Here is a 207281-nt window from a genome sequence, read left to right on the forward strand (position 1 = left end):
GTGTATTGTGTGATTTGTCACTTGTAATTTCACAAATCTCTCTCTTCTAATTTGATTTTCTCATTAATGCCTAGTTACTGCACCAAGCTAACGTAAAGCATCCTCTTCCGTTTATCCCATGTCCCCGAGCTCCAAATCAGCATCCACACACTTCACATTACCCTCTTAGCTGTAATTTGTTGTCAACACGATGTCACAGTACAGGCGTAACGAGTGAGCGCCGGGCCCCAACGCAAGACGGTCAAAGCGGGCCCCCGGCCTGCCCATCATGATCTGACGTAACATGACCTCATGTCAGTAATGAATGAAGGGAGTGAAAGCACGCAGCTTTAAAACGTCCGGCAACAGTGAATGAAATGATTACTAGCAGACCGCCCCGCTACAGAAGAGCAGTCATGGTAGCAAGGCCAAGACAGTGACGACAGACGATGCACCCGCATACTGATAACATTATTCATGTCTGTGCATCGGCCTCATAAACACAAAACACAAGTGTGGAGGTTGATTATCAGTCAAATAAATAATAAATAAACCTACTTACATCATAGGTGCACTCTTTGGGCTTTTCACCATCGGAGGTCTTGACACTTACTTATGTCCATAATCACATGCTGGCCCACTTTGCATACATTTTTTTTGGGGGGGGGTTTTTTGCCCCCTTTTCTCCCCCATTATACTTGGCCAATTACCCCACTCTTCCGAGCCGTCCCAGTCTCTGCTCCACCCCCTCTGCCGATCCGGGGAAGGCTGCAGACTACCACATGCCTCCTCCAATACATGTGGACTCGCCAGCCACTTATTTTCACCTGACAGTCAGGAGCAGGGGTGCCGCCAGAGATTTTGCACCCCTATAAAGAATATGACTGGGTGCCCTTTATTTATTTATTTAATTAATCAAATAATTATTTCATTATTTTCCTGACTTCGCTAAACATTAAACCCCTTCCTCTACCTTCATCCCATGCTACCAGCTTGCCCAACAATCCCCTCAGCAACAGCTTCTCCAACAAGGGACCCATCTTCTTAGTTTGACAAATTTACATATAAAATGCTCTTAACAAAAAGGAATGTGATACCACCATAGCCCAGATTGAACCTGTGGGCTCTTTCCTGTGGATCTCGCCTTCCTGTGGATTGCGAATCAGAGAGGTCTTTGACAAGATCTGGCCATATGCCATTGGGTAATCAGGTGGGATAAGGGGAAAAACTAGAAATTAATTTATAAAAAAAATGTTGAGCACTGTTGTGGCGCCCCCTCTAGTCTGGCGCCCTTAGAATCTCCATAACATTATACCCACTTATGGCGCCACTGGTCAGGAGTTTCGCCAGGGGGACATAGCATGTGGGAGGATCACGCTATTCCCCCCGGTTCCCCCTCCTCCCTGAACAGGTGCCCCGACCGACCAGAGGAGGCACTATTGCAGCGATCACGACACATACCCACATCCGGCTTCCCACCCACAGACAAGGCCAATTGTGTCTGTGGGGACGCCCGACCAAGCCGGAGGTAACACAGGGATTCCAACCGGCGATCCCCGTGTTGGTAGGCAACGGAACAGACCGCTATGCTACCTGGACACCCCACTTTGCACATTTTTGAACACACCGTGTACCGTAGACTCAGTGCTCGAGATCTTGTTTGATAATGATAGTGGCGAGATAAAGAGAGGTCCGTGCATGCGGGCCCTGAACTGTTGCGGGTCCCAATGCAGCTGCATATTATGGTGGTTTCACCTCTGTGTCACAGCCAAGCAATTGGTCAATTTCTATAATTCTGAACTTCTAAATGTGTTTGTAAAGTACATACACACATTGGCCACAGTTTTAATTCATAAGTGAGACTTTCAATGCAAGGGATACAGATGAATTAAAAAAAAATCTCCTGGATGTGTCTTCTTAATATCAAACAACCATAATATCAAATTAGCAGCACTTAGCTTGAAGAGAACAGGATCGTGGTGAAAACAGTGAGAGTTTAAGACCGAGTCAGAGGAATTATGCCGTCAGTTTGGCTTTGTTACACTGCTGCTACCATGTGCACCAATAAGACTCCTGATTAGTGGTTTTGTCTGGTTGCACTGATGTTACTGACAAAGACAGCACCAGCCAGGCAATAAGTGTAGGACAGGGTCAGTCTATTTCCTGCGAGATAAGGTATTGTATATCATAAAGAGGTCTGCAGGGTTCATACAGGATCCACCTGTGTGATTATTCGGAGCATGATGGATTTAAGGGTGGTTTCTCTTATGTCACGTGCGTTGTGTTGTAGAGAAAAGACCATTTAAAAATAGTCAAAAGAGGACATGATCAAATTTCACACACCCTGCCTGGGGACTTGAAAGAAGGTTGCCATGCAGGGAGATCACATAGCACTATTGCCAATAGAGCACTATTTATACGTCAACTAGACAACACTGTGAGTAACCTATACAGACACTATTTTTTATTTTTGGAGGGCAACATGATCTCCTCTTTTTCCAGTATGATTTTCGAAGCCAAATTTATAAGCAAATAAACCAGCACTACTGCGATGCCATTGTACTTGTTCCAAATAACTGGAAATGACATGATTCATTTGCAACGTGTGATCTTTTCATGCCCTTCAGTCAGCTTTTTCTTAGCTGACAAAACTGACCTGAGAATGTGCTGATTCACAGAGAGTGGGAGGTAGGTGGGGAGTTATCATTACCATCATTATCATCATCATCATCATCATCATCATCTACAAACAGAGACAGACAAGGAGAGGTGGAGGGGACAGACAGACAATGAGACTAACTCAATATTGTGTGTATAGCTGCATGCTGTTTTACCCCCACCATTTTGAGAAGGGCAAAGATGGTATACACACTAATCGACAAGACTAGGCTGGACCATGTACGATCAGTGTTTGAAATGGTTACAGGGATAGTCAGTGGTCATGTCTACAATGTGAATTCCTGGATATTAAATGTTTATCTGCAATTTTCTGTAGTGGTTCCAGTAATGTTTTGTGTTAAAGTGCACTAAAGTAGCATATCACATGACATGGTTAAGCTACATTCAAGTAAAAAAAAAAAAAGGTTATAAATGTAGTTGCAAGAAAAAAATACTTTCCACTCATATCTTGGGATGTTTGATTTGAATGAGAACTTAATTTAATTGTAAGTATACCTTTTCTAATTATCTGCTAACTCCCCCTCCTCTTTCATCTGTTTCTATCTGCGGATGTCTCTCGTTTTTCTAAGACTCACTTGGTACTGACAGGTGAATTCACAAAGAATGGACTGCACCCGCTGATAGCACCATGAATTGCGTATCACTTGCAACCGCTATCGGCCCTGTCTTATGGTCCGATTCACAAAAGATATTGGGCGAATGATATTACGGCGCAAACACATCATAAAGTTTTGCAGCTGAGTGCAATTTATACTTTGACACCTGGGTAATTGCAATCAGACACAAAACAAGTTGTCTGATTGCAATTACCCAGGTGTCAAAGTATAAATGGTGGCGCTGTGCCAAGAACACAGTAGGCAGGTTCAATGTCATCCTTGATGTCACAAGAATAGCAAGAATTGCTAGATCTGGCAACCTGTATCTGCGAATGATGTCGTCTCGGTTAAATCAATAAGTGTTATTCTCCTTTGAAATATCTGCTCATGAGCACGACTGGCATGATGATGCCTTCGCCTGGCTACAATCACTGCTGCCACGATCACTGACGGCAGTCAGAAGCGTTGTTAGGAACCTTCAAACATTGGGGGCTTAGCCCAGGCCAGAAATCTTTAGATTTTCACCCGATAACTGCACCATTTTCAAGTTATTTCCGAGTAAAATGAATATAGGATGTGAGACATGGTGCTCTACCAAAAGGTTTCGGTCAGGTGCGTAGGCTGGCTTTCACAACATGAAATTAAAATAAACAAAATTAGTGCAATCTGAGCTCTCATTCAACTTCGTTATTATTTCAATTTTCAGCAGCGGGAGTAAAACCCTAAGAATAAGTAAGAGCCTTGAGGTTGATGAAACACTCATATGCTAGATTGTATGTTGCCAATGCTTTGTTCAATTTTGAAAATTGACCAACCCTGGTCTCATAGCTTCTGCTTCTATTGTGTGACAAAGACTCCTTTTGAACCGTGACAAACTGTGTCGACTCTATGTCTTATCTATCTGATACCCTCCTCTTCTTCACCTCTCCTGTAGCTCTTTTGGTGTCTCATCTGTGTGTCGCACTACTCATCTCCTCTGCATCTCCTCTCTCCTGCCCTGGTCATAAAAACGATACAATCAGCATATGCCAAGCAAAATCTTAACAAATCTCACATTTTTGATGTGATGATTAGATCATACACATTATTTATCAATTTATTTTATACACAGACTTAACCAATTATTTGAACACACTAATCAATATCTGATTCTACTAAAGCAAACCATTAATGCACTTATTCACAGGGGCTCAACAGTCACCAATGCTTATTGTTCCATATGGGCCGACAGTCACACAACACAGCAACACTGTTGGATGCCAGCTACCGGCCAATGCAGCAACAGATGTACATCAATCAGCATTCTAGTGTTATTTATTACTTACTGCAGTATAGGGCGGACTCTTCAGTGTTCTCTGTCACGTTATACTGAGATTTTTAAATGCGGAAAAATGAATGTGGGGTTTCAAATTCACTCTGTCAAAGTCGATCAAGTAAAGCGTGTGCTGATAAAACCACTTGATTCCTATCAACTTTGATATGAAGTGCCATTACTGAGTATTAAGGGGTGCATGGTATGCATTATTTGGCAGAACAGACTGTTGCTGCCAAGTCTTGTTGGTCATGATAATCCCACCCCAGCCCCTGACGTAAGCAGTTCTTTCTTCTAGCCCAGCGAAGAGTTGGTGCCACTCTGGAACCAGTTTTCCTGGCCGGGAGCCGGTTCTTTTAATGTCGAAACACTAAAAAACGGGTTCGAGATTAGGAACCGGCTCCGAAACAGCCCTCAAACTGCCCGGGTGGAAAATAGCCCTTTGTGTGACTACGTTTAGAAAGCGGCTGTTTTGACGTCGATTCAGGAACAATTTATCGTCATTTCTATCATGTACTTGCGTACACAAGAGAAACGAAATTCCGTTTCCCCCATCCTACATTTCGACACAAAAGACAAAAACACACAGCCCCCATTTCCCAAAAACGACACCACCAAAAACATACAAAAACAAAGAGGGGGGGGGACCCCCCAACCACAAACAGTTTACTGTTTTTCAACACAGTCCGAAAAATTCCACTGCCCAGAGAGCGAACGCCCGCCAGGATGACTGTCAGAACGGCCGGTCTGCATGGGCTAGCAGTTAGCTTACCCTGCCCCGCTTCCGCGTCCTGTCAGACCGCCCTCGCTGTTTCCTCCTCGGTCGCAGCTCCGGCAGGGCCCTGGGCCTACCGGATGCCGCACACCAGGCTTTCCCAGCCAGGCACCTTCGACACAACTCCCCGCACTCCACACGACGACACTAAAAACACAGGTCAACGCTAGGCGAGGCTGTCGCCAGACCGCCCACGGTGTTATCGGAACTGCCGGTCTGCATGGCCTGCATGGCCATGACGAGCAGCAATATATTACGTTCGTTTGCGTGCTAACCGCTGCACTGATTTATGCCGGTAGGGAAACGCCCACTTCCGTGTTTATCAGCGGCGTCGTTGGTCAGCCGACCAATCGTGTAACTTCAACGACCTCGTTGGTCGCCGCTAGCTGGAACCGTCGTTGGTCACCTGATCCAGCGGCCCAATCGTATCAAACTGATCACTCAGCCAGCCAGTCGAGCAGGGACATCCGCATTTGTGGAAACGGGTCCGCTGGCCAGTCCAGTTTTAGATTTTTTGATGACTTTTTTTTTTACTGCTAAATTAAGTTTTAATAACACGAAAATGCACAGAATTGTTTGCTTGCAACATAGCACTCCATACAAACAAACACACAAAAAAGGATTCCTGGCTTTTCATCAGACCTAAGGACGCACCTGGCGTCAGTACCGCCAACGTTGAAGAAGCTAACAATTTTCTAACTGCGTTGGCTAATTTTGCGCCAAATGTGCGCATATTACACACCCGCAAACAGCACGCAACACCGGAGCGCCGAGACGCTGTTTGCTGGGGATCGCAGTGCGGGTGCTGTGAGAACTACAGTTTGGTTTTTTTGGTCTTATTTCTGCAGGTTTAGCGGGCACAAAAACCGCATAATCTGTTGTATTTAGAAATCACGTCATGACACAGCGCTGTCGCTCGACACAACCTCTACGTTGCATTCTTTATTTAGACTGACACAGCATCACAGGCAGACCCGATCAAACAACCCAGAGTCCGCAGGCCTCACCAATCGATCCCAGCACAATAGAACAGCACCAAATCAAATGCAGCACTGTCGATGTGTGCAGACATAACATAATCCTCTTGTGGATTCGCCAGGAGAGTCTCCTGCCGGCTGTATCAGGTAGTTGCTCACAGTGTCGTAGTTCCGGGATACACAAACCAGTAGACACACACACACACACACGCTATACGTATATTATCCCAAAACACAGATCTCGGACCCCAGAGTCAGTTAAATTCTCAGAGGTGATGCGATAGGAGCGCGTGAGAAGTTTCTCCACCCTCCATTGTAGTTAAATAATAGGGTTGCTTTTCTCTGTGGCGGACGTTAAATTTGTCGCCTTCGGGGTGAGAAAATGACCTTAGTGTGAGCCAGGGATCCGGGCTGAAAAACAAAAAATACAAAAAAAACCCCAAAACAAAACAAGGTAGGGTACCATATCTCAGTGCCCTGTTTTCTCCGTCACACGGATAGTATCCGATGCTGCAGACACTTGGGAGTTGTGATGCACCCAGAGAGGAACAAGTGAATAGGCATCAGCTTTCAGTGTGGGGACACGCCAACCCTGGTGCTGCTGTCCCTTGGTAAAATGTGTTAGCGTCAACTCGGAATATTTCTGACAGATTTTCTTTTTTTGTGCCATGCACAACCCTTCTGGCAGCTAGCTAAAGGCGTTGTGAGATTTTCCCCATCTTTTCTTTCTTTCTAGTTATAACCGAGTCTGCATTCTCAACAGTTTGTCTACAAGAGGCAGAATGCAATCATTAGCAACTCGGACGACCTCTGGACTTTGAGTAAAATACCTGAAGACGATTCAATCCAGTGCTACCTCAAAATGTGCAAGGTCAGCAAAATGAAAACACTTAACTGCAGAAAAGAGACGAATAGAGGGTCAGTTTCTCCACCTGTGGCATTAAAAAAACGCTCTTTTTAAACTCTTTTCTGCAGCAGTAAAAGTAATGGTCTCTCTTATGAGTAACCAAGTGACAGAAGTTAAGGTTCAGTGCATCATAGCAAATTCCAAATGGTTCAACGCGATGGCGAGTCAAAGGGAATATACATATGCTTGAAACGACTGCATTTTAAAAAAAAGATACTTCTTGTATTTCTTGACCCAATGAAAGATTACCCCTGCAATTAAAATTCTTACTTCCTCACTCAGAAAGTGCAGGAGCCTGTGCCTTCATATTCTTTTAAATAGGCTTTCTCTTTGCGTTGTTGGAGACTTGAATTCATATCGATTGCTGACATTTTTGTCATTCTCCAACTCTGAATAATGTAAAAAAAGGGGGAAAAAAGTCTCTACCTGCAACAGCACTTTTCTGCGGACGGCAGCAGAATGGCTGGGCCTGAACTCTGTGGCTGGGCCTGACTCCTCAGCCAGTTCAGATCAAGTTTGTGAAATTCCCATGAGAGGCTACATTCATTCGCACGCCGTCCTTACCGTGTGACCGCACAGCGGCTCAGCTATCCCACATCCTCGGTTACGTAACCATCAGAGACACTCATCTCTCCCCAGGACCCCCCCCCCGCCTTTTTTTCTTCTTCTTCCTCTCTTTCCCTCTGTCTTTTACACTTTGAACTATCCTCTTCGACAGCTGGATTCTTAATAAGCAATACAAGCGGTACAAATGGAATCAACACAGCCATATGTAAAATAGATGGTGAATTATTTATTAAGTGTTACACAATCTCCATCCCTAGCAGAAGTAGAGTTGTGCTGAGGGCACCTCTGGCTTTGTCTTGTCCTAAGATCTAGACAGAAGAAAGAATATATACATCTAGGGGGAACTTTTTCTCTGCTTCCACAAAAAAAAATCGACTTTTAAAAATTAATTTAGTAAAACATTTATATGTTCTTGAGATGTACAGTAAATATCACAAACTTTCATATCAAGCAACTATAAGAAAACATTTCCATTCAACAAAAAAAAGCCATTTTAGTGCAAATGGAGTTGAGATACAAAAATACTGTGGTGTATTTTTCTTCCTCTCTGGCATAAAAAGGGACGGTTGCGGGGCTGGAGGGCTGAACGGTGGTTAGAGGTGTGTGTCGGCGATGGGGATCCGTCTCAACTCAACAATTTGGGAGTTGGCCACGCTCACTCCATCGTGGCTTCCATGGATGGACTCGTTATCATTTACATTAAGGCCAGTCCCTGAAACAGAGAAAGACGGCTAAGTGTTAGATCTGACATCTGTTCATTTGTATTTATGTTAAAAGGATTTCCATGTTCTTCTCCAGGATCTCATTTTCCTTCACAGTATATATATGTATATATATATATATATATATGGCCACAACTTCTTTATAAACAATTTGATGCAGTGGATACAGAAGTTGTACAGCACAAAAGCCAAGGCACATTCAATTCAAATGACTTTTAAGGATTCACAGACAAAAAAACAAAACAAAAAAACAAACAAAAGGAAAACTTAACAGTGCTGACTATTCATTATGTTCATTCTTGTCTCATCAGCTGACATGCTACATTTTCTTTCATTGTTACACAACCAGCTGGAAATGGGGAACATAGGATATGATCATAATCGATCCCTCACTCGTAATCATATTAAAGTAGTTATAATCACATTAAATAACAGCCTCCCAGGTATTATGGTTTTATATAGTAGTTATCAAGCCATGTGGACAGTCTGAAAACAGTGACACACATCAGTGTAAATAATAATTAGCATGCATGCACGCACAATCAAACACACACACAGACACACAGACAAAGAAGTGGGCCCATGCATGGACACGGTAACCTGTTAAATTTTCATCAGGGAAGGAAAACATCAACCAATGAGATTTGGCTCAGCCACTGTGTACCGGCCATATAATGCCTGCAGCTGATACCGTTATCTACAAGGGGGACAATGAGCAGCAACTTGAACCCCTATCTTATGCTGCCTTAAGGTAAATCTGCTCTCTAAAGGGTAAACTGTGACCCGTGGACCGAGGTTACGGGGTGATAAGTGTGACATAACTAGAGGGATTCTGAGCTAGAGCACACCAGGCTCAGGTATGTCAAGGCTTTTATTAATGATGGTGAATGATAAGGGAAAAGCTCTTCTATTACAGTAGAGCCACGCTGTTAATCATCAGCAGTCAGATCCGGTCTGCATCTGTGTGTGTGTGTGTGTGTGTGTGTGTGTGTGTGTGTGTGTGTGTTAATGAATGACTACTTAATGAAATGAGACTGGCCATTCCAGCGCTGCTTGCTGACCCCTGACAGGTAGTGGTACCATGTTATGTAATTCTAATGAGGTAATTATCTTTACTGCTGAGCGGTTCAGAATCGGTTCAAATTAAACCAGGTTACAAGTTCAGTGTGACGAGCTGTGAGAAGGGCAGAGGTTACCGGGGAATGTGTGAAGGCTGCACTGACGGCTGAAAGCTTAAGGTCCTTGTGACTGGTAGGGGTTGACACCAAAATCACTTTCCAGTTTTTTTTGACAATGATGCCATTTTCTGATTTCAGTAATAAGCTCTATTTTTTTCCAGATGCAGGAAAGATCGAACAGTTATGTTTTTTTTTTGTTGTTGCCATTTTTGCCTTTATTGGATAGAGGGTAGTGACGTGGCAGACAGAAAACAAAGGGGCGTCCGAGTAGCGTAACAGTCTACTCCAATGCCTACCAAGACGGGGATCGCCAGTTCGAATCCCCGTGTCACCTCCGGCTCGGTCAAGCGTCCCTACAGACACAATTGGCCGTGTCTGTGGGTGGGAGGCTGGATGTGGGTATATGTCCCGGTCGCTGCACTAGCGCCTCCTCTGGTCGGTCGGGACGCCTGTTTGGGTGGGAGGGGGAACTGGGGGAAATAGCGTAATCCTCCCACATACTACGTCCCCCTGGTGAAACGCCTCACTGTCAGGTGAAAAGAAGCGGCTGGTGACTCCAAAAGTATCGGAGGAGGCACGTGGTAGCCTGCAGCCCCCCCAACCCACCCCCCGGACTGGCAGACGGGTTGGAGCGGCAACTGGGAGGGCTTGGAGGAGTGGGGTAGTTGGCCGGATGCAATTTGGGAGAAAAAGCGGGGGGGAAAACCATAGGGGAAACAAGGGGCAAGAGAGATAGGTACGACATGCAACAAAGGTCACTGGTTGGAATCGAACCAGGCACGTTACGGCTATGTGGTATGTATTTTATTTGCCTACTGAGGCGCTCAGTTTTTTTTTTTTTTTTTAATTGATGGCAAATGTGTTCCTGGATAATCAGAATGAATACATCGTATTGCTGAGTTTGCATACAAGGGCTCCATTCACACATACACACACACACACACACACACACACACACACACACACACACACACACACACACACACACACAACTTTGGGTCCAGTTCTCCCTGTAATAGCACACTCAGTGAGATGTTATCTCTCCACCCTCTCAGCCTAAACAGCACTCATTTACACCCTTGATGATAGGCGGTGTTTTTCTGGCCGGTCTCCAGTGGCCTCTAACAGGTCACCAGTGCTGTGTCCCAGAGACCTTATTAGCACTTAAGCAGTACAACAGACTCTACTCGTGAGTTTGACCTGGGTCTCCACTTAGTTTTTCTCAAAACTCCTTCAAAGTTTTCTTTGCAAATCTGACACATACGGCTTTTGGTAAGACCAAATACAATTTAGTGCTGAAAAAAATGTCATAATGAACTTTATAATGATAAATTGTCCACAATACCAATTTTCAACAATTTTGAATATTGAGAAAAACAAATTAAACAAGATGAATCGAGCTTCAAAAGACCATAACCTATAGGATCCAGTGACGTCTCCTCATATTTAGGCACATCATTCTTCTTCTTCTCTCTCACTTTCTATCACTCAGCCCAGTTACCCCTGTGCAGAGGTGTGAGACTTTAGCTCTTTCTTGGCTGTGACACTCGGCATGATTTGGAGCATATATGAAGGGGACGGCAGATATGCATGGCAGGCTGCATATTTTCCATTGATAAGGTCTCTATCAGTCAGAGCACTCACTGGCATGAGTGTGTCTTTGCGTATGAGTGTGTGTGTGTGTGTGTGTGTGTGTGTATGTTTGCATGTGTAGTAGGGGGCTGGGGGTGAGGGTGGGATGGTGGCATACTAAGAACTGATAAAGACCTCCTGAGCAGTAAATGATTATAGAAACCACAACCATGGCTAGGATATGAGTAATGGACAGCGAGTTGTCCACACCTGTACAATCGTACTTAAAGAAATATGGTGTTTCCTCTGTAACATGCTGATCTGATTTTGAGATACTTTATTGATCCCTGTGGGGAAATTACACTCCGCATTTACCCCATCCTAGCTGTGTAGCTAGGAGCAGCGGGTAGCGCCATGCAGCATCCGGGGACCAACTCCAGTTCGTCTCGCCACGCCTCAGTCAGGGGCGCAGACAGGAGTATTAACCCTAACATGCATGTCTTTTTTGATGGTGGATGGGGGAAACAGGAGCACCCGGAGAAACCCTACCGCAGACACGGGGAGAACATGCAAACTGCACACAGAGGACGAGCTGGGATGATCCCCAAGGTTGGACAACCCCGGGGTTCGAACCCAGGACCTTCTTGCTGTGAAGCGACAGCGCTAACCACTGCGCCACCGTGCCCCCCATTTGATTGTTTAAGTTAAGTTTTTATAGCAAAAGGACATTTGCCAGCTGGGTTACTTTTAATATTTAATTTTAAATGATTTGCAGGAACCCTATTACCTCTGGCTCTATCTCCCAGTAACAATATAGAGGTGTCTTATTCAGACACTGTAGAGTAAATACTCAGTGATTTGAAAGAGTGAGAGGGGATAAGTGTGTGTGTGTGTATGTGCGTGTGTGTTGCTGATATATTATCCAACAGTTCAGGCCCTCGGCTTTTAAAACATTGATGGTGGTGAAAGCAGAATGGTTTCCAAGGTAGCAGTGAGATTCAAAGTCTGCAGAGGAATGACTTAGTGTGTGTGTGTGTGTGTGTGTGTGTGTGTGTGTGTGTGTGTGTGTGTGTGTGTGTGTGCGTCTGTGTGTATATACACAAATGTGATTATGGGACCATATCCATGTGTGGTGAATGTGGGATCCTCACCAGTCTTTAAGGCAAATATGAGGTCGTCGAACTCCTGTGACTCCTCATCTCCAGTGACCAGACTGGTGTTGACAAAGCCTCCCTCTGTGGAGTAGGTCTCCATCACAGGACTGGGCTTATACACACTACTGGGCTGGCTGCTGGGCCGCAGCGAAGCCCGCTCCCAGTCTGCGGACACCTGTTGCAGGCAAATGCATGAACGCACGCACACACACACACACACACACACACACACACAAGTGCGGAGATATGTATAGAGACATCAGTATCCATCAACAAAAGTGTAGTTAACATTTTTTAACATATATATGGCTGCACTAGGAATGTCCACTCATCCACTACCTACACCCGCTTTATCCAATTTAGGGTAGCGGGGGGCCTGGAGCTTATCCCAACAGGAAGTCAGTGGAAGGTACGGTAGATACTCTGGACAGGTTGCTCGTCCATCACAGGGCCCACTCACACACCACTCACACACCACTCAAACCAATGGACAATTTCATTCATTCTCCAAACTGCTTATCTTTACTCAGGGTCGCGGGGATGCTGGAGCCTATCCTAGCAGTCAGTGTGGCAGGCGGGAAGACACCCTGGACAGGCTGCCAGACCATCACAGGGCCAACACGACACACACATTCACACCTACGGACAATTTAGTACGGCTGATTCACCTGACCTGCATGTCTTTGGACTGTGGGAGGAAACCGGAGCACCCGGAGGAAACCCATGCAGACAAGGGGAGAACATGCAAACGCCACACAGAGGACGACCCGGGATGACCCCCACGGTTAGACTATCCCAGGGCTCGAACCCAGGACTTTCTTGCAGTGAGGTGACCGCGCTAACCACTGTGCCACCGTGCTGCCACCAATGGACAATTTACAGACTCCAATTCAGCTAACATGCATGTCTTTGGACTGTGGGAGTAAACCGGAGTCTCCAGAGGGGAAACTTCTATGCAAATACGGGCAGGACATGCAAACGCCGTTCAGATGGGGTGGAATTGAACGCAAGAACCTCTTGCTGTGATGCAACAGTGCTAACTGCTACGCCACCATGCCACCCACTGAGCAAGTCTTTGCTTCAGACCCTCTCCCTCTTGTGATTTATTGATGACTCTGCACATTGGAAGAACATGTTGAGTTCACTGTCTTTGTACAGGGTACGGTTTCATCTACCAGCCGTGAAATCACGTATGTAATGAGTTAGGGTCAGACAGAGTGCACGTTGTCAAATTATCCCAAAAGGTTAAGGCCCACAGGGTCATAGCAGGTTCATGGGGTGAGAGGCTGGTCACTGGCTTTGTGGTTCCACACTAAATCGAGGTTTACATGTAAATTATGTCCGAACCCTGTTCCAACGATGACGATCATTTACTCACTACTGAACACTCACGCCTTTTAGGACAAAAGGCGGCGCAATTAAGAAGCTCAGCCCATAGACACAATGAGAGAGAAAGAGTGAGGGAGGGAGACAGAGAGAGCGAGTGAGAGAGAGCGCATGCATTAATAAAGATAAACAGAGAGAGAAAGAGTAGCAATGGATGGGAAGACAGGAATGGGATAGAATGTCAGAGAAAGAGTCCCACACAGCACAACCAGGTTATACCTGAGGGACTAAAGCAGGTTTGGCTAAACAACGCACACTGTGTAAGGAGAGGAGCTGATCAATAAACTTTCTACAATATCACTGTACTAGATGTGACAAGCATCCCGCAACCCTAATTACGATAAGAGGCTTGGATAACGAATGGATGGATGGATAGATGTGAAAAGAAAGTATTGATAAGGTGACATACATAAGTGATTTCAATGTGTGTGTGTGTGTGTGCATGCGCACACATGTGCGTGTCTGTGCAAGTATCCTGGTTAGGTGACTTCTGCTTATGGCCACTGATGTGATGACCAACACATTGTGGCCCTCCAGACAATTAAACCCCTCACAATGCAAGTTGCCATCCATGTAGTAATCTCCCGTTGATTTCCACCATTCAAATCACACATCTTACTCTGCTCTTGTCAGCAGTCAACCCCATATGTTGGGGTGTTTCTGGGTTGTACAGGAGTAGCCAAATCTCAGAAAGTCAGCGTACTGTCATGAATAAAACAAGATTGCTGGATTCCTTCATTGGTCAGACAGACAGAGAGAGAGAGAGAGAGACAGAGAGACAGAGAGAGGAAGAGGAGCGTGTTGGAGGAAGAGGGTGGAAGGGGGATGTTCCAAAGAATAATGAAATTAAATCTGCCCCTTTTCTCCTCCTCCTCTTTCTCTCCCTCTGTCTCAGCGCTCCTCTGATTCAACCAGTCCCTTTTTTCCAGCTAACTACCTCCTTATAGGGTATTCTCCAAGAATCAACTTGCTAAGGTGCTGGTGGCTAGTGTAGAAGTTGTGTTTGTGCGTGTTGGTTTGTGTGTCTTGGGTCTGTCTGCATGTGTTAGTGTGATATAGGGGGTCTTACAGAATCTCGAGGAGTCACAAGGAGAGTTTATGGAGGTATTAATGAAGGCCATCAAAAGTGGCTGCTCAACCACACACACACACACACACACACACACACACACACACACACACACACACACACACACACACACACACTCTGGCCCAGATGTTACATAATGACCCTCTCAATTTTGTGGCAGCAATTGAGGGCTGTTGGGCGTCAATGAAAAGCAAACAGTCAAACAGAGTGAGTGAGGGGCACAGCATGTTCCCTGTGGAGGCGCACACAGCCCAAGTGAGAAATGTGTGAGGGTGGACAGAGAATAAACAAACACACAGCCATGGGAAAGGGGCTGAGGGAGGTTGGAGGAAGAGGAACAAAGAGCAAGAAAGAGAGAGAGAGAGAGAGAGAGAGAGAGAGAGAGAGAGAGAGAGAGAGAGAGAGAGAGAGATGAATAAAAAACAGAAATAGAAGTGGTAGAAATGGGGGGGGGATTCAGACGAAGAGATGCATAGAAAAACGGAATGATAGAGAAGATAAGAGGGGAACAAGGTGAGGGGGAATTTATGAGAATGAAAAAGAAGAACAAAGCCAAGTACTGAGTTCATTAGAGCTGAAGGTAGGGAAGGTGAAGAGGTCAAAGGTCAAAACAGAAGCAGGGCCTCTGACTAAATTAAGGTGTAAGATTAGATTTATACAGGGACTATGGATCAAAATAAGGCTGTATACTCTATGTGCATCAGCCTTTGTGTATGTGTATGTGTGTGTGTGTGTACTCATTTTTCTTACCCAATGGGGCCCAAATGACCCCATTAGAATAGAAAAACCAGAAACCACCTACCTTGTGGGGCCATTTTATGCGGCCTCACAAGTAAAAGGATCTATTTTAGGGTTAGGACTTGGTTTTAGGGTTAAGGTTAAAATTAGGGTTAGGTTAAGGTTAGGGTTAGGCATGTAGTTTGCGTGGTTAAGGTTAGGGTTAAGGGCTAGGAAATGAATATAGTCAGTGAAGGGGCCCCACAAGTATAGATTTGCGAGTATGTGTGTGTGTGTGTTTCTCCTACCTCCTCCATGGCACTGATGAGATTCTGAGTAGATTTGCTGATCTCGCCTCCTACGGTGGCAGCTCCCCCACCCTGGTATGCGGAGTCAGGACCATCATGGCCGCTCATCTCCACCGTGTAACTGGCTTTGGCCGGCCAACACAGCTGGTTGTGCATTACAAAGTACACAGCAAACACATACAGGCCCTGCAGAGAGAAGGGAGGACATTTTAAGTGTTAAAACAATACTTTCTACCCTCTATCCTCAGCTCTCATTTTCTTATCCAGCACAAATGATAAAGTAAACATTTTTGCAAAAATGCAATGTTTTGAATAATTAATAACAGACGGAGCAATATTTGTTTTACGGCTATTGCTCATAATAAAGATTGAAAACACCGATGGGGGTCATCAGACATAACACAATAAAAATCATTATCATCGAGATCATCTCCACAAACATCGTTGTTTTGCCATCATCATCTTCTTCATGTTACACTGAATGACCAGAGGGGAGTTGAATTTCCTCGGGGATCCTGCTTAGCACAGGGGCGGTGCACAGGACCACGACAAAGGCATGCCCTGAGATGTATGGAATGTCCTTACATCATCTCTGGGGCATGACATCGCGGACACACGGGTGGGTCTGCTTCCTCCGCTTCATCGACAGACCCTCTGGGTCAACAGCAACGGGATGCGAATTACCCCACGACACTGGTGTGCCAGATTCCACAGAAATGTTCCATGTTTCAGAAACACCACTCGGCAGGCCACGACATGATGGAAGCCACAGACAGAGACGAAACACGGGATAAGGTGGCGTAAAAAAAGCTCAAGTGCTCACGCACAATCTGCACAGCTGCTTTACACATACACACACACACACACACACACACACATACATACATACATACATATAATATGAGAACTACTTGAATTTACCGATGCAAGCTGGTGAGGCAGTTGACTGTGTGTGTTTACGGGCCACCTGCTACATAAAGAAGTTGTTATGAATTGTAGATCTGGTGAAATGTCGAGTTGAATTTAGGGGTGTGCGGCTATCCCTTTTTCTATTTTGAATTCACAGCGACACACACTGTATCACACACACTGGCTAATGGTTATTCTGAACACATTGTTGAGATTCACCATCGCTAGACACAGGCAATGACTTCTATTACTTCACTATTATTTTGTTTAAATGACATTTTGCAATTATTTTTCGCCCGTGAGAAATGCTGGCATGAAAAGCATTACTTTTTTCTTTTTTTAGTTAATTGAGCATGGTTGCCTCACAGCAAGAAGGTCCTGGGTTCAAGCCCTGGGGTGGTCCAACCTTGGGGGTCCTCCTCTGTGTGGAGTTTGTATGTTCCCCCCGTGTCTGCGTGGGTTTCCTGCGGGTGCTCTGGTTACCTCCCACAGTCCAAAGACATGTGGGTCAGGTGAATCGGCTGTCCTAATTTGTCCCTAGGTGTGAATGTGTGTGTGTGTGTCGGCCCTGTGATGGTCTGGCGGCCTGTCCAGGGTGTCTCCCTGCCTGCCAGTAGCATGCAGTGAGGTCTATGGCTGGGTAGGCAGTAAGTACTTACCTACAGGCCAGACAGAGGCACAAGCAGACTCTGCCTCAGCAGCCTGCATTCACGAATGCTAGCTTTGGGAGCAAGCCATCCTGAATAGGGCATGCCTTTAACCGATAAAACAACAAGTTTTACATGATATGTTTTGCGACAATCTTAACAAATTAAAGCTAAAATAAATAAGTAAAAACATTTATTTTTGGTTGTTTTTTTTTTTCTAACTATAATGATATTTCTTTTTTTTCCTTATCAGCCTGGGTGAGGCACTGCCTTGACTGCACATCACTGTCGCCTGCTACTCAATGACTGCTGGGATAGGCTCCAGCATCCCCACGCCCCTGAGAGCAGGATAAGCGGTCAGGATAATGGATGGATGGCTAGTTAATCAAATGAGTCAGCAACCAAGGACTATTTTTCAACGAGTTTAAAAGTTATGACAGCTCCAAAGTCTGAAACTGTCTCTTAATACCGTTTGCATATTACAAATTGATGCTTGTCAATTTGTCCAGTTCTTAAACTGGTAACTTGCATAACAGCAAACCACATGGTGCTACCATATAGATTAAATGTCAGTATAAGTGGCCTCGACCGCTGATTAACAGGGGACAGTAAACTGGCAGAGAAGCCTCCTCTATCTTCAGTAGAGCAATAAACATTATCCATGCACCAAAGGAACATGGTCATAGAAAGGACAAAATAAACTATTAATGGCCACCACAATCAACATAATGAGCCATGTGAGGAAGGCAGCAGGATTCAAACTGTGCGTTTATTTGTGTACCGTAAATAGTTAACATCCAGCTTGTAAGATGGGAAAAAGCCTTGCAAATGGATGTGCACACAGAGCAGCCTCACAGGTCATTAACTTTGCTTCATAACTTGATGTGCCCAGATACAGTCTGCAAGTAGTCTAACTCTCCATGCATGTGTGGTATTGTTTTTGGTCATTTCATCATTATAGTTCTGTAGTTCATACTGCTGTCACATTATATTCGAATATCGAATTTAATTTCGAATTTGCATAAAAACATGAGATTCGAACGTAAATGGGGAAATTCGGATTGAATAAATAAATAAATAAATAAATAAATAATAAATACATTGATTGTACTTTAAAATGATTAATTAATCAATGTCAAAAATGCCAAAAGTATGCTACGGCAAGAATTCCAGCTCTAATTACCCATAAGTCCATTACCCATAAGTCCATGGAGCGGAAACGTAGGCCTAGGCTGCAGCCAGAAACGAGAAAATGGAGGAATTTGGTGCTGCCGACAACGAGCCCGATGATCAGCATACCAGAAAGATCGTCACTCCAGAGAATCTTAGGAGTGCGATTGGGAAACACTTTGGTTTTTGGACTTTAAATGGAAAGACTGAAAACAAGGACAAGGTAATATGCAAACTATGTGAGCGTGAACTAGCATACCATAGTTCCACGACCGACCTACATGCAGTTCCATCATCTGGCCGAATACAAAGAACTGCAGGACCCTGCTGGTGCGTCTGCTGCTGCTAAACAACCGAGGCTGACAACGTTTTTCTCACCTTCGGCTGCTCTGTCCTCTACACGAAAAGAGGCGATCACTTCACAACTCACCAAATTCACATGTAAAGACATGCGGCCAATAAGCATCGCGGAAGGTGGAGGCTTTAAAGATTTTCTCCGTGAAATTGAGCCACGTTACACTATCCCAGCAGAACCACAATAACTAAAAAAAAATTGTGAAACTCTACGATACTACTCGTGAAAATGTACGCCAGATACTAAGCGATAAGGAAATTGCACTCACTACAGATGGGTGGACGTCTATAGCCACAGACTCTTATGTTACAGTTACAACACACGTAATGTCGGAGGCATGGGAACTGAACGATAAAGGGCGATCTGTTTGGAGAAACATACAAGGGAAGGGGCGAGACGAGAGACGACCAAGAAAATGTACTGCACCAAGAGATGTGGTCCTGCCGAAGAGAGACAACGATGCCAGCAGACAGCAATCCTCTTCTATGGTGGAAGACGCTGGGTAGCGCAAAATATCCCCACCTGGCGCAGCTTGCAAGAAAGTAGCTGAGTGTTCCCGGGACATCAGTGCGTTCTGAGCGAGTCTTTTCCACAGCTGGGAATATTGTTAACAAAAAGCGCTCCGCTCTTGACACTGAACACGTTAACCAGTTGATATTCCTGGCGAATAATTTGTAGCCTCCCAGTCCAGTTAGGCCTATGTGTAGGCTATGTATAATCGTATTTACAAAGGCCACATAACCCACTATTTTTTATTTTATTATTATTTATTTTAGTTATTTAGTTTGGTGGGCTTGCCTAGGCTACTTATAGGCCACGTTCTGTTAGTAGCCTACGTTACATTGCCATGGCAGCGCTGAATGCAGCCCAATTGCCGTGAGGATTATTGACATTATTATTACTTTTTTGAGAAGCATACTCTGTGGTAATTGTTTTTGAAAATATGGCAACATTTGACTTCATAATTTGCATTAAACTTCACTAATTATTTCGACCGAAATATGTTGTCTGTCTGCTTGTCCCCTCTTGTGGATACAAATGGTAAAACGCATGATCAAAATAATTACTGGTCAATAAATTACGGGTTATTTTTAGTCTTGCCATTTTAAAGACCGTTTTTTACGTGGAAATTCGAATCCAAATTCGAATATGGGTACAATTCTGCCACGAATATCGAATATGTTTTTTTCTTAAAGTGACAGCCCTAGTAGTTCAGTAAGTTTTGGAGCTCCGCATATACAACTTTATCTTGTTCTTTCTTTAATTAAAAACAGGGCATGGAAAAGTTGGGGCTTTGGTTTAGGGTCAAGGTCAGAATCAGCGCTTGGTTAGGGAAGATAACTGCAAATAGAAGATATTTGCAAGTATAGTGGTGACAAGCTGCAGCGTTGTGCACCTGCAAACAGGTGTGTGTGGCCACGTCTGGGTGTGCAGATTGCTACCTGTGGCTCCATCAGCACAGTACTGAGGGTGATTAGCACAGACCATTAGCGGGCAGCACAGTTTGAGGAACAGGCTTTGCTACCATAGACCTGTTATGTAAGTGTTCCTTACTCACAGGCAAGGCCGCGAGGTCTATGGAAAGGACAGAGATAAGGCGAGAAGGAAGGAGGGAAGAAAAGAGAGGGAGGAGATAAGCAGATAGGGACTGTGGCTTGGATTGAGAGAGTGAGAGAGAAAGAGACAGACAAAAAGAAGGTCTGTTGGAAAAGAGAAAAAAGACTACTGTGAGACAAAGAAATTGAAAGGGGAAGGATGATGAAGTGGTACGGGACAGTAGAGGAAAGAAAAAAGTGAAGCAAAAAAAGCAAAAAGGAAGAAAAAGTGCATTTGGGGAATTTTCTATGTAAAGTAGAAATGCTGAAAAATGAAAAGATGGACTAACTGACAGATAGTTCTGAGGGAACCAACAGAGGCGGGGATGGTTATAAAGTGAGTTAACATTATTTATTGGCAATTTTCTACGAGTTTAAAACTGAATAATTCATTAGCTTAATGTTCTCCTCACTGAGGAGCACAGTTGATTGGATGCTACCACTATTTTCTGTGCTTTTTTTTTTTTTTTTAAATCTGTGTTTCTCCCCTTTTAATTCAAGTTTTGGCATGTCCAATTCCCTGTTTCCCTGAGGTCCAACCATTGCATAAACCCTAAGGTAGCAGGAGAGGGCAAACCCCCCCCCCCTCCACATGCACCCTTCCTCTACATGTGGAGCCAGCCAACCTCTTCCAGGTCTCTCCAGAAGGAATATTACGCTTCTTCCTCCAGATCCACCTGCAGCTGTACAGGCGCCCTACCACCTAGAGTCGCTATTAACAACGCGGGACACAGCAACCACTACTTGCTCTCCAGCTGGAAGCACTGCCACTGCTGTTGGGCTGGATGCAACGGTGGCGTTTGAACCGTGAACCTCTGCGTTGGGACGGTAGCATATTTGTGCCCCGTGCCACCCAAGCATTCCCAATTCTTTGCAATTTTGAGAGGAAGACCCCCCCCCCCATGCATATTAGCAAACACTGTCCTCAGCAGGCTTTCTCAGTGATCCCGCTCTGACATCTGCCCATCTTAAACCACAGGGTTCAAATTACATCTGCGCGCTTTAGTGCGTGCGGGGCCGACGGCGAGCCCCTAATGAAGCCACGGGGAATTTATGGTCTATTTATAGTCACGTGTAAAGATTCAAAGAGGATGCAGGGGCGAAATTGAATTGAGAGGTGGCCTGGCGCAGCTACAGCACGCTGTTGTCTATTTGTCTGCGTGACGAAACAATGAGGTAAGGTTTACCGGCAGCGGAGCTGACACTGGAGAAGATAATGAGGAGCGGTGATGTAATGATTTGATTACCGTTTTCTAATTCAGCCTGAAGAGGAGCAGATGCGGCTCCAGACCGACGGATAAATCAAACCGGAGGAAGGGAGGAAAGGGCCGAGAAGACACAGACAGACATGAAAATGGCATGATGGAAACAACACATTGTCTTGTTTCAGCTCCATACACACAAGTACTGAGCAGACTTCATATGCAGTCATCAGTGCCACTGTGGTCTATAGTCCATACGCTATATATTTAAATACACACACAATTAACAGACGCACAGATCGCCGTAACATCTGCAGTCGTTTAACGGGCAAATCAGCTGTTGAGAAGTGTGCCGCCATACAACCAGAAACAACTGCCTCAACACAAAGGTGAAGTAAACACGGAAAATTCTCTTCATGGAAAACTCGCGGCATGAAGCAAACAACACGACCCCATGAACTGTGCCTCACAGCACAGATATAAAAATGCTTGTAACCTTGACACAAACAAGCCAAACAGAAAAATGGAAAGTGAGAATTGTACCGAAGCCAAGGATCAAATTTACTGTTAGGGGGGAAAAATAGCTGGTGGAATTAACACGTTTCCATTAACAGGTGTGTAAAAAGTATATATAATCTTATATCTGCTATTTTAGCTGCAACGCTTCTGAACTTGCTTGAGCACGTTGGTAATAAATATGGTTAACTGCTGTGGAAAATATTTTGTATTCATTCCTTCCAGACTCCCCCCCCATATTAACTCCTTGAAACATGCTGCATGGCTAATGTGTTAACTTGGGGGAAGTGTAAATTGAGTAAGATTTAATTCGTCATTTTTTTTCTGGAATAAAAGCGCTCTATTCCCATTTCTAGAGAAACATACATCTTCATCACACGTGAGTGTGTCGTCACCTCGTTTTCTCAGAAATGAACCTCCTTAACACAACTTGCACTACATTAGCCCCACAACTGTTGTGCATCATAACATCTTAATTGCTCTTCACGCAGTGCAACATGTTGATGAGAAACACATGTCCCAGTTATGTTGACCCTTTGCTGTTTTACCTTCATGTCCCCCCCAGCAGACACCCCACACCGGTCCTCTTACTCCAACCCCTTTCCCGTTCCCAACTAAATGAATTAAACTTGTTCTGTAACCCCAGACTCAAATGTATGTAATGATTAAGGCTTATGACACACACATCCACAAATATGCATCAATTGCAATTCCGTTTGGAAGATGGCGACGGCCTCTCAATGAGACGCCAAGTCTCTTTCCTTAGTGGCACTTTGTAAAAACTGGATCCGCTGTAATGATTTACTGATGTTCCTGGGCACAGTGAGCTTTAGAGACTCATCTCTCTCCTGTCTCTGTGTCACCCGGGTGAACCCTTCGCTGTCTCTACAGCAGACATGGACCAAACCATAGAGCCTATGGTTTTATTCTCCGCCATAGCTTCAGGACTGATGCAAACCGAGTCTTAAACAGGTATTGTCCCGACTTTGGCTGCTCTACACCAATGTAGGAGTAGAGATGGAAAATCTTGTGGGTGGTGTTTATCCAGCCTGAAGTCAGTGTGATGGGAGGCTTGTGTTAGACTGGAGTTGCATCTTTTCATGTTTCTGTTCTCCAGAGAATTGGAGGGGATTTTGGGGCTTGCGCACGAGTCTGTGTGTGTGCATGTGTGTGAACGTGTGCTCATGTGTGTTCATGTGTTGTAGAGGCCAACTGACTGAAGAAAGAACATGGAGGCCTGGAAGGTCTGCATCAAAGGCAAGAGTACACAAAGGATGCTTCAGAAGGAGCAAAAGTTGCCTTTTAGCCCAAACATCCAACCGGGGTGTTTTTTCTCTCAGTTAAAAAGAAAAGTGAGAGCGATGCTCTCAAAAATTTAATCATGCCTCTAATGACATTTAAAAAAAATGTAATCAGGGGGTGTCCGGGTGGCATAGTGGTCTATTCTGTTGCCTACTAACACGGGGATCTCCGGTTCAAATCCCCGTGTTGCCTCGGGCTTGGATGGGTGTCCCTACAGACACAATTGGCTGTGTCTGCAGGTGGGAAGCCGTATGTGGGTATGTGTCCTGGTCACTGCACTAGCACCTCCTCTGGTCAGTCGGGGCGCACGTTTGGGGGGGAATAGCGTGATCCTCCCACGTGCTACATCCCCCAGGCAAAACTTCTCACTGTCAGGTGAAAAGAAGCAGCTGGCGACTCCACATGTATTGGGGGAGACATGTGGTAGTTTGCAGACCTCCCCGGATAGGCAGAGGGGGTGGAGCAGCGACTGGGATGGCTTGGAAGAGTGGTGTAATTGGCTGGGTACAACTGGGGAGAAAAAGGGTGGAACCCTCCAAAAAAAAATCTCAATCCAGTTCTCACAAACACACACTCATACACACACACACACACACACACACTTAAGCTGATATTCCACCCCCGTTCTTATGGATATGTCCATGTTTTTCCCCTCTGTTCTTTTTTCGCGAAGCACTTTACTTTCATGAAGTCATTGTAAAGTTATTGTTACACATACTTAACATCCTCTGGTATGAAGAAATGACCAACGATATTAAAGAGTACCATTCTCTCATTGGTCGGCTAAGTAAACAGACCACATTACGTCACAGACGGTGCCAAACTTGATTTGAGCTGACAGACAAGTGGTAAGTGCGACATCGGCTGTTGACTGTGACATCACTTCTCTTCATTAGTCACTGCACCAATAGGACAAGTTTACTTTAGTGCAGAACTGTTGCCTTTGGCAAGTGGATGCCACATATCACCACGGGTTACCACAGACCCCTGTGGCACACTTGACAGGCGGATGGCGTCTCTAAGAGGATGATGGAGGAAACCAGAGGCATTTACAGACCTGCTAACAAAGAATAGACTCGACTGTATCGAAAAGAAACAAGGGTAGAATGATATGCCACATAACTTAGTGAAAGTGAACCATTTCAAACTGTTGCTTGATAGATAAGGGACACAACAGAGATTGTACTTTTCCACTATGAGATCTATATCCTAGCCTATAAAAATCACAATTATAATGTGATGACGTATTACAATAACTAAAATCGAAACAAGCTGCTCTATCACAGCATGGTAAACCCCAGTGTTACAAGCGGGATTTAATATTCCTTGTAAATCTGGCTAAAGAGCAACTTTTCCTTCAAGAGCAAAGCGCTATCAAATGCTGATACCAGAAACTGTTGGCAGAAAAGTTCAGCCCCCCCCCCCCCCAATCGACTAATGTCTGCTATGCAACCCTTCGGATGGACATGCCAGTGCTAACGCTTCAAGGATTTCCAGCTGTGAAGAGATATTTGGCGATACAGTTATCTAGTCGTCTCTCATTAATGTGCTCTTATCTTAGCATGAGAAGAGGGGTGGATAATGGCAGTGGGAAGGAGAGAAGAGAGAGTGAAAGAGACAGGGGGAAGTTGATCAAGAGAAGCAGACAGACACAAACAAAGCGAGCAAGAGAGAGTGAGTGACAAACATACACAGAGAGAGAGAGAGAGAGAGAGAGAGAGAGAGAGAGGGAGAGAGAGCGAGTGAGCTCTGGCATGCTTCAGCCTCAGCAGATACAAAGGGATAACCCTGGACTTCTCTCAGTTCCTGGGGTGCTGCTGTTGCTCTACAAAGACATCAAAGTAGGGCTTCAAAGTGGAGTGTAAAGTGGCCCAATCCACACCCTTACTCTTTAATGGTGCTTTACCCTATCAAGGCAGGGCAGTTCTGAGCATGGAAAGAAAGTGTTGCAATGGCATTTCCATTAGCACACGGTTTGGCATGGAACGGGTCCAAGCCATGCTCATTTCTGGGTTTTCGGCACCGTTTGATAACTGTGTTCGTTGCAGCCAGATCGCACAGAGTAGGGGGGTTGAATGACATCCGTATTCAACAACTGGTTTTGCATTCAGATCACATCCAGCGACACCAGATCTGGTAGTGTTGATATCCAAAAGTGCCATCGTTGAATCCTGCACTGACATGACGTACTGGGATCGCACTGAGCAGGCATTCGCCTTTTTCAAGAAAACAAAGCGAAACAAAAATGTCTGAATCCAGGCCGTAGTCGGTGGGGGCGTTGATCGACATCTGATCCATCAATGCCAGCCTCATGTATACAGACATACAGTGTCATGTATGTCTAACACCATAAAAAAAACAATCTTTACCTTAATAAAGTAATTTTAAAAAAATGTTTCCCCCTTTTTCTCCCCAATTGTATCCAGCCAATTACCCCACTCTTCCGAGCCGTCCCGGTCACTGCTCCGACCCCTCTGCTGATCCAGGGAGGGCTGCAGACTACCACACTCCTCCTCTGACACATGTGGAGTTTTGCCAGGGGGACGTAGCACGTGGGAGGATCACGCTATTCCCCTCAGTTCCCCCTCCCTTCAAAACAGGCACCCCGCCCAACCAGAGGAAACGCTAGTGCAGTAACCATGACACATACCCACATCCGGCTTCCCACCTGCAGACATGGCCAATTGTGTCTGTAGGAACATCCGACCAAGCCGGAGGTAACACAGGGATTCGAACCGGTGAGCCACGTGATGGCAGGCAATGGAATACACCGCTACGCTACCCGGATGCCCGATAAAGCAATCTTTTAATTGCTGTAACTACCACAGCCCTATGAAATTATAAGCAAACAGAATGAGAAACTAGAAAACTCATGCGTTAACTACTCTAGTACTTAAAAAGCAAGAGTGTAACCTGGACTCACCAACAGACAGTTGAAGATGACATAAAGGATAAGCATCCACAGGTATCTGTAGCCCATATGGAGGCCTGCCCACAACCAGACTGTAGAAATGAGCAGGAACAGGTACAGCACCATTGGCACTTCTGCAACACAAAATACAAGTGTGGATAGCAGAACAGGTTTAGTGAATCACAAGTTAACAGAATATGAGAAGAAAATTAAAGTCCAAATTAAGGCCAGTTTGAAAGGTTTTTGTCTTAATTCATTCTTAGTACAAGAGAGCAAGTCATTAGGCATGTAACGTCTCTTCTGGTGCTCAGTTTATTTGTATGTGAGTGTGTGGGAGGGCGACCCAGTAAAAGACTGAGCGTTTGCATTAGTTTGTCTCTATTAGCAATCACCCTGGACCTCTGAGGACACAATGTACCTTTTAAAATGGACATACATGCACACAGACACACAGACACAGACACAGACACACACACACACGCACGAAAGCCAACACCTGTGTCGGCTTGTTTGTTGCTAAAAACAGTTGGTCTGTCCTACTGAGATGTTCAATACACGGCTTGTGTTGGCCTCGCCCGCTGAATGCTTTGTTATTTGGAAGGTGAGTTTGTTGTTTTTTTTGCGTGAATATGTTTTTGAGAAACATACATGGAGCTAATTACCTACTAAATATTGACAAGCATGAGAAATAAGAAGTCTGAAATGAATATCAGTGATCCTTGCAGACAGGATGGGTCTCTTACTGATCTAATGTTTCAAGAGAGATATAAGCATGCAAGGTGACCATGATGTTATGCAACATAACTACTGCTGGCTATGGTGTGTAGTGGTATTATTAAAAAGCTGTTGAAGGCTTTTCTCAGAGGAAAATATATTTTCATTCTTCCTCAGACTGAATTCGGCCAGCGCTTGATTTATAATATAGATCTATCGGTGGCCTCATTTGAATAATTCTGTTTATCACATGATGCGTCCGGGTAGTGTAACGGTCTATTCCGTTGCCTACCAACATGGGGACCGCTGGTTCAAATCCCCGTGTTACCTCCGGGTTGGTCAGGTGTCCCTACAGACACAATTAGCCGTGTCTGCGGGTGGGAAGACGGATGTGGGTATGGGACTTGGTCGCTGCAGTAGCGCCTCCTCTGGTAGGTCGGGGCGCCTGTTCGGGGGGGAGGGTGAACTGGGGGGGAATAGTGTGAACCTCCCACGCGCTACGTCGCCCTGGTGAAACTCCTCACTGGCAGGTGAAAAGAAGCGGCTGGCGACTCCACGTGTATCAGAGGAGGAACGTGGTAGTCTGCAGCCCTCCCCGGATCGGCACAGGGGGTGGAGCAGTGACCGGGACGGCTTGGAAGAGTGGGATAATTGGCCAGATACAATTGGGGAGAAAAGGGGGGGGGGGGTTATCACATGATAAGAGAAATGGCCTTGTTATGTTTACATTGTTGCCATAACACATTGTCAGTGTTTAGAATAATATGCACTTCAGGTAAATACAGGTAACAGGTAAGTACAGGTAAGTATCTTAAACTTTAAATCTTACATTCAGTATGTGCAGTACAATTCAAAATGTATATATATTCACCAAGGTTGGACAACCGAACCTCGGGGTTGTCCAAACTTGGGGGTGGGGGGTCATCCCAGGTCGTCCTAAGTGTGGCGTTTGCATGTTCTCCCCATGTCTGCGCGGGTTTCCTCTGGGTGCTCCGGTTTCCTCCCACAGTCCAAGACATGTAGGTCAGGTGAAATGTACATACTAAATTGTCCCTAGGTGTGAATGTGTCAGCCCTGTGATGGCCTGGCAGCCTGTCCAGGGTGTCTCCCCGCCTGCCGTCCAATGACTGCTGGGATAGGCTCCAGCATCCCGCGACCCGAATTCGGATAAGCGGCTTGAATAATGGATGGATGGATCTGCCAGTGGCAAAGAGAATTCAACTATATGTGTTGTTAACACCCATGAAAGTACAGATCTTGGAAGGTGCAAAACTAGGAATAACATGCAGCATATATCAACAAGCCATGCAGCTTGGTGTTAATGACTCAGACGCCATCTGAAGATATTGCCAGGTTTCAGTAGCCTAGAATCTTGGTTGCTGAACGATAAATTAGGAAACACGTCCTCATCTATAGACGCTCAAAAAACAAGTAATTGCGGTGAATGACATTTCATGCAGATGGCTATGGTCTTACGTATTGTGTACATTAATTAACACTGATTACAGCACCGCAAGAAGTAAAAAATAGGTACTGGCCACTGCGAGCAAACATCTTCATTTGCTACAGTCCTAAAACTTACAAGGCTTTGTGATTTTCCTCACACTAAACTTCACAAACTTGCACGCAGCTTATAGTTCCTGTCATATGACTTACTCCTACGAGTTTGTGCATTTAGCGTAAAGCAAAGCAGGTACTGTGGCAATACTTAGAATTTAATTGCCCTCCCATCCCTATCTCGTCCGAAAGAGCATTATGCAGCGACAAGAAGTCTCACAGCCTGGCTAGCAAAACTTTAGTTAATAAGTGGTTAATAAGTGGTTGATATGTTGGACACACTGTACAGTTCACTTCACAAGTAGGCTGGAAACACAAGGCACAGGCCCAGGTTTGCACAAAAATCCCACACTTAGGTGCAACTTCCACCACCGTCACCCACGCTCTGCTCCAACTTCTACCGTAGCTCTTTATCTTAATGTATGACTTTTTCTTAGGCTTTTGTTCTGCCTATTTCTTTTTCTTGCCTTCCCTCATCCTTATCTACATTTCTTCCCCCCTCAATTTTCCTCTCTCATGCATCTCCCCCCCCCCGACTGTACCCCCTCTCTCTTTTTTCCCCCTCATTGTCTGTTCTTCCCTCAGCACGGACATTTTTAACACTTGGTCTCCTCTTGCTTCTGCTCGGTTCCGCTCCTCTGTCTCACTTGGGTGACTGTTTGCTCACAGTCCTTAAATCTGTTTGATGTTCTTTAATCTGCTGCTGCTCACAATATTCCCTGTGTTCTTAAACTCAAACTCCCCACTGCTTCTAGACCTCACCTCCTCTCCGCGTGTCTCTCATCTGTTCCCTCTTTCATGCATACTCACACATCTGCCTCCTTATCCTCCCGCTCTGGTTTGATTTTTCCAACTGTGTAAGCACATTCCAGTCTTTGGACAGGGTAGGACTCCCTCAGAAGAAGCAGGTTTTCAAAGCTCTCGTAACTGAGCTGACTGGCAGGGTGACTGGCTGGGCTTGCTGTCTGTCTGGCTTGGTCCACTGGGTAATGAAGGACAGCAAGCACAACTTTCCATCTTTTATTTAGAGACAGAATGCATTGTTATGTGAGCGTGAACACTCATGCAAGCATCTCCATGCACATGCACGGTGCTGGCACAAATTCTCAGCTCTCTGCTGGACAGACACCAATGTTGCATGCAATGTTTGGTCTAAACCGCTTCCAGAGGACACCGGCGAGACACATTTCTGCACAGAAGGGCGGCCTTCGGCGTTTATTTTATTTGAGCGGGTTCCTAGTGTGGAAAGACAAACTAAGAGGGAAAGAGGAGGGTTCGAACAAAAACAGCCGAGCAGAAACCCAAGACGGCGCTGACATTACTGTCACAGAGAGGTCAGCAGCTGTCCTAACACCGGGGCCCTGACGTTTCACCTTAGACAAATTATATACGTGGAAGAGCGCGCAAGTATGCCCACACATGCCTGTGCATATTTCACATCCACTCAAGAATATGTACGCAAACACACACACACACACACACACACACACACACACACAATATAATAATTTGAATAATACACACTTCATTGTAAGTACAGTACATGACTCAGAACTTATGATTAAAACTAAGTTTTCATTATAGCTAACTTACATTAACAGAAGTGTTTTTACTATGAAAACAAGATTTTCTCTCATTGTTTTATGGCTTGTCACCCAGTTCTAAGAAAGTCACCTTACAATATTCACAATGTCAACAAATGGCTGCCCATCTGATCCAATGCCAAGGTTGTCACATCATGCTTTCTGTCCGTGCTATGTTGTTATATTATTATATTATCATCAGGAGATAACAAAATGTAAATGAAACACTTTACGATGCGTAAAGATGCGATAATTCTAGGGTAGGCTGCCTATTCCAAACTCAACAAAGATCATAAAACCACAACTTTATAGTTTGGAATTGTGGCTCTGATTCCAGTCTCGTGACGCCACATCAAAGAAAAGTGCTGGCCATTTATCATGTCCGACTTCCACAACCTGACAAAGGCCTGGGATTTGTTGATTAGATGGAATTCTGGTGTTTATAACTGAACAAAAAAAAAACAAGACGAGATTAAAACCGAGATGATAAAAGCAAAGGCCAAAGTCCTCTCACATGGAATTGAGCTCGGTCTGATAAACAGTCTGATAAATGCAAAAGACAAACATTGAATATGTCTTCAAGGAACTACAAAACAAGAAAAATAACCCCGTGTGTTACGGCTCTTTGAGAAGTGTTTGGCTTTACACTTAAACGCATTGCTAACACAATGAAAAGAAAACATAAAAGCCCGGTGCCTAAACTAAATGTGCTCGCTCCTCAACTATGATCTACTAATGCATCATAAAGGATTTTGTAATCGAAAACTCAGCGGCCAGTTTCTATTCTTAATCCTTTATGTCCTTATTCAAGACCAGATGAAGTCTGAATTGCTGTCAGTGAGCCCATTTGTTCATGGAGAAAAAAGGCAAAGATCATTAATTGTTACCCATTCTGTTCTGCCCTGTTGACAATCAAAGGTGCACTCTGTCGCTGCACAAAAAGCACATTATGCTTAGCAAACACACCTTGTGGGTTCAATGTGAGTTGAGATAAGAGCACATCCATGTGCTTTTGATTAGCATCGCTTTGAAACGGCGTGTCTGAAACTGTAATGGCAGAAAAGTGAAGCTCTGTGTCTTTCAGACAGCTCTTTGCAAGACGATTTTCTTAACATTGAGCTTAGCCGCAGCATCAAAAACCTCCCTGAAGTGCGTAGCTAAAGGTCAGCATAAATGTACAGGTGAACACTGGTGCACACACTTGACTTGACTGACGTCAGAAGCCCTGCTGTATCTTGCGTGGGTCTGTGTTTTTATGCGGGCCAAGCATACACACTTCCACACACATGGCCTAGCTCTGCTTATCTCAGCTGCAGTTTCGTTCTTCCATGGTGAGGAATCTGAAAATGACGATCTTCCTGTACCTAGTGGTGATAACATCAACAATTATACAAGCGCTGCACTGGTTTCTCAGCGAGGAAGTGTCATCAGCTGGAAATTCCTGCTGCATTCACGAAGTTTATTAAGAACCCTATCAAATGATCAGGTTTCAGTAAAGCAACATAAATAGTACCAACCTTGTGGTGAACCTTGCTCTGTGGTCCCCCCCCCCTTTCTCCTCAATTGCATCCCGCTTATTACCCCACTCTTCGGAGCCGTCCCAACTTCTGCTCCAGCCCCTCTACCGATCCGGGAGGGCTGCAGACGACCACATGCTTTCTTCCATACATGTGGAGTCGCCAGCCGCTCCTTTTCACCTGACAGTGAGGAGTTTTGCCAGGGGGACGTAACGCATCCTATTCCCCCCAGTTCCTCCCCACCCCCCTGAACAGGCACCCCGACCAGGACACATACCCACATCTGGCTTCTCACCCGCAGACTTGGCCAATTGTGTCTGTAGGGACACCGGGATTCAGACCAGCGAACCCCATGTTAGTAGTCAACGGAATAGACCGCCATGCCACCCGGACATGGACAAGTTTGGATCTTTAGTAACATTAAAGTAAAATATACACTGATCAGCCAAAACATTAAAACCACTGAAAGGTACGTGAATAACATTGATTATCTCATTTCAATGACACCTGTCAAGGGGTGGGACATATTAGGCAGCAAGTGAACAGTCAGTGCTGGAAGTTGATGTGTTTAAAGCAGGAAAAATTGGCAAGTGTAAGGATCTGAGCAACTTTGCCAAGGGCCAAACTGTTATGGCTAGACGACTTGGTCAGAGCATCTCCAAAACGACAGGTCTTGTGGGGTGTTCCCAGTATGCAGTAGTCAGTACCTACCAAAAGTGGTCCAAGGAAGGACAACAGGTGAATCATCGACAGGGTCATGGGCACCCAAGACTCATTGATGCGTGTGGGGAGCGAAGGCTAGCCTGTCTGGCATGATCTCACAGAAGAGCTACTGTAGCTCAAATTGCTGAACAAGTTAATGCTGGTTATGATAGATAGGCGTCAGAACCTCTGACCAGTCTGCGGCTACGCAGACTGGTCAGAGTGCCCATGATGATCCTGTCCACTGCTGAAACTGCCCAAAATGGGCATGTGAGCATCAGAACTGGACAAAGGAGCAGTGGAAGAAAGCGGCCTGGTCTGTTCAATCATGTTTTCTTTTACATCATGTAGATGGCTGGGTGCGTGTTCATCGTTTACCATGATAAGAGATGGCACCAGGATGCACTATGAGAAGAAGGCAAGCCAGCCGAGGCAGCTCTGGGCAATGTTCTGCTGGGAAACCTTGGGTCCTGACATTCATGTGGATGTTACTTTGACACATACCATCTACCTAAACATCATTACAGACCAAGTTTACCCTTTCATGGCAATGGTATTCCCTGATGGCAGTGGCTTCGTTCAGCAGGATAATGTGCCCTGCCACACTCCACACATTGTTCGGGAATGGTTTTAGGAACATGACCAAGGAGTTCACCGTGTTGCCTTGACCTCCAAATTCCCCAGATCTCAATCCGATCGAGCATCTGTGGGATGTGTTGGAAAAACAAGACCGATCCATGGAGGCTCCACCTTACAACTTGCAGGACTTAAAGGATCTGTTGCTAATGTCTTGGTGCTAGATACCAGAGGACACCTTCAGAGGTCTTGTGGAGACCATGCCTCCACAGGTCAGAGCTGTTTTGGGTGGCATGAGGGGGACCTACACAATATTAGGCAGGTGGTTTTAATGTTTTGGCTGATCGGTGTATAATTATCATATCAAGGCTGAATGCAGCACGGTTTCTAAACAGTCAGAAGCAGGTCTAAAAGTAGCCAGGGATGTTCCTGTGCTTGTAGTGGCTCTGATGGGCTATTACACTAACTGACAAACTGCATATAATGCAGGAGAATGAGTTGTAGAATAGCCTCTCTTTAGGATAATGAACTGTAACAGCATATTGTTTCACATTGTTGTCATACCCCTTAGACTCTGGACATGCTGAGGAAAAGTCAGTACACATTCATGTCAATGAGAAGATTAAACTGTGAGAGAACATCATGACTGAATATAATCCATGTTTGTGTTTATGTGTGTTTGTGTGTATTTGATTTGCAGGTGACTTCATCTGCAACCAGTTTTCTGCACAGCATGCATGGCATTGCAAATGAAAGGCTACAGCACCTTGTACTGGGCACAAACCAAAGAGTAGAAACATGGTAGGCTGTCCTGATAACAGACAAGAATTTCTTATGGCTCTGAAGAAGCAAAAGGAGATGAAAGATCCCAAGAAATTCATTGATGGGTAACAGCCCAGATCTCCTCACCATCATCTAAATGCTGCTCATTACATCACAACAATCTCTCATCACATCTCATCTCATCATCAGCCGCTTCTCTGGGGTCGGGTCATGGTGGCAGCAAGCTAAGTAGGGCAACTCCAGACGTCCCTCTCCCCAGCAACGCCCTCCAGTTCTTCCTGGGGATCCCAGGAGGAACTGTTCCCAGGCCAGAATGGACATGTAGTCCTTCCAGCGAGTTCTGGGTCTACTCCCAGTTGGTCTTCCTGGACCAGTCTGCGATGCTGGAAGTTGGCAACGCCCCGGTCCCTGCCTTTGCCTGCCGCCCGACCTGCATTTCACCCTACCCCGCGGGTGATCATAACAATCTCTGAAGTCTAAATCTAGTGATATGGGTTACGGTTAGATGTATTTGCAGTTAGATTTTTTTCAAAAGTATCAACCAAAACTTTTTCATCCATTCTTCCATTATCCAAACTGCTTATCCTGCTCTCAGAGTCACGGGGATGCTGGAGCCTATCCCAGCAGTCATTGCACAAAAAAAAAGTAAACAAACTGAGTTAGGAAATGGAAAAAATGATCTCAAGATCAAAACTTAAGATTTGGGTTCTCAAATAAACAGCAAAAGTAAGCCAGTATGAAGTTTCTATCTTAACTGGTTGGAAAGATGCCATTTTGTCTTGTTTAACGTTTTCTCGACTTCTTGTTTGCTGATCGGGACCTTGCCACCAGCCTGATTCTAAAACGTACTTGCCAATGGGGACGTATCCCTGTTAAACCCGCTCACGTGAGAGGTTTGTGTCAGAGCTGTGAGTGAAAAACAAAGGGGCATCTTTTCAACCAATTAAGGCTTGTTAATTGAAAAGCTAAGTCTTACATTTTACTCTTGATGTAACTTTGTTTTCTTTTATATTCTTTTTTTTTTTTTTTTGATGCTTAAAAAGCTTTGTTTGATACTTTTGAAACAAATGTACAAACGTAATGCCATAGATGTACAGGGGTGGGGGCGGCGAAGAACAGGGAACGGGAGATTTTAAGAAGAAAAGACTTTTGGAAACAGTGGATGAGTTTATGAGTTAAAAGTCTAATGAGCAGACTAGTTATACCTTTAACAAGAATTCTTCCCTCCATTATTATGGTGATGGTTGTGAAAGCTGGCTCTTATAAAGGTCAACTTTTATTCCTGCATCTGAGCCCAGCCTGCAGCAAACTAACAATACAAACACACAAAAACACATTCGCATATGCAGGCTCGCAGTCACACACGTAAGTGCAATGCTTGTGCTGTATGTGTTCGAACTCTCCTGCTTTTTTTTCTTCGTAATTTTCTTTTCAAGTTGGGAGAACACTGCATGGGTATGAGGTGATCTGGGAGGGCGCCAGGCAGGTATGAGAAAAGAAAGAAAGACACTGTCACTGTAAGCAAGCACGCAACGAAATTCATCCTCTGCATTTAACCCATTCTATTGTACAGGAGCAGTGGCCGGTTGTCACGCAGCGCCCGGTGACTAGCTCCAGTTCTTCTTTCCATTGCCTGTCAAGGGCACAGATGGGCGTATTAACCCTCACATGCATGTCTCTGCCGGTGGGAGGAAACCGAAGCACCCAGTCAAAACCCACGTAGACATGGGGAGAACATGCAAACCCCACACAGAAAGGACCTGGGACGGCCTGGGGTTCAAACCCCGGACCTTCTTGCTGTGAAGTGACAGGGCTAACCACTGGGCCACCATGCTTATCTGGATTCTGTTCAGAGGTGTATGTGATTTATTGTGGAAGGTTGTTGTGTGTTAACATTTTGTGTTTTCATGTGGACCCCAGGAAGAATAGTTGCTACCCTGGTAGCAGCTAATGGGGATCCGAATAAACAAACGAATAAACTAGTATAAATTCAGAACTTTACAGGCTGTTGAAAACTTGTTTATTGAGCTAACTGTGTTCTCCGCCCCCTCTCCTTTCTCCATCTGCCATATTAAATCCCCCCCCCACAACTCTCCACCACCTCCTCTATTTCATCTCCTCCTAATATATTTGTCCTCTGTGTCCATCTCTCACCTGACCCATTAGTTTTGACCTTCCCTTTTCCAATCTTTTGCTCAGCCTCCTTACTCTACCTCTGAGGTACGTGGTACTGCTCTGATCTCTCACCACCTCAGTCTATTTTCTGGGGTTCAATGGTCTAACAGGCTGGTGTCAGGTAGCTGGATACAGGGGGGGAGACATTGAAGGGAAGTCAAAATTTTTTGTGGGATCACTTTCAGTCTAATATACTTGCTGGCAATTGACACCATCTGCTTTTAAACAGCTAACGCATGTCTAACTACAGTAGATATAGGAAACCCTGCACCACGGTGTGCCAAGAGCATGCCAGTTTGCCCTCTGACCAACACCATTGATAGTATCTCTGACCTCTTTGGTTGAAGGTACATTCATCAGTGAAATCACCCGCTGTAGTGAATGCCTGCCCGCTGTAGTCGGCCCTGTAATGGCCTGGCAGCCTGTCTAGGGTGTCTCCTCGCCTGCCGCCCAATGACTGCTGGGATAGGCTCCAGCATCCCGCGACCCTGATTGGGATAAGCGGCTTGGATAATGGATGGATGGATGTTGGCACTCCATGACAAATGGTTGCCTATGTCTAAACTATAGCCATGTCCCCCCAAAGCGTGCACACATGCATGCACCCCCCCCCAAAAAAAAGGGCAAAATGTACCATCAGTCATACGACTCTCTCCATTTTGCTCTCCCCTGTTGGAAGATATTGTTGTTTCAGTTCTCTGCACTTCCACAGTGGCCACACACAGCGTGGGAGCTGGATTGTGAGCCAGCTCGCAAGGCAAGGGACTGGCACTAATTCAGGCTTTGCTTTGTCATTGGAGGGCATGAACAGAGCAGTACCAGCCAAAGCCTCCTGATTCCAACCAGTGGCTCTGGATTATAACTGTGACACTGCGGGACTAAACAGTATGACTGGGGTCTTCGTGTGTGGGCAAAGTGAGCGGGTGAAAGTGACTTCTCTATATGGCGCTCTGTATGACTCGTGCAGACCATTAATCAGATTATGCTTTTGCGCAAAACCATATTGCGGGAAGTGTGTCTATCAGAATCAGAATCAGTTTTATTTAGCCAGGTAGATGTAGGACTACACACACAAGAAATTTGGCTCTGGTTCCTCCATTGCTCTCCATGTACTTACACAAAATAGACGTAGAGCAAAAACAAAGACAACAAGGTAAACATAAAAATTTAACTCCTATGTACAGATATAGATGTATGTAAAAAGTATATTATAAAAAAGAAAAAACCCCAACAACAATGATGTAACAGGAAGACAATAGTGCAATGGTGCAGAGCGCAAAGATGATGGAATAAATATGTTAACAATGTGCGTTTGTGTTGATATTTGCACTTAATTCCTACGCTGGCTGAAGTGTTTTTTGGATACTTTAAATTACCGTAAATATACAGTTGGAGCAGCTCAAATGTGAGCAAGGTTTGGAGTTGCATGCCATGGTAAAAATAGCTTGTCGGCCACGGGGTAGTGTTGGGGATTAGCTGTGTGTTGCAAGCAGCCTGGACAGGCACACACACACGCACACACTCACACACAAAAACACACATTAGCACATCAACACATCCAAATGCAGGCGCACACACAGCGGGGGGGGGGGGGCTTGTGAATGTACGGGCAGGAGGTGTAAAGGTTGTTCTTTATCAAGAGAACTTTGCCAAGGGAATGTTTGCAGAAGCATCCTCAAGAAACAAACTCATGAAGGCAGTGACATCATATCACGCAGTGATTTGAATAAACTTGCACTTGCATACTCAACTATAGAATGGATTCTGTGATAAAGAGGGTAGTTATAGCAATGATTTGAGTATAATTCGATATTTTTTAAGTCCTGATTTGATTTTTTTTTACTATTTGGGCTGAATGTGATATTTAGAATGCTTCCTCATATGCATACACATCTCCTCATATGCATAAGATAACCTTTTTGGATCCTAATCCTCATAAATGCAATAATCCCTACTAGCAACTCCTCACACAGGCATAGGTTGGTGAAAGTTCAAAAAAATCTTTATTTCCTAGTTTCATGCTTTTGCGAAGAGCTTTATGGATGAGAAAAATATTTCAATCCAGAAAAGCATTATTACAGTGACTATAGGCATGAATATATTAGAAATTTTAGTCTTTCACATCCCCCATTAGCTATCTTGCAACCCCCTGGTAGAGAACCAGTGTCAACAGACAACACAAGAGTGCTAAACACACATTTCTGACACAGTCCATTGTTAGGAACAAAAAGTTGTCCCGTCCTATCAACAGCTGGCAAGAGATTTTAAATTAATTTCATCACATCAAGTTTTATTTATTTATTTTACTAAATTGAAAGGAGAATTTGCCAAAGCCTTATTTTAGGCAGGTATGGACAACTACTGTTTTGCTCTTTTTTACATAACAGCACAAGTTATGGATCTCTGACTAAATTCACACACACACTCAGCAGTCAGAGGAAGAGACAAAAGGCTGAATCAGCAGAGGTAGTTTGAAGTGTCTGCTCTATAAAGGTTATGTGGCATTTCAATGTATGAGAGAGAGAGAGAGAGAGAGAGAGAGAGAGAGAGAGAGAGAGAGAGAGAGAGAGAGCGAGAGAGAGAGAGAGAATAAAAGATATGAATGATGGGCATGGACATCTGGATAAAACAGTATGTGTACTGTAAGTGCACCATGTGTATATGGTATGTATGTTTATGCAAGCTCATATGTGGTGTGCTATTCCTTCTTGGGTCTAAATGTGCACATACACATATATATCCATGCTCATGTTCGTAGCCCCACTAGGGCTGGATGGTACCTGTGCTGTTGGCGCGTCCACGGTAGACGTCATCATAGGCTTTCCACTGCTGGGTGACTTGGTAGGCATGGATGAAGACAACCAACACTCCAACCAGACAGACGAGAGGCACAAGCACCGCTGTGCACAGGGCTGCGTAGATGTTTGGGATAAAACACCTGAAGGAGGAGAGGATAGAGGGGGTTAGTGAAGTAAGAGAACTGAATCTAAAGAAGGGACACAGAGAGCGCAAGATAAAGCATGGAGGGGGAAAAAAGAAAGCGCTCTCAAAGTATGACGTAAACAGCCGAGTCTAGCCAACGGTAATCACTGGAAAATGGGACCGTATTACATGTCTTTTTCTTCGTTCTATATTAGGTTAAGAACTTGTTGCCTCAGCTTCCACAAACAGGATATGGTCGCTGATACCTCTGAGCTGGCCTAAGACTCGTAGCGTGCCTGCTCAAGAGAAACTCTTCTGGGGTGTTTTCCTTGAGTAGCAAAACATGTTTTCAAATCTGCTGAACAACAGGTCAGCCTGGAGCAACGCAGGGTTAAGATCTGAGACCAAAGACGCTTAAAAATGCTTCTCTATTTACACAATGAAAGAACATTTATGAGAGCAAACAAATACCACATTCATCTTCCGGCTTGAATGGGTGTCTTATTTGAAGAACGGTTATGTGAAGACATTTGTTGAGAGGTTTGATGTTTACTCTCTTATCAAATAGCAAAAGCTATCACTGAAATTCAGGTTAAATTGCAAAGACAATTTATTTAATACATCATCATTTGTGTGTTAAGATTGTGTGTGTGTACCATGAGTGTGTGTGTACTGTATGCACATGCACTTGACCTGTGAATGTGTGTCTAGAGACTGAGTGCAGTTGAGTGTTGGCAGACTATAAGGTCAAGTGCATACTCCATTTTCTACTGAAGGGGACTTCAGTCATATGTACTGCACCAAATAAGTGTCTGCATGCATGCATGCACGCACACACGCATGCATTCATGCACACAGCACGCACACACACACACACACACACACACACACACACACACACACACACACACACACACACACACACACACACACACACACACACAAGATGAGTGCCAAATATCAGAATCCGAATCCGAATCAACTTTATTGGCCAAGTGTGCTTGTGCGTACCAGGAATTTGATTCCGGTTTACATATACATATACATATATCACTCAAAAACAAAAAAAGGGCATTCGGGTGGCGTAGCGGTCTATTCTGTTGCCTACCAACATGGGGATCGCTGGTTCGAATCCCCATGTTAACTCCGGCTTGGTCGGGCGTCCCTACAGACGTAATTGGCTGTGTCTGCGGGTGGGAAGCCGAATGTGGGTATGTGTCCTGGTCGCTGCACTAGCGCCTCCTCTGGCCGGTCGGGGCACCTGTTCGGGGGGGAACTGGGGGGCAATAGCGTGATCCTCCCACGTGCTATGTCCCTCTGGTGAAACTCCTCACTGTCAGGTGAAAAGAAGCGGCTGGCGACTCGACATGTATCGCAGGAGGCGTGTGGTAGTCTGCAGCCCTTCCCGGATCAGCAGAGGGAGTGCAGCAGCGACCGGCACGGCTCGGAAGAGTGGGGTAACTGGCCAAGTACACTTGGGGAGAGAAGGGGGGGGGACCCCCCCCCCCAAAAAAAAGAAAAGAAAGGCAACAAAAAGGAAAAATAGGAGTAATAAATAGAATACTGGAGGAAGTATGTATGCACAACAAGGTATGTCACAACTATACATACCTATACCAGCAGCCCCTCTGCCATTCTGTCTCACACACAAACACATAACACTGTGAAGACAGTGTGTTCTGTGTTCTTGGGGGTATTCCTGCCTTAGCGTGTGTTTATAGTTTAAGTCAACCATCCAGTGTACAGCCTTTCCATGGTATCCACAAGATCACACTTGGCTCAGCTACTGGGGAATAGAGAAGAAGTGAAGCTTGTCGTTCCAGCTGGTATAGCAGCCACTGACGTTATTGACAAATGTGGTTCACGATCAGTCTAAAAATAAAACAAGGACAGCTTGACTATGTACACAACGTTTGAATGTTGATTTGAACTTGGTGAGCTGAAATTGGATGAACTTTCTGTGTCACCAGTTTTCACTTTGACAACCGTGGTTACCTTTCTTGATTTTGACCTAGTACTGAGCTCTTTCTGTTTCTCTAGCCTATCTCACTGTCTGCCTCTTTCATGCGTTTGCTATTTTCTCCCCCAGCCCTGTCTGCCTTGTGCTCTGAGAAACCTCATGAGTCGAGTCCCATCTTCTGTCTATTCTTTTGTTTTCAATGAGCGCATTATTTGAGAAAACTGAGCTAGTTGTTGTCTGAGAAAGTCAAACTCTTCAGATCAAACCACTAGCAAAATACTCATGTGATTTTGTCCTTTCTCACAGGCCACACCGGGCACATGGCCCTGGAGAGAGCCATAGATGCAGCCCTCGCCCCACTCTTCAGTTCTCACAGAAAAATAATTGCTGCACTAGACATAACACAATGTGAGGTATGCCAAATAAAGTATTGCATTATGCTGTCCCCGCAAGCCTAGAAGAGGGTAAACACACTTAAATTAGGATATTTGGCCTGTTTATGGCCTTGTGAAGGGATGGAATCCCAAATCTCACAGGGAAGTCACATCCCAGGGATTCCTGGGGTGGGATTAAGAAAACAGAGGCTTATTTGATTTATTACAAGGGTGGGGGTTAGGGATTGCACTGGCTGAATGATTAAAAGTGAGGTGAGCTCTGACTCTCATGAGGGATTTCCTGAGAGCTACTGCTGGAATATTCTTTCTTATAAATACAAGAGGATAACTTTTTGGCCATCCAATCAAGCCCAGAGTCTTCTTGGAGAAGGGATTTTTACTATAATATGGAAATATCATACACATGGTGTGCAACAATCATAAACTCCAATGTCAAATGTCTGTCTGCTACAGGTGAGCTCACTTGCTTCCACTTCAGCATTACCTGTGTAGGGACCAGTGCTGCCCATGGACTACAATACTCACAACTCCCTGCTCAACCTCACAGGTGATCTCCACCCACCATCTCATCTCACACTGTAGTATTATTGGTTACAGTAATACTGCCCCCCCCCTCGGTTCAGGGATGGTTGTTCCCTCTTCACATAGATGGCCTCTTTGACTCCCCGTTCAAACCAGCGTTCCTCCCTATCAAGGATGTGCACATCCTCATCCTTAAAAGGGTGCCCACTGGCCTGTACATGGGTGTAGACTGCGGAGTCCTGGCCTGGCGTGTTAGCTCTCCTGTGTTGTGCCATCCTTTTGGCCAGTGTCTGTTTAGTTCCCCCAGTGTAAAAATCACGGCAGGGCGGCACGGTTTCGTAGTGGTTAGTGCAGTCGTCTCACAGCAAGAGGGTCCTGGGTTTGAGCCCTGGGGTAGTCCAACCTTGGTGGGTAGTCCAACCTTGGTGGGTCATCCCGGGTCGTCCTCTGTGTGGAGTTTGCATGTTCTCCCCGTGTCTGCGTGGCTTTCCTCCGGGGGCCCCGGTTTCCTCCCACAGTCCAAAGACATGTAGGTCAGGTGAACTGGCCATACTAAATTGCCCCTAGGAATGAATGGGTGTGTGTGTGTCGGCCCTGTGATGGCCTGGCGGCCTGTCCAGGGTGTCTCCCCGCCTGCCACCCAATGACTGCTGGAATAGGCTCCCGCATCCCCGTGACCCTGAGAGCAGGATAAGTGGTTAAGATAACGGATGAATGGATGGATGGACAAGTCACGGCAATCCTCCTGGCACTGAACAGCGTACACTATAAATGAAACTGATTGTTGGTTTCGATTGTTAAGCAACTGTATTGTTCATGCGGGTGGGGATACCTGCAGTCAGTTGAGACTGAAGAGGTCACTAAGATGAGTGATGGAACATTTCTGTCAGTAAACTTTGTATCCAGATGAACTGATTCAACTTTCCTTGATTTAATAGTTGGTCTAATTTCACGTGAGAAAAGAGCTGTTAGTTGGAATCTACATGATCGATATATCAACAGTGATTCACGTAGCAAGTGTTACCCAAGCCAATCTTTAGTTTTCATTTTTTTCTTTCTTTAATTTTTCTTTCGTTTGAATCTCCCCTTGCTACTTGAGAAAAGTATTTTTGGTTGAATTCATTCGCTATTCAGTTGCGCATACTGATCCATGGATGGACTGTCTGCTTTCCTTGTATTCATTTGCTACATTCATTTTCCATTTTGGTTTATTTGTTTGCTACGTTGGTAGATAGATGGGTGCACGCGATCTCTCTCTCTCTCTCTCTCTCTCTCTCTCTCTCTCTCTCTCTCTCACTAACCCCGTTTTTGCCCCAATCTTATCACACTACTTTGCTGCATGCCATCTTGCCTGCACAGCCGCACGCACTCTCTCTCTCCCAAACACAACCTCCTTTTGTTCTTTCGGAGCCATTTCCTCGCCGGGTGAAAATAACACACGCGTGCACACAGACACATACACTCCCACATGCTCACCCCTTTCATTGCAAAGACACACACAAATGCACACACACAATATTTGCACCGCCTTGCTACCTCATATCACCTTTTGTGCCTTGATCATTACATTGCTGCTCATCATTGTACCTGATCAGTAATAGTCGGTGTTGATCAGTATCAGCTGACTGTCTTTGATTGTTCTACTTTTTTTTCATTAAAATAAGCTGTTGTGTCCTGCCTGTTTGTGCTGCAATATTCACTGATGCTTCCCCCCCGCCAATCAAAGTACTCCAATTGGTGCAACATTGATTATTCCCTCAATTTTAGTAGTCTGATTATAAAATGTTAAACACAAAATCAATGGTTAATGAATTAGTGAGACTGATTTAATGAGACTGATTTGATTATTCCATCATTTTTAGTAGTTTAATTAAAATAGAATATAATGAATAGGGCAGCACAGTGGCCCAGTGGTTAGCGCTGTTGCCTCACAGCAAGAAGGTCTTGGGTTCGAACCCTGGGGTAGTCCAACCTTGGGGGTCGTCCCGGGTGGTCCTCTGTGTGGAGTTTGCATATTCTCGCCGTGTCTGCGTGGGTTTCCTTTGGGTGCTCCGGTTTCCTCCCACAGTCCAAAGATATGTAGGTCAGGTGAATCAGACTTACTAAATTGTCTTTACTTACTTACTAGGTGTGTTACTTACTAAGTGTAGGTTATTTACTTACTAGGTGTGAATGTGTCAGCCCTGAGATGGACTGGTGACCTGGCCAGGGTGTTTTCCCGCCTGCCACTTTATGACCGCTGGGATAGGCTCCAGCATCCTGCGATCCTATTAGGATAAGCGGCTTGGAAAATGGATGGATAGAATTGTAAAATATTCATTCATTCATTCATCTTCAGCCGCTTCTTCGGGGTCGGGTCGCGGTGGCAGCAAGCTAAGTAGGGCACTCCAGACGTCCCTCTCCCCACCAACGCCCTCCAGCTCCTCTTGGGGGATCCCAAGGTGTTCCCAGGCCAGATTGGACATGTAGTCCCTCAAGTGAGTTCTGGGTCTACCCCGGAGTCTCCTCCCAGTTGGCCGTGTGCGGTAAACCTCCAAAGGTGCCCAGGAGGCATCCTAATCAGATGCCCGAACCACCTCAACTCGCTCCTTTCGATGCGAAGGAGCAGTGGCTCTACTCTGAGCTCCCTTTGGATGTCCGAGCTCCTCACCCTATCTCTAAGGCCAATTACAAATATTAAACACCAAAATTAATGATTAATTAATTTATGAGACTGGTTTTATGAGGCTGATTTGATAACCCAGTTGCACCCACACCTTTTTCAAGACTTTTCTAAAATGAAAATGCAAGAATCTTGAATTAGGATACATAATTCTCATTTTAGTATACTGTCCTTTGATTCACGAGATCTCTGAAACAAATTACTTGCACTGGAAACAAAAAATCCGTTGCCTACCAACATGGGAATCGCTGGTTCGAATCATCGTGTTACCTCCGGCTTGGTTGGGCATCTGTACAGACACAATTGCCTGAGTCTGTGGGTTGGAAGCTGGATGTGGGTATGTGTCCTGATCGCTGCAATAGCGCCTTCTCTGGCCGGTCGGGGCGCCTGTTTGGGGGGAGGGGAATAACATGATCCTCCCATACGCTATGTCCCCCTGGTGAAACTCCTCACTGTCAGGTGAAAAGAAGTGGCTGGCGACTCCACTTGATTGGAGGAGGCATGTGGTAGTCTGAAGCCCTCCCTTCATCGGCAGAGGGGGTGGACGGCTCGGAATATAGGGTAACTGGCCAAGTCCAATTAAGGAGAAAAAGGAGGAACCCCCCCCCCCAAAAAAAACCCTATTCCAAATAGCTAGGTATTAGGTTATGTTGGCATATGGTTATGTTGAGAAATATTTGCATAACTTGTTTGTAAACGCTGCATTACCATAAGTTTCAGGTTTGTCCATGTGATACACATACAACGGTCAGCCTTATTTTTTCATCACAAAAATTAAGAGGTATCACATGCTTACACAACATTACGCTGATGTGTACGAATGGTGTCATACTTTCGGTTAAGTCTCAACCGGGATTCCTTTAGGGAAATACTGCATAATAACTGTGAGCAGAAGTACTTGAGACATTGAGTAAGATAAAAGATCAATGGGGAAGTGAGAATTAGAAAGGGGGGGGCAGAGTCAGAGTCATATCTATAAATAAACCTTTATAAATCCCAGTAGTTGTCCGCGGTGGCGTAGCGGTCTAAGCATCGGCTTGGTGTCGATGCAGTTGCCCACTGGGGACTGGGGTTCGCGCCCCGGTCTCGTCAGATCCGACTATGGCCGGACTCGATGAAGCAGCAATCATTGGCAACGCTGTCTTCGGGAGGGGGGCGGAGTCGGCTTGTGTTCGTCATGTGAATGCGTCTCTGTGTGTGTCGGAAAAACAGTGGTTCGGCTTGGATTCGCCTTGTCACAAAAGTGGGGAGGCGTCTCCTTCGAGACTGCCGGCCGGAGAGATGCAGTTGGTGAACGCACGCAATACGAGGGTGGGTGTTTGAATTAAAATAGGGATCAATTGGCCACTAAATTGGGAGAAAAAAGGGAAAAATCAGAAATAATTTTTTTTTTAATAAATCCCAGTAGTTAAACATTAATTAAACCTTTTAGGATGTAGAAACCATAGGCTTAAATAATGACTGTGCTACAGGAAAATGTAACTTTGCCAGTGCAAAACCACATTTAGTACTGTGTGAGTGAACGAAAACAGGGCCCAATGACTTCAAATGGGAGGAGACAGAAAGTACATTGAAGTCAGTGGAACTGTTTAATCAAAGCCTCCAGAAAGTTGAATCAGTTCATCTGGACACAAAGTTTGGTGGGTGAGAGAAACGTTTCATCACTCATCTAAGTGACTTCGTCAATCTCAGCTGACTGTGGGTATCCCCAAACTTGTAAGAAATACAGTCGCATAACAACCGAAACTGGAAATCGGTTTCATCTGCAAATTGCTGTGACCATTAACGAGTCACAACGGCCATGTGTACTTCTCAGAGGATTGCGGAATAGTTGCAATCACAGCATTGTAAGATGGTGACAGATGTACTCTTAGCCCCCCCCCCCCCCCCGGTGCAGGATGGTCGTTCCCTCTTCATAGAGATGGCCTCTTTGACTCCCCATTCAAACCAGCGTTCCACCTATCAAAGATGTGCACATCCTCATCCTTGAAAGAATGGCCACTGGCCTGTAGATGGGTGTAGACCGCGGAGTCCTGACAAGGCAGCTCTTCTGTGTCGTGCCATCCGCTTCACCAGCGTCTGTTGGGGTTCCCTGATGTACAACACAGTGTACACTATATTGTTCTGTTTGTGCTGGGGTACCCGATCCTTAATCTAAGATTACTGTGAGTGTGTATGTAGTATATGTGTGTGTGTGTGTGTGTGTGTGTGAGAGAGAGAGAGAGAGAGAGAGAGAGAGAGAGAGAGAGAGAGAGAGAGAGAGAGAGAGAGAGAGAGAGAGAGAGAGAGAGAGAGAGAGAGAGAGAGAGAGAGAGAGAGAGAGAGAGAGAGAGAGAGAGAGAGAGAGAGAGAGAGAGACAGACAGACAGACAGACAGACAGACAGACAGACAGACAGACAGACAGACAGACAGATTCTGATGATTGGGTGAAAGCTGGTGATGTAGCTAAAGCCTGAGGGGTAATAAGTATTGACAAAAGATGCTACGAGGTGATCAAATCAGAGGCCTGCATGATAAGACAAAGCATGTCGACACACCGAGATAAAATTAGGTCAAAACTAGTAAGTCATCCCAGTAGCTGGGGAAAGCTGGGATAAGGCTGTGTATCCTTTGTTTTGAGTAAAAGGAGTGATCAAAATTAGCATGCCTCGTGCATTTAAGGTTGCACCATCCATGGTGTGCTAAGTTTCCAAGATCACAGCCCCTCATCAGCTCTGCATGGATAATAAGTGAAGTAATGAAAGTGGGTGGCTAAGTGTTTTTTTGAGTGATTAACATTTGATTCAAAGTGAAAGGGAGGTGCAAGCGTGTGTGTGTGTATGCTCCATCCCGAGCTTGTTATCCATGCACATTTAAACACCTGCACAGCCCTACTGCAATGTGGCCATCTGCTACTTCCCTACAACTCTAGTTTTCTCTCTCTTTATTTGCCTTCCGTGTCATTTGTGAATCCCCCTCTATACCCCGACCTTTTTTATTTTCTGTTATTTCTGCCAAACAGCTGATCATGTTTCTTTTTCCCTTCCCTCAGATGACTTAGTACAAATGCTCTGGTTGCAAACTAGAGCATGTGTACCATGATTGTTGAAGTGCTAACAACCATTTCCAAACCACAGAATAGTGCAAGGGTGATTCACGTCACGCACATGGTGGAACACAGTGGAGTAGAAATGAAGTTACAGCTATAACTTTAAAAAAGAAAGAAATAAAAAAAACAACCCTTTAACCTTGCGTGATAATATAGTAAAAAAAAACTTTTGAGAAAACGGTGGTACGGAAAATTGCCCCCGGTGGTGCTGGGGATCTGCAAAAAGGGAAACATTGATGTGCAGAGTATGGTGTGTTCCACAACACAAAAGCCCTAATGATGAAAACAACATGGGTCCCAGCAGTTGGCAAAAATGTCCATGCGCAGTAACGCAAACTGTGTCCAGTGTGTACTGGCGTAACAGAACAGGAGGACCTGACCGACTTGCTAGCGTGTTGTGTCCCTCTTCACTCGGTGTACGATAAATGCTGACTGGGTGGAGAGAGAGAGAGAGAGAGGACACTTGTGGTCCTGGCTGAACTGATGCACCCACCAGGTCACCATGACAACCAGTCCACAGGCCTTTTATCAGCTGGCACAAAGGGATCAGAAAAAGAGTGATGAAAGAGGAAGAGACAGACTGGGGCTGTCATACAAAATCCTGTTCGATGTTCAGACCAGAAATCAGTGATCAAGAACAACTTATTTGTCATTTCATCTTATGTACTAGTACATACACAAAAGAAACGAAATTCCGTTTCCCCCAGCCCACAGCAGTGCAACACAAAAGACAAAAACACATATCCAAAAATCTCCAAAAATAACATCACCAAAAACATACAAAAACAGAGAGAACAAAGCAAAAAGAGAAAACAACACAGTCCGAAAACTCCATCGTCCAGAGAACAAACGCCAGCCAGGATCACTGTCGGAACTGCTCGTCTGCATGGGCTAGCAGTTAGCTTAGCCTGCCCTGCTTCTGGGTCCTGTCAGACCGCCCTCGGTGTTTCCTCTTCAGGCGCAGCTCCAGGCAGGGCTGTGGTCTTTGGGGCCATAGGATGTAGCAGACCAGGCTCCCACAGCCGAGCCAACGCCAGCTCTCCAGCCAGACACCTTCGACACACCTCCCCGCACTCCACACGACGACACAAACGCATATGCAGACAAAAACACTGCACAGTTGACGCTAGGCAAGGCCGCCGCTAGACCACCTCAGTGTTTCCTCTTGGGCAGGGCCGTGGGCTAGCAGTTAGCTTAGCCTGCCCCGCTTTCCTCCTCCTCGAGCCCACAGGACACAGCAGACCAAGCTCTCCCAGCCGATCCAGTGCCAGCTCTCCTAGCCAAGCGAAATTGACGATCAAAATAAAAACGTCATAAACTTTGACGCAGACGTAGACAAAGACACTGCATAATCGACACTGGGTGAGGCCACCGCAAATGCGAATTCGCGCCGCCATCCTCACTTGATACTCACCCATCAAATGAGGGTGAGTTTCAAAATATCTAAAATTTCAAGGCTAAATCTAGGCCTTCTAAGTGGTCCAGGGGGAGGTGATGAGTTGTTTAACCCATTTTTTGGTTTGTTTGTATGGAGGAGTGGGCATCAGGGCCTAAGCAGAGGCAGTAATGTTACAAAAGATTTTATTAGCGAAAGCTGCAAAATATGAATGTAAAAACTGTGCTACGTATTCAAAAACCCTAAGTGGAAATTTTGCAAGTAAAAAAAAAAAAGACCTCACTGCAGTTGGTACTGCCACAAGAAATAAATAAATAAAAACTAATCTGGACAACTGGGCTCGTTTCACAAAACACAATTATGTTGCTGACTTTATTTCCGCTTTGCGACTAAATTGGGCGATTTGAGTTTCCGTAACTCCTGCCATACTTTCAGCATTCCCTAATTATTTACTTATCCAAAATATCTAACTCCAGCATTCATTTTTGAAACACGTGTTGGTGTGCAAATTCAGATTTAATTTCAGTATTTGAATTTAAAGTGACAGACATAAAACAGACAGACTGATGGACAGAGGTAAGGTAGAAAGGAGAGTGAGAGAGAGAGAGAGAGAGAGAGAGAGAGAGAGAGAGAGAGAGAGAGAGAGAGAGAGAGAGAGAGAGAGAGAGAGAGAATGAGAGAATACATACAGTCCCATACAGGGGGGCAGGCAGGGTCTAGGGCTTTCTTCTGCTCAGTGGGATTATCTTCAAGGCTACCAGTGACTCAGGGACATTTTAATGGAGCTCCTCAGTCGAGGGGCTTGGCAAACTAGCGTGAGAACCTCACATGCTTTGTACTGTCTGGAGCTAATTAAAGCCAAAGCATTTTCAGACATAAAAGAAACAGTACCTACTTCACATTCAAAAGAGAGAGAGGGGGCATTATAAAGAGGATCGGAAAAAAAAGATATATGAAATTAAAAAAAAAAAGGTATTTTGTATTGTATTGCTTGTCCTTATCATACATCTGGTCAATTACATCTGTAACTGTATGTACACTTTAAAAGAGTTTAGATCTTCTTTATCTTGCCTATTTGGTAACAAAATAAAGGGGGGGGGCCCACAACAGGTAAGCATAATACCCGCTTTACATTACATGAGACAAAAACAGGGCCCCGCTGACGCAAGGGCTGCTCGTGTCATCTGGCTGTATGCATGAAGGGTGGAACTGAGATGAGCTCTGCAAGAAAACATGAGCTCACCTCTTTGAACCAATGAGGGATGTGTGTGTGTGTGTGTGTGTGTGTGTGTGTGTGTGTGTGTGTGTGTGTGTGTGTGTGTGTGTGTGTGTCTCTGAGAGAAAGGGAGGGAGGGAAAGACTATCTCTTTACTGAAAAGGGGGCAGATTTGCTTTCCAGGAAGCTGAATACACCTCCACGTCCTAGAAGCTAACATGCTTATAATCATAGTCTCATATACACCAACAGACAAAAAAGTACATACACACTCCAGCTTCTAAATATAACAGGCAGACCTGACCACTAGCTAATCTTGATATGATCTGAGAGATTTAACTTGATTAAGGTTTTCTCAGTACCCTTTTCAGCACCCTTCAGAGACACTGAACCAACCTCAAATAAGAAACAGGCGCCCTAAAAAAAACTCTTTGAAAATGATTTCATATATTTAAATATAAATATGACCTCATATTCAGTAGTCCAGGCCTCAGGTGCCCTATAAATAACTCATTATAGGTTATTTATAGCTCCCTCTCACACATACGTCTCTGTATGGGTTATTTAAAGTGTGTACTCTGCCCTATCTACACCCTGCCCTCTCAAAGTCGCCGCCTCCAAGGTAAAGAGTAGAGTTTCTGTGTGGGAGGATACACACACACACACACACACACACACACACTGAGATCCATTCATTTATTCATTCAGTTAGTTGGGCGAGCTACGTTACACGACTTCACTGTTCTCACAGAAGCTGACTAAAGGCATTTTCTGCTTACCCCGGTCGAGTTTGAGGTCACATTTCCTTAAGCATGAAAGAAAAGCTGACGTCTTCCAGACCAGCTCAGACTGGTTTAAGAAAACACTGACAAAGTCTGCTCTGAGCACAGACGCTGGCATTGTTGAGCCTATTCCACCTTCCAATCTCCAATCACTGGCGAAGTTCCTGCGTGTATGCGAGTGTCTTTTAGTGTGCATTGTGTAGGTGTGTTTACATATGTATCCCTGCCTATATAATATGAACACACACACACATCTGCGTGCGCGCATGTTTGTCAGTATTCACTCACACATCTCCTTGGACCAATCCATAGACGGCATGTATGCTCCACCCAAAGCCTCCCAGCAGCACGATGACCAGTAAAATGATGACAAGAGCAGGAAGTCCCCAGCCCAAGAGGAAGTACAGCAGGTAGCGACGCTCCGTGTGCTCGTCGTTCATTACCAACACTTGCCAGAAGTTCACAGCCTAAGGAAACGGGTTGAGAAGAATATATCAGGTCCCTCAAAATCAAAACAAGGGCGAACATGCCAATAGTTATGCATGAACCCCAGACAGGCGCTCACATAAGCTTAGCTTTGGGGTAAGATTTGTACAGGTAGTTCATGATAGCGGATGCATGCATGTAGAGAGAGGTACATGCTCCCACATGTACACACACGCAGGCTATATCATGCAATCCAGTCAATCTGTTTGCACGGTAATCTAACAGGCTTCTGATGTAAACACGTTCATCTGAACACTGGCTGGGTGATGCACAGACAGAACTTCTTATCCTTCCGTGTCCATCTCAAAAGGATAATACATGCAGACATTATGACATCTAATCCAATCCAGATAAGAGCAGATAAGAGTGGAGCTGTTCAGTGTTCACTGAACCCTTATTTAAGTGGGCAGGTTGGCTTAGAGGAAAAAGCACATTCTTACTTACTGCAACAGCCTGTCAAGACACATACACACTGACAAACCTGGGCTCTGACAGGTATAACCACTAACTGATGTGCCGGAGGAGTTCACACAGGTCGTCATTAAACTTTAAGGTTAAGTTCAATTGCAAAACTTGGGCCCCAAATTTTGTAATATCACTCCACACCCATTCTTGATGACACAGAGTTGGGTACACAAACAGATGAGTGTTTGAGCACAAGCTTGGCTCACTAAAATTAAGACATCTACTGCCAAGAATTCATATTAAATGATCTATAAGAATATTTTTTTCGTAGCTTGCTTGAGTTGCTGTATGGTAACATGAGTCTGGCCTTGTGAGCAAAGTAATAAAGTTGAGATTTTCTCTGATGAGAGTTAATAACTTATGGTGCAGCATGCTAATGGCTATCAGGGTAATAATCATTGTTAATTATAGGTTTACATAACTGGGGCTCCCACAGTAGGACAAATGGACATCGAACGATATGATATAACTGCTAGTGACACAAGGTTCAGACTCTGGCCTCCCCTCTGATAACCTCTGCCTCACTCGAACTACTGGTCTCCTCTGGGAGTAGCCTCACTGTCTGCATAGCAGTACTTCTGTTGCAAAAACCACTCATCTCTCACACACACGCACGCGCGCGCACGCACGCGTGTACGCAGAGTGGAGTTACACCCCAGCTGTTTATCAGCTTTAGTGCACAATGGTGTGGTGTCAGTCAGATTCAGGCAATGCATCTTCCTTGGCTGTAACCAGGCTGGAGCCATCAGGGTAAATGGATTAAAGGCAAGGCTGTGCTGAGCTTTTCCCTCTGCAGTATCTCCTCATCTCACTGGATGCTGATGTGGTCCCAAAATAAAGTGCTGGCAGGTGTTACCTGGCTAAATGGCTTGGGAGTGACCAATACTTGAGCTTACCAGTTGAATGACTGTGTACATCTAAATGGACTGCCTTTTATATAGCGCCTTTCTAGCTGCAACAGTCACTCAAAGTGCTTAAATAATTAAAGCTTCACGTTCACCCTTGCCGGGGTGAATATGAATATACAGGTGGCATGCTGGCGCAGTCGTTAGCACGGTCACCGCACAGCAAGAAGGTTCCGGGTTCGAGCCCCGGGGTAGTCCAATCTTGGGGGTCGTCCTGGGTTGTCCTCTGTGTGGAGTTTGCATGTTCTCCCCGTGTCTGTGTGGGTTTCCACCGGGTGCTCCGGTTTCCTCCCACAGTCCAAAGACATATAGGTCTGGTGAATCGGCCGTACTAAATTGTCCCTAGGTGTGAATGTGTATCTGTGTGTCGGCCCTGTGATGGTCTGGTGGCCTGACCGGGGTGTTTCCCCGCCTGCCACCCAGTGACTGCTGGGATGGGCTCCCCCGTGACCCTGAGTAAGGATAAGCGGTTTGGATAATGAGTGAATTCACCCATGCCCACACACCCTCATACACCAACAGTAATGTCAACCAGCTCTTCCGGAGCAGACAGGCGTTAGGTGTCTTGATCAGGGACACTTTGACATTTTTGCCAGGAGGAACCGGCAACCGTTGAGTTACCAGACAACCTGCTCGTCCTCCTGAGCTACCGCCACTCCCTCCCTCCTTGCATACTTGTCTGTCTCTCCCCACATTTGAATAAAGAAATGGCAATGATGGTGGCTGTCCCAGATGGCTGGCCAACTTAGTGGCTTACTGAATGGCTGTCTATCTATCTATCTATCTATCTATCTATCTATCTATCTATCTATCTATCTATCTATCTATCTATCTATCTATCTATCTATCTATCTATCTATCTATCTATCTATCTATCTATCTATCTGTATTTCTGACCAACACAGCCACACTCTTTTAGGGAGTGTAATACTGAATGGAACGGTTTGGCTAAACAACCTCGGAACTGGTGAGCTGGCTGGCTGTACATCTGGCTAACTAGCAGTGTAGCAGAGGCAGGGCTTTCATAGGTGTGTCCTGATATAACTGGTAGGTAATATTGTGCAGCCCCTAGGTAAGTCCAGGCTGGTGAGCCTTCTCAGTCAGTACATAGGTGGTAGTCAAGATGATTAAACTGTGTGGGCTTTTTTTGACATTACTTTATTTGGTTTGTGTGTATGAGCCTGTCAGGGCTTATACACACACATCGCTCACACACACTAATATTGCTTTATTGATCAATGCCTTCCTTGGGGTTGGGATAGCATCCTGGTGCCAACTAATACTTGCCACTTGGCTGAGAGCTGATACCAGGTCGAGCTGTCTAGGGCTGACGTCAGAAGAGTTTCGGTGTGAAATACCTAAACGAAGATGGATGTGTCAGAAATACGGTTATCATGATCCAGGTGCCGATGAAGGTGGAGAAATGAGCCAACAAACACTTGATACAAATGGGACGGCATTGGTATTTAACGCAAACATCAATTTGAGAAATAAGAATGAATGGGTGTATATGCTGGACCGGGTGAGGAAGCAAGTTAGTGAAATTCTTTTGTGAATAGTTTACCTTTACTCCCTAACAGCGCTAGGTGTGTCTCTTTCCTATAGCAAAACAAGTTTCATCTCCCTTCGCAATCCTCCTCTTCCAAATTTGAACACTTCCTGAGCCTTGTGCTTTTGGCTTGGTGCCTGTATACGTTGGAAAAAATCACAGTTCATCTGTAAAATCGTTTGAGTAAGTTATGTCCCCATATGACTCTTTTGTAGTCACTTTAGATTACTTGATGGGCTTACCTTGTAATCCTTCACCAAACCCATAATAATTAATGTGCGAGGGGAGATTATATCCCTGACGTGAGCAAAGATTATATTTTTCTAAAAACGTCACAAATAGTAAAAGGTTAATAGGTGAGAGAATCAAAAGAGCAGTCAGCAACTGGAGGAGGAGAAGGACAACAGAGGCAAAGAAACTGGACAAGACGGAGGAGATGAAGAGAAAATTGAGGGGAAATGAGGAGGTTCATTTAGGGTTTAGGTCTCCTTAGTTGCCTCGTATTCAGTATTACTGATTACAGGTATACTCCAGGCTTATGCGGTCGAGCAAATTTGCAAAGCATCTTTCCCTGACTTTAACAGTTTCTTCTCCGCTGTTGTCTGCTCTACTTAGTGGGATAACAAATTTAGCAGATGAAGCAAAATGCTCTCTTCCTAAAACAGAACATACTTTCCAGGCTTGCGTCAAGTTTTATTAAGTTCATCCTTTTTTGAAATGAGTTCTTGGCAACTGGAATCTGATGAGGTAGTTTGTCAACCAGCTGATGAGTTAAAAACTAATTTGTGTGTTTTCCTAAGTATATCATATTCTGCACCCACAAAGAAAAACATAAAATGGCTTTGGAATCAGGGCAGGGGTGCGGTAGATTTGAGGACCCATGTTTTTCTTAGTCTTGATCCCTATTTTGAGCATTTCCAAGGCTATTTGGAAGCGTATTTAACCAAGACGTCTGATTCCAGCAAACTCCTAAAATGGAACATTCTTGTGTGCCAGAATATTCATTTACAACGGTGATTTTCTCTGTAATTATTTTTTCCATGGTCTCCACCTCTGAGGCAGTGTGAATGTAATGCTGGCCATGCATACAATACAGCAAACATGTCAAGTCAGAGCCGGGTGCACCACTATTTTTTTCTTCTTTTAATACAATAAAATATGAAGTTCCCTGTGGGGTAAAAAATAAGAGAAAATGTTGGCCTAGTGGTGGAATGTAGATCAGTTGGGGGAATGGGGCTTTCCCTGGGTGACTGCTAGATGGGATGACGGTGTACTAAGCCCATATTCACCACATTCCTGTCTTCTATAGCAGGTCACAAGTCAACTATGTTCTCTCTAAAGGATTAAAAATGGCTTAGGGGGGCGGCTGGGTAGCATAGCGGGCTATTCCGTTGACTACCAACACGGAGATCGCCGGTTCGAATCCCTGTGTTACCTCCGGCTTGGTCGGGCATCCCTACACACACAATTGGCCGTGTCTGTGGACGGGAAGCCGGATGTGGGTATGTGTCCTGGTCACTGCACTAGCGCTTCCTCTGGTCAGTTGGGGCACCTGTTTGGGGGGAAGGGGAATTGGGGGGGAATAGCGTGATCCTCCTACGCTATGTATGTCCTGGTGCATGTCCCCCTGGTGAAAACTCCTCCTCACTGTCAGGTGAAAAGAAGCGGCTGGTGACTCCACAGGAGACATATGGTAGACTGCAGCCCTCCCTGGATCGGCAGAGGGGGTGCAGCAGCAACCAGGATGGTTCAGAGCAGGGTGATTGGCCAGGTACAATTGGGGAGGAAAAAAAGGGGGAGGGGGAGGAAATCCCCCCCCCCCCCCAAAAAAAGAAGCTTAGGGCTGGAATTACGTTGCCAGCTAAAAATCTTATTCTATCTATTATAATTTGCTTGTGTGGAACAGATATAATGCTTCCACATCTGTGTTGATATGAACAAATACGCAAGAATCTCTTATTTTGCTGTTTGGGAAGCAATGGCAACATATGTCATCCTGTTGATGTTAATCATGTTTGGCCTGCCTCTCTGGTCATGTTTTTGGGAAGGGTGAGTTGCCTTGCACTTTTTAAAGCTGTAAGCCAGAGCTTTGCTTGACCTGTTTCTCAGCAGTTATGTCACAACGGAAGGAGTCCAAAGAAGGGGACTACAGGGGCAAAGAGAGGGTTAGGGTTGTGGAGGCGAGGTTTTCTACTAGGAGGTACCAGTCTAGGGTTAAAGTTCATATAACCCGCTGGCCACTCCATCTCACCCCTGATGAAAATCTGGATAAGCACACACAGTCCAAGGCTTACGTTTCACTGACTATTATATAAAAACATACTTTACGTAAAGCACAAAAAAGAGAATGACGGTCCTGTTTATGCTAAGCCATAGGGAAAATATGGGAGAGCAGTTGAAGCGAATATGTTTCCTTTGGTGAGCTTCACTTAGAAATATCAGACATGACATGAAAGAGCAGATCCCTGATTTATGAAAAATACTGTCCAAATACTGTATGTGGGTTCATCATTCCCATAGGCTTACTTGAGAAGTACAGTATTGAAGTTGGTACATGAAACTCTTGTTACCTGTATAAGCATCCAGGAGAACTGGCTAAGGTGGAAATAGTGGGAGAAGAGCGCCAAAGCAGCACAGCTGTCGTCAGAGAACACACGACCACGGAACGCAGACACCAGGAAACAGATCTATGGAAAAAAAGACAAGACATAGTCTATAGGAGACAGTTTAATACACAAACATATGTTTAATTTTGAAATGTTTACTGCTCAGCTTATAGTCTTTCGTCACATACACACATAGCTGTAAATGGTTTGTGTGCAACCCCCCCCCCACCCCCACACACTGTATGCACAGGTGCAGTGTTCATTGCTGTGTCAGCAGGGCAGATTGCAGATGAGGTGATTTATCGCCTGTGTTATAAGCCCATGTATTTTTAAAGATGAGACAGGAAGTTTCAGGGCCACCCCACTGGGTTGTAGAGATCCTATCCTGCAGACCTGTTACATCACAATGCAGCAAGGCTACTCAGGCAGGGCAACCCCCTCCCCCACCAAAAAAAAACAAAAAACAAAAACTAATCATGTAAAGCACGTACTAGCCCTTATGTATAGCCTGTGTGTGTGTGTGTGTGTGTGTGTGTGTGTGTGTGTGTGTGTGTGTGCGTGTGTGTGTGTGTGTGTGCGTGTGTGTGTGTGTGTTTGTGAGTCGTGGTGCGAGAACTAGAGAGAGAGAGAGCGAGAGAAAAGAAGAGAGAGAGACATTTGGAAGTGAGCGTGAATCAGGGTCAAATTCAATCTGGAGGGGGAGAAAGTGAGAGGAAAACCCACGAGGCCAGCTGAAAATACTGCTGCTCTGCTGTCCCCTCAGAGAGTGTCATTAACCTCTGGCACAGACAGACACTGGTACCAACACGGACGCACAATTGTTATGTAACCCCTGCTGTCACCTGGCTCTCCGCCAGTACTATGGACCGGTAAGAGGGTGAATGGCGGAGAGGAGGAAGAGAGGATGTGCGGAGAATAACGATGAGGGGGAGCTGGAGGAACACTGCTAGAAATAAATGAGGTGGTGATAGCCAGGGAGAAGGGATCAAGTGAGGAATATGGATAAAACAGCCCTTCTCCAATACAAAGGCTCAATATAAAGCTAGCTCCTGTGCTGTTCTACAGAAGTGAGGCTACAGAGGCCTGGTCTGGACCATAAAATGTAAACTGGTTGAAAGTACCTGAACAAAGAAAGATACCTTTTAAAGCATTGGTGGACAAGAGACTGAGGACTCAAACAAAACGATAGGAAGGAGGGCAGTTGAGTGGGCCAAGGGGTGAAATTATGGTCAAATAAAAGTTGTGTGGTGTGTTGATTCAGTTTCTGCTTGTCAGGCATGATTCAATAACCAGTGGTAGGGGGTGTCCATCAATACATTGCTTAGGTTTCAGGCTGAGGAGAGAGGTCAGAGGTCACTACGATTACTGCCTTCATCTCTAGATTTCATTGATACTGCTCCAATTACATGACAAACCGGGTTAGACCTGAGATTTTTTTTCTTATTTAAATTAAAAGAGGAAACTGTCGTAGCCCCAGTTTTTTTTATGGAGGCATGGTGGTAACAGGGCCTAATATTTGTGGTGAGATGGCGGGGGGGGGGGGGGACAAGAGGGAGAGAGAGAGGTACGAGGTATCTCTGTGGACGGGATGATACAAATGATTGGAATAACTCAGATCACCCTCTGGCAGAATAAGCCATCCATCTGTTTACCCCTCTTAAATCTATCAGGGTTTGTCAGTAGGTGTGTGAGAATATGCATGCATGCATGCATATGTTTGTGAAATACTCCCCCAACTGCGCACGCACACACACACACACACACACACGCACACACACACACACACACACACACACATACACACACACTCACTCACTCACTCACACACAAACAGGACGGCGCTATTAAGAGTGTCAAATGTGATAGATGGAAACAGCTAGGCCCAGATGTGAGCACTGCACCAAGCATAGCTACCAAGCTACCTTCTTGCTCACTATCAAACCTTTAAGTAGTCATCATCACTATCTTGGTCACTAAGTAGTCATCATCACTATCTAGGTCACTAAGTAGTCATCATCACTATCTTGGTCACTAAGTAGTCATCATCCCCCAAATGATGAGCATTAGCCACAGTATGGCTGTAGCGGCAACACAGCAGTTTCAGTTGACTTAGTTCCTATGTAAATATGTAACTGTGTTTAGCATGTGATGCTACAAGAGACTCAGATGAACACTAGTGAGTCAGTAGAGAGTCACAACCGGCTAACAGGGTATCTCTAAACTGGTTTGAATTTAGAATCCCACTGACGCTAAGCTGCCATTCGACAATCAGAGGAGAGAAATAAGTGAACACGTCTCCTCTGATTGTTGAATGGCAACATGAATGTTGACTGTTAACAATATGAAGGCAGCCTCCCGACCTTGGCGGATAAGGAATTTTGTGACTCCTTACAGCTTTTGCCAAGAGCACCCAACCTTTTCATCATGTACCTAATTAAACCTAAGTTCCTCCACACAATTTTACACAACAAACCGAAGCGAAAAAGTCAGATGAAAGACTAGACGACCTAGACCTCAAATGTAAAGCATCCCAGCCTTGACAACAAAACCTATTTATCTGTATTACTATTCTCTACAGCTAATACTTTGTAGTTTTTTCTTCTTCTAAGCTATGTATGTCTACCACCTCCTCATTTCCTTTTTTTTTTCATTTGAAAATTGCCGAGTTGTCCCCCTTTCCTATTTTACAGCATTCGGGAAAATCCAAGCAAACCCTGAGTGGATATCCCTTGAATTTCCACTTCCTTCTGCTCATAGTGCTTCAGTGCAGGGACGGGAAAGAGTCAGGCCCTCTTTCAAAGTAAACACTGGGTAATTCAGCTTCCCGTCTGTGCTCCCAGTCAGGGTGTGAGTGGGAGGGACTGCATGGGAAGGAAACTGACGCCTGAACAGCCTGGAGAAGAGCCAGGCCTGAGCAGATGATCAGGTAGTTTATGGGAAGTAAGATTATAGGCGGTGTTGTGTTTAATTTTGTTTTTTTATTTGGATTTTGGTCAAGGGCACAGTATGACATGCAATCTATCCCTACACAGGCAAAACAACAGGAGAAATACACAGTGGGAAATTGTTCCAAAATGTATTATAGGACCTACTAGATGGGAATGACTTGTTACTTCTAGGTGCAGACATAGGAGTACAAATATGCATGTGTTTGTGTATGTGTGTGTGTGTGTGTGTGTGTTTGTGTGTGGTGTGGCATGTGCCCCTAAAGGCCTCGAGCTGGAAATTAATTTTAATCCCTCTAGTTTAGTCTCGCCATTTGGGTTTACAGATAGAAAGACAAAAAAACAAACACACACGCAAGCACATCAAATAACCAACTCATTCCTTCTGTTGTGACTGTTTGCTGTCCAACTCAACACAGCTGTGCATAATGGGACCAGCGAGATTGTTCACCCTCTTACTCTGACTGCAGAGCACACAGTCAAGGTTAGTGTTATCGCCAACCTCGTGGACCGAGAGTCTCAAATGAAAGACTCAACTGTTGTGAAAGTAGACAATTTATACATTCGCACTGATGAGATGAGCCGAAGAATATAAACGCCAAAATCTGTTCCCCTCAAGCATTTATTTCTGCTACACCTATGTGAGAGAAATGTGTGTTCCGTTTAACCTGGCTGCACTCGAGGCAACAAGAGTTGAAGAACCGACTTGCATCTGCAGAGATTTTAGTTGAACAACAGCCAATACCAGTGGGGAGCCCGGGAATGAAATAAACTTTACAGAAACTTTAAAAATAATCTTTCCACTTTCCTGCTGAGTGGGCACTTGTATATCTTACTGCCTAAACTACAACACTGGAGGTATTCTCTATTACTCGACTGGGGAGGGCAGAATATGACAGAAATATGAGCGCTGACTGGGGGGGCGATCAACTTGACTGGCTCTCATTCAATCCAGGGTAAACACAAGGATCATTACTGGGCCAATCTATAAAATTTGCATTCTTGACAGCGATGATGGAGAAATGAACTAATTATCAGGCACACTTAAATAGACACAAAAATCATCCATCCATTCATTATCCAAACCACTTATCCTGCTCTCAGGGTCATGGGGATGCTGGAGCCTATCCCAGCAGTCACTGGGCGGCAGGAGGGGGGAGGGGGGGCAACCTGGACAGGCCGCCAGACCATCACAGGGCCGACACATACACACACACACACACACACACACACACACACACACACACACACACACACACACACACACACCTAGGGACAATTTAGTGTGGCTGATTCACAGAACCTACATGTCTATGGACTGTGGGAGGAAACCGGAGCACCCGGAGGAAACCCACGCAGACACGGGGAGAACATGCAAACTCCACACAGAGGATGACCTGGGACGACGCCCCCCCCCAAGGTTGGACTACCCCGGGGCTCGACAATGGGTCCTTCTTGCTGTGAGGCAACCGTGCTAACCACTGCGCCACCGTGCTGCCTACACAAAAATCAATCACGTTAAAAAATTAATTGTACAGCAGCCAATAGGCTCTCTCCAAATATATGATATAGCCAAAAAAAAAAGACAATGCACAAGGTCACGTTACATTTTAACCAACCCAAACAATGCACCAATAGAGAAGCACCAGCCGAGAAGACCGCGCTAATTGTAGATAGGGAATTGTTGCTACATTATACAACAGCAAGGAGGAACACACCTGTGGCCATTATCACTGCAAAAACAATAAAAACACACTGACAGATGACCAAGTGTCTTCCCTAGAGAAGACATTGGCCTCAGGTGGGGTGTGGGAAAGGGGATTCAGTCTTTGTGACTTGAGCAATGATCCGAGCCTTTAGGCATTATATCAACGCTGATATGCAATCTTATCTGATGAACTGGGACAGTGTAACTAGGTTGCAGTCTTTCATTTTACAACCATCTGTAAAATTTCTTCCCAAAAGATGACTCAAAATAAATATGAAGAAAACAATACACAATAAAAACCAATCTGTATTAGGCTCTTCTGTGTCAGCATAGTTTCTGTCACTGTTGATCAAAGTGCGTGATGAAGGAAGACAATAAAAACAGATCATCAGGGACTTTGACAGAAATTTGGGTTCATGTCTAACTCTGTGTTGGGGACTATGCAGATGGTTCAGACTGTAAAGGGCTGTGGTGGGTCCAAATGTAGCCTTTATTCGGTCTGGCACAAAGGAGACACAGATATATGCTATATTTTCTGGAACGAGCAGAGTTTAATTGTAGAGGCCTGCTATGACAGCAAGCTTAGGGAAGTGCTAGCTTTGGATGAGGTGATTGCTGGGTCCACTTTTCAAATAATACAGGTACGTATTATCAATGTGTACAGCAAGGATAGTAACTATGACCTGCCAGAGGGCTAGGTTAACTGGGGTGGGGAGATGACAGGTGTGGATGTGGCTTTTATCAGAGACCTATCTTCAGCCCTGTCCTTTGTCCCTTAGCCTCCTTCTCCTTTGTGTAACGCAGCCAGGAGTCGACCTGTCTAGACCCTTAGGCAACACGCTTATTCAAAGCAGTAAGTGGGAGGTGCTGCAGGACTAAATACAAAACTTGCCCGAGCACTTTGCGCATGTAGATTTGGTGTGTGTTTGTGTATGACGCATATCTTTGTGTGTGTGTGTGTGTGTGCATGCTCACATGCCTGGTAAAACAGGAACCCTCAAAGCACACACCCACACAAACAACAGAAATCACTCTAATTTATGATCCTCGAGTGAAAGGATAACTTGTTTAGATGCTACATTCGTCACATGACTGTGCCCACACTCACAGAAGATGGGAGAGAGAGAGAGAGAGAGAGAGAGAGAGAGAGAGAGAGAGAGAGAGAGAGAGAGAGAGAGAGAGAGAGAGAGAGAGAGAGAGAGAGAGAGAGAGAGGGACAGAGAGAACAGAGACTAAGACTAAGCCTTAGGGAGGGTGTATAAAATCGCCTCTTGCTTAAGAATACTTCAAGTGGCTTTGCTAACAGGTCCAAGGAAATGCACCCCTGCTACTGGTCTTTTTTCTACAACACCTTCCCAATGAGAGAGGAGTCCCCTTTTGTTCTGTAGGGGACAGCTCGTCGTTGTTATTTTTGTACTGAATCTGCACTGGATATTTGGTAAGGATATCATAATGGTCAAACAGACAGCCAACTGTTTCTGTTGCCTTAGGAAAATCTATTTCATTTCAGCCAAGAATAAACATCACTCATTTACCTTACTCTCTTTACAGGTCACCAATAACTCGACTAAAAGAAATATTTGAGAGGTACTCAACAAACTGGCATGTCGCAGCGGCTTAAAGCAACAACACTTAAGGAAGATACCAAGTATCAGAGGGCACATGGGCAAAAAAAATAAATCAAAATACTATACAGCACAAAACAAAGTATGATCTGCATTATTTGATGACATCACATTATGAAAGAGTAGATCCCACAATTAATGATATGACCTCACTTAAGGGATCCAACACAGACTGCAATACCAAGCTAAACAACAATAAAGTCTATCTTATCTTAGCTTATCTTTTTAGTTTGTCTGCAGAGAGTGTGCACAATATTATGAGCGTGCAACTGCATTGTGCTGGTGGTGAATGCAGCTCCCTTCCTCCCTGTGAGTTATGGCGTTGATCGATAACCCTATGCGCTGACGCTTAGAAAGCTACGTGCACCAGCATCACTAAAAATAGCATCTGCATGGAGCCTTACATCACTGGGGGAATGGGGCCCTGGCTGTCTGCCTGCCAGACCCTCCCTCTGGATTCACATCCAAATCACTCAGCTGCCACCTCGCCCCAACTCCAGCCATTCTCATCCTAACCTCTTTCACACACTCATCCCCCTCTCTCTTTCCATCCCCTGCTCCACCCTTCATCCCCTCCTCCTCCTTTCTCCTTCACCACCCCCTTCTCCCTAACAGCTACCGGTCTGATCTAGCTCATTCCAGCCTGAGCCTGCATCCCGGCTGTTTCCGCTTCTGCCTTTGTTCAAGGATAGACAAGGAGCGGGGGAGAGAGAGGGAAAGGGAGCATGAGAGAGAGAGGCAGATAGAGAGAAAAAGAAAAATTCAAGCTTTATCCATCCAACTAACTCTGCTTGTTATGCCCCCAATCAAAAATGAAGCTTTGTTTCCCTTTCAGCCTTCTCATCCATTCAAGTCCTTGCAGTTTTTGCTGACGATAAAGAATCCTTCATTGGTGACAACTTCAGACCACGGAGGCATTCTTGCGTGAATTATGTTAGAATATGGATTATTCTACACAATGCACAATTCCAACTGAAAACAAAGTATTACAATGAATCTTTTAGAAACTCAGAAACAAGTTCGACAGTGCTCTGAATATTGTTTTTTTTTGTGTGTGTGTGGTGAAAACAGCATTAGGAATGTGGTGAGCTGCACTTCCTTATTTCAGCTCTGGTCAGAGTGCGTCAGCGAGAATTGTTGCTGCATATGGCTCTCACATAGAAAGTAAACAAGTTTCCTGTCGGCCTCTACAGCGCGTGCAAACATCACTAGTATCCTTACGTGCCTTTGCATTTGTGTGTGTGAGATCCATGCGTATGCATGATTTATGTGCTGCAGCGAGTGGGACAGGCAGTTGCAAGAAGCGGGTCACTAGGGGGGTGGCTGGTAGGTGGGTTAGTGGGCCAGCGTGGAGGCAGAGAGGAGGGGATGAGTAAGGTGATTTGAGATTGGCTGCAAAGACATGTGCGGTTGTTAAAATGGGCAACGGCGCTGAATGAGAGAAAAACAGCCCGGCTGCACATCAGCTGCTTTCACGGCTCAGAGAGGAAGACGGAGAGAGCCACTGCCAAGGTGCGACAGATTGAGGCCATAAGGGAGAAACGGGGAGAGAGATGGTGAAAATGAGGGAGGTGGCCTGAGATGTTATACATTTCTGTTGTATTCAAATGAGAAAAGTATAGCCATCCAAATATATTTCATTCCACAACTTAAATTTAGAGCATCGAAAAGGCCCCAATGAAGGCAGTGCTTTTATAGCATTGTTAACTTTCAACCGAGACATTCAAATGAGGGAAAAAGACCGTCTTGGCTGGCCTGCACGGTGAAGATGTAGACAAACTAGGCAAGGAGTTCCAGAAATGCCAAGAAAGAATATAACATTACACAGAATAGGATAAATTTTCATGTATCCACATTAGTGGTAAGATTGGTGGTGTCATTTTCCTTTTTAAATTGTCTTTTTCTTCCCCTTCTTCCCCAAACTTTGCTGGCTGAAATCCCTATTCTCCTGTAAGCCCTGTGACTGCATAACCCCTGTGGTAGTTGGGTAGTCATGCGGGTCCTCCGACAGAGTTGGCAAACAGCTTCTTTTCACCTGCCAGCTGAGGGTTTCTCCGAGCGGATGCTACACGTGTGGAGGGACACGCTATTTCCCCCCCAGATCCACCTACAGCTGTGCAGGCGCCCCGCCACCTGTAGCAGTCACTAACGCAATGCCGGGATATGTTGGCGCCTACACCAGCTCCTCACCCAGGAACATAGCCAATTTTGTACTGACATGCCTGGCTAATCTGGAAGCCACACTGGAGCTCAAACTGTGAAGCTAAAAGATAGTGATTTATAATGCTGCCATATTGAATATGGTTCGAAACTTCGAACCATTAGGGATTCTTTATGTCCCCCTGTTCATATGTATTTAGCACTACATTTGTGTAGGGGGCCATAATCTCTCTCTCAGCAAGACTCAAGTCCACACAGCATAAGTTTACACTACATTTAGAGCCAACCGGATGGCAGGCCATAACATATTCTGTACATGTTGGTCACTCAGTGACTAAATCGGTATTGCTTTCTTTCCCCTTTACAGGAATCCCGGTTGCTTATGGTCACTGTGCAGCAGTAAAGTTCAGAACTGTTTTTGGTTAATACTGTGTTCATTGTGAGGTGTCCTGGCAGAGCCGGCTATTGGCAAATAAACACCCACACCCCTCTGCTCTGTTTCACACCTAAACAACTACCACATTCCCTCCAACACTGCTGACATCAGCATGCACCACGATACAGTAGAAGGCGTGCTTGTTTGTGTGTCTCCGTGTGTTTGTGTGTGAACCGGCATCAGGGTCTGGTGTCAGGTATGCTGGGAGCGACTGACAGAGCATGCATGATGGACAGACAGCCCACAATTATAGGTTTGGGATTAGCAAAACAGGGCGCCGGAGTGACATTCCAGTGCTTGTTGCATGAGACAGCAATAGTGGGCTGTCAGCACTCTGGACCATTGGTACGAGAGCTATTGAGCATCTGCAAGTTCACAATGTCCCAAACGTTATCAACCCAAGTCATTAACCTGCCACTTAAAGGGGACACTGATACAAGAACAGGTATGGTATGAATTAATATCAAATAGTTACTGTCAGTTAGACCATGAGTATATAAAAAAATATTTTGACGAGGTTGTGTTTGCTGAATCTCCATCTCTTGACAATTCTCTCACTATCTGGCTCCTATAAATAATTTCAGCTTTTAAGACCCGTGTATTACCCACAGTGTAAGTAAGCTTCCTCTTCTTTCCTCCCAATGACATCTCTGTGAACAGTTATCTAAAACAAAATATGCGCTCTATCACAAAAGGGCTGCTTTCAAGAACATTCCCTTAAAAAAAAAGAAAAAAAAACTTCTCAATATTTGGCATGAAACAAGCTATACGCTAAACAAAGAACTCATTGGGATGCAAAACACATGACACATGCACTGACAGACGCATGTGCGTGCACACACACACATGCACACAGTTATAAAAACATTACAACCGGCTGCTCAAGGTCGGCCCTCTAAACACACACCCAGTGTGTCTGCTGACACTGCTCTGCCACAAACCACTGCATATGTCGCGTGTATGTGTGTGTGTGTGTGTGTGTGTGTGTGTGTGTGTGTGTGTGTGTGTGTGTGTATGTATGTATTTGTGTAACTTTCAGCAGACAGTTGTTTTCAGCCATGGTTGTGTTACACTCCTCAAGGTCTTCAGACAAATAGATTGCACCGCAAAAAATATAAAAACATGGCTCCTTTTAGATCATTCAATCATTCAGAAATGTCCGAGGGAATAAGAGATGGAAGAAAGAAAGGAGTTTATATATATATATATATATATATATATATATATATATATATATATATATATGTAAATGACCAAACCATTTGATCATTATGTATCACCCAAATGGCTTTAACTGTCTAAGATACAAAACACAAGTCCATATATTGTGTTACAATATTCTTAGTGTTTTTGTTTTAAGTAGTGTCTATGCAGGTTGAGATGTAACTGTTCACCAAACTTCCACTTTTCAACCAGTTCTAAACTTGACATTTGGCCGGGTATATTCTGAGCAAAATGAAAGCTAATATGTGGCCACCACACTGAAATCAGGTCAAGTGCTCCGTGGAACAATACGACTCAAATGCTCTTTATCAAATACCAGATCTGTTCTGAATCTGAGAGAGAGAGAGAGAGAGAGAGAGAGAGAGAGAGAGAGAGAGAGAGAGAGAGAGAGAGAGAGAGAGAGAGAGAGAGAGATGTGTGACTCCAGACTGTGCACTAGTCATGTACACATACCATCCCTAATCTGATTTTTATGAAAATCAGTTTGACAGTACTATGTTGGTCTGTTAAGTCACGGTGGGAAAGCAAGTTAGACACAAACATTTGCAAATGTTCGTAAATGCACACTCGGATGGACGGCAGCCGTTGTTTCCTTGGTGACCTGTTGCATCACTGCCAGACCGATGGTGTAGTCACGTTCCAACTTGGTATGTTGGAGATAATGTGGTACCTATTCGATCATGCTGGTCCTCAGCTATGTGTGATTTGAATTTCAGGTATTAAAAGTGAAAGTTCAAGGATGAGAGGTAGGTATCATTTCACTAACTCATCATGTTTGGTCAAATGGGGGACAGCGGATCTGATGGCCTGAGTTTGAATCTTCCAGTCATCACAGCTCATGACCATTTAAGTGACCGCTGATTCTGAACAATTAAAAAAAACAAACTTAGTGACAGGACAGATGCCTTTCTTATCACCTGCCCAGCTACTTGTTGACGTCAAAGGCCCGTACAGAGTGCTAAAACGAGTTCGTCCTCTGCTGTCCAATTCACCATCGATCCAAGAGGGATCCCTGCCTTGCTGATTGGCTGAGCTGCAGCAGTACTCAGCATCTGTCACTGGATGACTGTTGACCAATCAATACGCGAGCTGTCAGATCAAGTTAAGTACTAGGTGCTCCATTCTTTCTGCTCCTGCTCACACACTGTGCTATCCACATGGCTTGGACACTCACTCAGCCATTTAGACCTAATCACAACCACAGCTGTGCTGTCACGCACAGCTCTATCATTGTTAGCTCGCTTAGATAAACTCCCCGTAGCTGACAAAGTGCAAGAAAAAAAACTTGAACTGCAGTCTTTTCATTATTCCTATAGCTGGTCTAACTTTTCATTCTCCGTGGATACAGCATAAATCTTGATTATTCAATATGAAATATTCCCTCGTTTTGTAGTATAACCTCTTCCTGTATATTAAGGACCCAGCTGTTTACAGTTTAAACACCTGTGCATGTTTCTGGTGACTTATTTCTAAGAAGCAGAGAGACAGACAGGCAATTCTTTTTTATCTGGAACACAGTACTGTTGTTTTTTGCTGCGCTCCAAAAGTAGGTCTGGTCATTAAATAAGATTCGGGGGTCTTATTGATCAGGCAGAGCTCATTCACTTCGTTGGCAATGAACTTGGTGCTGGCTGTGGAGCTAGGGTGACCCCTACAGGTCGGTTTAGGGCTAAGCTAGAGATGTAGCGACCAGCTACAGGCAGCTAGAATTTTGTGGGTCTTCTTCACTACCTTAAATCGATCCCTGTTACAAGATTTTATGAATGGTGGTGTACTTGTGTATGTTCATCCATCTTTGCCAGTATCAACAACTCTGGCAATTGTATTTTTTATTAAAGTAACACACATCTTGAATTCCAATACTCAGAGGATCATGTTTAGCACAATGGTGAGAACAGGATGGAAATCCAAACAGAAATGACAAACATGGACCGATTATGATTTGCTGATAAGCTAAGAACAAAGGGTTTAATATAGACCCAACTATTATAATTGGACCACAATCCATCACCATTTCCTTCCTCTCTCTAGCTCTATCTATTAAACAGTTCCTGGTTCTCTGAGGACGTCGGGTGACAGTATGCGGCACTTGCAATTTCTATTTCAGGTTTTAAAGCAGTGAATGTTACAGTTTACTCTTCTTCACTCTCTCTCTTTCTAGTGGCCCTGGGTTTAAAGTTAGGTTTCTGATATGCAAGGACCAGAGACTTGGCAAAAGCACTTGTTTGAAAATCTGTTGTACAATGTAGGTGAAACAGACCCCAGTTATTTACGGACATGTAAATATGTGGCTATTAAGGCTGCATTGCATTCAAGTTCTGAGTACTGACCATAACACTGACATGGATTACAGTCTTTTGTGTTGCCTTGCCTTCATATTGAAACATTCAATATTGACCTAATCCATCCATTTTCCAAACCACTTATCCTGCTCTCAGGGTCGCAGGGATGCTGGAGCCTATCCCAGCAGTCATTGGGCGGCAGGCGGGGAGACACCCTGGACAGGCCGCCTGACTATCACACAGGGCCGACATACACACACACACACACACACACGCATTCATACCTAGTGACAATTTAGTATGGTTGATTCACCTGACCTCCATGTCTTTGGACTGTGGTAGGAAACTGGAGCCCCCAGAGGAAACCCATGCAGACACGGGGAGAACATGCAAACTCCACACAGGACGACCCGGGATGACCCCCAAGGTTAGACTACCCCAGGGCTCGAACACAGGAGCTTCTTGCTGTGAGGCAACCGCGATAACCACTACACCACCGTGCCGCCATATTGACCTAATATTTATTTACATTTGAATAAGCCATATGATTGACGGACATAAAGGAAAATGAACAAAACCCACTTTCAGACCACCCTAACCCAGAAAGACAAGGCAAACACAGAAAGGACTACAATGACGACACTGACCTCGTTAAGTTTCAGAGTAAACAAAACAAGTTAAACGAAACGACTGCACCCATCAGAGTTCGATTACGTGTTGTCTTTCCAGTGTCCGTCCATGGTTCACTCATCTCTACGTGTCGTGTATGAGCCTGCCTTTCACAAGCTGGCAAGTTCCAAAAATAGAGCACGGAATTGGGCACTTAGTCAGACGACCGTGGGGTCCTGGTTGGTTTATCAGGCATGGTGGTGACAGCCTTGTTTGATAAGGTCCTCGGTGACTAACTGACTGACTCCACTGAATTAGGCTAGGGGTCTCCAATGCTATATGTAGAGAACATTGAACCGAAGAATAAGACCGATATTTAGATAAGGCCCAACATCCAACTTACTAAAGGAACATTTCTGCTCTCCAGACATCTCTTAGACATTGGCCTTCAATATTTTTTACATAATAGTATAATACAGTCTCACAGCAAAGTCAGCCAAGAACTCATATTTATCTCTTTAACGTACTTCTTGAAGTAATGAACGGGAGGTTATGATGGTCATACCCTTATAAAAGGACAGTTGCACACATAATGCACGATTTGATGCTTCTGTAAGGTTTCATGCCTTTGCATAATGAACACAAAGCATAAATTACAGCTGAACATTCACAAATTGACCTTTATCCTTTTTTTTTTTAATCACTGAAAGACTGACAGCTCTCGGGGCCCAGGAGTTGTATTAATTGGGAACCACGCTGAGTCACACTGATCTATGCCGGGTAGATAACAAAGTGACTTTTTATAGTGTCTCAGCGTTAGTGTCAGTCGAACTCAAATACCTTTGGGCTAACTGCCCCAGGCACTAACAAGTCATACGACCCGGTCCCAGGCCAGACAGACACGAGCCAGTTACTGAGTCCTGATGTAGGAGAAAGACTGCCAAGGCCTTCCCATTGCTGTTTGCTGTGCTTTTTCTGGAAACAGGGGGAAAGTTCAGTGCTCCAGTTTGTTTTTAGGGTCAGTTGCTGTTAGGAATATACACACAACTGTAATCTGGTGTCCAGAGTCTATAAGCAGCAGAGCCTGTGTCAGCGTGGTGGACAGTGAGGAAACAAATGCGATTAATGAATCCGTCCTTGTGCAATAATGCATACAAACAGGTAGAGATAGCATACAAACATTTATCAGTACAACAGCTGCATCCCTGCACAAATGCACATACACTCATACGTTCAGGTACACACACCAAGACTTTCCCAAATACACCTATGCAGTTGGAAAAACACATATATAAAGAAACACTACATATGTTGTGTATTATATAAAATAAAGGATCGACGCACATCTTAGGCTCACTGAAATAGCTAAAACCCTGCACTGAAACGTATCCTCTTTGACATCTGCAATAATCCTTAATAAATTGAGTTAATGGCTAAACTAAATTACCTTTTAAGTGTCAATTACTTAATATAGAAAACCTTGCCGACCACTGCCCTAGCCGGACAACTCAGAGCAAGTGTGTGCGTGCGTGTGTGTGTGTGTGTGTGTGTGTGTGTGTGAGCAGACTAAAGTCTGGCGACCTTAGTGGAAGAATAACTAGATAATGTAATGAGTGGTGAAAGCAAAAGGGAGCGCCTGTCTTGCCTTTAAGGCATTTGTAGTTGCTGGATCACAGCTATAAAGAGTGAATCAACTTCTGTCACACCAAAGGGAATTATGTAAATGGGTATAAAATTATGGTTATATCGGTTAGGGCGTCCAGATAGCGTAGCGGTCTATCCCGTTGCCTACCAACACGGGGATCGCCGGTTCAAATCCCCGTGTTACCTCCGGCTTGGTCGGGCGTCCCTACAGACACAATTGGCCGTGTCTGCGGGTGGGAAACCAGATGTGGGTATGTGTCCTGGTCGCTGCACTAGCACCTCCTCTGGTCGGTCAGGGCACCTGTTCAGGGGGGAGTAGCGTGATCCTCCCACGCGCTACGTCCTCCTGGCGAAACTCCTCACTGTCAGGTGAAAAGAAGCAGCTGGCGACTCCCCATGTATCGGAGGAGGCATGTGGTAGTCTGCCACCCTTCCCGGATCAGCAGAGGGGGTGGAGCAGCGACCGGGATGGCTCGGGGTAATTGGCCGGATACAATTCGGGAGAAAAAGGGTGAAAATTCCAAAAGGGGGGGGGATTATCATTATATCATCATTAGTATGAAGTTAACCCAGTATTTAGGAAAAATGGGATGACAGTGGTGAATCGTTGGGCGAGATCCTAATGAAAGGGAGCGAGGAGATCAAATATGGATGATCTGCACAAAAGGTGGGTCAAAAAGAAGGTCAGTAAGAATATGACGATGACATTAGTTGACCTTCACACACACACACACACACACACACACACACACACACACACACACACACACACACACACACACAGACCCTGGTCCATGTCACTTTAAAGCATGACATAACTAGCACTAGAATGACAGAACTTAGCTTAGCATTGACATTACCATGAGTTTAAAATAAAAAGTCAAAATAGAGAAAAAAGATTTCTAAAGTAAGGCATGAAAAATTATATTTGAAGAATGTATTGCCTGAAGGTGTGCAGAAATTGTATCTATGGTCTGCCGGTTTGGAGAGCTGGGAAACAAAAGTAAAAAGAGGACACAAACCCAATCTCTGTATCTCACACTTCTCTTCTTTCTACCCTTGCTTTTCTCCTCTGAACAAGGCTCATGAAGAAGACCATGTTCTCTCTGATGTCAGTCACATACACTGATGAGCCAAAACATTATGACCATCTGCCTTTAATATGCTGTTGGTCCTCCACGTGCTGCCAAAACAGCACTGACCCGCTGAGGCGTGGACTCTACAAGACCTCTGAAGGTGTCCTGTGGTATCTGGCACCAAAACATTAGCAGCAGATCCTTCAAGTCCTGTAAGTTGTGAGGTGGAGCCACCATAGATCAGACTTGTCAGTCCAGCAGATCCCAAAGATGCTCAATCGGATTGAGATCTGGAGAATTTGGAGGCCAGGCCAGCACCTTGAACACTTCATGTTCCTCAAACCATTCCTAAACAATGTGTGCAGTGTGGCCGGGTGCATTATCCTGCTGAAAGAGGCCACTGCCATCAGGGAATACCGTTACCATGAAGGGGTGTATCTAGTATGCCACGACGTTTAGGTAGGTGGCACGTGTCAAATTGACGTCAACATGAATTGCCGGAAACAGAGTTTCCCAGCATAACATTGCCCACAGCATCACACTGCCTCCACCAGCTTGTCATCTTCCCAACAGTACATCCCGGTGCCATGACTTCCCCAGGTAAACGACACACACGTACACAGCCATCCACATGATCTAAAAGAAAATGGGACTCATCAGACCAGGCGACCTTCTTCCAATGCTCCAAGGTCCAGTTTCGATGCTCGTGTGCCCATTGTAGGTGCTTTCGATGGTGGACAGGGGTCATCACGGACACTCTGACCAGTCTGCGGCTACACAGCCCCATACGCAGCAGGGTGCGATGCACTGTGTGTTGTGACACATTCCTCTCGTAAGCATCATTATAATTTTCTGTGACTTGTGCCACAGTAGACCTTCTGTTGGTTCAGACCAGATGGGATAGCCTTCGTTGCCTTCATGAATCGATGAGCTTTGGGTGCCCAACACCCTGTCATCGGTTTGTGGTTTGTCCCTCCTTGGCCCACTGTCAGTAGGTAATCACCACTGCTATCTGGGAGCACCCCACAAGCCTTGCCATTTCAGAGATGCTCTGAAGCAGTCTTCTGACCATAACAATTTGGCCCTTGTCAAAGTCACTCAGGTCTTTACTCCTGTCCATTTCTCCTGCCTTCAACACATTGACTTTGAGAACTGATTGTTCAACTTACCATCTAATCTGCCCAGACCTTGACATGCGCCCTGTTTGGAGATGATCAATGCTATTCGGTTCACCTGTGTGTGGTCATGTTTTGGCTCATCAGTGTACATACACATGCAGTGAGAGCGAGAAAAAAGAAATTTAACATTTTTCCCTGCATCTAACACTGGGAGGAAGAAAGATAGTTTATTGATTCAATAATACATTGGAGATAAATGGAACAGATACATTTTCACAGAAAGACAAAAATGTGTCACTAAACTACAGGGAGCCGACTTGCTTTTATGTGGTTCTAATGGAAAGGACCGGGTTGGGTCGACCAACGCGCCCCCCTTTTTGAAGAGATGAATATCTAAGTGCAATCACATCCAACATTTAACACTCACACACAAACACTGGTGGATGGGAACTGTGCTTTGAAAGCCTTCCGAGCAATCTCAGATGCAAGTCAGGAAATAAAGGGAAGGGTGGGAGAGTTTAGTGCGTCTGCGTGCGACAGAGAGAGCTGTGGGTGTGTGTCTGTGGGCTGAGGAGAGTTGTTCTGACTGTTGGAGCCTGTCCCAGAGCGAACAGGAAATCGTTTATAACCAGAACTACGAGTCACCTAAACACCTCCCAGATACTGGAATGAAACACTGGACCCACTGGGGTAAACACTGAGCAGAGTGAGTGGGAATATTTGTATCGGATGTGGAACGCAATTAAACCACAATGCATGAGAAATTAAATTGTGTTTAGTCTTTCCTCTCCTACACAGGGATCCACAAGGCCAACCCCAAAAAAAGGGGAATACACAGACGAATACACACAGACACACGCATCATCTTTATATTTACAGCCTTTTAATGGTGGGGTTTTTAATCTAAGTCTACAATACAGGTTCTGACAATCATTTTATTCCAGAAGGAAGTTAGAAACACTGGTTCAGATTTTACATACCCAAAACAGCCTTTAGTCAAAAAGATCATGCAGGCTTTGTCTTCACAGCCCTTAGGAGAACATAATCCAAAAAGATCCAGTGCTTTAGTTATTGTCATATTTTAGAGATTCTTGCCTTACAGGATAGCAAACATTGGACGCACAAACAGACAGTCATCCTACAACAGAACCCCCCCCCCACACCCTTTTCCTCCCCAATTGTATCTGGCCAATTACCCCACTCTTCCGAGCCGTCCCGGTCGCTGCTCCATCCCCCCTGCTGATCCGTGGAGGGCTGCAGACTACCACATGCCTCCTCCGATACATGTGGCGTCGCCAGCCGCTTCTTTTCACCTGACAGTGAGGAGTTTCACCAGGGGGACATAGAGTGTGGGAAGATCACGCTATTCCCCCCAGTTCCCCCCCCACCCCTGAACAGGCGCCCCGACCAACCAGAGGAGGCGCTAGTGCAGCGACCAGGACACATACCCACAATCTGGCTTCCCACCCGCAGACATGTGTCTGTAGGGACGCCCGACCAAGCCGGCGGTAACACGGGGATTTGAACCGGTGATCCCCGTGTTGTTTGGCAATGGGATAGACCGCAACGCTACCCAAATGTAACGCATGGGAAGATGATGCTATTCCCCCCAGTTACCCATCCCTCCTGAACAGGTGCCCCGACTGACCAGAGGAGGCGCTAGTGCAGCAACCAGGACACATACCCACATCCGGCTTTCCACCTGCAGACCCAGCCAATTGTGGTGTCTGTAGGGACGCCCGATTCAAAACGGCTATCCCCGTGTTGCTAGGCCACTACGCCACCCGGATGCCCCCTACAATAGAGAATTAAGAAGAGAAAAAAAAACAAAACGTGTTGGACAATCCCAGTTGTTTGTGTCCCCATGTCCAATGCTGCTGAAACAGTTGTGCTTGTTGACCCATAAGGCACTGTGAAGCACCCTACTACTGAAAAACCCATCTTGAAAAGTCTGGAGGACAACATACCATCTCTGTCAGACCACCAACCCCTTTTTATACATCTATAGAGCATTATTAAATCATACTTGACTTGGTGTTTTTGGACCATTCTATACTTTGGTTTATCAAACAGGATTGCATATGGGGTTATACGACATATACAACAGTATAATTAGTCAACATTCCCCTGAGGAAACACTGACATCTACTTCTGTAGATACTTAATTTGATGTTGTACTGGTCGATTTTTCTACATAAAAGGGATTCGTTACAGTAACAGACACATCCATTATATTAAACCATCATTTTAAGTACTGCCCATAAAGTCATTACCTACCCTGGCTCAGATTAAATGTAAGTCAGTTTGATTTCCTGTCATAACAGCACCTGGTTTGAACTGCAACAAATAAAATACCTGCCATACTGTATCAATTAGTAATTATACTATTGATATCCCATCAAGATGCTTACAATGGTTTTCCATATCCAGCCCCCAGTTATGATAAGATCTCATCATTATCGGGCACACACATATTGTAAAACCTATAGACAAAGAGTTGTTGGATTATTATGAATGATATTCTTGTTACTTAACTATTGCCTTTAAATAGTCCTTTCCTCTGCAATAACAGACCAGGGAAATTAATCCAGGCCACCGGTCAAGTCAAGATGTTGCTATCCAAGTTCAACCACAGCAAGTTTCAAGAGAATTTGAACTGCGTAAGAATGAAAACATACAGTACGTCATTTGTTCAGCGGTTGGAAGGTAGGGGGATTATTCAAAGCGTCATTCCAATAATGAAGCACTAGCTCAAGGCGATAACACAAGAGAGAACACGATAGATAGATAGAGAGAGAGACAGACAGACAGACAGACAGACAGACAGAGAGAGAGACAGAGAGAGAGACACAGACAGAGAGAGAGGCAGAGAGAGAGAGACTTCCTCATTTTTGCAGACAACTAAGGTTTAACTGCATGGGGAAAATTACAGACAATGAGCATGAAAGTCTTGCTCTGGAGTTTTTTTTTTGGGGTACAGCTTGTGGCTATACTGACTAAGAACTGCTGTCTCAGAATTACTTGGAAAAAAAGGCTGAAAATGAAGAACAAGGGATTGAGTGTGGTGGCATCATGGATGATGGGAAGGCAGAGAAAGATAAGCAAGACATCCTGTTTAGAAAGTCACTTTGAATAACATATTGGCTTTGAGAACAGTGGAATGATTGGGTTGATGGACTTAAGAGTACTTTCAGAGTATGAGGCCAGCTAAAGCTGTTGGGTTATAAGCAGTAGTGGTAAGAAAATTGTGGATACACTTATTTGATTTCACCAAACTAGTGCAATCATCACAAATCAGCTGGTCTTCACAATATTCAAATATTTTCTTCTTGTTGAAAGACCCTAACGTCACGTACTTAACATCTTTTTTTTTTGTTGGATTTTTCACCTTTATTCTCCACGATTGTACCCGGCCAATTACCCCACTCTTCTGAGCGTGCCGGTCACTGCTCCACCCCCTATGCCGATCCAGGAAGGGCTGCAGACTACCACATGCCTTCTCCGATACATGTGGAGTCGCGGCCGCTTCTTTTCACCTGACAGTGAGGAGTTTCGCCAGGAGGACGTAGCCCCCCAGCCCCCACCCGAACAGGCGCTAGTGCAGCGACCAGGACACATACTCACATCCGGCTTCCCACCCGGAGACACGGCCAATTGTGTCTGTAGGGATGCCCGACCAAGCCGGAGGTAACACAGGGATTCGAACCAGCGATCCCAATGTTGGCAGGCAATGGAATAGACCACCACTCCACCCGGACACCCCGTACTTAACATCTATTTAATACTATCTACTTTGATACACAGTACACTGTGAATTTAAGTAATAAAGCGCTCTCTTAAAGGTTTCAGACAGTGAGTAAACTATGCTTGGGTGGCATTACCCTCCTCTACATCATGTTGTTTATAATGGCAGGACTTGTGTGGATGCCAGTGACAGTATGCCCACCAAAACTACAGTACAGCCCACCTGTGTTAGCTCACATACTCCAAAGCCTTCAGCCATGTCAGTTGTTTATGGCTTTCACTCTGATTGCCTCGAGTAAATGTACAATATTGCTGCTTGTGTGAAGAGCCCTGACATGGTTCACACACACACAAACACACACACACACACACACACACACACACACACACACACACACACACATGGTCAGGTGAGCCTCTCATACATAAGCACTGGGTAAATTTCCACTCAACACAGACAATCTTCAGTTGTCTTGCAGAGGGGAGGGTCAACTTCAACACACACACACACACACACACACACACACACACACACACACACACACACACACACACACACACACACACACAAAGCCTGGTTGGTCCAAGTGAGAGGTCTTTCCATTGACACGTCGGATGGGACAGATAGTTCTGTTTTCTTTGTGGGTGGCCTGACATCTGCACAACTGACAAAGGACTTTCTCTGTCACACCCTGTGGATATTTCAACACTGACCATAACAACGAATAACTGCAAGCACGCACTCTCACACACACACACACACACACACACACACACACACACACACATACACCTTATCGATTTCCTGTGTGAAATAAACTCGTCTCAGCAACACAAACGTAGTATTTTTATATGTCAAAGTTCATATTTACAGAAATATTAACTTTGTATTTAGATAGATATACATTTAGATAGCTATACATTTAGATAGATATACATTTGGGTGGATCACAACTTATGCTCACTAGCTTTGCTTCGTTTTATCGCACAGGAACTAATGAATGACTGTCGACAGCAGTGTTGTAGTACTTGAGTCCAGGACTCGGACTTGAGTCCAAGTCGAGTCCTGAAAATCAGGACTCGTGACTCGACTTGGACTTGAGCACTGATAACTTAGACTTGGACTCGAGAATTGGCTGCATTCGGACTCGGAAGTTGGCGATGAGGACTCAGACTTGTTAATTGATAAAGACTGTTTTTTTGTTTTTGTTAGTTATTTTGTAATAGGCCCTAATAATTTGGCATAAGATATTGACAGCTATACTAAGCTTTAATTATAATAATTATTTGTATGTCAGTTTTTGGTAACACTTTAGTATGGGGAACATAAAAAAACTTAATAACTAGTGAATTAGTAATGATCAAGATGTCACTTTAGTATGGGGGAACATATTCTAAATAACAAAAACTTAATTTACAGTAATTTAACACTATTAACACTTGTAGTTTTGTGTTTTGTTATGTAAGAACAGACCATATTCATTAAGTGTTAGTAAGGGAGAATAACTCTTCTTGTGGTACTACCACCTCCTAAAGTCCATACTAAGCAAAGCATATTGAGATGGTACTACTAATAAGCAATAATTCTGAGGTTATAGAGGGAAAACTCATAGTTAATGGCTTACTGGTTGTATAATACGGCCATGCAGAATAAGGCATTAATGAGTACGTAATAATGACCAATTAAGAGCCAATATGTTGCTAATTTGCATGCTAATAAGCACCTAATTAATGGTGACTACGTTCCCCATACTAAAGTGTTACCCAGTTTTTTTTTTTAATGGTGCAAGAGTGGAGCACTAGAGCCCATCTTGGAACTTGACTCAGACTCAACCTTGATGACTCAGACTCGGGTAAGGGGGACTTGACTCGGGCTCTACTTTGAGGACTCGGACTCGAACACTGGGACTCGAGACTCGACTCAGACTTGAGGTTTAGTGACTCGACTACAACACTGGTTGACAGCCACATCATTTTGGTGTTAATGTGCCGGGGCAAGCATTCACCAGTGTTCGTAGGAAAATCTTGCTTTCAAGTGCTTTCGCCCTTTCAGTAATCCTACTCCATGAGAGTATATTAAAACAATTTGCAGCACACACACTGGCCTGATCAAAATCTAATGCACATCAAAGATCATAATAAAGGCATATCCCATCTCCCTTACATTTTCAGTCATTTATTTTAAGTCTCCTTTATTAATCCCCATGGAGAAATTCATTTACTGCAAATTAAACTATCCTAGCTGTGATCTGTGTAGCTAGGAGCAGTGGGCTGCCGCCTTCATGCAGCACTCGGGGATCAACTCCAGTTCTTTTCCCACTGCCTTGGTCAGGGGTGCAGACAGGAGTAGAAACCCTAACATGCCTGTTTCTTTTGATGGTGGGGGAAACTGCAGCACCCGGAGAAAACCCACCACAGACATGGGGAGAACATGCAAACTCCACACAGAGGATGACCTGGGATGACCCCCCCCCTCCAAGGTTGGACAACTCCGAGGTTCGAACCCAGGACCGTCTTGCTGTGAGGGGACAGCGATAACCACTGGGCCACCGTGCTGCCCGATTATCTTTACTCTGTCGGTATTCCTGCATGACATTATGAATTGTATACATCGAAGTTATACAGACTACACACTACAAAAGTAGAGGACAAAAGTGCAATACTGGACAAGGGCTGCAATGTACAAAAGTATATTACACAGCACAGCCCATATCAGTTGCCTGGGGACAATGAGGCAGGGAGAAAACATTTCCCTTTAAATATAGAAGCCTTGTCTTGTTGGCACCTTCAGCATTGCTCCGTTTTTACTGCTGTAACTTATCGTCCTGTACATAATTCCTGGCTGTAGAAATGCTACCGAGGATGCAACAATGTGTGCACTGCAGAGATAAGACACCGGCAGGACCGAGGCTAGAAAAGGATGATAGACAGACTTGATGCAATTCTTCTTCAGCATCACTGTCACATTAACCTTGTTAAGCCACACAGGTGTGTCTCTCTTGTCTTCCTTTTTGTCTTTCTTTCCTGCTACTCCCCCACCCCCACCCCACTTCACCCCCTTTACTCAATGCTCAATCTCTTGTCCCCAAATTCTCAGTGTGATATGAGATTTAGGATGTTGTAAATAATCTCGCTGCTGCTGAAATGGGCGGTGAAATCCAGCTCGAGGAGAAAGATCGGTGCTCCACAAGATACCATCAAGACCTGCGGAAAATGAATCATTAATTATTCCATCTTCATCTCGCTGACATCCTACAGTGCCCTCACCGAAGAATGGGGAGGTAGGTGGGATGGAATTAATAAAGTCAGACAGACAAACAGATAGTCAGAGATGGACAGATCCCATGTTCACAATGCCTCCACATCCTGCTCATCCTTCATCTCCTCCAAACACTCTTAATACTGAGAGGCTGAGAGAAAGTCCAGACATCACACTAGAACTTTCTGGCCAGACTGTAGCTGTTGCAGAGAGATAAATCAAACTGGCACATTTAATTTTCTCTCAACAGAGGGCAGCGTCAGTGACTAATTACAGCCCGAGGACCACAGATGGAGAACCATTCTCCAGAAAAAGGTCCTCAGAGCTGGACCTGGCTCTCCAAATCAATGGTGAGGAAAGATTACAGCTGAAATCCAGAGTCAAAATTGTTTCACCCACAAATTATATCCCATCTATCACAGATACAGAGGTAATGGCCTTTTCATACCAAAACATAACACTAGAATTAATGTCGTTTCTACTAAGACAGTAGAAATATCCACCAGGATATAGTTGGCATTCAAAGCCTGGGCCGGCAAAGGTTTTCCAGTTCAATTACGAGCAGTGGAGGACTGATACTGATCAGTTACTGATCCATGACTTGCCCAGTGCTATCCTGGTAATACAGTTCTTTAGCAACGGCTGCAGCCTGAGTTTGGCTGAGACATGCATTCAAATCACAGATCTCCAACAAAGAGCCTATAAACCTTACTTAAATATCCAAAGCAATTCTGCTTCTGAGACAGCAGTGATAGCATGCTGTGGCTACAGTATAGACCTTGTCCACCACACACAACACACATATGTATAATGATCTTTCCACCCAACTGATAGGATGTACTTTCAACTTTCACCACAGAGTTGTATGCAGTGTGACCTACTACAGGGAACGCAATCATATTGAGTACGTGAAGCTGGTTGAATAAAGTCTGTGGGGTGGAGCTTGGACCATTTACCTTGATAGAAAATGTTGAACTCACCAGCAGCAGGTTAAAGAACTCTTGGCCATATCACAGAAATACACACTTGCACACACACACACACACACAATGCATGCACATGTAAAACATGCTGTAGGCTGAAAGCAGTGTTCTTTGTTCTATAGTTTCAAAAGAACAGCAACCCTTTTCCTAAGAACAATGCATGAGCTGTAAAAGTAATTGGAAAAAAAAGATCTTGAAAAATGATCTTTATTACCTTTAAAGAGTTACTCATACTTTTATTACTTCTCGTCTGGATTATTGTAATGCTGGGTTTACATGCCTTGGCCAAAACATGATTACACAACTCCAACTTACAAAACGCAGCCCCTTTTTTCTCCCCAATTGCATCCAGCCAATTACCCCACTCCTCTGAGCCATCCCGGTCGCTGCTCCACCTCGTCTGCCGATCCGGGGAGGGCTGTAGACTACCACATGCCTCCTCTGATACATGTGGAGTCGCCAGCCGCTTCTTTTCACCTGACAGTGAGGAGTTTCACCAGGGGAACGTAGCGTGTGGGAGGCTCACGCTATTCCCCCCAGCCCCCACTGAACAGGCACCTTGACTAGCCAGAGGAGACACTAGTGCAACGACCAGGACACATACCCACATCCAGCTTCCCACCCGCAGACACGGCCAATTGTGTTTGTAGGGACGCCCGACCAAGCCAGAGGTAACACGGGGATTTGAATCGGCGATCCCTGTGTTGGTAGGCCACGGAATAGACTGCTATGCTACCTGGAGCCGTAAGGCTTTTTTTTTAGGGGGGGGGGGTTTCTCCCTTATTGTACTTAGCCAATTACCCGACTCTTCCGAGTCATCCTAGACTCTGCTCCACCCCCTCTGCCGATCCAGGGAAGGCTACAGACTACTACATGCCTCCTCTGATACATGTGGAGCCGCCAGCTGCTTCTTTTCACCTGACAGCGATGAGTTTCGCCAGGGGGATGTAGTGCATGGGAGGATCATGCTATTCCCCCCAGTACCCCCTCCCCCCGAATAGATGCCCCGGCCGACCAGAGGAGGCGCTAGTGCAGCGAGCAGGACACATACCCGTTTTGGTAGGCAACAGAATAGACCGCTACGCTACCCGGACGCCCCGAGCCACAGGACTTAACCCAATCCCGGAAGCATGATCACATCTCCCCCATTTTAACTTCCCTTCACTGGCTGCCTTTCCACTTTAGGATTGATTCTAAAATTCTAGTCTTGACTAAGGCCCTGCATGGTACGGCACCTAGCTACCCGGCTGAACTTCTAAATCATTACTCACCAGCTTGAAGCTTGAGTTTCTCTAAAAAGCTAGCCCTGTTAGCTAGGTATTGCCCGGTCAAGGCTGAAGACCAAGGGTGACAGGGCTGTCGCTGTTAGGCCTGCAACCCTTTGGGATAGCATCCCTTAGGATCTTAGACTAGAAAATTGCCTTCTTTTAAAGCAATTATGTATCTGATTGTCCTGCTTTTTTTTTTGTCTTTGTGAAGCATTTTGTAACAGTAGTTTTGAAAGGTGCAATATAAATTAAGTTACTATTATTATTATTATAAAAAACACCAGGTTGTACATTGCTTAAATAAATGTTTTAAGCATGTATGCCAATAAAATGGCAGTATGGTCGAACCCTGATGATGAGACAATGTTCAGCTTTTTTTACAAGATTGAAAAGAGTCTACTCCTGACACATGAGGAAGTTTGTTAATTTATGGGAAGCGAGCAATTGAACTTACATCTCTCAAAAAAGAATCCAAATTACTAATAAAACCTCCTAGTGTCCCCTGACGACTTTCTCCTGAGTCACCTAGATCTTGGTGTCTAATCTGTGTTTCGACCAGATAGATGCACGCAGCTTTGTAATCTAAGTTTGATAACATTATTATGTTTTGGGAATCTTTTCAATGCAATGTTTGTGAGTATGCCGTGGTTAATGAAACTGCCCTGTTGATTTTACATTCACACTACTGGAGAGAGGACACAATCAGCCCAAACCTAGGCAGACGTTGGACAGAAAGAGTAAAGAAAGAAGCTTGCTTCCCAAACAGATCTACTCCCATGATGCGGTATTCAATTATATTTTCTTTGTTTGTTTTCCTCATGGCTAGCCAACATTCTCAGATCTGACATGAGTGCGTAGCTAAGTGAAGTGGGCAATGACGTCAATTGGTCTATTTTAATCCAGCACATCCTGCGCTAAATGCCCATCATTAGCTCCAAAATATTCGCAGCAGGACCAGATGACTGAAGAGGGCAGTGCATTGTACCCCAAAGCACACCCAGCCAGCCCTTCAACAGGACAGACAGTCTAGAACACAGGCTACCAGGCCTTCATCAGCTGGCCTCGACTTAAAGGCCACACAAACAAGTGGGCGCACATTATAAACTATATCTGACAATGTCAGGCACGTGCCCACCCAAGCAAGGCCTAAACATACGGTACAGTATCAACAAGGAGAAAGAACAGGACGGAATTTTCCATCCAAAACCCTTTTAGGTTCAGGGGCTCTGTTGAAGCCATAAACAGGTTGAGCCCGAGATGGTCAGCCCCCAATGACTATCTGCTTTAGTAGGGGCTCGTGTTTGTCAACCAAAGACACTGGGGACCAGTGGAAAATTACCACTCACACACACGCACACACACACACGCACATATACCACAGGTCAGGACCAGCTGAGAGACTGAACTCCTTAACGGTAAACCCCCTCCAACCACATATCTACCTCTCTCACCGCTTACACGACAGCTTGCGTTTTTATGGGCCAGGAGGATGCGGGGGACATGGTTCTGTTGTCATGACACACCGAACCGCAAAATTTGTTGAAGGGATTTCTTGGGAAATATACTTGACATCTGTAGAGCATAGTAAGGGGTTGGGAGTGTGTTTGTCTGTTTATGTGCGTGCGTTGACGGGGCTATATGTGTCTATAACCATTGGTATGCACATTTGTGCACATGTAAAAGTGTATGTGTGTATGCATGTGAGTGTGAATAGGTGTGTAGTGTGTTTGTCTGTATTTATGCATGTGAACTACTGATCCATAGAACTGAGAGCACTGATTTGCTGAGAGTCAAAAGTCCACCATTTACAAAAGGTTTCCTATCCATCTACATTTAAGTTTTTATTTTATTGATTAAGAGAGATGAGAGAAACAAGTGGATGAAAGTGCCACAGAAACAAAATGGTTTTTTTGAAGCTCTGGAAGCCAGGGGCTGTTGTGGGAGTATGGAGGCCTCAGTCTGAATCATCGGCTGAGCACTGTGGGTTGTTGGTGCTTATTGTGGACTACAGAGTTGGCTGCTGTTGCACAAGCAGATTTTTGTAAAGAGTATTACCTGAGTCCCAAGGCAGCCCACCATCATGTGGGTGAGCAGTTTGGCAGCAAACATGGGGAAACGGGAGCACAACATATGGGATGTGATGGCCAAGGCAAAGCCTAAGGAAGGGAACGAAAGAAAACATATACATAGAAATAATGTTGGTCCCATATTAGCATTTTCAGTTTAATTAAATATATACTATTTATATGCTATTTATTTATGCTATTTATATCAATCAACCATGGTTAGCGATCAGCTATAAAGAGTGGTGAAGGAGGTGAGTGACAGATGGGCAGATAGGGGAAGAGACAGAAGACAAACACAGATAAAACAGAGAAGGTACATGAGGAAGACATGACATGGGCAGATGTTGTGTACCTGAGATGCAGATGAACCCTGAGGTGTAGAAGGCTTCGTTATAGGATGCCAGAGCAGCCAGCTCGGCGTAGGCCGTGTAGACAGACAAGTGGGAACAGGAACACTCCACATAGTTCCCGGTGTCTTCCACAACTCTGCAAAACTGACTGTCAGATAACCAGCTGGAGGAGAGGACAGATGAGAAGCGGAGAGGGGAGGTAGGTTTGTAAGCGAAGAGAGGAAGACAACAGAGGAGGAAGTAGAGAGCAAAATAAAATCAAGACATTAAGTAAACAACAGAAGATTAAAAAAAAATTCAAATGACAACTGTCTAGTTGGAGGCCCTGTTTGATGAGGATGAGTGTAAACACCCAGCTGTTTGGTATTTCAACTTGTCTGAGTGTCACCTCTACACTCCGACTGTGTATGCCGGCGCAAGAACAGAACATCGTGCTATAATTGGGCAGGCTGCAATGATTCTTACTGATTAATTATGTACACAGCTAGCAGATGTTATGTGAGCACTTTCGAGGCAAAAACAAACAAGCTCCGGTTTTGTCTAAGTGAATGCCCCCTTTCTCCATCTATTTCCTTTTCTCCATTTGCTCGTCTGTCTTTTTAATTTCACTTTGTCTCTACCGCTCTCATCTCTCCTTTCTCTTGCTCGCCACACTGATTTTCCTCATCTGATTTGTTATCTGGAATATATCTCCCATGCAGCTGTTCTTGGCCAACATAGATCTGCCAAATCAGTGTCTGAAACAGTCTGTCCTGCCAAGCCCCTGGAATGCTCCTAGACATCCTCAGCGCCTAAAATGTCCTCAGCAAACTGGTGTAGGGGCTGAGAGTCAGACTCAGATGGACAGAAGGTAAAAAGATTACAGATGAAGCTATTTTACTTCATCTTTTGTTGCACAGCACAAGTCTGAGGTAGTGTATTACCCATCGCACTTTAACTTGGCCTGTTTGACCCACTATGTGTGAGATGAGCTGAGAACAGTGGGGCACCCTTGAAGTTTTGTATGAGCATGTCTGGCGCAAGAGAAGCACTAGACACAATTTGGTAAAAGAAGAATATCCATCCATCCATTCATTATCCGAACCATTCATCCTGCTCTCAGGGTCGCGGGGATGCTGGAGCCTATCCCAGCAATCATTGGGCGGCAGGCAGGGAGACACCCCAGACAGGCCGCCAGGCCATCACACAGGGCCGACATACACACACACACCCACACACACTCACATCTAGGGACAATTTAGTATGGCTGAGTCACCTGACCAACATGTCTTTGGACTGTGGGAGGAAACCAGAGCCCCCAGAGGAAACTCACGCAGACATGGGGAGAGCATGCAAACTCCACACAGAGGACGGCCCAGGATGACCCCCAAGGCTGGACTACCCCGGGGCTTGAACCCAGGACCTTCTTGCTGTGAGGCGACTGTGCTAACCACTGCACCACCATGCCACCAAAAGAAGAATATCAACAACAAAAATGTGAAAATACCTTTGTTCACATGCTTTAAACTTAACCACTGATTTACTGAAACCATTTGCATTAACATTTACTTGGATAAATACTTGAAAGGGCATTATCTCCATGTAAAACAGGCAATGTTAGTACACTGTGGTAAAGGTAATTAATAATGGGGATATCCTGCTGTTTATATGTAACCATATCTGACTAAATATCTTGTATAGGAGCAACAAAACATCTTGAGTTCAGACAGGCGTATATTGTGCATGAGATGCTGAAACACTTGGTAGAAAAGTGCTATGTTGGAATGATATCATAGTTGTGCAGACAGACACTGTGTTTCAATAGATTTATGTAAATATTAAGATTTAGGGATCAGATAAGATGGAAAAATGGCTAATTTTAGGCTGTGGTGGAGGGAGAACATCTGTGGTGTTGAATGACTCTTAATTCATTAGCCAATAATAGCAGTCTTGTGTGTGTACTTTGCGGTTGAGGAGCTTCAGCATTTCCTCTAGCGTACAAAGGAACTTAATGGTAAGTTTTACAGGGTATAAAACAAGTAAATCCTCTGAAAACATCATCAGATTGCAGGTGTTTTAGTAGTGGGTTACCTTTCAGCTGCCTGGTTCCAGAGGAGGCACAAGGACTGGCCTGGTTTAACCTTCGGGCCAGGGCTGTGGATACGGTAGACAACCTCATTACCATTTGTCAGGGGTCGGGAACCTCTGCCCTGCAGGCTGACAGAGAATACCTAGAAAGATAGATAAAAAAATAAAATAAAATTAATGAAACACACACAACACACACACACACTTTTTTTTTAGAGAGAGAGAGAGAGAGCAAGAGAAAGAGAGATATCGCCATTAGGTCATGGTTAATTTACATTGGGACAATACTGCCACCTGCTGTCTCTGATCAACATTTCCACAGTAGGCCAGAGGTTTGCGTTAGGATGCCATGTGGCAACCAAACACGACCCATCTGATTTCAGTGAACAGCATACATTCATCCAGAGAGTGTAACTGCAGGTCTACAGTAACCACTGACAGATGAGCACATTTGATCATGACATGAGGTAATACACTAATTGTAGTCTGAACTGATTTTCAGTGTCAACACTCACTTTGCTGTATGGCACAAGGATATTTTACATATCTTGTCGATCTGAAAAAGTACACAGATTTGCATACTCAGGTCCTTATTTCAAACGGTTGGAGAGCTGTGATGTAGGATTTGGAGACAAGATAAGGCTGGGGCATCATTACATTATACAACTTCTTAACTCATCATTTTTATGTTGATGGGAATTTAAAAAAAATAACTGCAGAACTTCTGTTATAGCTTGTGGAAAGAATATTGATTTAAAACTATCTAAATAAACCATGGGACCTTGTTACCTCCATGAATCATAGTAAATTTAAATACAAACATATTTTCAATATAAATAAAATGTACCAGATTATTGAACAATTAATGCTTTCAAAGACTTGTTTTAGATCTCTTAGTGACAGTGAAATAATACAGGGCTTTTTTCCCCCAAATGTTGAGATATAGTATTTTCCCCTGACTACTAAAGTGAACATAACTTATAACTTATAATATAACTTATAATTGGTATAACTTAACTTATAATTGAACATAACTTATAACTGGTAATTGGGGCCTGTAGTGTAAATTTTTCTGTATGTGGCTTTAATTAACTAATGTTGCTGTTATTCCATTGTCAGCTCTTTGTAACTTTACAAGTAAAATGACTTACAAATAAAGTTTTAGTTATCTAATAAGACTACTGAAGTGCTGCGAACGTATACCGATTAGATTATCAGACAAATGACTCAATGATGAAACTATAAGAGCACTTCATCAAGAATAAGGATTTTCCTCTAATCAAATATTAAGAAATCTTTTCAGCCAATCTGTCTTACAAGCAAATAAACTGGTAAAATCTGACTCTATTTTGATGGAAATTCATTGTTCGAGAAAATGGTGACTTGCAATTCCTCACGACCGTAGACGGGCCACATGGACACCCAGAGAGGAAACATGCACACATGTGAAGTTAAAAGGAGGCCCCCTTCTGAGGCCACAAATGCTGACCAATCACCCTATTTTAATATTGTGTTTAAAAAAAAAGGTTTAAATTTAAATCTGGAACATCTTTTTCTCCATACTATATTAATAACCTTATTCTGGTAATTTCCATAACCTTTTCAGACCCTGAAATTAAGAAAATAATTTTCCATACTTTTCTATACTTTCCAGACCTGCACAACAACCCTGCTGATTCACCTACTATGTGTGTGTGTGCGGGGGGGGGGCAAAACCCAGAAAACATCTATAGGATGGTGTGCTGGCTGAGTACTGTATCAATGCCTTCCTACTGTACCTTCCCGTTCAGAGAGGTGGTTTTATCGTTGGTGAGGAACCAGTGCTCGGTGGTGTACTCAGTTAGATGTATCTGTCGGCAGGCTGACGGCGCCAGGGTGCTCTCAGCGGGGGCCGGCACTTCCAGCAACGTTTCAGGGAGCTGGAAGAAATCTGCATTTCGGCCTGTGAAAGTATGGCCGTTGATCTGTGTGGGATACCAGTGGTAGGCAGAGATGGACATGTACGGACAGGTGTCCAGGATGGTGCGCCCTCTGCGGGGAAACCACAACAAGGAAATAAACAACCCCGGCAATGCCACTGGGACCTTCCAGGCTAAATAACAAATAGATAAAGGTTAAAAACAAGGATGAATAGTGTAATAGATGTGTAGGATAACTGCATGACTTTGTTATGAACAGAATACAGGATCATTGTCTTAAGTTCATCATCAGAAGTAAGCCCAGTATTGACTGAACATTTTCACGTGATTAATTAAAGTTGCGTATTACTCACATACAGTAATATTCTGATTGGAAATCTTACCTTGAATGAAAGTGTATGGGCAATACCAAGTGATGGGAGTATGAGGGGAAGGCTAGGAGTGAATAGTTGTGGCGGCACAGAAAAAAATGTGTTTTGCCAATGTAATTACAAATGAGGATTATGTTTTCATAAAAAAATGCAAAATCTTTATAGTCTTCAAAATGCATATAACACCCCCCCCCATTGCGCAGATGGTACCGCTACATTTGCAACTAAATGTCAGTTTGTGAGTGAGTTAGAAGCCAAGTTTATGAGGCGCTTCTCGTCTAAAAAAAGAGGACGAGTATCTCTAAATTTCATAACCTATATTAGCGTAACATCAAACAAATCTCCCAACAGACTGAAAATCCAAAATGGCTACTGGTTCAGCACTTTTATCGAGACGCCTCTCCCCTTCTGAATGCGAGGACTGACCTCTGTCCCTGCTCTCCACACTGGCTCCGCGTGAGGAGGGAGAAGGCGAATCGCTCAGCCACCTCCGCCAGCTGGCTCAGGCCCCGGGTGTCACCTCGGGTGGGGTTAGCCAAAGCGCACAGCAGGTCGTAGGTCAACTCGCGACTGCTCTCCTCCAGGGGGGTCCTCTCTGCCTCGGCTAGCACCTGGCCCGTGGGAGAGAGGGAGAGAGAGTGTGTGTGAGGTGAGGAATGGTACATGTGCCTATTTGTGTCTGCGTGTGGACGGGGTGAGGATTTCACGGAGTATGTGTGGGAGTTATAATTAAAAGTGTACATATGTGTGCATGTGTGGTATGCCAGCCTCCTTGGGGAGATGCGTGTGAAAATAACGGTGTATATTATTGTGTATGTGTAGCAGCCGCAACATCACTATCTGGGTACTATCATCAACGATCACCTTAAATTTGATGTGAACACTGAGGCTAAATTCCTTTTCTGTCAGTCCCATCATCCACTGCTGCTTTTACTAATGTTTTATTGAGAGTCTTCTGAGTTTTTCTGTGATCTGTTAGTTTCACAGCCTCACGGTAAAAGACAGAAATAGCCTGAACAGCACTGTTAAAATCTGTTCTGACATCACCGCAGTGAAACAAAGATCCAAATTATTTTTCCAACCAGCGAATCCTCCAGACAGCATCAAGCATTTTGGCTTCTTCTGGACATGTTCTTACATGGGCATTTTCTCTGTTGCCATCAGGGCGTCGTTGTGTTTTGCCCGCTTGTAAAACTGCTATTCTAAATCATTCATCCCTGCTGCAATTCCACTACTAAATGCTCCGTAATCTTTTTATCATCTGGTCGTTTTTATTGTGTTCACTAAGTTTATCCAGCCTATCAACTTTATTATTAGTTACTTATAGATCTTGTAGATTTTATTCCACATTTAGCTCTCCAGAGTGTTTTTTTATTGTTTGTGTTATTTGTTTGTTTGCATGTTACTGTGTTTTGTGTACAACAAACTACTCCAAACAAATTGCCCCTAGCATGATTAATAAATAATAATAATAATAATAACAATAATAATAATAATATTTATATAGCACTTCTCTAGACACCCAAAGCGCTTCACATTGACGAAAACAATGACGGAAAACAGGAGATAAAAGTTGTTTGTATTGTAATATATCACGCACATTTTCCAATCCTCCCATGGTGTCTGCAGATATCAGCATTTCTAGCCCACATAGAAAACCATGCAACATAACAGACAATGAGCAACAGATAACCATTCAGTGACTCAGATCCAGCAGGATCACACAGCAAAAGTAATCCTGCATTTCCAGTGGAAAAAAACCCCCAAAACTATCTACCAATAACCAGTGTTTGCTCTCGCCATATTCATCTTCTCATGTGGGGTTTTAATCCGTAAACGTTGTGTTTAAGTATACTCTTGAGTGACATGTTTCCTTATTTCACTGCTCCTTCCTGGCATTGTCATTATCTTTGGTCTGTCAGACAGCTTTTACAAAGTGATTTAATGCATTTTTTGTCTCTTAACCTCTCTCTCCCTGCCATATATATATATATATATATTATATATATATATATTAAATTACAGCGGTATCTCCCAACATTTCTGCAGGCTGACTGAGGCTTGTGTGTAGTCTCCAGGATCAGAGCAGAGACATAGTAGCAGTAGTCATGTAAGGTGACAGCTCAGACCTTTTCAGATGAAACACGGATCTTTAGAAACACTGATCTTTAGATCTGTCAGAATAGTTTACAGGAAGTGATGAATGCCCTTTGGGCTAGAACTGCCAGGAACAAATTACCATGCTGACTCATTGGCTTTAACTGTTGAATGAATAAAAAAAAAAAGACATGCAACCAAACAAAAAAAAAAGCTTTTAATTGAGTATAATGGGGGGGGGGGGGTTTGTGATTTATTTCTCTTTAATACAAAAAAAATCTTATAAACTTGAAAATGCATAATTCTATTTGTTCTGTTAAGACCAGAGATGTGGAGCTGCCAGGGAAGAGGAAAAGAGGAAGGCCAAAGAGGAGGTTTATGGATGTGGTGAGGGAGGACATGTAGGTGGCTGGTGTGACAGAGGAAGCTGCAGAGGACAGGAAGAGATGGAAACGGATGATCCGCTGTGGCGACCCCTAACAGGAACAGCCGAAAGTATTAGTAGTTCTGTTAAGACCGGAAATAGTTATCTTTGCCTTATGTAATCAGCATAAACACTCCATTTTCAACGAGAGCAGAGTTTAGGGACTTGTGACTGTAGAAAAGTCCTCTGCCTTCCCTCTACCCCACTCACCTTCCCCAAAGCTTCAAGCAGGGCAGTCATCTGCTCAGGAGTAAGGGATATGGTAGCTTTGTTGATCAGTCCTTGCAAGACCCGGTCCAATATGGTTGGCTCCAGCGGCTGATGTAACTGATCCAGCAACGCCCATATGGCCTGGGTCTCTGCGTTCGACACCAGAGTCACGTTCGCCAGCCCATATTCAGGATGCACTCTGGCCCCTCCTGTAGCGTCGAAGATTTCCACCCGGAAGCGTTTGGGTGTGGGGTTGGACGAGGCCTTGTCAGGTGTCAGGATGATGTCAAGGGAAGCGCTACGCTGCCCGAGGTCAAAGGTCAGCTTGCCTTCTTGTTCGAGAAAGTCCATCCCTGCTACAGCAGGCCAGACCATGAAAGGACCTACTGCCTCTGCCCGCAGAAGCTCCTAGAAGTAAACAAAGAGATGTGTGTGTAGGTTTAAAGGAACTGTGAAATGAAAAAATGTATAGTCATTCTTGTCACTACCTGTATCTGCACTAAATTTAGGTACATTGATTCAACACTACGTTCTAGAAATTCATCCCAATTTGAAACTAGCCAAAAACATTCCGACGTTCACATTCTTCTAAAAGATACTCTTATTATTGGCTGTTAATCAAATCCAGCTACCTCCCTTCACAAAATCCCAGCAGACCATTTTATTGAGACATATGTCAAATCCTGGAGGTTTGCGCTGCTCTAAATGCCATTCATGGGACCATTAAGTTTAGAATGAATATGACACAGACAGTCATAAACAATTGAGACATATAGGTAGCGGGTAGGTGGTTAGATTCAGGCAACTTTATTTATCCCAGAAGGGGAATTCAGTTTTATAATCTATCCAGACCATACACAAACTCACAGACAAGCGGCAATCAGCAGAATGTCAGAGATAATAGATAGATCAGTACATGGGCAAGCGATGCACACTGGCACCCTTGTGTGGCCATGCACGCAGACTCACATGACGACCAGGCGAAGGATAAAAATTCACATAAGTTCAAAGAAGAGAATCAACCAACCAACCAACCAACCAACCAACCAACCAACCAACCAATCATATTTAGATGCATTGCATGTTACATTCAATTACTACATTCAATGGGCAAATACATGAAAAGATAGAAAGATGGATGAGTGTGTGTGTGAATTAATTGTGAAGCGCTTTGAGTGGCTGTTGCAGCTAGAAAAGCGCTATAAAAAATGCAACGTGGTTGACTGATTGATTGATCTACATTATCAATCAGCACAATAAATCATATCAGATAGTGATATAATTTGGCTGGTTTGAAACGCATCAATAAAATAAAATGGAAAAGGCAAAAAGTCCGAATGTGATGAAAGGGCAATGAAAGAAGACGTATGGTGCTCAGCTACCTCAGAGCAATATATATCAAGCTAAAATCCCCAAAGCATGCTTCATCGCTGAGAGATGAAAGCATGTGACCTGGTATCTAGTCCCAGTGAGGTTTTGAAGTCTAGTAAAGTGAACTATCATTCCTTTGATCTGCAATATCAAATATGCTGATTGCCGGTTTGTAGTATAAGCCCTAACCCTGCCACTCGTGCTGTGGATCTAACCATGATCTTTAAGGAGAGAAGGAAGAGGATGTAGATCAGAAAAAGAAAGGGAGGAGAGGCAGGAACACCGGTATCTTTGAAGTTGGTCAGCATATGATCACCAGAGAGCTGGTCAGCATGGCTGGGTCCTGATCCAGACTAGACCCACTCTAGATCACAACAGGCAAATTTCTGTAATATACTTCTAGTGTATTTTGGACTATCAATGTGCACATAGAATAACTGAATTGTTATATGACAGTGTGGCTGTAAGGTTAAAAGACTGCTGGCTTTAATTTAAAGGGCTATTCAACTATTTCTTACGGAACATTAAGCATATACAGTCCTATGTGTTCATTGTCATACGTTTTACAATGTTGACAGTGCTTTCTTAGATCATCTCAGATTGTGTTTAAATCATAGAGTAATTTTAGCTTATTAAAACAAAACTGATAACTCTTGATAGAGATCGTTTCAGTTGTTTTTTTGAGGTATTTTGCAATTATACAGACAGAACGACATATACATTACATTCTTATATTTTGCAATGTAATATATCTCGGTGTTAAAAATTGCACTGGTGAAGTTGGCGACGCATAACTGAAATAAAGGACAACAAATTAACAACAGTCTATTATTAATCCAGTTTTCCATAAACGTGCTCTAATGAAAATATTTGCCATTTATTGGACAATTGTATAATTTTTTTTTCATGGGGGCACTCAATTGAAAAAATGCCAGAGCTCTGTCGTAGGAGCATGACGTAATAAAATAATTAATCTGCTATTTGACAAGCTAAGGTTATGAAAGAGTCAAATTAGATCAGTAGCTGGCTGTCTGCTGTTAAATCGGTCCCTAGAAACAAGGTGACTAAATAAGGCCAGAGAGGAAATTAGATCAGAGGGAGACAAATGTCTTTTAGATGGTAGTTATGACACAGGGGGGAGGGGGGGTCTATCTGGATGAGTCAGTAGATGTGATTAGGCTTAGGTAATTGGCCTGGATGGAAAATGAGATTTTCTAACACTGAATGTCACATGTTGATATAAGCAACAAGTAACTTATTGCACACTTGTTTCATATGCACATAGGTCCACAGGTATTGCTTCTTGCAGAGGGTGATCACTGCTGATCAAATATCAAGCTGGTTCTCTTTAATCCTTTTAATCTCTTTTTAATGCACAGATATGTGTGCATGTGTGGTGTGCTTAGTTACTGCATTTCTGATTACTCACTAGCATGCGGTAGCGTACAGACAAGGCTGAAGCAGTGCTCGCCTGCCTGTAGACTTGGAGACTGAGCCTCGTAGTCTTCATGGTGGCTATAGGTAGTCTGGAGCCCACAGCGAAAAAGACCAGGCCCCGCGGGTCATCACTCTCCGCTAAGGTGATGTTGGCAAAACGGGCAGACTGGTTGATGGCAGCACCGATGCCCACCTGATAGATCTCTACCAGGAACCACGTCTGGTACTCAGGCTCCTATGGCAACAATGATGAGGAGTTAAGTATCACAAGAATAAAATTAAGGGTACATAATTCTGACCTCTTCTGATCTGATGATTATGTCCCCCTCTCTACACAGCCACTAAAAACCACACAGTATCGTTACAGGCAACAGAAATATGAAGAGAAAGGACACTGTCAACGGTACAAATATCAGACCTTTGTCAAACCCCTTTCTCTTAACAGTCCATTTCATTCACCTCATCTGTGCGGACCTCCAAAGTGAGGAGACAGTTAATCTCCCCTCTCCTACAAAGCACAGTCCCAGAGGTCTGTAGCAGCTCCCTGGTCAGGTTGACTCCGTTGTTGAGCAGGGATGGTGCAGCCTTGTTGAATGTAGCTCTCCAGAAGACCTTCACATCCTCAAAGGATCTGCACCAAGGGTGACCAAGAGTCAATAAATAGTCACATAAAAAGTTGCGCTTCATTTGCTGGCAGCAAAAAAATTTAATCTAGATCGGACCAAAATAAATAATCATGTAATCAGTAGTCCCATCTAAAAACCTTAAACATGGCATAATAAAACTTTATAAATGACTAATATTGTGGGTTTTTTTTACCCCTCCGTTGTATCCAGCCAATTACCCCACTCTTCCGAGCTGTCCCGGTCACTGCTCCACTTCCTCTGCTGATCCGAGCAGGGCTGCAGACTACCACATGCCTCCTCCGATACATGTGGAGTCGCCAGCCACTTCTTTTCACCTGACAGTGAGGAGTTTTGCCAGGTGGATGTAGCGCATGGGAGGATCACACTATTCCCCCCAGTTCCCCCTCCCCCCCGAACAGGCATCCCGACCAACCAGAGGAGGCGCTAGTGCAGCAACCAGGACACACACCCACATCTGGCTTCCCACCTGCAGACACGGCCAATTGTGTCCGTAGGGACGGCCAACCAAGCTGGCGGTAACACGGGGATTCGAACTGGCGATTCCTGTATTTGTAGGCAATGGAATAGACCACTACGCTACCGAGATGCCCTGTTGTTTTTTTTTTTTAATACCTTTATCCATAATTTCTCAACTGTCTCAAGAACTGTGAAGGTGCAAACTAGTCCTCATTAATATTCATGAGTAACATGTACAAGCAAGGCTTGCTGGCGAGGGTGGGCGGTATTTCATAATTTGATGAGCTGATATAGACTATATGTACATGAGTGTATGTGGGTGTGTGATGTCATCATGAGTATGAGGGGAAAAAAAGATTGGCCAAGAGAAGCTGACCTAGGGAGAAATCTTTTAAAGAGAACAAATAGAAATTACCTTTATTCTTGTATTTTAATTTTTTTTTTGAAAGATGGCACAAAATTCATGACGATTAAAGAAATCAGTGGTGTTAAAAAATGTTAGTGTTTCAATTTCAGTTCTATTTCAAATCAGCGAATACAGTTCTTGATGTTATATTCTACCTGTTCTCCTGTCTCTGCAGATACAGCAGAGCGGTTCTATTCTCCGAATCCTCATCCAGAACCTGGCCCACCAGAGAACCCAGACTGAACCCAACTATGCCATTATGAAAGTCACTCCCTGGCAGGGATAGAGAATGGGAGGAAGAAGGGAACAGAATGGGGTGTGGAGGGTTGGACAAAAGAGGGAAACAAATTTGATTTTCTTGCAACTGCGCAATCACACGAACATTCATTTTGCAATTTATTGCATCAGATAACGGAATATACCAAACAGTGAGAAGTATGAACAACGGGACATGGGTATTTGGGGACTAATGTCAAGAAAATACTGACCCCCAATGAGTACAAATTGTGTTAATAGGAATACTCTAGAATGACATTTAAGTGCTCTATCTGATAAACAGTTATGATGAGGGGACACTGGATTAGGGACAAAAGATGTAATCCATATCATGCACTTGGAATTAATCTAATGTTTATCACTGTTTTCTTTACATTACATGTTATCGGATGTAAGTTATGTTGTCTTCAATCTATGATGACATATACATAACATGGCTGAACCTTTTTAAGACTTGTAACTACTGGTATGCCCTCCAAACAGCAAGTGACAGAATTATTTGCAGACATATCAGACTAAAATAAAAGGTTATTTTCATCTTTATTTTACCAAGGATGATGATTTTAGCAAATGCACCAAAACCCTGGTGGTCCGGACTGTCGGGGATCTGCCCTCCTCCCTCTGGGTCGCTGAGGTAAATGAAAAACACTTCCTGTCCTTCTGGCTCGGAGTCGTCCAAGATGAGGATGATGACCTCTGCCTCTCTCTGTCCAGCTCGCAGAGACACCACAGTGGAGTCCAGGCGGAAGTCCCTCCCCTCCTGGGCCAAGGTCCCATTTGGCTCCAGAGGAAATGGTGGGGGTGAACCTGCAATGCTTCCACCTGGAAATAAATACAAAGCAACACATTTCACAGCAAAATAGGGTAAATTTCAAGCAATGACAGGGGTCTCTGATCACACGCCTTAGGAACCAAACACGAGCCGAGTTTCACCAATACTCTCAATCAAGGAGAAGTAATGCTGTGTTCCAGACAACTCAGAAAGTAAGAATATCCAACTCCCTACTAAAAAAAAACACAATGGCGTGAGATTCGATATCTTAGTTTCTACTAGAATGAGAACTTCAACAACCCCAACTTCACAGACAGACGATGACATGATGTCAGACAAACACGGTAGCATGCAAGGCAGAGTACGCCGAGTGATAAACAATCATCTTAAGACAATTTTTAGTTATAAAAATGTGTCACTGAGCCAAATTTTCTACACAGCATGATAATAAAACCTGTTATGCTTACAGGGAAAGGCGTAACCATGAGTTAATCACAAGATGCGATGTGTTGCAGCAATTTTCTTTGTTTATTCATAATCTTTGAGCTCCAGACTGGAACACTTTTTGATCGGAAGTTGGAAGTATAAAGTACATTCAGCCTTGTCTTGAAAACAACATAAGTAGTAAAATCAGTTGCTATTGTGTTTGGTTGAAATAAAAATCTGTACACATATTTCTTGATTGTAAATGGCTACTGACCATTTGACAAAAGTTTGTCAAATAAGCAGTGTACCAAAATAAGCAAATGAGACCATCAGCAAGAAGATTAGATACTACTGTAGAATGATTTCATTCGTTTGTCTCTGGGTCGGATGCCCTGCAAAACCTGGCGAAACAATTTACAGCTCACATATGGGATCCAAACCACACTTAGAGACACATTACCTCATAGCTGCATAACATGCAAACACATTTTTCCAGAACACCGCTACATATCTCACTCTTCTCTTCAAAACAAACACACAAGCTGCCAGAGGCTGAATGTAGATCTTTGCATCAAGACGAAAAGGCTTAAGCGAAATGAAGGTGTTCTCCTGTGAAATACTACCGTTTTCATCTGCAGGGATGCGCAAAGTTAACAAAAATACAAAACTCCTCATAGCAGCTCTAAAGGTATAATAAACAATAATACAAATCAGTGAGAACCAATATAACCATTTATCAATCATGTGGTTGCAGAAGTGCAACAAAACAAACACCTACCTCCATATGCCTGAACCCGCACCCTCACAGGTCCAGCCAGACTGTCAGTCCTGCGCACCCTCAAAACTACTCTCCTCTCCTGCTGGGTCTCCTCGTCTCGGTCCTCAGCTGTCTGGATCATTGGCGGTCCAATGCCAAGTACTCCGCCTGTCACATCATTAGCCAGGATGGTGATCATGGCAACACTGTGCTGAGGGTTGAGGCGAGGATAGGCGTCAGTCAAACGCATGTCTGTAGCAAGGGCATGAACATCTGTTAAGTTGACGAAGAAGTACTCGTCCGGCTCCGAGAACGAGTCATCGAGTATAGAAAGGCGGAGAGAGGCATTGGTCTGGTGTGGCGAGTTGAAAACGACCTGGCCGTTCCGGACGGCCTTGAAGTCTTCTCTCTCTTCCGCGCTGCCTGATGTTGTCCAGTAGGACAGGCGTGTAAGGTTGCCACGGGAACCATAGAGCTTCTGGACATACAGGGTAATGATCTGAATGTCCTCTTCAATGACCATTTGGCGGGACAGCGGGGAGAACTGGTATACACCTAGCGGCTCCACCTCTGCCACGGTAAAACCCGATCTGAGGAGGGAGATGGATAAAATAGCTTGGGTAAATTTTAATGGTCAAGAAATGTACACATTTTGTCAAAATTTAACTTACAGTGTACTAACTAAGACTAGTTGGCTAAAGACTTGATTTTTTTTTTTTAGCAAAAGGAGAAACTGGCAGTCAAGGTCAAAGTAGCTGGCAGAAACTTTCTGAAAAAGTGAAGTGGGACCATGAAAATGTTCACCTGAGGTATGAATGAATGTTCATGCTATACTTTTTACAGTCATTATTTTTTTAATTCCTTTTAGTAAGCAGATATTGCTCAATAAACAGCCAGCATTCACCTGAGAAAGATATTTTCTCAAAGGCTGCAAACTGTAACACATGAGTAAAGAGGGATGCAGTGTCTGACGCTTGACCTGGATCAGTTTGTGAATGCCCCCAGATCCCCCTTCTCAACTGACCAGACCGACCGACCAGAGGAGACGCTAGTGCAGCGACCAGGACACATACCCACATCCGGCTTCCCACCCGCAGACACGGCCAATTGTGTCTGTAGGGACGCCCGACCAAGCTGGAGGTAACACGGGGATTTGAACCAGCGATCCCCGTGTTGGTAGGCAACGGAATAGACCGCCACGCCACCCGGACGCCAACTCAATAGACTTCTTTGCATAGTTTACCATTGTTAAACTATTACCTGAGCCTGACCATGCTGGCTGCAGCAGTGTTGGAGCTAGCAGCTTTAAGGTGTATGGCATAGGCTGCTGGCTCAGACACATCAGGCAGAGCCTTCAGGGATACTGTCTTACTCTTCTCTCCATGGGCTAGAGTTACTGAACCTGAGGTGGAGAAAGGAACAAGTTTGATGACACCTTGACAGCAATAAATAGCAACCACTAGTCAAGTCAAGTCAATTTTATTTGTATAGCCCAATATCATAAATTAAAAATTTGCCTCAGTGGGGTTTACAGCAACACAAGATCCTATACTTAGACCCTTTCATCAGATAAGGAACAACGCCCTAAAACTCCCTATGTAATATTGATTGGTATTATTCGAGAACATATTGCAAATGGAAAAACTTGTCTGATTAAAATATGACAGATGAAATGTTATTGCTGAGTTTGGTAAACTGACATCCAACAATGCTATAATGAAAATGAAAAATCTGAATTCAGGATTAATTAAGCAAAATGGCTTAACAGCTGGACTGGTTAACCAGGGCAATTCCTGGTCAGTAGATTGTCTGAACAGTTAGGTTTCTCGACGCTGATTGTGTCTGGGATGGTCTTACCCGAGCTTGGTGTGATGGCTCCAAGTCTGAACCCCGGGGGAGCCTGTCCCAGGGGGTAACCTTCACTCCACTCCACTCTGACTTCTCCAAACAGCCCTGTTCGCATAAACTTTGCCTCAAACGTTCCTGTCTCCACGCTTAACACCTGCAGAGCCAGGGAGGCGAAGCCAACCTACACACCACATAGAAAAGTTGGCAATATTGTTTCAAAGATCACTTTCTCTTCAAACTGTACCAATAAAGTGAGCATTTAACTGAATGAAAGTGAGTCATTTCAATTTCCAGACTGTGTTGGAAAACCAGCAGATACAGTAATATCTGCCATCACCTGACTACATTCCTTTAAATCTCTTACTGCTATGTAACCTAATGCAAGAGCTAGATCTGGTGCAAGCAATGTTTGAAGCAAGGTTTTGCATTTTGAAAGGTACTGCAATGCACATTTTCTGCTCGTCTCTACCCAGGACATACTTTTGAAAAATGCGGATTTAGGGGGTTGATCAAGAGAGGTGGGAGAGGCGTGTGTCTCTAAAAATAGAGGCCTTCTTATAAGTGCACACCACTTTTGTCATATACCCCCCCTCCCTTTTACACACTGTCTCCACATACCCCACTCAAACACACTACTAGTCATTTTTCATTAATAGAAATACATATTCATTAATTAATGTGAAAATGTTTGTATTTTTTTGTTCACTCAGAGAATAGCCTCATACTTCAGCGAGGCCCTGCTCTTCCACGGTCCAAAATATCAATAAAACACATCTATCATTTGGCGATCCGTCCCCTGATCAAACTTTTTTTTTATACATGTTTACAGTTCCAGGGGTCACATTTTTGAGTTAGCAGTACTGTTTTACACAGGCCTTTCAGAATCCTGACATAAAAAGATTGAAGGTTCACAGGACTTCAGAGAGCGAGCACTAATTCAGTTACAAAAAACGACTGTTCGTTTAAAGGGACGTTCAAATCAGACAAACTGCGGGTGATTAAGGGCGCTATACCCCAGTATTCCATCTAGTGGTCTAGAGATAAAGACACGTATCTCAATAGCAAAGCCATGATACGCAGAGCGCCAACCATAACTCAGGATCCCACTAAACCCCTTAACCCGTTCTTCACATTGCTTCCACCTGGTAATAGGTACAGGTACTTCACCTGGAGATGGGCTGCTTTAAAAGGAGCTTTGTTCCCTCTGCCATCTCTATGCATGTCATCTGGCATATGTATATTATGTGTGCATATATTCACTGTATGTGAGGCTCTGTACAAAAGGTGAAAATAAAATCTCCTCTAGTAGGACAATAAAGTCTCTATCTACAGAATTTATCAAGAGGACACTGGTTTTGACAGCACCAGTGGCTTTACTAGGATCTTCAGACAACATGTATCACTGGACCCTATACTGTACTGCAATGGATTTAGGTGGTTGTGCAAACAATGATAGAATGACAACACCCAACTGTAGTTGCATGCATAAACTGACTCGACTGCAGTATTCCTTGTCTGAATGACGATGGGCAACACAAATCCAACTAACCCAGGGATTAAGAAATAGGTTGCATATGCAAAATGCTGACAGTTGGCCCAAAATATATATACTTGCTAAAAGCAAGATACAAGGATATGCAGTTATGGGCTCCTGAAAGGATATTTTAATAAGTCAGACTCACCTCAGAGCTCGCAGCCTCTTCTGTCACGCTCACTGTAGCAGTTCTCAACTTCAGAAGGAGATGAGGCGGGGAGCCGAGAAGAGGACTGACCAGTTTAACATCTGTCAGTTCTGCTGTTAAATTCTCACCCACTGATAGAAACACCTACAGAGTGAAAGCACAAAGTGAGAGATCTTAAAGTGTTAAAAAGGTGCACAGCAACAACAGGAAAGCATCCTCATTTGTCGCTCACCTGGTTGCTCATCAACACAGTGACAGCAGCAAAGAGCTCCCCTTCTCGCAACAACACCCTCCCTTCAGCCTTGCCTCCTAGCAGCTCCTCGCTGTCCATCCCTCCAGCTATCCCTCCTGTAATCCTGTAGCCCACACTGGCGTTGCCAAACAGCCCAGCCAATCGTGTTACATTAAGAACCAGAGCTCTACTGACTTCAGAGCCAGCACCCATCACCATGATGGACTGGTGATCAGGGTTTAGGGCAAATATGCCATGGGGCTCATCATTGGCACGCACCCTGGGGTTGAGAGAGAAAACTCCAATTCAGTTAATTCCAGTAAATGGAATACAATGCAAACATATATGTAAGTTAGCTTGTCAATGTGATTTATAAAAGGGGTGCATGTCGATCCCTCTCATTTCTAGAATTTTCAACAAGAAATCCATTCACTACAACAGAGTATCAAAAACAGAAAACAACCTGATGAAGGTGCTAGTGTGGTTTGTGCTGGCGTCCAAGGTGGCACCACCTTCTACAGCTGTGAGTTCAACAGTGTAGACCTCCTCCAGTTCTGGTACGGTGTCAGGCATCAGGCTGAGGATAACCTCTGCATCTCTTTGGCCTTCTACAATCACCACATTGCCAGTCAGGGCGAGGAAGTCACCTGCTAGCTCTGCATTACTCTGTAGCTGCCAGTGGACCTAAGATGAGGGAAAACGTGTTTTTGTGTTTGTGTGTATGTTTGTGTATGAGAGCAAAACAAACAATGGCTGGTTTAGCACTGCCCACACACAAGTAAAGCATCACTTATAGGTTTTATGACCACTGGTAAAAGAATATAACTTAATGAGAAAACATAATGCATAATCATACATGATTTCCTCATACTGCATATGTATTTGTTTTGTGTACCTTTACGAGAGAGGGAATACAATACAGAGCAACTAACTACTGTTGACGTGAAGAAGTATAAAGCACTTAGGGCTGATGTGGTCTTACCGTGATGTTACCCATGGTGCCCTCTCTGCGTGTAACTAACAGAGAGATGCTAAGCGGACCCTCTGCTTCAGTGGGCTCATTGTAGGTGCGCTCTTTAAGAGTATCCTCAGTGAACTGGACAATGCCATTAGGGTCACCAAACTTCTCAATCTGCAAGAAGAAGGCAAAGATGGGTATGAAGAATCATGTGTATTATTTTCTATAACAATGTTTTGTACCTCAAACATTTCAACTTGACATTTTTATAAGCCCAGCTTGGGCTGGTGTGATACAATATTTTACTGGCTTCCACTTGGCATTCTGCCATGAGTTTTTTTTTCATTGATTATTTATTTGTCTCCATTTAAATTTGATGCTTCAATATGACCGACATAACTGAATATTGAATCTTCTTGCTGATGGTCTTAATCAGCAAGAAGATTCAATATCGCTATAGAATGATTCCAAATGCTTGTTTCTGAGTTGGATTCCCTCAAAATCTAATGAAACAATGTACAGCACACAGACAGGACACATTGTCACAGTTAGAGATACATTATTGTTGTACACAAATCTTGCAAAGACATTCTTTTACCAAAACACCACTACATCTCTCACTCTTTTCTTCAAAACAAATACACAGCGAGGCATCTAGGTAGTGTAGAAGTCTATTCCATTGCCTTTCAACACGCAGATCGCCGGTTCAAATCCCCGTGTTACCTCCGGCTTGGTCGGGTGTCCCTACAGACACAAGTGACCGTGGCTGCGGGTGGGAAGCCAGATGTGGGTATTTGTCCAGGTCGCTGCACTAGCGCCTCCTCTGGTCGGTCGGGACACCTGTTCGGGGGGGAGGGGGAACTGGGGGGAATAGTGTGATCCTCCCATGTGCTACGTCCCCCTGACGAAACTCCTCACTGTCAGGTGAAAAGAAGCTGCTGGCGACTCCACATGTATCGGAGGAGGCATGTGGTAGTCTGCAGTCCTCCCCGGATTGGCAGAGGGGGTAGAGCAGCGACCGTGATGGCTCAGAAGAATGGGGTAATCGGTCAGATACAATGGGGGGGAACCCCCCCCCAAAAAACAAATAACAAACAAATACACAAGCTACCAGAGGGTCAATGTAGTCCTAATATATAAAACCATCTTAATTCTTTGATGGCGGTATTAACCCCTCAGTTACAGCTTTGTACCACTCAATACATAAGAGTTAGTTACCTTGAGCGTGATGGAGCCAGCTTGAGGGTCAATATCTATGTCTCCTGACAGGATGCTTAGCTCCACAATAAACGTCTCTTCTACTTCAACTTCCCCATGGGGGAAAATCCTCAGCTCAATCGTACGTATACCTTCCTCTCCATCCCTGAAGTGGAAGGAGCCACTCACTGGCTCTTTAATGTCAACGTTGAGAGGGGGAAGAATCTCTCTACTGTTGGGGCCTAGAATGTTCCATGCAATCTGTACATGAGAAGAAAAAAACAGTTTGGATCAGTTGATGTGCTTTGGAAGAAAAAAAAAGATTTGAAATCCTGTTTTCTGGCACTGGTGATGATTGACCACACAACTGATAAAGGCAAGGGGGACATTTGGGTGAGCACCCATTTTTGCCTTCCTAAACAGAAAGAAAAACAGTATAAGATGTCCTATTTTGTTGGTTGTACGTTTATCGGTCTTACCGTCCCATTCCCCACGAGGCCTCCTACTCTCTCCAGAACAAGGATGAGTTTCAGGGTAGAGTCAGGGTTCACCACGGTGATAAGGCTTTCATTAAGGAAACGCACCAGCCCATTCCGAGAGTCACTTTTGGCAATGGTGATCCAAGCAACTTGGTGTAAACCCAGGACTGCTCCCCCTGTAGCTCGTAAAAGCTGGACCTCAAATATCTCAGCATATTCGCTGATGAAGACAAAAAAAAAGAAGAATTAGAATTACGTTCTTGAGGAAATTTTAAATGCAAAACTCCTTGTTTTTGTCTGTCTATGGCTTTCTTTTTTATGCCGTTTCCATGTTACCACTTTATGTTTGATTATTTCAAAGTCTGAATCTTCCAACTGGACTACAAGCAGGACCAACCGTATAGTACTATAATCCATAAGGCATATTTTACAAAGGGTTTAATGTGTGGTTACTATGGTTAATAACTGATTTATTTATTCCCACCCCCCTCCCCAATTGAATTTGGCCAACTACCCCACTCTTCCGAGCCGTCTCGGTCGCTGCTCACCCCCTGTGCTGATCCTGGGAGGGCAGCAGACTACCACATGCTTCCGCCAATACATATGGAGTCCAGCCACTTCTTTCCACCTGACAGTGAGGAGTTTCGCCAGGGGGACATAGTGCATGGGAGGATCATGCTATTTCCCCCCCAGTTCCCCCTCCCCTCGAACAGGCGCCCCAATCGACCAGAAGAGGCGCCAGTGCAACGACCAGGACACATACCCACATCTGACTTCCCACCTGCAGACACAGCCAATAATGTCTCTAGAGACACCGACCAAGCCGGAAGTAACATAGAGATTCGAACAGGTGATCCCCGTCTTGGTAGGCAATGAAATAGGCCGCCACACCACCCAGACGCCCCAATAACTGTTTTATTAATGTGTTATAAATCAGTGATGTTTGTTGCAATGCATTCATGAAAAATTTGTTTTTGGTTGCCAGGCTGGAAAGCCCACATTTCATCAATTCGAGTCTCCATATACATTCTCTCTGAAACCATGTGACCAGCAAAGACTGTCAATTCAGATTAAACACACAATGCATACCCATCAGTTGATATTCACATAGTAGCAACTGCAGTTACAGTTACAGTAGTTATTTTTACGGTTAATGTTAGGTAGTGAGGCTGCAATACAACAGTTTGACGAGCTTTATCCAATCAGGTAGTTTCAGAGAGAATGTCCACGGAAACTCTCCCCAAGTGGGCTCCCAACCTGGAAACCCCAAAAAATATTTTATTAATGGCTTTTACCATCTTATCACTGATTTAAAACACTTTAACAAATGAGCTATTAACCATTAATAAAGAATTAGCAACCTATTTAAAACCTTAATAAAGTATGCCTTAATGTTAAGTACTATAGTACCCCCAACCCTAAACCTCTTTTCAAATCCAGGTACATAACTTAAGTTACTTCAATTAATGAAAAAAGATGATTTAAGCTTATCTTGTACCAATCTTTTTTCTTCTTTCTATTTTTGTCCAAATGGGTTGATTTGTTTGAGTCGACTAATAGATATCACAGACACTGATGGCTGTAAATTGAACCTTCATTTTCTATTATCAACTCATGAATAGTATAAGAGGGTAGACGAGAAAAGTTCTCAATGTCTTACCCCTTCTGAACATGATCAATATTATTTGAACTGCTAATTTGTCGCTTATATGTTGCAGATATTTTTTGTTTGTTTTTATTGCTTATGTGTTTTTTAACACGTTCAACAGATTGATTGGTTGATTGACTCATTAGCCTTAAATCTAAATATACAACTTGATTGTATTTTCCTAGATCCCTCCCCTCACCTGTCCAGGTCATCTATAATAGTGATGTTGATGTGACTGGTAGTCTGGCCATGGCTGAAGATTACTGATCCTTCATTAAGTATGTAGTCTTGGTTGCTGGTCGCAGTCAGGCCGTGAGAGGTAAACTGAGCGGAAACCGGTCCATACGAACCTGCTCTTCTAACCACAGCGATGGACAGAGAGCCCACATCCTCCTCAACTGGAGAAAAGGGATGGTGGGGAGAGCTTAAGTATTTCCTGTTGTGTTATAATATCTTCTCTATATCGACATGTGGTGTGGGAAATAAAGTGAAAGTCAAGTTTCTTTTGACTGTTCCACGGTGTCTTCTTGCTACAGTTCAGATGAGATAGACTTCCTTTTCCACCATGAATAATATATTTAGACCCTGATATGAGCATATCTTGATCTTACCTGTGATGTTGACATAGTTCTGGTGGAACTCCAGGATCCCTTCTGCATTGTCATTCTTTAGGATTACTACAGCAACGGAGGAGATGTTACCTATAGCTGGAGGCTGATCGAGTTGGAGACCTGACTCTCTAATTGTGTAGTCCACAGAACTGACCACCAGAGGGAGACACAGTATGTAATAAAGTCAGTCACACGTTAAATCCCTGGTCCTCACAACATAATGTTAACACTATCAAGACTATGTTGCATTGGTTCCAGCAAAGACAGGACCAGCTATATAATGGTGTAAGAGGTATTTAGTGTATTTATTAATATTTTAAAGGATGAGCATCAGCTTCTATTGCAACTCCCCTCTAAATTTTCTTTGCATTAAAGGTAGCACGAGTAGGATTATCCTAAAAGTCAATGTACAGACTCATACAAAAATAATCCCTCTCAAGTATCACTTATGACCCACTAGACATGTGTGGAGGTGTCTGTATCTGCAGAGACCCTGTCCTCTGCCTGTATTTTCTTATTTTGCGTTGTACAGGATGTTTCTGGCTGCTAACTTTTGGGCAGCAAGACTATAAAAATGTAGCGAACAGGTGTCAGATCAACATCGTAAGCATGCATCCAAGAGGAAGCTACGACAATGGTGGACACAGTGCCAAAAAGATACAAATATAGCGAGGCGAAACGCCAAGGGCACAAAACTCATTCCAAAATTAGAGTGATTCTGGGGTTGGCTTTTACTCGCTGGTGAGCACTGAAGGAGAGGATGGGAATGAAGAGCGACAAGGAGTTGGCCTGACCACTGGGATGTGTTCTGGCAACTGCAGTCAGGGGGTGTGCGTTTCTGGTGTTGTTGAGCCGGGGAGGAGGGGCCAACTTTGAATGTTTTTTTTACAACTGGCAACCAAAAATCCTACTCGTTCTACCTTTAAAGCTTGTAATGGTCTATTTTGCCAAAAGCCCCTATATTAATTGAAATCAATGCTCCGCTCCTTTTAATTGCTCTACCTGACATTGAGGAGTTTTACTTCAGTGATATTGACGTAAAACACCTCTGGCCCTTCAGGAAGGTTGTCATCATGGATCTGCAGCGTTATTTGCTGTGAGGTCTGACCAGGGGTGAAGAGTAGTCGGTCTGAGGCAGGGGTGAAGTCTTCTCCACTAACCGCTGTGTTGTCTGATGTCTGATAGGACACCCACACACTGCCCAGGCTGCCAAAGGAGCGAACCACTGTCCCGTTCACCTGAGGGAAAAGCATGAGTATTTTTAGCAAGGGGTTAACAAAAGCTGAATTTTATCTCTGATACACAGCTAGTAAAGGAATTCACACAACCAAGTGAATATCATGGCCGATGTACACAAGAAAACTAACATCCTTCATACCGGTAATTATGATAAGGCTGAATAGAGACGTTAGCTCCTTTTCAATGAACCTACCTTTCCCTCCTCCTCGGTGGTCCTCAGCTGGGGCCGGATGAAGGAAAACAGGCCATAAGGATGGTCACTGGCTGCCATGGTAACCCTGGCATGTCTGGCTGAGGGGCTGATGTCCAACCCTGGTGTTGCAGAGGTTAGGGTCAGCTGGTACACTTGGCGCTCCTCTGGCACCTCATCATAAACAGCCTAAAAAAATGACCACAATTTAAAGGAAATGACGCTAACACTTTACATAAGAGTAAATTGATTAATGTAGTAATAAACATTAACCAATAGTTAACTAATATGTCTAGTGATCATTCACTAATGGTGTTCATCATTTACTAATATTAGTTAGTACCTTAATGAACCTGTAAACCCTTAATAAATGTTAACAAGAGATTTTTGTTAAGTTACTTAATGCTTATTATCGTATTAACTGTTACTTAATGCTTGTTACTGTATTAACTAATTTACTGTTAACATTAGTTAATGCTTATTTTGTAATGTTACCAAATTGTTTACTTATACTGCACCGAGCTGAAAACATAGTTAAAATAAGCTCATTGTTCTCATCACTATCTTATGTCCAGAAACAGAGACAATAGGCCGACCTGGTTTTTTGACTGTCCAAAGTGTAACAAGTCATACAAATTAAACATAACAAAATAATAAAAACAAAAAAAAAACATGACAAACCATAAAATAAGATAAATTAAACATTAATGAAATCGGAGTCACTATTGCAACTTCTTCTAAGTTGGATGGTTATGCAAAAATGACATGTACTATACAATGTGTATGGCTGGTTCTACTGGAAACAGCACCTTGAGGATGATGGTAGCAACAGACTGCTTGTCTCTCATTGTCACAATGCCAGAGATCTCCTCAAATTCTGAAGCCTCATCTGGAGTGATGTTCCAGTAAACCTGAATCTCTCCAAAGATGACTGGTCCTCGCACAAGGCTGTTGAAAACACAAATGCAGGCGCACACACGCACACGCACACACAACACACCCACTTCTTTTTAATCTTGCTAATCTAACAAACCAACCAACCAAAGAAACAAGCAAAATCTCTTGTCTCACCAAAAGAGATGTTTCTCACCTGACCATAGCAGTCCCATTGTAATCTCCCAGTGGTTCTCCAATTATAATGTCCCTGGAGAACTCTGCTATCCCAACAATCCCCAGCGCTGCCTTGTCCCCTCGGATAGTGATCGTGGCCATGCCTGGTGAAAACAGTTATAAATGAGAGTGATTAGCATGATGGATATTCTGTAACAGTAAATCTATCTGGGGCGTTCGGATAGCATAGCAGTCTATTCCGTTGTCTACCAACACGGGGTCACCAATTCGAATCCCCGTGTTACCTCCGGCTTGGTCGGGCATCCCGACAGACACAATTGGCCGTGTGGGAAGCTGGATGTGGGTATGTGTCTTGGTCACTGCACTAGCACCTCCTCTGGTCAGTCGGGGCACCTGTTCAGGGGGGAGGGGGAACTGGGGGGAATAGCGTGATCCTCCCATGCACTACGTCCCCTTGGTGAAACGCCCCACTGTCAGGTGAAAAGAAGCGGCTGGCGACTCCACATGTATCGACGGAAGCATGTGGTAGACTGCAGCCCTTCCCGGCTTGGCAGAGGGGGTGGAGCAGTGACTGGGATGGCTTGGAAAATAGGGTAATTGGCCGAGTACAATTGGGGAGAAAAAGGGGGGGGGCAATAAATCTATTCTTTTTATTGTGTAGCAGTATATGATTGTGAAACCATTAAGGACAATAAAGATACACGCATATTCTTTCATGGAGCTTACTGATTGTGGGAGTCAACCATGCAGACAGGATATGCATCCATACTGACCATTTAAGGGGTCAATGACAGCACCACTCTTGGCAGGAAACAGTTGAACAGTGAAGCTCTCGTCTCCCTCCAGCACAGTGTCGGCTAGTGCTCTTATCACAAATGTCTTCACGGACTCAGTCTGGCAGGTATGGAAGCATGGAAGACCGCATTAGGGAGGGAAATTCTCTTGTAAAACACAAGATATTAACGTCCCCGTGAACGGAATTAATTTAACCGCATTAAGCGGGTGTAGATAATGAATGGCTGGATGGATGGATGTGTTAACCTTCAGTAATTAATACGGCAATAACAATGCAACATAATAATTACTTTTCATCAGACTATTTACCTTCCTGGGTGAAAATTATCTATTTGTGCAGCATACCCAATGCTTGCCAACAGAAATGATGGAAAATTATACTGTACCTCAGTAAAGACTAGGGTTCCATTTAAAGGTGAAAGGTCTTCTCTAGCCTGATCCTCCAGTTGCCACACCAGTACCACAAAACCCTCGCCTCCCGTGCTCCGCAAAACAGCTAGCATCGCCACAGCTGTGGGGTCCTCAGTGAACTCTGGCTCACTGACAGTTACCTAGAGTCAGAGTAAGAATAATAATGGTCAGATGGAACATTAAGGTCACAAAATCACTAATCTGTATAATGGGACATGTAGTTTAGTAGAAGTTTATGATCGTCATTATCAGGCATCATGTAAAACAGTGGAAACTATTCACAGAAGTTGAATAAGTTCATCAGGGCACGTTTATTGAGAGAAACGTTTCATCACTCATCTAAGTGACCTCTTCAGTCTCAACTGACTGCAGGTATCCCCACCCTTATAAACAATACAGTGGCATAACGAATGAAAACAACAATCAGTTTCATATGCAAATTGTAATGACCATTAATTAGAGTTATAATGGCAATCTGTACTATTCACAAAGGATTGGGGAATATTTGCAATCACAGCATTGTAAGATGGCGACAGATGTACTCCATCCCTCTGTCATCTATGTGTCTATGTGATAAGGGAACAACCATCCCTGAACCAACCAACCAACCAAGGGGGAGGGCTAAGATGCACGACAGATGCATGGTCGTTCCTTCTTCACATAGATGGCCTCTGATCAGCACGTGTTGGCTTACGATAAACATCAACAATCAACAACAATGAAAGGGGCCATCTTTGTGAAGAGGGAATGACCATCCCTGAACCGAGGGGGGGGGGCTAAGAGTACATCTGTCGCCATTTTACAATGCTGTGATTGCAACTATTCCCCAAACCTGGCTGAATAGTACCCATTGCCATTGTAACTCTAGTTAATGATCACGGCAGTTTGCATATGAAACCAATCGTTGTTTACGGCCGTTATGCCACTGTATTGTTTATAAGGGTGGGGATACCTGCTGTCAGAAGAGGTCACTTAGATGAGTCATGAAATGTTTCTCTCAATAAATGTGTCCAGATGAACTGATTCAACTTCTGTGATTTCCTTACCTGGATTATTGAGCATGCATTAAGACTGTGGAAACTATCTATCCTTATTCGTTAACTGTTAAATAACAGTAACATGGTCTACTGACATGTTAGACGCATTTTATTGATGGTATAGTATCTCAGGTTGAAGAGTATTTTGCTCTGGTCTTGACAGAGGAGAGATTTGCAGATGGAGAAAACTTTGAGTTTTATCTTAAGACTCACTTCCTGGTCCTGGAATCCAAATCGTCCCAGAGGTGAGTCATTGGATGGAATGCTCACAGTAACAGTGGTTGACTCCCCGAGTCGTGCCCCCCCAATCACACGTAGCAGAGTCACAGTAAAAGTCTCTGCAGTCTCCATTTCTTCGTCATCTGTGATAGTGATGTCAATTGTGGCTTCTCTCTGAAAAGATTGGTGTGGTAACAAAGACTCTTAAAATGAAGTTTCTTAGAGTCAGGTTAACAATGATGCCCTTCTGTTTTCACAACCTGCACTTTAATTCTAAAGGATAACCAGTATATAGGTTCTATGTTTTGGCTTTATTTGACATTTTATACTCATTTGAAATAGGACAAATTTCGGCACGGTCATTTACCTGCCCATCTAGTAAGGTAATATTCCCGGATGTGGGGCTGAAATCATTAAGGCTGGCAGTGGCTGGCTGCGCTTCCCAGTATATTACCACTCTTCCTGTTCTCCCAGCCAGTCGCTCAACTTTAAGATGGAGGATATTGTCTGGTGGTGGCATCTCGTAGGCCAGCACCCTTCCATGAACAGCCTGGAAAGGATATACAGAAATAACATTCAACCACTGTAGGGCTTAAATGCTTGTTTTAGTTCATTCTTCCTTCTGGTTGTGATTTCACTGGGAGTCGCTCGAGAAGGCACTCTTAAGAGCTTCACACGCCTGAATACAGGATTACATCATGACTGCAAACGTATTAATCACTATCAAGTCTTCACACCTATCTTTATCAGCCAATGCTGGTAATAGTTGCTCACCTCAGACATATTAAACTGCAGAATTCCTCTTGGGTCATCATTCTCTTGAATGGTGACTTCTGCCATCTCCATACCAGGCCTCTTCACATTGGGCTTACCTGCTACAGGAGACTCGCCGACTAATTCAACACTTGTGATGTTTACCAAGAAACTCTCGGCCAGCTCTGGGATGTCATCCTTGAGAAAAACACACAGGTATGTAAGTGCGTGCACAAACATACACATGCGTGTACAGGCACTGTTGCCCATTGGTGCACACAACCACTTTTTTTTTTAACTACACACAGACACAGACACACACAAACGCTAACCGACACTCCCGCACATATATTTCTTGAGCGTCCTGAGAATTTGAATATGGTTTTGTGGTAAGGACTGCTGCTGCCAGGGCATAAGGGAATAATTCATGGATAGTGAGAGCGCCCACATTTAAACATATGCAAAGTGAACATAAGAAAAATATAAACTTCACTCTGTGCCACTTTTCATACCACGTGTCTCCATAACAACCTTAATGAAGGCTGGCAGCTTCAGAGAGACCGAGAAACAGAGCCCCATGTTTTCAAGCTTACTTGCCCCTTTTAGCCTAAACACACAACATAATCACAGTCCCATTAGTGGGAGGTTAAAATAGATACCACAGGGCCCTGTAATGTAGTTGGGAGAGAAAGAGGGATCAGTGGACAGACAGAGAAACACACAAAGAGAAACACAGAAAGAAAAATCACAGAGAGAGAGAAAGAGAGAAATAAACGAAATGACGGGAAGACAGAAAGAGACTGTCAGAGGCAGAGAGAGACAGACAGACAAATAGGCAGACAGACCCAAGGAAGTTGGGCACAATGCAAGAAATGCAAATGGATATTGCAAAACATAGGAAAAGTAAGTAACAGAAGGAAACTACGGGATTTCTCCTTACAAAGAAGGCCCATAATTTGATGATATCAGCTCAAAAGACAGGGCTAAACATTGAAGGGCAAGTTTGGAAAATGTTAAAACCTTAGGAAGCAAACAGGGCCATGGCCCGCTGACTTCACTGATAAAACACTGAGGAAGTGAGCTGAATTACTGAAGGACAAGAAGACTGTGAGTGGGAATGTTAAATGTGCATAAGAAAATCTATTGGGTTTTATCTAAAAAGGACATGGCTTATATATCTTACACATTCTGTTGAGAATCCAATCTAAAACATCACACGATATCATTCCAAATATAGTCTCTTCATTCTAGTGAATTGAAATATGATTTTCATCTATTTAGCTCCCATCCTTACCGGTAGGATGGTGACGGTGACAAGGACCACAGCAGCACCCTCAGTCATGACAACAGTATCATCTTTAGCAGTGTAGTCCTCTCCTGCTGAGGCCTGGTTGGATGTCGGTTGGAACAGAGCTGGCCTTGTCTGGTAATGGACGGCCACCTTACCCGAAGAACCCTGCTCCCTCACTATGGACAGAGTCACATTGACTGGTGTTCCTGTAAAAGGGAAAACACGGAGGGTCAAACTATGTGATGCTTTATAAAATATGGCACATCAGATGTACTCAGTCCATAATTAATTAATTCAACCAGGTTATTCAAAGTAAAAGATGGTGTGAACATCAATCTAAATGAGCTCAAAATGACCAAAATATTGGATTAAATATGCATACGAGTTAGCAAACATATAAAACATCCAAAAAGCAGAAAACTTGGACGTTACATTGGACTGTTCTGATACCCTAGGAGAGTTTCCAAGCCACAGATTAAAACACATCCCACATTAATTCAAATCCTGGAACTCTGTGCAGATCACCTTTACTGTAAACCAAAATGTGCAATTCCCATAATCGCTCTCTGAAACCCAATCTAAAAGTATGTAAGAACCAGCTAAACACAGGGCTTATTCACCGAACACAGGAAAAGGTAATCTAGGAAAACAATTTTCTCTCAGTGGGTCCGAAATACTGTTACACAAACATATTCCTTGTGACCTGTCTATATTGTTTTTCAAAAACCGACAAAACAAAAATCAGTGAGAAACTAAACATGATTTACCGAAGCATTTTTAAGTTCCACTCATTCAGTCATTCATTGATTTCAAGATTAATACACAGCTCTTACTATATGGTTCCTGTGTCAGGGTAAACTGGGAGTCCAGATGCCACCCTATCACTCCATAAGGTGAACCATTTAGCAGGATGGTGATGAGAGCCTGTGCCCGCTGCTGATCAATGACAGCAGCCTGCCGTAGATCCTCCAGCCCCACCGTGGTGACATCCATGAGGGTGATGGTGACACTTTCCCTCAGCTCTGGTACCTGGTCTGCTAATACAGTCAGTGAGATGGTGGAAAATGTTTGGCCCTCTGAAAACGCTACCTGTGGCAGGGAAAAAGACCCCCATGTTGAACTCAAAATGTTATATAATGCAGACATGTTATGAGTGAGAGAGTATTAATATATCATGTATTCATGAACTGCAGGCCATCGAAGTGACAACCGCTTAATCTTTTTACACTTTATGTAAAGTGCCCATTGTGAATCCATCATGTCTGTCTGCAATAAGAGGCCACAGCAGATTTACCACTCCTGAGGTGGGGAAGATATCTTCCAAGCTGCCACTTGCAGCCCAGTGAACAGTCAGTCTGCCGAAAGTTCCCCTCCTCCTCTCCACACTCAGAGAAATAAGGTTATTCTGCTCCAGCTCCTCAACCTCGATAGACAGAGACTTCTGTAGAGAGACAGTGAGGAGTCTACTAATAAAATACAGCGATCTGTGCCAATAACTGAAAAAAAAATCTCTTTACAGTAACAACCAATTCTGAAAAGGCTTAATCCAAATGATTATTGGGCGCAGACTAGTAAGGATAATAAACACAGTGATACTAGACAAAAATTAATATTCTTTACCTGAGCAAAGCCAATAACTCCATGTGCGTCATCACTGGTTGGGATGATAACGGTCACCTGACCACCGAAGCCAATTTCAGCTCCACCCTTTGGGTTCTTCAGGCTAATGTGAAAGTACTCTTCCTCCTCAGGGATATCATCATCCACGATATTCACCGCTATCTCCAGCTCACTGTCTCCCGGTGTAAAGAGCAACTCGCCATAACTGCATGTAAGATGGAAACAAAACACAAGACATTGTAGTGTTCTTTGTCTCTTTGGTCTCAAGTGGGATTTGTTTTACGGAATATAAATGAAGGAATAAGCAAAACCAATCCCTGAATTGTAAAAGCAAAACATACCTTGGTATGAAATCAGATTGATTGGACACAGAAGAAAATTCATAGACAGTAGAACCATTTTCTTCTGTGGAAGCCAAGAGGGACTTGGACATGTTATGTGAAGAGACCAGCAGAGACAGGAAACTCTTGGCTGGAGGGGCCCGCAGGACCATGGAAAACAGACTGACATCAGACCTCCAGGAGTAGAGCGATGAACCATTTATTCCAGCCAGCAGGACATAGGCTAGACAGAAGTCAGGGGGGGAGACAGATTTCAAGGAGCAACCTCTCAGATAAGCTAACTGACTACTCATGTGGCTGATCCCTAACAATAGCAAATAACTCTCGTGGTTGCGGTGATTCAAAACCTTTGAAAATCGTTACCGCCACTCCTTCTCATTTACTTTCTAGCTCGCTTGACCAATGCTGCTCTCTGCTGGTGTCCGATCTAAGTCAATTGTGCACGTGCATGTGCGTCTCACATCGACGGTTGACTTAGATCGGGCAACGACAGTGTCAAAACATTTTGTCTTCGGGTATGAGTCTTGAAAGTAAAAGAGAAGTCGATTATATTTCGCAAGTCAGCAAATAATTCACTGCTGATCTCAGCACAAGAGGACTGGAGGAACACTGGATAAACAACAAATAACCTCTATCTTTATTTTCAAAATAAAGCTGGGTAAACCATTTACGCTCACGCATGTGCGACTCACATCTACGGTTGACTCAGATCAGGCAACAACACGATCAAAAGTTATTAAAAGAATTTTGATAATCTAAAAAAAATGCTAAAGTTAAAGGAACAACTTCCTCTAGGTTGTAGTCAAAACAGGAAGTGTTGCATATTCTTGTTTCTGCCTGATCTGAAGCAACCATAGATTGAGTAGCACATGCGCGAGCTTAAATGCAGGGCCGGATCATGACATTAATGGGCCCTAGGCCTCGCCTCCGTTATTAGACTTGGTCGCATTCGTGCAAGGGTCTGCCTAGGAGGCTGCGCATCCACAGACTGACAGGCAAAATGTTTTTATTAGGTAGATTTTTTTTAGCTCGAGCGTTACATATTAACCCCCGCCCCACACACACACACACACACACACACACACTTTCCATTCAATCGACTTGGGTACTATGCGAAAGTCTTATAATGGCAGGAAATACCCTGGTTTTTCTGTGTGTGTGTGTGTGTGTGTGTGTGTGTGTGTGTGTGTGTATGTTCTCTGCTAATCTCACATACTACTGGGCCTGTCAGCCTAATAATTTTTGTGCACGGTTATGACTGTATAATCAAGGACCTCGCATGGCAGTGGTGATTCAAAACCTTTGAAAGACTTGTTGTATACCGCAATTGAGTGCTAACTCCTCAGCTGGTTTTTCGCCTAAGACCCAGCACCGGAGAAGGGGAAATACGCAGGCAGTGCCTCCGTATTTTCCCTTCTCCCGGTAGACGAAAAAAGGGGTGGTTTGTCGCCAAGTCCGAGCACCAGAGAAGTGGAGACACGCTTGGCAAGGATCTGCACTCTGCTGAGTGCACTCTTCTCATCTGACATTGTACTCACTTATTCCTGATGGAGAGATGAAGGGATGAATGGAAGTGAGGCCAGAGTGGGGGATAGACTGATAATGCTGAGGCAGAGACTGCCCTGAGCGCCAAGCAAACACCTCACACGATGGAGAGGGACCTGGGGAGAGATACACACACACACACACACACATTCATAAGTATGCAGGAAAACCGGTCAAATATAAGCAGCCATGCATAATCATGCAAAAACACGCAAACACATACGGAGACACATGCACGCAACACAAATTTGTCGGCATTATGTTCTTTCACAGTAGAATATCATAATTATCATAAGTAAGAACTGGTCTGTCTGACACACCCAACACTGCAAATTACAGCCTCTGTGTCCATCTGTGGTTCCCCCCTTGCCGTAGTAGAGCCTTTCCAGTAAATTTACCACCACTGCAGACTCTGAAAGACTGTCCCATTAAAATATAAAGTGCAAATTCTAAGGATATAATCCAGCATCCCAAATCACTTTTATGATCTTAAGCCCTATTCACACAGGACTAGTATTACCTGTGGACCTCACGTGATTTAGAAATTATACCCCCCCCACACACACACACACATCTGTGTTTCATGTGGCGCATTCACATGAGCTAAGTGAGGTCTGTATTTTACTTGAATTTACTGAAATTACCCCCACCCCCTGGATATGATTGAAAATGTCAAGGATCCGTGTAACATCCGCTTCCTGTACACTATTTTCCTCTGCATCCACATCTTGAACATCGTCTATCGTTCTGTATTCCTTACCGCATGCTGCCACACATGTCATCCATCTCACCGTCTTTCAAGATTTCGCTCTTGTGATGGATTTGAGCTTGTTCTTTCTACAATGGGTCACAATGCTGTGTAGTGAGATGGGTCTCCTGAATCTGTGCCCAAAATGCTGCCAAAACTTACATTTATAATTTCCACTGCAGCCTCAATAATTCTCGACCGGGAACAAGGCAGAAAAAAAGGTGTGGAGAAAAAAACCCTGCTAAAAAAAAAAAAAAAACACAACCCCAAACTACTGAGATGCTGATTCGCATGGGACTAATATGATCAGATGTCCTCTGAGTTTGCTGAAATATGGTAGGCAATTTGCACTGGAATTTTTACTTTACAAATTACGGACATGGCTGATTCACACATGATTAAGATCACAGACGACCTCCGCAGTTATTACACATTACTAGAGGTCCCCAGGTAATACTGACCAGTGCAAACAGGGCTTTAGTTTGGTTTACGAATTGCAGGGATATGATTTGTCTGTTGGATGCTGAGATTCTTTTCACACCTTTTTAAGTATAATGTACTGATGCACAGTACCCTAACCACCCACTCAACACCATACAATCCATTCAAAAGTGTACTGAGGAGAAACATGTGGAAAATAACATTCAGTCATTGCAAAAAGACAACATCATGCACTCAGTACAAACTAAGAGTAATAATTGGGGCCATTTTAAAAGATACTAACTCCACATGAGATCCCTTTGGAAACAAGTTAAAAATTTACAAATTCCACATGTCAGTCCATCTGAGTAATTTGATATCAACAGATTTAACTGAGACATGGATATGGATTGCACATTTAATGTACAATGTTTAAAATGCAAGAAAACAACAATAACAAAAACCTAAAAACTGGGGTAGCCAATTTATTTTTAGTTTACCTACAGAAAGCTTGCTAGCCAACGAACACCAACAGTGTTAAAGCATTACTTAAAGGGACATTTCACCAATAGTTTTGTGTAGTCAGTACTGATGAGTGATGTAGTCGATTGGAGCAATAAGGTCTTTACTCTGTACTATATTGACAAAGAAATTGGTGTTGTCCGGCTCACAGCATCTTTCCCACAGTGCCTACACGTACCACAATTCATTGTGCGTAAGCCTTTGTATTGTTGTCCATAAAATCTTCTGTACTAATGTTGTGGGGCGTCATTTCCACCATCAGAAATGAAGCTTAGCCAAGAGAACGAGGATGTGTTTTTTGAACAGCGTGTTTAGAACAGATTAGAGTATTATAAACCCTGCTAGGCTGTAGTTTCTCCGGTCGCCAACTGACATATTGATATGTCACGTAACCTCGGTTTCACTGCCCCCCCAGATGCAGAAATGAGCAGGAACAACGGGAACAACTGTGGGTATATTTTTCATGTGTTATCCATGTCGCAGATAGACAGAGATAAAGTTGAAAATTGGTGAATTTTCCCTTTAAGCTGAACTACAGGCAACAGCACCATGCTGACAACGTGATTGACAGGCAGGTTGGGATGCCTCCTCGCAGAGGGCTGTTCCGGTCATTAACATTCAGGCGTGGTGAGGTTTTGGAGTGGCTGATTATATGGTCTAGAGCAGTAACAAGACTGGACATTTTTCTCAGAGCATTTCATTTATTGATCTCTCAGGTCGTAAAGAAATGTTGACCAAATATGACCAAAATGGTTCTAAAAATAAATTGACTACCCTAGCTTTAAATGTAACATTAAGTAAAAAAAGGAGAAAAAAAAGGGAGGTCACCTTCGATAACAACCAATAGGAGAGTGTCTTCTGCTCTTGTGTGAATTGCCTCCACCTGACTGGCTCTGTTGGTGAGCGGGAGAGGCTGAGGATTCTGGAATCTGCCACTGGTCCACTGAAGTAGGAAGCAGCCGTCAGTCTGCCTGTCTACGCAGACCACCAGGTAGGGGACAGGCCCACGAGAGAATGGAGACACGCTACGGATGGCATCCTGGAAGTCAAGGGTCTGGAGGAGGGTAAAGAAACCTGCCATCCTGATGAAAACCTGTAGCACGAAACAAAAAAATATTTAGCATAATGCTTTTTTATTCTGTTAACTTACTAATAGTGCAACGGCATTAATGAGTGGAAATTACATTACATTACAGCCATTTAGCCGATGCTTTTTTCGAAAGCGACTTACAAAAAGTGCACTTAACGTAGGAAATCAGGAGAACTACTAGTCATCAGAGGTCATAAGTGCATCTTCTCTCTAAACAAGCATCTAAGAGCAAAACCAGTGCTAAAGTAAAAGCGCGAGAAAGAGATTTTTTTTTAAATGAGTAAATACAATAAGTGCTACGAGCAAGTAACAGGGTAGTAGTTCTTGAAGAGGTGAGTTTTCAACCTGCGCCAAAAGATGGGCAGCAACTCTGCTGTCCTGACATCAGTGGGGAGCTCATACCACCACTGTGTGGCCAGGACAGAAAAGAGCTGTGACCAGGTCGATCGGCAGCAGGGGCCTCTGAGTGACGGGACAACCGGGCGTCCCGAGGCAGCAGAGCGAAGTGGTTGGGCGGGGGTGTAGGGCTTGACCATGGCCTGGAGATAGGAAGGAACTGTTCCTTTCACTGCCCTGTAGGCTAGCTCTTAAACTGGATGCGAGCAGCTACTGGGAGCTAGTGTAGGGACATGAGAAGGGGAGTTGTGTGGGAGAACTTAGGGCAGTTGAACACCAGACGAGCTGCAGCTTTCTGAACACGCTCCAGAGGTCTGATGGCCGACGCCGGGGCGCCAGCAAAGATGGAGTTGCCGTAGTACAGCCGGGAGATGACCAGAGCCTGGATGAGCACCTATGCTATCTCATCGGTGAGGAATGGCCGAATCCTCCTGATGTTATAGAGGACAAATCTGCAGGAGCAAGCAACCGATGCAACGTTTGCAGCAAACGACAGTTGGTCATCCAGAATCACACCCAGATTCCTCGCAGTCCGAGTTGGCGTCATGAAATCAACTCTCACTGAAAAAAGTCATATCTTTCCAACTGCAAAAATTTAGATATAATGGAAAAATACAAACTTATACAGGTTCTAATGTAACCTTGGTACTGACATAATACGTGCCTTTTCTGAGACAATAAGTGCCTTTTCTCACCAAAGAACAAGGATGAAAGAAACACCTGTGCTAGAATGTGACCTTCCCACAACAAAAGAAGGAAGAGTTGGCACCTGCAGACAAAGAGAGCTACTCCCTTTGTCCAGTGTCAGCAGAAAACCACAATCCATCCTGGCATGCAAGTTGTTTGTCTCACCCTATATATATATTAAAAAAAATCATGCAACTAATGCTCTGGGCTTACTCTTGCCTTGGCGAGACTGAGTCCACTTAAGTGCTTTTTCTGTGACTTAAACTTACTCAGAGAGACAAGACTGACTATTTTCTTTTTATCACAAAGTTTGCCACCACATTACAAAAATGCAATCTCACCTGGCTTGATGCTATCAGGTAATCTCTGCTTTCAATCGAGAAGTGTTTCACATCCAGAGCCTCAATACCTATGGTTTGTTTCTGAAGAATTCAAATTTCACCAAAATAAGATGGGAGAGATAACAAAACAATGTCAATGAATAATCAGAATCAACTTTATTGGCCAAGTGTGCCTATGTACACAAGGTATTTGACCCCAGTATACAGCAGCTTCTAGCACTTGCAGACATCACTCACACACAAAAAATAAAAACAAAATAAAATAAATGGAACAACAGGACATTGGAGGCAAGCATGTATATACAACAGGTATGTCACTACTATGCAGTTTTGTTATGGTAGTGTAATCAACAACCTATGCCTATATGCCATATTGCTTATCTCCTATATTGCCTATTCTATACCAAATGTTAAGCACAATAGATATTTATATACACTGGAAGAATATTCAATCATAGACCATGCAATACTTGTTTCTGTGGACAACCAAGCCACCAATCAATCTGATCGTTCAAATCCTTACAATTTGCTGTAATGATTTAGGAATTGCATGTTGCTCTTTATAAAAGCATGGATTAAATGCTTAAAATGAAGGGTGACTGAGATGATTAGGATTATATTTACCAGTGTGATGTTGAGGTCTTTCTGCAGTCTGAAGATGCTGAGGTTGGCTGCTGGGGAGAAGGGAGGACCACTGTGTGTAATGGCTATATAGCTAGAGCCATTGATGGTAAACCCCACACATGAGTTTGGGTCTTGGATTCTGACAGACTGGAATGACCACAAACGACAGAGATTAGCAGAGTGAAAGAAATATTGAGAAAAAATTGTATTGTATGTGCCTCTGAGATGAAAGCGTTACATTATTCTGTGAATACTGAACAACTCGCAGAGCATGGAATCTTCATTAAGGCGAACTGATAACTTCAATTCCCTTGTATCAAACTTCCTGACTGCTATACATTATCCTGTTACACAGTACATGTGCTCAGAGCAGACAGATCATGTACTTCTTGAGAGTGTGATAGTACTGTGGATATTCTACCTCTATGGGTACAAAAACCCCCTGCCACCTGTAGAGAGTGGCAAGGGTGTGGGGGGATCCAACAGGGGGTCTCCTATCCAACCTCATAGCCAGGAACGAGGCTTCTTTGGGGATGGAGCACCAAGCGGAGGTGTGGCTGTCTTCAAAGGTTTGGTACACGCCCATCACTGACAGACTACCCTCTGAAAGTGATAATGACTCATTAGCTACATTCCATAGGTAGGAATGAAGGAATAGATATGACATAAATGCATACATACAATAAAATTAACAAGAAATTTGTTGTGAGTTGAAAAGAACAGTCTCACCAGAGGCAATAGCTGTACCAGACTGTGTCTCCCATTCCACACTGACAGCTGAGTCCAGGCCGTTACTACGAGACACTGTCAGAAACACGGTCTTGCCACCCTCCTCAGCCACCACTTCCGTGTTAGTTCTGCACAGAAAATCATACAGGCAGGCTGATTATAAATGCAAACACACACACACACACACACACACACACACATATATATATACATACATACACACACACACACATATATACATACACACACACACACACATATATATAAAAGTGTGTGTGTGCGCGTTTTTCTGTGCATGTATTCATACTGTTCATTGATACTATGTATGCCAAACAGCATGTTGCGTGATAAGACACTAGTAGAGTCTTGGTCTGTATAACTTGATTCAGACCTGTTGAGAGAGGGTCCAATACGGAACAGGCCAGAGGGAGCCAAGTTCTCCAGCACTGTGATGAATGTGTAGAGCTGGTTACCCAGGCGTGCACCTCCTGTTGGTCTAGACAGACTCACTGTGAACGTCTCGTTCATCTCAGGCTCAGCATCCAAAACTGCCCAGATTTCCAGCATCTAGTAAAACAGCACAGACCAGGCTTTCATGATTGACAAATCAGAAGAAGAAAAGAAAGCCACTTTATTTTTGTCATTGTACAGGTTACAGCGAAATTTGTTCTCTGCATTTAACCCATCCTATTGTACAGGAGCAGTATGCAGCTGCAGCGCCTGGGGACCAACTCCAGTTCTTCTTTCCATTGCCTTGCTCAGGGGCACAGACAGGAGTATTAACCCTAACATGCATGTCTTTTTTGATGGTGGGAGGAAACCGGAGCACCTGGAGGAAACCCACAAACACAAGGAGAACATGCAAACTCCACACAGTGAGGACCTGGGGTTCGAACCCAGGACCTTCTTGCTATGAGGAAACCGTGTTAAGCACAACCACATCAATCTTTGATATACTATTTCTATATTACCTCGGTGCATTATGGTTTATTCGTTAAATGAGCTTATCATTCTATTTACATCAAGTTCAAAGCTCAGGCAAATATAACTGCATAACTTCCAGTGTGAATGAAAGCTTACTATATGAGTAGGCTAATTTTAAATTGCATAACTAATGCTTGGATATTATTTACGGCATGAAACAGGCTTGTACTGTCATATAAAGAATTTACTTGATTCACTGGATTATTTTGCTCATTTGTTGAGCACTTTCCCTACTGTTGAGTGTTTCTTTTAACAAAGTTTATATATATATAGTTCATGGCATTTTACCAGTGTTTCTCCTCTCTCTCACCTTGAATCTGACTCCTTCCTCCAGCACCACAAAACCTTGTGATGGCATCAGGTCACCCTCTGCCAAACTGCCATTGGCATCTGTAATGGTGTACTGAACTGTCACGGTGCCAAATGTGCCCTCTTCAGGGCTCCGGACAACATACAGGGTCGTCACACTCTTGCCCAGCCCTGACACAGACGTTGGCTCCCTCAGCAGGAAATGTTCACTGCTGTTGAAGGAAATGACACCGTGCCCATCATCACTGGCCAGGATACTCACAGTTGCTGTGGAAACAAACAATAAGTAGGTGTGAATTAAAAAAAAGTAAGACTAAAAAAAAAAGGATGCGAAAGGAGATTATCAACTGTTAATTAATCATGACCGGTGATAATTTAGTTTTGTCCATGAATGCAATTCAAAAGCAGTTGTATTAAGTGACCTGTGCACCTTGACAACCACTACCACCTACTATACAGCGCTTCTACTATTCATTTACAGTTCAAGACCAATGCACAATTTCAACCAAACTGTTCACAGTGATGGTCTTTGCTTTACCTCGTGTATCACAATGCACAATCCACACCACCCTAGTCTCGGTCTCTGGCTTTAGCCTCTTTTACCACCGCTCAATTCAAATTAGGTTCCATTGCTAGTAAATGGCTCTCACTCAGTGAGGAAAGCTTTCCCAAGGATGTAAAGCAATATTTTTTCACTTCAGATCAAATGCACCTGGTTGTTAAAGAGTGATGTGTTTCAAAAACTAAATAGCTTTAAAAACTGCTCCAGTGCCAGAGTAACATGCATGCTCATTTGCCCATGTAGCCTAACATATGTTTACAAACCAAAAGACCCCTAAATAGTAGAGTGGGTGGAACATAAAACTGCAATCAGAATGGGGAATGTGCAGTATGCTTTTGCCAGACACTAGAAAAGGCCACTCATGGTCCCTCACCCGAAAGTCTATGGTTCATAGTCCTAAAAAAAGGTCAAGGAGCCAAAGAGGAGGAGACTACACAAAATTCCTCTGAAAAAAGGAGGATTTTTTTTGGATAAAGTTCTTGAAAAGCATTGGTCTACTTGGACTGAACTAAGAATGGAATTTTGCCCCTCTGATTTAACTATACTACCAAAATATCATTAAAATCCTCCTATTAAAATGGACAACCCCATCCCAATAACCCCCCCTGTTGGGTCATGAGGGGTTTTAGACCTTTGAATTGAAGATGTAGATTTTCCCTGTTTGCCATTTGATACCGTCTGTATGGGCATTACTTGTGTGTCTTATCCAAAAAAATTTTTGCAATGTCCATTTCATTTACTAGACTAATAGGCATGATGCTCTGGACTACTCATCAACACAAGAAATAAGAGGAGCCAACCTGTGTAAAAAAGCCAAAATAACATGCGGAAACGTATAAGTTTAAGTAATAAACAGCATTTGATTCTAAATGGAAAACAGTGCATTTTATCCTTGGGAAATGCTGGGTTCTTACTTTCCTCTCTACTATTATTTTTGTACTTTTTTTTAATATGAACTTGAATTTTTACTTCAAGTTCTCTTATGTTGTCACTGTCTTTTGATGTTTCATAATTCATCATTGCCCATCCATCAAGTTTAGGGAATCTCTTTACCTTCTTACTCCTTTCAATAGCTACTGGGGATAATTCCCAGCAAGTGTTTCGGCAAAAGACAAGCACACTCTGGGAAGGTGGCCAGTCTATCACAGGGTACTACTTGTGTCTTTTCTTTAACTCTTCCACAGTGATGCACGTTTCTGCATGTTTTCATAATAAAATGCTATTCTGTTCCACTCTAATTTATTCTATTCTGTTCCTTACCAGTGGTATTGATGCCCAGCTCAAGTCCAGGAGAAGGTTTAGAGAGGATGAGTTGGAATCTCTCAGCTCCCTCCGGAATTATGTCATCGATGACTTGCACCTCCACAAACTTATGCCTTTCGCCATCAACAAAATGAAGCATCTACATGGACAGGTGGATTAAGTTTAAAAATGTCATTATTAAGAAGAATTACTTTCAACATTTTAACTGAAGGTTATATAAAGATATACAATATATTCTAAATATTTTTGTGTAATACTGTGTATATATACTGCTCAAAAAAATAAAGGGAACACCTAAAAACACAATATAGACCTCGATGAATGAAATATTTCAGCTGAAAATCTTTATTTATTAGACAGAGGAATGTGTTTAGAGCAAAATAACCTAAGAATGATCAATGGAAATCAAAATCATTAGCCCATTAAGATCTGGATTCAGAATCATACTCAAAATCAAAGTGGAAAATGAGAACATAGGCTGATCCAACTTCTGTGGAAATTCTTCAAGACGATTCAAAATGAGGCTCAGTAGTGTGTGTGGCCTCCACGTGCCTGTATGCACTCCCTACAACGTCTGGGCATGCTCCTGATGAGACGACGGATGGTCTCCTGAGGGATCTCCTCCCAGACCTGGATCAGGGCATCGGTCAACTCCTGGACAGTCTGTGGTGCGACATCGCGTTGGCGGATGGTACGAGACATGATGTCCCAGAGGTGCTCGATTGGATTCAGGTCTGGGGAACGTGCAGGCCAGTCCATAGCATCAATGCCCTCGACATACAGGAACTGCTGACACACTCTGGCCACATGAGGACGAGCATTGTCATGCATGAGCAGGAACCCAGGGCCCACTGCACCAGCATATGGTCTGACAATGGGTCTGAGGATCTCATCCCGGTACCTAATGGCAGTCATGGTACCTCTGGCTAGCACGTAGAGGTCTGTGCGGCCCTCCAAGGATATGCCTCCCCAGACCATCACTGACCCACCGCCAAACCGGTCATGCTGGAGGATGTTGCAGGCAGCAGAACGTTCTCCACAGCGTCTCCAGACTCTCTCACGTCTGTCACATGTGTTCAGTGTGAACCTGCTCTCATCTGTGAAGAGCACAGGGCGCCAATGGCGAATCTGCCAACCAAGATGTTCTCTGGCAAAGGTCAATCGGGCTGCACGGTGTTGGGCTGTGAGCACAGGCCCCAATTGTGGACGTCGGGCCCTCATACCATCCTCATGCATTCTGTTTCTCACTGTTTGAGAAGAAACCTGCACATTAGTGGCCTGTTGAAGGTCGTTTTGTAGGGCTCCGGCAGTGCTCCTCCTGTTCCTCCTTGCACAAAGGACCAGATAGCGGTCCTGCTGCGGGGTTGTTGTCCTCCTGCGGCCCCCTCCACGTCTCCTGGTGTACTGGCCTGTCTCCTGGTACCTCCTCCATGCTCTGGACACTGTGCTGGGAGACACATCAAATCTTCTTGCCACAGCACGCATTGATGTGCCATCCTGGATGAGCTGCACTACCTGAGCAACTTCTGTAGGTTGCAGATACCGCCTCATGCCACCTCTAGTGGTGAGGGCACTAGCAAAATGAAAAACTAACCAAAGATCGGCCAGAAAAGATGAGGACAGGCAAATGGTCTGTGGCCACCACCTGCAAATCCATTCCTTTTATAGGGGTTGTCTTGCAAATTGTCTAATTTCCACCTGGTGGAAATTAGACAATTTACCAACAGGTGAAATTGATTCACACATCAGTGTTGCTTCCTAACTGGACAGGTTGATATCTCAAAAGTGTGATTGACTTGGAGCTACATTGCATTGCTTATGTGTTCCCTTTATTTTTTTGAGCAGTGTATATACACACACACACACACACACACACACACACACACAGTATTACACAAACACACACACATATATATATATGATAGCGTCATCTGTAAATAATACTATTTACAATATTATCTAATTCCCATCAACCTTTATTCCCTTGCTACTGCTGTCATCGTGTAATGTTTGTATTGTATGTTGTCTAGTGCAATTCATGTGAGCCATGCAATGTCAAATTCCTTGTATGTAGAAACATACTTGGCCGATAAATCTGATTCACACACCGAGATCTTTGGAGGTGTTATGTAAAGCATTACATGTCAAATATATTTGTGTGTCATAATGTGCCTCGAGTTTAGCTCTGTGAGTGTGGGTGTGTGTGTGCGGGTGTGTGCTGGTGTGTGTACTATTTAAGAATGCATTTGAGCTACTGACTGTTTGGCTGGCATTATAGTCCAGTCCTTGCTGAGCCTCCAGGTTCTGAGCATAGAAGAGGAGAGAGACATTTCCATACGTTCCTTTGTTCCTGTAGGCCACGAGTGTAAGCACCTCTGTCGTCTCATTTACTTCAAACCTATAAACCAAAGCATATTTTCATCTTAAAAAACATGAGCACAAAAGACTTTGACCTTTGCACATAGTGGAGGTACGTGACAGACATATGCAGTTTTGAATATATGAATTATCTTACAGACAGAACACACTAAAAAGGACAAAAGGGGGCTTCTCTTACATGGTATTTGTCCATTCAATGACACCTCTGATTCCATCATTTGCAACTATTGTGACCTCTGCCACCATTTCCTGGGTGTCTGATAGGGTGAAAAGAAACGCAAAGGTAAAACAGTTTCTTACTATTATTAGTTATATTACTTCTATTGCTACCATGAAACTGTCAGTGACACAAATACCATCCATAGTGAAAGTTTCAGCATATGCAATGGCACTGACTTCTGCACTATTACCATAGTGCAAGCATCAACAGCACAATCTGTACAAGAGAAAACTGTAAAGGATCTAATTTTTGTCACGCCACATTTGAGCCGTGGATCATAACTCAGAAGCATCTACCCTAAGTGGCTTAGAAGTCTGGACAGCCAAGTCTTTGTGTGAGGACTGATTTATGACCCCCTGAATAGCGTTCTCCCATTTACTGGCCGAGACACTGGGAGGCCAGTTACGGGTTTAGTTTGGCTCTCTCTCTCCTCACCACACAGTACTATTCAGCTTCCACCAAATCCCCAGGCTTCCTCAATCATGGAAAGCATCAATCTTACAATCCAAGCCACATTATGACCGCTGCCAAGAGAGAGGCTGTGTGTTTACTGTGTCTCCAGGCGGGAGACCTATAGTATTCTGGGATTCTCCAGGCACTGGTCTGCCTGTAGTATTCTGTCTACTCATCACTTTCTAAAGTTACTCATTCATAAATTGAGCTGTGGTTTGGATTATGCAAAAAAGATGGTTTTAACTAAGCTCTTTCATGATGAATTCTGACATTTAGCCACAATGTGTTGCCAAACATACAGTGGGGCATGTGAGCCTAACCTATGCAGCACTTGAAGCAAAGCGTGTGAAAATAGAAAGGTTTGCGTTACCTGGGAGAGTGCAAAACACAACCTCTACTCATCAAAAACAGCAAGAGGTGAGAAATGAAGACAAATTAAACAAGAAAGGAAGAAATAGTTTGTAATTACACATATTATAAAAATGCAAAGTAGATCAGAACCAGGACAGTACAGAGGGACAATGTAATGAAGGAAAAATTACTTTGACCCTTCATAAATTTTACAATACCAGTCTGACTATAACGAGAAAACTGAATGTCTGAGTTATCCAAAGGAGTTGAATCAAATGCAACTGGACTTGGTATATATCCGTGAAGACGTTTCGCCTCGCATCCTGCTCTGTTAGCGACGGGCATTGGTAAACATCGGATCACAAAGAGCCACGCATATCAATAGCTCTGACAACGACTCCTAGAGGATAAATTCTGAGTCTCATCACCAGCCAGTCAGACTAGCTTGGTCTAGTCAGAAAGGCACGAACTGAGGAAGCCTCTTGGATGAGAGGCGAAACGTCTTCACGGATATATACCAAGTCCAGTTGCACTTGATTCAACTCCTTTGGATAACCATGACCTGGATGAATGAGAACATTCACAGGAATGTCTGAGTTGCAAAGAAATATTCCAAAAACAACCCAAAAACTGAAGGTTATGTACATTACGCATATGTCACCTCTAAGCTGCTATACTACACCACACCTAGTCTAGGGGCAGTTGTGAGGGTTGTGATGAGCACTGCTGATGTTATGTTGACCAAGAAGAACTCCTGTAACTCTGGGACATCATCCTGAAAAAACCAAAGAAAAAGGACAGGAATGACATACTTGAAAAAAAAAATCAAGTTAATTGACTTGAGAAATCCATTCAAAGGTGTAAAGCTGAGCAATTGCATGGCTTATCATGGTCCAGACATTTTATTTTGCTAAAAATATTGAGATTTGTTTTCCTTGTAAAATAATCAGCTGTATCTTTATGTGTATAGTTAAGCATAAAATGTTACAGACATCCTTACATCCAGTATGGTGACAGGGATGGCGACAGAGGTCTGTCCATCCTGAAGGATGACTGAGCCGGTCTCAGAGATGAAATCTTGTCCTGGGTCAGCGAGAGCCCCCTCTACCTGGGACAAGTCCTGGAGAGAACCTCTCACAGCCTCGTAGGTAATGTTTATGGCTCCTATGTACACACATTACATGTATGTAGACAGAGTGTAATATCAGTTAGCTGAAAACAAATAGTTTAGAGAAACAGGTATTGAAATTTAGTGACAGTGAATCCTTTTCTTTTTTTTTTGCTTGTATACCACAAACACAGAATTATATATACTAATTTCACTGCTTATGATCTCATAAATAGAATGACACTAGAAATGCAAACTATATCAAAGTGCAATGGAAACCTGACCATCACAACTATGTCTGACTCTCAGTACCTGAAGCTCCAAACTCCCTGTTGATGTAGATGTTAACAGTTCTCTCGCCCTCCTCCGTAGTCACCCTGAGGGAGGACGAGGCGATGCTTAACATCCCATAGGGTTCGTCACTGGTTTCAACAGTAACCACGGCCTTGCTGCCCTGAATGTCCAATGCTGCATGGCCTGTCACCAGCACACCTGTGGGACAATCAGGGAGAATCACTGAAATGTATTCTTTTTTAAATTTTTCTGCTGATTAATTGTTTACACTTAGCTCGGCTAGAATTCTACTGTTGTGCAACACTAAAGCAACAGTTTTCAATCTGGTCCTCGGAATTGCTATTTTTCTGTTCTGCCTGATAGTTGAATACACCTGTATTTCCAGACCTGCGTTTTATTAATTGTTTCATTTCCCCTCGTTAACTTCCCCTCAGCCCTTGGTAACGCGTAACAACATACATCGCGCAGAGGCCATTTGGGAAAGTGGTCGGCAGAGAAGCGGAGGCGATAAATGGAACACACCTGCCCTTGTACACTTTCAGCCCAAACTCATCACGAATCGACCACCAGTTGTAGGCTTAGCGCTACACCGCTTTTTAGAAATTATCAGCAATACCTGCAGACTCATTTCAATGAGGCAAAGGCATCTTCTGCAGATATAACAGCATAACAATCAAGACCTGTCATTGGAATCATCTTGAGATCCATTCATAAGATGCAATACAGTGATATATAAATGAAACTCACTTCCAGGCCAGTTTGGAAGCATTGCACTTCCCTGAAAAAAGAGCCTCATTGCTACTTCTCTTCAGACCCTAGGACCCTACAGTATGACAGGACCCCGCAATAGGAAACCAATCATAGCTATTATGTTTCATCAAGCCACACAACACCAACACAGGCATAGCAAACTTTGGGGTTGTCCATACTGGGGGGTCATCCCAGGTCATCCTCTGTGTGGAGCTTGCATGTTCTCCCCCTGTCTGCGGTGGGTTTTCTCTGGGTGCTCCGGTTTCCCCCACCATCAAAATAGACATGCATGTTAGGGTTTATACTCCTGTCTGTGCCCCTGACCGAGGCATGGAGTTGGTCCCCGGGTGCTGCCCACTGCTCCTAGCTACACAGCTAGGATTGGTTAAATGCAGAGCATAATTTCTCCACGGGGATCAATAAAGTATCTCAAAATAAAAATTTTTTGAAAAATTAGTTGATGCAAATGTAAAGTTTGTGGGTAATGTGAGATAAACAGGCTATCCAGGCCTTTTCTGACACTCTCCATGATGTGGAGGACATTGGACATTGATGTGGAAGACATGAGAATGATTCAGATATGCCACAATTGTGTTCTGAATACATCAAGGATATCTACGTTTATCTACGGAGCCTAGAGGTATTCTGCGCAGAAACTTGATTATATTTGTCAGTCACTAAGCTTGCAAGCTATGAAAGTTTTACTTTATGACAAATGAGTCAAATATAAGAAAATATGTTTGTGTACTTACACTTGTATGTTGTTTGCTCCAACGACATGTTGGTATTGCAGTAAGTATTAATTGAAAAACTTGCTCAACTTATTCATCTTTTCCTTCTTCAGTGGTAAGCAACTGGAGTTTTACGTTCATCACTGCCACCTAACCATGGATGAATTTTCTTACACTAAATGCATAGCTACAATGCATTGTGGGTGATAGACACCTCTGGAGTAACCACTGTTGTTGAATTGCTCCCTCAGCCCTTCGAGGGTCGATCTCACCAAGTTCACTTCAGTTTTTCAGACAAATAGAACAACACTCATGATGGTGGTAGGGATTCCTCTGAGGGCAAGTGCCGAGGGGAAGTCAAAAAGGCCAAATTAAACCACTACTGAAATGCAGCTTATGATTAGATGGCTGGAATACATAACAGGTGAACGCAATAAACTACTGGGCCGAATAGAAAACCAGGAGAGCTGTGGATCCCCGAGGACCGGGTTGAAAGCCATTAGGGTCACAAACACGGCAGAAATTGAAGTACACCAATTATTTTGAATAAATGAACGTGCACCAAAAGCGTTCGATTCTGAAGTATCAACAGAGCAACCAGGGATCAAAACATAGCTGTTTGTTGTGGATTTCTGCTAATACAAATAACCTGTTTGGAAGCCTGCAGTGGACCATAGAAACATCAAATAAGACACATCAATTATCACTTTGTGCGTCTGGGCTGCGAGAAAGAGATCCAGGAGTGGTCCAATTGGTCAGAGAGGCACACCTGCTTATAACTCATACTTTATATATCTACCTCAGGCGTGTGAGAGGGGCCATTATAAGAACAAAATACCAGGCCACGCACAGAATCTAGAGAATCTGTCTTCAGAAGAGTTGCTCTGAGCCCCACAGAGGGGCTTTATAAACTGCAGACTCATCCCATAAGTGTATCAGAAGAGGCTTTGCTTGCACATATCATTCCTACATTGTAAACCTGTTCAACTACAATGATCCATTGAGCAGTTACTGTTCAGAGAAAGACTAAGAGCAGCTGTTTTACCAAAAGTGCGCAAGTTGGACAGGACCACTTTGTATTCATCCTTGTCTTCTGGTGTGGCATCTTCAAGCAGTTGCAGGACTATGGTGTCATTCAGCTCTCCCTGTGGCAGGAAAAAAAAACTATCATCAAAAGGATGTCACATTATTACAATTAAGGTATCAAAAAACAGGAGCGCTGGTGTTGTTAATAACCCCAATTTTAGCATAGGAGCTTCAGTCTATCAAGCTCTCTATACCACTATGTGCATTATTTGGCCCCTTTTGAATAAATATCTAAATGTAAACCAACTCCAACATTTGCACCCAATTAACTGTTTGGTGCTCTCTAAGCATTGTTTACCTGAGTGAAGAAAAGTGTCCCTGAGGTTTGGGTGAATGTTCTGTCTACCAGAGGCCCTTGGACGATCCAGTCCACTGTGACATTACCCAGACCTGGAGCTGTCCTCATCACTAACAAAGACACCTTCTCACCTGGAACAAAAAACATCATACAGACTGTCAATGCACAGCTCAGAGCCTCGGGTCAAGTCTGACCTTCAATAATCTGCCCCCCCTCCCCCTTGGTAATACCTCCCTTTGCTAATCATTGATTTATAAATGCTGAACAAATTAAATTCTGAATAAATCTAATCTGGGTTGGGAGGGTTACTTTGTAAATGTATTCCATTACAGTTACAAATTACCTGTTGAAAAATGTATTCAGTAACTTAAGTATTACAACATTCTTCTTTCAGCTTATTTCCTGTTTTTTCAGGGGTCGTCACAGTGGATTTTATAGTTTCCATCGGTACCATGTGAGGGCACAGCACCAATGGCAGCCGTTGTTAACCCAGGCCTCGACGAATCCAGTATGGTCGTATCAATCCGTATAATGAGTTGGCAAAATTGTACGTCGGATGCCCTTCCTGACCCAACCACTAACCCTATGGACAGGGGCACAGGTAAAGCACTGGATGCCATCCGAGTATTCATAGACTTGCGCCCATGCCTGTCGCCAACGTAACCTAAGTATCACAATATTAAAGTAATGTAATCTGGTTACTTTCAGTTACTTTTGGATTACCTCAATGCCAAATGCGCAAAAAAGTCAAAAGAAAAGATCAATAACACGACTTTTACTTAAGTGCATTTTGTAAGACAACAAAATAATGTAACCTTAGAAAAGACAATGGGGACACCAAGCTTTAAAGCATCAAAACATGTAGCAAAAAGGCAAACAGACAGACATTTTAGTTTAATACAAAGATTAAAGGCACCCTCACCCACCCTCTCCTTTAGGCCTGCTACATGAATTAAGAGTATCCACAGTGTTGTTTTAATCAACAAATCAGGTGTCCACCTACTGAACTTTCAAAAAGAACATCATAATATGTCTATCTATACGTGTCCCACATCGTCCCACACAAGCACTATTTGTTCCACAATTGTTTTTTTTTATTGGCATCTGGTCACCCTACATGTAAGCCAGAGTAAAAAGAAGGTGCCAGAGAGACAAATTTGGGCAGCCCATCAGTAGGGTTGCCACGTTTTGCCCAGAAAAATAAGGGACAATTAACCCTATCCCATCTCAACTCCCTATGACCGCCTACCCAGGCCCCATGATCCCCACCTCATCGGAAAAGGTGGCTTTTTTTTCTTTCTTTCTTTTTTTTTATAAATAACAATTTCCCTGATTCTATGGATGCACACACAATGTAGTATTAGTTCAGAATTTGCCAGGCTTGAAAGGTCCATGTAAAAGGAAATATACAGTAGGCAAGATAACTTCCTACAGTAAGCAGACTTAGAGTAATATGTCTCTAGAAAACACGTCGCCCAACATAATGTTTCAGTTATGGGCTTTATTTACAAACAAAAAGCAACACACAAAATAAATTCAAAGAACATAATATACAAATATACAATGAACTCTTTACTTCTTAACAAAATTATATTAATTTTAGGACTTAAGCCATGTGCCCATGGTACCTCAGGGAAACTGCTCTGGTCAAAAAACTGTATTGAATACAATTACATTTTTTTTGTATCCTGATTACGTAATAGCCGTTGCTGCATTTCATTACTCCAAAGCCTGAATACTGAATAGGAAGCCCCAAATCAGAAAAGGTTGACATGAAAAGCAACATTATAAATCCTGCCTATCAAGTTAATTTATCTATCAACTAAAAAATTTTGAGCTTGGGCAACAGGCATGGGTGCAAGTCCATGAATACTGGGATGACATCCAGAGCTTTACCTGTGCCCCCATCCATAGGGTTAGTGGTTGTGTCAGGAAGGGCATCTGATGTAAAATTTTGCCAAATCATTATGTGGATTGGCAAGACCATACCAGATTGGTTGAGGTTCCATACGGGATCGGCTGAGGCCCAGGCTAACAACAGCCACCATTGGTGCTGTGCCCTCATAGGGTACCGATTGAAACTGTAAAACCCGCTGTTGTGACCCCTGAGAAACAGGGAACAAGCTAGTAGAAGAAGAAGAAGAAGAAGAAGGGGGAGGAGAAGGAGGGCAGGATTTTGTCAGAGGCGGAGAGTGCTGTTCTGTGTTCTGGATGACCTTCTCAAGTTCTGTGGATGTCGCTATGCATCCTCACTGCTGTGGCAGATGGTTCTGTTGCGGGAGTAGATGGCAGTTGTGGTGGGGGACTTCTTTGCGGGCGGCCTCTGGGGATGTTGAAGGGTTTGGGACCACATTGTTGGTCGGGACTTCTGCAGTGTGCCCAGTGTGGGGCGATCTAACCCGTTTGCAAGGTGTGTCCCCGTAGCCGGGGTGGGTGGGCACCTCGAACAGATGGGGCCATTCAGCATGGTCTGGAGCCTACTCTGCATCAAGTGAGAGTGGGGCAGTGTCTGTTGCCCCTCTCTGTTTTTGTGGGGTGTTGGGCACTCATCTGTTATTGTGGGAGCCTGTCTACCTTGGGTGGATACGTTTTGGTCCTCTCCAACCACCCGAGGGGGCAGGCCTTCCGGTCTTCTTGCCGGAGCTTTGCAGGGTATTTCTGTGTCTGAGTTTGGGGGACTGGTTGGGCGCATGTTTTCACATTTTGTTTGGTTTTCCTGGTTTTGGGGGTGGTGTGGTCGGGGCATCCCTCATGGATGTGGGGAGAGGACCGTTCCTGGGGGACTCCTGGAACATCTCTGGGGAGATGGGGGTAATTTGGACTGAAATTTTTTGTCGATGTCTGTGGGGGTGCTGTCTAGGCCCACCGCTTTTCTGGCCTGCATGCAGCCTATCGCTTCTGCAATTTCCAGTTTTGTTCTCCGTCTGGTGCTTTGCTTTCTTTCCTCTTCAGAAATTCTAGGAATAATGGGGTTGTTTGGGAGTTGTGTCTGCGTGTCCGGGCTGGAGGAGCGCTCAGGGCTGTGCAGTTTCCCATGGAGGACCCTGGGGGGCTCATTTATCTCTGTTGGGTCCACTAGTTCTACCGTGTGGAGTTTCAATGAAGTTGGTAGACCTTTCTGTCTGTTGTTATTTGATGCGCCATGCTGAGGGTTTTCCGGGCTTTTATTCCTGGTCATGGTGAGGCTGTTTGAGTCTCATTAAATTTATAAGCTACTTTGTTGGCTGACAGCTCATTATACTGTGATCTAGGTAATAACAACAACTATATAGCGCTTGACTTCCTTACTAGTTTAGTACCGGGCTTCTGCAAAACTGACCCAAAGTCATTTGTTGTTTTATGATACCCCATTCATATAAAATGATCTTGTGGTATATGCAATGATCTTACAATTGTTTGCATTCATGGTGTTTTTCAGTGGGAAAACTTGGGAAGACACCTGGGAGGAGCCTGCCAGCAATTTCAATTACATTTAATGTTTTTTTGTCAATATGTAGAAATAAAGCATCGAGAATAAGGTTCAAAATTACTGAGAAGTTATAGCATTAGTTTCTGAAATAAATTCACAATATGATGTAAAATTAATTAATCCTTTCAAAATGCTTGCATTATATGTTTAAGACACCAATATTTAATGCTGGTGTATGGCTAATTTGTATGCATCTTGAATAGTATATTACTTCTCAAATTGAAGGTCAAACATACCCATAACTCTGAGCTTCACTCTTTCAGTGAACGGTGTTGACATTCATTGATATAAACAATGTGGGTGTGTAAAAATAAAGATTTGTTTGTTTTAGTTCAATTTTTGTCTTTTTATAATTGCCTTTTTCATTCAATTTATCTATCATATATCCAGTCTCCTTTAGTGTTTATTATAAGTACTAAGTCGTATGTACAATGTTATACTATAAGCAAGCAAATATATACATAGGGGTATGGTAGAAGTGTAGCTACATCAGTATGTACAGAATAAATGACAAAGAGAATCTATTACCTAAAATTCCTTACAAAATGAGGTCTGAAATATTTGAGGCAGTATCATTTGAAAACTAGTTTCGGTTTGATATTGTACTTTATGTAACCAAACAATTCAAAGCCCTGCGGTGACTGCAACTTTCCGCAAAAGTGAGGCAAAATACATTTCTTCAACATTAAGCATTTACATTTTGAATTAAGTTATACAACGTTACAAGTGGCTGGTTGCTAAATCAAACACGACCGTAGGACATTTTATATATTTATCAAGGTCCGCAAGCCTCCGAAAAAAATTACCCAGCATGCATCATCCCGTCACTGCGATTACATACAGAGATAACAGCCCACAATACTAATATCTACTGTAATTTTGTCCCACTGTAGCCTAGGCCTAAGACAACCCCTATTTTTAAATGATGTAATTTACTATACCGAGGACATTCTACCTGTATGTCTTGTAGATGACAGTCATGTTTTGGACACAAAGGAGAGTTCAGAGGAATTTGAGATTAGCTCTTTAAGTTCAGTCAGATGTTGATGCAATGTCATGTCCTCACGCTCTTTCACTGCAGCTGTGCTGTACACCTTTGGTAAAATTGCATCTGAAGAGATCACTGAATAAATTATACTTGTAAAAAAAAAATTCTTTTTGAGCTAAATATATGTTTCGAGTGACCAATGTTTGTATGAGCACGTAAAAGGAGTTGATAAATACTTCTGAAGTGAACAATGCATCGATTATACTACTACTACTACTACTTTCGGCTGCTCCCGTTAGGGGTCGCCACAGCAGATCATCCGTTTCCATTTCTTCCTGTCTTCTGCGTCTTCCTCTGTCACACCAGCCACCTGCATGTCTTCCCTCACCACATCCATAAACCTCCTCTTTGGCCTTCCTCTTCTCCTCTTCCCTGGCAGCTCCATATTCAGCATCCTTCTCCCAATATACTCAGCATCTCTCCTCCACACATGTCCAAGCCATCTCAATCTTGCCTCTCTTGCTTTGTCTCCAAACCGTCCAACCTGAGCGGTCCCTCTAATATAATCGTTCCTAATCCTGTCCTTCTTCGTTACTCCCAGTGAAAATCTTAGCATCTTCAACTCTGCCACCTCCAGCTCCGCCTCCTGTCTTTTCGTCAGTGCCACTGTCTCCAAACCATATAACATAGCTGGTCTCACAACCATCTTGTAAACTTTCCCTTTAACTCTTGCTGATACCCTTCTGTCGCAAATCACTCCTGACACACTTCTCCACCCACTCCAACCTGCCTGCACTCTCTTTTTCACCTCTCTACTGCACTCCCCGTTACTTTGGACAGTTGACCCCAAGTATTTTAACTCAAATGCCTTTGTCACCTCCACTCCTTGCATCCTGACCATTCCACTGTCCTCTCTCTCATTCAAGCATAAGTATTCCGTCTTGCTCCTACTGACTTATTCCTCTTCTCTCCAGTGCATACCTCCACCTCTCCAGGCTCTCCTCAACCTGCACCCTACTCTCGCTACAGATCACAATGTCATCCGCGAACATCATCGTCCATGGAGACTCCTGCCTGATCTTGTCCGTCAACCTGTCCATCACCATTGCAAACAAGAAAGGGCTCAGAGCCGATCCTTGATGTAATCCCACCTCCACCTTGAACCCATCTGTCATTCCAACCGCACACCTCACCATTGTCACACTTCCCTCATACGTATCCTGCACAATGCATCGATTATACTGATGAATGCATTTCTACATTTAAAGAGCTTTAATTTGATGAGATACTATAAATGTAATTGATGCTCTCATCCTATTAGCATGTGGTGGAAGGACTCATCTTAAATAGGGTTTACCTGCTCTGTCATGCATGCATAAAAGCCATGCCATATAGCCACATATATCAGCTATTACCCCAAGCTCTCCATACTGCCTCAGCACTTATCTAACCTGTTCACTCACTCATAAAACTGGGAAAAATCTACAGTGACAGGCATAGTGGATGGGAGTGCATCATGTGTGTCATCATAAATAAAGACAAGGTAGTTGGAATAAACAATTCTCTGAACTAGGAGTATGACGATGGGCACAGACATGGATAGACACCTGTACAAACACATACAAACGCAGAAACAGGAGTAGACGCTCACCCTCTCTGGTGACGATAGAGCGCGAGGCTGGATGGAAGCCTAGTATCCCAGCTACATTGTCATTGGCCAGTATCACGATGGTCACAGTGTCAGAGCTGGGGAGGATTCGACTTCCTCCCTCCGTCTTTACCAGACCAATCATGAGGCTCTCGCTGTCCTCTGGCTCACTGTCATCTCTGATTCCTATCTCTACCATCTTTTTCACATCACCTATGGACAAAGAGATTGACAAGTATCAAACTGGCTGAAGCTTACATAATGGTGTTCTGCTTACTGGCGTTATGGATTTGCACAAGCAACACAAACAGATGCACAAACAGTGCGTAATACACACACACACACACACACACACACACACACACACACACACACACACACACACACACACACACACACACACAAAAACATGGGTGCGGTGATTAACCTACCATCTGCAAAAACCAGAGTTCCCCCAGTGCCAGTGAAGTCAGTGTCTGGTGTGGCTTTTCCTCCAACAAACCTCCACTCTATGGTAACCCTTCCCAAACTTCCCCCTCTCCTCTCTATGACGAGGGGCACAACAACCATGGGTTCTTCCCGGATCTCAAGATAGAGCCCCTCCTCGGTGGCATTGGGACTGATAATGTACATCAGAAACACCCCGAACGTGTCACCATTCATCCCTATAGTTACCACAGCCTTGTCTGGCTGGCCAATGGAGGGCATGTTCTTCTCTGCCACAGTCAGATTCACCAGCTCTACCTTTAAACAGGAAACAGTAAAATTTCTCAATTCCATTAAAAAAGAATAAAGGCAATATTATCAAAGTACACAATTCAATTCTATGAATAAATGTGATGTACCTTTAGGATCTGGATGAAGAAACTCTCGTCCATCTCAGGGAATTTGTCAGTCAAGATGGGGACAGTGAGGTTAGCAACCCCTGACTCATCCTCCATGAAGGCACTTTGAGCCGTCATCGTGGTGTAATCACTCCCGGCCACAGCTTGAGCACTGAAGAGGATGGCAGCTGCGGTGACATTTTTCACATATGTCATGGCCTGAGTTCCAGGGGTCAGCTGGTCAGCGCCAGAGGTCACCCAAGTACAGGATGGTGGGTTCAAACCTGAAGAGAGAGAAAAAGCCTCACAGGCTTGTTCTCGCAGGCAGGCGGCTGCACAGGTCACCAGGGGATCTCCCTGTGCAGTGATGTTGACTGCCCTGTGGGGGACACTAGAGGGAAGGCCTGCTATTGGGGAGTCATAGTAAATTAGCAGGTCATGGCCCTCCGTCTGGGCTGAGCCAACGACGTCAATCTCTGAGGTGCTGTAGAGAATCTCAATACGAGCAAAGAAACCACCACTGGAGGTAAAGGAATGGAGTAAAGAGAGCGAAAGAAAAGGAGCAAGGGAGAAAGGGAAAGGGGAGTACTTATGGTTATTGATATGATAAATTAAATTAAATTATTCATGTCAGTGAAAACAATAAAGAAAAGTCTCAAGTTAAAAACCAACCTTCTACGGACTGTGATGTTGGCCACATAAATTCCCTCCAATGGCTCCTGAACACGGTACACATTTTGTTCAAAGTGGACGGTGCCATATGGGTTGTCATTAGCAGGTACTATAATGCTAACAGATGTCTCTGTTCCAAGGCTTCCCCCATTACTGGCACCAGTCAACTCAACCTTGATAATCTGTGAAGTATTACAATGGAATACATAATGAATATGCATCATTTATTACTATGCATTATCTATCTATCATGTTCTATTGATCCCCTGAGGGGATATTCTCATTATACTTGCAACCATCCAGAGGGAGGTCAGAATGCAGTTTCAGATGCCTTAAATATCAATTTAATATATTATCAAGTGCATTTTAGAATTATTATCAATACAAATCTGAATGTTTATTTCGATAAAAACACAAAAATGTGTTTTCTAAGGTTAAAAAAAGTGAAATTGGTACAAAACAATGCATTCATGAGGTTACTGTAATATTTACCTCAGTGATCTCAGGAACATCATCAGCAAGAATTTCCACTGTAAGGATTTTTAGAGTCTCGCCAGGAGCAAAGACAATCTCCCCAGACGTGGGTCTGATGTCCCCCACTGCTAGCTGACCACTCACTGTGGCCTCCCACTGGACGGCCACAGTGCCAATGGTCCCGGCATTACGAATGATAGGCAGGGTGACGTCAATGGAGTTTGAGCCTGGCTCCTCTACAGTGACTGGAGCGGCCTGGAAGACTAGATAGACAGACAAAACAAAAAGAAAGACTTTGCTCAGTGCATCTAATTGCCATTAGAACTTGTCATATTGAGAGAGCTATCGATTAAAAGATGGTGACTTAATGAGTGAAATAGCTGAAATTTTAATTATGTTTCCTAACCAAATGCACCAAAGGGGTCATCAGAAGGCAATATGGTGATAATGGCACGGGTGAGTTCTCCCAGTAGAGCTCCTCCAGTGGTCTGATTGATCAGCTCAATGCGGAAGGTCTCCTCCAGCTCAGGGACCACATCATTGATGATGTAGATTGGTACAGCCTTACTAGACTCCCCTTCGAGGAGCACCACATCACTGGAAGCTACACTGTAGTCTTCACCTAGCCAAAAAGACTCATGAGCATGTGTAAACACCATAATTGCACACACAAAGACACACACAGAAGCAAAAGGCCCATGGAGATAAACAGCATTAAAGTTGATATCTAGGATTTTTCTCCATTAATAAATATATATCTTATCCATCTGTACCATAGAATTAGGTTACATAATACTACCTGGCATCTTTACCATGATGGAGACACCATATACTGCTCTTGAAATTTTTGACAGTAGGACATGTGGCGATGCTTCTGTTGGACAAGTAACATCCATCCATTATCCAAACCACTTATCCTGCTCTCAGGGTCGTGGGGATGCTGGAGCCTATCCCAGCAGCCATTGGGCGGCAGGCGGGGAGACACCCTGGACAGGCCACCAGGTCATCACAGGGCCAACACACACACACACACACACACACACACACACACACACACACACACACACACACACACACACACACACACACACACACACACACACACACACCTAGGGACAATTTAGTACGGCCAATCACCTGACCTGCATATCTTTGGACTGTGGGAGGAAACCGGAGCACCCGGAGGAAACCCATGCAGACACAGGGAGAACATGCAAACTCCACACAGAGGATGACCCGGGACAACCCCCAAGGTTGGACTACTCCGGGGCTTGAACTCAGGACCTTCTTGCTGTGAGGCAACCGCGCTAACCACTGCGCCACCATGCCACCCACAAGTAGAACAGTATACCTATATAGTTTGATGTACATAGTTTCTAACTCACTAGATTGTCTGTGTTAGCTTTGGTCCAAGGATGCAATTTTTACAAGGGCGGGAACAGTTTGCCACTGACCTGATGGGACCCCTGCAAGAGTGGCTACTACACCTTGTTTGTAGTTATTGCAGCCAAAGGGAGGGACAAATCAGGGAAATACCAGATTTCAGGTTTAAGCTGTAAAACTATACAGTTAAGCAACACTTACTGACTCGTGCAGTCATAGGCACTGCTCTGAACTTGACGGAAACATCAGCAAATATGCCCCCTATGCGGGTCACATTTATGATGGGTCCAACGTAGTGCTCCGCCACACTGACAGCAGGCGTCGACAACTGCAGGGTTCCAAAGGCATCGTCGCTGGCTTCCACGATAACCTGGGCCACAGTCTCTACCTTGAGACCCAGACGAGGGGAGCTGGCAACTGGGAGGGAACGTGAGAAAATACACTGTCAAAGACGAATACAAAGTCTTCATAGCCTGGCTTTTGATGACTTTTTACATTTGTTTATCCTCTACACCCACAGATAGGCAAGAAATCCTTTATGGTGTTGGCCCCTACTACTTGGAACTGTCTGGAAAAAGACTTGAAATTAAATCTCTCATCTCCATGCCTGAGTTTAAAGATTTTGTTAAAGATATTGTAGAAAAGTCCAGTGGATCCTTCTCTTGCTGCTCATCTCTGGCTTTGGTACCTACTTCTACATTATGCGTTTTAATTTCATGTTTTTATTAAAAGTTTCAATCGTGCTTCACATATTTGTCTGTACTATTTTGTATGCTGCCGTCTTGTCCAGGTCTCCCTTGCAAAATATATTCTGACTCTTAAGTTGACTTCCTGGATAAATAAAAGTTAAATAAAATGAAAATAAATAAAAGGATACCATATAGTTGCAATGCATTTAGAGTTACATTGCAAGTTGAGTCAACTGAACAAATAAATCCCCATGGTCTAAATCTATGCATATGTTGCTTGAAACAAAGAGGTAAAAACACATCATATATTTCTACCAAATTACAAAATGAATAAAAAAAAAACCCAAAAGTATAGTTCAAGTCAGTGTTTCTGGGGATTCACTAAAAATCAGTTTCAGTTTTGTGATTTTTTTATGATAACAATTACATGAATTGTCATTATTATGACTTTCAGTGCTTTGGACAGCAAATATGTCAACCCTATAAAACACTGTAATCCTATAACACACTTTTCAGTATCTTACTCAGTCTCTCCTGTGCTCCTTCGATTAAATGAACACTGATCAGCTCCACAAACACAGACTCATCTCTCTCTGGGTCTTCATCATCCAGCACCTGGATGCTGATGTTTGCTTCACTCTGATTAGCCGAGAAAACAACAGATTGGAGGACAGGGACAAAGTCCCGCCCCTCGCTGGCCCGGCCCACCCCTGGGGTCGTGTATGGTGCTGGATCTGCCTCACTCAGTGTCTTGTATGTCACACGCACCTGGGCCAACAATTGTAAGGTCAAATCGGGTCAACAGGAAAATCTAGCACATTTGAGAACCACCACGGAATAAGTCAAACTAACTTAATTCATGTATTTAACATCAGAATCAGAGCAGAGAGAGGTAGTGAGCTAGGATCCTTGGATCTTCACAATACAGATTTAGCTCTAAGCTTTTATTTAGTGACGCACCTTTCCCATCAGACCCCTGTGTCGGCGAATGGTTAGGTCCACTGTGGAGTCAGCTTCAGGAAGGCGGACAAGTCTAGTGTCATCAGCAAACACAAAAACACCATATGGGTCATCACTGGCAAGTATGGTCAGAGTGGAAGAGGTCTGGGTACCCAGGCGACCGTGTGAGACATTTGTCAAGGACACATTGAAGCTCTTGTCCAGCTCAGGCAGTTCATCAGGGGCTACTCTGAGAATGATGTTGCCTTTGGTCTGACCAATGCCAAAGGTGACATTCCCAGACCTGCTGAGAAGGTCTTCCTCTGAACTTGGGTCAGCCTCCCAATACACAGTCACATTGGAAAGGTCACCAAAGGACCGAACCACCTGGTAGAGGGCAGATGGAGCAATAGAGGTCAAAAAATTATTAGGGTCAGAAAAAAAACCTTGTAAAAACTCACCTCTGTAAAGTAAAAAAAAAAAAAACCGAAGGTACAGCACCAAGGAAGAAAGACCAAGGCAGTCTGTCTCAGGTGGAATAAAAAAATAAAAAGCCTTATTACATGGGATAGAGCAACTCTATAATTTTTAGAGGCTGACCTGTAGGACCACAGAGCCATGTCCATCCTCTGGTTCTGTCCCATCGGCAGCAAGGGAGTCAGAGCTGAACTGGAATACTCCATGGGCATCATCAGAAGCTGCGATGGTCACAGTGATGTGGGAAGCAACTCCCAGACTGGCTACGAACAACACCAGAAATTATTTCAAATTATTTTTAGATATATGCTTTAGTCATGTTTTCATCTTCTACACGCTGGTCAGAGTAGAGGGGGATGGAAAGGTGGCTGAAGCACATAATGTAGTATGCAAATGCCAAGCTGCCAGTACTGTCATAATCAAATCAGACACATTTCCATAGAATGTGTACCATTGTACCTGCAATATACTCATCCCCATTTCTTAACCTGTCAAATTATGGTAAAGTTTAGCAAATTCAAATGGCAGCTTCACAGTGCATGGAGTCTATTCTGGAATGTTGAAATCAGATCAAGGACGCAAAGGAAGCTTTTTTTTTTCAGACTTCCCCTTTCATTCTCCTTTACACATGCGATTGTGGAATAGTCCTCTGTGGTTCAGGAGGACGGTTTACACAGGAAAAACACAGTTTAGGGAAAAATAAATGCTGGTATGAGAAAAAAGGCCTTTAAATATTCCAAATATGAGGGTAACCCCAAGCCCTCAAGTCTTGACATTCCATGTCAACCTCTTACCATTGCTGTTCCCACGTCAACAGTGGTGCTGTTTGCTTTTCCCACATGGCTCTCTTTGGGCATTTTGCACAGGCCCGACTGCTATGTAAACAAAGTGCACAAGCAAATGCACAGGCACCGATGTGCATATATACAAATGTGCACGTGCACTCACACCACACAGCTGCGTAGTCAATGCGTCTTGCAGGGCACCAATAACCTTGAAGCCTAACATTCAATCAGTCGCACATGGAAACAGGCAAAGTGCCAGGGTAACACTTTATAAATAACAACTTTCATTTATAAGCCATTCCACAAGCAGTTAGTTAATGATGAATTAATCATTGATTACTTATTATATTGTAGATGATAATAGTATCATCTACAATATAATAAGTAGTCAATGCTTATATCTGTTTAAAAACTGGGTAAAAATGTAGATAAAGCGGCCTAAAGTACCAGGCCGGAGGTGTCAGCACTCGGCCCCAGCTGGAGGGGCTCCTCCCTGGGTAAAAATGTAGAAAAATAATGATCAGATTCTAACATCTATAATATAATAAGTAATTAATGTTTAATTCATCATTAACTAACTGCTTGTGGATGGCTTATAAACAAAAGTTATTCTAAAGCGTTACCGGTGCCAGTTAGAGTGTTATAATTGGGCCAATTCACATTGCGATCAATTCATTCATTCAAGGAGGACAATGACCAGCGCTGCCATGGCAGGGGTTAAGGATTGAGCGACAAGATCAGGTGAGAGGACAGGAAGGAAGGGGAGACTTACCACGATGGTGATAGGATGAAAGTAGAAAGTCAGAGTCACTCTCCCCACTACCACTTCCTTCACCACGCAGGAACTGATCCACTGGTGAGTCGAACACCAGGATCACACAGGGATAAAAACCAGGGCAGAGGTGAGAATCACACCAGAAGAGTTGGGGGTGGGGGTGGTGTCACGCAAGAGCAGTGGGCATCAAAGCACAAACGGGGAGGAAAGGTACAGCAGGGAAACACACAGGAGCACACGGGGTCACACAAACACAAAGACATTGGGGCAGAATACAGGATCATTTCAGCGCTAAATCAGAGAGGATGGGTATTGAAAGGTTTCTAGAGTGTATGGCTAAGGCTCAAAATCAATGACACAACACTACTGGACTGAACCAACAGTGACGCACAGAACTATCAAAAAGTGCTTTGAGCTTATTTTACCATGACTTTGGCCTAGAGTGCATCCTTACTAGGGATGGGTACCGAAACCGGGTATTTAACGGCACCAGTGCTAAATTATTAAAGACCATAGTATTAATAAGCTCCGACGTCAACGGTCGTGCTATCAGTTTTGGAGAAATTAAGAAAATTAATTTCCTATTTATTTAAGGCTACACAAACAATATCTTGCAACTTTTATCTCACTCATTTCTAATTTGCAATAAGATTAAGACATTTGTCTATGATTCCTTTTCATTATTCCCAATCCAGAAGAGCTCTCTCTCTCTCGGAGCATGTCGTATGTGCGAGCCGAGGGGTGGGGCCAGCTCTCTCCACCTCTCTCAGACACGCTCGGATACGCTCGGACACGCGCACACGCCCCCCCCCCCCCCCCCCACACACACACACAGAGCCTGTTCTCAATTACAATGTGAGAACTTAATGGTCAAAAGTCTGGTTATATTTCACTAGGGTTAATACTGACAATGCTGGTTGCCACAAGTGCAACAGGTCTTTTGCATGTAAGGGTGGAAACACAAGCAATCTTTCGAAACATCTAGCGAAAGTGCAACAAGTACAGGCGGAGAAATGTACAGTTTGACTGCCTAGTGGGTAGTTCATCTCTCGTTGCCCCATCCACCTAAGGTATGTCATGTATGCTAGCAGCCTAGAGCCCACATGGAGTTAACTAAATTATACAAACATGGGTTGATGATTAAAAGTAATGCTCTATCCAGACATGAGAAAATAAAATAATGTTAATACTCTTCTTAATTTGTTTTGTTTCTCTTAAAAAAACAACAACAAAAAGAACCAATAAGAGTACCGTTAAAGTACCAGATCGATATAAGCAGTATTGGTAAGAGCAGTGGTACTGCTAAAATTTTAACGATACTCATCTCTAATCCTTACCGCTGCCATCAGGATTGTAGAGCTCTACTCTGAACCGTTTGTCCAGTTCAGGCACAGCGTTGTCTATTATGGTCACTGAGATGAACTTCAACCTCTCCCCTGGCAGGAAGTCCAACACTCCCTCTGAGTCCTGGCAATGGAGTGCAAAGAAAAAAGCAGTCTTTGGAAGTTGACAGTAGAAATTTGTGAGAGAAAATTAAAGATTATACACTGCTCAAAAAAATAAAGGGAACACATAAGCAATGCAATGTAGCTCCAAGTCAATCACACTTTTGAGATATCAACCTGTCCAGTTAGGAAGCAACACTGATTTGTGAATCAATTTCACCTGTTGGTAAATTGTCTAATTTCCAGGTGGAAATTAGACAATTTGCAAGACAACCCCTATAAAAGGAATGGATTTGCAGGTGGTGGCCACAGACCACTTGCCTGTCCTCATCTTTTCTGGCCGATCTTTGGTTAGTTTTTCATTTTGCTAGTGCCCTCACCACTAGAGGTGGCATGAGGCGGTATCTGCAACCTACAGAAGTTGCTCAGCTAGTGCAGCTCATCCAGGATGGCACATCAATGCGTGCTGTGGCAAGAAGATTTGATGTGTCTCCCAGCACAGTGTCCAGAGCATGGAGGAGGTACCAGGAGACAGGCCAGTACACCAGGAGACATGGAGGGGGCCGCAGGAGGACAACAACCCCGCAGCAGGACCACTATCTGGTCCTTTGTGCAAGGAGGAACAGGAGGAGCACTGCCGGAGCCCTACAAAACGACCTTCAACAGGCCACTAATGTGCAGGCTTCTGCTCAAACAGTGAGAAACAGAATGCATGAGGATGGTATGAGGGCCCGACGTCCACAATTGGGGCCTGTGCTCACAGCCCAACACCGTGCAGCCCGATTGACCTTTGCCAGAGAACATTTTGGTTGGCAGATTCGCCATTGGCGCCCTGTGCTCTTCACAGATGAGAGCAGGTTCACACTGAACACATGTGACAGACGTGAGAGAGTCTGGAGACGCTGTGGAGAACGTTCTGCTGCCTGCAACATCCTCCAGCATGACCGGTTTGGCGGTGGGTCAGTGATGGTCTGGGGAGGCATATCCTTGGAGGGCCGCACAGACCTCTACGTGCTAGCCAGAGGTACCATAACTGCCATTAGGTGCCGGGATGAGATCCTCAGACCCATTGTCAGACCATATGCTGGTGCAGTGGGCCCTGGGTTCCTGCTCATGCATGACAATGCTCGTCCTCATGTGGCCAGAGTGTGTCAGCAGTTCCTGTATGTCGAGGGCATTGATGCTATGGACTGGCCTGCACGTTCCCCAGACCTGAATCCAATCGAGCACCTCTGGGACATCATGTCTCGTACCATCCGCCAACGCGATGTCCCACCACAGACTGTCCAGGAGTTGACCGATGCCCTGATCCAGGTCTGGGCGGAGATCCCTCAGGAGACCATCCGTCGTCTCATCAGGAGCATGCCCAGACATTGTAGGGAGTGCATACAGGCACGTGGAGGCCACACACACTACTGAGCCTCATTTTGAATCGTCTTGAAGAATTTCCACAGAAGTTGGATCAGCCTATGTTCTCATTTTCCACTTTGATTTTGAGTATGATTCTGAATCCAGACCTTAATGGGCTAATGATTTTGATTTCCATTGATCCTTCTTAGGTTATTTTGCTCTAAACACATTCCTCTGTCTAATAAATAAAGATTTTCAGCTGAAATATTTCATTCATCGAGGTCTATATTGTGTTTTTAGGTGTTCCCTTTATTTTTTTGAGCAGTGTACATTGCATAGAAGGACAACAAGAACGTAACTTGGATCATAAACACGTGGGCTTCAGCCAAATGAATTTAAATCATGTGACAACATATTGCTTTATATCATTCACTTAAGAACTCAGCAGCAACATTTCACCAATATTTTTGTATTGCTATGCAGAGAATGAGTGCAACAACCAGGTCTTTGGAGGAAACAATGCTGAATGTTATGAGCAAAGTTTGACAGAAGGTAAAGGTACCTCATAATCCTCGGGACTGGATGCTGTGAAGGGGGTTGTCCTATACCCAACCAAGACTCTTCCCAAGAGGCCTTGGGCCCTGGCCACCCTCAGGTGAACTTCTCCGTCCTCCTCATTAACAGTGATATGAGCAGGTTCTAAGGCTGGGGAGATAAGCCCGTCCTCCGGCGGCCTAGGCTGGAACTGGAATAGGCCTGGAAGGGTGTCAATGTGTGTGTGCACATGCACAGGGATGCAAGAGTGTGGGGGGATGTACAGGAGAGGAGACGATAGAGGAGAAAAAGGGAGGATATTGTAGATAAGAAGGAAGTGCAGCAAAAGAGGACAAAATAGGTTTAGATTGGTGTGAAGGCGCGGGGTACGGATGAAGGCAACAAATGAGAGGAGAGGTAAAGGATGGGAGAAGGAGCAAAATGGAGGAGGAGGATAGGGAAAAGATTTAGCAGAAGTTTCTCACACCGGGCTGATCTGATATGCTACTTATCACAAAATAAGCTGCCCCAATGCATGGGTGACTGACTGCATATATATATGACTGCGTGGCTGCCTTTCATCAGGTGTGCTTCCACGAGTGAGCTTCCATAAATCAGCGTGTCATTCCAAGCATTGGTGTAAGTGTTAGCATGTCAATACCGTAGGGGTGGTCACTTGCGGTGACAGCCACAATGTTGACGCCGTTTTCAGGGTCGATACTTGCTCCGCTGGAAGGGGTGGAGCCTGGCTTCCCGTCACCTGATTCTGCTGACGCCAGTGTGACCTGGAAGGACTCTGCCAGCTCTGGCAGGTTATCATCCACAACCAGGAGGTTCAATACCTGGCAGGATCCATAAAAAGGATTAAGAAAATTCGACCCCCAGTATTGTCGTTTTGGGCAGTTCCTTTAATAAAAAAAAAGTCATCAATGCACACTTTAAGTAACTCTAACTAATGGTTGTTTTGAAATAAACAATCTTCACTTTACACTCGTTTGGTGCTAAATATCTATATTGCAAGTTTTTAAATGTCCCATTGGCTCAAATTGCGAACCTTTATCATCCGGTGACACCTGTTGAAGCGTCAGTGAATTCATATCCACACCACCACTAGATGGTGGTAGAGATCAATAAACACTGAAATGTGAACAACAACGTGAGACAGGTCAGATGAATTTTCTAAATAAATATTATGTGTGAGAGGGAAAATTGGACCTTTCAACGCACCTGTCAAACTGGGACATATTTATTAGAAACAAGTATGAGGACACAGTCTTGGATATTTAATTACATAGTAAATTGGTATTGTGTTTGAATGACTGCACATTAGATTACCCACAGGAATGAATCCAAGTGGGTTTTTCCCTAGCTTATATAATATTGCTAAAAAAACAGCGTAAACCTTTGGGTCTCTTTTCGTTTTCCTCTGTCACCAAAACCCTGGTTCTGTATCTGTCTGTATTTACTGTCACTCCTTTCACGTCTGTCCTTATATATATCTCTTCCTATATTTTCCTCTATCAAAAATGTACACAACACACACACACACACCTCAGAACGTTGTTCAGGCATAAAAATCACCGCTCCAGTAGCATTAGCAAAATCCTGATGTGCAGGGGTCTCACTGTCTGTGCTGTACAACTGGGTAACAGTGTAGTTGACATAGACAACGTCCAGAGCTCCTCTCATGCGCTCAATTACACATGAGATAGTGGAACCCTCCTTGGTGGTCTAGGAGGAGACATCACAGAACACAAACTGAGTGAGAAGAGTCAAAATATGCATCAATCAACGGACAAAGTAATCTGCACACTGAAATTGCCCAACAGATCAATTTAACATTGTTAACCGGGGCTACAAGGCTGAACCCAATATGCCGACACAGACAGACTAATGCCTGGAGGCAGGGGCTGGGCAGAGCAGGCAGGACTGGGGAACATGGAGAGCCAGATCTAGACGAGGGACCAGGTAACAGGCAATGTCTCAACATAAAGGCTGGGAGCATAGACTGAACTGAACAAGCACCACAATCTGGCAAGGCCGGGTATATAAGGAGTAGGGTTCACTGCCGTAGATGAGATGCAGGTGATGGACCTCTGCTCTGCCTGCCGCACACCTGTCTCCAATCCTGAAGACACATACACACAGAAACAGGAGAGAGAAACTAGGGCAGGGGGAGCGGCCAAGATCTATCCATCCATCCATTATCCATCCATCCATTATCCAAACCGCCTATCCTGCTCTCAGGGTTGTGGGGATGATGGAGCTTATCCCAGCAATCATTGGGCAGCAGGTGGGAAGACACCCTGGACAGGCCGCCAGGCCATCACAGGGCCGATACACACACACACACATTCATACCTAGGGACAATTTAATACGGCCGATTCACCTGACCTACATGTCTTTGGACTGTGGCAGGAAACTGGAGCACCCAGAGGAAACCCATGCAGACACAGGGAGAACATGCAAACTCCACACAGAGGACGACCTGGGACGACCCCCAAGGTTGGACTACTGCGGGGCTTGAACCCAGGACCTTCTTGCTGTGAGGCAACTGCGGTAACCACTGTGCCACCATGCTGCCCGCAGCCAAGATAAGGGAGACAATTAGGGAGATTGGGACGAAGAGGGTGAGTTGTAGGAGGGCGCGGGGCCGCTGTGACAAATATGAGCTGAATAGCACATTCAAAGCTGTAGCCAGCACATGCGCAAGACTCCAGTTATCCCTCTTCATCCCATGGTTTGCATGTATTGCTCTCAGTACCTTGTGTGTTTTAATTCCTGCATAGTCATAGTGTGATTTGGAGAGGGACCACCTGATAGCTCACATGCCTCTACTTCTTTTTGTCCCAAAGGGTAAAGGATATGTAACCCTCCTTCCGATGGAATGCCATCCCTCGCCCTACCACCTGTTGTGGTGATGGAGGTATGGAACTCTAGACCTCCAAGTCCCAGTATTTGAATGCTTGCTCCAGTCATATAGGAATGTCCTAGCTAGCAGATCTGCCATTGCTGAGCCTCACCAGCTGTCGGTCTACCTGAGAGGGACCCATGAGAAGAGGCCACGTGTCCAATCTAACTGAAAAGGGAGAGCATGCTCTCACTTCAGCCAGGCGTGAAGACTGATGAAATATGCAGTGGGACATAGACTCATAAGCCCGTGGGTTTACATTACATGTCTTCTTTTCTCTCCAGAGATGACCTAGTGTCAAAGTGAGAGACAGCATTGACATACACGATTGCATTGAAATGGGAAGCGCCATCTCAACAACAGACTTGCCCTGTTGTCCTACATCAAAACAAGTTGAATCCATTAATAATCTGAAGAAATGTTAAGTACAGATAATGACAGATACCCAGAAGTAATAGCTGTCAGATCAGAGGGTTAAGACCTTTCCATTTTGCTGCACTATCCATTGCGTGCATGCTGCCTACTTACATTAGGTATGCAGGCGCCAGTGAATCCAAAAAGCCCATTGGCATTGTCACTCTTCATGATTCGCAGTGTAGCAGTTGGTCTGGGAACAGGGAGGCGTGCTCCACCATGCACTGCCACCAACTGTAGATAAAAGACTTCCTCGCCCTCTTCCTCCTTATCATCTCGGACCTCCACTACAAAGGACTTCTTTTTCTCTTCCTGCCGGTACTGAAGGTAGCCCGAGATGTTACGCAGGTCTGTTTTGGCAGGCTGGGTGTGAAGCTCATGGATTTGGCTGCGATTCAACCTCGTACCATACAAGCGGACATCCTGGAGAAGGCCTGTGTAACGTTGTTCACCATCAGGATCTGACCCGATAATCACTGGAGAAGGTCCTGGATGAACAAAAACAGTTGAGAATACGCATTATGTTATATATGATACATTTTAGAAAAATATAATTTCATAACAAACCTGACATCTCAAATTTGATCTGATTTGATTTGCAACAATCTTCAATGAGAAATTGCCCGTGGAGACCTAGTGACAAAGATGGCTACTTCATTTGCAAGGTCATGAGGATGCTTTTTTACTTAGTTATGTAAGAGAACAATTCTGTCACAACAGATGATTATCAAGAATCACCCAGATGGATGAGGATCACTCGGAAAGGCTTTAATGGCATTTCTATTGCATTTAAGGCAGTAGATGAGCCCAAACTAATTCAGAAAATTTGACCTCACACTACAACACCACCAAAAGACCACTTTTGCCAAATTCTCCTCCCTGTTATTAAACTCTTAATTTATTGTTGGGGTAACAAAGCTTGTTTTAAGATTTGCAATGGAAGACATTCAAGTCTGAATACAATAAGAAAAAAAATTAAAACTTAAAACACATGCTGTATTTTCTTATAGAATATGTTTGCACGCTCATTTGCAACTACAACCACTACTTCTCTTTCTACCTCTTCAAAAGCGTCAACACATAAGTTATACTGTCATTTATGTGGGACTTTGGCTATTCAGCCATCAATATTAGGAAATTTAATAAACTATAAAAAGTCTCTTGCAAACAGGCCACCCTGCTAAATTCATCTAACTTCATATGAGCTCTGTATTAATTATTTCATGAGTGTTTTAGCACAAAAAAAAACTGCAAAATAAACTCAAGAGCTTTCATGCTGCTCAGTTTTGATACACCAGACAAAGTAACTCCCTCCACTTGGAGGGAATAGGACAAATCGAGGAAGTCTGCTGCAGTGAACAAGGACAAAGCCCCGAAACAAAGCAAACCATCTGTGGGTTGAGTTACCAGTAGCAAACAATAGCACCTGACATGATAGATGGTTATATGTACATCCACTGTGATTGAAGTTAGCCATAGAGCCATCAAGACATTCCCCCCAGAGGGGCTTTGGTCCAACACAGATAGCTTCCATTGTCTTCACTTATTAAAGAGGATAGGAAGAAAAGAAGACGCCGGCTGATTCCTTCTAGCAGTAACAATATCCAGCAGTGCTGAGGCTATTTGCTCACTGAAGCATTACAGAGTCCCAATAGGCTGGAACAATGGGCAAGCAACTGGGAGGTGTGCGTATGTATGTAGTATCTGCATATGTATGTATATGTGACTCCGTGTGTGTGTGTGTGTGTGTGTGTGTGTGTGTGTGTGTGTGTGTGTGTGTGTGTGTGTGTGTGTGTGTGTGTGTGTGTGTGTGCATGTCTCCATGCGTATCAGGAACAATATAGGTTTTCCCTCCAGATGTGGAGAAAGATGAGAGGACAAACCACACCCACATCAGTCCCCCACACATTCAAATGTCCTCATTCAACAAACATGAGCAGACCAGTAGTTATGTCATCACAATGAAGACATGACAACTGAAAAGATGTGCTTTGCTCTGTGACACAGATGAAGTCTACTGAGACAGCCCTGCCTCTCTAGTTAAATCAAAGTTATTCAAGTCCGGAACATTTCATGAGAGAGAGGAAGATTCAGATAAGTCACAGCTTGGTCTCGTGGAGAAATTTGTATTTTTGACATGACATATTCTGTATGAAATAACACCTGGGCTCTAAACTATCATTTGCTGCAGGTCAGTCTAGAATCATTATCCCATACATTTAAAATCCTCTGAAAGCTGACTTATATCATTATCTTATTTTGGAGCAACTCTGATAAAATTAACTCACCGTCAGCAATTCCCATTCCTTTGATGCTCTTCAGTCCTCCAAGTATGGGGACCCCATCTAAGAAGAATTCAATAATCCCATCATCCACCGTAATGATAATATGTAACCACACATTATCCTCCACAAACTTCTCAGCCATGGCCCTGGCCACCTGTGTACTATTTGTTCCTATGGCTGTATAGAACAGCATCACAGCGATGTGAGACTCATTGGTGTGGACCTTGACTCCATAATATAATGTCCCGTTCCTTGTTCCTTTGGAGACTATAAACCCGTTGGTGTCTAGCTTCGGCACCAGCCAAGCAGAAAACGTGAAATTTCCCAAAGGAGCAGATCCATCCTCTTGGGAGATGGTCCCATAGGCTCCTGGGAGGCCAGAGAAGAACCATGCATCAGTGCCGGAGTGGTGTCTCCTGGCATGGGGCCTGAGCTCAACCTCCTGTGGGAAGGAGGCTTCAAGGAGGAGGTCATCCATCAGGGGTAGGCCTTCTGGGAAATGACCAGAAACAATCTCCCAGGCAACCCGCACGTCACCAAAAGTGCCCTGCTGTCTGAGAATGGTGAAGGAAGTGACATCAGACATATCATCTTGAGACAGTACATCCTCTGCCACTTCCTGGTCCAGGTTGTCTTCAGCGATGGCAAAGACACCAAATGGGTCATCGTTGAAAGGGATGAGGACAGAGGCATTCAGGGATGTCCCAGCCAACCGCCCACCATCTCCTGGATAGCCACCTGTAGAATATCATAGGAAAGGGTTAATTAGTTATTCAAAAAAATTATGAATGCCTCATGTCATTTTGTAATCCTCAGCATTAATTTATAACTAAAATCAAATTAGTTACATGTTAGGCTCTTGGTACCACAGCCTAACATAGTTCATGTTCTCAAATACCTCAATATAAAATCCATTTTGAGGAAATACAATATGAATTTATAACTTCATCTTTTTAGATGCAAAGCCCCTGATGAAACTGGCTTTTAATTCACAAACTGACATTTAGTCTCATGTTTAGCTGTACTATCTGCATAAATTCGGGGAGGTACCGAACCCTCCAAAAATGTTTGTGTGTCTCAATATATGCTGTTCTAAGATGTTACGATTTTTACATTTTTTGTTTTGCAATGTACATTATAATCTTTATAGGTAAGAAAACTGATAAAATAAATTTCTTCTACACCCGCCACCATTCCCTCTTAGCTTCTTCCTCATATTCTGTCACTTGGTATTGCAGTTTTATTCAAGCTAGGATTACACAGAAACACCATGGACAGATGCATTTAGGACATGCTCTATCACCTTTAAAAAAAAAGATTTGGACCCCCCCCCCCTTTTTCTCCCCAGTTGTATCCGGCAAATTAACCCACTCTTCTGAGCTGCTCCACCCCCTCTGCTGATCTGGGGAGGGCTGCAGACTACCACATGACTCCTCCGATACATGTGGAGCCGCCAGCTGCTTCTTTTCACCTGACAGTGAGGAGTTTCACCAGGGGGAATGTAGCGTGTGGGAGGATCATTCTATTTCCCCCAGTTCCCCCTCCCCCTGAACAAGTGCCCCTGACTGACCAGAGGAGGTGCTAATGCAGCAACCAGGACACATACCCACATCCGACTTCTCACCTGCAGACACTACAGACACAGGTGTCTGTAGTGTCTGCAGGATGCTTTTGTGTCTGCGGTGATGCCCAGCCAAGCTGGAGGTAACACAGCGACACAGAATAGACCGCCACGCCACCTGGACACCCCATCCCCTTTAATTTGCTCAAGAAAACCAATCTTTTGATAAATCATTTTAAGTAGTTCGGAGGTGTCAGATCACTTTTCTGGATTGTTGGTTCACTAAAAACACAATTCAGACAAAGTGACTTTAGCTCTGTTGAACTGGTACAAAGGCATCTATTTTACAATGTCCGTGTTAAGCACCCAATCAGTATATAATGTTAGCTGCTCAACTGAAAATGTACAGGTAATACTAGACTTTCAATTACAAACATAAGTAAATTATCCCATCACACTGTTCACTGCAAAGACACACAAGAGGTTGTGCTTCGAATGTATGACACTATGTGTCCTTGTCAAAATACAGGTTATCCCAAATGTTAATGGTGTCCCTGCCAAAGGTCATAGCGATCATTTAATTCCTTATTTCTAGTTCACCAGCTATCAATTTTCTACCCATAAAGAACATTTTAAAATACATATGTGTCTGCTCACCTGAGATATTGACCAGTCGGAGGACAAAGTACTCGTTGAACTCTGGCAGTTTATCAGAGATGGCCTCGAGGAGAATTGGCTTGGTCTCCTGGCCTGTGGTGAGCGTGATGGAGCCGGAGGTGTTGGTAAACTCTTGGCCTTCTTCCAGTGGAGTCAGTGAGTCATTGGCAAACAGCTGCCAAAACACTGTCACATCACCAAAATGACCCCTAGCACGCAGGACACTGGGACAGAAGAGAGAAAAAGTAATAAATGGAACAAAATTAAAACTATGCTGTCGGTGAAATGTTTATACTTAGTGAGAAATCAGCTATTTCCGTCAACTCAAAAAACAGAGCATATTCTGTCTATATAAATATCGAGTATGGATGGTGAGGGGTCGTTTCAAAGTCACAGATAAACCCCCTTAAGTCAAGTCAAGTCACTTTTATTTGTATAGCCCAATATCACAAATTACAAACTTCTAAATTAAAGTTAGTTAGAGAACTAGAGTTTCTAAATTAAAATCATTCATTATAAATAATGAAATTGAAAAGCTGAACAATAGTAAAAACACTTCCTTACAAGAAGTTGTTAGTCCTGCCCTCTTCCACAGCTTTCTCAGTGGAGTCCAAGGAGAAAATCCCATTGGCATCATCATTGGCCTCAATCACCACTGTAGCTGTGTCCACTCCATACACAACAGCATCACCTGTACACACACACACACACACACACACACACACACACACACACACACACACACACACACACACACACACACACAATACATGGATGAAGTGGATGGAACTGAACCTGCAGCTTGATATCTTTGTCATCATTTGCAGTCTGACAATCTTTCCTTTATGACCCACTTTATTTGTATAACCATGTATGGTGAGGCTGTGAACATTCTTAAACATTTTGAATGCACCTTGTGTCAGTCAATATCATGATTTTCTCATTGAAACTTTAATGTCCTGAACACTTAACCGAATCTGATTTTAACCAGATGTTAGAAGAAAACGATACAAGGACATCTTTCACACCACTCGAACCTGAACCTAGATCAAGCCTTAGCTCGGCATGTGTGTGTACAGACAGACAAGACAGACAGACAAGACAGACAGACAAGACAGACAGACAAGACAGACAAGACAGACAGACAGACAGACAGACAGAGACAGATAGATAGATGACAGAGAAACTTGGATGCTTTGTGCTAGCCACAGTTATTGTCATGCTAAACATCGTGCAGTAGACGGGAGTCTGTTCTCATTAACATACCACACCATAACTATGGCAACCAAGACGAGGAGGCCTGAGCTCCATATTCATGAAAAAAATGGGAGTCCTGAAATGAGATATCTCTAAACAAAGGAACCGGGCTGACAGCGGCAGGGCCAGGGCCTCCATCAAGCACAACCTATACATATTAAACAGTATTTATGTTTCAGGAAAAATAATTACAAGCTAATGCAAGGTTAATAAAAAATAAAAAAAACAAACAAAAAACAGTTACCCAAACCACAGTAGGCGTGGGTTTACCAAATTGTAAAAATACTTGTGTTTATGTCATTGTACTAACTGAAAGCAAATCTACTCATGATTAAGCAGACAAGGCTGTGCTTATGATTGTGCCTCATGTCAAAAGTCAAACTTGATTGACTTATGACTTGAGGCTTATTGACTTCCAACATAAGCCGGGTGTAGAGGACAAGTCCCGAGCCCTCACCAGTGGCTAACACTGACTCTGCTCCGTGTCAGTCAGTAAACACGGAGAGGCCAGTGAAAGTGGTATGTCTTTGTGTATCTCGAGAGTCCAGAGTTTGGTAATTAAGGACCTGTTGAGGCCCTCTGGCCCTTAAATCCCCTCCCTGACATACTGGGATTAGGTGGGCTTTCAGTGTCACCAGCCACTGCTAAATAACAGACTAGGGCCGCACGATATTGGAAAAAACATTACGATTTTTTTTTCCAGTGTAATATATTGCAATATTAAAAAAATACAGGATTTTTTTACCAGATGACTTGAATAGCTCTACTTGGGAATAATTAATCATTCTACAATGATTGGGGTGATTTTGTAGGGGAGTTGTTGGGAAATTGTGAAAAGCGAGCGGTCTTTTTTCACCATTTGTACGGAAAGAGGAGGAGATGGAGTCAGACAGACAACTGAGAAAAGTCATGCACGGATCATCTCTGATGTCATCTGACTCCACATGTACACATAAATCATCCACCCGCCACCCACCGAATGGATTTTCTCCTATTTAGAGACCTGCACCCGATCACACATTACTGTTATTTCTCAGAGGGATATATATGTAAGCGTGACGATACACCGCATTTGAGGCGCTTCGCAGCATATGACATACCCAACACTTGACACGTTATGGTTAAGTATGACACTAAATCACTCCCACACAGAGTTTTTCTGCCCTTACTTTTTTTTTTGGTTTTTCATTCTTTTTTCATTTTTTTCTCAGACCTTTTTTGCCTCCATTGCTGCTTAAGACAAATGGACACCACAACAGGCGCAATGCAAGTCTAGTCTGTTAATTCATGCCTGATAAAAAACAAAGCTTAAAATATGTCCACATTTTAGATAATGTAATTAATATTTTCCTCATTAATGATGTATTATTTCACCCACCCGCAACACATCTGCTGTAATTCAGAATGTTAATTTTTATGACTTGGCCCACCCGATCCGCGGATTTACCGCGGGGCCCGCTGACATAGCTGCGATCCGCGCATCACTAGCCGAGGAACACGTCGATGTGTCATTTGCCCAGACAGAGAGAAATCGGAGTAAATTATGTTTTATCAGACACAATTCTCTTGTAGATTAGTCATGGAAAATGAGAAAACCATGCGAGTTTTGCTTTTGTATCAAGCAGCAAAAATTTGTAGCATGAGGCGTTCGAGTTAATTTGCCTTACTTCATATCGCAGGTCTTGCGATGCGACTATTGTGCATGTGCACATCGCGATGAGGATGCTGAAACGATTTATCATGCAGCCCTAACACAGAGCGTCCCCTATATTCTGAGAGAGTGATATGAGGTGGTATACTTAAAACAAGATATGGATTGGGTGTATTTGTTGGATGTTTCCTCCATTATAAGGTATTAAGTTTTAGAGCCGACAGATGGATTACTGGTAAACAAAACACACAAAAAAATCACGAGGGCTAGAGACATCGTGACATCTGTTTCAACAATACTATCACCTCTAAGTGATGATGTTTGAGTTAGGATTTGGTTCTCTGTTAAGAATGGGATTTTGAATATGTTAATATTTTTGCAGTTCTGCAGCATTAAACTATTATTTTTCCATGAGTTCATAGAAAAATAATAAAGCTAACACACCATCATATCTTATTTCATCTTGGTCGATCGTGGCACCATACCAACTACAAACCCAACTCGGAAAAAGTTGCGACGGTATGGAAAATGCAAATCAAAAAAGAAAGCAGATATTTCTAAATTGACTGTGACTTGTGTCTCATTGCTGACAGCATGAACACAACATATTTCATATTTTGTCTGGTCAGCTTCATTTCATTTGTAAATATACATCCATTCTTGCCATTCACGCCTGCAACACAGTCTAAAAAAAGTTGGGACGGCAGCAATTTAGGGCTAGTAATGAGGTAAAATAATCAAATAATGATGTTATTTGAAAGAGGTGATGTCAACAGGTTATTGTAATCGTGATTTGGTACAAAAGCAGCATCCAGGAAAGGCCTAGTCCTGTAGGAACAAAGATGGGCTCACCTGTTTTCCTTTAAAAATAATGTTCCTCAAAGAAAGATAGGAAGAGATTTGGATATTTCACCCTCTACAGTGCATAACAGCATTAAGGTTCAAGGAATCTGGGGGAATTTCAGGGTGTAAAGGGCAAGGGCACAAGCCTAAGCTGAATAACCGTGCTCTCCGATCCCTCAGACAGCTGCATTAAGAACCGTCATTCATCTATAAGCGATATAACTACATGGGCTCAGGATTACTTTGGCACACCTTTGTCAAGCACGACAATACGTAGTTACATCCACAAATGCCAGTTAAAACTTTACTGTGCCAAAAGGAAGCCTTATGTTAACCGTGTCCAGAAGTACCGTTGACCTCTCTGGGCTCAGAGGCCTCAAGGGTGGACCATCACACAGTGGAAACGTGTATTGTGCTCAGGTGAGTCAGTATTTCAGGTCTTTTTTGGAAGAAATGGACGCCATGTGTTCCGCACCAAAGAAGAAAAGGACCATCCAGACTGTTACCAGCAACAAGTCCAAAAGTCAGGGTCTGTCATGGTATGGGGTTGTGTCAGTGCCCTTCGCAAAGGTAACTTACACTTCTATGATGGCACCATTAATGTTGAAAAGTACATCGAGGTTTTGGAGCAACATATGCTGTCTTCAAGACGAAATCCTTCCCAGGGACGCCCATGCATATTTCAACAAGACAATGTAAAACCACATTCTGCACACATTACAAAGGCATGGCTGTGGAAGAAAAGGGTGTGGGTGCTGGACTGGCCTGCCTGCAGTCCCAAGCTGTCCCCAATTAGAGAATATGTGGCACATTTTGAAACCCAAAATGTGACAACAAAGACCCAATATTTGTTGCACAGTTTAAGACTCGTTTGCAGGAAAAATGGGACAAAATTACACCTGAAACACTTCATCACTTGGTGCCTTCAGTCCCTAAACGTTTTTTGTGTTATGAAAAGGAATGGCAACATTACAAAGAGGTAAATACTTTACTGTCCCAACTTTTTTTGAAATATGTTACAAGAATCAAAATTGAAACAAGTGCTTATTTTGAGAAAAAAAAATTCATGAGGTAAAACATCACATAATGTGCTGTTGTATTGTTTTCAATACAATTCAGGTCAAAGACAATTTACAAATCACTTTTCGGTTTAAATTTTAACATACCGTCCCAACTTTTTCTGATTAGGGGTAGAATACCCGACATAACCCCTGCTCCACTGAAGACAGAGCAATGATGCACATAACTGTTCACTTGAAAGGATGCCAGACTCACCAGTGGTATTATACAGAATAATGTAAAATGGTTCGTCGCTCTCAGGTACGTTGTCATCTTCCGCAGCCACAGAGATGTTCTTCATCCATTCACCCACGTCAAATACCAGCACCGTATCATTACTTAGCATGGTGAAGTCACCTGGCAACGTGTGACCGTTCTCTATACGGTACATCACCGTTGCCAAAAAGTCTGCCTTTCCTGCCCTCAAAACGGTGAAGTTGGCCACGCTCCCTTCCTGAAGCCGGACAACCACAGGTTCTTGGGGGTGGGGGGATAAAGGAATGAACAGAGAGGAATGACAGAGAGGGAAAGGAGATAGTAAGAGTAGATGACAGAGTGGAAGCAAGAGTCAGAGGAGAGGTGAGAGGAAATATGAGGAAGGAGAGGCAGGAAGAATGAGTAAAAGAGTTGGATGAAGAAGAGAGTGAGAGAGGGGAGTCAGAGGAGAGAATAGAAGAAGAGACGGTAATGAGACAGCAGCATAATTAAAGCACATTTATTTCTCATTCATATTTTGACTGGTCAACCATTCAAGAGAAAATTCACTACCAGCGAAGTAAATCGGGTCGTCGTTCTTGTTAACCTGTAAACTGGCATTGAGTATGTTTCCTAGTCTTGCTCCGTCTGTAGCACTCAACAGTGTGATGGTGAAACTCTCCACGTCCTCGGGGATCTTATTTGTAGAAAAAAAGAAAAAGAGTTCAACATGAGGTACATTTGACAAACACAAGATTCAAGCTGGGTCAGTTTGGACACTTTGTGGTAAGAAAATTTATTATCACTTTGGACTTTAGATATTGAAAGAACAATCATACTGGCTCTGGATGGGCGTCAATTTGACTGCAGGTATTTGCTTTACCTCATCAGGCACAGAGAAGACAGTGAGGTTTTTCAGGTACTCCCCCTCTTCAAAGGTAATGTTTCCCTGGACAGGTGTGATGTCCCCAGACATAGCAGGCTCAAGCAACCAGGAGACCCACACCTCTCCAAACCCACCCCTGTTTCTCATTATAGGGTAAACCGCTGTATGGGAAATCCCACAGAAGCAAAGACAAAACAAAGGACCATGTCAGTGTGCAGGCCTTAATTTCCTACCACATGAGTTGAACAAGTTAATGAATTTGCATGAGCCTTCAGTAACAAAAAAATTCTTACTCAACACCCAATAACTGCAACCTCTCATCGCTGTTCTCATTATTTTGAATGAATAAACTATAGCAAAAAAAAATGCTTAAAAGACCTACTTATCTCTATTGACTTGCTTTCTGTTATCCATATGTTATGCCATATCTGCTCAAGACCATTTTTGCTATATAATTTTTAAGCAGTCATATTATATACATATAAAACTTCTCAGTATGTATCAGTATAAATAATAAATAGTATAGAGGACCACTACTTAGTACCCTGATATATTTCGCTGCCTTTGCTCTCATTGATGGCCTCCATCAGTCCTGATTGGATGAACTCGATGACCCCATAAGGGTCGTCATTCTTGCGCACTGTGATCTTGACCTCCCTGTGATCGCCTAGACGACTGGGTGGAGTACTGTGGCTGCTAAGGACCATAGAGAAGGTCTCATCCAGCTACATCCACAAACACATACACACACACACACACACACACACACATGCACGCACTGGTTTTCATGGACAAAAAACAGTATAATCTGACCATGTTTAGCCTGCGCTGATAAATAGTAAACTAGCCAATAATAAATTCAGAATTTATTAGAATTTAATATAACATTACTCTTAAAATACGGATGGCTTTTTTGTCCTGAGTGAAGTGGGAAAATGTGGATCCATTAAACTGTGCTAATACTGTGCTGACAGATTAAAAAGCAGCTCATTGACTATCATCTTACCTCGGGCACCCCATCAGGCCGTGCCACCAGTGCCACCACCACCTCCCTCTCCCCTGGTTTAAATTCTAGGATGCCCGTTGCACCGTAGAACTCAGTGTTACCCAACGGTGTGACGGTGTAGCGTACCAGCTGTTTCAGCAGCTGTCCCTGGGCCCGCACCACACGCAGTTCTACAGCCTCACCCTCCTGTGATGAATTTTCATATCAATCATTGAAGCTATGTTACTTAAAAGGCAGTATACAACCAGGACACATGTACCATGTCACAAGATTTGACATAGGTCCTAATCTTTTAACAATAGATAAGTATGTAAATAAAAACTTCGATAAATATGGTATTGTTATGGGATATGGGATGTTAATAATTGTGGTAACAAGGCAGAAAAAGTTAATGTTAAGGAGACAGTTTTAAGACTAGGTATCTATTTTGTTATAGTTGTATTGCAGTTGCTTCAGATTTGATTTACATTGATGAGCCATGGACCTCTGGAGAATTGTGAGAACTCAAAGACTCCCCCGGGATCATCATTCTCCATAATGATGATTTCTCTGCTGGTGAAGCCGGACTTCAAGATTTGGTTGTCAACATTGCTCCTGGGACACAGACACACACACAGACACACACACACACACACAATAACAATTATGAAATAAATATAAATAATATACTACCTCTATCCATCCATTATCTGAACTGCTTATCCTGCTCTCAGGGTCATGGGGATGCTGGAGGCTATCCCAGCAGTCATTGGGCAGCAGGCAGGGAGACACCCTGGACAGGCCACCCGGCCATCACACAGGGCCAACACACACACACACACACACACACACACACACACACACACACACACACACACACACACACACACACACACACACACACACATATTCACACCTATGGGCCATTTAGTATGGCCAATTCACCTGACCTACATGTCTTTGGACTGTGGGAGGAAACCAGAGCACCCGGAGAAAACCCACGCGGACACGGGGACAACATGCAAACTCCACACAGAGGACAACTCGAGACAATCCCCGAGGTTGGATTACCTCGGAGCTCGAACCCAGAACCTTCTTGCTGTGAGGCGACTGCGCTAACCACTGCGCCATCATGCTGCCCTAATATAATACAATAATACACAAATAAAAAATTCTTTGGAATAAAACAGAAAATATAGCAGATAACATCTTTTTTGAGCTATTGCTGCATGTGCACTGCTCAGTGCAGCATTATGGGATTCCTATTGGTGTAAGGGTGCAAGACAGATGACTGCCGCCTACATGGTGCAGTAGCTAGGAGCACTCACATTTTGGTTTAACTGGTGCCAAAGGCTTTGAGCCTCGTCCAACATCAGGCAATAAAATATGACAAAACAGCTTAACCTTGTTCTTTCAACTTCTTAATCAGTGCTAGTCTTATATTGTGTAATGCTCTTTCAGTACCATTAACCATGTCAATCAATGATGATCCACCATCTCTATTGCTCTTTAGGGGTTTGTGTGTGTGTGTGTGTGTGTGTGTGTGTGTGTGTGTGTGTGTGTGTGTGTGTGTGTGTGACTGTGTGTGTGTGCCAAGCAAGCACCACATCACGGATGAATTAGAGACAGAGAAAACAAAATGAAGCACTCCAAACAAACAGCCACAGCCAAGGCGCTGCATGCATACAAACACTGACATCTTTACAAGAGTGCACAATCAAGACTAGCTAAATTAGGGCCAAACACATAAAAGAAGATTCCTCATTTACTCCCCACAACCGCACTTCTTTAATACCCTAATTCACAACACCACAGAAACTCTCGCACCACCTCGAGACCCCCACCTCGCCCCCGCCCCCACGTCAAGCAAGAGCCCCCGAAATCCTGAAGTGGGCCCTTCTCTAAAAAACAAAGTCCTGATTCACACCACACAAAGGTCCCGGACTCAGTCCGCTCTCCACTTACCCGAAGTACACTACAAAACGTTCAGTCACCACCCTGCAGGAGAGGGGATGGGAGGGAGAGAGAGCTACCGTTCTCATCAAAACCGAACATTAGCAGATGAATCCCTCCCCCAATCCCCCGACCCATCCAACCATTCGCTCCCAACTACACACACACACACACACACACACACACACACCAGTAGGATGGGAAGGAGGAGGGAAAGACTCACTCGACCCCTCCTACCACTCTGGCTTCTCTCCATACATTAAGGTCTATCTGAAATAACAGCACTGGGTTGTACAGGTAAACCAGCTACAACCCATAGAGCTATTGTAGGACTAGCTGTATGTGTTGGCAAAGCAAAAGGGTCTAATTAGCCTTGATGTTGACTTAACAAGACTCATTACAATTACATTTGGCAATTCCAACCCCTTCCCCCCAAGCGGTAATGCCCCCACCTATCCAGAGTCAGCAGTAGGGTTTCGTTGACCTCAGGGATATCGTCAGCCATGACAGTGAGGTTGATGGTGGCATCACTCTGTCCGGAGAGGAAGACAACCGAACCACTCAAAGGCTCGAGGTCATCGGGGGTTACATCCTCATGGTTTGCTCCGATAGGTTTGATACTCCAGTACACAACAGCCTGACCATCCGTCCCATCACGCCGCAGTGTGAGGGTAACCTGCAAAGAGAGTTAAAAGTTATCATACTGACCCTATTGTATGTACACAAATACCATTCACCTTTTTTATGACAGTAAAGAGCAGGTAAACACGTCATCTGTTTTCTGGCTAAGCAACAGGCTTGCAGTAAATTCATGAATTGGGAACTCTATTTTCAACAACATTCCCATTTTTTAATCAACAGTTACTGGTAATTCAGCTGTCTGCAATAGAAATAAAGACTTTTGAAATCAACTGAAATAAGTGATATCTGATTTGATAAAATGGCTTCTGATGCATTATTAAAACAGATTGCAAAGCTTGGAAATAACTTTAAACTTTGAGCAAAATCAAACCACATTTTCTGAACTGGATACATTCAAAAGCAAATGAAGGATGAAATTCAGGAAATACGTTTTTTTCTTCCTTTTTTCAATTTTTGAATGAACTCAACACTAAACAGAAATAACGGTACTATTATAGTACTATTATGTGTCATTGATGAAAAAGGGTACTTATCCTACCGTGCTAGCGTTGGTGTCCTCTGGCTCATAAACCACCACTGTAGTGTTGTTGGTGAAGCCAATCTCCCCATTAGCAATGTCACTAGTAACAGTCAGCGTCAAGTTGAGAGATCCCCCAAACCTTGGGCTAACCGAGGGGATGTGGGGACTGATATCAGCTAGCTCCACTTTGTCCAGCTGGAAGACAAAGAAAGAGAACTCGGTCAACAGATGATACTTATGTATTACTAATGTCAGGAATTTACACATTGGCAGTCCATGTACAAAGTGCAAGCATCAGGATTTTTAATGGAGCCCAGTGGTGATGTAATGTGCTATACAACACAGATATATTTCTGAGATAAAATCTGAAATAGCTATCAGTCTGAAAATGGAAAACTGAGCGGAAAAGTCAGGCTCTAAAATAAAGCAATGGAAAGCAATGCTGCAAGTACAGAAACTGAAGTGGAATGTCATTGGTTTGGAGTGGCACTTTGCTTCTTTGTTGTCTGTTTTATGTTTCATACTTTATGTTTAATTGCCAAGGGTGGGCCTCTAAAGAAGTCCAGTTCTGTCCCTTTCATCAATGTGATGAATGACTGGAGCCACAATGGCCATTAAGTGCTGTCAATCTGCACATTCTTACAGCATATGTTTGTTTGCCTGTGTGCATTTTTTTATCATTATTATTTTTGGAAGAAGTTGGATTTAAGTGTGTGACACATAGTCCTGCTGAATGAGTAGCAAGTAGTTTTGGTACTTTTGGTGTGATTTAGGAGCTGTGGAATGTGGGACGTTTGTTTGGAAATGTTCCTAATTTCCAATGCAATAGCCCAGACTTTTGCAAATGATACACTAATTGGATAAAATTGATTAAGGCTGAAAATGAAGGAAAAAAAATCTCAACAATATTGTGCAGGTGCATGCAAGATGTTCCATTATTGCCTGTAGTAAATGAGTTTGTAGGTTTTTCTGTTGTATTATCACAAAATGGAAAAAATATCCATACAATCAATCTCATCCAAAGGTGGGTCAACACCACCCTTCACTTTACCCTCTTTTCTGGCCTGGTTACCTGTATAAGGAAATGAGCCCCATTCTGCAGAAAGGCATCATTCCTGATGGGCAAGATGAGGTGGGCCTGCTCCTGGCCATGGGAGAATACCACACTGACAGACCTGCTTCCATTCAGAACATGGTCACGGGCCAGGGATGGGTCCAACGGCCCAGTGGGAATGTAGAGAGCCGTGAGAGTCAGGGACACCTTACCCAATGTGCCACCCTCTCGCAGGAAACTGAGGGACAGGAATCGACCCTCCGGATGGCTCTGGATGCTTTGCTCTTCCTGCGGGTGGAACCGAAACATCCCATAGACATCATCGCTGTCTTGGATGTAGAATACCATCTGGGGATGAAGAGACACAACTGTCAAGTGAGAGCGGACTAAAGAGATTTTACCCTAAGTGATTAGTGAAGGGGTGATCAAAAATGCACACACACACTCTCTCTCTCTATTTTATAATTTTTTTTACAATTTTACATATTTTATATATATATAAAATTGTTTTTGCAATCACAATAGTGATTTGTTCCTTGTTTTTGGAGTCTTGTTCATTGTTATAGTGAGAAAGAGGCGGAAGAGGAGTCAAATCAAAGCTTAATAGCAAATAACGAAGAATTTGAAGACAGGATGGGAATGACTTTTAAATCTCTTATTCTCCAAGCCCTTTGGTCATCAACCAACAAAATCAGGTCCATCAGTTTCAGGCGAAATACTTCCTTGATCCATAACAGACGGCTGCTTTAATACAACACAGAAAGCATGGCTTGCTCTAAAATTTGATGAAAAATGTGTCAATCGGGCATCCGGATGGCGTGGAGGTCTATTCTGTTGCCTACCAAACATGGGTAGGCAACTGTGTTACCTCTGGCTTGGACGGGCCCCTGACAGACACAATTGGCTGTGTCTGCAGGTGGGAAGCTGGATGTGGGTATGTGTCCTGGTTGCTGCACTTCCTCATTCGGGTCAAGGGTCTAAGGATAGAGGGTCTTGTATGTGGTATACTGTCGTACATTGTACTGATTGAAAAGCCCTTTGGAACTACCTTGTGATTTCGGGCTACACTAATAAACTTGACTGACTTGACTTGGTAGTCTGCAGCCCTCCCCGCATCGGCAGAGGGGGTGGTGCAACGACCGGGATGGCTCGGAATAGTGGGGTAATTGGCCAAGTACAATTGAGAAGAGAAAAAAAAAAGGGGGGGGGAATCCCCCCCCCCAAAAAGGTGTCAATCAAATGTTTAATAATGTGTAAGATATCATCACTCATGGTGCAATTGAATATTTAGCAATAAAAAGGGTAAAATAGGGGGCATCCAGGTAGTGTAGTGGTCTAGTCCATTGCCTACCAACGCGGGGATCACTGGTTCAAATCCCCATGTTACCTCCGGCTGAGTCAGGCATCCCTACAGACATAATTGGCCGTGTCTGCGGGTGGGAAGCCGGATGTGGGTATGATCGCTGCATTAGCGCCTCTTCTGGTCAGTTGGGGCACCCGTTCAGAGGGAAGGGGGAACTGGGATGAATAGCATGATCCTCTCATGCACTATGTCGCTCTGGCGAAACTCCTCACTGAGGTGAAAAGAGGCGGCTGGCGACTCCACATGTATCAGAGGAAGCATGTGGTAGTCTGCAGCCCTCCCCGGCTCGGCAGAGGGGGGGGCAGCAGCGACCGGGACGGCTCAGAAGAGCGGGGTAATTAGCCGGATACAACTGGGGAGAAAAGGGGGGAAACCCCCCCCCTCAAAAAAAAGGGTAGAATATATTTGCACTACCTCACTGAATATGATCTATTTATGGTAGACAGCATACGCTACATGAATTTGTCCGTGAAAGCACAGTCCATACAGTCCATTAACGTTGGGCATCAATGGGCTCCTATGGCAGATTAAAGTAAACTGGAGCAAAGGTCAACATTAATTGGCCAGTAGACTTTCGTACATGTATTTCTGTCCTGACCATACACCTGGCTTCTCTGTGTGATGACTGACCTTTCAATATGGCAGGACTGGAATTTGGACAATATCAGTAGGAGTCTCAGTCATTGTGGCAAAATATTACACAGTATACATCCCTTCAGAAAACAATAATATGAAGTCAATGTAATTAACTACCTTACTTACTATAAAAAAGAGGTTTTAATCTATTTTGAGTAGACAAAAATGTATGTAATCAATATCAATTATTTGTGATTTAGACTTGCCTGGCTGGCACTGGCAGATGAGAATGTTGGGTGTTTTTTTTAAATTTTTTTATTTACACGACTACCTTAATAACCTACTAATATAGCTAATTGTAGCTGGTTAAGCAGATAAACATTTTCCAGAATTGCAGTCATATACTATAAGAAAGTCTCACCATGATTTTCCTGTCTTACTAAACTCAAAACACCTAAGATTTCTTCAATCTTCTTTCACCACTATGACTTAATCATCTAAAGTGTTTAATTATTAATTATTAGGTCTTACTAAGCCCTATGCTGACTGACTTCATGCAAAAAGAATGGCCAGACTGTACATATAACTAGACGAGCTAGATTTAGAATAAAGCGAGAATAGATTTGAATACTCTAGTTTCTTTTTTTGGGAGGGTTCCCCCCCCCTTTTTTTTAAACCCCAATTGTATCTGGCCAATTACCCCACTCTTCTGAGCCTTCCCAGTCACTGCTCCACCCACTCTGCTGACCCGGGGATGGCTGCAGACTAACACATGCCTCCTCCGATACATGTGGAATCGCCAGCCGCTTCTTTTCACCTGACAGTGAGTTGTTTCGCCAGGGGGACATAGCGCGTGGGAGGATCATGCCATTCACCCCAGTTTCCCCTCCCCCCGAACAGATACCCCGACCGACTAGAGGCGGTGCTAGTGCAACGACTGCGACACATACCCACATCCGGCTTCCCACCCACAGACACTGCCAATTGTGTCTGTAGGGACACCCGACCAAGCCGGAGGCAATAGTGGGATTCGAACTGGGATACCCGTGTTGGTAGGCAATGGAATAGACTGCTACACTGCCTGGATGCCCCAATACTCTAGTTTCTTGATATGAAATAACTGACAACTGAGCATCTGTGTCACAAAGCACCAGCCACAACTGATCTATACCTATGGGCTATCAAACCCTTTCCATGGTTTGTAGTACTTTTTTCAATTCCTGCATTCCTCCTGTTGCATTCAGAACAGAAAATTATACATCAATGGAGCCATAAGGAATCCGCATTTGCTCATCCAAAGCACAAGTACTCCTTGTAGTGGTATTCTTGTATTCTCATATTTCACCGTTCTGTTTATTGTGTTGCCAAGATAATATCTTAGTGCACAGTGCTCGGTATTTCACCGAGAATGTGGATCATGTGTACTTCACTGAAAGAGGGAGGAGATGAGAAAGGAGGGAGGGGAGACAGAGTGTAAATCAGAGAGTAATAAAACAGAGCCATGAGCTAATTTTAGAGGCATCCTCTTTAATTAACTTTACTAAGTCTGCTAGAGTAGTTTACCAACAGTTCCTAACCGAGCCTCGTTCATATGCGCGCAAGCTACGGTTGGCTAACATATTGCCCGACAAGTTCACAGGGGCTGATTCGCAGCCAGAGTATGTGTTATCTGTTCCATTAATGACACTTGGTTAACATTGATTGACTTGTCCTACCACAAACGTCATCTGTTAATCCTTAAATGGCTTTCCACTGAGCCACTGCCTTCCAAACACATGGCAAACAGACTCTGCAGCCCCAGAAAATGAAGTTGCGAGTTGGTGTTTGTGTGTCTATATGTGTCAAATCGAATGGCTTTAGCATAAACACGAGTAAGATCTACCCACTCCTCTCAGATGTAGCCAAGAGCAGAAGCTGGGACAAAGATGAGAGCTATAAAAACCCTCTCGCCGTCTTACACACACACACACACACACACACACACACACACACACACACATGCACGTACACATACACAGAAAGTGTGACTGTTATTTCCGTTTTTTGATTTAGCCGCATTAAGGGAACAGCCGTAGAGCAAAGTGACAGTCTAAGGGGTCTACATCTGCAGAATATGCCAAATGTGCCACTGTACCTTAAAGTTAGTGTTACCCCCCCTTACACATACACATGACCACATCCTACAGATGTGTGCCATTGCAAGTGCAACACTTTCTTACATACTTCCCCACCAAACTTTGGGTGAACATGCTCACATGTTCTCTCTCTCTCTCCTTTCTTTATCTCTCTCTCTCTCCTTTCTTTATCTCTCTTGCTGTCCTTTATCTCTCTCTCACTCTCTCACTTCTGTCCTGGCCCATCTTCCCTTTCTTGTCAGAGCCAAAGCACAGAACAAAACCAGACACATAAACTCTTGAAGATGAAAGAAGAAAAAATATAAAAAGCTCAACAAGACAGAAACCACAATCCAGTCCAAGTCACATTCTTTCTCCTCGCCCATCATGACCACTTCAGAACTAACCTCCATGGGTTCATCCACTTCCGCCCCTCCGGTCACTGTATCAGGCAGCAGTTTGAGAACAAAAGCCTCTGCTTCCTCCGGTACGTCATCTGTCACGATGTTTAAAGGGAGAACAGCACTTATCTGGCCAGCACCAAATCGCAGCATCCCAGCATCGGGGCTCAGGTCGTCGGACACAAGGGAGCGGTCACTGGAGTTCCGACTAATGGTCCAGTTGACAGAAACATCGCCATAGTTCCCGCCATTCCTTACAATAGATATACCGTCAAATCTGTGGGATTGATAGAAGAAGACAGAAATTTAAAGTTTAAGGTGTGATAATGTTGAATCAAAAAGGGGAAACACTGCACTTCACTGTACTTCAGATGTCTGCTCAAAGAAGCGCTCATAACATGACGGCAGTTTATATGGTGCATGATGGCATATGCTGGCTGTTGTTCTTCAAAGAACAGAAAAGTCTTGCTTTTGATAGGACAATGAATGGTGCAGTAGTAGGAAAGAGTGGGTGGTAAAGGAGCAGAAGAGACAGCCAACAAAGGCCATGAGACAGAGTCAAACTCAAGCAAAACTAGGGAGGTCTGTCTGTGTCTGTTTGGTGGATGCACTCACTGTTTCAGCCACCAGCACACAATTTCAACTACAATTGTTATCACTTTTTTTACGTTATTCATGCATACTATTTTTGAGAAAACTTCTCAGGCGGTATACGAGTTAGTAAATGATGTATAAAAGCAGACAGCACCAAAAAGGACATTCAAAGGACAAAGGATATGGAACAGCATACCAAAAGAACAAAATCTTTGGTATCCTTTCTGTAATAAACCATGATACCCCGTGTCAAGAAAATATACCTAACTTAAGAGTTCTTCCTAAAATGACCCACCTCTGTGTAAGATCCTCATTGATGCTGATTGGCTGAATGTGTGAGATGCTGCTAATTGACAGGACGCCGTGGGGCTTATCATTGGGCTCGATAGTAACAAGCACAGCATTGGGCGGGACTAGGACAACATCTCCTCTGACAGTATCCTCCAAAAGAACCAGATGGAAGGATTCTGCAATCTCTGGCACCTCGTCATCGCTGATGTTAAACAGCAGGCTGGCCTCGTACACAAACGGCGGGAATGTTACGGTTCGGACAGGCTGTAAATCAAAGAAATCCACAGACGGTGTGGCACTGCCCGCTCCCTCGCCGCTCACCACAATGTAATCAATTGACACCTAAATAAATCACATATAATCAAGATATTATATAAGAGTATTACTGCATTATATTAGAGCAGTGAAAGCTGGACATTTTCACTGACATCAATATTTTGAAGGGATTCATATGGAAACATAAATCCATACAAGAAAAAGGAGAAAACTTGTTTTGCCTCATTCATATTTTGATGTGATATCTAAGTTAATTTTTCATTATGACAGAAAAAAAGCAAACTGTTTCAAGCTGTACTAATTCTATATTTAAAAGAAATGGCAATTGGTAGGGAAGAGCACAACCTCAGTGTCATCAGAGCCGACCAGTGGGCCATCCTCGGTCAACCGACCCCGGGTCACAGTGAGGGAGATGACTCTGGCCGTTTCCGGCACCGCCAGAACAGACTGGAGGAACCGCAGCGGGCTGTCGTTGCGGCGGATTCTGAGCTGGACGCTACTGCCGTTGGGCCTGAGGAGGGCCCCGCCAGCCACGCCTGTCAGTCTGACTGAAAACACTTCATCATTTTCTGGGATCTACACCCACCAAGAAAGGAAAAAACACACAAAAGGCATGTTTCTAGCTTAAATACAGACCAGAATGGTTTTTTTTTTATTCTTGTATTTGATGGAATTTACACATAACAAAACGATTGCAGTACGCTTTATTCTGGATACCGAGTTGCAAAGACACACAAATAAATAATAGTGTTCAGTATGTGCTATGTTATGTGTGAGATGCAGTCTTCAAAATGTTGAAGTACCTGATCATCCCGGATAAGGATGCTGAAAACCACCACAGCCTTCCCTGGGGGAATAGTGATGTTCCCTCGGTCTGGACTGAGGTCATCGATGGAGGGATTTGGACCTCCTGAGACCTATGTGGGGACAGAATCGCCATGATGAGTTTGTGTGTCTGTGTGTGTACATATGTGTTGTACGTCAAAAGGAATTTCCTTATGCCTCATTTAGTAGTATAAACTGACTACAACAGTGCAAAATAAGTTTTCTTCATATTTCAGAGGATCCTAATATCTATTGAGCGATCACCAGTATTTGTTTTTCTAAATGCAATATTTTGTTTGTCACAATGTCTGTATTATTCTTTAGGTGAAGATCCCAGTGTATGTTCATGAGTATGTACAGTGCATCCGGAAAGTATTCACACCCCTTCACTTTCCTCGCATTTTGTTATGTTACAGCCTTATTCAAAAATGGATTCAATTCCTTTTTTTTTTTCCTCATCAATCTACACACAATACCCAATAATGACAAAGCGAAAAAGGTTTTGTAGAAATTTTTGCAAATTTATTAAAAATTAAAAACTGAAATATTGCATGTACGTAAGTATTCACACTTTTTACTCAGTACTTGGTTGAGGCACCCTTGGTAGTGATTACAGCCTCAAGTCTTCTTGGGTATGAAGCTACAAGCTTGGCACATCTATATTTGGGGCATTTCTCCCATTCTTCTCTGCAGATCCTCTCGAGGTTAGATGGGGAGTGTCGCTGCACAGCTATTTTCAGGTCTTTCCAGAGATGTTCAATGGGTTCAAGTCTGGGCTCTGGCTGGGCCACTCAAGGACATTCACAGACTTGTCCTGAAGCCACTCCTTCGTTGTCTTGGCTGTGTGCTTAGGGTCGTTGTCGTGTTGAAAGGTAAGCCTTCGCCCCAGTCTGAGGTCCTGAGCGCTCTGGAGCTGGTTTTCATCAGGATCTCTCTGTACTTTGCTCCATTCATCTTTCCCTCGATCCTGACTAGTCTCCCAGTTCCTGCCGCTGAAGAACATCCCCACAGCATGATGCTGCCACCACCATGCTTCACTGTAGGGATAGTATTAGCAAGGTGATGAGAGGTGCCTGGTTTCCTCCAGACGTGACGTTTGGCATTCAGGACAAAGAGTTCAATCTTGGTTTCATCAGACCAGAGAATCCTGTTTCTCATGGTCTGAGAGTCCTTTAGGTGCTTTCTGGCAAACTCCAAGCTGGCTGTCATGTGCCTTTTACTGAGCAGAGGCTTCCGTCTGGCCACTCTACCATAAAGGCCTGATTGGTGGAGTACTGCAGAGATGGTTGTCCTTCTGGAAGGTTCTCCCATCTCCACAGAGGAACGCTGGAGCTCTGTCAGAGTGACCATCGGGTTCATGGTCACCTCCCTGACCAAGGCCCTTCTCCCCCGATTGCTCAGTTTGGATGGGTGGCCAGCTCTAGGAAGAGTCCTGGTGGACCCAAACTTCTTCCATTTACGAATGATGGAGACCACTGTGCTTTTCAGGACCTCCAAAGCTGTAGAAATTTTTTTGTACCCTTCCCCAGATCTGTGCCTCGATACAATCCTGTCTCGGAGGTCCACAGACAATTCCTTTGACTTCATGGTTTGGTTTCTGCTCTGACATGCACTGTCAACAGTGGGACCTTATATACACAGGTGCGTGCCTTTCCAAATCATGTCCAATCAATTGAATTTACTACAGGTGGACTCCAATTAAGATGTAGAAACATCTCAAGGATGATCAGTGGAAACAGGATGAGCCTGAGCTCAATTTTGAGTGTCATAGCAAAGGGTGTGAATACTTATGTACATGCAATATTTCAGTTTTTTATTTTCAATAAATTTGCAAAAATTTCTACAAAACCCTTTTCACTTTGTCATTATGATGAGAAAAAAAGGAATTTAATCCATTTTGGAATAAGGCTGTAACATAAAAAAATGTGGCGAAAGTGAAGGGGTGTGAATACTTTCCGGATGCACTGTATGTATGTATATGTGTGTTGTATGCAATAAGAAATTTCACCATGCTTCACTTAGTAGAATAAATTTACTACAGCAGTGCAAAATCAAACCTCCTCCACGATTTTCTACATATTTCAGAGGTAACCTATATCTATTTAATAATCATCAGTGTCTGTTTTCCTCTATGTACCAATTTGTGTGTCGACATGTCCGCCTGTATTTGTCTGTTTGACCTTTACTATTATCTAAGCGTATATCCCATCATATGTCCACTTTTATTTATGAATGATGTGCCAAGTTAATTTCCAAAATGCTACAAATCTATGTTGGAAAAAGATTCTAACCTGAAGTTACTTATTAATTATTCAGCACTACCATTTGTTTCATTTATAGTCCTTATCAGATAAAATATTCCTAACAGTCTTTATGCACGTTGACCTCTCACCTCAAAGTTCACTGTCACAGTCCCATATGTTCCTCTTTCTCTGATAAGTGTCAGAGGCACATACCGGTTCTCTTCTCTTGGTTCATTTACTATGATCTCCTCAGTCTAACATGGAGAGAATGAGAGTCAGACACAGAAAGATGGACAAAGAAGATACAGACATAAATAAAGCAACAAAGTTGATAGGAAAGAAAGAAATACACAAAAGGTGTCTTTGTCTGTAGTTTTTAAAGTACTGTGTTAGGGTTGCTGTTTTCATGAAGTGAGGCAAAATTTAAATTTGCAGTATTTGGCTGAATTCCTCTCTCCCTTAAACTTGAAAGTTAGAGGGTCTTTGTTTTCCTACATAATGCAACTTCCATTCAACGCAGCCAGATAAGTTGCTCAATAAAAATTAACTGGAGCAGGAGAAAGGAAAGCAAAGAAATTCCAAATGCAATTCAATTTACTAGCAGCACAAAAACATACCTCCCAAGGCCAGGAGGCCTTTATTGATTCGCAGCAAGCCAAATCATTATCAAGCACATAAGACCCTCTGGGGGTGGTAAGGTCCATAGACCATTGATGCCCAGCTTACCACAGTTACCATGGAAACCCTGAATACTCCCGCTGATAAGCCAATGCAAGGAGTGCTGTGGTTTAAACTGCCCCGTATCACCTTCACCACCGTCATATTGGCGTGAGTGTTGTGTGAATAATGTGTGGCACTGACACCACTTTATTGAAATAACTTTATTGGCACGCAGATATAGACCTGTTAAGTCCTTCACCTTATGAGTCAAACACATTTCCCCCGGCTGGCTTATAGAAGCGAAGCCTGCCAAGATATTTCTCTCCTCTGCCTCCCACTCAGCCTTCATAGTTTAATTGATTAAAACATAACAAAAAGGTTTTTCTTTAACCGATATCTGCTTCAAAATGCACTGTTTTGAAAAAGTCATATTTCAGGTAGAGCTATAATTGCAAACTGGTTCTAGGATTCCCATTCGGAGGTACGATGCCAATTCCAACCTCCTGAACATCACTCTATTCGATAACTCGGGTCACTTGAATTCAACATAGAGTAAGATGTCATTCTTACTTCTTTTTTTTCTCCCCAATTGTATCTGGCCAATTACCCCACTCTTCCAAGCCATCCCAGTCGCTGCTCCAGCCCCTCTGCCGATCCGGGGAGGGCTGCAGACTACCACATGCCTCCTCCGATACATGTGGAGTCACCAGCCGCTTTTTTTCATCTGACAGTGAGGAGTTTCACCAGGGGGATGTAGCGCGTGGGAGGATCATGCTATTCCCCCACCCTCCCCCCTGAACAGGCACCTCCTCTGTGACCAGAGGAGGTGCTAGTGCAGCGACCAAGACACATACCCACATCCAGCTTCCCACTCACAGACACAGCCAATTGTGTCTGTGGGGATGCCCGACCAAGCTGGAGGTAACACGGGGATTCAAACTGGCGATCCCCGTGTTGACGGGCAATGGAATAGACCGCTACGCTACCCGGATGCCCTGCAGAGATGCCAGTCTCATAGGAAAAATAAACTTATGGTTAAAATACAGTTAGGAAGATAATAATGATCTAAAATAACACTTAAGGTGAATGCTAATAATAAAATAAAGTAAAATAAAGAGCTCATATGACTGGATGATTTTATAAATGCTGCCAGTGAAACTTTTTTAAACACTAAAGAGAAATCCTCTGGCTCAAAAAGGGTAAATCCTCAGATGTCGCATCGGCGCCTGGTGAATTACACCATTTTCCTGCACTAAAGAACACTGTTAGACTAATTCTTACTCTCTGCTTTCTGAGCCAATTTCTGCCCTCTGGTCTGTTGATTTTTTGCTCATGCAGCTTGCTCCTTCTGCAATTGAAGATTGATGCCGTTGGAGTTTCTCAGCATTGAGCCGACGTGACGGCACACATTGCCCTTACTGCAGACTGCACGGCAGCCTGCTGGCACTGGAAGAGTGATGCAAAAGTGCTCACAACTCTCTCATGACTGGTCAGACATGTCTGAAACTTTTCCTATGGGCTCCCAACATCACAAGCTATCCACTCATGAGTGTACATGAATTTACATTACATTCTTTTATCCCATTATGCTTATAGTAGAAAAGACCATAGAAGAACAGAAGGTAGCCACCCAGACAGCAAAATGAAACTGGGCCGGATCTGGGCTGGTTGTATCACAGCATTTGGCGCGGAGCCGCAAAATGGATCTGCCCGTGTCTTTTTGCACAACAGGCCAATACTGGCGCGGATCCGGCTTACGGATCTGTACCAGCTTTGGGCTGTAACTGGCCCAGATCCATGCCATAGCTGTGAACTTAAAAATGGGTTCCGACTTTAGGAGGCCACACTCTGGCCAGAGGCGCGGGGCAATCTAGGAGCGGATGTGATTGCTATAATGATCTGCCGGAATCGGCGCAGAGGCGGGGGGCGGTCTATGGGCGGACGTGATTCCTATGCGGATCTGCCAGACTGTGGGCAGATCCGGCCCAGTGTCAGGTGCTATGAGGGCACACATGTTTTAAAAAGTGCGGCTAGGTTGCATTTGTGAACCAAACCAAGAGCATATGAGAAAACGGGTAACAGGTGCTTCTTACTGAGTTGAAGGCAATGATTCCAAAGGCGTTGTCATTGGAAAGGATGGTGATGGTCGCTTTGTTTGGCGTTCCCAGTCTCACTCCATTGGATGAGCTCTGTAAGAAGTGAATCAGTTAAGACACAGCTACATCAAATATACCCACCTTAAGGCACACATCCACCTTCACCCACATGTTCATACCCAAGGCAGAAAGTCTCCCTTCCCAACTCCCATCCCCTCACCCTGATAAACACTAACTGAGAGGTCCTGTTGAGAAGGCACAAACACAGGAATTACTAGTCTCAGTCAGGTTAGTTTGTCACGTTAGCACTCAGCAGGCTATCTCTTCAGGGTTCGCACTGTGCTCTGTCATTCAGCACTAAGACCTGAGAGACTCACAATCACCACTGTCAGGGAAAAAAAAACACAAAATGATTTTAAGAGGATTAGACGGTGTGATTTATCTGAAAGAACAGAGCCGACCTACACAGGGAGTCTTTCCTTTTTCCTGTGCCCTTTAAAGAGAAAGCCTACGTGCTTGTTACTTGGTGTGTGTCTTTGTCAGAGTTTTCCTCTGGTAAATTTGCTGCTATGTTAGATTTCAGATATGTGAGCTGCTTATGTATTTACAACTTAAATACGAAATAAGGAGGGAATCATGGCAGCCTTGCAGCTAGCCGATAAGCAGTAACAAAACAAAACAAAACAAAACAACCCCCCCCCCCCCCCCGCCGCCAATCAAGGACACACTAGTAGGAAGGCTTACGCATGTGTGTGTGTGTGTGAGTGTGTGTGTGTTTAGGTCAGACAAGGCACGAAAAGGAAAAAAAGAAGTAAGAGAAAAGAAAGTGCCTAGGCCCTCTGCTTTCACCCCTCTATTCAAACAGGGCTTTTTCCCAGCTGTAACAGAGCTTTCTTTCAGCGGCTAAGCTCTTGTAGCGGCCGACACGCAGACACAGAATCCACACGCTCTCACAAACCAACCCACAGGCCGAGCCAGGAGTCCGTTCCCTCTGGTATACACACATACCCTTGCTTTTGCACACACATACACGCACACACACACACGTACAAATCAAACCTTTTGGCATTCTATCTCTGTGTCATGCTTTATGTAGTCTTTCACCCAACTTACTAACCCGGGGGTCAGCAATCCGCGACTCCAGAGCCACATGCGACTCCAGAGCCACATGCGACTCCAGAGCCACATGCGACTCCAGAGCCACATGCGACTCCAGAGCCACATGCGACTCCAGAGCCACATGCGACTCCAGAGCCACATGTGGCTCTTTCGCACCTCTCCAGTGGCTCCCTGTAGCTTTGACAAAAATTATATGGAAATGAATAGGCTCCAGCATCCCCGCGACCCTGAGAGCAGGATAAGCGGTTCGGATAATGGATGGATGGATGGATGAACAACCATTATTTCTTAACATTTTCATTTTAACTTATCATTGTTGTAGGCCTAAAGTGATTCTTATGCTCTACACACCGAATAAAAATTTATTTTTTAACATTTCATCAAAAAAAATGTGCGTCATAGCCTACGTCTACGGCCAGTGCCTTTCCCGCTAAATTTTGCTGAACCTCAATCATGGTGGCCTGTCTTGAGTCTTCCTACCTATATAATCCAAATATCGCTTCCGCCTCACAGATGACATCCTGTAGTCTACTACTATTACTTTTGGCTGCTCCCGTTAGGGGTTGCCACAGCCACATCCGCCACATCCGTTTCAATTTCTTCCTGTCCTCTGCATCTTCCTCTGTCACACCAGCCACCTGCATGCCTTCCCTCACCACATCTATAAACCTCCTCTTTGGCCTTCCTCTTTTCCTCTTCCCTGGTAGCTCCATATTCAGTATCCTTCTCCCAACATACCCAGCATCTCTCCTCCACACATGTCCAAACCATCTCAATCTTGCCTCTCTTGCTTTGTCTCCAAACCATCCAACCTGAGCGGTCCTTCTAATATAATCATTCCTAATCCTGTCCTTCTTCATCACTCCCAACAAAAATCTTAGCATCTTCAACTCTGCCACCTGTCTTTTCGTTAATGCCACTGTCTCCAAACCATATAACATAGCTTGTCTCACTACCATCTTGTAAACCTTCCCTTTAAATCTTGCTGGTACCCTTCTGTCGCAAATCACTCCTGACACTCTTCTCCACCCACCCCACCCTGCCTGCACTCCCTTCTTCACCTCTCTTCTGCACTTCCCGTTACTTTGGACAGTTGACCCCAAGTATTTAAACTCATATACCATCGTCACCTCTACTTCTTGCATCCTCACCATTCCGCTGTCCTCCCTCTCATTCATGCATAGGTATTCCGTCTTGCTCCTACTGACTTTCATTCCTCTTCTCTCCAGTGCATACCTCCACCTCTCCAGGCTCTCCTCAACCTGTACCCTACTCTCACTACAGATCACAATGTCATCCGCAAACATTATCGTCCACAGAGACTCCTGCCTGATCTCATGACAGATGACATCCTGTAGTATAGCCCTGATATCAAGAAGATCTGCAGTGACATTCAGAAATGGAAATCACATTAAACGGGTGAGAACGCTATCCTTTAATAGGTATTATTTTGCAACAAAGGAATGTCAGAAACAAAGTACATGTTTTAGCAAGTTGCGATTTTGTCAATGAATTGAATGACCCTTAGCTGTTGTGTCTTATGTTCAAGCCCGAGGGTTGATTGCTGCAGGCTGAGGGGGAAAAAAAGAAGAGGATTACCTTGCACTGAACTGGACTTTTGCTAATACCATCCCCCAATAAAAATAACAAAAAATGTAAAAAGTTTTCTTTATTATATTTCTATAATTTCATAAATGCAACAAAACATGGTATTATTTAAATGTAAATGCAAAGTTAAAGAACCAAATAATCATACCAATACCTGCTGCAGAGTAGTCACGTGGTAAAACTTAATGAATGCTCATTTAGACCTATCAGTAATGTTGATAGGTTAATTTAGACTTAATGGGCTGTGTTACCTTCATTATAAAGCTCAAAAATATTTTGCAGTTCCAGCCTTTTTTTTTTGTTGCCAAAACTCTCTCTTTTGATAGTAAAGGTTGCCGGCCCCTGGACTAACCTAATACGTTACCACAGATCCTACACTTCTTCATCCTTCTGCACAATGCTGCTGAACCAGCTTGAAAAAAAGAAGCAACATGGTGAGCACATAGTGACCAGAGCAGGTGCAGCCTTGCTCTGGTCCAGAGATTTTATCCAGTGTTTGTATAAAATTACAACCCATCCATTATCCGAACCACTTATCCTGTTATCAGGGTCGCGGGGATGCTGGAGCCTACCCCAGCAGTCACTGGGCAGCAAGCGAGAGGATCACAAAACGAAATCTACATTCTACTCCTCCTCTGAATACCAAGTATTCTGGTATTCATGCTGACATCATGATTCATGCTGACATCATGCATTTTCAGCCTATATGCAGCAAAATATGCACGATATCAAAATACACTGGTGGATTTCAAACTGTCAGAAATGACAAATGAACCATGAATGACCCCATACTTTTCTTTAATGCTTGCTCTGACATCTCTGAGAGACCAAGGTCATCCTCCAGGCAGTCTCTCGTTGAGCAGATAGGGTAACATTTGGCCAAAGCTTTGTCTCCTGTTTAGTAAACAGTGGGGCTACATGGTCCTCATCTGCTCTCTCCCTCTAGGAATATCTTTAATGTGGAATTTACTCCTGGGTTAAATTGCATTCCAGCCAGTGCTGTGTTATATTGAGAATGAGTCCAGTTAAGTCACTTTGGCTCACTAATCTTACTGTGTGAACGTGTATTTGGTTAGTAAGCAGATTATTAATGAGTCAAACCCGTCTTTGTCTCGGAGCCTTTAGCCAGACAGCAGGCTCGGGCCCCTTAGCTCATCAATCACTAGATGACAGCCAGCTAAAGGCTAAAAGACACCATGGAGATAGCCACAAAGGTGTAAGGCATCCTGAGCATTCACGGTGAACAGTCATTACTTTGACAAGGGGAGGATTAAAACGTCACATAAAAAACACATAACACATTTCAACACATATACCTTGCAAACAGACGAAAAAATACATTAAAAAAATAATATACAGAAAAGAATTCAAAATATTTTCTTTTCTCTATCCTTTGAACATCACTTAAAAATTTCCTCCCAGCCACTGTCAAGATGTCATCCATCCCACCTTTTACAATGTTTTGTGGTGTGAACAAAAAGGTTTTTGATTCACTCGGTTGTGAATTTGAACAGACTTGAGCTTTCATCAGCAGTTGTGTATCATTTGCATTGTGTCACCACACACTATACAAAATGAAATCCATAAACTGGACAAGCCCATTGGCGTCAACGGGGGCGTAGAGTCAGAGAATCCTTTTAATCTAGTGTGTGGTAGGGTTGCCACTGTCAGTATCGGTTTTTGCTCACAAAGGTGTCTTTTAGTAAGGACCCCTTTGACAAACCTCAGTGGACCACCAGCGGCACACAGCCCGAGTCCCACCCAAGCCAGCCACTGCAAAAGGCCACGAGAGCACACACACATCAAAGTTCCTGCAGCCAAGAGCCTCCCAGGGGTTTACTGCGGGGGCTAAAATGTGAGGCCCCAACACCATAATGGTTAGACTTGGGGTTAAGGTTTAAGACAGTCAGGGGTACAATTAGAATAGTAAAACTTATACTTGAGGAACTGTTGCACGGAGTAAGGGAATAACAGAGAGAAGGAGTGAGGGACGTCTGTCATCATGAGACATTTATTAGATACACAATAAGTATGCAAAGACGCAATTTTCTTTTTTTATAAATGAACAAATGCACCACAAACAAGACTAAGACAAACATGAAGACACATGCGTTCATGCATGCACAGATGGACAGACTAGGAGTTGCTAATCTTCCCCCAACACACGCACACACACAGAGCATGCCTGTTGTTTCTATTTTGTTTTGATTTGATTTGTTTTGATTAAGTGGACACCCAGAGAGTAAAGTGACAGTCTAAGGCAGTGGTATTCAATTATGCGCCACGGAGCTGATTTCACTGATTAGTCCTCCTTTATGGTTGTAACTGTGTTAATCAATAAAATCAGCTGGTGTAGCGTTTGGTTGGAAAGAACACCTGCATACACACAGACCTCCATGACATATAATTAAATACCACTAGTCGAAGGGATCTACAACCACAGAATATAAACTTGCCACTGCACCTCACAGTAAATACTTTCTCACTACCCAAATACGCGTGCCTGCACACCCACACCCACACACACCCACACACGCATGCATGCACACACACACACACACACACACACACACACACACACACACACACACACACACACACACACACACACACACACACACACACACACGCTTTTACCTGCAGTTTGAGTATGAACGTGAAGGTTTCATCTGCCTCAGGCAGCTCATCATCTTTCACAGCGATGAAGATGGTCTTACTGGCCTCGGAGGACAACAGGAAGGCTGCGGCCGTAGTGGCCTCAAAGTCCCCTGTATCGTCACCCTCCAGCTAGGCAGACACACAAATACAATGTTGTCTCATTCATTTTTAAGTTTAACTGAGGTTCAAGTGTCTGTTTGTTTACATTGGTCTTTCTCTGTGCCTATTTCTGTGCAATTGTTTTTACCCATCTGTTTCATCTCATTTTCCCTTCTGGCAGCATACAAGGTGTTGTTGTCAATATTAATTTTCCTTCAGTTTATCCCTTTCATCTAAGTGTCTGTCTGTGTCTGGCAGTTCCCCGGGGTGTAGCCTGATACAGGATTGTTATGGAAGTTCCAGGTATTGTGGTTATTGTACTGGAAATACTGTGCTATGAAGCCATCAGGAGCAGTAGGAAATCCCCCAACCGCAGCACATTGCAAAGCCTGTTTGCCATGCCAGACATCCACTTTGAGCAGCTGACTCTAGCTCCCATGTGGAAGAAATCAAGCCAAACCTCATGTGATGTGAAAGACAGTTTCTGCAGACGCACCAGGTCTTTCATGTCACCATCACTGCTGCTACTACAGCTAAAAAAGGTCCTTGATCTTTCCCCTTATAGCAAGCATGACAGGCACCAGGGGTCCCCTGTGCAACAGACTGTCAAACTTATGTTAATAATCAGGTTTGTTTTAGGTGGTTCTATCTGCAGGTACAGAAAGAGAAGAATCAATGATGCAAAAGGGTTAAAGTTTGGCATTACAGCTTTTTAATGGCTGTTTGATACTTTCTGTCTTCTCAACTCCTATGGAAACAATATAAAGCGTGCCTCGCTTCACCTTATTGTGCTGGAATTAAGATACCTACACTGCAGTTGAAACTCAAGCCCATCACTTTAAATTCCCCACAGAGAGACTGACATGTCAGCTTGCCATACAATATGATTTTCAATGTGCCATCTATGACCACCTTGTCCAGTGTCTTACCAGAACCAGCGCTGTTACATTGACGGGATCCCCCACTCTCTCCACCACCAGCCGAACCACAGTTCTGCTGCTCTCATCAACCACAAAGTGAGTTTGCCCCAGGAACCTCAGCTCAGCTGACTCGGAAGTAGCGGGAGGGACGGACAGAGCCAGAATCAACCCAGCGAGGAGGAGGACAGGGCGCATTCCTGGGACAGCAGGAGGAAAGATAAGATAAATCATACAAGGTATAAAACATCTAAAAAGGTGATTAGATGTGCCAAATTACCAGCATTGGCAGTACTATTGATAACTGTTAGTGCTGGCTCTGTCTGTCGGTCTTTCTGTCAATGCTGATAGGTGTGCTGGCACACCTAAACAAAACAGATCCATTATTAATGTTATTAGCTGCAGCTGTGTTTATCCTGCTACACTTACATCATGGAGTACCAAGACCACCCTGGCATGTTTTTAACCTTTAGATGGTTTTCAACTTGTAGATGTCAGCAAACTCACTAAAACGATCTAGGATTTAGTTACTGTTTAAAGACTGAGTTAAACACTAAATGTTCACAAGAATTAGATGCTCTCAGTTTAGTCAACATAGATTACATTGTGATAACTGGATTAGACGTTTTTTTCCACTTAGACTTTATTTTAAATTGTTGCCTATTATATTGGAAATTTCTGATCCTGACAGCTAGATATTACATTTACAGGTATCTTAAAGTCCCCTTCCAGTCATGTTTTAAGACATATAAAATGCTTTACTTGATATAATAAATTGTCTGTTTTTTCTGCAAAACAACTTCCAATTATTTTTGCTAAAATCCCGAAAATCACATCTACTACTCCTCCCCAATTAAAAAAAAAACAGGATCTATGAATATGCAAATTGACCCCCGCCCTCAATTCAATTCCCCCTGCCAGCAGCTCCCCACCCTCCGCCGCGTGCCTGCAGTGCAAATACTTGCTCACCGTCGACTCAAATACAGTAAATTTAACAGCCAGCAATGGCCGGCATTTTTGTTTTTGTTTTTTTAGAAGACTGCGGACATTAGTGTACTGTAACCGGTTATCTTCTTGCCCGGTGCGGGATTCGATATAGAGTGTATTGCACCACAAGGCGACAGCACTAACCGCTCGACTACAGGATCAGACCCGTTAGCTAGGGGCTAACGTGTCTTATTAGTAGTTTACAGTCGTCACCCTCTCCCGGAAGCGCGCCCTCGCGCTTTGTTATTCCCGCGCTCCGAAGAGCCTTCTGAGGATCTGCACACTTCCGGATCCCACCGCTGCCACCAATGTAATCGGTTATTTTCTTGCCCAGTGCGGGATTCGATACGGGGTGTACTGCACCACCAGGCGACATCACTAACCGCTCGGCAAAGGATCAGACCCGTTAGCTGGGGGCTAACGTGTCTTATTAGCAGTTTACGGTATTATTCAATTTGGTTGTAGAAGATCACTTGTCTTCTCTGAATCTCGCTTCCAATCATTGAACATTTTCTTACCAACAGCGTAGGCAGAAATCAGTGTGGGTGTGCGCAGAGAAAAACAGGTAAATAGGTTCTGATAACCAAATGTTAACCAAAATAGGCCAATACAACTATACTTGCCTGAATGCACCGCAGGTTAATCATCCAGTTTTACATCATCACAAGAAATGTTACAGGCACCGAGACGAACATTAACAGCGTCGCATAGCCTGGCACGGCAGCAACATTTTGTAGCAAATTCGGGGGGCAACGCAACCCCAGGAACTGCCGCGGCCGGGAAGCGAACCCGTGTCGCCCGCACTGCGGGAGACACCGCTAACCGCTCGACTGAAGGGTCAGACCCACCAGCCCGCGGCCAGCGTGTCTACTTATCCATGCACGTTAAAATATTCACAGCGTGTCTATTTATCCATGCACGTTACAATATTCACACACACACACACACACACACACACACACAGCTGACAGACGCACACAGCATCATTAATCAAGCCTATGGATAGAGGTACACCAGCCCCAACTTACTCAGTAACGTTAAAATGACACTTGAACACAGCCTGGCATGGCGGCCAAATAAACCACCCACACTACAAAAACAACACGAAATAAGCAATAGGCCACTCCAGTCCGAAGTTGTAAATTAGCTTACTTTTTGTGGTTACCGCAGGAGACGACGGGGTTGGTGTTTAACACTGAAATGATTGCATTACAGTCCAACGATTCGGTCAGTTGTCTTTCAAAGGAGAGCAGGGACAGAGTTCAGTCTGTATGCCGCCACTGACGCCCCGATACCCGTTTTTATCCGACTGGCAGTTGAAAAAAGTCTTTCAGCGGTACAGCTGCTGACGGGGAAAGGCTGAATCAGCCACGTACGTGTCGTTGCTACTTCGCATTTGAGGAGAAACTGGAGCAGGACTAAGTGTCTGGGTTGAGAATGATGGCTGAAGTGAACTTGAGCTGAATTCTCTTCCCTCTGCTCCTCACGGCGTCTTTTTGCGACAAACTGCTTTGTTTCGCCGCGATTTAACCAACATTAAAAGCAGCTAGCTAGCTAGCGGCAAGTAGCCTTCCGTTCAAGCAACGCGCGCGCTGTACACCGAGTGAAAGCGGAGGGGCTGCTCGCAATCTGGCACGTGCGAAATGCGTTGTCAATCAAAAAAATCTGACCTGTCAACTTCATATGGTAAACAAGAAGCGGGAAACAAGAATTGTTTTATTTTTATTGGTCGCGTCGGCGCCCCCATCCCCATCCCCATCAATAGCGTTCATTGATTCTTTAACCAATACCGCTTATCCTTACTCAGGTTCGCTGGAGCCTATCCCAGCAGTCATTGGGCGGCAGGCAGGGAGACACCCTAGACAGGCCGCCAGACCCCCACCACACCACACCACACCACACCACACCACACCACGACACACACATGTCTTTGGACTGTGGGAGGAAACCGGAACACCCGGAGGAAACCCACGCAGACACGGGGACAACATGCAAACTCCACACAGAGGACGACCCCCGGGGCTCGAGCCGAGGACCTTCTTGCTGTGAGGCGACAGCGCTAACCACTCCGCCACGGTGCCGCCCAATTACTTCACTATTTTTCAATTACATTTTGCAATTACTTTTGCCTGTGAGAAATGCTGGCATGAAAAGCATAACATTGTTTCTTAGTTAATCAAATGAGTCAGCAACCAATGACTATTGTTCAATGAGTTTAAAAGTTATGACACTTCCAAAGTCTGAAACTGTCTCTTAATACCGTGTGCATATTACAAATTGATGCTTCTCAATTTATCCAGTTCTTAAACTGGTAAATTGCATTACAGCAAACCACATGGCGCTACCATATAGTAGATTAAATGTCAGTAAGTGGCCTCGACAGCTGATTAACAGGGGACAGTAAACTGGCAGAGAAGCCTCCTCTATCTACAGGAGAGCAAAGCACAGGTATAATCATTATCCATGCACCAAAGGAACATGGTCATAGAAAGGACAAAATAAACTATTAATGGCCACCACAATCAACATAATGAGCCATGTGAGGACGCCAACAGGATTCAGACAGTGCGTTTATTCGTGTACCATAAATAGTTAACATCCAGCTTGTAAGATGGGGAAAAAGCCTTGCAAATGGATGTGCACACAGAGCAGCCTCACAGGTCATTAACTTTGCTTCATAACTTGATGTGCCCGGATACAGTCTGCAAGTAGTCTAACTCTCCATGCATTTGTGGTATTGTTTTTGGCCATTTCATCATTAAAGCTCCGTAGTTCAGTAAGTTTTGAAGCTATGCATATACAACTTTATCTTGTTATTTCTTTAATTAAAAACAGGGCACGGAAAAGTTGGGGCTTTGGTTTAGGGTTAAGGTCAGAAGATGTTTGGTTAGGGAAGATAACTGCAAATAGAAGATATTTGCAAGTCTAGTGGTGACAAGGTGCACCGTTGTGCACCTGCATATCAATAGCATGAGAAATAATAAATAATATTAAGGGTTTTTTTTTTAAATTTGCAGCTAACTCACAATTTTTTTATGATTACGCTGGGTGTGCCAGTTTGAGACTTGGATGGCACAGGCACCTCCAGGCATACCCGTAGCTACACGGATGGGGTACGCCTGCAAGTGCAAGGTGACGTAACTAAAAAATATATATTTTCAGGAGTAGAAAAACATTATTCTTATAAACGTCAAATAAAACAATCTTTTCTGTGAATTTTTGTGAACATAGTGTTAAATAGAGGTCAGATCAAAGAGGTAAAAAGGATGACAGCACATTTTTCATTTCAAGGGACCTCTTAAAACTGTCAAAGTTCGGCATGTTAGACAAGATCCAAAAACCTGATTTCACAAGTCGAGATCTTCAAAAGCATACACGTATAAATATACTCCCAACATTTTAGATGGTCAAATAAATTAGAAATTCCCAAGTGTGTGTGTGTGGCACATGGGGGGGGGGGCAGCCGGGACGCGTACCCGGGTCTCCCGCACCTCGGGCGACTACGCTAACCAGTCGACTAAAGGGTTCTCCAAGGGCTAGCAAGTCTAGTTATGAAGTAGCAAGCGAGCAGTAGTAGTAATCAAGCAGTAGTAGCTAGCAAGTGTTACAAGTGAATACAATTCATAAATGGTAATGGGAAGACTTGTTCATTCAGAAAGAAATTGTTCCCTGGCGGAAGAAAGAAGATGAGAGCAAGAGGTCAAGGACATTGCAGGATAGGCAAGATGAATAAAGAAAAAACTGAAAAATGATGTACCAGTGTAAGAGGGTGGACATAGAAACGTCCCAACTAGCAGGAGGATGGAAAATTTATAGAACAGAAAAAATGCCGGATACATTAAAACAAGATTTTAAACCCAGCTATGATCATTCTCATTTAATTTCACGATGGGTGCCTTATGAAAACGAAGTGCGCTATTTTCAAGTTCATGAATGACTTCTGGAAACTAACACGAATGTACGCTGGTCTTTTAATTCATAGAAAGAAATATCCATACATCGAATGCTGACATGAACTAAACAGAGGCAGCTTGTGTAACTGCAGCTGCTGCAGCCAGACTGGCTTGCAGGCAGGCTTTTGGTCACTGTGGTCTATGATGCCGTAACACAACATTACTCCATTCTCTGACTGATGTTTTCCTCAGGTTGTCATAGCTGAAAAAGTACTTGTTGTCAAGTTTATATCCGACTTGACTGAATGCATTTGATTTATCATGCCACTGTAAATCTGTCCTATCCTGAGGGATTTAACAAGACAGCCCCAAAGCCCCCTGTCTAGTGCCACCATCTTTTCTCTCAGCCTCTTTCCATGCTCCTCATCTTTCCCTCTGCACTTCCTCTCTCCTCTCATCACACTCCCCTCTCCTGTCCTCTCTATACCTACACACTCCTTCATCTCCTCCTTCCTCCATTCAATCATCCCTCTTTCTCTCTCCTCCTCTTGTTCTTCTCTCCTGTCCCTTCATCTGTTCGGCTCTCTCACCCAGAATAATCCCGGAACTGTAACGGAGGAGCCACAGAGACAGTTGTCATGGTTAGCACAACAAAACAACGCAGCACGACAAGTGGGCCGGGGCTTTCTTTAAGCCAAACCGTGGCCCACCACGCCTCCCTCCTCCTCCTTACCCATCCCATGCATGATATGAACCATAGAGACATTGTCTCCACAACGAACCCACAAGATCTTTTTTTTTAAATGAAAATATTTGCTCTAAATTACAATGTTTGAAAAACAACATCAGCAGCTGCAGTGAATGAAGTCTTGCTGTTTGCCCTCTTCTTTTTTTTTCTTCTTTACATGGGTAGAGATCATTAAGGAAAGTTGGACATCGAAAACATCCCATTTTTCAAATGTTCCGCGGCTGTTATATCAATCTGGGTTATTTTTGGTATTGCTGGAGTTTTTATAGAGCAAACATTCATTAATCAGTCTGTCAGCCGGGCGAGGATAACATGAAATCATAGCAGCGTTACAAGCTGCTGGGTGACAACCTCAATCTGAATTAGTAATGGATGCAGAAGTAATGGAAATATATGTGTTTATATGCGTGTTGGTGAGAGAGAGAGAGAGAGAGAGAGAGAGAGAGAGAGAGAGAGAGAGAGAGAGAGAGAGAGTAAGCATGTGTGCAAGTGCTTTGGCGGGTGAGTGAGTGCATAGGTGTGTGCGTGTGTGTGTGTGTGTGTGTGTGTGCGTGCATTTGCGTGTGTGCATGCACGCGTGTGTGTATGTGTGTGCGCATAGGGGCATACACGCCAGTAACGGAGAAAATGCTGCGAAATCCATCAAAAATGGATTAGGAACTGGTGGGTATTTGGGCTGGACAGTGTGATACAGAGGGAGACTTTGGGGGGAGGAGAGGTGATGGTGTCCCGGGACAAAGAGGGGCCGGAGGGGAGTAAAGCCTGTTATTCTCCCGCTGTCTCCCCTGGGGATGGGAACTTCCTAGACCTCTTACTGGGAGCTAGAGAGAACGCTATAAGCTTTCTTACTGATATCCTCTCATCGGCACTAAACTACAACTCTATCTATACCTACTATCAAAACCCTTGGTGCACACTAAAGTGTGGATAGTTGCACATTATAGTTCCACTTATTTTATTAAAGCTTGTCTGCACCAACCTGCCTATAGCGACTGGCTTACACTGGTAGGCCAGAGGTGGCTGTGGGGGTTTTAGGGTGATGTGTAACCGTTTACTCGCATCTTGGCCACAGTAAATCCGCTTGCCGTGTACAACCACCGATTCAAAACCAGCTAAAACCTGCCAATGTAGCGCACCAGTGCTCACTGTTCTTTTATCGGCATCTTCGGCCAATCTCACCCTTTCAGTGAGAAGACCAAACGCTCTTCTTACATCAGCCCAGTTTTAGCCTCCTTGCACTGGTTACCAATTTCTGTTAGAATCCATTTTAAAATCTTACTCATGACTTACAAGGCTTTACGTGGCCAGGCACTGGAGTACATCAGTGAACTCTTAACTCCTTACTGTCCAAAAAGGCCTCTTAGATCTGCTGGGTTAGGCCTGCTAGCTGTACCAGAGTCCAGGTTGAGGTCAAAGGGTGATCAAGCATTTGCTGAACTGGCACCTCAGCTTTGGAACAATCTTCCAGTTAGTATTCACTCTGCTGACACCGTTTCTGCTTTTAAATCCTGTCTTAAGACACATTAATACAGAATTGCCTTTTCGCCTTTCAACCAAGGCCGCCCATAAGGAGGGAAAAAGGGGAAAGCTTTCTCGGGCCCGGCCACTAGGAGGGGTCCATGGAGGCCAGCAATAATCATGTTCATCCTAAATATAAGCAACGATAATGGCAATACTTGCCATCGAGAGTGAACTGGCTAAACAGATGGACTTAAAGGCATATTAAATGACTTTGCATCCAGTAAGACAAGGAATATGGCTGTGTGAGAGGCAAAGACGAAGCCATAAGGTAAGAAACTGCATTTTCTACTAAGAAATGTATGGTGTAAGCATAGCAGATCTTTGTTGACCTTGGTGTTTAAGTGTGCCAAAGAATTCTATTGTGTGTGTGTGTGTGTGTGTGTGTGCCTATGACTATGTAGCCCCTGCTACTCAGTTTACATTTTTGTGTTTATTTGGACAGAGAGAGTACGCGCATGCGTTGATTTGAGAAAGCAGATTTGGGGGGGAGGGGGCTCCCAGTCCCAGTCCCGGTCCCATTCACTGGACTTTTCCAGGGTCTCAGCCATTTCTGTGGGCGGGCCTGCTGACAACTAGTCTTATTCGCTAACATAATGCAGCTCTGTTTTGCAGCCACCTGATTTTAAGTTTATTTTAATAGTTTCACTTATTCCACATTTTGGATGATTTGTCTTTAAATTTCATTTGTATGGCCTTTTAATTGTGTGCTTTTATTTTGCCATTGGTGTTTTTTTCCCGCACCGTTCTAGCGTTTTTCTTCTATATTTATGATTGTTTTTATGCTGTCTTTGGAAAGCACTTTGTGCTCATAGTAGCTTGTAAAGTACAATACAAATAAAATTATTATTATCATTATTGTTATCCCCCCTTTCCCCCTAATTGTACCTGGCCGATTACCCCACTCTTCCGAGCCGTCTTGGTCGCTGCTCCACCCCCTCTGCCGACCCGGGGAGGGCTGCAGACTACCACATGCCTCCTCCGATACATGTGAAGTCGCCAACCGCTTCTTCTCACCTGACAGTGAGGAGTTTCACCAGGGGGACGTAGCGCATGGGAGGATCACGCTATTCCTCCCAGCCCCCCCCCTAAACAGGTGCTCCGACCAACCAGAGGAGGTGCTAGTGCAGTGACCAGCACACACCCACATCCGGCTTCTCACCCGCAGATACGGCCAATTGTGTCTGTAGGGACGCCCGACCAAGCCGGAGGTAACATGGGGATTCGAACCGGCGATCGCCATGTTGGTAGGCAACGTAATAGACAGTCGTGCTACCTGGACGCCCTATTAAGACTAGTCATTCAAAGACTTTATCAGACTCAGAATCAGAATCATGTTTATTGGCCATGTAGGTTTGCACAAACATGGAACTTGACTCCAGTTTTGTGGCTCAGAGACTTAGCAGCTGCCACAAATCACTGCAAAGTACAATGGTCAGACCCCAGTCTTTCAGAAACACGCTTGCATCCAAACTTCCAACCTCCACCCCAATCCCCAAACAGAGGGGTGGTCCTATTGACATCCACTGACCCAGACACTAAACTCCCTTCAAAGGGCCTAATGCGAGGCAGATGCTATGTGGATGGCATAGGTCTGTTGATATACTGCAGGGCTGTCTTTTGTAGTGGCGACGTGTCTGGTGCCAACCCCGACCCCGGGGGTTACTGAGGAAACCAAAGAACTGTCCTTCACAGCAAAAGGTGACGTGGAGCGCCTGGCGCGGACCTCTGACATTGATAAGGCTGAGAGTCGAGCCAGTCCATGCTCAGTGGTTCATACAGGCGTGTAGACAAACACACACACACACACACTAAGGAACACATGCATACACATATTCGTACGCACACCCATACGCACGCACGTTTGCCAGGTCCACATGTGTATCTGAAAAGCAGGGTCTCAATGATCTGACAGACAGAGGGGCGATGGGCCAGGACAGCGAAGGGCTCAGAAACGCACCATGTCCGTCGGAAATCTTCTGGTCTAGAGAAACAGAAAATGATGGCTGAGGCCAGGACTCTGGGGATCTGGCGCTGTAACAAACCAAAGGCATTCCAAGACATCATGCCACTGCTGAGCAGATGCCACGTCCTGGCGATACAAATCCGCTTGTATTGCATTATGCTATGCCCGTGAACTTTTATAAAGGTAGCTGAATAGTATTAGTTAATTTGCTAGTCAATAAAAAAAAACACATCTATGGTATCACAGTAAGCACACGGCTGCATTGGTCGTTGACAAATGGGAAGGGGGGAGCAATAATGTGGTAAGATTATTGCACAATTTTATGACTTTTTTTTAGCCATTAAATTATCTACTGAGCTTTATAGTCAGAAAAATAGAATCACAATAAACTTGATTGTGAATTTCTCCGGTCTGCGACACCCCTGGATTATCCGTTCATAAACAGTTAGAACTGCTGCAAAACCATAAAGCTGTCGAATAAATCAAGTTAAGTTTTAGGCTTCAGCATGGTTACCCAATACCCATTTCTATCCAGTGCGAAATACTAACATCATTGTTTCTTTCATCTTCGCTCTGTGCAGCTGGTTTTGAATCGTTTCCTTCTTGCAGAAGCAAGCCACGCGCTTGCCAGGAAAGTTTCTTAGCGCTGGGCATCGAGCTACATCAGGAGGGTAACTAAGCCCACTCGTTTCACCAGCTTAGCGCGGATCAAAGCTGGAGGGCACAATGCATCAGCAGAACACACGCACACACACAGACACACACACAGACACAGACACACCACACTCACAGACAGAACACCGCTTTATCTCAACTGCATTCCCTCTCACTCATTCTTACTCGCCACTATCTTCTGTTACACATCTCTTTTTTTTTTACTTCCTTTCTGTCGGGGATGGGCTCGCCTTTCCTGTCTTTTCCTGATGGATAACTAGTCACCAGAGAGCCATCTCGATGAGTTCGGGGAGCCTGATAACAGTGGTGCCCAGCCATGGTGATAATATCGGTGGTGGGGGGGGGGTGTCAGTGGTGGTCATATAGCCCGGAGTCAGCGGCTCTGACAGCAGGCTAACTGTGTGAAGCCTCGCTCACAGAAGCTGACACCTGGCCTGTTATTTGAATTCCATGCAGAAGTTAACACACGCATGATGTGCACATGTGTATGCATGCATACACACACATACACACACTCATGTACGGGCCGCTCCATTGGATAGCCCTATCGGAGGTGCTGCGTTGGTGTCTGGTTGCGAGGCTGCTCCTGGGGTCAGGGCTCAACAGTGATCCCTCTAGGGTTTCTCTCGACAGTGGCCTCTGTGCTGTAATCTTCGGTATCAATTATTCACTGACAGCGCAAGACTTCACAACCAGAGTGGCCAGGACAGTGTATTTGGTGTGTGTGTGTGTGTGTGTGTGTGTGTGTGTGTGTGTGTGTGTGTGTGTGTGTGTGTGTGTGTACATACACACAGGGTGTTGTGATGCGTCTAGTGCAGCAGTGTGTAGTTGGAGGGAAGGTGCATGTGTTCTTCCAACCCGCTTGTGTCCTTCCTGCCCTTAACTTGCTGCCGCTGGCTAGCCTTTGTGGCGAATAGGGAAGCATCCTAGCGTGTAAGCCTTCCCTTGCCAGTACATAGCCTCTCCTTCACCAAGACTCCTGCCAGGCCTCCCCGTGGCCACACATGGTAACTGGGGTCTTGCGGCCCCAGGCTAACTTGGCAGGGGATCTCGGAGCAGCAGTGGGCCCCAGAGATATGGTGTGCAGGCCCTGGCACCTATCAACCACTGCCCCGCTGCCTTGTGGGTGAGTCTGGAAGACATAAGGCTAAGGGAGCTCACCCCAACAGAAAAGCAAGCTGTGGCGGCACGCTTCGAGGCGGTTTCCGAAAAACTGGATTTCCGGCAGCCCCCCAGCAGTTGTGTGGAGGTGCCGGTCGTCTAGGGATCCCCCTTGCCATCGGAACCATCTCCTCTACAATCAAGTCATGTGGCGTTGGGAGAAGCGCACCCCCCATGCCACTTTAAAAACCATCTCTGCGCAGGTATCTTCTGCTATCTGAGTCCTCAAAGGACCCACAAATAGAAGAAGATGGTCATCATCGGGCACGATGGACAACCAGCAAGAAGTGTGTGTGTGTGTGTGTTGTGGGTGTGAGTGTTTGCATGTTTTAATGATCAGGAGATTCACAATTTAGAATCTCATGTTGGATATGTGTGTATGACCATATGATGAGGCCGCTGACTACACGTGCCGTCTCAGCCTCTCGTTCTTACAAATGCATTCAGCAACAAAGCTGCTTTCCCTTACCTCTGCACTCTCAGGAGACTAAATTTGACCTCTGTGACCTGGCAAGTACTAACAAATGTCTAGCTAGCTAGCTGACTAGCTAGACAGAAAGAAATATATCTCTCCTCTCAAAAATAAAGAATAAAAATAAAAAATCTCTGTGTGCTTCTGGGTTGGGATACCAGCCTCTGTAGTCACTGACAAGGACTTCCCCCACTTTCCTGGGATACACTCTTAACCCTAGATATTGTGCTGCAAACGTTTTGTAATCCAAGCTGTAAAATTTATGAGGAAATGAATACTCTTCACTTCCTCTTTGGCAGTGTGTGTGGGATGGGAGCCCATGGAGCTCGACTCAAGGGCTTTCCCATGCAGCATCTCAGCCCTAAGGCTTCCCTGGTCCTCTAGACGTGCTTGGTGATGAGTGTATGGTTATATATGATCGTCATACATAGTACTTAAGTATGTATGCGCTCGCAAACTCACACACACACACACACACACACACACACACACACACACACACACACACACACACGTGCACAAAAAATATACACATACAGAATCAGACAAGTGATCCTCGAGTTCTCTGAAACTGGGAGGCCTGCTGTGGGATCTCATTCATCAATTGTACAGCTCTGGTCGGTGATTTGGAGTCAGTCTGGCCACAGTGAGAGCACTCTGTCATTAAAACCAGCTAATATTACAGTGTGCCGTTATGGTTTCTGTCTCTTTTCGGGACAAATTTATACTGAAAATCAGCCAGCCAGACAAACTGTTTTGACACGGACAGAGAAATTAACAGACAGGCGGCGGGTTGGGTGCTGGATAGACACACATGTGGATGGCAGACATACAGTATATTCTGTGTGGCGGGGAGTGGTAACGGGGTAGTAGTAAGGCTCCATGCATATCAGTCTGTCATTAAGTGATGTCTTTATCTATGATGTATTGGGTGCTTTGTGTATCAATGCCTTTGGAAAATAAACATTAAAATGTGGTCATGCACGATGGTCAGAAAGCATGACAGTTGTGTCCGGGTGGTGTGGCGGTCCATTCCGTTGCCTACCAACACGGGGATCTCCGGTTCGAATCCCCATGTTACCTCCGGCTTGGTCGGGCGTCCCTACAGACACAATTGGCCCTGTCTGCGGGTGGGAAGCCAGATGTGGGTCTGTGTCCTGGTCACTGCACTAGCGCATTCTCCATCCTCTGGTCAGTTGGGGCGCCTGTTCGGGGGGGGGGTACTGGGGAGAGTAACGTGATCCTCCCACGTGCTACGTCCCCCTGGAGAAACTCCTCACTGTCAGGTGAAACGAAGAAGCTGGCGACTCCACATGTATCGGAGGAGGCACGTGATCGTCTGCAGCCCTCCCCCGGATCGGCAGAGGGGGCGGAGCCGTGACGGCTCAGAAGAGTGGGGTAATCGGCCAAGTACAATTGGAAGGGGGAAAAAAGGGGGGGGCTTCCCCCCCAAAAAGCAAAAGGAAAATAAACATTGAAATATGGTCACGCACAATGGCCAGAAAAGCATGACGGATAGATAAATACGCAAAAGAAATGTGGACTTTTATGCGGAGAGAGTGCGTACGGTGCAGTGGTTTTCTCATAATATTTTCTAAAGTAGGGTCACCAGGGTCCTTCCCTCGCTCTCGCCGCCGAGGCGGGGTGAAACGAAGCAACATGTCAAGAGGAAACGGGAAATTCTTGCTGGCAAAACGTTACCACGTTTGGTTGCCCTTTCTTTTTCCGTTTGTGTTTACATATTTCTGGCCGTGTATGTGTCGCCCCCCCAAAAAACCAGGCTGCCCTTCGCTGCTGTGTTTATTGGTTTGTTTTCCGTTTGAGCTGGACTCCACACTAAGCAATGACACCCCCCCACCCACCCCCCAAAGTGTGTGTCGGGCCCTACCTCAGAAACCACCCACCGTCCGTTCTCAGCCCGAGCGCAGCCGCGGCTGCCATGCCCGGTCAGCTCGCAACCCCATAATTGCGATTCACATGTAGTTTCTGCCTGCGGTATTTTTAGATCAGTGGATGTTCTCGCCACGCGGAGAGGTTCGGGAAAAGAAATTAAGAGACTTAATAAGTGAGTAGAGCTAGGACATACATCATTAAATCTGACAAAACACTCCGCTGCGTCTGCTGCGCTGCTCGCCGGGCCCGTTTTTGGAAAGCTGTTCCCAAAACAGATTTCTATTTATTTTAAGAGGGGAAAACAGAAAGCCTAGCATTAGTCTAACAAGAAAGGGGGAAGAAAGTGTTTTTTTGGGGGGGGGATGAGGAGGGGCAGAGTACTGAGTTACAGCCAAGCGGTGCCATTCCGTACGGAGGGAAATAGAAAATGCATGAATGAAAACCTCTTAAAAAAGGAGAAAAATGCATGAGGTCAGCCTTCGCAGCTATTGTCGGACGATACTTTTCCAACCGGGCATTTCTCTTCCCGGGGCAAGAGGCTGCCAATCAAGTGTGCATTTTGCTGTGAAAACAAAAAGAGAAGAAACACAGGCGAGAGGGGAGGCTTTTCCTGAGGTATTGTCCACACGGCTGTGGTCGGTTGCTCTTGAGCCGAGCCAACAGCAGCTCACATCCCTCTAACTAAAAAAAAAAAACACAATTGCTTTTTTCTTCTTCTCCTTCTCGTTCTTTTGAAACAGTGGGAAAAGAAGGAATATAGCAAAAGGGAAAAAGGGTTTCAATTGAGTAAGAACCAGCAAGCGAGCAAGTTTGAACAAGTTCCACTTTGGGTTTTGGCGGAGTCTGCTGACTGATTAGCCTGGATGACACACAATGGCTGAGGCACGCAGGGAAGCACTTCCAGCGGATTAGACGAGGATGTGCTCTCCACAGCCTCCCGCACCAAAGGGGCAACTCATAAAGGGGTTTACTTCATCGCATGTAACCAGTTTGGCCAAGATGAAATGCTAATTGCAATTCAAGACTCCCCAAAAAACAGAGGGGAACCGAGAGCGCGGGAGCATTTTGTTGGGGGGGGGGTTGGGAGAAGGGGGACTTTACGATTCACTGACCAACACACAATTTTAGGGAGCGGGCTTTTGTTCACTTTTGGTCCTTCTTTTCTGTTGTGTGTGTGTGTGTGTGTGTGTGTGTGTGTGTGTGTGTGTGTGTGTGTGTGTGCGCGCGCGCGCGCGCACGGGGTGCCTCACTAACATTGTTTCTGTTCTTTTTTTCCCCTTTTGTCTCTCCCCACTTTTTGGCATGCAGGATTTCTCCACTGCTCCAACAGAACCGAACCAACCTATTCAGGCGGTCTTTCTCTCTTTCTCGCTCTGTCTTCTCTCCGTCCAGCTCCATTATTCTCCCGCGCACCAATTCTTAGTGCTGCAGGTGAGGGAGCCTCCTTGTTATCCAGTGCATGCAGTTCAGTCCAGTAAAGTAATGACTAAGCACTAAGGGCCAGATGGCGGGATTGAGGCCGGAGAACGTAAATCCCTGATCAGGCGTGGCTGTCTGCTACCGAGCATAAAAAGCGGCTCCATGCACCACTAACTAGCTGATCATTAAGTCTGCCCCACTGGTTCAGCCGCACTCACTCAAGGAACACAGGTCCATTTACTACCCATTATGTGCAACTGTCATTGTGTGTGTGTGTGTGTGTGTGTGTGTAAGGGAGTGGCTACTTGATATGCAGGCATTTGTACATTCACACGCATGTGTCTACCCCTGTTTTAACCGAGCAATCACGATTATTTGTCAGCTTTGAAAAATGGATGCCCAGCGGCGGCCACCCCGGCGCGATACACGCCATATGCTCACGCGTTAACCGAACTCAGTGATGACGTAACTTATATCAATGCAAAAATCATACTACTTGTAAAAATCTTCTTCCTCGGTGCTTTACATTTTTTGTTTAACTGACTGAGACGTCCATTCGAAATAAAATGGATTCAGCCGAACAATTATGTCAGCCCCCCCCCCTCGCCACCACCAAACACATAACATTTGGATTCGATTTTGGGTATGTGAGGATTGGTTATTCGCTAGAAAATGCAGCTATCATCATCATCATCATCATCAGTTCCGTAACCTATAGAGGTCTTAGGAGCACAGCTGAGGCCTCAACAGGTTGAGTCATCATTGTGTTTCAGTAGGGGGGGGTACCTGGTGGTCCCTATCTCCTCTCCAGGTATGGATGGCCGTTGGTTCACAGAAGAACTCATCCGGCCTTTGGCAGGTTTTGTTTCTAGTCCTGCTGGGTGTCCACACACCCTCCTCACAACAAGCCAAGGGAGGAAGTGTGTGTGTGTGTGTTTAACGTTGCAGTTTAACGTTGTACCCAGGACAAGAAAGTGTCATGTATGGGCGTCCAGGTAGCGTAGCGGTCTATTCGTTGCCTGCCAACACAGGGATCGCCAGTTTGAATCCCTGTGTTACCTCCAGCTTGGTCAGGCATCCCCACAGACACAATTGGCTGTGTCTGTGAGTGGGAAGCTGGATGTGGGTATGTGTCCTGGTCGCTGCACTAGCACCTCCTCTGCTCACACCAGAGGAGGTGCCTGTTCAGGGGGGAGGGGGAACTGGGGGGAATAGCATGATCCTCCCACGCGCTACATCCCCCTGGTGAAACTCCTCACTGTCAGGTGAAAAGAGGCGGCTGGCGACTCCACATGTATCGGAGGAGGCATGTGGTAGTCTGCAGCCCCCCCCCCCGGATCGGCAGAGGGGGTGGAGCAGCGACCGGAACGGCTCGGAGGAGTGGTATAATTGTCCGGATACAACTGGGGAGAAAAAGGGGGAAAAAGAAAAAAAGAAAAGAAAAAGAAAAAAGAAGAGGGGGGGAGGGGCTGGTGTATGGGGGTGGGACTATTGGGGGTAAGGATGTGTGTGAATGCTGAATGGTTGAGGCATCATAGAATGTATGACATTAAACAACACATGGCTACGCGGATACACACCCACCCACACGCACACACACGCACACACAGGTATGGTAACGCTCTGAGTGATGGAGGTCAAACAGGGTGGGGGGAGTACTGGAAAACACTTAAGCTCTTACGAAGTGTGTGATCTAGAAGCTCCCTCAACAGGTGTCCAGTAGAAAACACTTCCCCCCCATCTGTCTCCCGCGTCCCTCCATCACACACACACACACACGCACACACATACATACACACACACCATGTGGAGGAGCGACGGGGGTGCTAATGCGGGAGGAGCGTTATGGATAGCCCTGACATCGTCCCACAGAGCTCGGTGTGTGACCCTCGACCTGACCCATGAAAATTAGGAGAGGAGGCGGGGGGTAAAATGGGATGTGTTTCACATGGCTCCCCCTAAAATTTGAGAGGTAGCGCCGAACCTGCGAGGATTTACGGCTGGATGAAAGGACCTACCACTGTGGGTGTGTGTGTGTGTGTGTGTGTGTGTGTGTGTGTGTGTGTGTGTGTGTGTGTGTGTGTGTGTGTTTGTGTGTTTGTGTGTTTGTGTGTGTGTGTCTGGGGAGGGGGGTCAGGGTTGGCTGTGTGCGTCTCAAGAAAAGGATCACTAGAGAGAAACCGAAGAAATTGTTCATCTATGAAACGAGGCCGCTTCACTGAGAGAGGCCTTTATACCACGGCGGGTCTCTCTCTCTCCCTCGCGGGACAATGAATCACCGCGTAATCAAAACAAAGCTACGCTCGTTTCCAGCAGCTCTCCTTTCTGCTCCCTCCGGCCGGCCGGGCTAACTCGATTTTAGCGTTCGTTTCACCGTTTGACGTCCGATAAAAGACATTTGTACCGCACAAGAGAGAAAACGATTCTCGGCGAGCTTCGCGTGCTGCTCTAGTCGTGCAGTTTGCAGGATAAGGGAAACGCCGCATTGCATTTCGACCTCTTTCTACTGCCCGCGTGGCTTCATCTGAAGCGAAACAGGGTTGTTTTGGTGTCGCAGGTTAGAAACTGGGGCGGGCAGTGCTGGAGCGCTTTTCCCCGACCGTGTTTCACTGCGGTTGTATGGAGTGGCAGCTGAGGGAGTCGGGGGATCAGTCATGCATTACTCCGCTCAGAGGGGAGCCCAAGCTCATCTGAGGCCCTCGGCTCTAGTGACATCACGGGAGGTCAGAGTTCAAGTTCAATGCCCCTCGAAATGCAAGATGCGGTGGAAGGGTCTTCTTTGGCCCAGCGGAGCACAACACAGAAGAATAAAAGTGTGTGTGTGTGTGTGTGTGTGTTATGTGTGTATGTGTGCGTGCCTGCATGCATGTGTGCGTGCGTATGTGTGTGCGTGCATGTATGTGTGTGTGTGTGTGTGTAAACGTGTGTGCGACTACGAGAGTTGACGGCGAGGTCACGGCCGAGGCCACTCTGCAGTGGCTGAGACCAGGATCTCCTCTTCAGGAACAATATGTGGTCAGTCAGGCCAGCTAAAGAGACCTCAGGATTGTTGGCGATCTCTTGAGGGCCCACCGCCATCCTGTCCCTCCGCTCCAAAGACAATAACCCCTAAAACATGATACTGTCTGCTGCGTGTCCGTATGAACTGTCAAACGAACTCTGAGCACAAACAACACATGTCCACAACGACAGGACAGACACAAACCTCGTGTGACACTAGAACCGAGAACCGGTCACCTCCTAGGGAGCAACTTCACCTAAAATCATTTTTATTGACGTAACACGGTAAGATCAGAACCGATAACAGCGAAGCCCCACCAGATATATCTGCCATTTATCTGTCGGACTGACTGTCGGTAACCCTGAGAGGTGCTGAACACTTTGTTTTCTATTTTACTGCCGGGTTATGGCTATCTTTTGGTATTTCCCTCAACATTTTCCTTCGACAGATTGTGTGTGTGAGTGTGTGTGTGTGTTTTTATTTGACCCTATAGCACATTTTGCTGGTCTCTTCACTGTCTCCTCGTGGAGATCTGAGCCTTAATTATACCGTCTACCCACAGCGCTGCTGTTTTCCCACGCTGGCCAAATTCACAAAATCTCCAGTGTGCACCAAACACCGACAAACCTCCTGGATGGCGCGGACGCACATCCGCTTGTCCTTTGCGATGATTATCTCCCAAGTCTCCAAAGCAGATCTGATGCATACACACACTCACTCGCGTGAGTTATGAATCGCGTGATCGTATTCCTAGAGGGAGCGGGGATTTGAGAGGAAGGAGGTCCTTTTCTCACACCCTCAAGGGGCAGAAATGCAAACCACAGATGAGCTGTACGATGGCCGGCACTCTGCAATACACTTTGTCACACCCAAGCTACCGGTTCAAAAGCCCAATAGTGGTCGTATGGGCCACCAACTGTTCTGATAACGCAGGGCGCGCGGGGGGGGGGGGGCTGCTTGCACAGTGAAAGGCGCCATCTAACTTCTTACCTAGAGAGCAACCACAGGACGTTTTCTTAGGGGTATGTGCATTCACTTCCAGCAAATCATCTGCACCAGAGAGACAGAAATACAGACAGATGGACAGACCCCCTTTGCCTCCTACATGAAAACACCACGCACGCACACACACACACACGCACACACACACACACACACACACACACACACACACACACACACACACACACACACACACACACACACACACACACACAGTTAACGAGTCCTTCCAGACATGGTAAAATCGATCGCTCCTCTCTCAGGACAGATGGATTAAGCAGCTGCCAGTCTGGTTTGACTCCTGAAGGCACATGCCCCAAAGAACTGACAGGGTGAGGCAAGTGTATGTGTGTGTATATATTATGTGTGTGTGTGTGTGTGTGTGTGTGTGTGTAAGGGTGTGTGTATTCTTGTTCAGTTATATTTGTTTGAGCCAATTTTAAATCAATTTAACCATACGAGCAAGGACATTTTTTTTTTGCAACCAAGTGAGGACATTTTGGCCAGTCCCTTATTTCTTCAAGGTTCCAGGTCTATGGGGTTTGGTCTCTGGTTCAGGGTTAAGGTAATAATTAGGATTATAGGTTTAAGGTTAGGGTTACGGGCTAAGGTTAGGGTCAAGCACAAGTACAGAAAAACAAACATAT

At 44.2% G+C, this 207281-nt stretch overlaps 1 protein-coding gene across 2 annotated transcripts; it reads right to left on the reverse strand.

Moving 5' to 3' along the window:
• Positions 1 to 8030: 8030 nt before the first annotated feature.
• adgrv1 (adhesion G protein-coupled receptor V1) lies at positions 8031 to 188097 on the reverse strand. Of its 2 annotated transcripts, XM_056301746.1 has the most exons (95): positions 187912 to 188097; positions 186863 to 187012; positions 181496 to 181591; positions 178892 to 178996; positions 176478 to 176591; positions 176020 to 176250; positions 175403 to 175740; positions 174520 to 174790; positions 170078 to 170407; positions 169024 to 169200; positions 168296 to 168519; positions 166379 to 166505; positions 165912 to 166097; positions 165450 to 165630; positions 164903 to 165066; positions 164593 to 164716; positions 164041 to 164301; positions 159579 to 159705; positions 159015 to 159238; positions 156800 to 157534; positions 154626 to 154999; positions 152737 to 152916; positions 151847 to 152027; positions 151214 to 151407; positions 149194 to 149323; positions 147854 to 147934; positions 146420 to 146559; positions 145841 to 146206; positions 145405 to 145648; positions 144393 to 144608; positions 143215 to 143430; positions 142827 to 143071; positions 142335 to 142516; positions 141684 to 142182; positions 141270 to 141582; positions 140842 to 141051; positions 134734 to 134864; positions 134395 to 134494; positions 131887 to 132066; positions 131467 to 131630; positions 131154 to 131241; positions 130486 to 130512; positions 129621 to 129699; positions 129323 to 129461; positions 127061 to 127202; positions 125240 to 125505; positions 124337 to 124512; positions 123946 to 124073; positions 123638 to 123819; positions 123217 to 123363; positions 122593 to 122673; positions 120907 to 121171; positions 118382 to 118504; positions 116844 to 117066; positions 116503 to 116707; positions 116177 to 116323; positions 115716 to 115971; positions 114886 to 115088; positions 113613 to 113789; positions 113206 to 113388; positions 112833 to 113012; positions 111558 to 111722; positions 111150 to 111270; positions 110396 to 110519; positions 110115 to 110253; positions 109309 to 109494; positions 108879 to 109114; positions 107877 to 108025; positions 107465 to 107663; positions 105618 to 105837; positions 105160 to 105399; positions 103966 to 104115; positions 103447 to 103667; positions 102984 to 103263; positions 102752 to 102895; positions 101079 to 101250; positions 100482 to 100623; positions 99243 to 99811; positions 97816 to 98088; positions 97146 to 97263; positions 95941 to 96112; positions 95474 to 95716; positions 92674 to 93081; positions 90369 to 90553; positions 89431 to 89683; positions 87656 to 87795; positions 85588 to 85748; positions 85225 to 85325; positions 57053 to 57169; positions 51366 to 51544; positions 38914 to 39071; positions 26539 to 26660; positions 15920 to 16105; positions 12416 to 12593; positions 8031 to 8504 (listed from the first exon to the last, which is right to left on the reverse strand). In XM_056301746.1, the coding sequence occupies exons 1-95, from the start codon at positions 188095 to 188097 to the stop codon at positions 8386 to 8388; spliced, it is 18684 nt and encodes a 6227-aa protein (XP_056157721.1). In that variant the 3' UTR covers positions 8031 to 8385. The 2 variants fall into 2 exon arrangements, with proteins under 2 accessions (XP_056157721.1, XP_056157733.1); XM_056301758.1 differs by lacking the exon at positions 130486 to 130512 and having other exon boundaries at positions 97816 to 98073; positions 99237 to 99811; positions 146420 to 146555; positions 147850 to 147934; positions 149194 to 149314.
• Between the last annotated feature and the right edge of the window lie 19184 nt (positions 188098 to 207281).

Source organism: Lampris incognitus, chromosome 1 (assembly GCF_029633865.1).
Source record: "Lampris incognitus isolate fLamInc1 chromosome 1, fLamInc1.hap2, whole genome shotgun sequence".
Classification (NCBI taxonomy): Eukaryota; Metazoa; Chordata; class Actinopteri; order Lampriformes; family Lampridae; genus Lampris; species Lampris incognitus.

Bases quoted from the DNA above. Each gene is read 5' to 3' on its own strand.
- adgrv1 (XM_056301746.1), bottom strand. From the start codon at position 188,097: ATGCGCCCTGTCCTCCTCCTCGCTGGGTTGATTCTGGCTCTGTCCGTC. The intron at 124,513-125,239 runs GTGAGAGAGAGG...CTGTTTTACTAG, and splicing joins AGGAAGGAGTCAGATTCAAG to ATGCTGGAAATCTGGGCAGT. The intron at 100,624-101,078 runs GTAAGACCATCC...TCTCCACCTCAG, and splicing joins AGCCATCACACCAAGCTCGG to GTTCAGTAACTCTAGCCCAT.